The sequence below is a fragment of the Podarcis filfolensis genome (genome assembly GCF_964270895.1).
Source record: "Podarcis filfolensis genome assembly, chromosome: 7".
In the NCBI taxonomy this organism is placed as follows: Eukaryota; Metazoa; Chordata; class Lepidosauria; order Squamata; family Lacertidae; genus Podarcis; species Podarcis filfolensis.
The window spans coordinates 11849984-12138341 of NC_139603.1; the positions used below are offsets into that span (position 1 = coordinate 11849984).

General features: G+C 43.0%; 4 protein-coding genes and 4 long non-coding RNA genes across 12 annotated transcripts in view; 6 read left to right on the forward strand and 2 right to left on the reverse strand.

Moving 5' to 3' along the window:
* Positions 1–2946: 2946 nt before the first annotated feature.
* MYO10 (myosin X) lies at positions 2947–196094 on the forward strand. The gene is made up of 41 exons (XM_083624569.1): positions 2947–3493; positions 49300–49398; positions 87890–88048; positions 100502–100689; positions 110424–110558; positions 112715–112839; positions 113433–113446; positions 113542–113626; positions 116098–116201; positions 118338–118467; positions 118895–119013; positions 121583–121729; positions 122433–122533; positions 122751–122817; positions 125212–125304; positions 125655–125723; positions 125941–126023; positions 128864–128972; positions 129589–129669; positions 156512–156636; positions 156749–156863; positions 157574–157680; positions 159828–160040; positions 160238–160277; positions 161918–162823; positions 164979–165102; positions 166248–166491; positions 167043–167138; positions 173591–173684; positions 175502–175557; positions 176436–176578; positions 178208–178402; positions 179340–179497; positions 180507–180630; positions 182535–182832; positions 183893–184100; positions 187289–187425; positions 189435–189555; positions 191648–192103; positions 193525–193716; positions 195023–196094. Exons 1-41 carry the CDS (start codon positions 3473–3475, stop codon positions 195131–195133), a joined length of 6192 nt encoding a protein of 2063 aa, XP_083480695.1. The 5' UTR covers positions 2947–3472; the 3' UTR covers positions 195134–196094.
* Positions 16410–17820, forward strand: LOC310767650. Its single transcript, XR_014551006.1, has 2 exons — positions 16410–16479; positions 16707–17820. It is a non-coding gene; the product is annotated as an uncharacterized lncRNA (long non-coding RNA).
* Positions 196095–196692: 598 nt separating the features above from the next.
* On the reverse strand, positions 196693–201503 carry LOC310767612. Its single transcript, XR_014550963.1, has 2 exons — positions 201251–201503; positions 196693–199254 (listed from the first exon to the last, which is right to left on the reverse strand). It is a non-coding gene; the product is annotated as an uncharacterized lncRNA (long non-coding RNA).
* RETREG1 (reticulophagy regulator 1) lies at positions 198067–241059 on the forward strand. Of its 2 annotated transcripts, none has more exons than XM_083624724.1 (9): positions 198067–198086; positions 210049–210155; positions 210609–210639; positions 232931–233057; positions 234217–234301; positions 234907–235044; positions 235453–235517; positions 236893–237019; positions 237994–241059. In XM_083624724.1, exons 1-9 carry the CDS (start codon positions 198082–198084, stop codon positions 238476–238478), a joined length of 1170 nt encoding a protein of 389 aa, XP_083480850.1. In that variant the 5' UTR covers positions 198067–198081; the 3' UTR covers positions 238479–241059. The 2 variants fall into 2 exon arrangements, with proteins under 2 accessions (XP_083480850.1, XP_083480849.1); XM_083624723.1 differs by lacking the exon at positions 198067–198086 and adding an exon at positions 201603–201858.
* Positions 221371–231092, forward strand: LOC310767618. Its single transcript, XR_014550968.1, has 3 exons — positions 221371–221751; positions 222911–226965; positions 227309–231092. It is a non-coding gene; the product is annotated as an uncharacterized lncRNA (long non-coding RNA).
* Positions 231598–236894, reverse strand: LOC310767615. The gene is made up of 2 exons (XR_014550965.1): positions 235988–236894; positions 231598–235724 (listed from the first exon to the last, which is right to left on the reverse strand). It is a non-coding gene; the product is annotated as an uncharacterized lncRNA (long non-coding RNA).
* Positions 241060–244498: 3439 nt separating the features above from the next.
* On the forward strand, positions 244499–263046 carry ZNF622 (zinc finger protein 622). Of its 4 annotated transcripts, XM_083624717.1 has the most exons (8): positions 244499–244801; positions 244886–245335; positions 248367–248969; positions 250448–250705; positions 251900–252062; positions 254954–255066; positions 260900–261043; positions 262728–263046. In XM_083624717.1, the coding sequence occupies exons 2-8, from the start codon at positions 245296–245298 to the stop codon at positions 262853–262855; spliced, it is 1449 nt and encodes a 482-aa protein (XP_083480843.1). In that variant the 5' UTR covers positions 244499–244801; positions 244886–245295; the 3' UTR covers positions 262856–263046. The 4 variants fall into 4 exon arrangements, with proteins under 4 accessions (XP_083480843.1, XP_083480846.1, XP_083480845.1 ...); XM_083624720.1 differs by lacking the exons at positions 244499–244801; positions 244886–245335 and adding an exon at positions 245422–245511; XM_083624719.1 differs by lacking the exons at positions 244499–244801; positions 244886–245335 and adding an exon at positions 245465–245593.
* A 21691-nt stretch (positions 263047–284737) lies between these two features.
* MARCHF11 (membrane associated ring-CH-type finger 11) overlaps positions 284738–288358 on the forward strand; it is a 14584-nt gene continuing 10963 nt past the window's right edge. The window contains exon 1 of the mRNA XM_083624791.1: positions 284738–285315. Coding sequence (XP_083480917.1) covers positions 285073–285315 — 243 coding nt within the window. The 5' untranslated portion in view covers positions 284738–285072. The remainder of the gene's footprint in view (positions 285316–288358) is intronic.

Sequence of the window (288358 nt, forward strand, 5' to 3'; positions counted from 1 at the left end):
AGTCCACTCCTTCGTGCTGCGTTTCTATGGAGCCGCACCCTTTTAACAAAATACTTAGAGGGTTTGACTTGAGACACCCTTATCTGCACCGAGCATAGAGTACTCATTCGTTTCAGAGATTACTTTAAAGTGTGGCTCAGCCTTTGAATCTATTTTCATTACCACGCCTTATATTGCACCTTGACATTTCTGAAACCATGATGAAGCGTGCTAATGAGTAGGTGCAGAATCGGGTCCATAGAAACATAGTAATTTTTGGGTGCAAGCAACCCCCTACCCCCAATTTTCATCTTTCATGAAATTTATAAAAGTTTAAAGACGTTATCATTATTATCATTATTAATTGAATTTATATACCGCCCTATACCCGAGAGCATTTGGGTCAAACTTAAGGGAGAGAAGAATAACAGTGACCTCATTGTGGGAGTTTACTATAGATCCCCAAGCCAAACGGAGGACATAGATGATGCCTTCCTGGAACAGATGGCCAAGCATGCAAAAGGAAGGGAGATAGTAGTAATGGGGGACTTCAATTACCCGGATATTTGTTGGATGTCAAACTCAGCCAAGAGCATAAGGTCAAACAGATTCCTCACTGGCCTTGCAGACAACTTCATTGTCCAGAAAGTGGGAGAAGCAACAAGAGGAACAGCCATTTTAGATCTGGTCCTAACCAATGTTGATGACCTGGTTAGTGGGGTAGAAGTGGAAGGATCATTAGGCGTGAGTGGCTGGACGACTGGACCAGAGTCATTTGTGGTAAATGAGATTGGCGTGACTGCTGTTGACTGTGCTTTATTCCCTGACTTCTGACAAAAATTCCCCAAACTCTGTTGCTCAATACATTGCAAAACCTGAGGCAGGATGAATCAGTGTGTCCTTTTTTGGAACCTTGCTGTGCTTTTGCTTCATCCAGAATAAGCATCTCTCGACTGAACTTTGTGAACCTGTGTGGTATCTTGGTTTGCAGTAATTAGAAAAATTACAGGCTGATGCAGATGGTCGCCAGAGCGCCGCTGGCTTCAGCATGGCTTCCTCCTAAGTGGTGCTCATAAGATGTAGCCTAAGAAGGTGCGCTACTAAGCCTCTTCCAGGTTTTCTTTCTGTTTTGGCTCTTGCTGTCTCAGAGAAGCAGAACAACAGGGGACACCGGCCATTATCCAATAGAACAACGAGGACAAAAATCACACTTGGGATCTTAAAGCAATTTAATTATCCTTTGGGAATTGCCCACATTTCATTAAAAAAGCACCCCCACTGTTCACATGTTAGACTATTCATGCTTAAAATTTTGCCACACCAGTTGCAGCCGCGTTAGGTGAAGGCACTTTCCCGCCTTCCAAAACTGGGCTGCATGCCATGCCAATTTTGCCAGGACGCAATGCCACAGCTAGCTGGCTGCTCTGTCGCGGTTTCGTTTAATCACCTCACCTCTGCTCTGTAGTAAAACGGAAAAGGTGGAAGGGCAAAGCACGGTCTCTTTCACTGGAGGGCAAAGAGGAGGGAGCAGCGAAGAAAAGGAGCGTCTCCTAAATTGGCAAGGCTTTCTCCTACCTGATTTATAAAAAAAGGTAATTTCTCTCTCCCCCCCCCCCGCATGCTACTAAATGAAATGCTACTAAATGGGATGCAAGTGGTGTTGTGCTCTAAACCAGGGGTGGCCAACTCTCAAGAGACTGCGATCTACTTTCAGAATCAAAAACTGGCAGTGATCTCAAAGTTGTTGAGCTTTTTTTTTTTTTGAAAGAAAGCCCCATATTTGGGGGTTTAAAATAAAGCTTTTTTGGGGGGTAGACTTCCGTTTTTGGGGAGTTAAAGACAAGGGACATAGGGGAAAAGTCACTCACGAAAAGATCACTATGGATGAAAACAGCAGCAAAGAAAAAGCTCAGTCTTGCCTTCCAGAGATCAAACAACAATGGAGGGTGAAGCGAGGGGGCGGGGGCAGGAGTCAGTTTTAGCTATGCTAAGGAAAGGGACCCAGAGATCGACCGCGATCTACCAAAACCTCGCAGGGATCTACCAGTAGATTGCGATAGACCTGTTGGACATCCCTGCTCTAAACCACTGAGCCTCTTGGGCTTGCCGATTGGAAGGTTGACGGTTCGAATCCCCACGATGGGGTGAGCTCCTGTTGCTCTCTCCTAGCTTTTGCCAACATAGCAGTTCGAAAGCACGTCAAAGTGCAAGTAGATAAATAGGTACCGCTCTGGTGGGAAGGTAAACGGCGTTTCCGTGCGCTGCTGTGGTTCGCCAGAAGCGGCTTAGTCATGCTGGCCCCATGACACGGAAGCTGTACGCCAGCTCCCTCGGCCAATAAAGTGAGATGAGCGCCGCAACCCCAGAGTCGTCCATGACTGGACCTAATGGTCAGGGGTCCCTTTACCTTTACCTATAAAAATGGACTGGATAGCTCAGCTGGTTAGAGCGCGGTGCTGATAATGCCAAGGTTGCGGGTTCGATCTGCGTATGGGACAGCTGTTTAGGTTGGACTACTAGATTACTCTTGGGGTCCCTTCCAACTCTATGATTCTATGATATATGGATTATAAGTGTGGGTTGGCTGCCTTTGCTAGGCAGTCTTCCTTCCACTAACCAGGAGACTGACCCACTCTCTCCTGAGAATAGAGTGCAGACGTTCGTACCTCTTTGCAGGTCGTGTGCCCGAATTCTGAAACGAAGCGTGGCAGGTAGAGGTGCGAGCGCGCGCGGGGGGGAGGTGTCTGCGAGAGCCAGCCCACCATCGCGCCTCTGCAGAAAGTGCGACACAGTCAGGAAGTCTTTTGGAAATCAGAGCCTCTGCAGCAGCCAAAAAAACAGAAGGCGAGAGAGAGAAAGAGGCAGCTCGCGCGCCCTCCGGGGTCCAGATTCCAAAGAGGCGCTCGCCTGGGATTGGCTGGGTCGCTCGCTCTCCAGGGCGGGGATTTGCTAATCTCAGGCGGCGGAGTGTGTGCAACACGGTCGTCGCCCGAGAGGTCCCTTGGAACCGCCGCCAGGAAACCTAACTCTCTGCGCTCTCTAGGTGTGCGCTCGTGTCCGTTTTGCGCGCACCTTTCCCTGGCCGCGCTGCGCTCTGGAGCAGCCGGATCCGTTCGGGGGAGAGAGCAGCGACGTGCTTTCTCTCCGCCGCCCCCCCATTCCTAAGTCCGCCGATTGAGATCCCCCTGGTGGATTTAGTAGGGAGGAGATCGGCTCCGGTGCGAGCAGGAGCCATGTGGCACGGCCGGGGTTCCTCGCGAAGGCTTTGAGACAAAAGGCTCCTCGTGGCGCGCGTCTGGATGCGTGTGCTGGTGGCCCCTGGGCCGGAGGGCAGCGCCGGGAGGCCGAGGGATGGCAGCGCGGGGAGGAAGGGCGTGACGCCGAGCCGCAGCTCCGCCGCCCCGCCGGGAACGGCCATCGGCCCCGTGGCGGCACGTGGTAGCCCGCTGAAGCGGCCTCTCTCCCGGCCGGGCGCCCTCAAGTTGCCGCAGCGATGGAGAACTTCTTCCCCGAGGTGAGCGCACGGCTCCTGCGGGGCTGATCCTGTTGCGCGCGTTCCTACGTGGGAAGCGAGCCTCGCCGCCAGGGATGACTTCCTAGCAAAGGCTGTGATCCCCTCCGCGCTTACCTGGTGGGGGGTTGCGATTTACGTCCAAGGAAACCAAACTGTAAATGTGTAATTCGGTTCTTCTGCGGGGTTTGGAGAGGTGAAGGGGAACGGGAGAAAGAGCGGCTTTGGCGGCTTGTTGCTAATCCCGAATTTTAAAAAAATTCAGGTGTGCGATCCGAGTGAAGCGCTTGGGACGGAAGGACGCTTAACTTCCGCCTTGAAAGTAACAGGAATAATAAAGCACCTTGTTGTGGATCCATAGAAAGTGATCGCCCGATAACACTTGTAGTTTAATGGCGAATTTTGGATATAATGGAGATGTAAAAGATTTGGATTATTATAAAAGATGCAGGAGGAAATGACTAATAATAGGACCCACAAAGGGGAGGAGGGAAGTCCAGGAGATTCTATGGAATCTTGTTTTTATGATGGATATGTGATTGTAAAACTTTAATTTGAAAAACCAAAGAAATAAATGTATTAAAAAAGAGAAAGTGATCGCCGGGGTTGCACCCGGCATTAACCCCGCCGAGTTCAAAGGGGTTTACTTTCAATTAAGAATGCAGAGGATTCCAGCCTTCGAAATGTTTTAATCCTTGTGTTGGTGCGTACCCCTAGGTGAGCTGTGTTTCATTTTTCCGAGTGCGCCCCAAAGAGGCAAAGTTGGAAGAATTGCTTCCCTTCTCTCCCCCGCAAAAACACCTCCATAGGTGAATCCTATGGATGCAATGCGCAAAAGACAAAAAACTGTGGGGAAGGGATCTTTGCCGCTGTTAGGATGTTTGATTGCAGAGCGAGGAGTGAGTGGTCGTTTCCCTTTTAAGCCAGGATGCAATCCTGGAGCGGAGGTGAGCGGCTTCCTTTTGTGCGCTTTTTCGCCTTGCGCTCGCTCCCCCTCTCTCGCCTTTGTGCATTTAGGTCAGTAAACCGGGAGGGCATTTTTTTATTTTTTGGCTTGGCCCACGGAGTGCATCTGTTAGCTAAGCAGGGCAGAAAGTCCGCTGCAAGTTTGTTTTGCAACAAGGGCATGTGGTTTTTGTAGAGAGAGATCAGGAATTTCCTTTTGGAAAAACTCGGCCAGGGCTTCCAGGGAGAGGGGATTGAGACGGGCCACTCACTGCAGGGGTTTCAGGAGGGCTGCCATGGCAGCACAGCCGTAGGGGAGAGATGGAGGGTTTATTTCATTTTGGTCCATTTCCTCTTTTGTCTTCTGTCCACTTCCTAATGTTGTCCAGATGTCGCCCCCTTTTCTCTTGCAGCTTAAAAGTAAGCGCAAACAATGCTGGAAGAATCTGCTAAGATCACATAATGTTCGTTGCTGTTCAAATGTTAAGATATTTTCAAAGTGTGTGGTTTGGCATAGGGGGGCTTTGCGGAGCTTCCATTAGAGCAGGGGTCAGCAAACTTTTTCAGCAGGGGGCCGGTCCACTGTCCCTCAGACCTTGTGGGGGGCCAGACTCTATTTTGGGTGGGTGGGGGGAATGAATGAATTCCTATGCCCCACAGATAACCCAGAGATGCATTTTAAATAAAAGCACACATTCTACTCATGTAAAAACACGCTGATTCCTGGACCGTTTGCGGGCCAGACTTAGAAGGCAATTGGGCCGGATCCGGCCCCCAGGCCTTAGTTTGCCTACCCATGCACTAGAGGCATTGTCTCATGGATATTTTGCCAAGATTGTTTGGGTCATGACAATAAAGTAAAATAACCTTGATTGGAAAAATAGTTTGGTCAGTCGCTTGCTAAAGGTCCCATTGAAACAAACTTTAGGTGGATTTTCTGTGCAAGAGAGCTCTTTCGGTACTTGGTTTTCATATGAGCTATGGCAAAGATTTCTTCTTGCTTAACTCTTCCATTAAAATCAACGTTTACCTTTGCCCGGATTGTTCCTTGACGTCAACTTTCCCATAAAATAGCATGGTGTTTAAAGTAAAGTTTAGTGTCCTGTTTGTGTCTACACCTGATGTCTGTATTTGGGAATATAGTAGAACTCTTAGCAGAGCGATCTTGTGAAAGTGGTTATAGTTGTGATTGCAAATTTGCCTAATTTCTAAAACAAACAAAGTCACCAACCCTAGGGTGAGGGGCTGCAGTATGATCATTGCTCTATAACTATATGTGGAAAGTTAAGAGTCAGTTTGCCTGAATACAGGTGAGTCTGTAGCTTCTTGTTTTTAGTTGTCTGGTTGAGCCTTGCAGACAGGATAGTCTTGAGCAATACTTTTGCAGGCATTGAAGTGTTGTTCAGTGTAGCATGTGACGTTTTTTGCATATTTCAAGGTTCCTTTTCACTTTTGTGGTTTTCGATGAGTAAGACCAAGGGCAACTACAATCATATTGCAAGTGGGATTTCGACCTGTGTGTGTGATCAAGATGGGGAGAGAAAGTAAATTAATTTATTATCAGAAAAGGCACACATTTCTCTGATGACCTTCGTTACCCTTGGAATTAAAATCTTCCTTTGCAAATACATAAACTTAGAGGAGGTTCTCCCTGCCCCCCAAGAGATACTGTGAACAGGTAGGTGCTATACATTAAGGGGTTAAGATTGAGTGTTTAGGGGGTGGGGTTAAGCTAATAGTATTTTTAAAAATGTAAAGGACTGCCAACAAAAAGAGGAAGGAAGGCAGCCAAAATTTGAAGAAAAGGAAGAAAAGTAACTTTGAATTATTTATTACAAATATTATTATTTACCTGTCTTGTACCATAAGGTCCCAGAGTAGTTATAAATATAAACATTAAAGTGAATTTGTTAATGTTAAGGGATGTTTTGAATTTTAAGGTGTTCATGGAATCCCTTTTGGAGGTTTTTAGAAGGAGTTGGAAAGGCACCAAGAGGAGGTTTGGAAAGAGTTTGATATTGGATAATCCTGTCTTTAGACAGGTGTTGATGCAGCACATCTGTTCAACTGTGGGTCTTTTGGAAGTGATTGTTTTCCATTTTTTATTTTAAAACATTTTAATGCGACACATTAATTTAGAAAAACCCTGAGCAATTTAGAGTAGGCCATAAAATAAATACATTCATCTTCAGCCAGGAATATATGTTTCATGATGAGCCATGCTCTTTTGTTTGCCTAAATCCTGAACTGAATTGCATATTCAGAAATATCATGTTTTAAAGCCTGCCGGGGATTTATCTGACTTCAGATTGCAAGATAAAGGTCTTGTATCTTTAAAAGTTTGCCTTCACTTAAAACTCTGTGGAAAGTTAACAAATCAAGGAAAAGGCTAGATTAGAACCCGTTCCCATGAGATGCTAGCTTTCCATGTACAAAGAGTCTCTTTGGGGGATCGTCCAAACATATGACAGACTGGAGTCTTGCACCTTACGATATTTCTGAAAATGTAATCTGGCCGTTTGCTTGGAAATACGAAGGTGCGTTCCTGTGGTTGTACGTGCCTTCCTTGTTCACCTTTCAGTTGTTCTGGAAAAGCTGAAATTTTATGTTGAATTTCCTGACCCTGAAAATATTTGAGCAAGCAGTTCTGTGTGAGTAACTGGGCTGGTATAAAGATAAGGACGGCTGTGTTCGTGTGACATTGGATTTGTCACATGGTGGCCTGGGGAGGTCCCTTCTGAGTCCTGTCACCGACTGAATGTATGTATAACCTTGAATGAGTCACAAGGTGTTTTGTTTTCAAAATTATATCCCCTCCCCATACTGGGCAGGCTGCATGGTGTCCGAAAAGCTGGGATAGCGAACCTTTTTCAACCCGAGGGTCACACTTTTCTGGCGCCCACATGGCATGGATGATTTGGGCCAGGAAGAAAATGTGAGTGGAGCAATAGGCATGATCCTCACCTTTCTAATGTATGTCATGTTCGAGCCATGCAAAAGCCAGAGGCCTCTATATATGCGCACAAACATGCACATCTCTTTGAGTAGGTGAGCAAGGGGGCATTGTCACAGTACAAAGACATACTTATTTATGGAAATTATTGGAGTGGTTTTAATAGATTTCATATACAGTGGTACCTCTGGATGTGAATGGGATATGTTCCGGAGTCCCGTTCGCATCCAGAAGTGAATGCAACCCGCGTCTGCGTGTGCGCGGGTCGCAATTCGCTGCTTCTGCGCATGCGCGTGATGTCATTTTGACCATCTGCGCATGCGCGAGCGGCGAAACCCAGAAGTAACGGGTCACCGCAGCGCGAAACCCGAAAATACTTATCTCAAAGCTACTTCAACCTGAGCTATGACTGTATGTATATAACTTTAGTTTTGTCAGTGTTTAATGGTGGGGTTTTTTTAATGATTGGTTGTTTTGAGCTTTGAGCAGTTCTGATTATAAGCCACCTTAAGTCCCATCAGGGAAAAAGTTGAGACATGAATTATTATTTATTATTATTATTATTTATTGAATTTATATTCAATAGACCCCGGGGGTCTCAGAGCGGTTCACAGAGTAAAATCAAGATATAAAACCACAAAATACCTAATGAAAATTAAAATAGCAACTCAATACCCCCCTCCTACACAAAAAACACATTTTTAAAGGGTATAGGATGTAAATTGAATAAGCCAAAGGCCTGGTTAAAAAGGAACATTTTTGCCTGCTGCCTAAAGGTGTGTAATGAAGGCGCCAAGCGATTTTCCCTGGGCAGAGCATTCCACAGATGGGGAGCCACTACAGAGAAGGCCTGTTCTCGTGTTGCCACCCTCTGGACCTCTCAAGGAGGAGGCACACGAAGGAGGGCCTCAGAAGTTGATCTCAGGGTCCGGGTAGGTTCATATGGAAAGAGGCGGTCCTTATTAATAATAATATTCCAGCCAGGCAAAAGAACTTGAGGAGGTCAAGGAGTAGAGCCAGTGTGGAAAGTGGTCTGGTGAGAAGGAATATGGTTTGCTGAGAGTCCTGAGGTCCAGACCTTTGGTTCAATTAAATGCATATTCAATTAAAAAAATTAAAAGCACATAAATATGGTTTGTGAGGCCTCTGTGTTCCGCAGATGCATTTTATCTTGAGCTGAAAGATGTTAAGTAAATACAGGTTTGAATGGAAAACGTTTTAAGGAAATGCAGATGTTTAATCTGCAACAGTTTTAGGAGATAAGAAAGTGACCTCACGATGGCCTTATAAATTGACAAAAGATTGCTGCAAGCTGGGGCTTTCGTGCTTCTCCTTTCTTCGTCACCGGGGCCACATTGCAAAATATTTCAGCCCAACATTCACTGTTAAACCCCCTTTTCTCTCTGGAACCCAATAGCACACAATCTCATGCCATGCATTCTTTTAGTCGTCCCCTTTCTTCCCGACTCCCCTCCCTCCTTTTACGCTAGTACAGTGGTACCTCGGGTTACAGACGCTTCAGGTTACAGACTCTGCCAACCCAGAAATATTAGCTTGGGTTAAGAACTTTGCTTCAGGATGAGAACAGAAATCGTGCTGTGGCGGTGCGGCAGCAGCAGGAGGCCCCATTAGCTAAAGTGGTCTTCAGGTTAAGAACAGACCTCCAGAACGAATTAAGTTCTTAACCTGAGGTACCACTGGACTGGCTGAGCTGACAGCATATAAGACTTTCAGTCTCCCAGCAAATCCACATGTTAAGGGAATCACAAATGCAGAAAACTTGTGCCATGTGGCTGACAGCCTGCACTGGGTTTGGAAAAACTATTGCCAGTTCTTTTGCATGCCTTTGAATCCAGTGACAGAAGTCAAGCAATTCAGACATGCGGACTTTAGCATTGTCTTAGACTCACAGAAGGAAGGGACGCTGAGGATCGTATAATCCAGCTCCCTTAAACTGCAGGAATATGCAGCTGTCCTATACAGAGATTGAACTTGCAACTTTGGCATTAGGTAAAAAAAAAAAAAGGTAAAGGACCCCTGGACAGTTAACTCCAGTCAAAGGCAACTATGGGGTTGTGGCGCTCATCTTGCTTTCAGGCCGAGAGAGCCAGCGTTTGTCCGCAGGCAGCTTTCTGGGTCATTTGGCCAGCATGACTAAACCGCTTCTGGCGCAACGGGACACCGTAATGGAAGCCAGAGCGCACAGAAATGCTGTTTACCTTTCCTGCCGCAGCGGTTCCTATTTATCTACTTGCACTGGCATGCTTTCGAACTGCTAGGTTGGCAGGAGCTGGGACAGAGCAACGGGAGCTCGCCCTGCCCCGTGGATTCGAACCGCCGACCTTCTGATCAGCAAGCCCAAGAGGCTCAGTGGTTTAGACCACAGCGCCAACTGCGTCATTATCAGCACCACACTGTAATTAACTGAGCTGTTCATGCTGGTGACAGATCTGTGGGGACTTACCTATTTTCCACCAAAGAAATAGTTCATGGGTAGGCAAACTAAGGCCCGGGGGCTGGATCCGGCCCAATCACCTTCGAAATCCGGCCTGTGGACGGTCCGGGAATCAGCGTGTTTTTACATAAGTAGAATGTCCTTTTATTTAAAATGCATCTCTGGGTTATTTGTGGGGCCTGTCTGGTGTTTTTACATGAGTAGAATGTGTGCTTTTATTTACAATGCATCTCTAGGTTATTTGTAGGGCATAGGAATTTGTTCACTCCCCCCCCCCCAATATAGTCTGGCCCCCCACCAGGTCTGAGGGACAGTGGACCGGCCCCTGCTGAAGAAGTTTACTGACCCCTGATAATAGTTTAACACCCACCCACCTCCAGGTGTCTGCAGATCCAAGCGTCTTACATTGTGTGGACATCTAGTTATATTCTGAGTAGCCTCCAAAATAATTTTGCCATCTAATATTGCAAGGGGAAGAAATGGAAGAGGAGGCAAGAGCCTGTACTGGTGCATGGCCTTACATTCTTAAATGAAAGACTCTTGCTGGATCATGTTTTCTCTCTGGTTTTTAGTTACAAGAACTACCTTTTTCCTCCTGAAGGAAGGTCTTCGTGTTTATAGTGCTCTTGCCACTCCCATAAGCAAAACAGTTGCTGTGTGTCCCAGAACGGTAATTAGTGAAACGACAATTAGGTACTCTGTGGAACTTTGTGAGCCTTTGCCTTGTGCATTTCAAAAATAAATCTAAAAGCTGTCTCAAGGGAGCAGGAAAAATGGTGCTTTTTTCCAAAATGCTATGATAGGAAGTATTTACTTTTTATTTATTGAATTTACAAACTGCCCTTCATCTGAGGATCGCAGGGCGGTTTACAGTATAAAAACAGAAAAATACATAATAGCAAACGAAACAAGATTGGTGCGTTTTAAATGTTCAAAGTGTTTCACATTAAGCTGTACACAGTACACAAACCACAATCCAGCCAAAGACTGCCGTTGAATGCAATCCTGTACATACTTAAATGGAGGTTATGTTTAATTCAACCCAGTGGTATTTTCCAGATTGTACCTCTGTGTGTAAGATTGTGTTGTTAAACACCAACTTAAGCCCCCCACTGTAATCAAGGGATCTCTTGGGCTGGATGAGGAATCAGAGTTCGAAATTAGCCGGGCGCCATTTTGCACCTGGCTTTCAATCCATGGTGACCAAGTGAAGATGCCTGGGTGTCGGGATAGCCCCTGACATATCCACTATCAGGAGGTACATGCCTGGGATTGGGACTGTTTTCACACACAAATAGCCCACCCTGTGGAATTCTATCAGTTATATTTTATCCGCACAATCGGAATGAATTTCTGGAATGAAAATGCTTTTTTGTGCAGCCTGAATGAGCAGGAACAGTCAAGATTAAGAAAAATGACCTCAGAATAGGCCAATATAATAACAGTGGTACCTCGGGTTACAAACACCTCGGGTTAAGAACTATACCTCAGGATGAGAACAGGAATCTCATGCCAGTGGCGCGGCGGCGGCAGGAGGCCCATTAGCTAAAGTGGTACCTCAGGTTAAGAATGGTTTCAGGTTAAGAACGGACCTCTGGAACGAATTAAGTTCACAACCAGAAGTACCATTGTTATGTGGACTGTCCCTGGATCAAGTGACTTTTCTTAAAGTTCTCAGAGCTCAAGGTTGTGCTCTGAACTTGCCGAATGTTTAACTGAGAACCAGTCCCAGTTAGTCCATCATTTGAAAAATAAGACTTGGCTAAAAAATGGGAACTAGACATTCTCTTTTGGTGACCGCAACCTTGGTTTAAGGAGCCATTTGGCACCCAAGTAATATACCTGAGTTTCTAACACTGCTTCTTCTTGCTTTTGGGCTTGGCTTGTGAAATACAGTGCTCATTGATCCATACTTGCTTACTAATGAAAGTTACTCACCTGAGGCAAGTGGCTACACTTTTAGAACGTGGCGGTGGCATTTCAGTATAAATGTTAATTTGCGGTTTCTGAGTGTGGCTTTGATGTCAGTTAATATCTTTTAGGCCTTCTAACATGTTGATATTACTTTAAAAGATCAGTGTATGGATATATATATATATAGAATCTTGCCTTTAATCTTCATCCAAAGTCCCACTGCCAAGTATAAACATTTTTCTTTCCTCAAATCGAGGTAAGGCAGTGAGGCATTGAACTTCAGAGCCACAACATTCAGACAGCATGATATAATATAATTGCCCTTGGGCGTAATTTTTCTACCGGCGAAGGTCTCTTGTCCCGTTTCCACTCATTTCAGTCGGGCTTGTGCAGGAGCAATTTCTAGTGGATTGTATTCCTTAAAATGAGCAGATTGTGTATGGATATCCTATGCTACCGTAAGAAGGAGAAAGGATCGTGGTTTGGGGGCAGAAGGCGATGCATACCTAGATCCAAAATACAGTGGTACCTCCGGTTAAGAACTTAATTCGTTTTGGAGGTCCGTTCTTAACCTGAAACCGTTCTTAACCTGAGGTACCACTTTAGCTAATGGGGCCTCCCACTGCCGCCGCGCCACCTCTGAGCTATTTCTGTTCTCATCCTGAAGCAAAGTTCTTAACCTGAGGTACTATTTCTGGGTTACAGTGGTACCTCAGATTAAGTACTTAATTCATTCCGAGGTCCGTTCTTAACCTGAAACTGTTCTTAACCTGAAGCACCACTTTAGCTAATGGGGCCTCCTGCTGCCGCCGCGCCGCTGGAGCACGATTTCTATTCTCATCCTGAAGCAAAGTTCTTAACCTGAAGCACTATTTCTGGGTTAGCGGAGTCTGTAACCTGAAGCGTATGTAACCTGAAGAGTATGTAACCTGAGGTAAAACTGTAGTGGAGTCTGTAACCTGAAGCGTCTGTAGCCCGAGGTACCACTGTATGTTTCATTTAGCCATACTTTATATTGGTAGCCTTTCCGTTAAAGTCAAGAGAGCTAATGCAGTATGTAAAAGCTATAATACTGTTCTGTTAAGTGGCATACCCTGAGCCAACCCTGTCCCTGCTCTTGAGCGATTGCTAATCCTACTGATTTCTAGTGTCAGTATCCTCCCAGTTGCTTGGGTAGATGACCCCAGCACTGCTACTGGTAGATTTTGAAGAGTGAGTCACTCACTGACTGTACTGCACCGTCATCCTAATGGTTTCTGTGGGGACTTCCCAGCTCAATTCCAAACCTTTACTGAATCACGCTCCTCCCTTCATCCTGCTCTCTTTTCTTCTACAGCGAAAGTCTGAGAGTGTTCAGTTCACAGTCGAGTTACTGTTTTGTGGCCCATAAAACGTTTCTTAATTCCTTTCAGTAATTGCAATAGCTGTGGCTTTATATGAGGGTCTTTGGCAGTCTTTCTAATTTGTTGTTTTGTTTTTTTACTCCGGGGATTTATAACGCCGTTAAAAAGTTGCTTGAGGCATAAAACTCCATTTAGGAATATTTTAGAGGTCTGGTTATTTAAAACCGTGGTTGATTTCAGGGAAGAGGCAAAAGAAAGTGAGCTTTTTCTGCATTTTTCAGTAATGTGGTCTGGAGAAATGAGACTTTGACTAAAACATGGCCCTGCGCCCATTTGTGCCTTTGCTTGCTCACTAACACACACGGACATATACACATGCGGAAAACAACAACTGCTGGGATGATTCATGATTCCTACATTCCTATAGTTTAGTAGGTTGGGGCATGACTCCTTCAGTGCTTCTGAAATTAGCAGAATACCTGAAGAAGCGTCTCCACCAACATTGTTTAACCTCGACACTGAGGTTCAGCTCTGAGAGCCTTCTGACGATTCCCTCATTGCGAGAAGTGAGGTTACGGGGAACCAGGCCTTCTCGGTGGTGGCGCCCGCCCTGTGGAACACCCTCCCATCAGATGTGAAGGAGATAAAGATGGTGTCTGGTTGTATGTATGTTGTGGTGTACTGATTGCGATTCTGTATTACACTTCCTTGTAGAAAATGGCTCCTTCGGAGGATATGAAGTATACGCAGCAATGCAATCTGTGTTAATTTGAGATAGCAAAGTTGGATGTGTGCAGCTGATACCATCTTTTGCCCTCCAGAATCTCCTGCCCTGCCCGGCAATGCATTTAGTGTTTTATTACGGCACAGAGGATGAAAGCAAGAGGTGAATATTTCATCAGTAAATGCCATGTTAACTAGACCATATATTGTATTTCCTTTGCGATATTGCTGCATTTTGTTGGTAAGAGTTATGAAAGCCTATTAGTTTTTTATGAGGCTCTTCAATAATTTAAATTTGAAGAGTGATCTCAATGCAAATCGATGGTTGTATACTCTTAACTTATTGGAAGTGGCGCTGATGTTAGGCTTATTAAAGGTGATGCATTTTTTATGCGCAGACATGAATTAAGGCATGCACTCTTATTATTTGATATACTGAAAAGGGAAAAAACAGTTAACTCTGTACATACAAGATTATATGTGTGGAGTTCAGCACCCTGCTGGCTGGCAGTTAGTTGGGGTAGGAAGGGCCTGTTTGTGTAGGAATTCAAACCTATCCAAACATTTGTGCAAGTGGAAGATTTTGAGGTCGATCCTCTGCAGGCCAGTACATGTTTCTATACAGAAAAATTGTCCTTTTGTTTCACTGACACCTCTTACAGATTCCCTGCCATGTCAATTGCAGTATAAGTAAGCTAGTTGACTGTATTATAAAAGCATCTGCAACCTTGGTTGCAGTTAAACCCAACCAAGGTTTAGTTTGAAGGAGCAAACATGTGGTCCCCTTGAGAGGAGATTGCAGCAACTTTGCTCTTCCTCTAGTCATGGCTGTTGTGTGGAGCTAAGCCATGGTTCGGCTTCCATAAACCCTAGAGAGAGAAACCTTGGTTACAACTCATGGTTTGTCTGGAAAGAACCGAAGCACGTTGAACCCAGGTTTGGATAACATGTAAGCTCAGTAGCAGAATGATTAGAAGAGGAACAACATGGCTGTGATCTCGCTGGGAGCCCAAATGTTTGCTCTTAGTTGGACACTTGGGACCCCTCCAGGATGGTTGTGTTTCTCCTTGTGTACAAAGGCGCTGTGGTCTAAACCACTGAGCCTCTTGGGCTTGCCGATCGGAAGGTTGGCGGTTCGAATCCCCGTGATGGTGTGAGCTCCTGTTGCTCTGTCCCAGCTCCTGCCAACCTAGCAGTTTGAAAGCAAGCCAGTGCAAATAGATAGATAGATAGATACCACTGCGGCGGGAAGGTAAACAGCGTTTCCATGTGCTCTGGTTTCCGTCATGGTGTCTCATTGCTCCAGAAGCGGTTTAATCCTGCTGGCCACATGACCCAGAAAGCTGTCAGTGGACAAACATCGTCTCCCTCAGCCTGAAAGCGAGAAGAGCGCCGCAACCCCATAGTCGCCTTTGACTGGACTTAACCGTCCAGGGGTCCTTTACCTTTACCTTACAAAGACAAGAAGAATTGCCACTCCGAGGAAGTTATTGTCTCCATTCCATGGAGTGGTAGTCTATTTCCTGCCTTCACTCAAAGCAGTCCTCCTTTTAGCTTGCCCTGGATCTCTGGTCTACATCAGAAGTGAAGGATCTTTGGACCTCCATAGGTTGTTGAACTACAATTCCCATCAGCCCTAAGAAGCATGGCCAATGTCCAGGGATAATGGGATTTGTAGTTCATCAGCATCTGTAGGACTAGAGGTTCCCCACACCTGGATTACACCATTGTTTACTGCCTCCCTCCTGAGTAATTAATGTCATTTATGTGTGTAATAAATCCAAAATTATGTAAGCCTAAAACCCTAGCCATGACATGGTTACATGCCAATTGGGCCTTAGCTCTGCAGAGATACCAGGATTATTTGACACTATCTATTAAACAAAATAGTGAATTTTTTTCACTTTCAAATTAAGCAAGTATTCAATGAAGCTGTCTCCTTTTTCATTTACTAAACAATTTCTCCTGTGAAATTAATCCAGTAATTGCCTAATTGCCCAGCATGCTGAGTGGCTTTTCCCCCCTTTTTCTAATGCCATGCATTGATAGAATAATATTTAAGTTATCCAGGAAAAAGCTGATATTGCAAGACAAAGGAGTTCAGGTCAGGACAAGGTACAAGAGTATGTGCCTAGTTTGTCATACTGGATTGTGGTTTCGTGATGAGTTCCAGACCCGCGTAGTCTTTTAATAGTTTTTGGCGATGTGTAACTAAATTTGCTTGTTTTCATTTTGATGCTCAAGAATGCGTTTATCCAAAGGAACATGCAGATGTCATGTTGACAAGCTGCACTCCCTGGGTTATTCTGTGCCTAGTTGGAATAAAGATGAAGTGAAGAAGGAAAACAGGAAGGAAACTCTTTTTCCTCCTGTGCAGTTTAAACAGTCTGTAGAACTAAGTAGCAAAGCTTTTCCTGGACCCTGTTATTTCAAAGGCTGTAGGTGAGGGGGGAAAGAAATGTTTGAATTGTCTCCCATGGGGGTAGGGGGGAGGATCCCTGTATAGACTTTTTAAAATATCTGAAGATAGGCTTGCTGTGAAACCTTTTTTTCCTTAAATGCTTGCTTTTAACCTACAGAGCTTAAAATATATATATTTAATTTTATATCCTACATTTCTGAGTACTCCCCATCAACCACCCTGCAAGGTACAGTGGTACCTCGGGTTAAGTACTTAATTCGTTCCGGGGGTCTGTTCTTAACCTGAAACTGTTCTCAACCTGAAGCACCACTTTAGCTAATGGGGCCTCCTGCTGCTGCGTGGCGCCAGAGCACGATTTCTGTTCTCATCCTGAAGCAAAGTTCTTAACCTGAGTTACTATTTCTGGGTTAGCGGAGTCTGTAACCTGAAGCATATGTAACCCGAGGTACCACTGTAATTAGGCTAAGTGATTGTGAGAGATTTGAACCCTGGTCTCTGAGCTCCTGTTTTATGACACTTGAACCCTGTGGAAGGAGCCTTCAAACACGGAACCGTCTTCCAATTTCAACTGGCAATGGCTCGTCCAGGCAGAGGGCCTTCTTGGTGGTGGCACCTGCCCTGTGGAATGCCCTCGCATCAGATGTCAAGGAAATAAACAACTACCTGACTTTTAGAAGACATCTGAAGGCAACCCTGTATTGGGAAGTTTTTAATGTTTGATGCATTTATCGTGTTTCTAATACTCTGTTGGGAGCCGCCCAGAGTGGCTGGGGAAACCCGGCCAGATGGGTGGGGTATAAATAATAAATTATTATTATTATTGTTAATCCAAAAAAAAAAGCTTTACTGATTGATTCTGTAGAAATGGGCCGCATGAATAGGCAGCAACAATTTACTTGTTTCCCTGTGATGAGTCCCCCTCCAGGCAAGATTTTTGAACATTCACTATGTGATATGTTGTGTATTTCTCAGGCTGAATGATGCCAGTGTGGGGGCAGGGGAATATATTTGTTATATGGGGAACGTTCCGAAATATTTAACACAGACGGGGGTATCTCCTTCGATGGCATCGTGTCTGTTGCAGTTCTGCCCATTTTGAACCTCCCCCCTGCTTTTCCACAAATCTGCATTTTGGAACAAACTAAACAAATGGGGTACCAAAAAATGCTTTTCTAAAAGTGGGCATCTGTACTGTGCCTAAGAGGAAAATATCCTTGTGGCTTTTATAGCCAACTCCAAAAGCTGGTATTTCCTGTTTTTTTCCCTTCCCCAAGTGTGCATCAGAAAGAATGTGAAGTAAATGAGCCCTTTGTTTTTAAAAAATATTAGAATCACATTGTGCCATGAGAAATCCTCACCAAAGAATAAACAACTGTTGTCTTTGTGTGTGTTAGATAGTACAGTTCATGAAACTCTTGTGTCTTCCCCCTGCCCAGAAAAATACCCCTTGCTGTTTCTAATATGTTACGCTTCAAATGACAAATAAACAGGAAAAATTAGTTTTTCCATCAAAGGGGCAGAAGAAAAGGATAGCAGCTTTTAATTTCTTTTAAAGTTGTGTGGCAGCTGCTATTTTTTTTAAAAAAAATAAATAAACATGCAACAACTGTCAAAATGGACAGTTTTTATTCAAGAAGTTTGCTGTGCGGATACAGAGCTTTGTCGTGTACAAAAGATTTCTTGACACTAGATTGAAGCACTTGGTTGGCATCCATTTGTCTGGAAAGACAATGGAGTTTGCCTCCGGGGGTGGTGTCAAACTACTGGAGAATCACAGCGCCTGCTGTGGCTGCAGAGACTGGTAACTCATAACTGCGGCAGCCCTGCATTGCTATTGCGTTAGCAGTACTGAAATGACCTCTCTGGAGGTCCCAACCAAAGAAGAATGGCAACTTAAGTTGATAGAACCTTCGTAGCACAGGCAATTTGGAAAATTCAAAGAATATTGGGAAATAATCCATAATGAATTGAAAAAAAAATGTTTAAAAATACTTTCCCCAAAAAACCCAGAGTCCTTTTTGTTGGGGGTAATTCAGACGGAAATTCCCAGGGGTCAAAAAAGGTTGTTTATGTATGCCACTACTGTGGCCTGTGTTTTGTTAGCCCCAAAATGGAAAACGAGTGAGTTTCCAACTAAAGAAGAGTGGCAACTTAAGCTGATGGAATATGCACAGCTTGCGGACCTCACATATGGAATAAGAGAACAAGAAGAACATACATTTAGAGAAGATTGGAAAAAGGTTTATTGAATATATGGGAAATAATTGTGTACAGCTGAAAACGCTGGCATCATTAATATAAATTCAACAGGGTAAATAAGTTTTGATGGATGCGATAATGGAAAACCGATTGGTATAGTTTTTGTAACATATGCAGGGATTTATGGTATGTAAAATGAACCATGGAAAGTGAAGAAGGGAAGTCAATGATATCGTAAGGATGTAAAAACGAGTACAGTGGACGCTTGGGTTGCGAACATGATCCGTGCGGGATGCACGTTCGCAACCTGCAACGTCTGCAACTCGCAGTGGCGCATCTGCGCATGCGCGGGTTGTGATTCAGTGCTTCTGCGCATGCACAAAACGTGATTTAGCGCTTCTGCGCATGTGCGTCCGCCGAAACCAGGAAGTAACCTGTTCCGGTACTTCCGGGTTTCGGCAGTCCGTAACCCGAAGAAACACAACCTGAAGCGTCTGTAACCTGAGGTATGACTGTACTTTAAATTGTAAAACAGAAAATTTAATAAAAATTATATACAAAATACAGTGGTACCTCGGGTTAAGTACTTAATTCATTCCAGAGGTTCACACTTAACCTGAAACTGTTCTTAACCTGAAGCACCACTTTAGCTAATGGGGCCTCCCACTGCCACCGTGCCGCCGGAGCACGATTTCTGTTCTCATCCTGAAGCAAAGTTCTTAACCTGAAGCACTATTTCTGGGTTAGCGGAGTCTGTAACCTGAAGCGTATGTAACCTGAAGTGTATGTAACCTGAGATACCACTGTAAATAAAAATGAAATGACTTCTCTGGGGCCCAAGTATGGAGGTCTTGGGCTGCCCTGAAAACAAGGACCACCGCCTGCCCTTGGCCTTGCTGATGTGGTCCAAAGGAAAGCAGAACAGTATGTTTGGCACCAACTTGGTTGCAGAAGTTGCCGGAAGGAGGAGTACAAGGTGCCATCCAGCCACCTTAGGGACTCCAGTCTGGACTTGTGTACAGTTTACTCCTTAGCCTTTTCTTCTTCTTGAGTTGGAGATTCCAAAGTTAATTGTACATTTCTGAGAGAAGACAGTGTTAAGCCTACAGTTGGTTTTAGGGGCGATGGAGGAGTTTTTGCAGACTGAGTTATTATTGTGCAGAAAATCTTTGGTTACTCAGAGCTATGATAAGGGGGAAGTAAACAGGTCCTCCCTTTTGAAAAATGAAACCTCAACTTTCTGCTCTGACCTCTAGCGCTTTAGATTTGCTTGGCAATAAACGTCAGCATAAGCTACCAAATTAGAAGATCCGCAGAGAAAGTATAACTCTTTTGCAGTCGAAATGTAATAGAAGCAGATGCCTCCTGGAAGAAACTGTCTGGCCAAAGCAATTTGGATATTATATAGACATGAGCTCCTCACTGGTATGGTTGGGTGTGGCAAAGGAGGAAATGGAGATTTGAATTTTCCTTTACAGTGTGGTAAAGACTAGAGCACAGCCAGTTCCTTTTAAAACAAAATCATAATTTGATTTGAAGGCAGGCTTCTTAAAGTGCTTTTTAGAAGATGGGTAAAACAAACAGAACTCCAGATATGGAAATTCCCCACCAGAGAAGAATGGCAAATCAAGTTGATGGATTAGGCCGAAATGGCTAAAATGACCGGAAGAATCAGAAATCAGGAAGACCAAAATTTTAATAAGGAATGGGAGGAAATTTTATAATTTATCTTAAAAACCAGGGTAAACGGTTAAAATCGTTAGTAGGATTGGAATAACACTTGTAGTTTAATGGTGAATTTTGGACACGATGGAGAGGTAAAAGATTTGGATTATTATAAAAGATGCAGGAGGAAATGATTAACAATAGGACCCACAAAAGGGAGGAGGAAAGTCCAGGAGATTCTTTGGAATCTTGTTTCTATGTTGTGTGTTGGGTATGTGACTGTAAAATTTTAATCTGAAAAACCAAATGAATGAATGACAACTGAACTTGACAAGGGCTATAATATAAATTCTGAGACCTTCTTCTGAGGGACTTGGCACTTTTCTTGAAGCTTTCTCTCATGGTTCATGTTTCTCAAACTTCTGATACCTGAGACACATTTCTCTCCTCCCCCCAAAAACATTTCCATGCAAACTTCACACTTACTCACAAAGGTTTGCCATCAGAGCGTGGCAGAGTAATCCCCTAAGGGGAACGTACCACTTCTGTATATGCCTGAGTCATGGCTCCACCTTTGTCTCTCCTCCAGGCATTCTTCCTGACTGAGAAGTAGGTGACTTATGCAAAACTGTGTCGGACAGACATCTCTGGGGGTGGATAATTCTGCAGTGTCTCTGCATTGATTGAGCCCATTGCACCATGTGCAGAGATGTGGCAGAACTTGGCTGCATTCTTATACAGTGGTACCTCTGGCTGCGAACGGGATCTGTTCTGGAGACCCGTTCACAACATAAAAAGAGCGCAATCCGCACCTGCGCATGCACGGTTGCAATTCACCGCTTTTGCACATGCGCGTGACGTCATTTTGCGCTTATGCGCGAGCGGCGAAACCCGGAAGTAACCCTTTCTGGTACTTCCGGGTCGCCGCAGAACGTAACCTGAAAGAACGTAACATGAAGCGGACGTAACATGAGGTATGATCGTACGCACTTATCTGGGAATAAGTCCCATTGAATTAAGCGGGACTTACGTATTTCAGAGCAGACAAAGTTGAAAAAGTTTGCTGACCTCTGGTTTAGAGGCACTGCTTGTGGAAATGCTGCTTGAGATTTTGTGGGTGAACTCCCCCCACCCACTTGACTCCCCCTTTCTCTTCTTTCCTTGTTAAATACTCTTTCTGTTTCCTGCCTGCTGTCTGCTGCCTTTATATCCCAGCTGTTCCCAATTAATTCACTGGGATAGGCCGGCCTAGGAAACAGACCGCTTCAGCCTCCCTCAAACATGCTTAGACACAGGCCTGAATTTAATGGTGCATTAATCATAAAGTATGAGTATATTCTTGTCTTGTGGGTGTTCCACTTCTGCAGCGCCCAAATGCAAAAGAGGCAAATTCAAAACGCAGACCATTATTTTTCATTGTCAGTTTGGGATTGTGAAATAGTTGGGATTATTAACAAATACCAGTGGAATAAAATCGTAGCCACCTTTCTTCTTTGAAACCAAAGCAAGGTTGTTCCTCCTCTTTTTATCATGTGCATAGAAATGAGCTCATGGCTTATTACCTTAAGAGTGTAAGGGCAAATTCCACCTTTGCACAGCAATGTTTTATTCTGCAGGTAGAGCACTCCGCTTCTGTCGCAGTCCCCACAGCCAACTCGATTTACTCCTCGCCGCCGTTGTTGACAGCAAGAAGACAGAAGCAAAGCACTTCACTGCTTGAGTAATAACTGCCGCTGGAGTGTGCGGGTGTGAATGCACCCCTCACACATGTTGAATCTATGAAAAGTCAAATATTCCAGCAGCTGCTGTAGCTAAAGATTTAAGAGTGAGCGGGGAATCGCATTTGAGCATGGGGACTGGAACAGAATTAAAATGTGATTCCGTTTTCACTGAACCAAGTTTTTTGGTGGATCCCAGTTTACCAGGAGGTGGAGAAGAAATGGATAGGAGAAAGTCTCCTGTGATTTGTGTCTGAGGCTGTCTTTTTATTTATCGTATTTATTAAATTTTCTAATTTACGTTTTAAAGTATTCATTTAAACAACCTTAAATCAATGACTTCCCTTCTCTTTCCGTGGTTCATCTTGCGTACCATTTGTTGTTGTTGTTTAGTCGTTTAGTCGTGTCCGACTCTTCGTGACCCCATGGACCAGAGCATGCCAGGCACTCCTGTCTTCCACTGCCTCCTGCAGTTTGGTCAAACTCATGCTGGTAACTTTGACGAATGAATCCTACCTTGCATAATTTTTCTAAGTAATAGAGTAACAAAACAGTAGGTGGTAGGTGAATGCAAGTATAACTTCTGCTTTTTGTGAGCAGGTACAGATAAAAGTTTCCCTGAATTTATGTCATTTCCTTCTGAGGCTGTCTTCTCAGAGGCTGGTAGAGGGGTTTACCATTGATCAGTTCTGAACATGTTCTCTCTCCAGCTGGCAAAGTGAGCATTGATTCGGGCCCTGAAAGAGAACTCCTTGGGTATTCTTGGATCACAGCATCTACTTTCTTGCATTCCCCCATCTGCAGACAAATTCAAAGGCTGCTCACCCCCTTGACTTTGTGACTGCTTCCCCCCACCCTGTTAAAAAAAAAGGGGGCCCCTGGACGGTTAAGTCCAGTCTAAGGCGACTCTGGGGTTGCAGCACTCATCTCGCTTTCAGGCTACGGGAGCCGGCGTTTGTCCACAGACAGTTTTCCGGGTCATGTGGCCAGCATGACGAAACCACTTCTGGTGCAACAGGACACCGTGTTGGAAACCAGAGCGCATGGAAATAGCATTTACCTTCCCGCCGCAGTGGTACCTATTTATCTACTTGCACTGGCGTGCTTTCAAACTGCTAGGTTGGCAGGAGCTGGGACTGAGCAACGGGAGCTCACTCCGTCGCGGGGATTCGAACCTCCAAACTTCCGATCGGCAAGCCCAAGAGGCTCAGTGGTTTAGACCACAGCGCCACCTGCATCCGCCTCTGTACTCCCATGGCCTCATAATGAAAACTATGCAAACAGCTCAGAGATTTTGAAACCCGCATGTTCCTTTGCTGCCATGCAGAGTATTTGACTGAGTCAACATTTTCCATTTTTTTGGATGGTGAAACAGATACATGGAAAGCAGCCCTTCTTAAGTGACATCTGCATGCCTCTTAAGACATGGTTCTTGAAGTATGTACATGCAAAAATATGATGTCGGAAATGACCTCCAGCCTCTCCGTTTTTTGTTGCTATAATTGAAATGGACTTTGCTGTCACTCTTGAATCGTAAAGAACCAAGGCGGGGAGGCCTTCATCACAACTGGTTTTCTGTACTCCCTACATAAGGACATCTTTGTTACAAAATGGGTGTTCTGATTTTTTTCTGTGACTTTTAGGGGACCTTTGGCCCCGTTGTCTTTTGATGCCTTTTTCATCGCAATGACACGGCATGCTCTTTTCTTGGCAACCGCAGGTCCCTAAGACTCTGGAGTTGCCTTCCAAAATCAAAAGTTAGACCTCCCACCTTCTCTCATAGCCCAACAACAAGCAGCTTATGTATGAGTAAGTTGCAGCGATTGTTACGCTTATAGCATGGGTAGGCAAACTAAGGCCCGGGGGCCGGATCCGGCCTAGTCACCTTCTAAATCTGGCCCGTTGATGGTCCGGGAATCAGCGTGTTTTTACATGAGTAGAATGTCCTTTTATTTAAAATGCATCTCTGGGTGATTTGTGGGGCCTGCCTGGTGTTTTTACTTAAGTAGAATGTGTGCTTTTATTTAAAATGCACCTCTGGGTTATTTGTGGGGCATAGGAATTCGTTCATTTCCCCCCCCCCCAATATAGACCAGCCCCCCACAAGGTCTGAGGGACAGTGGACTGGCCCCCTGCTGAAAAAGTGTGCTGACCCCTGACTTATAGGGTGCCTTCTATGACCAGTGTTTTGTTTGGTAGTTCGCCATGCGTTGTTGGTGTACAGGGATATTTTTAAAAAATTAGTTTTATAAGTTGTGTGTCTTTGTTTCTCAATTTGATCCTTCTACATGGTTTTGTATGCTTTGTGGTATTTTATGCATTGTGATTTGGTGTTATTTTTATTGATTGTAGATTGGTAATTCGTTATCATGGTAGATAAGTGTGAACTGTTTAATTATTATTTGTTGATGTTTAATTTTACTGTTTAGTATTAGATTCTGATGTATTGTTGAATGTAGCTTTGATATAAGTTGTCTATTTTAGTTACTGTGACTTTTATATTGGATCAGGTGGTTACTATTAATGTTGGATGTTTTATTATGTTTTTATGTCTTGGAAGCCGCCCAGAGTGGCTGGGGCTACCCAGCCAGATGGGCAGGGTATAAAACACACACACTCTCTGGTACCTCACTTTTCAAACATAATCCGTTCCGGAAGACCATTCAAGTTCTGAAACGTCCGAAAACTCAATAGCTGATATCTAGGCCTTGGGGTCTTGCACTCAGTGGAAGCTGCATGGCATGTTCGACTTCTGAGGCGTATTTGAAAACCGAAACATTTATGGCGTTCAAAAACTGAAATATTCGTCAACGGAGACGTTCGAAAACCGAGGTACCACTGTGTGTGTGTGTTTGTGTGTGTGTGATGAAAATAAAACTCTGCACTTACATATTGGGGAAAACACGGGTGTAAAATTGCTAGATGGGCTTTGTTTGTGGGAGGAAGAAAATGAAGGCTGGATCTAGTTTTGCTCTAACTTCAGGATAGATGACAGCACAACTACTGTGTAGTGTTTTTGTGTAATGGGGGAAGGTATAAAGCCTTGCAGAACCTGTTAGTCAGCACATACGGTAGGCCAAAAAAACCAAATGAGTTTTCCAAAGAGTTTTTAGTGCAAAGGCTACTCATAAAACACCGCTGCTCTGGCGTTTTAACACCCACATGCAATCTCCAGGAGCGAAGGTTTCGTCTTATCTTCCATCTCCATGATTCATCATGTAGAACGATACTTGGTATAATCCTTCAAGAGCAAACTTGCTAAAGAGAGAATTGGTCTGTTGCAAAAAAAATCTGTTTTCATTTCTCGTAGCTAAGACACGGGCAGAACCCAGGTGGGTGGCAGTAAATATTTGTGTGGAAACCTACCTTACGGGCATGGGGTATAACATGCAGATCCCTGAGGTTGTCTGCAGGGGCCTGGCCTCTGAGAATCTTCCAGCAACTTGCCAAATGATGGGTCTGTGGGAATGATGTGATTCAGCTGCCTAGAATTAGCTAATTGAAAATAACAAATGGTGTGGTGGACTCCCAAATCCCATGATGGAAGTCAAAGTCTGCCACATCTGAAGGGCAGCATATTGGCTACCCTCTGCTCTGACCACCACATTGTGCTGGCTATTCTTGATCATCTGAAGACATGCACTTTCGCCTTCCTAGACCCCTGCTAAGTTTGCTGTTAAGCTGATAAGTGAAATCTGTCCTCAGAAAAGCCATAAAACCAGTTGGAGTTCACAATTTACCAGAATATTTTCCTGCAGTCCTAGGCAGCTGCTTTGTTTATGGTTTTGTTGATCTATGGCAGGGATGTCCAACAGGTTGATCGCTATCCACTGGTAGATCCCTGGGAGGTTTTGGTAGATCGCGGTCAGTCGCCGGGTCCCTTTCCTTAGCGTTGGTAAAACAGAATCTGGCCCTGCCCTCCATTGTTGCACGATCTGCAGAACAGAAGACGGAGTTTACTCTGTTTATTTCCCCAGGGATCTGTTGCTGAGTGGCTGTTCCCCTTTCTCCCTTGAGCTTAGGTTTGAGTTCTCAAAAATCAGGGCTTTCCTCCTCCCTAAGAAAAGGTCAACAACTTTGCCCTGAACCCCCCCAAAACAGGACTTTCCTTCCTTAAAAAGGCTCCACAACTTTGAGCTGAACCCCCCAAAATGGGGTAGATCACTGCCAGTTTTTAATTCTGTGAGTAGATCGCAGTCTTTTGGGAGTTGGCTACCCCTGATCTTTGGGATATAAGATGTCTGAGGGTCTGTCTTGTCCAGTTGTTTGGACCGGTTTCCATTAGCATTTCCCTCTGCGTTGCAATCTGAAATGTGTGGGGTTTCGTTTATGGTTCTCAGCGCACCCACTTTCCCCCTCTTTTTGTGTGTGTATTCTGGTTGATAAGTAGAACAATCGCCACTACCATGTTCTTGATTTATCTTACTGTTGTCCCTTTCCCCAGATCTAGACTTCTCCCCAGTCCCAAAATGCATACAAGTTAATGGGTAATGTTTGTTTGACTGAAACGTGGATTAAATGTGGGGGATAGCAGTTCCTCTAGACATTTTTATAGCACACGGAATGGACCAAGATTCATTGTGCTGGTTTCATCTTCCACTGGCCATTTTCAAAAACAATTCTATTTACATTTTACAGGGATGCCCGTGGACAGCCAAGGCAATTAAGACAGGTTAAATTAAGTGGAAATCACTGGTGCATTTGAAAGGTTTAGTGGATTCTAGAGTTTATTGTTCCTTTCTGTTGTGTTCAGGATTGGGTGACTAAAATCTCACGTTCCTGGTTGCCTGTAGGTATTTTTGAGACCAGAATTGTGAAATATCCTTTTAGCGCTCTCCACAGTTCATAAGTGAAAGGTTAGTTTCTGTGAATCAGAAGTTTCCTTTCTCCCACCCTGATTATTTCCACATACAGTTCTGTAAGGGTTTCATTAGGTTGTCATAGCGAATTTATGACTGATAGTAATACAGGCCGAAATAAACAAAAGCAGCCTTGTAAATAAGTCCATTTTTTTTTACTAGCCTGCTCACGCATGATCTTTGCTCATCATTTGTGGTAGATATATTTACCATATTTTTTGCTCTATAAGACCCACTTTTTCCCTCCTAAAAAGTAAGGGGAAATGTGTGTGCGTCTTATGGAGCAAATGCAGGCTGCGCAGCTATCCCAGAAGCCAGAACAGAAGGGGGATTGCTGCTTTCACTGCGCAGCGATCCCTCTTGCTGTTCTGGCTTCTGAGATTCAGAATATTTTTTTTCTTGTTTTCCTCCTCCAAAAAGTAGGTGCGTCTTGTGGTCTGGTGCGTCTTATAGAGCGAAAAATACGGTAATGTTTGAAAGGGGAGGGAGAAAGGCTGTCTTCTCATTTGCAACAGCTTTGTCGCTTGGTTGTCTGGAAATGACTTGCTTACCACAAGTGACCAGGTCAGTGACTGTACCAGCTTAAGAGAAATTGTATCTCCTCGTGCATCAACTTTTGCAAGTGGGTTTTCAAGCTGCACATGGCTCTTCAAGCAGAAATCAACTCTTGCTCATTCTCAGCTGTAAAAAAATGCAAATCGTCTGTGGATAAGAGATCCCCTCCAACCCCACAGTTTAAGGCAGTGAGTGACAAATTTATTGCCCCCCTCCTGCCGAATTTTCCACTCCAGGCACTTCGTCCAGCAAGGGATTACATATGATTGTCATGACCAAATATCTCCATTCCACCCATTGTCCTTTCCAATCAAGAAAGTTAATTAGTTTTACTTCCCAGACATATCTTTTGAAAGCGCTGTATAGGTTTTCTTTTAAGTCACAGGCCAAGAGGTCAGGGATAGAGTGGTTGTGTTCAATTAATAGGGCAACATTGCTGTGCTTTAAGCTTCTCTCCTCTGCTGGTTTTTTTGTGTGTGTTTGTTCTTAGAAAGGAAGGATGGGCAGTTTCTGTGAACTAGTCCACTGCTTGGCAGACAATAGTTCATACAACTGTTTGATCTAAAAAGTTTGGTGGCAACTTTTCATTGATAGATCAATCAGCTAAATATTCAATGACTTAAAGTGTCAATTTTAATTGGTGAGGGCAAATTTTAATGGGCGGATTTCAGGCTGTAAAAAATCAGGGGCGAAGTTTATTTGCTTTTAGAATATCAGAAATGAGGAAGAAAACCCCACACTGAGTTTTAGTTAAGCTGAACCCTGCTGCATATTTCCTTTCATATCTTTAAAAGGCATCTATACGGAGGATTTTGGTATTCTGCAATTTTATTTGTGGCCCATTGATTAATAAACGGAATTTTTTTTTAATTCTTTGGGATTGTGTTTGAACTTTTAAAATTGTTGTGGGTGCTGGTGCATTCTCCTGTGAGGCAGCTTTTACTTACCGTATTTATACTCCAGTGTCAAAAATGAGTGGAGGAATTCCTAAGCAACTGCTTGTTGGGTTGTCTTAGTTTCCCTTTTCCTCGTCGTCCGTCTTGGAGGAGCAGCTGCAGGCTTTCAGGTCCAATCCTTGACATCTCCTGGCAATGTTCTGGACTAGCAAGACAAGCCAGAGAATTCTATCCGTTATATTTTATCTGCCTAGTCAGAATGAATTGCAGGAACCAAAATGCTTTTTCTGTGCAGCCTGAGCAGGAGCAGTGAAACAAAGTTGGTTAGCTGTTGTCACTTGTCTTCACTTACACCACTGTCCTGCTCACAGTTGTGAAGAATATGCAGCGCTCATTTCGCTTTATTGGCCGAGGGAGCCGGCGTACAGCTTTGATGTGCTTTCAAACTGCTAGGTCGCCAGGAGCAGGGACCGAGCAACCGGAGCTCACCCCGTCGCGGGGATTCGAACCGCCGACCTTCTGGTCGGCAAGTCTTCCTAGGCCCTGTGGTTTAACCCGCAGAGCCACCCGCATCCCTTGGAGAACAAGGCGGGATGCCATAAATAAGATCTTCTGCTTATCTGCGCCTGGCACCTGGCTAATTTCGAGTCCTTTTCGGTGGGTAACCCAGACTGAAATTCCCAGGTGTCAGAAAAGGTTGCTTATCTATGCAACAGCTGCGGCCCGTGTTTTGTTAGTCCCAAAATGGAAAGTGTGCGAAGTCCCAACTTAAGTTGACAGAATATGCACACCTTACAGAGTTTTTTTTTTTAAAAAATCATTTTTATTTGATTTTACAGCTATAAATTTATAACCAAACGACATCCATATAAAGACATTTCTCTGAATTCCGAGACTTCCCTCCATGGGCCCTATCGTCAACGTTTTCAACTGCATATTATTTCATAATCTATATTTTATATCTGTCCATATTGTCCATAGTATTTGTTACATTACAAGTGAGATTAAAATCCTGCTAATGTTTTCATCTGCTTACAGTGGTCTCCTGAATAAATCAAACTTTCCCCCCCATTCTTTCTTGAAGTTTTTGTCATATCGGTACCTGAGCTTTCTGGTCACTTTTTCCATTCCGGCGTAGTCCAACAGCTTGGTTTGCCATTCCTCCACAACTTGCAGATTAAATATATAGAATAAGAGCTGAAAAAGAACACACGTTTAAAGAAGGTTGGGAAATGTTTATTGAATATGTGGAATACAATTGTAGGCAGCTGAAAACGCTGGCTGCATTAAGATCAATTCAACAGAGTAAATAATTTTTGATGGATGTAAAAGTTGAAAACTGATTTGAATGGTTATAGTAAAATATGCAAGGATGTAGGATATTTAAAATGAACCATGGAAAGAGAAGAAGGGAAGTCATTGGATACTTTAAAGTTTGTAAAATGTTTATTTGAAATTGTAGAACAAAATTTAATAAAACATATTATAAAAAAGACAGGTCTGAAGCAGACTCCCTGCATGATTTAGAATGGTGCAAAATTGTGCAGGGAGATTTCCATTAGTAGAAAAGTCTCCTTGCTCCAGATCTCTGTCTACAGATGACGTATAACAAAGGGTGATGTCTGGCAGTGCAGCTCTGCTTGTCTACACACAAGGAAGCTGAATGCCCTTCTACCGACTTTCAGGTTGCAATAACCTGCAGAGGAAAATCTACCTAGACACACTGCCATTCGTAGCAGTCAACAGTCAAAAGTTCATGTAGGGTTTTTATGATGATGATGATTAACTGCAAAGACTTGTGTGTCAGTGTACCACACAGACTGATAAAACCTTTAATCTGATCCTAAACCAGAAAGCAATTATCCAAGCTTAACTAAATAAAAAAAGGTTTAAGGCATTAATATCTGACAAAATCTGCATTTAGCCCAGACATGATGGAAAATACGGCAGAGGGTCTTGGAATGCGGAACGGGAGTAATGCCTCTGAAACACTGAGAAAGAGTTTCAGTGTAAATGGATTTAGTCAAGGTAACTAAGGTTACATAGGTGAAATATTTTGTAGTTGTTGCAAGAAAGCGGTGTGTCCTTTGGTAACAGAGCATCCCTGTGAATTACTGCTTGCTGAAGAGAAGCAGGATTGAACCGCTGAGTTGTGAACAGGATCGTTCTTCCTTGCCCACTTCTGCCTGTGGTGCTGAAAACCTTGCTTTCAGTAGTCCTAATGTGACAGAGACCCACATTATTGGGGCCGAGACCCACACTTGCACTGTGTTCAATATAGTAGAACTGGTACAAGTATAGTAGAACCTTTTGTTTTCGAACGTAATCCGTTCCGGAAGACCGTTCAACTTCCAAAACGTTCAAAAACTGAGGATCAGTGGGTTGGCTGCAAAGTCAATGACGAAAAAAACAAATGAAAAATGTGCCTCGGAAGCCATTCTTCTTCCAAGGTGCATTCGAAAACGGAAGCAATTTCTTCTGGGTTTTTGGCGTTTGGGTTCCAAATCGTTTGGCTTCTGAGACGCTCAAAAACTGAGGTTCCACTGTACCCAGAATCATTTGCATTCATTTTCTAGCTTCCTAGGCTTTCTGTTGCTCTATAACAAAGAACTGCGGTGCTAACATATGTAGTGAAAATGTTAAACATGTCGGGTATGGTAAAATGAGAGGAATGAGCATGATACAGTTATGGAACTCTGCGTATTTTCAGTCTCAGGTTTTCCCCATTGGGAGTGGCAATGTTGTTGCTTTAATGCGTCTTGCAAGATGAAATGTGTACAGATGCACGTGCAAACAATATAACATCAGTAATTTAATTTTTTTTAAGCAAAGTTTGTTTCCAGTGGAGTGACTTTGAATTGTAGAATTGGAGATGGACCCTGAGGATAATCTTGTCCAACCGCCCGCAGCGTAGGAATATGCAGCTGAAGTTAACATCTGGGGAAAAACTTGGAAAAGTTATTTGAAGTTTCAAGCTTGTTATTCTTTGAAGGAGTACTACCTGAAAATTCACAGATGGTATTTAACTCCAAGTAGGCTTGCTAAGGGGATGCGGGTGGTGCTGTGGGTTAAACCGCAGAATCATAGAGTTGAAAGGGACCACAATGGTCATCTAGTCCAACCCCCCTGCAATGCATGGGTCTTTTGCCCCACGGCTGCTCCTGCATGCAGGTTTCTTCCATGTTTTCGTTTCTCTTTTACCACAATGTCAGGGAACTGCCATCGGGAGAACTGGAGAGGAAGGGGCTCACAGAGGCTGGCAGAGACTTGTCAGCTGAGGAGGGAACCAGCAGGGGGAGAGAGGCAGTTCCAAGGGATAGTGAGTCGGAGATATGGCGCAGAGACACCTCCAGCAGCAACAGCGGGGAGGTTTCAGGACCTCCCATAGGGACGCCCACTCCCCGCCGGAAACTATCGCGTCGAGAGTCCAGAAGGCGCGTTTCCGTTAAGGAGCTTTTATGCTGGAAGAAGTTCTGCAAACGCCCACTGTCAGATTCTGCCAGCGACTGACGGAGCCATGCTTATGGAGCTCCGTTACAGACAGAGGTTTGTGCACTCAGCCAAACTCTGAGGGACTAGGAATTTCACGCACAAGCAGCTAATCATCCCATCACACACAATCTTCTGCAGTCTCCAAACTGGGAAGTTACGGATAGCAGCTTGCCTTTAAACTATGGTTTTCAGACCAAATTCAAACCATGGTTTGCAAACTAGGCTTTTGGTGGAACAGTACTAACTCTGGTTTGCCAGTTGAGATCCCACGGGAAACCGTGGCTGGTGAGAAGCAGAAAGGCAAAGAAGGAACCCGCCATTTTCCGACAAATGTCCAACTTGGTTGAGTTTGTGTCATCTGCAATTGCTTTGCAGTTAAAAGAAATCAGACAATTTGGCGATCATTTTCATCATTTAATTTTTCTCTTTCAACAGACCGGTGCAAGCTGGACTGAATAGTTTTGTGTCACTGACCTGGGGTGTTTTGTAGGGGGTTTTTTAATGCATTCCGGGTGAAGGAGGAGTGTTGTGTTTATTCTCATGTGAGATTTGGCTTTGAGCAGGATTGTGTGTTTTGTTTCTTGATGTGAAACGCACAAATGCTGAAAAGGGCTTAGCGATAACAATGTGGAGTTAGAGGCTAAGGCAACAGCTGTAACTGACAGGCAGGCCTGCAGACTGAGCCAAGAGAATAATGACAAGCTCCCAGTACTGGCCTTCTCTATTTAGTGAGACCAGCCAAACAAGGAATCAAGTAAAAGAGCCCAGGGTGAAACGGGCAGCCAAAGTAAAATGTTCCTTACCAGTATCCTTCCAGAGAAGGCAATGGGTCTAATTTTAAAGAACTTTTTTATTTTTTTAAAGGTGAGCATTTTGTAGACTTTCAATCTGAGTGGTGGTGTTTTTCTTCTGAAAATGTTGAGATTTGATTTTTGGGGAAAGTAGCGGGTTGATTTTTACCTTGCGGGATGATGCAGGAATGGATAATAAGGAGAAGCAAGTGCAAAGAAGAAGTGGAGCCCAGAGGGATAGCTCAGTCAGTAGAGCATAAGGCTCTGAATCTCAAGGTTGTGGGTTCGAGTCTCACATTGGGTGAAAGATTCCTGGACTGGATGACGACCCACATGGTCCCTCTTCCAGCTCTACAAATCTGTGATTCTGTTCCTGAGGAAAATTAAAATGCTCAGAAGAGAATACATGTCAAAAACGGGTCACTGAACCATCAGCATTAAGTTTGTGCGCTTGCGAATTTTGTTTTGCACATTTCGGTATGCAGTTGAAATCAATGCGGGGCAGAAGCAGACATTTTATTACAACACCACAAAATTCGAGATTAGGGCTCGGAAGCACCTGCCAAACGTCTCAAAGGGAAAATTGCTGCTTCTGCTTATAACTTTGCACTGTCTGTTGTCTTTATTTGGTCTACTCAGGAAGCTGACATTTTAAACACCAGAAGGATTTTCTAATATTGGCAAATGGTTACCAGTCCTGCACATGGGAGGGGGGGGGGAATACTGTATATTTTACTTGCTTGCCAGTGGGTGAAGAGTTTATCTGTCCTTTTGTTTGAAAGGCTTGCGTTGCAAAAATATTTGTTGCCTATTTTTGCAAGGATAGAAGCTGTCTAAAAGTCTGCCAGTATTTTGTTATGATAATTTTTTTCGGAGCACGTATTTGTTTAAAATATGCTTCATTTTGTTCTGAAGTTGGCAAGCAACCTGCCCCCCCCCCCCGGAAACATAAAGTGAAGGATGTCCGGTATTACATGCCTGAAGGAGTGTAAACATCCTTGCATCTCTCTCCAAAAGGACAAAGAAAAACAATTGTCTTCATGAACATCTTAAGGAGTATTGCAGATATTTTTAATACGAGCTGGCTATTAACATTTCCCAAAATAATAATAATAATCCATGTGGATAATATTTACATAACGGGTTATTAAAAATCAGTAGATGTTGCTGGAAATGGATTGGATGAAACCTTTATTGGACCAACTATGTTGACAGAATAGGACTATCCTACTGATCCCTGGAAAAAGTACTACCATCATTAACTTGGATTCCACCTGTTTGACATTTGGACCAGTGGGGCAGCCATAAAAAAAGGTAAAAGACCCTTGAACGGTTAAGTCCAGTCAAAGGTGACTATTGGATGTGGCGCTCGTTTTCAGGCCGAGGGAGCCGGCGTTTGTCCACAGACAGATTTCTGGGTCATGTGGCCAGCATGACTCAACCGCTTCTGGCGCAATGGGACACTGTGATGGAAACCAGAGCACACAGAAACACTGTTTACCTTCCCACCGCAGGGGTACCTATTTATCTACTTGCACTGGCGTGCTTTCAAACTGCTAGGTTGGCAGGCGCTGGGACAGAGCAACGGGAGCTCACCCCATTGCGGGGATTCAAACCGCAGGCCTTCCTAATCGGCAAGCCCAAGAGGCTGAGTGGTTTAGACCACAGCGCCACCCGCATGCCATACTGATAACCAACACACCATGCAGTAAGCTCAAGCATATGTTATTGCAGCTTTCCTGAATCTTCGTTTTGCGTGGAGCACTTGAAAAGTGCTGGGGGTGTGTGTCTTGAGACACCACTTGCTTTCCTCTGCAGCGTCACTATCAAAACCAATGCTGTATTATGAAAACTAGGGAGCCCTTAGCCAGGCTGCTGAGAAGAGCTCCTTTAATGGGTAAAATCTCAGGGTAAAGTTAATGGGTTGTACCAGCGTGTTATTCTGACCATCGTGGGCCCCATTTTTAGCCTGTTTGATAAACCTGAGCCTCATAAAAATGGGCCTCAGTCTCTGAAAAGAATCGGGTCCAGGCCCAAGATACTTTTGACTCTTCTGGAACCTTTCTACAGAAGATCTGGGTTGAGCCCTTGAACAACCAGTGGCTCATGAGACCCGAGTTTGAGAACCTCTACTTTGTTTGGAGTGTGTGCTCACTGCTTATATGTGCACCAGTCATGTATTTCTGAGCAGGACTTGCACCAGATACATGCATACATCCTTTTATTTGTATGCTGGCTTTCCGTAGTTGGGGCCATTCTCAAGGTGGGCTTACAACATGTTTTTTTTTTTAAATGGCTTAATTGCATACATAACAAAAATAGTCCAGCAATAAATGAAACGTTCAAAAGTACACAACAGTTTCCACGTGTCATATTAAGATCAAAAATCAAGATACAAAAAATGAAAGCGAGACCAGCAACAACCCTAGACAACATCGCAGCCCAGGAGTCTGCTTAACAGCCTCAGCTTTTGCAGCTGGAGTCAGTCTAGGTTCTGCCCTTCCCTGGTGGGAAAAGGTCTGCAAGGCAAGGAGCAGATCTTCCAGGACTCACAGCCAAGATGGTCTCTGGCCTTTATTAGCAGCCTCAGCTTTTGTAGCTGGAGCCAATGAGGGTGTCACCCTCCCAGACAGGTGGGAAAAGGATGGCAAGGCAGGGAACAGGTCTTCCAGGACTCACAGCCAAGATGGCCTCTGACCTTTTTAGCAACCTCAGCTTTTGCAGCTGGAGTCAGTCAAGGCCCTTCCCTTCCCTGGTGGGAAAAGGTTTGCAAGGCAAGGAGCAGATCTTCCAGGACTCACAGCCAAGATGGTCTCTGGCCTTTTTAGCAGCTGGAGTCAGTGAGGAGCTCGCCCTCCCAGACCAGGTAGAAAAAGGACTGCAAGGCAGGGAGCAGGTCTTCCAGGACTCATAAGATGATGCTGAGTTCCAAGCAATGAGATCCACTTTTGTCTGATGCTATATAATTCTTGATGATGTGATAAGCACGTCATTTGAGAGCATTTTAACGTACTTCCTGAATTAATGAAGAAGAACTGGGAAAGGCTATAGCAAGGGGCTGCTACTATAACTGAGAATTTTAAAGTGGATCAGTCAACGGATGGAGACGTGGATATTTCCCAGGAGAGAGATGAGATTCTGAAAAACCTGTCACATTCCCTGTTCTGTTTATACGCTTCCTAGTGCCTGGTATGTAAAGACCACCCAGTTTTCCAAGACCAGAGGCCCAAATGTAACTGTGGCGGGGGACAGAGAGCCCACAACTCCTCCATTTACTTTGCTAGTGTTTATTATCTTAACTTTATTTTGGTATTTGCATCCTGTATGAATATTGCCCTGTCTTTCTTGTCCATGCTTGCTGTATAAAATTGCATTGGCTCATCTGTAAGTGTGGAAATGTGTAGTTGGGTTTCTGTGCAATTCTTGTTTACTGTGCCTTATGGTCAGGAAAAGCGTTAATTGCCCATAAAGATAACAGTCTTATCATCAGTATATAAATGAATTGCACTTGCGGGCAGCATAGCTTGATTTTGGCTTGGGTGATTTAAATCCGGATAGTATGCAAACATCTCATCTTAATGGTGATGTTTTTCAAATGACTTGTTGCTTGTAGTCCTACTTTGAGTTTGTTCATATGGTTGGATAATCCTCAGTACCAAGCATTTGTGATGACGCCGTATGAACCAGCCGCCGTCTTCTTCTGGGCGGGGTCTAAATAAATAAAGCATCATCATCATCATCATCATTATTATTATTATCATCATCATCATCTCCAGTTTGTGGTATTACCTCTGATGTGTCCAGACGAGGTAATGATAATAATTATTATTATTATTTACAGTCATACCTCGGGATAAATACGCTTCAGGTTGAGTGCTTTTGGGTTGAGGTTCGCGGTGACACGGAAGTAACGGAGTGCGTTGCAGCCGGGTTTCGCCGCTCACGCATGCGCAGATGGTCAAAATGATGTCACGCACATGCATGGAAGCGGCAACACGCACAGACACGCTGTCATGTCTTACGTTCTGTTCGGGATGCGAACAGGGCTCCGGAACAGATCCCGTTCGCATCCTGAGGTACCACTGTATACCGCACCCAACAGAATATTAAAAACATAATAAAACATCAAACATAAAAACTTCCCTAAGCAGGGCTGCTTTCAGATGTCGTCTAAAAGTCAGATAGTTGTTTATTTCCTTGACATCTGATGGGAGGGCGGGTGCTACTACCGAGAAGGTCCTCTGCCTGGTTCCCGGTAGCTTCACTTCTCGCAGTGAAGGAACTACCAGAAGGCCCTCGGAGCTGGACCTCAGTGTCCGGACTGAACGATGGGGGTGGAGACACTCCTTCAGGGATACTGGGCCAAGGCCGTTTAGGGCTTTAAAGGTCAGCACCAGCACTTTGAATTGTGCTCGGAAACGTCCTGGGAGTCCGTGTGGGTCTTTCAAGACCAGTGTTATGTGGTCTCGGCGGCCTCTCCCAGTCACCAGTCTAGCTGCCGCATTCTGGATTAGTTGTAGTTTCCAGGTCACCTTCAAAGGTAGCCGCACGTATCTGCCTGGTACACAACATGCACAACTCTGGTCCAGCTCTTTCTCTTTCTCTCATACACACATTTACTTTTTAACTTCCATTAAGTGTTCAGTAATATTTTGGAATGTCTGGGGAACAGCCAGAGTTGCAGGGGGTGGGGGGTGGGTTGGAATACAAGTGAAAGAAGGGGAAATCTTAAAAAAAACCTTTAAAATGAAATGACCCATGTGTTTATTCGTTTAGCTGTTGAAATGAAGAGCAATGAAAAGTACATCAGAGATCTGCACTTATTAAAAGTGTATTATATTTCAGATGTTAATAATAGCACGCAGTCTCTGGGGGTGGTGTGTTGCCATTTTTACTGTATTGAGTTCAAGGCTAATCAACAGCTGTTTAAGCCTCTGGAGGGAGAAAGCTGGTAACTTTTGATCTCAGGGGGAAGGACTGTAAAAATGTCAGTTGATTCTTAAGGATCTGACTACACAGCACTGAAGTTCTGATTAGGGCTGCAGTCTCTGAGATTAACAAAAGCTTGAGTTGATTAGGGGACTCTCTTAATCACTGGCAGTAAACTGGTGGTTCTTTAAATTAAGGGCACATTTCTTTATGTTCTGGTGATATCTTATTTCGGATCCGTTACTGTGACAGGGAACCAAAAAGAAAGCAAGGAATCAAAAAGAAAGCAAGGAATCTTGTTTAATGAGAAGCGGTTTAGCACGCCAAATTGCAAGCAATGCAGTACAAATAGACAAATTATGCGTATATGGAAGGCTGTTCGCACAGGTGAGTCTCCTTGTCTTGGTCAGGGAGTAAGTGATTTTTGCAAAAGCTGAGCATCGTACACCAATATAATATACCCGTGCAAAGTCACTTTACCTATTCCCCTCCCCCTCCCCCCGCAACCCATCCAGGATTTCTGTGCAGCGAGCTGGCTATACAGTGGTACCTGAGGTTAAGTACTTAATTCGTTCCGGAGGTCCGTTCTTAACCTGAAACTGTTCTTAACCTGAAGCACCACTTTAGCTAACGGGGCCTCCTGCTGCTGCCGCGCCGCCGGAGCACGATTTCTGTTCTCAGCCTGAAGCAAAGTTCTTAACCTGAAGCACTATTTCTGGGTTAGCGGAGTCTGTAACCTGAAGTGTATGTAACCTGAAGCGTATGCAACCCGAGGTACCACTGTACTTTAAAAACCTTGATTATTCCAGTGAATTAAAGCTTATATATACACACTGTGTTGCCTTTCCCCTTCCTCGCTCTCTCCCCCCCCCCCAGCCTTGGGGGAGAGGACGGGGGACTACAGGGGGGCGGCGCAGCTTTGCCGCCCTCCTGGCACTGTTTGCCCCGCGCTCCTGGCTACGTACCATAAGGTCACAAATATAAGCTGTACTTTAACTTTTCACGGTCGGAATTGGGGGTGTGTGTGAGGCTTATATTCAGGCCAATACGGTATATATTATCTGCACAATCAGAATGAATTTCAGGAACCCAAAAGTCGCATAGGAAAATACGTGTTTCGAGCCGTATAGCCCCCAAACAGCAACTAGGCATTCTGTTTTGCAGACTGTAACCCTGGTTTAAGGAGCCATTTGGCATCCAATTTATATATAAGAGTTTCTAAGACTGCAGTATTCAATCCCACCTTTCTCCTGGGGTTGCCAACTTTATTGCAGCTATCCTGGCAGGAAAGGGACGCGGGTGGCACTGTGGCTTAAACCACAGAGCCTAGGACTTGCTGATCGGAAGGTCGGCAGTTCAAATCCCCGTGATGGGGTGAGCTCCCGTTGCTCGGTCCCTGCTCCTGCCAACCTAGCAGTTCGAAAGCACATCAAAGTGCAAGTAGATAAATAGGTAGGTAAGGTAAACGGCGTTTCCGTGTGCTGCTCTGGTTCACCAGAAGCGGCTTAGTCATGTTGGCCACATGACCCGGAAGCTGTACGCCAGCTCCCTCGGCCAATAAAGCGAGATGAGCGGCGCAACCCTAGAGTCGGGCACGACTGGACCTAATGGTCAGGGGTCCCTTTACCTTTATCCTGGCAGGAAGAGTGCCCCCCCCCAATGCCCTGTTCCTTATCTGTATCTTTCCCTATCAAAATTCCATACACATGTCTCCTGGTGCCGTTTGTGTTGCCATACGGTGCAGTGCAAATGGTTTAAAAATAAGACGTTTAAAACAGACTTAATAATACAGCACCAGCACGCCAAGAGGAATTCAGTGAAAGCTGTTCTACGTTAATCCAACCCAGCTGCCATATGTCTGTGAAAATATTTGCATTATCAGGGGCAGGGAAATATTTCAGATTCTTAAAGACTAGCATCAGATTAATCAGTATTAGAAATTCACAAGCAACAGCATCGGATCAAGGCAACTAGGTGCCCAGATTATTCTAGGCAATTTAACCTATTAAATGTTTCTGTTCTTGGCATAGAATGTTCAGTTCTGATTAATCAAACATCAAATTCTTAGTTTTGCAATTGTAAAGGGTTCCCATGACACTTTCTAGAAGACAGAAATATATATAAAGCGTATGAAATAGTCTCTAAACATCCAAATGTCATAGCACATTGACAATATGTCATTCTGCCCCTCACTTCAATATTTGAGAAATATGCAGAATTTTAAGTCGGAGATCACAATAACAGCAAGTTATATTTTTGGTTAATTTTAAACCTTGAGCACCGGAAATAAAATGTTGTCTCGAATGTAGCACAGGGCTATATCGCGTTCATATATTTTACAGATTCAGAATTGCTATTTTGTTGTATGATTGGCAGTGTGGTTAATTGTGTGCAAGGAGATTCTAACAAAGTTGGTTGCGTTTTCATTTAAAACAGAAAATGTTTGGAAAACAGCAATCTGCTCTTTTCCATCACCAGTCTGTTGCAGGAATACAAACATCAGGCTGGCCCAAAGAACCTAGAACCAATGTTGCTTGCAAAGTTCATTTAACCCCTTGTTGGTGATTTATGCACCTTTGCAATAAAGGCATCCTTTATATGTTGCTGTCTCTTTGTAGTTCTGCAATTTGATGAAGGCCTCCTATGAAGTGATGAGCATTTTCAGCCTTAAATAGTCCAGATATAATGTTGCCAACCTACTTGAAATCATGGTTTGACCATGAACTTGGTTTTGTGGCAGCGCTCACGCAGCTGACAGGCGCATCTTTATCTTCCAGGAACACAAACAAATTGTGAAGTACTGAAAACAGTAATTGTGGATTGCTTAAGAATAAATCAAGGGACGGTGTGTGTTTTCGTTAGCTATCAGCAAGAAAAATGCTAACATCCGTTCTGCGTCAGCCCTGTGGTCTGCTAGCGTTTTGGTTCTCGGCGAAATTCTCATTTGGCCCAAAGAAATTGTCATGCAGATTATCATGTTATAGGAGTTATTCTTTTTGAACAGTTCTCTCAGAACATTTAGGCACTATTTAGTTTCATGAGTAGCACGTACTCCCTGGAACTCCCTGCTTATTGATATTCTTCCTCCTCTTTGGCAATCACTCGTAGCTGAGTAAGATTGTCTTCCATAACATGGTTTTAACAGTGAGTCCGTAAGTGACTGTGGAGGCCAATTCTGGATCCACACGTCCTTCCACAGTGGGGACATAGGTTTCTGGATGGGAGTTGATCATGGTGAGGTTTTGCCAAGTGTGCCTTCCTCTTGGCACATTTCTCCCTTTCATCCTGAGTTTGAGTGTCTTCAAAGCCCATGACACCTTTGGTAAAGGCTGTTCTCCAACTGGAGCACTCGCAGGCCAGTGTTTCCCAGTTGTCGGTGTTCATACTACATTTTTTTTTTAGATTTGCCTTGAGAGAGTCTTTAAACCTCTTTTGCTGACCACCAGCATTACGCTTTCCATTTTTAAGTTCGGAATAGAGTAGTTGCTTTGGAAGACGATCATCAGGCATCCGCACAACATGACCAGCCCAGCGAAGCTGATGTTGAAGAATCATTGCTTCGACACTGGTGATCTTTGCTTCTTCCAGTACACTGGCATTAGTTTGCCTGTCTTCCCAAGTGATGTGTACAATTTTTTGGACACACTGTTGATGGCATCTTTCGAAGAGTTAGAGATGGCGTTCATAAGTGGTCCATGTTTCACAAGCATACAGTAAGGTTGGTAGCACAATAGCTTTGTAAACAAGCTTTTTGGTTTCCCTGTGAATATCCCGGTCCTCAAACACTCTGCACTTCATTCGGGAGAAAGCTGCTCCCTGCTTTTTTATATTAGGCAGGTGCCTTCACTGCATAGTTTTCAGCACCTGCTGAAACCATTTTTGTTTAGGCAAGCCTATCCAGGTACTTATTTTAGCATGCACTTTTATTTTATGATGTATTTCTTCATTTTTCACTACCACAGAGCAGCTTTCAGTTGCGAAGAGAGATTATTTGGGCAGTGTTTCGCCCTCCCTCCTTTCTCCTCCCTTCACTCTTTCCGATTAGAGTGGAAAATCTTTTTTCTCTCTCAGTGAGGGTATTGCCATGTGCTGAAAGTCTGTCTTCATTGTATAGCTGAGCCATTTTGCCCCAGAGCCCTTAATCCCTGCTCTTGTATTCTTTCTTATCCTGGCATCTTTGTCTTAAGAGTTCTGTTCCGGACACCATTGTTTAAGAGCCCCTTTGTATGTGTACAACTAAAGAAGATGCTTAAAGCATGGGTAGGCAAACTAAGGCCTGGGGGCTGGATCCGGCCCAATCACCTTCTAAATCCGGCCCACGGACGGTCCGGGAATCAGTGTGTTTTTACATGAGTAGAATGTGTCCTTTTACAGTGGTACCTTGGGTTACAAACACTTCAGGTTACAGACTCCGCTATCCCGGAAGTAGTACCTCGGGTTAAGAACTTTACCTCAGGATGAGGGCAGAAATCGCGAAGCGGCTGCATGGCAGCAGTGGGAGGCCCCATTAGCTAAAGTGGTACCTCAGGTTAAGAACGGTGTCAGGTTAAGAATGGACCTCTGGGACGAATTAAGTTCGTAACCAGAGGTACCACTGTATTTAAAATGCATCTCTGGGTTATTTGTGGGGCATAGGAATTTGTTCATTCCCCCCCTCCCCAATATAGTCCGGCCCCCTCCACAAGGTCTGTGGGACAGTGGACCGGCCCCTTGCTGAAAAAGTTTGCTGACCCCTGGCTTAAAGCATGCAGAAGCCTTTCAATCTCAGGCTTGCCATGGAAAGGAAGGGGTGAAACATACCTAAGGAGAAGCAGATTAAGGCAATGTAACAGAAATCTATGAGATTTCATTGATGCTAGCAGGGGGTAGAGGAAGGGAGACAGCTTCATGTGCAGGAAGGGGCTGTTCTCTTTACTAAACTTATGCTTATGAAATGTCAAAGATCCCAAGGTGCAAATAAACCACCACCACTGAGGGCTGGGCGATACCCAGTTATAAACATCACAATATAGTGGTACCTCGGGTTACATACGCTTTAGGTTACAGACTCTGCTAACCCACCTCGGGTTAAGAACTTTGCTTCAGGATGAGAACAGCACCTGAGAAATAGCACCTCGGGTTAAGAACTTTGCTTCAGGATGAGAACAGAAATCGTGCTCCGGCGGCACGGAGGCAGCAGGAGGGCCCATTAGCAAAAGTGGTGCTTCAGGTTAAGAACAGTTTCAGGTTAAGAATGGACCTCTGGAACGAATTAAGTACTTAACCTCAGGTACCACTGTATAGCCAGCTCACTGCACAGAAATCCTGGACGGGTTGCTGGACGGGTTTGTTTTTAAGCCCCCTCACTTATTTAGAAACACATACTCAGTGCTGCCATAGGAACAAATCTGGGATTAAAAAGTAGGGCTGTCAGCAGATTGAAAATGTGTAAATTAAGTTATCACCTGCTTTTAAATATATTTCCATATTATCAAAAGCTCAGTATAGGTGGCTTTTGAATATACTGCACAAAGTGCAAGAACTTTCAATTCATTTTTTAAAAAAATATATCTTTATTGTTTTAAAATAGATACATTTATGCCAGGAAAGCAAACCAACCAACAAACATACAATCAAATAAACAAACAAACAAACAAACTATAAATTGACAAACAGACAATAGCAATATATGAAACAACACAATTTTTATAACTAACATCATTTGTACTCCCAATGATGTGAACGATTGTAAAACTTATAAAACAAGAAATTAGAAATGACTTCCAGTTAGTCTCACTGTATTTTATCTGTTGATTATCTTATACCACACAGTTACATATTTCTTATATAGTTTCTCTTAACTTCCCTACAAACTTATATTTATACAAAGCCAAGGCTCAGTCTAATTCTGCCCAGAAGTTTCCTTTTATGCCGTAATTTTTTAAGTATTCTTTTAAAAAATCTCCAACCCTTATAGACTATTCGTTTTGTTTGGCCTCTTATCCTTCCTGTCGTCTTTGCTAGCTGCAGGTATTCTACCATTAGGATTTGCCAACCCGCCGTGTTAGTTATTGCTGTATTTTTTCCAATTTCTTGCTACTAAGATTATGGCCGCTGTTATCCCATAATAACTTTCAATTCAGTAAACTTCTAATTTAAAAGGAGAGGCCATCTTTAACCTATTTCCGGCAGCGGCGTTCAAAATTCCTCTTTAAGGCCATAATGCATACCTATTGGGCTGTTTGCTGGAAGGGTTACAGCTTGCACAGTCTTGTTTTACAGAACTTACCGACTCCAATTTCTTTGCACTGTCCCTCCATTGCTCACTTCCGTGAAAAAATATATATACAGTCATACCTCAGGTTACAGCCACTTCAGTTTGCGTTTTTTCGGGTTGTGGACCACCAAAACCCTGAAGTACCGGAACGGGTTACTTCCGGGTTTTGGCGTTCAGCGGCGTTCAAAATTCGCCAGACGCATTTTGCACCTGGCTATTAGCCTCTTGGGACTGAGTGAAGATGCCTGTGTCCCAGGATGGCTCCTGACATTGCTATCTGGAGGTGCATGCCTGAGGATGCTGTCCCTCACAAAACAAAGTTGTTAGGGAGGGTGCACATCTCTAATAGTTGTGCCTTTTTTAAAGGGGTTCTCTCTCCAGTGTTGGTTAGTGGGTTTTTTAAGGAAATTGTGAGAGAGGTGACGCCGACTGCCACCGACCACTTTGTTGTTGTTTAGTCATTTAGTCGTGTCCGACTCTTCGTGACCCCATGGACCAGAGCATGCCAGGCACTCCTGTCTTCCACTGCCTCCCGCAGTTTGGTCAAACTCATGCTGGTAGCTTCGAGAACACAATCCAACCATCTCGTCCTCTGTCGTCCCCTTCTCCTTGTGCCCTCCATCTTTCCCAACATCAGGGGCTTTTCCAGGGAGGCTTCTCTTCTCATGAGGCGGCCAAAGTATTGGAGCCTCAGCTTCACGATCTGTCCTTCCAGTGAGCACTCAGGGCTGATTTCTTTCAGAATGGATAGGTTTGATCTTCTTGCAGTCCAGGGGACTCTCAAGAGTCTCCGCCAGCATCATAGTTCAAAAGCATCAATTCTTCTGCGATCAGCCTTCTTTATGGTCCAGCTTTCACTTCCATACATCACTACTGGGAAAACCATAGCTTTTACTATACGGACCTTTGTTGGCAAGGTGATGTCTCTACTTTTTAAGATGCTGACTAGGTTTGTCATTGCTTTTCTCCCAAGAAGCAGGCCTCTTTTAATTTCGTGGCTGCTATCACCATCTGCAGTGATCATGGAGCCCAAGAAAGTAAAATCTCTCACTGCCTCCATTTCTTCCTCTTCTATTTGCCAGGAGGTGATGGGACCAGTGGCCATGATCTTCGTTTTTTTGATGTTGAGCTTCAGACCATAATTTGCACTCTCCTCTTTCACCCTCATTAAAAGGTTCTTTAATTCCTCCTCACTTTCTGCCATCAAGGTTGTGTCATCTGCATATCTGAGGTTGTTGATATTTCTTCCGGCAATCTTAATTTCGGCTTGGGATTCATTCAGCCCAGCCTTTCACATGATGAATTCTGCATGTAAGTTAAATAAGCAGGGAGACAATATACAGCCTTGTCGTACTCCTTTCCCAATTTTGAACCAATCAGTTGTTCCATATCCAGTTCTTACTGTAGCTTCTTGTTGGGAATCCGTAAAAGGAGAAATGTCTTTTGGGTGAAGAGTGAAAGGATGGCAATTCAGACTGAGCCCAGTGATCACAAAAGGGTGGGAAATGGTGCTTGTGTGCTCTCCCATATACACCTCGCTGCAAGAGCCAGCTGCAGCCCAGGTGCCCAGCTCCACTTCCGGCAACTTGTATGATTATTGTTCTTTTATTATTATTTTTTAAAGAGCCAGTTGGCAAAGAGAAGGGAAGCAGCTGTGTCTCCCAGGCAGCAGCTGTCTGCCGATAACCGAATCAGCCAGGCTTTGACAGGCAGCTGTAAGTGTCCGTCAGCTTTTATCTCTCCAGCTACTGCTGTTGTCCTTATTGCTCTGTCAGCAGCCAAGGCTGCTTGAACTCGGAGGGAGAGACTTGAGTGGACGGAAACAATAAGCCAGTCTCCAGGCAAGTGTGTGCCTGCACAAGTGGCCGGCTCTTTCAGGCGAAGGGAAATGTCTTGGCAACATGGGTGCTTGTCGATGGTTGTTTGGTCCACTTATCTCAGTGTGGTAGCTGAGTTCTTCCCATTTGTAATGGTCGTGATAAATATGCATGGGGACCCGTGGAAAAACTGCAGGAAGAAGAAGGAGATCTCCCTCGTTCTGTCTTCCCCTTCATGTTAGAAATTCAGATACATAAGCTAGGCGCCAAATGGCTCCTTAAACCAAGATTACAGTGGCCAAAATGGAAGGACTAGTTGCCATTTTTGAGCAACTTTTGGCTCTAAAGTCTTATTTTTCAAAAGATGGACTGGCAGATTGATTCTCAGTTAAACATCTGGCTAGTTCAAATGACACTGCCCTTATCTTTTGTGTGTGTGTGTGTGTGTGTGTGTGTGTGTGTGTGTGGATTAAATTTCCTGTTTTACAATTTTGAATACTCATTTAAACATCCTTAAAATATCGATGACTTCCCTTCTCTTTTCATAGATCATTTTGCATACCATAAATCCCTACATACAGTGGTACCTCGGGTTACATACGCTTCAGGTTACATACACTTCAGGTTACAGATTCCGCTAACCCAAAAATAGTGCTTCAGGTTAAGAACTTTGCTTCAGGATGAGAACAGAAATTGTGCTCTGGCGGCGCAGCAGCAGCAGGAGGCCCCATTAGCTAAAGTGGTGCTTCAGGTTAAAAACAGTTTCAGGTTAAGTACGGGCCTCCAGAACGAGTTAAGTACTTAACTTGAGGTACCACTGTATTTTACATAAACTGAACCATTCAGAATTCCATTATTACATCAATCAAAACTTATTTACACTGTTGAATTTTTCTTAATGCTGCCAACGTTTTCAAGTGTACACAATTCCCCCCCCCCATATATTCAATAAACATTTCCCAATCTTCTCTAAACCTATGTTCTTCTTGTTCTCTTATTCTGTATGTTAGGTCTGCAAGCTACACATATTCCATCAGCTTAAGTTTCTAGTTGAGACCTCGTTCGTTTTCCATTTTTGGGCTAACAAGACATGGGCCGCACTAGTGGCATACACAAATAACCTTCTCTGCCCTTTTCTTGTGTCTTGTCTTGGGATCTATAAAATCATTTATAAACCTGGCAGGCTCCGAGGATTTCAGAAGCCTACTGGTTTTGAGAAATTGCATAGAACAGTGGTTTTCAGCCAGTGTGCCGTGGCACCTTGGGGTGCCTTGAATGATGGTCAGGGCTGCCGCAGTCAACACTGGTCTCTGTCCCTCTTTCCTTCCCCCATTCCTCTGATGCCCTCTTGCATCTCTGCCTCCCAAAGGCTTGCATGGCTGTTTGTTGCAGCAGCCCTGACTACAAACTCCGCAGGCAAATGTATCCTCTGGGGCTGGCCAGTGGGTGCTAGTTGCCAGGAGTCGAGGCGGCTCAGAGACTGGAGTGGCTGCTTGGAGGCCAGTCTCTGTTGGGCGACTAAGGCTGGGTGAATCTTCTTCCCAGGCCCCTGTGGGGCAGTGAATGGAGGCATCTCTCTTTGGGTCAGGGGCTGCTGCAGCTGCCGGAAGGATTCCCAAGGAGAAGGGGAAGAGGCTGAGGTACCACTCCACAAGGGAGAGTGTTTGAAAAAGAGGCTTCCAGCTCTGCGGGCAAGGGGTGACATAACTGGGCTCCTGAGCCCCATGGGGTGCTGCAGAAAGAAGGTAGCTGGTCAAGGGAACCGTGGACCTTTGGCACAGAATCATAGAGTTGGAAGGGTCCACGAGGGCCATCCAGCCCAACCCCCTGCAATGCAAGAATCTTTTGGCCCACGTGGGACTCGAACCCATGACTGATATGACGACTGTCTTGCCAGAGTGGTGCATGCTCTAGTTATCTTCCGCTTGGACTACTGCAATACGCTCTATGTGGGGCTACCTTTTAAGGTGACTCGGAAACTGCAATTAATCCAGAATGCGGCAGCTAGACTGATGACTGGGAGTGGCTGCCGAGACCATATAGCACCGGTCCTGAAAGACCTACATTGGCTCCCAGTACGTTTCCGAGCACAATTTAAAGTGATGGTGCTGACCTTTAAAGCCCTAAATGGCCTCGGTCCTGTACAGTGGTACCTCGGGTTACATACGCTTCAGGTTACAGACTCTACTAACCCAGAAATAGTACCTTGGGTTAAAAACTTTGCTTCAGGATGAGAACAGAAATTGTGCTCCGGCGGCGCGGAGGCAGCAGGAGGCCCCATTAGCTAAAGTGGTGCTTCAGGTTAAAGAACAATTTCAGGTTAAGAACGGACCTCCGGAATGAATTAAGTACTTAACCCGAGGTACCACTGTATACCTGAAGGAGCATCTCCCCCCCCATTGTTCAGCCTGGACACTGAGGTCCAGCTGTGAGGGCCTTCTCGGTAGTGGCACCTGCCCTGAGGAACACCCTCCCATCAGATGTCAAGGCAATAAGCAACTATTTTACTTTTAAAAGACAACTGAAGGTGGCCCTGTTTGGGGAAGCTTTTAATGTCTGACGCTGTATTGTTTTTAATATTTGGTTGGAAGCCGCCCAGAGTGGCTGGGGAGAGCCAACCAGATGGGCGGGGTATAAATAATAAATTATTATTATTATTATTATTATTATTATTATTATTATTATTATTATTAGAGTCTCGTGCTCTGCTGACTGAGCTATCCTAGCTGCATTCAAGAGATTATACATCAGCTCCGTAACGAAACGTGGAAGGTACTCGTGGCTGTTTGAAGTTAGCGAACTGCAAACTTTGCAGCAGGCTTGTTGATTCTGCTCTCCGAGCAGAGAGACAATAACAAAGTATATAACCCAACATTGTCCCCATTGTATGCAGGCCACAACAGGCACAAAGTGTGCACTAAGCCGAAGGGCACTCATATCTTTAAATGTATACTAAAAGAGAAATGACGTCCGCCTTTCAATTACTGTTCCTATTACTGTTAAGATAAGAAACGTTTAAAAGAACTGGTTATAAATTGCTACTTGAGTTTCTAACGTGTCGCTACCAGTTGGATGAAGAAAAAGGGAGAAAGGAAGGCAACTTTAATGGTGCAATCCCTGAGCACGTTTTCAAGATTTCTGCTGCAAACACGAGAATTGAAAACTTGTTCTCATCCTTAAAAGCCTTTTCACATATATATCAGTTTTCAGATTCTGCGAAGTTCAGTGCATGCACCGTCATGCAGTGTATTAAAAACATTATGCCTATGGCCAGCCCTGTACTTGTGCAGTATATATTTATATAATTTCAATCCAAGTCCTTTGAGTAAGAAGAGATGATCTGAAACTACCTCCCTTGGCGTACAAATGAAAGCTTGTCTTCCTGCTCTCCCACCCCACCTGCTCAAAATTTTTCCTTTACATTTTCTTAGGGGGGCGCGGTGAGGAGGACGTTTAAATGTTTGTTCTCAAGCCATGAAAGAATTAAAGTTTTCTTTCTTAATGCACCTCAGCGAAGCAGGAGACTTGTTTTTGTGAAGGCTTGCCAGATTTTAAGAGTTTGGAGAGAGCCCATGCGTTGTGCCATAAATTTGAACGTCACTTGCAATTTTGCCTATGTGACGCGGTGAATTGGATTCAGCTGTTCTTACGGCTGCCGATACCGTTTTTTCAGATCCTTTTCGGATTGTAACTTGAGTGAAAACAGCCATCTGTTCACTGGGGGGTGATCTCCATCTTTCTCGCGAGTCGCACGACTGGATCTGACTCTGCCTGCGTGGGCTGCTTGCGGGAAATAGAAAAAGAAAAGTCATGGTGTTTGCTTTACATTTGGGTGTACAAACTGCTCATTCCTGTGTTTTTGTGTTTCTCATTCTAGGGAGCACGGGTTTGGTTGCGAGAAAATGGCCAGCATTATCCAAGTACTGTAATTTCCTGTGCGGAGGGAATTGTTGTGTTCAGGACGGATTATGGCCAGGTAAATATATCTATTCTAAAGACTTTTTATTTATTTTTAAAGATATATAAAGTAAAACTCAGTGTGCTAGCAACTCTCCCCCTCTAAATGCTGGAGTGTTCTCATACATAGTTTATTCTACCTTTTCAACCAATCTTTTGTCTCTAGACTTGGTGCATTTTTCCTCCCCCCCCCCCCCAATTTATTTTACCACCACCTGTAATGATTTAGCTCCCCAGCATGACAAAGGTGTGTTTTGCTGTAAAGGTATTCAGCTAAGAGGTCAGTTTGGGGCAGAAATCCCCATACTTGTGTGCTGCGGAGAATAATATACCCTGCTAGGGCACTGCGAGAAAGGAAGACTTCTGTGAGCCACAGAGAATTTCAGAGGAGCCTACCTGCTATACCTCTGCATGAGTTACTGCTCTGCTTTTTGCTTCCGTCCTCTCAACCTTCATGGTGTGTGTGCAATACTTCTTCTGACCTGCATTTAAGGAAGGCTGCTACATCCCCCCGTCCATCTCTGTCTGACTCACTGCTTTCGGATAGTCTACTGCTGGTCTGAACCCCAGGGGCAGGTACCTCGGAAAGCGTACGTTTGGGAATGTTCAGGGTAGCAAGAGAGGATATATTGTATATTAATATCCTTCCTACCTTGCACTAGCAAGTTCCTTTATGCAGCAGAGTTACATTCCCCCTTTTGCATGCATAGCAGATAGCTGGTGAGCCTCTCACTATTATACAATTTAATCTGTCTCAGATTGAATTGTACGTTCCTGGTAGGTTCCCTTGAATCCCTCTTAAAAGAATAAAAATGCCACAATCTTATTCAAAGTCAATAAAAGAAGTTTACTAACATCAGTTCACAGTTGGATTCCTGAAGGCAGACTTAGTTACAAATATGTACATGTGGGTCTACCCCATATGGAGGAACAATTCCAGTCCTTCTGCTAGCTGAGAGCTAGCACTGCCGTCCTAGCTAAAAGCTGGTCAAACAAAGAAGGAAGTCAAAAAGAAGGAAGGGTGCTGCGTGACTCGTCCTTTTGTTACCTGGACAGGTAAGGTCACGCCCACCTTCTGTCGCATGCAAAAGGAAGGATGCTTCAGTCAGGAGGAACAGGAAGTTTTGACTGGCTGGACCAAACATTCCCTCGCATGTCTTCTCTAGCGTTACAAGGAATGTTGTACTTGACTGCTTCTCGTGGATCAGATCCTGCAATACGGTTCCTACACATATGCCTCCGAAACTGCATCTCTTTGGGGGTGAAAGACAAATCTACTTCTAACTGATTCTGAAAAAAGTTGTACTGTGGGAGCCCAGCTGTGGCTCAATACAGTGGACGCTTGGGTTGCGAACGTGATCCGTGCAGGATGCACATTCGCAACCTGCAGTAGCATGTCTGCGCATGCGTGGGTTGTGATTCGGCGCTTATGCGCAAAGCGTGATTTAGCGCTTCTGCGCATGTGCAACTCCCGAAACCCAGAAGTAACCCGTTCTGGTACTTCCGGGTTTTGGCGGGTCCGTAACCTGAAAAAACGCTACCTGAAGCGTCTGTAACCCGAGGTATGACTGTAACCCACTTGTTTTTGCTGCCTGCCTGGCAGCATCTGTGGGATGCAGGTGGCACTGTGGGTTAAACCACAGAGCCTAGGACTTGCATATCAGAAGGTCAGCAGTTTGAATCCCTGCGACGGGGTGAGCTCCCATTGTTCAGTCCCTGCTCCTGCCAACCTAGCAGTTCGAAAGCACATCAAAATGCAAGTAAATAAATAGGTACCGCTCTGGCGGGAAGGTAAACGGCGTTTCCGAGCACTGCTCTGGTTCGCCAGAAGCGGCTTAGTCATGCTGGCCACATGACCCGGAAGCTGTACGCCGGCTCCCTCGGCCTATAAAGCGAAATGAGTGCCACAACCCCAGAGTTGGCCACGACTGGACCTAATGGTCAGGAGTCCCTTTACCTTTACCTTTACCTTTACCTGGCAGCATCTGTAAGGCCATAATGCATACCTGTTGGGCTGTTTGCTGGAAGGGTTACAGTTTGCACAGTCGTGCTTTACATAACTCACCGACTCCAATTTCTTTGCACTGTCCCTCTGTTGCTCGCTTTCGTGAAAATCTATATATTTTAATCGAAAGTTACTTTAAAAGACTCTATAAAGCATGCAAAATACCTTATCCTTTTGCAAACGATTCAAGGTTTTTTGTTTAGCAACAGAATTCAGATGGGGAGAAGCATGGGACACACTCACACAAAGAGGAATGCACACAACCCTGTCGCATTAATTTCATCCTGCACCTTTAACAAAGAAATGGATGCAAAACCTATTCCGTGTTGCAGAGTTCATTTCTAGACAGAGTAAATTCAGGCTTGCTTCTCAGGTTGCTTCTGAAAGGCGCCCGGGGCGCCCTGAGGAACGTTAGCTCTTGTCGGGAGATTTATTTTATTTATTTGAGGTACTTGCCATTGCGATCTGCCCTTTGCTCAAGCTTCCCAGAGTGGCACACAGTAAACCTTAAATTTGTGTTCAGCAGTAAAAATGCGAAACAAAATAAATCAAACAATACCACAAAATCCGATAGCAATTGCTGTTAAAAAAGGCAGTGGAAAGCAGAATGAAATATCGCCATGCACTTCATCCCTCCCCAGAGATGCAGGATTTGTTACTCCCGAGCTGTGATGACTTAACTTTGGACAATAATATGTGTATTTCTGGTCCTTTTGTTGTTATTTATATGTCACCCGTTGGTGCATTTATAAAAAGTAGTTTTTGCAAAAATAGGCATATGGGGCTTTGCCCACAAGGAGGTTAAGCGCGCGCGCGTGTGTGTAAATAATTTTCTGTTTTACAATTTAAAATACTCATTTAAACATCCTTAAAATATCAATGACTTCCCTTCTTCTCCTTTCATGGTTTCATTTTGCATATCATAAATCCCTGCATATTTTCCATAAACTAAACCAGTCAGTATTCCATTATTACATCCATCAAAACTTACTTACACTGTTGAATTTATCTTAATACTGCCAACATTTTCAGGTGCAGACAATCCCCCCTCCAATATACAGTAAACATTTTCCAATCTTCTCTAAACATATGTTCTTCTTGTTCTCTTATTCTGTATGTTAAGTCTGCAAGTTGTGCGTATTCTGTCAACTTAAGTTGCCATTCCTCTTTGGTTAAATGTTGATAGTGGCGCATAGAAGCCAACAGAGGGAAGGGGAAGTGAGATAGATAGCTCAGTTGGTAAAGCATGAGACTCTTAATCTCAGGGTCGTGGAGCCCACGTTGGGCGGCAGATTCCTGCAGTGCAGGTGGTTGGACCTACAGGACCGCCTCTCCTGGTATGCCCTGCGGAGGACCTTAAGGTCCACAAATGACAACACCTTGGAGGTCCCAAGTCGGAAGGTTGGTCTCAACTAGGGCCAGGGCCTTTTCAGTACCGGCCCCGACTTGGTGGAATGCTCTGTCACAAGAGACTAGGGCCCTGCAGGACTTGACATCTTTCCGCAGGGCCTGCAAGACAGAGCTGTTCCGTCTGGCCTTTGGTTTGGACTCAGCCTGACCCTCATGTTTCCCTCCCCTTATGGTTTTGATCTATGGGCTACTATTAAAATGAGGCTGCATTTTAAATTATATTTTAACCTGTGTTTTAAATTGGTTTATTTATTTTTTTATTTTATTTTTTTATTGGAATTTTACTGGTGTTAGCTGCCCTGAGCCCGGCTCTGGCTGGGGAGGGCGGGGATAAAAATAAATTATTATTATTATTATTATTAAATGACCCTTGGGGGTCCCTTCCAACTCTACAGTTCTAGGATTCTAGGAACGAAGGAAGGGAGAAATACCAGTAACAGAATGGAAGTCTAGGAGAGGCAAAGGTAATCAGGAATGAACATGAGCAGTTACACATACTTAAATTTTATTGTTACTGCTTTCCGAGCTTTTCCGACTGTCTGAGATAAATGCCTGAACAATTCTGACATGGTACAATGATGTATCTTTTTCTATATAATAATTTTTATTTGGTTTTACAAATATAAAATTATAACAATACAGTCATACACTTCCACATTTACAGATTCTTCCGAATCCCTAGACTTCTCCCCGCCCCTCCATGGTCCCTATTATTAAACTTTTTCTACTGCATCTTTCCAATAAGCTATGTTTTATATAACTCCATTGTCTCCATACTACTTGCTACATTACAAGTGTTACTGTAACCCTGCTAATGTTTTCATCTGCTTACAGCAAGGTAAATTATAAATTTTCCCCATTCTTTGTTAAAGTTCTGGTCTTCTTGGTTCCTGAGCTTTCTGGTCAACTTTGCCATTTCGGCATATTCCAACAGTTTGATTTGCCATTCTTCTCTCGTAGGGACTTTATCTTCTTTCCATCTCTGGGCTAATAGCATCTGGGCAGCTGTCGTCGCATACCGTATTTTTCGCTCTATAGGGCGCACCTGACCATAGGGCGCACCTAGTTTTCAGAGGGGGAAATCAAGGGAAAAAATATGATTTCCCCCTCCCCAGTTCTGGGAGCAGCGGACAGGCTGCAGGCCAGTCAGTCCCTTCTCCCTCCTGGGGAAAAGCCCGCAAGAGCCACACTGAGCTTGTGTGCGGCTCTTGGGGGCTTTTCCCACCTGCCTCCCCCTGCATTCGCTCCATAGGACGCACAAACATTTTCCCTTGCTTTTTAGGAGGGAAAAAGTGCGTCCTATAGAGCGAAAAATATGGTATATAAAAAGTCTTTTCTGCTCCCTTGGAATATCTGCACCTACAATTCCCAATAAAAAGGCCCCTGGTTGTTTTTGGTTTTTCTTACATTTAAGTTAATTTAAACACTTTTTTCATCTCTTATATATTATTTCCCAGAATGCTTTTACTACCCTTTGTTGTTGTTTAGTCGTTTAGTCGTGCCCGACTCTTTGTGACCCCCTGGACCAGAGCACGCCAGGCACTTCTGTCTTCCACTGCCTCCCGCAGTTTGGTCAAACTCATGCTGGTAGCTTTGAGAACACTGTCCAGCCATCTCGTCCTCCGTTGTCCCCTTCTCCTTGTGCCCTCCATCTTTCCCAACATCAGGGTCTTTTCCAGGGAGTCTTCTCTTCTCATGAGGTGGCCAGAGTATTGGAGCCTTGGCTTCAGGATCTGTCCTTCCAGTGAGCACTCAGGGCTGATTTCCTTCAGAATGGAGAGGTTTGATCTTCTTGCAGTCTATGGGACTCTCAAGAGTCTCCTCCAGCACCATAATTCAAAAGCATCAATTCTTTGGCGATCAGCCTTCCTTATGGTCCAGCTCTCACTTCCATACATCACTACTGGGAAAACCATAGCTTTTACTGTACGGACCTTTGTTGGCAAGGTGATGTCTCTACTTTTTAAGATGCTGTCTAGGTTTGTCATTGCTTTTCTCCCAAGAAGCAGGTGTCTTTTAATTTTGTGGCTGCTGTCACCATCTGTAGTGATCATGGAGCCCAAGAAAGTAAAATCTCTGTGCATAGTTCTGAGCCTTTGTTGTTTAGTCGTTTAGTCGTGTCCGACTCTTCGTGACCCCATGGACCAGAGCACGCCAGGCACTTCTGTCTTCCACTGCCTCCCGCAGTTTGGTCAAACTCATGCTGGTAGCTTCGAGAACACTGTCCAACCATCTCGTCCTCCGTTGTCCCCTTCTCCTTGTGCCCTCCATCTTTCCCAACATCAGGGTCTTTTCCAGGGAGTCTTCTCTTCTCATGAGGTGGCCAAAGTATTGGAGGCTCAGCTTCAGGATCTGTCCTTCCAGTGAGCACTCAGGGCTGATTTCCTTAAGAACGGAGAGGTTTGATCTTCTTGCAGTCCATGGGACTCTCAAGAGTCTCCTCCAGCACCAGAATTCAAAAGCATCAATTCTTCGGCGATCAGCCTTCTTTATGGTCCAGCTCTCACTTCCACTCACTTATTACCCCCGGCATCTATCATTAACCCTGGCGACTTTTGAAGAAGCACCCCTATCCCCAAACTGTGACTTGGGGGTGACAGGCCTCCTGAATCTGAGTCTGTTGGTGGCAGGATCATGCGATGTGCTCTAGAAAGTTTGGAGCTCCAGCTGCATGAGTAATTGGCACTAGCTAGACATATTAAATTTTCTGTACTCTCCGTTGGCTTCGAGCCTGATCACCGAGAAAAGTTTAAAGGTGTTTATGATAAAATGACTGCATTGAGAAGCCCATTAATGTGCCCTGGGAACGGGAGACTGGCGAGTTGCAGTTATTCTCACCTTGTAGGAGAATTCGAGTGTTGGCAGAGATGCTGTTTGTTTTTACCTGCATGCAGGGGGAAGAGGTTAAAGGCAGAATTCATCGTTATTTGGGCAAGAATTGCAAGATAGTTATGATACCGGCTAGGCCAGCCATGCCCCACTGTTGTACACATAACCCTTTTAAATGCCATCTATGTGGCGCTGTGGATTAAACTACAGAGCCTAGGATTTGCCGATCAGAAGGTCCGTGGTTCGAATCCCTGCGACGGAGTAAGCTCCCGTTGCTCTGTCCCAGCTCTTGCCAACCTAGCAGTTCAAAAGCACGTCAAAGTGCAAGTAGATAAATATGTACCGCTCCGGCGGGAAGGTAAACGGCGTTTCCGTCCGCTGCTCTGGTTGGCCAGAAGCGGCTTAGTCATGCTGGCCACATGACCCGGAAGCTGTACGCCGGCTCCCTCAGCCAATAAAACGAGATGAGCACCACAACCCCAGAGTCGGCCATGACTTGACCTAATGGTCAGGGGTCCCTTTACCTTTACCTTTATTCCGTTTTTAGAAATAAACCAATACCAAAGTTGAAAAAGTCAGGGCGAGAGCCAAACCAGTATCACACAGCAAATGGACTGATCTTACAGAGATGTCCCTACTTTCAGAAAGTTAAACTCATGGGTCAACAGGCAGCCAGTGGGACGCCAACAGATAGACAAATGGGGTTATGACACATTATATAATAATAATAATAATAATAATAATAATAATAATAATAATAATGATGATGATGATACGATAACAATTTATTATTTATACCCATCTGGCTGGATTTTCTACATTAAGGCATCGGTTGTTATCTCAGTCAGTAGAACACAAGACTCTTAATCTCAGGTCGTGGGCATGAGCCTGAATTGCAAGGGCTTGGATTAGATAACTCTACAATTCTATGCTTCTTCTATGCTCATCAAGGACGCAGGTGGCGCTGTGGGTTAAACCACAGAGCCTAGGACTTGCCGATCAGAAGGTCGGCAGTTCGAATCCCCGTGACGGGGTGAGCTCCTGTTGCTCCTGCCAACCTAGCAGTTCGAAAGCCCGTCAAAGTGCAAGTAGATAAATAGGTACCGCTCCGGCGGGAAGGTAAACGGCGTTTCCGTGCGCTGCTCTGGTTTGCCAGAAGCGGCTTAGTCATGCTGGCCACATGACCCGGAAGCTGTACGCCGGCTCCCTCGGCCAATAAAGCGAGATGAGCGCCGCAACCCCAGAGTCGTCCGTGACTGGACCTTATGCTCATCAAACACAGAGGATGAAAACGAACAACTATTTCAAAAGGTTTCCTGAACATAAGCCTCAGCAGCTTGGTGCTCTTTATGAAAGGTTTTGATTTTTAGGTTTTTCATTTTATTTTGACATTTAACCTTCAGGAGGTAGCATCTCTGAGATCTTCCTTCTTGTTCCTTGGGAAGTCAGAATGGTCATTGGCATTGAAAGCTTGCTGTCCTTGGTTGTGGGGCAGTTTGGAAGGAAAGTGGAAACAAAATGCATGACCAGCTTCAGTTCATTCCTAGCAATAATACAGTTTGGCTTCCCTCTCCCTCTCTTACGTTGGTCTTCTAAATTGTATTGTAGACACTTTAGCTTTCCTAGGCGTTTTTGTTTTGTTTTGCAAATTCAGCTCTTCTACAGTTGCAAACTCCTGAGTCCATTTCAGCTGTTTGTTCTTGGCAAGGGGATATTGTGGAGTGGGATGTTGAAAGCTTCAGCTGAGCTGATAACAGGACAGATGTTCTCTTTGCTGAGAACAGAACCATATCAGGGTCTTGATATTAACTTATCTGCCTTTCAGCAACATAGCTGAATACATAACAGCCTTCAGTCCTGTCGCCAAGGTTAGTTTCCTACAAACAACTGCCTTTTGCTGGAGGCTTGGTGAAATGGACCTGGTGGGTTAGCATCCAATTCTAATCTTAATATTGTCATTTTTTACGGTAAATGTGTGAAAATGAACCAGGAGTGGAAGGCTCAGTTAGGCAGACCAGGGTTCAGACGGTTGGGTGAATCATGCCAGTCCAGCCTTCGATTTCATTGCTAGGGAGGTTTGCAAGAGGAAGACTACTTGCTAAACACAAAAGTTTAATCAAACTAAGTACTGTACTGTTTTGGAAATGGGGTTCTCAGAATTTGCAAGGCAATTGTTGGCATGAGAATAAAATTGAGATTAGCATGGCATTTTGGAAGTGTTGATTCTGCAACTGGATTATCTAGCAAAAAAAGCAGCCAAATTTATTTTGTGAAAGTACGGGTTGAACTGACAATAACATGGGGCATCACAATTGCCTCGATGGATGTGTATTTTGTTTCGTTATAATTCTACACTTGTAAAATCAAATAAAATAAAAAATTATTGTTACTATTATTTATAAAAGGACTTCCAATTCCTCCTTCTCTCTACAAAGGAAGTTGCTGTAGTCATTTTTGTTGGGAGCCTACTTAGTGAATCAATTTTCCTGCATGAAAAAAATAATGTTTATGGCTTTACATTTTAAAAAAACAATGGCAGCCACACGCTCGGAGGGCCATTACGGATATATATATACCTTATGAAATTACTGGTCTATATCTCGGTTACTGATATATACCTCACGGTATTTGTTTAAGTAAAGAAACAGAAACTTTTAAATTCTTATTTGCAGACCTGTTTGTTGTATTATGAAACCAGGAGGGTGTGGCTATCATTTTTAACTGACAGAATGAAGTTTTGGCCCATAATACTGTACAAGAAAAAACACCCCCGAATCCTCACTCTGGGGAATATGGCAGTGGCAGGCTATGCAGAATGAGCAGCCAGAATTATACTGGATTTTGTAATAAATGTGGTTTGCTTCAAAAATGAAGTCCTTTGAGAAATTTTAGTCTCCGGTCTTAAATCATTCTTCTGATATTATATTGGATATTATAGTTCTGTTTTGTAAAGCAGCGCTTCCATGGAAACCTGGGAAGTCCTTCAATACGTCTTACTGGGTTCAGTGGGGTTTAGTGTGCATAGGGATGTGGGTGGCGCTGTGGTCTAAACCACTGAGCCTCTTGGGTTTGCCGATCAGAAGGTCGGTGGTTCGAATCCCCGCAACCGAGTGATCTCCCGTTGCTCTGTCCCAGCTCCTGCCAACCTAGCAGTTCAAAAGCACACCAGTGCGAGTAGATAAATAGGTACCGCTGCGGCGGGAAGGTAAATGGCATTTCTGTGCGCTCTGGTTTCCGTCACAGTGTCCCGTTGCGCCAGAAGCGGTTTAGTCCTGCTTGCCACATAACCCGGAAAGCTGTCTGCGGACAAACGCCGGCTCCCTCGGCCTGAAAGCGAGATGAGCGCCGCAACCCCAAAGTCGCCTTTGACTGGACTTAACCGTCCAGGGGTCCTTTACCCTTTTACCTTTTTTCGTGTTCATAGGACAGTAGCCTGAGGTTACCTTAAATACAACCTATTTGTGCTTCTAGAGAAGGCTCTCTCAATTTTGAGTCCCCAGATGTTCTTGAACTGCAATTCCCATCTTCCCTGACCACACACCATGCTGGCTAAGGATGATGGGAATTGTAGTCCAACAACCCAAGGCTGAGAATGGCTGACCTAGAGGTTTCAGCCTTGTCTGGAAATGGAACATAGAACCTTCTAAGAACATTCAAAGCAGATGTTCTATCCTGCCTTTCCCCAGAGAATACAATAGTTCTGTTCCTGGCACCCAGAGTTTGTTTGTATGCACGATGTCAAAGATAACTTGCCTTCCTTTTCCTTTTTTTAGGTATTTTGTTTTCAACAGCTACATAATGAAACGGGATTTCTGAAATGGGTTTTCTCTTTCCGTCTCTCTGAAGGGGGTGGGGGTGGGGAATATACACCCTTCTCTCTGAATATAACAAGATCTGACTCAAAAGAAAATAACTCCGGTATGGAATAACTCGCCACAGTTTGGTTGGGGGTCTAGTCGATGACCACAACCTGATTAGCATCTGTAACATCAAACTGCAAGAATCCTTAAAATTATGTCTTCTAATGGACAGAAAGCAGTAGTGGGGACCCTTTCGAAGCCAGACCGTTTAAATGGAAGCAGCTGAGAGAGACATAATATCTCAGAAATGTACTCTTGTGTGTGAGTGAGAATGAGAGTGTTTGCATGCACAATTCCCGCCCGCCCCCCAAACCACAGATGGTAAGTATCACTAGCAAAGAGCTTGTCATTCAAAAACCCTCCCCTGAATTCAGTTAACAAAGAAGTCATTCATAGCTGTGCATTGCAAAGTGGGGACATAGTCCCGGGATCTTCTGCCTTAAATAAGAGGCACCTGTAGATTCTCCCTTTCTCCACCTCAGCTTTCTTTCTCCTTGGGAATTGAACTTTAAATGTTTCCGCTCAGCCAGAGTGACATCTTATTAGCTTGAAATCGCTGCATATTTATATATCAGTTGGGGATTTGTGGGAGCGGGTGAGGGAGGGGGAAATAAAGTTAATTGTTCGGGAGAGCCTGGCCTCTTTTTTTATTGTGAATTCGCTTTCGTCGGGGATGGGGCTCGCAAGCAGATGGTGGCAACAGGCACCCATGAGGCCAAGTCTTGTGTGAATTGCAAACCTTGAGGGAGATCCTTCGAGGCATGAGCATTTGGAGATATTTTGTTAAAAGTCATAGTGTTGTCTTCTTAAGATACTCCTTTTTTTTTTGCTTTTTATTTTATTTTATTTTTTATTTTGACAAATTAATAATCATAAAATGAATAAAAATGGGCACCCCACCCACTTGACCATTCCATTGTAACTATCCAACCTCCCAAAATCTTGCGATGGTTTGACCCCTTTCCGTTTTAACAGTACAGTGGTACCTCAGGTTAAGTACTTAATTCGTTCCGGAGGTCCGTACTTAACCTGAAACTGTTCTTAACCTGAAGCACCACGTTAGCAAATGGGGCCTCCTGCTGCTACTGCCGCGCCGCCGGAGCCCGATTTCTGTTCTCATCCTGAAGCAAAGTTCTTAACCTGAAGCACTATTTCTGGGTTAGCAGAGTCTGTAACCTGAAGCGTGTGTAGCCTGAGGTACCACTGTACACATTCTACAAACACCCTCCATATTTCCTCAGAATCATTTCTCCTTCATATTCCCCGTCTTACCTTAATGGCACATGTTAATTTACCATTAATAGCTATATCCCATACCTATTTATACCATTCTTCTACTTTATCTTCTGCTTGCCCCTTCCACTTCCTAGCTATCATAATTCATGCAGCTGTCCATAAATTTGTGAGCAAGTCCTTCCTAGCCTGTGAACCTTCCACCCCATCGTAAATTGATAATAATGCTACCACTGGACTTTTGGTCAGCTTTAACCCAGTGATTTCTGTTATCTCCTAAAACACCCTTTGCCCCCCCAAATTGTGCACATTGCAAAAGTAGATACTGCTTTTGAGGTTCACTTCTCGTTTTACTTATCTGGGCAGATCCGGTAGCCATGGAGCAGGGGGACTAGTCTGTGGTCTTTCAGAAGTTGCCTGGGGCTATAGCTTCCATCGTTCCTGATGGTTGGCCGCGTTGCCTGGGGCTGAGGAGAGCTGGGAGTCCAACCACTGTTCTCCCTGTCCCAATGAAAGGCTATACAGCCCTCAAATTGTCAACCTAGACATACAAGAGAGAGCTGTGGAGGGAATAGCAGCTATTTGGGAAAGGGCCTAAAGTGGTTGGGAATTTGACACTATCTGCTCAGAATGCAACTTGCTTTGCCAGAGCACCAAACAGTGCTGTTAAATCAAGGTATTGCAGTTGTTCCTGCTTTGGTTTCCCTCGTAACTGTGATGCTAATGTTTCCAGCTCGTCTCATACCTAGCAAACACCTTTACTACTAAATTTCTCTTTTTTGAAGAAAGATGGATTTCAGAAAGCTAAACCACTGAGCCTCATGGACTTGCCAATAAGAAGGTTGGCGGTTCGAATCCCCGCAACGGAATGAGCTCCCATTGCTTTGTGCCAGTTCCTGCCAACCTAGCAGTTCAAAAGCACACCAGTGCAAGTAGATAAATAGATACCACTGTGGCGGGAAGGTAAATGGCGTTTCCGTGCACTCTGGCACTCGTCATGGTGTCCTGTTGCACCAGAAGCGGTTTTGTCATGCTGGCCACATCATCATCATAATATAATACTTTATTATTTATACCCCACCCACCTGGCCTGGCCCACCCCCAGCCACTCTGGGTGGCTTCCAACAGGATACTAAAAACACAATAAAACATCAAACATTAGAAGCTTCCCTAAACAGGGCTCTCTTTAAATGTCCCGGAAAGCTGTCTGTGGACAAATGTTGGTTCCTTTGGCCTGAAGCGAGATGAGAACCGCAACCCCATAGTCACCTTTGACTGGACTTAACTGTCCAGGGGTCCTTTACCTTTACCAGCTACCCAATATCAACAATTATATAGAAAAAAGCCTGTGTTCAAATTTCCGCTCAATTGGAGCCCACTGGTTGACCTTGGGAGTGTGATTGTGAAGATAAAATGAGAGGGGGCAATAAAAGGGGCAGTGTAGAACCTTGAGCCCCACACACTCTCAGCTCCTTGAAGGAAGCATGGGGTAAGAAGTAATTAATCAAATAAAAGTTTTCAAGTTATTCATTGGGCCAGCTTGGCAAGATGAGTCTCGCTGTATTGTTTGGGCTGAAAGCTTAGATCAAGTGTGGAATAAATGCCAGAAGCTTTTAAGGGTTGTGTGTGTGGTTCAGTCCTCTAGTTTATCTTATTTACACCTCCAGGCAGGTTGTCAAAAGTCCAAAGTGTCGGGCACCATGGTGTGTGAGAGAAGACAGCAGATGTTAGCTGGGCTTTGCTTGGAGAGTCAAATCCATGTAACAATGGCCAAGAACGTATGTTCTTCACAGTTAGTGAGACTGACCCAACTTTTTGTACCTTCTAGGCTTTGTTTCAGAATAGCTTTTGCAGGATATGAAAAGGCCTGTTCATCACTTCCCAACTTGTGAGGTCAAGACCTTTGAGGGGTCATTGGGAAGGAAGAGGAAAAAGGAAAGGGACTGGTCCTGTCGGGTTTTGTGGTTATTATTTTCCCCTTCAGTTTCTTTGAACTAAATCCAATTGCTCTTCCTAGCTTAGAAGTGCTGCATTGTGCTTGTATTCCTTTGCCTTCTATTCTGTCCTTGTAGATTACCTTGTGAGCATCACACAAAGAGCCGTTGGCCGCATGTGGCATATTGCCAAAAAAACCACTTGGTCAAGGATGGAGGCTGCTCATTTCTGATCTTTATATACCACTACCAGAATCTAGTAGTAGTGATCAACCTTTTAAATGTGTGCAACTTGGGGCTCACTTTTACTTACATTTATTCATTCAAAAGATATATAACCTGTCCTCCCAATGCATTTGCATTTTTTAAATTTATCTTTCTCTCTGGCCTTTAACCTTACCTTAAAATCCTAAACAAAAATGGAAATGACCCAACAGCAAAATAAAGGATGGCAGTTGATTTGATAGCTTGGTTTTTTGTTTTGTTTTACAAATGCTCCTTTTATCTTACAAATCACACCTCCTCTTCAAGCTTTAAGCCCAAACTAATTTGCCTGAAAATTAGCAGCAGCAGGCCTGTGTCTTTAAGCATAGTCTTCTCCCCTATTCATATGTAAAACAGAGGCTGGGGTGCTATTTAAAGAGGGATGCAGGCAGTTGCCAGGGTTGGCTCCTCCACCTGGCACTCTCTCCATTCTCTGGCCAGATACCAGAGAACACCTGGAGAAGGAACACCAATACTAAGGCTCAGTAGTCCTTACCTGTTCAGTCTTTGCCCCCCAAATTAGCACCCTGTTCTTGTTTTACAGGTGCACTGAAGCATCCTCATATGTAAAGAAGCAGCAGTGACATCACTGTGCATAGTTCTGAGCCTTTGTTGTTTAGTCGTTTAGTCGTGTCCGACTCTTCGTGACCCCATGGACCAGAGCACGCCAGGCACTTCTGTCTTCCACTGCCTCCCGCAGTTTGGTCAAACTCATGCTGGTAGCTTCGAGAACACTGTCCAACCATCTCGTCCTCTGTCATCCCCTTCTCCTTGTGCCCTCCATCTTTCCCAGCATCAGGGACTTTTCTAGGGAGTCTTCTCTTCTCATGAGGTGGCCAAAGTACTGGAGCCTCAGCTTCAGGATCTGTCCTTCCAGTGAGCACTCAGGGCTGATTTCCTTCAGAATGGAGAGGTTTGATCTTCTTGCAGTCTATGGGACTCTCAAGAGTCTCCTCCGGCACCATGATTCAAAAGCATCAATTCTTTGGCGATCAGCCTTCTTTATGGTGCAGCTCTCACTTCCATACATTACTACTGGGAAAACCATAGCTTTTACTGTACGGACCTTTGTTGGCAAGGTGATGTCTCTACTTTTTAAGATGCTGTCTAGGTTTGTCATTGCTTTTCTCCCAAGAAGCAGGCGTCTTTTAATTTTGTGGCTGCTGTCACCAACTGTAGTGATCATGGAGCCCAGGAAAGTAAAATCTCTCACTGCCTCCATTTCTTCCCCTTCTATTTGCCAGGAGGTGATGGGACCAGTCCAATTCAATCAGGATTGTGGATGGAAAAAAGCAAATGAGAATTTTAATGGACCACCTGTGTCTGGCATTACAAATACTGTCCCTAAGTGACCCGTGGTGGTGCAGTCAGTATATTGAGTCTGGGTGCAAAAAAACATCCATGAAGGTTCCCTAGATTGCTGTTCGGATCCTCACAAATGCTTCTCCTAAGGTCCTTGGATGGCCTAAAAATTCAATAAACAAGCAGCCCTTCAAATTTCATAGAGTTTTTATGCCATTTTTAAACCGAAAACTCATTAAGACGGACTTCTTTGCTTATGTTATAGTGCTATGAAAATAGATGACACTACCCCCCCCCCGTAGCCTTTACATGTCTACTCAGAAGTAAATGCCACTGAGTGTTCACAGGATTGCTGCTCAAGGGTTCCGTGAAATTTGAAAGCTCTTTCAGCAACTTGAGTTTGCCATGTTAACCTATTGCTTTGCCTAATCTATATTCTTCCCTTTGGTGCTGGGAAATGCACTGAGTGTTTACTGATACAAATAGTTAAAACTTCCATCCTTTGTGTAGGTTTTCTGGAAAATAAACCCCCCATCTGTTCTTTTCTTGTTCTTTTCTTACGTGTGCGTTAAAAAGAGCGGAGTTCCTTTTGTGTTAAGATTAAAGCAGATGTATACAGACTGCAGTTTAAATACTCTTTAAGCGATTTAGGGCACGTTTCAGTTGTTCACACAAAATAAACCATTCCGGCTCTCCTCGCCCCGCCAGCATCTCTGTGTCATGATTGTTGTCATCTGTTCAAATGTTAAGCACAGTTACAAAATTCCTATGGCTGTGGGATCAGGTTTATTGTTCAGTGCTTTGGGTGTCACTGAAACATATGGCTTGGCTTAAACAAGAGCCAAATTACTATGTCTTCCAATTTGCATAAGGAAGAATTGCTGGTGGTATCATGTGGTTTAGAGAAAAATAAACAAAGGTCCACATTAAGAACGTGAACGTGCGGAGGAAAGGGCATGGCTGCTGTTTTTTTAAATGCAGGGATGGTGCAGTTATTTGGTGCTAAATAACTCAGGAAGGGGACCTTTCCTGTAAATGCAGGATGTTCCCTTACTTAAATCTCAATCTCACTGAAGAGCTGTGCAGCAGAATCATTTTGAGTAAAAAAAAAAAAAATGCCTAGGGTTGCAGTGCTAGAAACAAATTATGACCATGAAATGCGGAATTAGGGAAGGATGGGGAAGCTCTGCCCCTCTGAATGACTCTGGACTGTATCACTCCTGACCACTGATCATTGCTGGCTGGGGCAAATGAGCATCCAACAATGTCTGGAGGGCCAGATCCATGTTATAAGAGCTATTGGCTTATAGCCAGTGATTTGACTAGTTATTTCCAAACTCGCTATCTGATTGCTTAACTCTGCAGGTAAAAAAAAGGTAAAGGAACCCTGGACGGTTAAGTCCAGTCAAAGGCAACTATGGAGTTGCGTCGCTCATCTCGCTTTCAGGCCGAGGGAGCCGACGTTTGTCCACAGACAACCTTCCGGGTCATGTAGCCAATGGGACCAAACTGCTTCTGGCACAATGGAACACCTTGACGAAATCCAGAGCGCACAGAAGTACCATTTACCTTCCTGCTGCAGTGGTTCCTATTTATCTACTTGCACTGGTGTGCTTTCGAACTGCTGGGTTGGCAGGAGCTGGGACAGAGCAATGGGAGCTCACCCCATCGCGGGGATTCGAACCGCCGGCCTTCTGATCGGCAAGCCCAAGAGGCTCAGTGGTTTAGACCACAGCGCCACCCGCGTCTTAACTCTGCAGGGTGCAGCAGCTCTGCTGCTTGCAGATTACTCCCTCTAAGAAAGAACTCAGGTGGTTTAACGTCAGCTGAATTGGAACGTAAAGTAGACTTTAAGAAGCAAGAGGAGGGAGGTGTTTGCATGTTTAAGGGAACAAAGAAGGCTGTAAAAGTGCATCAAATGAAACAAACCAAGGGGCAGCCCTGATTGAGAATTGAGCATGCTGAGTTGGCAATGAAAACGAGAAAACTTGGTGGGAGTGTAGCTCCTTGCATCTTGCGGTTTCCTGCTTGACTGGCAGAATCTTCTGCCAGTTTTCTTTCACAGACTTACACCCCAGCATCTCCCCTTTTTTTCTGTGGTCTGCTACTTCTTATCACTTAACGCATTCCCCCTTCCCTCGTGCTGCTACAGTGGTACCTCGGGTTAAGTACTTAATTCGTTCCGGAGGTCCGTTCTTGACCTGAAACTGTTCTTAACCTGAAGCACCACTTTAGCTAATGGGGCCTCCTGCTGCCGCTGCGCCGCCGGAGCCCGATTTCTGTTCTTATCCTGAAGCAAAGTTCTTAACCAGAAGCACTATTTCTGGGTTAGCGGAGTGTGTAACCTGAAGCGTATGTAACCTGAAGCGTATGTAACCCGAGGTACCACCGTACTTTCTCTGGCCCCTGCTTCCTCCTCTTCTTCTGGGTCCTTCTGCTCATCCCATCCTTCTGTGGTGCTGCCAGTGTAGCCAATAACGGCCAGGTGCCACGTCACAACTCCAGTGGTACCTTGGTTCTCAAACGCCTTGGTACTCAAACAACTTGGAACCCAAACTCTGCAAATCTGGAAGTAAGTGTTCCGGTTTGCGAACTTTTTTCAGAAGCCAAACGTGCTCCATTTTGAGTGTTACGCTTCCATTTTGATTGCCACACTTTCGTTTTGAGTGTTATGCTGAAGTCTGTCTCTTTTTGCTATTTATTTTGCATTTTTGTTTTTGCGGCTCTTTTTTGTTATGTTTTTGTGACTGTAAGGAACCCTGTTCTGCTACTGATTGATTGATTGTGTGACTGCAGTACATTGTTTATTGCTTTCATTTTATGGATCAGTGGTCTCGTTCGATAGTAAAATTCATGTTAAATTGCTGTTTGAGGGGTTGTTTTTAAAAATTAATCCATTTTGCATTAATTTCTATGGGAAAACGCGCCTTGGTTTTGGAACGCTTTGCTTTTGAAACGAGCTTCCGGAACAGGTTATGTTTGAGAACCAAGGTATCACTGTACTGTCCAATTCCTCCCTACATCACGCTATGGGTTGTGGATTGCGTTAGCTTTATGTACCTGCTTGGGTCCCAGTCATTTCACTGGAGTTTGTGTAGGAAACCTCCTGGTAGCTTATCCCTCAAATTCAAGTGCCAAAACAGTCTTTGTCTCCCTGCCCATAATGACCCTCTCCCCAGTAGGAAAAACACAAATAGTGGTTACACAATGATCTTTTGTCCAGCGGTTGCAAACTGTGACATGTTAATTGCAAGCATTTTGCCTCTTAAGCCTGCGTAAGATCTAAAATGTGCCAGGAAAGGCTTGAACCCCATTTTCTTTAGCTTAAAGCAAACAGCTGCTCTAGCAAGGCCAGCAGCACCTGTAATTTTTGAGAGCAGCCTGTTCACAATGAAGCAGGAATACGTGAGTCCTTAAACTGCCTGCTGTAAATATTTTGATAGCGAGGGTGAGACTCTAAAAGGTGGTTGTTAAGCTGACCTGTAATTTATACTCAGAGACCTCATTCATTAGTGCTGACTTAAGAGGGATGCATAAGTCTCTCTTTGTTTCTGCTGGGCCCCTTCAGAACAATTCTGACTACTGCAAACCACTAATATTAAATTAGAGTTCTTTAGCAACTCTATTTACATACGCAAACATTGCGGGAAGGGCAGTTAGTTGAGCAAACTCCTTAGTAAACTCCAAATTAATTGCAGCTGATGGAAAAGTCAGTTTTATGTTGGCTCAATAAGTCATCTTTTCACAATAAAACTCATAATTAATTTTCCAAAAGTCACTTTGAGTTCTGAAGACTGCTTTTTCGTTGCTTAAAAGAACTGCTTTGAGGTTTCAGAAGGAGATGAATTTGTATTTGTAACGACTCCAATGAAATTTCTTCTTGCTGTTGAAGAGGAGTCCTTTTGTTCATTCCAAAAGTGGCCCAAAGTGTTTGTTTAAGGAAATGTTCGTAATGTAATTTTTATTTATTATTGAATTAAGTATATTAAATTTATGTGTGGAAGAGACATACTTATCCTCACAGTTTCCCACTCGGTGCCCATTAGTACTTTTCCAGCTTACCGCCTGAGTTCATTTTAATGGCTTTCAAAAACTACCTTTTGAAGATTTGTGTTTTGGTGAAATATAAATTTTGTAAAAAGGCTTGAATCCAAAAGTTAACCTTCTTTTCATTTTAATTCAGTTTTGTACACAGATGGGAAATAATGATTTATGCAGGCAGACTCAAAAACTTACTAATTGCAAAACGCCTTGGTATTCAAACAAAAATCCTTACTAGTTTTGTGACAAGTTAGTGGAGGGAGGGCAGCTGTCACCAGTGTCAAATACATGCTAATCAGTGTTCAAAACTCCCATAGTTCTGTGTGCATTTTGTGACAGGGAATTTCATTAGCATGAGCAGTTTCTGAGCTGTGGGCGCAGTACTGCGCTTGAGATTTCAGATTAAAACTGCAGAGTGGAAGGGAAAGGAGGTCCTTTTCCTGCCTCTCCACTTCCTTATACTCTCTGAAGACTGGAGAAGAGACCCTCTTCAGAATATTAGGGGGGTGGGCAAGGGAAGGACTGGACCATGTGAAAAATGAACACAATATTTTAACTGCAGTTCATTCATTTTCAGCTTTGTATTCTTGTTATATAAAAAAGTGTGCCTTGACATTCCATTGTCGCGCCCATAACGTAGGTTTAAGGTGCCATTTGGGAAGAGTTGGAAAACATGCGTACATTCAAAAAAGATCACAGGCTTTTTTATTTTTGGACTAATTTATTTCTGGAGGAGCTGAGATGCGCCTTATAAAATACAGGAAACCGTTACAAAAACATGGATTTTGTAGACATCAGCAATGTTTTTTCCTCGCTTTTGCAGTGGTCTGTTATATTTTTGTGACAACTACCAACTGCAAGATCCAGGGGAGTAACTTTTTTTCTCTTGAGCCGCACACCCAAATCAAGTTAACCTCTGGAAAAAGACAACAATATTTACTTCGTATTTGATCATCTAAACATTTTAAATCCCTCCAAGGCCAGTGAGATAAAAAAAGGATGCTGTGTGAGTCAGCCAGGCAGGGAGAAGGAGAAGTTGCTATGAAAGTTCTTAGATTTTTTTTTTCAGAGGAAGGTTTTCAAGCAAGGAAGACTATATGGTCCCTGCTAAAAGATGTGAAGAGAGTTGCTAGTTGCCATGCGTAGAAGACAGCCTCCATAGTTAGTGTTAGCACAGATGGCTCTCGTCTGGAGTGGATGAGACCATCTAACGTTAGAAACTAGTATATCGGGGAAAATAACCTTTTCACCTGTTTTCTGTGTGCAAAAGGGTGTGTGAGAGAGAGAGCGCATGTGTGTATGTGCAGTCATGTTACACACGCACCTTATTTCTGAAGTTGTATTCAGCCCACAGAGGTTTACCATATGATGTTGGTACATGAAATAAAGGAGAATACAGTGGTACCTTGGTTTCAGAACAGCCCTGTTTATGAACAATTCAGTTTACAAACTCTGCAAAACCGGAGCTAGTGTCCCGGTTTGCGAACTTTATCTAAGATGTAGGTGGCATTGCAGTCTAAACCACAGAGCCTAGGGCTTGCTGATCAGAAGGTCGGTGGTTCAAATCCCCGCGACGGGGTGAGCTCCCGTTCCTCGGTCCCTGCTCCTGCCAACCTAGCAGTTCGAAAGCACGTCAAAGTGCAAGTAGATAAATAGGTACCGCTCTGGCGGGAAGGTAAATGGTGTTTCTGTGCGCTGCTCTGGTTCGCCAGAAGCGGCTTAGTCAAGCTGACCATGTTTCCGAATGTGCACAAGTAAAGAGACTGGGTCAATATAAATTTTTTTCCATTTTGCAGATACTTAAACGAGTGAGGCTTGAGCTGCTGGAAGAATAAGTACTTTGTTCTGCAGCAAGGATGGGATAAATGTTTACATACTCACTCCTATGTGCTAAAGTGTTGCATTTTGTGTTGTGCATGAATCTGCTACAGGATGGGAGGTCTGGGCACTGTCATTGCAGTATTTTATTTTATTCAGATGCCGACTCAGAAAAATTAGGCAATTCAGGAACTAAGGAAGCAAAAGCAGTTCTGCAACCCAATTTATTCCTCCGCTGTAGTGAGATGTTGCCTAGAAGATAAGTGATTGTTATTAGACTAGCCTGCAGTCCAAAATTAAAGATGCAGATATGAATTAATTCCATTCCAAGCACCCAACTGACTAGCTTGTAGATCAAGCACCTTGCCTTTAATATACATGATCTGGCAATTATTTGAAGAGAGCTGTAAAGAGTGTGACCAGAATAACAGGTACCTCAACAAGGAAACCAGCCTACTATAAAATAATAAATGGTTGGTAGGGTTTCTTAAGAGTTGTACAATAGCAACACATGTCTTAAGGGATATTAGTTTTGCATTTCAAGTAGCTGCCAGCCGAGTCGCTTTTGCAGATTGGGACATGCGTACTTTGGCAAGATTTATTGCTGATTAGTAGAATGTGACTTAATGAAAATTTGGTGTCTGTAGTTCTGAACCCTTTTATAGACAGTGGTACCTCCGGTTACGAACTTAATTCGTTCCGGAGGTCCATTCTTAACCTGGAACTGTTCTTAACCTGAGGTACCACTTTAGCTAATGGGGCCTTCCTGCTGCTGTTCTCATCCTGAGGTAAAGTTCTTAACCCGAGGTACTATTTCTGGGTTAGCGGAGTCTGTAACCCGAATTGTTTGTAACCCGAGGTGTTTGTAACCCGAGGTACCACTGTATTTGTTTTGCTTGCCTGTCTCTTCTGGAAAGCATAATTAAAGAGTACCGTAAAGGAAGTAGAATGTAAGAATGCAAAAGAAAGTATGGGTGTTGGCAGAAGGAGGATAGATTACTGGATTTGTGAAACATGGACTGGAAATAGACATTGCAAGAAGCCACATATGTTCCATATGATCTCGTTGCAGCCCTAGAGACAGATAAGCCTACAATGCAATCTTGCATTACAGTCTCACCTTGGTTCTCAAACTTAATCCGTTCGGGAAGTCGGTTCCAAAACCAAAGCGTTCCAAAACCAAGGCTTGCTTTCCCATAGAAAGTAATGCAAAACGGATTAATCAGTTCCAGACTTTTAAAAAGAACTCCTAAAACAGCAATTTAACATGAATTTTACTATCTAACGAGACCATTGATCCATAAAATGAAAGCAACAATCAGTGTACTATACTATAAAATAAATAAGTCAGTACTGTAGATGATAAAAATTAAAATTAATTTTTTCCCCTTACCTGCACTGATGATAGTCGTGGTTTGGATGGGGGGGGGCTTTTATCCATTTCCACAGTCACACAATAAATGAATCAGTAGCTGAACTGGGTTCCACGCTGCCACAAAAACAAATTAACCGAAAAAGCCTCAAAAACAAAAACGCAATATAAAAATAAAACAAAGCGCCAAACGTAATCCATTCTGGAAGTCCGTTTGACTTCCGAAAAGTTTGAAAACCAAGGTGCGGCTTCTGATTGGTGCAGGCGCCCTGGAAACAATAGCCGACAGCTTTCGGAAAGTGTTTGAAAACCAAAACACTTACTTCAGGGTTTTTGGTGTTTGGGAACCAAGGCATTTGAGAACCAAGGTACTACTGTATAATGTTGTGGTATATTTATGGGAAATGGAGGCCTCTCTGTTTATACATGAAACTGGCTGGGTGGGTTGGGGGAGACACATTACTGTAGAAGGATTGGGAAATTGAGAAAACTAGAATCAGGATAAAACCAATGCTTCCAGTCTTTTAAAAACACCCTGACCTGGTATCCTGAAATAAGGAAATGATGCATGATTAATCCTTTCCAGTTTTTGCATCCTGCAATCACAGCTGGGATCTAAAGAGGATTTCTCAAGGTAAACCAAACACCGAGTTCAGAATCTCTCATAACATAACACCTTTCTGCAGCACCTGCTGATCTGTGGACTGCTTCAAAAATTATTTTAATATATAAAGGTAAAGGAGCCCTGACCAACTCTGGGGTTGCGATGCTCATCTCGCTTTATTGGCCGAGGGAGCCGGCGTACAGCTTCTGGGTCATGTGGCCAGCATGACTAAGCCGCTTCTGGCGAACCAGAGCAGCGCACGGAAACGTTGTTTACCTTCCCGCCGGAGCAGTACCTCTTTATCTACTTGCACTTTGACGTGCTTTCGAACTGCTAGGTTGGCAGGAGCAGGGTCTGAGCAACGAGAGCTCACCCCGTCGCGGGGATTCGAACCACCGACCTTCTGACTGGCAAGTCCTAGGCTCTGTGGTTTAACCCACAGCGCCACCCGCGTCCCATTTTAACATATACACATACATATATACCTGACCCTTTAAAGGAAACGGTGAGCTGTTTAGCACCTCCCTGCTGGTTTGCTGGAAGGTGCAAGGAAGGCAAACTGGTGGTGAGAATCAAGATATAATGGAACTTGTTTTGGTACCCATTCAAGTGTAACACCAAGCTGTGGGGTCATTTGGTGCCAACTTCTGGTCCTTGCATTGTAGTGTCTGTAGATGCCATATTGGAAACCCTAGCATAAGTCTGTTGGCACTGGGTGGTCAGGGCAATAGGGTTATGCTGCCATTCAATGATGTTTCCCTTCTCAGCTGCAGAGTATCAGGCCAAGAGTTGGGTTTGCAAAGGAATAATGAAGCAGAACTCCATTCATTGCAGTAAAGGGTTTTTGGATGTGATATGTAACTTGAAAGGCATACCCTCAGCCAGATTGCTTATGGGCTAATGGGCCTATGACAGCATACAGATAATATTGGGGGGTGAATGCCTAGATTTTGCGTTTGCTTTTTGCTTTTCCTCCTTCAGTTTCAGTTGCAAGATTCCTTGGCCATGAAATTCAGCAAGGGGTATCCTCTCTGGACCGATATAAAATATTTGGGCACGATCTTCAAGAAAACCTATTTCTCATTTTTTGTTGTAAAACCGCAATTGTTTTGGGGTAATTGAAAAAGCAATATGAGAGGGCAGATCAAGAGGGATGCTATTTTAAAGGGTGTCTTGGTGAGCATCTCACAACCTTTGCTCCTGGGCTGGCCAATCAGAAGGGATGGAGTGATTTTAATCAGTTTCTTGTAGCTTTAAAGTGTTCTCAGTAACATGCTTGGATAATCTAACCATATTTCCTGTTGAACTTAAGTTTAACCCTTATTATTTCAAGGAATGCAGACAGGGGGCTTTTAAGGGTTTCAGATTCCACAGATTTGTGGGGATAAAGAGCTCACAAATGGCTTATATGCGTCTATGTATTTTTTTGAACCAGAGGGATTTACCTTTGCTCTTTATGCCAGATTTTCCCTCCCCCTCCATTTTTGAACTGATAAAACCTTCCTTTATTTACAGCTCCTTTTTTGACTGCATTCCTCGTGATCTCTAGAGTTTTCCCTGAGATGCTTTTGCTGGCCTTCGGCATCAAACGTTATTCCAAGGCGGACTTTTCTTTTGTGCTGAGCTTTCTATATTGCAGCTAATCTCGCATATTTTAGGGGTGTATCGAGAACCCGGGTGTACAAATGGGAGCAGCGAGTTGAACGGCGCTGTATTTCATGCTAGTTTGCTTTGTCTGAATCTAAGCAGCTGACTTATATGGGGTCAGAGTCTTGCCTTTTCTGACTGGCAGTGCTCATCAAGCCCCTAAAACTGAACGTCCTTGCCACAGTTCTTTTGTCAGGATTTCTTCATTCTTCCATCCTTGTGCTATTAAGACTGTTGTCGCATACATGAATATGTTTTTCAATTTCCTTGGCAGGTCTTTTCCTACAATCCTCAACAAAAATGCTTCAGGCTTTTTTACAAATGTTAATTGGAACATTTTCTTCAATTCATTGTATATCATTTCCCAATTTTTTAAAAATTTCACTACAATCCCACCACATATGATGTAAAGTCCCTTCTTTTTCCTTACATTTCCAACATATATTTGAACCGGTTTTGTACATTCTTGCTATCTGTACTGGTGTTATATACCATCTATACATCATTTTCATGTAGTTTTCTTTCAGTAAAGAGCAATCTCTAAATTTAAAATCAGTTTTGACTTTAAATCTTTTAATAGCAAAAAAAATAATCTGCACAAACTTTGCATAGTGTCAGGCCTAATGAGCATAGCAACTCATCTATGGTAGGTTTTGCCCCCTTAAAGCAGTTGCTGAGTCTGAAGGTCCCTGCCTCTCCACAGCTGCCTATGTCCCCTCATCTCCAGGGCTTTTCCCAAGCAATCGTAGACTGCATCTGAGTGTATCCAATCTCCACACACACACACACCCTGCGCTCTTTTCATGCCTCTTCTTTTTCTGGGAGACAGGGGAAGGGGAAATTGTCACAGCAGGAGGGGGAGATACTTGCGACTCTTCACCAGCCTGACCCATCTCTGCCTCTTGACCTCCCACCTCCCCTGCTTCAGTTTCTGCCTCTTAATTCCTGTCGACTTTCTGCCACAGACATTCCCAGCTCCCAGTCTTCTCCCTCTTCTCTATGTGACCACTCATCATTATCCCACCACCAACCCTTGATCTCTGAACCTTATTCCCTTGGTGGTTCACCAGCTGATCCATCGCTCCTCTGTGTCCAACTAGAACACCTAAAGGAGCGTCTCCACCCCCATCATTCAGCCCGGTCCAACTCTGAGGGCTTTCTGGTGGTTCCCTCACTGCGAGAAGTGAGGTTACAGGGAAGCAGGCAGAGGGCCTTCTCAGTAGTGGCACCTGCACTGTGGAATGCCGTCCCATCAGATGTCAAGGAAATAAACAACTACCTGACTTTTAGAAGACATCTGAAGGCAACCCTGTTTAGGGAAGTTTTTAATGTTTGATGTTTTATTGTGTTTTTAATATTCTGTTGGGAGCCGCCCAGAGTGGCTGGGGACGCCTGGTCAGATGGGCGGTGTATAAGTAATAAATTATTATTATTATTATTATTATTATTATTATTATTATTATTATTATTATTACATTGCCCATGGGAGTGTACCTGATCACCTGGAGGAAAGTATTACTCACCACAGTCAAGTTACAAAGGTCTAGAAGCATGAGCACAACTAACATGGTGCCCTCCCAATGTTTTTGGACTATAGGTCCAAAATCTGACTGGGGTGATAGGAGCTGAAGTCAACAAGATCTAGAGGATGCCATGTTGGTTTCCAGTGGCCCACATGCTTTCAGACCTTGGTAATTTGCAGCTAACCCTGATCATAGAATCATAGAATCTTAGAGTTAGAAGAGACCTGTGGACCATCTAGTCCAACCTCTGCAATGCAGGGACTATGCAGCTGTCCTATACAAGGATCGAACCTGCAACCTTGATGTTCTCAGCATGACCAACCGAACTATCCAGGCTGTGCTGTCAGTGCCCCATCATCACAAGGACTTCCATTTCCGAGAGGGGGTTGCCCTCATCCTCCCCCTGCACATGTCTGCACCCTCCCCAAATTGGACCCAAAGGGTTGGGGGAACTCCCAGAACACACACACGAGGGAAAGTGGGGAAAGTCCCATTGTGAAAGCAGGAATCCTTGTTCTGACGGGATGCTTACACAGCGCTGCATTGGATACAAGCCTACGTTTCTGTCCTGATGAAATTTATAAATGTAGTGCCTGTTTGTGCAGGCATTCTTCATTGCATAAGGAAGACAATGCAGACAATGTTTCCCAACCTCTTAAATGTAGTTAAGAGAAATGGAGTGCCCTGAGGGCTCACATGCGCTCTCCCTCTCGTTTCTCTTGGGGTCTCAAGGTTGGGAAATCTAGATAACCAGCCTTCCATAACGCTCCAAATAGACACATGTGTGACAAAAGCATTGTATTCTAAAGCTCTCACGCCAAAGAAGAAACCCACTATGCCAAGCAACGTTAAAGTTGGTTTTGAGCCAGCCTCAAGGTTTAGACTGAGGGAGCAACCAGTTCTTTAACTGCAGTGAGGGTTGCCAACCATAGCATTGACCTAATTTTTTATGTGCTGGGTTGAAGGGAGCCTAGACTTTCCTGGAATATGGTGTTAGGTAGGAGCCAATGCAGGGACGCGGGTGGCACTGTGGGTTAAACCACAGAGCCTAGGACTTGCCGATCAGAAGGTCGGCGGTATGAATCCCTGCGACGGGGTGAGCTCCCGTTGCTCGGTCCCTGCTCCTGCCAGCCTAGCAGTTCGAAAGCACCTCAAAGTGCAAGTAGATAAATAGGTACTGCTCTGGCAGGAAGGTTAACAGTGTTTCCGTGCACTGCTCTGGTTTGCAAGAAGCGGCTTAGTCATGCTGGCCACATAAACCGGAAGCTGTACGCCGGCTCCCTCGGCCAATAAAGCGAGATGAGCGCCGCAACCCCAGAATCGGTCACGACTGGACCTAATGGTCAGGGGTCCCTTTACCTTTACCTAGGAGCCAATGCAGCTGTTTAGACGAGCACCTGATACATGCACCTGAGGGCAGCTAGCTGCATCTCCACGCTGCATCTCCCTGTATGTGCGATGCTTGCATACTTCTTCTTCTTTGGCGATCACACGTAGCCAAGTAAGATTGTCTTCCATGAACATGGTCATAACAGTGAGTCCATAAGTGACTGTGGAGGCCAATTCTGGATCCACACGTCCTTTCACAGTGGGGACATAGGTTTCTGGACGGGAGTTGATCACGGTGAGGGTTTGCCAAGCGTGCCTTCCTCTTGGCACATGTCTCCCTTTCATCCTGAGTTTGAGCGTCTTCAAAGCCCATGACACATTTGGTAAAGGCTGTTCTCCAATTGGAGCGCTCACAGGCCAGTGTTTCCCAGTTGTCGGTGTGTATACTACATTTTCTTAGATATGCCTTGAGAGAGTCTTTAAACCTCTTTTGTTGACCACCAGCATTACACTTTCCATTTTTATGTTCAGAATAGAGTAGTTGCTTTGGAAAACGATAATCAGGCATCCGCACAACATGACCAGTCAAACGAAGCTGATGTTGGAGAATCATCGCTTTGATACTGGTGATCTTTGCTTCTTCCGACGAAGGCTTGTGGTGTTGATTTGGTGTGTTAAAAGCTCTTTAAGCGTGAGACTTTGTGCGGATAATCTTGCATAATCCATGCATGAGCAATTATGCAGTCTATTCCACATGGGCCGCAGAGCCAAATCGTCAGTAGGCTTGGCGAGCATTGTGTTGTAATGATCTCCTGCTAACTTTGCAGTAGAGTGCTCGAATTGAAGACAACTTCATTTCCTTCATTTCACACTGAGAAGCAGTGTGGTGTAGTGGTTAAGAATGGTAGACTCGTAATCTGGGGAACCGGGTTCGCATCTCCGCTCCTCCACATGCAGTGCTGGGTGACCTTGGGCTAGTCACACTTCTCCGAAGTCTCTCAGCCCCACTCACCTCACAGAGTGTTTGTTGTGGGGGAGGAAGGGAAAGGAGAATGTTAGCTGCTTTGAGACTCCTTCGGGTAGTGATAAAGCGGAATATCAAATCCAAACTCCTCTTCCGCTTCCCTCTTTCCTTTTCTCTGCTGCGCAATCCGCATGGAGCAACCATCAAGGCTATTTTAGCAGCTGTCGAGGCAGCCTCCAGATTTAAGGACTCTCATGCATTCTTGTTAATTGAACAATGCTGAGACTCATGATCATTTCCTTAACTGCCAGCTGTTGAAATGAAAGCTTTTCCTAATTTTGCTGTAAACGATGCGCTGTTTGAAGGAACAAAATACACAGTGTACTCTTAAAGATGCAACAGAATGGGGCTTAGAGGGAGTCCCCTAACCTTGGAGATATTGTGGGTTCAGTTCTAGACCACCGCAATCAAGCGAGTCACACATTCTTTTTTACTTTTTTTGTTACATACAGCATTCCACCAAGGCTGTTACCTGAAATGTCCACCAAATGAGATTTCAAAAACTCCCTGTGCAGCATTAATTCTTCTAAAATACATACACAGTTTTATTATTTTCGATATGATCATCTTTTAATTTGAAGAGTTAAAGCCTGTGATGTAGTTCCGTAGTCTTCAGACTTTAATCTGGTCTTGACCATCTGCCCTTTAAAAAAAAAAAAAAGGGAAAAAGCCCCATTTATTGAGAGCTTTATCCCTGCTGAATTATTATGCGGTATGTTGAATGAAGGCTCCACCATCATAGACATCACCCGTATTAGTTGATAAAAATTGCATACCAACGCAGCAAGGATCAAGTTGGATAGACTGAAGGAGAGGATTTAAGCATATAAAAACTCTCAGCTGCTTGCAACCCTCTTGGATTTGATTGGGATTCATTTAACTGCCAAGCTGAGTTGCAGTGAGAGGGCAGTGAGAAATTAATTCAGTAATAAAATGGTCTCATGAACCCACCGTCTCTCTGGCATGACTTAATGCTCTTCCTGGCCAGTCTCTCCAGGTGACACAAAATTCTGCTGCATCTTTGTGTCAGATATGATTGGATGCTTCATCCGGTCATTCCTAATGTCGAGATGCAGCAGAATTACCTGCCTTCAAAGGAGGCCGGCCACTGTGCTGCATCAGGGTGTGGTGAGTGAAAGCATAGAAGCCTTATTTCTGCATGAGTCACTCTAGGCTTGCCTCATTCCAGGCAGCAACTCACGCAGAAGCACAGAGAGTGGACTCCTTTGTGTGTCCTTAATGCTTGTCGTATACTTAAGGGATGTGGGTGGCGCTGTGGTCTAAACCACTGAGCCTCTTAGGCTTGCCAATCAGAACGTCGGCGGTTTGAATCCCCGCGACGGGGTGAGCTCCCATTCCTCTGTCCCAGCTCCTGCCAACCTAGCAGTTTGAAAGCACACCAGTGCAAATGACTAAATGGGCACAAGATATTGGTCATAACATTATGTTTGCTGACTGGGAACAGTTGTGGACCACCGGTATGAAATTCCCGGCATGTAATGCCTTAAGAGAGAATATTATGAAAATGATATATAGGTGGTACATGACACCAGTCAAGCTTGCAAAAATATATCATTTGCCTGATAACAAATGTTGGAAATGTAAAGAAAATGAAGGTACATTCTTTCACCTTTGGTGGACGTGCCCAAAGATTAAGGCTTTCTGGGAGATGATCTATAATGAAATGAAAAAGGTATTTAAATATACCTTCCTGAAGAAACCAGAGGCCTTTCTCCTGGGCATAGTCGGCCAATTGGTGCCAAAGAAGGACAGAACTTTCTTTATGTACGCAACAACAGCAGCAAGAATACTGATTGCAAAGTATTGGAAGACACAAGAGTTACCCACCCTGGAAGAGTGGCAGATGAAGGTGATGGACTATATGGAATTGGCGGAAATGACTGGCAGAATCCGAGACCTGGGAGAAGAGTTGGTGGAAGAAGACTGGAAGAAATTTAAAGATTATCTGCAGAAACACTGTAAAATTAATGAATGTTAAAATGATGTTGGATTGAAAATAAGTGGCATTAGCAGCAAAGTTAATAAGAATATGCAAAAATGAATTGATAATGGATGAAAATATAGAGTTATAATATGTTAAGATATAGAGTTAAGATAAACGAAAGAGGGTAAGGATTTGCTGATTTGATTATTTAAATGGGAATACAAAAAGGGGAGGTGTGAGGAGGCCAAGGAAACAAGCTAATGAGTTTAAAGTTACAAAAAACGGATTTGTTTTTAATTTTTTTTATCTATTTGTTTTTTGTATTTTGTATTTTTATTATTTTTTCTTAGGTATTTTTGTATGTTCTCTTTTTTCATCTTTTTCTTTCTATATGACTTTTTTCTATTTTGTAAACTTATGTTTTTGTAAAATCTCAATAAATATCTTATAAAAAAAATGGAAGCACACCAGTGCAAGTAGATAAATAGGTACCACTGTGGCAGGAAGGTAAACGGCATTTCCCTACGCTCTGGTTTCTGTCACGGTGTCCTTTTGCACCAGAAGCGGTTTAGTCATGCTGGGCACATGACCCGGAAAGCTGTCTGTGGACAAACGCCGGCTCCTTTGGCCTGAAAGCGAGATGAGTGCCGCAACTCCATAGTTGCCTTTGACTGGACTTAACTGTCCCGGGGTCCTCTACCTTTACCTAGATGTCAAGGACTTGAACAGAGAAATTATGGAACCAGTTGGGGAACCACCAAGGGAGGAAGTCTTTTGCCTTTACTACCCTCCTGCACCAGCAGAAGTCCTTGCATGGGCTTTTGCTAATGGGATTTGTTAGTTGAATCCAGCCCATTGGCCGCCTTAACTATCAGAATTTCAAAAAAATATTGATTTAGCCCATTGTGTGTAGTCACAACACGATCCTTGTGTTGCCACCTTCTCAAGAAGAAAGGCGAATAAGTCCTCTTACCCAGGCAGACTGCAAACAAAAAATGTTTGACTTGCGAATTAATTTTTGCACATTGCTTTGGGGAAAACACACCTACATGGCAACAGTGAGATGATGTTTCTTCGTTCTGTCGTGGAAAAGCCTTTTGAAAAAATAATAACCTGTGCTTCCACAGAAATAAAGCATGCAACTATGTGAAAAGTGTTTACTTTTTAAAAGTGGAGTATCCTTCAAATGCCTTTCATAATCAGGTCCTTGAAATACCTCTTCCTGGAAGTAAGTCAGGGTGTGCCAATGTGGTGTAGTGGTTGTAGTGTCGGACCTGGGAGGTAAAGGTAAAGGGACCCCGACCATTAGGTCCAGTCGTGGACGACTCGGGTTGCGGTGCTCATCTCGCTTTATTGGCCAAGGGAGCCTGCGTACAGCTTCCGGGTCATGTGGCCAGCATGACTAAGCCGCTTCTGGCGAACCAGAGCACGGAAACGCCGTTTACCTTCCCGCCAGAGTGGTACCTATTTATCTGCTTGCACTTTGTGCTTTTGAACTGCTAGGTTGGCAGGAGCAGGGACCAAGCAACAGGAGCTCACCCCGTCACGGGGATTCGCACTGCCAACCTTCTGATTGGCAAGTCCTAGGCTCTGTGGTTTAACCCACAGCGCCACCCGCATCCCACCTGGGAGATGAGGGTTCAAATCCCCACTAGGCCATGAAGCTTACTGGGTGACCTTGAGTCAGTCACTGACCTACCTCACAGGGTTGTTGTGGAAATTAAATCAGGAGGGGGGAATCTATGCCATGTGGCTTCAGCTCTTTGGACTCTCGTTTGGCTCAGCTGGCATAATCAAGTAGCATTCTGGGGCCATGATTTAATGACTTTAATCACACATCTTTTCGCATACAGAGAATCTTTTGTCCCTCGCAGGACCCAGCGACCACACAGGGTTTTCCCCTTTATGTAATGCCACGAGCAAAACGGCCGTTTGCAAGACGAGAATGTTAAATGGCAAATGACATAGAGAGGTCAGGGCCTTCCTTCATTCCCAAGCAGGTTGTTAAAAAATAATAATTTAACCAAGGTGTGAAAATGGCATTGCCCTCCAAAAAACTGTATTTTGCAAATCCTGTACCACTCACTTGCATATGATTTATGATGGTGGAAAAGAACTTCCTGCAGCAGAATTGCTGCAGTTTTGCCAAAGAGTAGAGATCCATGCAAGAAGAATAAGGAAGAGCCACTTTTTCAAAGGGGCTGGTGTGAAATTGCACTGAGCTAATGAAGAATTTAGGAACATCTGCTATCCACTAGGTTCATTTTTAAAAAAAAAAAAATCAGTAGGAGGAGTGAGAGGGTGTTTTGTTCATCACCTTTAAGAATACTTGCCTACTATTGGCAGCCAGGGGAATCATCCACTTATAGGACTGAGATATAAGCAAGAACCCCAAATTCTGCAAATTCATTGGAGGGGGTTTTTGGTGCCTGAATTTTCAGGGGCGACAGCTCAGTTTTGTATTCAGCTACATCCAACTCTTCTGCTAGAAGTTTTGTCCAGCAGTTCTTACTGGTGTGCCCCCATTCCTCCCACCCACTGTGTGTCTAATTAGAAAAAGCTGGGTGGGGGGCATGAAAAAGGAGGGGGAAATAGCCATTAATGTGAGAACTTAAAGTAGGAGCCAAAGGAGAATTCAAGAGAAAAAAGAATCCCGGGGAAACTTGAGTTCAGATGATATACCTGAAAGAGCGTCTCCACCCCCATTGTTCTGCCCGGACACTGAGGTCCAGCTCCGAGGGCCTTCTGGCAGTTCCCTCACTGCGAGAAGTGAGGTTACAGGGAACCAGACAAAGGGCCTTCTCGGTAGTGGCGCCCACCCTATGGAACGCCCTCTCATCAGATGTCAAGGAAATAACTACCTTACTTTTAGAAGACATCTGAAGGCAGTCCTATTTAGGGAAGTTTTTAATGTTTGATCTTTTACTGTGTTTTTAATATTCTGTTGGGAGCTGCCCAGAGTGGCTGGGAAACCCAACCAGATGGGCGGTGTATGTATGTATAAATAAATAAATAAATAATAATAATTCCTGTGGCAGACTTCCACTGGAAGTGGTTCAAGTGAACAGGTCTGCTTTTGCAAGCGGCGCCACTAAAATAGAATGAGGTTGGAGCTCTTCTATGGAAAAAGAAAGCAGCTTCTCTTTTCGCAGAAGAGGGGAGGGGCTTGTTAGATCCACATACCTTTTCTGGGAAAACTCTGGAATTCCAGGTGGCCCGGATCGACCTGACCTGACCTGCCAGTCCCAGCAGCTGCTGCAGCAGCAGCTTTTAATGAGTGGATGCAGGGAAAATATTGATACACCCATTAGTAAATATGCCCCTGTTGTTTTCTTATCGTGCTCATAGTTAACTGAGGGACACAACTGCTTCCAGATACCCGTTGCCTCCCCTTCTGGGGCATCCCTAATCTGAGAATGTTGCCCAAGGAGAACTGTAGGTGGTCTGGCATCAGAAGAAGCAGGGGATGGATGCTTTGAATACCAGCTGTCTTTCTGAGGAAGTAAACGCAGTGGGGGGAAAGGGGGCCCACCCCAGATCTCTAAGGCAGGCAAGCTTTCAGCTCAGGCAGAAGGAATGTCAGCAGCCTTTGGAGGAAGACAGTGAAAGCTTCTTATTCTTCCCCCCCCCCCACTCGCCTTGGGACACAGTCTTCCTTCAGCTCTGCTTCCAGCAGCCCCGCTAAGAGCCAGCGAGACTAAGCTATATAAACTGCAGCCAGATATGCTGACTCTTCGAGAAACAGGTCCATGGATCTGCATTCCTCCCTTTGCAATGGTCAGTTGCAAATTGCAATGTCAGTGCAATAGACAGCTGCAGGAATAGGGAACGCCTGGACCTCCCAATATTGTTGGACGGCTCTCATCGTCCTGACTTATTATCTATGCTGGCTGGGAGATGAGAGTCCAACATTGCTTCCCCAATCCTGCTCTATTGACAGATGTATTTTTTATTGGATTTTTGATAGAAATTGTTCCCATGTCGGGGCTGGTATAACCGTCAATGGGTATTTCCTCAATCTTTTGTTGATTAAATTCCAAAAACCACGAGAGCTGCGAAGCTTAGAGGCAGCAATCAGCGCTTGCCAACGTCTTAGCTGCCATTCATACTTGGCTGACTTCTGTGCCTGTTTGTAAGCAATTTTGGCCTGCAAGTACTCTGGGGGAAGAGTTTCAGCTCCAGAAGATTTATATCTGTTGTAGATACAACAGAGAGAGAGTCTAGCTTGCTTACATTTGGAATCAAACCAAGGTGCACCGAACCTGGGTTGATCTCGGTTAACCAGGTGAGTCGGCATCGTAAAGAAGCTAGTTAAATCTACAGAGAGGTGGGAGAACCACTCCAATATCCTATTTGGTTCAGACAACTCCGCCACTGAAACAATAAGGGGTTCGGAGATATTCCTCTGGAAGAATTCTGCGTATTTTTGGGCCTGTTTCATAGACCATTTAATGCTTCTTACTTGAGCTGCGGCATTTAAACCTACATGAATTGGGTGTGAACCGCTAACCGGGTGCCAGTCGAGCGTTAGCTTGGCCGCTAGAGGTAGGTGGTCACTGAATTGTACATTGTCTACTTTAAAATAAAAGAAGTTTGAGAATAGGTCTTCTGAAACTAGAAGGTAATCTAGGACACTATTTGATGTTGTGCCCAAATGAGTGAATTCTCCTGGCACGTCCGGAGGGCAATTGCCATTCAAAATGTTCAAATTCATACGAATGGCCAATTGATAAAGAAGGACTCATGCCTCATTCACTCTGATGTCCTTAGATCTTCTTGATGTAAAAGAGATTAAATCAGATTTTGGGTAGGGGGGAGGTACCCACCACTTGGCCTTGATTATGGATTTTTGATAATTTTATACATATAAAACAAAAACACTTCAAATATTAAAATACAAGGTTCTTTTGAACCTTCAGACCTCCTTCCCTCCTCCATAGGTTCCATGTTTAAGTTTAAATTCGTTACATCTTTTACCCTTATCCATCTATTAGGTAAAGGTAAAGGGACCCCTGACCATTAGGTCCAGTTGCGGATGACACTGGGGTTGCGGCGCTCATCTCGCTTTATTGGTCGAGAGAGCTAGTGTACAGCTTCCAAGCCAGTGTACACGCTTCCTATTATGAAACTGAGTATGCGGAGTTGGTGAAACTGACGGGGAAGATCCAAAACCAGGAAGATCACGCATTTACTAATGTAAAGGGACCCCTGAATGTTAGGTCCAGTCGTGGACGACTCTGGGGTTGTGTGCTCCTCTCGAAAGCATTTGACGTGCTTTCGAACTTCTAGGAGAACCAGAGCAGCGCACGGAAACGCCGTTTACCTTCCTGCCAGAGTGGTACCTATTTATCTGCTTGCACTTTGACATGCTTCCGAACTGCTAGGTTGGCAGGAGCAGGGACCGAGCAACGGGAGCTCACCCCGTTGCAGGGATTCGAACCGTCGACTTTCTGATCGGCAAGCCCTAGGCTCTGTGGTTTAACCCACAGCGCCACCCAATTACCATAAATAATTCCACATTGCAAGTGTCATTACATCCCTGCCAACGATTTTAACTGATTACAGTGGTCTTTTAAATAAATTACAAATTTATTTCCATCTTTAGTAAATACTCCTGCCAACCTAGCAGTTCGAAAGCACGTCAAATGCAAGTAGATAAATAGGTTCCACTCTGGCGGTTAGGTAAACGGCGTTTTCGTGCGCTGCTCTGGTTCTCCAGAAGTGGCTTAGTCATGCTGGCCACATGACCCGGAAGCTGTACGCAGGCTCCCTCGGCCAATAAAGCGAGATGAGCACACAACCCCAGAGTCATCCACGACTGGAGCTAACATTTACCTTAGTAAATGCGTGATCTTCCTGGTTTTGGATCATCCCCGTCAGTTTCGCCAACTCTGCATACTCAGTTTCATCTGCCATTCTTCTTTTGTTGGTACTTCTCCTTCCTTCCAGCTCTGGGCTAGTAGCATTCTCGCTGCTGTCGTTGCATACATAAAAAGCCTTTTATCGTCTCTTGGTAACTCTTCACCTATTATACCTAATAAAAAGGCTTCTGGTTTTTTTACAAATGTGTTTTTAAACATTTTCTTTAGTATCGTCGGTACCTAACACCGAGTAAAATTGCTAAAATGTACAAAACAAGTTCAAAATTGTGTTGGAAATGTAAAGAGAATGAGGGTACTTTTTACCATATGTGGTGGACATGTACAGTGGTAAAGGCTTTCTGGAAAATAATATACAGTGGGACCTCTGTTTACAAACTTAATTCGTTCCGGAAGCCCGTTCTTACACCGAAAATGTTCTCAAACCGAGGCACGCTTTCCCCAATGAGGTGCCCTTCCACCAGTTGGCTTCTGTTTGTCTTCCGGTGCAAAGTTCGCTAGCCGGAACACCTACTTCCGGTTTTGTGGAATGCGTTGCCTGAATCATTTGTTAACAGCACTGTTCTTAGACCGAGGTATGACTGTACAATGAACTATTGACACACGTAAAGATGTCTGAGCTGGTTGCTCCATTCACAGACCGCATGGCTTTCAACAAACCATCCTTGCATTCCTGAATTCAAATGTGATAAAAGAGTTTCTGAATCGTTTCACCATTAAACAACATACCAGATCCATTTTGGGGGATAAGATGTAAGCCTATGTCTCCCCACCACACCCTCCCTCTAATCATAGTCTTGTTTTTTTAATTTTTTATCTTAATCATAGAATCATAGATTGTAGAGTTGGAAGGGACTACGAGAGTCCAACTGGCTGCAATGCAGCAATCTTTTGCCCAGTGTGGGGCTCAAACTCACGACTGAGATTAATACTTATGCTCCACTAACTGAACTATTATTTTGGAAGAATGTGGGCTCAGTAACCTGTGTTGGCAGTTCTTAAATGTTCACAAATAGTCTGATTTGCCAGTTATCACAATCCTTAAATCAGAGGAAAGCTTTATAAATATGTTGGAAAGGTTTATATAGTTCTTTTTTAAAAAAAAAAAGTTTCATGTTATTAAAACCTCCTTAGTTACCACAGTGTTTGGATTTCTAAAACGTTAAGGGGAATTTTGTTTCCAGCGGAAAAGCATGCCAAGTTGTGCTGGCTCTGTACTGAAAAACAGCAACTCATATATAAATACATGCATTTTAAAAATATACACAGGAATAGGCATTTTAAAAGCTAATTAAGGAAATGACTTTAAGGTCACTGGAAATTATTTGCAACGGCTCCATGAAGTGTATATGTTCTCTTTTATGTTGTTTGAATGTCACCGGAGTATGCCAAATAATAATGTGGGCCATGGTCAAGCAGAATAATTGTGTAAATGCAGCAGATGTTTAAGCCAAAGAAGCAGTTCTTTACCTAACATTTCATTAGCCGAGGGAACGTAGCATCTCAAGATGTTAGGCTGACTGCAGGCATAAATGGCTCTTCTGTGTATTTATTAATTTTATACATGGAGAGCGGACCCTCTAGAAGCATGAGCCAGCAATGAAGCTTCTATATTCAGATGGTGAACACACTTAACTAGCAGATGGAGCTGAGTAACAATAGGCGATCAGTCCTGCTTATGAACAGTTCTGTGGCATAAGAACTGGAGAAGAGGGGATTATTTATTATATCCTGGTCCAGCATGTTAGTCTTTGCATTCCTCTGGTCATATAGGTAATATTTTCCTAAAAGTCCAATGTTTATATATGTGTAAATAATAATAATAATAATAATAATAATAATAATAATAATAATACAGTGGTACCTCAGGTTACAGGCGCTTCAGGTTACAGACTCCGCTAACCCAGAAATAGTACCTCGGGTTAAGAACTTTGCTTCAGGATGAGAACAGAAATCGTGGAGTGACAGTGCGGCGTCAGCAGAAGGCCCCATTAGCTAAAGTGGTGCTTCAGGTTAAGACCAGTTTCAGGTTAAGAACAGACCTCCAGAACAAATTAAGTTCTTAACCTGAGGTACCACTATAATAATAATAAATACCAGGGGTGAAATTCCTGTTGACCTACCTGAGGCTAACCTGGGATAACTAGGGTTTAATTGAAGCAGCACCCCTAGGCATAATGTTAGATCTGTTAGAACATTTTCTACCAATGTGCTTCTGGTTTGCGTTATTCTAAACAGCTCTCCCAAGATTCAGAAATGCTTTATGTACGTTGGTGGTTTTGCCTGGTGTAGGCAACATGCTTCTCTTTTGCAAAGTTACTCAGTTAATAGTAGGTATGGATTATTGTATGTTAAGTTCATCTGCCCGGCTTGTGGTTGCAAGAGTGTTCTTGTTGCATTTTGAAAAAAGATGCATTTTTTGTGTGTGGACAGAAATGGAGAACATAAAAGTAGAATCTGTTTTTCAAGGACTGCTTTTTCCCTTTTTCAGGTATACACGTATAAACAGAGGTCAATCACACGCCAAAAAGTCACAGCTATGCAGCCTACAAGCTCAGAAGGTCTGGAAGACATGGCCGCACTGATAGACCTCCATGAAGGGGCCATCATGCACAATCTATTCCAGCGATATCAACAAAACAAAATTTATGTAAGTTCATTTTGGAGGGGGCTGAGGGAAATCTTTTGAGCAGCAAATTGCTATTTCACATGGGTGGATATATTTTCTTTGGATTTGAAAGTTCCCCTAAAGCGAGAGATGCTGGCACTATCGCTACAGAAAGTTAGACCTGCTGCCCCCTAAAGTTGTGTGTGCAAGAAGTGGGGGGTTCAGTGTGATATATAAATACAGTCGTACCTTGGAAGTTGAACAGAATATGTTCCAGATGTCCGTTTGACTTCCAAAATGTTCAAAAACCAAATCGTGGCTTCTGATTGGCTGCAGGAAGGTCCTGCAGCCAATCAGAAGCCCCGGAAGCCCGTCAGATGTTTGGGTTCCAAAAGAACGTTTGCAAACGGGAACAATCACTTCCGGGCTTGCGGTATTTGGGAGCCAAAACGTCCAAGTTCCAGGAGTTCGGGATCCAAGGTATGACTGTATCCTTGAGTGGTTAGGGACTTGAGTGAAAACGTTGGCAGCATTAAGATAAATTCAACAGTGTCAATTAGTTTTGATGGATGCAACAATGGAATACTGAACGGTTTAGCTTATGTAAAATATGCAGTGATTTATGTTATGCAAAATGAACCATGGAAAGAGAAGAAGGGAAGTTTTTGATATTTTATGGTTGTTCAAAATTATTAAATTATTATGGGTATTCAAAATTATTAAAAGAATAAAAATAAAAAGGGACTTGAGGATATCCTACCCTCAAGCCACTTCCTCAGGCCAGGAGAGCTTGAGATTAAACGGAGCACCCATTAAATGAAGATTAATTCAGATTAAACGAAGCAGTGGAAATCTTGAGATATCATGGATGAGAGCTAGGAAACAGCCAGAAAGATTTGGACGTAATGGCCTAACTCCATATTGAGTCAACTGTGGTTAATAAAAATTGCCATGGGGAAGTTCTGACACTGAACTATTAGAACTTGGCCACAACGATTTAGGAAGGGGAAATACAGGAGCAGAGTTGAAAATGTGGAAAGCCAGGCTCTGTAGAATTAACAAAAGCAGAAGGACTGCAGAGGTGTATTAGATTGCTCTGTCAAGAGAATGAATGAAACAAAGGTTAAGTGGGAGGAATGCCAGGAGATGGAGGGATGGATAGATAGATGTTTTGCGGGTGAATTGGTAAAACAACAGGGAGAGGTTCCGTAAGGCTCTGCAGGAAGTGGTCAGCAGGGCTTGTGGTTCACGGCCATTTTTAGAGGTGCTTTTTTGACTCAGATGTTTTAAACCTGTGGAGAACGTGGAGGTCTCTAAATGTCAGTTTTGATCCAGACAATAGTTTGCATTTTACTTATCTCTAAAGAACTGGAAGAGATTCCCCTTCCCTACATTTCTCTGAGTGGTTTACCAGTCAAGTCCCTCTTCTCATGGAACTCTGGAAAACTGTAACTCTGTGTGAAGAATTATCACAGAATTGTAGAGTTGAAAGGGACCCCTAGAGTCATCTAGTACAATTTACCTGCAATGCAGGAATCTCTGCTATAGCATCCATGGTAGATGGCCGTCCAACCTCTGCTTAAAAACCTTCTACTTCTGAGCAAGTCTCTTCCACCGTCGAACAGCTCTTACAGTCAGAAATGCGGTCTCCTAACTACTCTCAATGCCTTTAACAAACTACAATTCCCAGGGTTCTTTAGGGGAAGCCATGATTGTTTAAAGTGTTATGACACTGCTTTAAATGTATAGTGCATTTAAAGCTCAACATCAAAAAAACGAAGATCATGGCCACTGTTCCCATCACCTCCTGGCAAATAGAAGGGGAAGAAATGGAGGCAGTGAGAGATTTTACTTTCTTGGGCTCCATGATCGCTGCAGATGGTGACAGCAGCCACGAAATTAAAAGACGCCTGCTGCTTGGGAGAAAGGCAATGGCAAACCTAGACAGCATCTTAAAAAGCAGAGACATCACCTTGCCAACAAAGGTCCATATAGTTAAAGCCATGGTTTTCCCAGTAGTGATGTATGGAAGTGAGAGCTGGACCATAAAGAAGGCTGGTCGCCGAAGAATTGATGCTTTTGAATTCTGGTGCTGGAGGAGACTCTTGAGAGTCCCATGGACTGCAAGAAGATCAAACCTATCCATTCTTAAGGAAATCAGCCCTGAGTGCTCACTAGAAGGACAGATCCTGAAGCTGAGACTCCAATATTTTGGCCACCTCATGAGAAGAGAAGACTCCCTGGAAAAGACCCTGATGTTGGGAAAGATGGAGGGCACAAGGAGAAGGGGACAACAGAGGATGAGATGGTTGGACAGTGTTCTCGAAGCTACCAGCATGAGTTTGACTAAACTGCAGGAGGCAGTGGAAGACAGAAGTGCCTGGCTTGCTCTGGTCCATGGGGTCACGAAGAGTCGGACACAACTAAACAACAACAAGCATTTAAAGGGGGACTTGGTTTGAAACAGGGGAATCTTAACTTGAATTTTAACCGGCTGAACCTGGGCGACCTTACGGGTGTTTATTTTGAGCCCTGCTTTAAGTGTATTGGCAAATATGATGGCACAGGGACACTCCAGGTTAGGACATTTCAATCAGTGCATACATTTGAATGGTATCCTTTAAGCTGGGCTGCTATAGCCTGCACCGAAATACGAAATTTCAACATATTCTGATGGTGCCCGTGTTGAAAAACGTGACGAGGCCAGACTGTTCCTTGAGAAGCTTCATCTTAAGCAAAGCAAGGAATGTGCACATAGTAAAATGGCCGGTTAAAGGCTGTAATTTTGGGGCCTCCAAAGCCCAGCTCCAAAATTAGACAAGCCAGTGGTATATGATGGTTGTGTGACTTGCATTATCAACTGTGGGGCATGTCGCTAAGCACTGTTGAGACGATCCTTCCCTGGGACAGTTTGAGCTTATGCGGAAAGTTTTTGGGAAGAGGTCCTAAAACCACATAAGTACATATGTGATGCAGCTAAAGGAAAGGGCATTCAAATTACGGTGTTGGGAGTTGGCTCTCGCTGGATTCGCCTCCCGACACTCAACTGTTTCTGGCAGATGTGAGTTGAAAGGAGGTCAAAACAGAATGAAAGGGAACGATTTTAAAAAACGGTGAGAGAGAGCTAAAAATAAAACCATTAAATGTGTAAACTCACTCATGAGTCCTCTTTGATTCAGTGCTTAAAATGTGCCCGTTTTAACACATTTTCCATTGAAGCACAAGCAGTTTTTTAAAAAACTGAGAAATAGCCAGATCTTTATTTGATGTGGGCTCTCTTCATGGGATCGCTAAAAGCACATGATAATGATTCATATTCATGCTCTTTCCACAGTCATCTGGTTGGGAGCCAAACTACTGGCCTAGATAGACCTTTGGTGTGATCCAGCAAAGTTATTAAATATATATATGTATATGTATATATACATACACACACACACACACTTTTTAGATGTATATACATTTCAATGATTTTACATTCATTTTGACATTTTAAAACTTGACTTCCTTCCCTCTCTTTCTGCAGTTCCTTAAATTTATTTTTAATATCTTCTGCATATCCAAATTAATTTCCTCATTTATTCATCTTCTTTATATATATATACTCTTATATAGCTGCAGGTTATTACAATAATCCTGCCGGTGTTTTTATCTGTTTACAATTTATCTGTAAATATTCAATAAAGCATTTCCATTCTTTTGTAAAAAGTTTGTTATCTTGATTTCTTATTCTTCCGGTAAGTTTCGCCATTTCTGCGTATTCCATAAGTTTTGTACCCATTCTTCCTTTGCTGGGACGACTTCTTCTTTCCGTTTTTGGGCAAGTAACATTCTTGCTGCTGTAGTCGCGTACATGAGTAAATTTCTGTACAATTTAGGTAGTTCTATCCCTATAATTCCCAGAAGAAAGGCTTCTGGGTTGTTGTTTTTTATAACCAGCACAACTTTTTATTACACTTACCTGACTGAGTTGACATTCATTGCGTGTCAAGGTCCCCAGGGCCACCCCAAATAACTCACACATCACACCAAAATTTTAGTTTAAGGTTTTGGCATAATTTTGGCCACAATTTTATTAAAATACAAACATGTGAGTGGTTGCTTAGGCATTGGTTGCAACTAGCTGCCCCCACCATGGGGGACAGACTGACATTCCGCACACCTGCAAAAGTCAGAAAAGGGGAATACACTTGGGGGTAGTGACAGAGCAGGGAAGCTGCCCTCAGCCCTCCCCAAATGCAACCAGGAGCTCTTGCAGTGGCCCGAGCCCCCTTGACAGGGTGGACAAGCAATAGTTAGCCCCTGATTCCTCTAACGGAATCCCTTGCAGCAGCAGCATTAGAGGGGCAGGCACAGCCAATCCATGCCCCTCAACCAACCAAACCATAAACCAATGCCTAACCGCAACCTTACAAGTTGTGATGATTTGCTACGCAGTAGGCAAAAACCAAATGGCCCCAGCCAATCAGCCAGATGGACAAAATTCCTACCAGGCCCCTGCCTCAAGAGCAGACGACCCCATGACAGGCATAGCAAGGTCAAGCGAACAACCCTAATTCTAGGGGGGGGGGGGATGGGCAATCCGATGCACGGGCGAAAAGAGGAAGCCCTAGCCTCGTGCAAGGAGTTTTAGCATTTCTGGCTGTCAATCAACAAATGACAACATTAACTTCTTCCCAACAACAAGGGAGCCCAATCGGATCAGTGGCCAACGATCAATTAGCCTGCCCCACAACTTTGGAGTGTCCTGGCGGCCCCAACCGCAACACGGCTCTCCATGAAGGAGAACACGCTTTCCCTAGGAGTTGTTGTCTGAGGTTTCTGCTTCTAGTTTTGTGTCTTTTCTCAACGCACACAGTGAGGAAAGTACCAAAGAAAGCCTTGTAAGGATATTCCATATTCAGCATCTATGTGACATCACCAGGCAACAAACCAATCCCGTTCCCTTCTCACACCTGTCTTTCCTGTACACCTGACAGAGTCAGCTGAATCAACAAGTTGCCAAGCAACCAAGAGGTTTAAGGATCTGTCTGATCATATCACATTAGCTCTGGCCTTGGGCCAGTTCTGCATCAATAAGAAATACTAATATTTTGGAATGAAACCATTGTTTCCCCCCTAGGCAACTTCCTTTGACTCATAAGTTGTTGAGAAGGGGCAAATGACAGGCAGTGCCAGATAGAAACAGGGGGGTGCCTATGAGAGGTGATGCCCACTAGCCTACTTAGCCGAAATCCCAGGCTTATTATGTCCACGTTTCTCTGCACATTCCTGCTGTTCTGTTGATACTTTGCTAGCCACTCACGGTTTTTATTTACAAATTCAAGGCAGAGGGGGACTGTGTTCCTGTTTGCTTCTTTGATATCTCGGAAGCAGGAATGGGACTCAAATTAGCCTTGCAACGTTTGAATAATATACTGAATAGTTTTTGTCAGATTTAATTGGGTCTCCCATTTGCTTTATTTCTTCGTTTTGGTTCAGTAAGCTCTCCTAATAACACTTGATCCATCTAATTATAGCATACTTTTCTGTCTAGCTTTATTTGCAAGGGAACCCTCAGGGAGCTAATGGCTGCACAGTAATGATCAATGAAACAATGAATTGTTTTGCTCTTTCTTGAATTCTTGCCAGATACCAGAAATGCTCACGGAATTCAGGCCACTAGGTCTGTTTCCCTAATTTGCTAGGTTGTGCATGTGTTGTTGTTTTTTTACAGAGTACTGATGTTCTCCGTACTGGCTTCGCAAACATTTCCAAAAAGCGCTTGTCATGTATCTGGTCTAGGAGCAAAACCAGAAGGAGGTGGCCCATAACATTTCAAGATAGCTTTTTGCCAGCACTGCAAATTTCCCAGTAGTGGTATATGCTGTCAAGGGTGAAAATCTGTTACAAAGCTCTGTAATACGCATTTGTAGATGAGTCCTTAAAATGGAATTACAGCATATTATTTGCCCTTGTGGATGTCTGCAACTCAGATTGAAACGATGATTGTTATTCCATACGCAAGCATGCGTAACCAAATCTATCCATCTAGAGCAAGGCTGAAGAACCTTTGGTCCTCCAGGTGTTGTATGAATCCAACACACATCAGCCAAAACCAGCATGGCCAATGGCCAAGGATGATCAAAGCTGTAATCCAGAAACATCTGGAGGGCCAAAGGTTGCCCAGCACCGATCTAGAGAAACTGGTTTAAATAGTTAAAATAAAGACTGTGTCATTATTTACCCATTTATTGCTTATATTTCCACCCAGGCACCCAAGGCAGTTTACAGTTTTAAAATACAAAAACAAATCGGTGTTGTAAAATAAAGACAAAATAAAGACAAAGTCTAACATGCAGATCACTATCTGAGTTGGGGAAAGCATGTAAGTGTAAAAAAAAGGTAAAGGACCCCTGAGCGGATAAGTCCAGTCAAAGGCCACTATGGGGTTGTGGCGCTTATCTTGCTTCCAGGCCTGAGGGAGCCAGCGTTTGTCCACAGACAGCTTTCCGGGTCATGTAGCATGACTAAACCACTTCTGGCACAACGGACCACTGTGACGGAAACCAGAGCGCACAGAAATGCCGTTTACCTTCCCGCCACAGCGATACCTATTTATCTACTTGCACTGGTGTGCTTTCGAACTGCTAGGTTGGCAGGAGCTGGACAGAGCAACGGGAGCTCACTCCATCGCGGGGATTCGAACCACCAACCTTCTGATCAGCAAGCCCAAGAGGCTCAGTGTTTTAGACCACAGCGCCACCAGAAATACTACCCCTCCCCTAACATGCCATTCAGCCTCCCAGTAAATGGACAGTACAGTGGTACCTTGGGTTAAGTACTTAATTTGTTCCGGAGGTCCGTACTTAACCCAAAACTGTTCTTAACCTGAAGCACCACTTTAGCTAATGGGGCCGCCTCCTCCTGCCGCCGCGCCGCCGCTGCACGATTTCAGTTCTCATCCTGAAGCAAAGTTCTTAACCTGAAGCACTATTTCTGGGTTAGCAGAGTCTGTAACCTGAAGCGTATGTAACCTGAAGCGTCTGTAACCCGAGGTACCACTGTATAACTTGTGAACTAGGCACTCTACAGTCCTACCCCTTTGTGCTGAGGCCGTTGCTTGTTCTTTCTAAAGGGAAAGAATCACTCTTAGCTCAAAATGGACATAGCGCTTGAGGAATGGGGTGCCATGCTGCTCCCCCATCTCATAAAGCCAGTTGGCACCCCGGTTTTATATGAAGCGTGCCTTAAGCCCTATAACTGTGGAGTTCCTGTCCGCCCTATAGCAGTTCCATGTTACTTTTCAAAGGATGATTATATGAAAGGAACATTAAGCAACCTTTCTATAGTTGGCTCGTTTATGAAATAGAAATGAAGTCTGTTCCCAAGGCCCATGTGAATAATAAAGAACTTTGTGTAATAGTGCCATGCCGAAAGGAGGTTCTCTCCTCACCCTCCAACAAGTATTTGCAACTTGCTTGACTTTTCCCAGAAGGGGTAATAATTGTGTATCCCTGGCCAATTTCCCCCCAGTTATGTAATATTCCTGCCTTCTCCCTCCATCCCTTCCAATCACCTTTGCAGTGACTGCTCCAACCTCTTTTCCACGTTCTAAACATGTTTTGGCTATTAGGAACAGAAGCTTTTTCCCCAGCCATGAGACAGTTGGGCTAAATAATAATTTGGATTTATTTATTTGCTTACTTTGTGCCCTGCGCTTCCTCCAAGCTCCACAAGGCAACTTACAACACAGTGCGCAATGTAAACAACAGTAGTCTTCCCCGGTGTGGTGCGATGTATTGTGTTTCTTTTTAAATTGCAGCCATTATTAATAAATTCACATCTATGCATATTATTATTATTATTCATTTCAATTCTATACCACTCTATAATCTTAAGAAAAGATCTCAAAGCAGTTCACAGCATATTAAAACATCAAATAAAACAATCCAGAGTAAAACATTGCTGTAGGAAGTCAAGTGTACATTCAAAGCAACAGAATTAACAGGAAACTAAAATATTATCTTTAAACATTTCAGAATGAAACATTACAAATGAAGTCAACAACGGAATGCACATTTGATGCAGCAAAGTTAATAATAATAATAGTTTTTGTTTTGTTTATACCCCGCCCATCTGGCTGGGTTGCAAAAAACCCAAACATTTCAAATGAAAATGTTACTAAAGGAAGTCAGATATAAAATGCACGTTTAGAATAGCATGATTAACAGGAGACTAAACTATTATCATAATGCCAACTTTTTCACTGGGTGTGCGTTGTAGGTAGGAGCAGAGTATATAAATTCACACATGTAGATGTTGCGCAAATCTGTGCCTTCTTTTTGGGGAGATGTTTTTGATAATGCACAAATAGCCACCATACTTGAAGCCTGCAACCATGGTTAAGCGATGGGAAGTGTTATGCTTGTATATTGACTCTCGATGATGTTGAGGTGCAGTTAGGAAATTGCTGCTGCAAGGCTTCCTTCTGGGTGATGATTTAATTTTCCTGGAGACTGAAGTAATTTTGCAAATGTAAACACCTTTTTTCTTTTGCTCTGTGGATGATAAGCAAGTGTCTGGAAAGCAGATGGTTCTGGTACGGAGAATTCTAATTTCAATCAGTAGCCTTGTTTTTGACGCTTATTTAATAGTCTTCAGCTTTCTTTTGTTTAGCTTTTCCCAGCGACAAACAGAGAACGTTGCCATGTTTTTTCCTAACAGAATAAAGTTAGAGAGTGGGTGGTTGGGGGGCAGTGAGGGAACTTGATGCTTCAAAATAGAGCCTTGCACCCTCCAGTCTCCCACAAAAATATTCTCCAATCTACAGCATAACGCGCTGAATCGTAAAACTGGTGCCACTCAGTAAAGTTGTGGGGTAGCAGGGAGCCAGGTTGAGTCCAATAAAAGGCAATACATTTTGTTGTTACATTGGGGGGCCACCAGCTGGAGTTTCTGCAGCCAGGCCTGACCCCATGAGGAATACCAACTGGCCCCTAGTTGCTAACCAAGAGGAAAGAGAGTTGAGTAGATCTTGTGAAATCCATGACAAGAGTCAGTTCTGGCAGTCCACTTTAAGATGAGTTGGGTTGTTTTTCCTCCCTCACTTACAGTATTTTTCCTCAGAATGGACCTGCCATAAAGCTATTTCTTGATGACAACAACAACAACAACAACAGCAACAACAACAATTTTATTTGTATCCCAACCACTATGGGCAGCTTCCAACTTATATAAAACCATAATAAAACATTGCACATTAAAAGCTTCCCTATAAAGGGCTGCCTTCATATGCCTTCCAAAGGTTATATAGTTACTCATCCCCTTGGCATCTGATGGCATTTCACAGGGTGGGTGCCACTACTGAGAAGGCCCTGTAATCAGTGCTGTACGTATTTAAACCTCCTTTAATCATGTCAGTAAAACCTTCTTCACTGGTTAAATTTTGGGGCAAGCATCCCTTTATGTCTTGGAAGTATGTGGAAAGGCACAAATAGTTTTGTTTCTTTAATCTCTTAATCATTTTAAAGAACTTCTATCCAGCTATTTCACCCGGCAGGGCTCTCGGATCTGTGATTAATCGTTATCTTCTTGTAATCTATCCTGCTTTTCCACTGAGGTGAACAGAGGAGTACACAAATTTCCTTCTCTCTTTCTGGCATGAATGAAACCTGGGTTTTGCTGCAGTTTTATAAGAGTATATATTTGAAGTAGATGAATAAATGAGGAAATTATTTGGATATGCAGAAGATATTAAAAATAAATTTAAGGAACCGCAGAAAGAGGGGGAAGGAAGTCAAGTTTTGAAATGTTAAAATGATTGTAAAACTAGTGAATTGCATAAATAAAATTTTTAAAAAGAAGAAACTTGGGTTTTGGCTTTATAAGTGAGAAGTTCTCTCTCTTATTTTCTCGTACTTCTCCTGAAGCATTTATTCTGTAACCAGCTGCCGGATTAGATGGTGGGAAAGAAAACACATTCTTCTTGAGCAAAGAAACTTGTGTTTGCGTTTTAGAGGGAGCGTTTGAATATGTTGTGCGCGCTACATTGCATTGTGAGGCATTTGAGCTCTTGTGTGAACATAAAACATGATTACAGGGTTTGGTGCTTCTGTAAGAGAAACGGCCTGACTGGGCAGTAGCTTCTGGAAACATATAATCACAGCGACATGTTAAACTAAGGCTTTTAAGAAAGACGTTTTGGCCTCTAAACGTTTAACTTGTAATTTAGGAAGAGAGCTGGATCCAGTCCCTTACAAATTAGCACGAGACGGGCTGAAATGCAGGCCGCCCTGACCGTGGTTTCAGTAAATCAAGGTTGCTAGCATGCATGCGACCATTAATTACGACTCTCTTCGGGATTTAAAGGGGGGGGGGGAACGGGCATGGCAAACTGCAGGGCCTCCTCCTTTCTTCTTTTGTGCGGACTTGTGCTCAGTTTGTCGGCCCGCTTGGCTCACAGAACAAAGGAAACAAAGAAAAGCGTAATGAGCTTTATGATAACAGGGCAGAATGGCAAGCAAGAGAAGGAGATGTGACCTAATGTACAGTAGCCACCAAATAGAAGTTTGTATGTTTTTTCTTTGATGCTTTTTCCCCCTCTACGACGCTCCAGATTTCCCATGAACAAAATAATGGTGGTTGTAGAAAAGATAAGATATTCGGAATTGCTCGCTTGTACAAATTTCAACACAAGGTACAACCAGGAAGAACAGAATTCAGTTATCCATGCAAGTTAAGAGAGAGAGAGAGAGAGAGAAGAAAGATGGCTCTCAGGTTATTCCTAGTACGTAATACGGCTGGGTCGCGTCCTGTACCTTATCGTTCCAATGCTGGGTGAACAAGATTCAATACTGCCTAAGCCTGGCAGAGGAAAAACAAGCCTTTAAAAGTAGTTTTTTAGTTAAACCGCTCTTTTTTGCTAGTTATATTTATGTTTTGCTGCCAGGTTATGTCACCTAGCTGAACGGGTTTAGCATCTCTCCCCCTCCCCGGTCCTGCCTTTGACACACCTCTGAAATGACCCCCTTTTTAAGGGTTTACACTAGTTTCAGCTCTCCAAGGCTTGGCTTGGCTTTGCCAGCTGGGTCCAAGCGAAGCTGGGATGGAGGAATTATGCCCAGCATATTTCCAGTCGAGCTGAGCCTGGGAAGTTGTGCTGGCATAACCCAACTGCATCAGGGACCGCTTGGCTCCGCTGGAGATCCTCTGGATTCCAGCAGCGTTCATCCCTGCAGATCCTGCTATAGGATTGGTCCCTTAATCCCCAATGAGGATACGGAACCAACCCATTCATCTTTATTTTCTTCCTCTCTTTGTTGCACAAAAACTTCCATGACTCGCAGAATCTATCTCTCTCTCCCTCTTTTTGCATTGACATTCCAAACTAGGCATACTCAGTGGGACAATGCTAGATGAACCTTTTCGACCAACGGGTTGGTATTTGTGGAGTTTCACTGGTTGAGAACATTTGCCATTTACGTGCACATCTCGAATGGTATTTATACCAAACCCAGGAGAAAATGCAGTGAACCATCTTAAGACGGTTTGGCCGATTCTGATCTTAGTGTAAACAATTTGCCCTGCACCCAACCAATAAAAAGTTGTTACATTCAGAGTTTCAAATTTTGCTGTAGCTGCATAGGTGGCGAGCCCAAAATTTACTGCAAGAAATACTTGGAGTAATTAATTAATTAGTGTTTTTATGGAGCAGTAATAATAAAGATAAAGATAAAGACAATAAAGATATTATTATTATTATTATTATTATTATTATTATTATTATTATTATTAATATATACATATAAATATTTATATGAACTTTTTAACTGTACAGTGGTACCTTGGGTTACATACGCTTCGGGTTACAGGCTCCGCTAACCCAGAAATAGTACCTCGGGTTAAGAACTTTGCTTCAGGATGAGAACAGAAATTGTGCTCTGCCGGTGCGGCGGCAGCAGGAGGCCCCATTAGCTAAAGTGGTGCTTCAGGTTAAGAACAGTTTCAGGTTAAGAACGGACCTCCGGAACGAATTAAGTTCTTAACCCGAGGCTGTATAGCCTCTTTACACACTTCTGTTGGTTGGTTTTACCTTGGATACAGTTCTATTTAATCCTTGATTTTTATCCACTTAATGCTGATAAGGGCATCTTGTCATATTCTAATAGATCAAACAAAACATCTTTGACCAGTTACTGTTGTGGGTGGAAGTATGGTGGTGCCCTGGCAACAGTCTCCTAAAATTAAGAAAGTCACTCATAAGGCTCGTTATTGTAGGCCTTCCGAGTGGATTATGTCCTAAGTCTTAAAATGTGCATTTTATAGCCTTAGCAAGCACAGTACTGTGCAACTGTTTCCTTTGGTTGTTTTCCATTCTTTTCCTTTTCCTTGCAATTCTGGACATTGCTGTGCTTAAAACTTGCTGTGCCATATTAAAGGTTAACTCGTGAACTCAAATGTCTTGTAATCACATGTACACCTTGTCCCAGAATCCTATGTCTTTCTTTTTTCCAGACTTACATTGGTTCCATCGTTGCCTCCGTTAACCCCTATAAGACCATTCCGGGCCTCTACGACCACGCCACGGTGGAGCATTATAGCCGGCACCACTTGGGAGAGATTTCGCCTCATATATTTGCTGTTGCCAATGAGTGCTACCGCTGCCTATGGAAGCGTCATGACAACCAGTGTGTTCTCATCAGGTACCGAAATACTCTTTAATTGTTGCTGAATCTTAGATGTGTATGGGATCACACCAGTTGCTTGAATACGGACAGGGGGTACTCTTAATTCTTTCCCCTAGGACTCCATTAATCATGAGATTTGTGGAGACGTAGCTTTGCTGCATGATCTAAATGGCTTCTTAAATGACAAAGCCGTCTTGGCTAAATATCTGTCCTGTGGTCATTTAATAAACACATATATCGGCACTCCACACGCTCTGGCCTGTTCCCTTAGACCTCGTCTCACTCTGAACACTGATTTTTCCCACTGGTTTGTTGCCTTGCTGCACAGAGGATTAATTTGTCACCAGGAGTCTTGAATAAACACAATCCATCAAAAAAAGATCTTCAGGAAGCCCGTGAATAATGACAGCAACTATAATGAAAACTCCTGAACATGTTGGCTGGTTTAATCTGCTTAATGGAGCTTGGTTGTTTTGTCTGTTGTTTAACGCAACTGTGCTTTCCTTTAATGAGGATAGAATAGTTTCCAACATTGGCCCTGATGTTCATTGGGGGTTTTTATGAGGGGGGTGCCATTTCGTGACTTTACTAATGCTGATTGGTGCTGATGTTGCACCGCACGTCTTATTGTGCTTTTGGAGACATGAAAGGTGGGATTAGTACCTTTAGTTCAAGCAAGTAGCTGCCAGGATACCATTCTGCCAGCTAGACAGAGAATTACTGTTCTTACTTGTTTGTAATACCAGTACCAATAATATTATATGATAGCATATACAGCAATGTGAGATGCGGGTGGCACTGTGGGTTAAACCACAGAGCCTAGGGCTTGCCGATCAGAAGGTCGGTGGTTCGAATCCCCGCGACAGGGTGAGCTCCTGTTGCTCGGTCCCTGCTCCTGCCAACCTAGCAGTTTGAAAGCACGTCAAAGTGTAAGTAGATAAATAGGTACCGCTCCAGCGGGAAGTTAAACAGCATTTCCATACGCTGCTCTGGTTCACCAGAAGCGGCTTAGTCATGCTGGAAGCTGTACGCCGCCTCCCTCGGCCAGTAAAGCGAGATGAGCACCGCAACCCCAGAGTCGGTCACGACTGGACCTAATGGTCAGGGGTCCCTTTACCTTTACCTTATGCAGCTATGTGCTAAGCCTAGAAGCACCCATAAAAGTTGCACTTTTATACGTGTCAAAAATTTTTTAGAAAAGCACTTCCAAGGAGGAACTGTGAACATTTAATGCAATTACGTGTTACAGCTTTTCCTATGTTGTATAACTACAGGTAGGGGACTGGATGCTTGGGAAATACCACATGCAAACAAATTTCCTGCACATGGAAAGACAGCATGCTAGCCAAAAGGCTAGCCACGCAGCTTTCTTCTTAATGTGCAAATTTTCTAGGTGTGAGGAGTTTTGTTGCTTGGTCTGGTGGAGTGAATCATGCCATCTCTTCATGTGAACTCTGAAATGGAAACAGTCTCAGGAAGAGCTGAACCACATGATTATGCTTCATGGATAGTTTAGCGCTTAGTATGAAATTAATGTATTAATTAATATGTCTGAGGGTCATAAACATGTATTCGTGGGTACGCATGCCGGGAGCTGTGATTAGTCAGATATTACTAAAGCTCACATTCATCTCATAGAAGTTGTTGAGGTTTCGCTGGGCCTCAGCTGGTTTTACAATAAATTTCACTTCTTTTTTGGAGAATAGCACTCTTCCCTTTGACGAGAGAGAAGGCAAGCCATTTCCAGAGTACTGCTTGAAACACAGAGACCACGCCTTTCCCCAAAGGCCTGTTTCGTTCATGCAGTGAGGTAGCTCAGACTACCGCATTCAAAGATCGCTCTTTGCAGTGCCACCATTAACATAATTTTAACACACATTTTTGCTATCTTTATGTGGACACTGAAGCTTGAATTTGAATATTGTGTGCCCCCCTCACTTAATTTGCTGTTTTTGTCAGTGAAATACGCGGAAGTAGCTACTGGGAAACTGTCAGTCTCCGGCTTCCTGATATAGTTTGCTGAAGAAAGCAGCGCTTAAAATGCATCTCTTCTATTCTCGGCTCACACCAGTTGGCATGGGCAGGGCAACCCAAGAACAAAATCTAAAGCAGGAAGAGACCTTAAGGCAGTGTTCTGGAATCACAGGACTTCCAGAAAGCCCCTTGGACATGCTGCCACTTGTTTCCCTACATTGGGTCAATGTTGTGTCACGGTAAACATCCATTTTTTAATGATACTGTTGCAGGAAGCGTGCCGGTCAGTAAATACACAGTTCAAAGTTGGACTTAACTCTTTATTAGCAAAAGCACAACTTCCACAGACTTGGTCGAGTGTCAGGCCTAATGAGCAGAGCAGCTCATTCTCAGTGGTCTTACTCCATGAACATGACTTGCCGAGGTGGAAAGTCCCTGCCTAGTCCCCTCTCTGGGGCTTTTTCTAAGCAATCGAAGACTGTGCCTGCATGCAGTCTGCCATTGCTCCACTCGTTTCAGCCCTCTTCTGGTTCTGAGAGACAGGGAGAGGGGAGCTTGTTGCAGCAGGAGGGAGAGAAACCTGTGCCCCTTCACCAACCAGACTCATCTTTCCCTCTTGACCTTCCTCCTCCCTCTCATCTGATTCTGCCTCTGATTCTGCACTTCTCTCTGCCACTGACTCTCCCAGCTCACTAAGCCCTGTTATAGCTTCAGCTTCTGACACCCTCTCCTCCTCCCAGTCTTCTCCATCTGCCCACTTATTGTTGTCCCACCACAGGGCTCTGAGATTTCCTCCCTTGGTGGTTCCTCAGCTGGTTCCTCCCACCATTCCTCTGCATCAATCCAGCCCATCACATCTAGGTAAAGGTGAAGGAAAAGGACCCCTGGAAGGTTAAGTCCAGTCAAAGGCAACTACGGGGTTGCAGCACTCATCTCGCTTTCAGGCCAAGGGAGCCCACAGACAGATTTCCAGGTCATGTGGCCAGCATGACTAAACTGCTTCTGCCACAACAGGACACCGTGACGGAAACTAGAGCACACGGAAATGCCGTTTACTTTTCCGTCGCAGTGGTACCTATTTATCTCCTTGCGCTAGCATGCTTTCAAACTGCTAGGTTGGCAGGAGCTGGGACAGAACAACGGGAGCTCACACCGTTGCGGGGATTCGACCAGCCAACCATCTGATCAGCAAATCCAAGAGGCTCAGTGGTTTAGACCAGGGCACTACTCGCACTCATGGCATCTACCTACTGTGGATCTATCTATCTATCTATCTATCTATCTATCTATCTATCTATCATCATCTATCTATCTCCATCCATTCATCCATCTGTTTATCCACCCATCTTATGATCTGGGACATGAGGCACCTAACCATCTGCAGACACAGTACTGAAAAAGTCTTTTTTAAACAATTGAATCAAACGAATTAACAGTAAACAAGTTTCTACAGTGAACAGGCATAGCCAGGAGTGAGATGGGCTATTGCCAAAAACACTTGGGTGTGGGACAAGATCCTTGGAACTGTCAAACGCCGTGCGGTTTCTCATCACAGAGAAAGCAGGAAATCCTTTCAGCATTAGTCACTTTTTTCTTTTCTTTTTTGGCGACTGCTGATGAAAGCTGCTATGTTATGCTATCGGTGACACGTTTCATTCCAAATACAGTAGGACTTGTATCAGCGTTCCTTCATCTCTGTCCAGCAATAAATGGCAGAGCTGATTTCGTTGTGGGTTGCATGCTTGGCTGTCCAGCTTACAGTCAAACAGATCCCAGTCTCTTTAAGTTGCTAATGGAATTGACTCTTACTATTTCTGTGCAGCTTGTCGGCCCAGCTGGAAAAAGTCCCAAGTGCATAGTTGTCTGGGTCGCTTAAAAAAAGATGTTGTCAAACTAGGAATGTAAAATGTTGGACTTGCCTTGATTCTTCTTTGTGGGTTTTTCTTGTGACTCACACCTCCAATTTAGGCTACTATGTTGAGCAGGTGCTGGGTGTTTGTGTGTTGGATTAACAAGTGTGTTTGAAATAGGTGAGTTAAAGAGGTTTGTTGTGGTCAATCAATATCCAGTATTAATAATGTTACCTGGTTCTTGGACGTAGAATCATAGAAATGTGTTGGAGATGTAATGAGATTGAGGGTAAAGGTAAAGGGACCCCTGACCGTTAGGTCCAGTCGTGACCAACTCTAGGGTTGCGGTGCTCATCTCACTTTATTGGCCGAGGGAGCCGGCGTACAGCTTCCGGGTCGTGTGGCCAGCATGACTAAGCCGCTTCTGGCGAACCAGAGCAGTGCACGGAAACGCCGTTTACCTTCCTGCCGGAGCAGTACCTATTTATCTACTTGCACTTTGACATGCTTTCAAACTGCTAGGTTGACAGGAGCAGGGACCGAGCAACGGGAGCTCACCCCATCGCGGGGATTCGATCCACCGACCTTCTGATCGGCAAGTCCTAGGCTCTGTGGTTTAACCTACAGCGCCACCCATGTCCCAGAGATTGAGGGTATGTTTTATCATATGTGGTGGACCTGTAAAAGGGTAAAAGAGTATTTGGGAAATAATTCATGATGAATTAAAAAAATGTTTAAAAGTACTGTTCCAAAAACAAAAAACCCAGAGTCCTTTTTGTTGGGGATAACTCAGACGGAAATTCCCAGGTGTCAAACATCTCCACTTGGGTCTCATCTGTCCAGAGGACATTGTTCCAGAAGTCTTGTGGTTTTTTCACATGCAACTTTGCAAACCTAAGCCATGCTGCCACATTCTTTTTAGAGAGAAGAGGTTTTCTCCTGGCAACCCTTTCCAAACAAACCATACTTGTTCCGTCTTAATTGTACTGTCATGAACTTCAACATTTAACATGCTAACTGAGGCCTGTAGAGCATGAGATGTAACTCTTGGGTGTGTGTTTTTTGCAATTTCCTCTGAGCATTGCCATGAATTTGCTGAGCCATCCACTCCTGGGAAGATTGGCAACTGTCTCAAGTGTTTTCCACTTTTGAATAACCTTTCTCACTGTAGAATGATGGACTTTACATTGGATGGAGATGGCCTTAGAACCCTTCCCCAGTTTCGTGGGCAGTAGCAATCACTTCTCTAAGAGCATCGTGCTGTCTTTCCTCCCTGGCATTGCGCTAAAACACACCTGAATTCTCCAGACCAGCAAAAGGGTTATTTATGTATGCTACTACTGCAGCCCATATTTCATTAGCCCCAAAATGGAAAGTGAGTGAGGTCCTAACTAAAGAAGAATGGCAACTTGAGCTGACAGACTATACGCAGCTTGCAGACTTAACATATAGAATAAGAGAACAGGAAGAACATACATTTAGAGAAGATTAGAAAATGTTTATTGAATATACGGGGGGAAATTGTGTACACCTGAAAACTTTGGCAGCATTAAGAAAAATTCAACAGTATAAATAAGGTTTGATGGATGTATTAATGGAATATTGAATGGTTTAGTTTTTGTAAAATATGCAGGAATCTTTGATATGCAAAATTAACCACGGAAAGAGAAGGGAAGTCATTGAAATTTCAGGGATGTTAAAAGAGTATTTTAAATTGTATAACTGAAAAATTAATAAAATTTTCATATAAAATTAATCCTATGGAAGCAGTAAGGGTATACTTAGTTTTTCCACACATGATTTCTCAATTTTGGCTTTATTTCTGTTAAATAAATCATGACACGGTGTGATATGTCATGTGCTGCTGTTCAACTGAGGTTGTGTTTGCCTAATTTTAAGACCTGCTAAGGAACAGAATATTGTTATTATGTCTTCATATTTAATCCATTGAATTCAAAGAGGGTGCACTTTCTTTTTCCCATGACCGTATGTGATGTCAGGTGAACGGCACCTACATTAGTATGGTATGCTTTGTAACTTGCTTGTCTGCAAGTAATGAACGCTAGAAGCAAAGCAATACATTTGGATTTGGGGATGGTTTCTAAAAGGAAGCAAGTGCCCTCTAGCGGATTGCCTTATTATTTACAGCTTTGCTTTGGGTTTTGTGCAGACTCAAGCAAGTTCTCTATCTGACAATTGGCGACAATATGAATATAATGGGTTATTGGGCGACTGATAGATGTTTTCTTCAACTTGTGCAGAGGGTCAGTGCTCCCGTGTGCCTGAAGGAGCGTCTCTGCCTCATCGCTCAGCCTGGACACTGAGATCCAGCACTGAGGGCCTTCTGGCGGTTCCCTCACTGCAAGAAGTGAAGTTGCAGGGAACCAGGCACAGGGCCTTCTTGGTAGTGGTGCCTGCCCCGCGGAACGCCTACCCATCAGATGTTGAAGCGTTAAACAATTATATAACCTTCCGTAGACATCTGAAGGCAGCCCTGTGTAGGGAAGCGTTTAATGTTTGATGTTTAGTTTTATCCTGTTGTATTTTGTTGAAAGCCACACAGAGTGGCTGGGGCAACCCAAGCCATATGGGTGGGGTACAAGAAATTTATTATTATTATTATTATTATTATTATTATTATTATTATTTGCTGTGAACTTCAAACAGTCAATACAGTCATATCTCAGCTCCCAAATGCCTTGGGAGTTGAATGTTCTGCTCCTGAACGATTGAAAACCAGAAGTGAGTGTTCCAGTTTTCAAATTTTGGGGGGAAGCCAAATGTCTGGCGCGGCTTCCACTGTCGTTTCCAGCGCGGCTGCGCAGTTGGGAACCAATCGGAAGCTGCACCTTGGTTTCTGAACTTTTCGGAAGTTGAACGGACTTGCAGAACAGATTCCGTTCGACTTCCGAGACAGGTCTATATTTTACTGAGACAGTGAGTAATGCGAGACTCAGCTGCTGGCTTAAACCAAAGCGCCTCTGTCACGAAGTGAATATTCCCTCCATTTGCAGCCTTGACCTCCCTTGTAAGGCTGTTGTAAGGGTGACTGAGGTAGGATATTTGAGATGCTTAGGAATCTTCTAAAGTGCGATAGAAATGGGTCTACAAATTTTGGCGGAGCTTGGTAAACCAACCATGATTTCCAGCAACCCTGCAAAGCTCTGCTTTCTTGACTCACAGAGGCAAAAAGAGTGTTTTTCTTTTATACTGGCTACCTGACAAAGTCGGAGAGGTTTGTAGAGAGAGGAGGAGCTGCAGGCAGCAAGTTTGTGTTGGTAGCAGCCTGATTCCAACTCACAGGCTGCTTTCCAGCAGAAGATGCAGCCTGGCGCCATTTTGAAAAAGAGTTATTTTCTGCCAGTGGTTGCTTGCTCTGGCAGAGTATGCCGGCGGTTTCCCCCGCTGGTTGCTAAAATTAAATGTCTGGTTGCCACTAGCGACTGCAGGTGCAACCTGGCAACTGCGCATGCTGATTTAACTTCCTTCCACAGGGCCTGTAAGACAGAGCTATTCTGCCTGGCTTTCAATTTGAACTTAGCCCGATCTTTTATTCCCCTTCCTTCCCTCCCCTTCCCCTTTTTATGAATATTACCCACTCTGGATCCCACAGCTAATTCTCCCCTGGTCTCCTCGCTGGCCCAAATAGGACTAATTTAGCCAGCTAGTCCTGGTGATCATCTAATGTTTATTGGATGGATTTCCCCCCTAAATTGATTTTTGAATTCTGAATTTATTGTTATTCACGTTTATACTGTATTTTATGCTGTTTTTTTGTTGCATCAATTAAGTGTTTTAAATTTGTTGTTAGCCGCCCTGAGCCCGGTTTTCTGAACCGGGGAGGGCAGGGTAGAAATAAAATTTATTACTATTATTATTATTATTATTATTATTATTATTATTATTATTGCACTAGTATGGGGCATGGGATATGATTAAAAGAAAAACAAGATTCCCCGCCCCCTTTAAAAGCAGCCAGGATTGTGGTGGACATGGCAGGAAGGAATGATTTGTCCAAGGCAATTATGCCCAAAATGTGAAATGTATCTGATTATGGTATCGTTGCCTTTAAACAGTCTCCTGGAAGCCTCAAAGACTCTTTCTTCAGCCTTTAAGAGGAACATAAAGCAAATTGCTCTTTGGACAAGCATCAGACTTTTTCCACAGGGAGGTTTATTCTGACATACCAAGATAAAAGGATGGATTTGGCAAACTCTTTGGCCTTATCTCTTCTCCGTTGTGCAAGATACGGAGCCCAGAGGTTGAACCGAAGTGTGTTTGGAGAGTGCATGTGTTTGGTCGAAAGGGCATGTTGCCATTTGAGATTATGTAGCTTTCGAGATTTTGCGTGTGATCCCTCATAGCACATTAATCCAGAAGTGTTTGAGTGGGAACTATCTTTGTAAATAAGTGGAAATATTGGATGCAGACCTGTCCCCCTCAAAATATATTATGATTATTTATATGTCATGTATCTAAGAGATGACTGTTGCCAGAGTGGTGCATGCTCTAGTTATCTCCCGCTTGGACTACTGCAATGCACTCTACGTGGGGCTACCTTTGAAGGTGACTTGGAAACTGCAATTAATCCAGAATGCGGCAGCTAGACTGGTGACTGGGAGTGGCCGCCAAGACCATATAACTCCGGTCATGAAAGATCTTCATTGGCTCCCAGTACGTTTCCGAGCAAAATTCAAAGTGTTGGTGCTGACCTTGAAAGCCCTAAACAGCTTCAGCCCAGTATACCTGAAGGAGCGTCTCCACCCCCATCGTTCAGCCCGGACACTGAGATCCAGCACCGAGGGCAGTTCCCTTGCTGCGAGAAGCCAAGTTACAGGGAACCAGGCAGAGGGCCTTCTTGGTAGTGGCGCCTGCCCTGTGGAACACCCTCCCAGCAGATGTCAAGGCAATAAACAACTATTTTACTTTTAAAAGTCAACTGAAGGCGGCCCTGTTTAGGGAAGTTTTTAATGTCTGATGCTGTATTGTTTTTAATATTCAGTTAGAAGCCACCCAGAGTGGCTGGGGAAACCCAGCCAGATGGGCGGGGTATAAATAATAAATTATTATTATTATTATATGATGGCAAAAAACAGAGAAAGCTGGTAGAGGAGGAGGAGTAAAAGGAAGCTGGCGATAACTAACCACCCGAAACATTCTTAAAAAGTGCTTGTCACGTATCAGAAACCGGACAAAATGGCAGATACAATTTTCAAGTGCATCTGTGGCCAAATTATGAATGTGACTGGATCTCTAATGTTTGCTTTCCACTGTAAAAGGAGCTGCAAAACACACACACACCAATCAGCTGTATGGCCTTCCAATGAAAATATACAGCTTTTCCCCACATGGAGTGGGCAAGGGGTGTAGTAATTTAGATGCTGATAGTTTAGATGCCAGCTACTTTTACCTTGGGAGATGCATTCTTATATTGTTGAGTGTCATTTCTTATTTCTTAATGGGTAGGGTGTAAGTATAAATAACAGCAACTCTCAGTCAAAGAAGCTTAGTTCGCAGTGTAGCAAAGACTGGTTCTCCGATTTATATGGTTCTCAGATTTCAGGCTCTGCGCAAAGTCTATTAAATGCGACATTGATTTATCTTAGCTCTCAGAAGCTCTGCTTCTGATTACCTGCCTGGATACCATTTCTCAGACCGCGTCTAACAATAAATATTATTTATTTATTTAAAATGTATATCCTGGTTCACTAGCCAGCAATATGCTCTTGCGATGGCTAACAAAAAATGGGGGGGGGGGAAACCATTTTTAATTTTTTTAAAAAATGAAATCGTAATTACTGCCACTCACAGACGTAAAAAGCCTTTTTTTTCAATAAGCGTCCAACAAGTCTTCTTGAATTTTCAAGGTATGAGATCATTGGTACAGTTAACTAATTTAAGTCTTGTTTTCCTTTTGTCTTCCAGCGGTGAAAGTGGTGCTGGCAAAACAGAGAGCACAAAGCTGATACTCAAGTTTTTGTCCGCTGTGAGCCAACATTCGCTGGAACTCTCTCGCAAAGAGAAAACATCTAGTGTGGAACAAGCAATTTTGGAGAGCAGGTACTGTGTTCATAGCCTCACCTATCTTCCAGGCAGTAGGGAAGATACATGGAAGGAAGATATTTCGGGATTGACCGTTGTCTGCTTAGCAGTTAGAAAACAAAACTATGGCAGTACCATGGACGGGTAAACAAACCAACAAGCACGTCCCATCTTTGAGTGGCTGGGGAAACCCAGCCAGATAGGCGGGGTATAGATAATAAATGATGATGACTGAACATTTTCTAAACTATGGTAAGTACATTTAAGTGATCATACAGATGCAGATGGCTTCACTTGTTGGATGCATCAAACACTTTACAATTCAAATGGAAGTAAGGTTTGTTTTTCTTCCATAAAATCCATATTTTATAGTCAGAATTCTGACAGCCGAGCCTATATTTTAGCCTGCCAGGTGCTTAACAACCCTCCTGTATTTGCAATCTGAGCCACTATCCTAGGACTTTCCTTCTCATGAGTTTTCCGGGGAGTAAGACATCATTGCAAGAGAGAAGCCTTTTTGTGGGGTGCATTATTTTTTGGCAGATGTTGTTTGGTTGTACTTATAATTTACCCGTGTGTATAATTAATGATTCATTCATTGATGTTGCCGCGTGCGTCTCTAGCTTAAATAAGTTGTCTTCCTTTGAAAATGCCTGCGTTCTAATTGCAGGTTTCATAGATCAATGAGCATATCAAAAGAGAGAGGTTAAGGGTGCAACAAAGGTCACACGGATGCTGCAGAATCTCTTTACAGCATCCTTGGACTATTTCATAATAACTGGTTTAGAGTAATTACAGCTCTGTAGCCTTTTCTACCTGGGGGGCAGCAATGCTACAGCTTAGCAGGGACAGGGGGACAAAGTCAGATTTTTAAGTGTAATGGGGGGGGATATGTTTGTTTTACTGCATCAGACTCATTAAAATATGTCTAACTGAAGTGTTATTGTTTATATGGTGTCCTTACTGGATGTGGAAATTTAGGATGGGGTGGATCAACGAATGACAGGAATTGGGAATGTAATGTAATGATGGTAGACTTTTGGTAGCAGGCCAGGCCAGGAGCTGGTGAACTTGAGGACATATTTGAAAAGAGCTTGGGGTACATTTGAAAAGAGGGATGGGGGAAGGACAGATGGACAAAAGTGGAGAGAAGGAAGGCGAAAAGAGAAGACTACTTGCTCACAAATTTATTGACAGCTGCACAAATTATTATAGCCAGGAAGTGGAAGGGGCAAGCAGAATAGAAAATGGAAGAATAGTATAAAGAGGTGTGGGATATAGCTACTGATGATAAATTAACATGTGCCACTAAGGTAAGGCGGGGAATACGCAGAAGAAATAATTTTGGGGAGATATGGAGGGTGTTTGTTGAATTTGTAGTGTTAAAACAGAAAGGGGTCAAACCGTCGCAAGAGGTGTTGAAAATTTGGGAGGTTGGATAGTTGCAGTGGAATGGTCTTGTGGGTGGGATGCACATTTTTATTCTTATTTATTACTTTGTCAAAATATTAATATTATTAATAATAATAATTTTTAAAATGTAACGATTAAGAGAAGACTAAGGAAAGGCAGTTAAGGACAACAGAATGGGCAACTGAACACTCACCAGTTGATCTGCACTAGGGAGCAAGGATTGAACAATGGAAAATATACTGAGGATGTGGAAATAAAACCTGATGGTATAGAATTATCAAGAGTTACAGAAGCACAGATTGGAGATTGCCTCAGATTAATACAGGGTATCTCGGCACACTTAGTTTTTTTGGTTTTGCCCATGGTTTTACCCTTAAGTCTAGCTGCACGGGCTTAAGCTGTTTCTGGAATATTCCATTTGCAGCTCTGAGATAGCTTGATTAAATGCTCCCCCATATATAAATCTGCTCACACATTAAACAAAGCAAGCAGATTAGATGTCAAAGAAAAAAGGTTCTAGTCAGCCTCTTTGTTTTCTGTGTGGAGGGATTTTTTTCCCTTGGTGGGAACATTCAGATATGCAATCCCCTATCTGTGGAACGAAAGTGCATTGTCTAGGAGACAAAAATTAAAGATTAAGGAGTTAGCTGGCAGTACTTTACACTGGATATACTTCTTTAAAATCGAAAGTTCTAGTAAACAATGTTTATTCTTCCTCAAACAGCTAGTGCATTTGTTATCTATCTTTATTTTTTCCACAGCCCAATTATGGAAGCTTTTGGCAACGCAAAGACTGTTTACAACAACAACTCAAGTCGCTTTGGGAAATTCATTCAGTTGAATTTCTGTCAGAAAGGCAACATTCAGGGAGGAAAAATTGTAGATTGTATCCTTCGTACTCTGTGATTGCCCTAATATTTACAGTATGACAACTCTGCATTTTTATACAACAAGCAAAGAAGATGTTGCCCTTCTTTCAATAACACATTCCAAGTTCTTAAGTTAGAATGCAAAAATCTATAAAAACCAGTTCATACGCTTAGTACCAAACCTATGTATTTTTTATCCTAGATCATCCTGAAATTCCGCAGTGAAAGAATTTTGTTTCTAAAGTCTGTTACTGACCATGGTTTGTGTGAGTGAAACAAACCTTAGTTCTCTGGGTGAGATGTAACACTAAGCCAGGAATTGCTTGCTCTAGAGTGATTTCCATGGACAGGGTAAACCATTAACTATGCTTTACCATGTTGTGTGAACTAGGCCACTGAATTTTGTGGCAAATAAACAGATGCCAATTAAAATACTCACCCAATGACAGTCTTACGTTTACGTTAAAATAAAATAAAAATGATGGACACAAACGTTGCTCGTGCAAGTCTGCTAGGAAATTAATATATTGCCTTTAGTTCACCCCAACCTCCTCAGACGGTCAAATGAAACATTCTGTTCCTTGACTTTTCTACCTGCTGCCTGCTGAAGATTTATTAGAGAAGGTAAGTCAGCATTTTGATTTCTTTCAATGTAAAGGATTGCGCTGAGAATCTCACCTACCTGCCGAGCAGATCTCTAAATATGTTTTCTCTTGTAGAATCGAGTAGTAAGGCAAAATCCAGGAGAGAGAAATTATCACATATTCTATGCCCTGCTGGCGGGGATTGAGGGAGAAAAGAAAGGTGAGAGGCAGTCTTCTGCTTGAATAATGGTTTACAGTGCCCCTTGGACAGAGATTTTTCCTAAAACTCCTAAAATTTTATGATCCTAGTATTTTTTTTAATGTATGACCTAGGAAAATACCGTATTTTTTGCTCTATAGGATACACCCGACCATAGGACGCACCTTGTTTTAGAGGGGGAGAACAAGAAAAAATAATTCTCCCCCTCTCTGTTCAGCGCCCCTTCAGCGAAGTGGCAGGAGAAACGGAGCCCCTTCCATTTCTCCTCCCGCTTGGCTGAAAGGGCGCAGCGCAGCTCTCCCTCTCTGCTGAAGCCAGGAGAGTCTTGCTCTCCCGGCTTCAGCAAAAGGAACTTGAAGCCTGCGGAGCGCAGCGGGAACTCGCGCTGCGCTCCAAAGGCTTCAGGCGGCTATCCCTGAAGCCAAGGAGACTGGCCTCTCCTTGTGCGCACCTTGTGCGCACCGACCCCTCTCGCTCTCCAGGCTTCAGCGAAAGCAACGTGAAGCCTCTGGAGCACAGAGGGAGCGCTCCCTCTGCGCTTCGGAGGCTTCACGTTGCTATCGCTGAAGCCAAGGAGACTGCATTCGCTCCATAGGACGCACACACATCTCCCCTTAATTTTTGGAGGGGAAAAAGTGCATCCTGTAGAGCGAAAAATACGGTAAGTAAAGAGTGCTATGTTGCGTTATGTTATATATAGAGAGAATGATTGCCTAACAAAGATAGGTGCTAATCGTGATCCCATCATACCAAAAGTCTCTCCAAATCCCACTTCCTCCCCAAGTCTATACTTACTTACTTGCACCAGCGAATTGGGCACAATCTGCTCTAAGAACTAGGTTGTATAGTCTGAACCTAATTGTCTAATCTGAGTAAGACCCGTTGGGTTTGTATTGGTAAACTTAGTACCACATTGAAAAGGTACTAACTTTGAAAAAGTTCCTACCAGAGAAGAATAGCAGATGAAGTTAATGGACTATGCTGAAATGGCTAAATTGACCGGAAGAATCAGAAATCAGGAACATAAGGAATGGGGGAAATTTATAACTTACCTTAAAGACCATTGTAAACAGTTAAAATCATTAGTAGGATTGGAAGGAAAATCACTTGTAGTTTAAGGTTAAATTCTGGACATAATGGAAGAGGCAAAGGATTTGGAGTATCATAAACTATGCGGGAGGAAATGATTAATATTAGGACCTACAAAGGGGGGGTGGAAGTCTAGGAGATTCCTTGGAATCTTGTTTTTATGATTTATATTAATATACAGTGGAACCTCAGGTTTTTGAGCATCTCGGAAGCTGAACGATTTGCAACCCGAACACCAAAAACCCGGAAGTGAATGCTTCCGTTTTTGAAGACGCCTCAGAAATAGAACAACTTCCGAGGCATGTTTCTTCATTTTCTCAATGGAATTTGCCGGCCGCCCATTGCGCCTTGGTTGTCGACTGTTTCGGAAGTCGAATGGTCTTCCGGAATGGTTTACGCTCAACAACCAAGGTACCACTGTATCTCTGTAAAATTTTAATTTGAAAAACCAAAAAAAATAAATTTTCCAAAGAAAGAAAGAAAGAAACTTTGGCTTAGCCACCATCCTGATATGCATTATTTATTTTATTTATTAAATTTATAAATCACCCTTCATCAAAAGATCTCAGGGCAGTTCACAGCATTGCAGTTGCGACAAACATTCTGCAATCCCCTTCATCCCAGACATGGTATCACCTTTTGCATTCTCCTTCTGTATTTGTATCTGCATCTGCCTCCAGTCTCTATTCTCGAAGTGCACACACACACAGCAGTCTACCCGTGTGTCAAATCAGCGCAGGAATGGCACACAGAGGGGTTGTTTTGTGATACACTCTGCCACTGGAAATTTCCCAAGACTAAGCCGGAGAATTTCGCACAGAGCATTGTGAAATTTTATTCTCGAGGAATGCATTTGATATGCATTTCTCATGTACGCAAGCATCACTTTTGGGTAGCTGCTGTTGCTACCTAAAATTACCTCTTTATGTTAACCCAGACTTCCTCAACCTCGGCCCTCCAGATGTTTTGAGATTACAATTCCCATCATCCCTGACCACCGGTCCTGCTAGCTAGGGATCAAAAACATCTGGAGGGCCGAGGTTGAGGTAGCCTGTGTTAACCTGTCATGGAGAAACATTGCACATAATGGAGATAGACAGTACAGTGGACCCTCGGGTTACGTTACCTTCAGGTAATGTAACTTTCGGGCTGCAAATGCGGCAAACCCAGAAGTGTATTCTTCCAGGTTTCGCCGCGCGTGTGCACAGAAGTGGTGCCTCTGCTTACAGAATTTTCGGGCTGCGTACGGACCCCCGGAATGAATTACATTCTTATCCAGAGGGTCCACTGTATTATTTGGTGTTTCTTCTCTTGTGTGCTTTAAGCAACTTTTCCTTAATTTAAATGCAACAGTATGAATTAACTGTTTTTCCTGTTTCCAGATGCATTTTACCTATCTGTACCAGAGAACTATCACTACCTGAACCAGTCTGGATGTGTAGCGGACAAGACAATCAATGACAAGGAATCCTTCAAAGAAGTCATTGTGAGTTCGACATGCCCCTTCTTTACGGATCGACCAGTAACGTCACAAATTCTTTTGACATGGCAGTCACTTTAAAGTTAAGATTGTCTGCTAACAATGACAAGGTTCTGTAATGGAACCTCACAGCCCTTGTGGCAGTTTTGAGGCCTTGTGTATACTGTGTACCATCATCAGAAAAGCACAGCACAACCTCCCTGAACTGCACCACTCCAGAGGATAGAAGGTTTTAAAAATCACTGTTTCCCAAATTTGGGAATCCATCTGTTTTTGGACTACAGTTCCTATCATTCCTGACCACTGGTCTTGCTAGCTTGGGATGATGGGAGTTGTAGCCCCAAAACAGGTGGAGACCCATGTTTGGGAAACAATGATCTAAATCTTCCCAACCCTATTTCAGTGGCAACATCTGGGACAAAGCTACAGGTTGTTAGAGTCATACCCACTGTTTAGTGGCGCTGTGGTCTAAACCACTGATGATGATAATTATTATTTATTTATTTATTTATTTATTTATTTATTTATACCCCACCCATCTGGCTGGGCTTCCCCAGCCACTCTGGGCGGCTTCCAAAAAAATTATTAAAATACTGTAATACATCAGACATTAAAAGCTTCCCTAAACAGGGCTGCCTTCAGATGTCTTCTAAAAGTCTGGTAGTTGTTGTTCTCTTTGACATCTGGTGGGAGGGCATTCCACAGGGCGGGCGCCACTACCGAGAAGGCCCTCTGCCTGGTTCCCTGTAACTTGGCTTCTCGCAGTGAGGGAACCGCCAGAAGGCCCTCGATGCTGGACCTCAGTGTCCGGGCAGAACGATGGGGGTGGAGACACTCCTTCAAATATACTGGACCGAGGCTGTTTAGTGCTTTAAAGGTCAGCACCACCACTTTGAATTGTGCTCAGAAATGTACTGGGAGCCAATGTAGCTTCTTGGGCTTGCCAGTCAGAAGGTCGACGGTTCGAATCCCCGCAAAGCGGTGAGCTTCCATTGCTCTGTCCCAGCTCATGCCAACCTAGCAGTTCGAAATAGGTAGCGTTGCGGCAGGAAGGTAAACAGCATTTCTGTGCACTCTGTTTTCCGTCATGGTGTCCCGTTGCGCCAGAAGCGTTTTAGTTTTGCTGGCCTGGAAAGCTGTCTGTGAACAAACACCAGCTCCCTCAGCTTGGAAAGCGAGATGAGCGCCGCAACCCCATAGTTGCGTTTGACTGTACTTAACCTTTTTTTATGCCTCTGTGCATGGGTTATATGAAGTGGAGGAACCAGGGTGTCCACCATTTTCACTCTCCTGAGACTAAGCCTCAACAATTGCCATTGCAATAATAGCTCCTGGCTATGGGTGGTATCCAGTGAAGTAATACCATGAATAGACTGACTTTCACTCGTACTACTGAACTTCTTCTCCCTCTCCTCCCCCTGTGATCCTCACCATACAACTGCTCTGGGGATTGGCATAACCAGAACAGATTTCGGGAGGAGCAGCAGGGGAAATTCCATTGCCTGAATGAAAGTTGTTCCACTCATGTAGGGCATAGCTGTCAGCCGTCCCTTATTTGGTGGGAAAGTCCCTTATCCCAGCGCCGTGTCCCGCTGCTGTCCCTTATTGATGATGTCCCTTAAATTTCCCGGGTTTCAAAGGAAGCAGCTCCTCTCCCTCCCTCCCTGCCAGCCAGGGAGGAGGGAGGCTCCAACTGTGTTGCTTGGCTGCGTTGCTCACCCAATAAGGAGTCTAAGAATGACTGGGGGGTGGAGCTTGCATGCCTTGTACCGATCAAATCGGCTGTGTTGCCTGGGGACTCGCCTTTGCTCAGCGCTTCCCAGCGGAGAGGTGACGGTGGTTTTCCTTGCTGTATCCCCTTTGGTGGGTTGCTGCGCTGTTGGAACCACCACTTGGGGCTTCATTTGGCTGCTGGCTGGGCTTTCTGCCTTTGGCTCAGAGGGGCTCAGAAGTTGAACATACCTGTGTTCGGAAAATGCCTTATTTTGGCTGCTGATCCCTTATTTTCGAGGCTGCTGGTCCCTTATTTTCAAATCTGTAAGTTGACAGCTATGATGTAGGGCCTTCGCTGAATTCAACAGGGAGAGGTGGGGAAATGTGTTGTGTTAACCATCTCAAGGTCTCATCTTTTCCCTCCCCCAGACTGCAATGGAAGTGATGCAGTTTACCACAGAAGAGGTGCGAGATGTTCTCAGGCTGCTTGCTGGTGTTTTGCACCTAGGCAACATTGAATTTATTACCGCGGGTGGAGCACAGGTGTCCTTCAAAACAGGTGAAAAAAAGATGGCTGCTTCTTTGGTATAAGCGTTATTTATTAGGAATATTTATACCCTGCCTTTTCGGTTCAAAAATCGAACTGCCTCAGGCAACTTTTTTTTTAAAAAAATCAATTTAAAGCCAGCAAATCACCTCCTTGTCAAGGCCCCAATCCAAATTTTCATAATTGGTATTGATCGGCTCTGAAAATAAATTTGGATCGTTCTCCCTAGAAAGGAAAAACGATGTGAGTTAATATGTGCAGTCAGTTGAAGGGAAATAGACATCTGTGAATTATGAACTGCTTATTAGGCCATCGCTTTGTCTTTGCCCTACAGGGAGCCTTAGGTTTTCCTTGCCAACCCATGAGATGTTGCTGTGCTTGTCCGTGCATAATTCTATTAGTTTTAAAACTTTCATTCATCATCTCTGTCTGTTGCTAGCTCTGGGTAGATCGGCAGAGTTACTTGGGCTGGACTCAACGCAGCTGACAGAAGCATTGACACAGAGGTCAATGATACTCAGGGGAGAAGAAATTCTGACACCTCTCAGTGTACAACAGGTACAGTGAAGTTACTCTGGGGTATTTTGAATGTGTCTCCTGTTTTTAGAATATCTGGCTTTGGCTGTCTAGTCATACTTAGGGCTTTGTGAGATCTGGTTTTCAACATTGTGCTATATAACCAGCCAAACACCGCGATATATCACAGTGTCTGAAATAAGGATGGAACTGTGTGGAGGCTAACAGTACGACTGGATGATACCTGGATTTCAGCATCGTGATATATCGTGATTCTTCAACATCAACTTTGTTGGACAGGTCATGTTGTGCGGATGCCTTTTTATCATCTTCCAAAGCAACTACTCTAGTCTGAACTTAAAAATGGAAAGCATAATGGAAAGCATAGTGGTCCACAAAATAGGTTTAAAGACTCTCTCAAGGCAAATCTAAAAAAATGTAGTGTAAACACTGACAACTGCGAAATACTGGCCTGTGAGTGCTCTAGTTGGAGAACAGCCTTTACCAAAAGTCCCATGGACTTTGAAGACACTTGAACGCAGGACGAAAGGGAGAAACATGCTAAGAGGAAGGCACATTTGGCAAACATTCCCTGTGATCAACTCCTGCCTAGAAACCTACGTCCCCACTGTGGCAGGATGTGTGGATCCAGAATTGGCCTCCACAGTCACTTATGGACTCACTGTTAAGACCGTGTTCATGGAAGACAATCTTACTCGGCTACAAGTGATCGCCAGAGAAGAAGATATTACCACTTAAATATCGCAATATACCATAAGTCTGAAATAAGGATGTAGAGGCATTGACTGGCTTCATAGTTTCCCCCACATTGTGATTTTTGCATAGCACACACACGAGCACCATGATTCACGGTATATTGCCAGGTCAAAAACTATGAAACCAATATTACGATAGGGACTTCAAACTTGTTTGGGACAATATACAGTGGTACCTCGGGTTACATACGCTTCAGGTTACAGACTCAGCTAACCCAGAAATAGTACCTCAGGTTAAGAACTTTGCTTCAGGATGAGAACAGAAATCGTGGCACGGCGGCAGTGGGAGGCCCCATTAGCTAAAGTCGTGCTTCAGGTTAAGAACAGTACTTAACCTGAGATACCACTGTATTGATATATCGACATGACCGAAGGACAGAGAAGAGTGTGTTAAGGATGTAGGACAGGCATAGGCAAACTCGGCCCTCCAGATGTTTTGAGACTACAATTCCCATCAACCCTGACCACTGGTCCTGTTAGCTAGGGATGATGGGAGTTGTAGTCCCAAAACATCTGGAGGGCCAAGTTTGCCTATGCCTGATGTAGGACCTGCTCATGAAACTCTAAAAAGAGCACCACTGCTGTCTCCTCGATGTTACTTGTCAAATTGACGGGTGGTATACTCCAGTTTGAGTAAAACAGACCAAAAGAAACCTTGAGGTACAGTCTCAACGGCTAGAATGTCAAAGCCTGAGCTGAATCTCTGTTCAGGCTTTGAGATGAACTAGAGATGGAAACAGTGGAGATGCACATGTCCTCTTGGGGAAATGCTGGTTTTGTCTTATACAGGACAATGTTAATGAGAGGAGGCTCCTTTAGATGGCTTCCCGTTTGACCCTTTAATAACAGGCCACTTCCTTTGCTTTGCATTTTCACTTTTTGATTATTGGTAGAACGTTTGTCCGTGGAGTTTTTGTCCATGGAGTTTTCTTGGCAGGGGTACTGGAGTGGCTTGCCGGTTCCTGCTCCAGGTGGATCATGTTTAGTCAAAACTCTCCACTATGACCTGTCCATCTTGGGTGGCCCTGCACTGCGAGGCTCATAGCTTCTCTGAGTTATTCAAGCCCCTTCGCCAAGACAAGGCAGTAATCCATGAAGGAGTGGTAGAACGTTGCAGCTACGTATATCTGTATCTGAGGGTCGTATCCATGCTCAGCGATCAGAGTTCCACTCGTGCGGTTGGACTTCCTCTCCTCTCTGCAAGCACCCCTACAGCAGAGTTTGAGGGTGCACATCAGCTGAAAAAGGGGAGAGGAGGGGAAAGTTCCATTGCGAAAGTGGAAGTGAGTGGCGTGAGCGGAACAGCCATGTTGAATACACCCCTTCATCTTGATGTGGAGCTAGAGAGAAGAAGATATGTCAAAGTCCCATGGCTACAAAATGAAGATAGGACACAAACACAAATTGCAGCATTGGGAGGGCTGATGTGACTGTTTAGAGCAGTGGCTCTCAACCTTTTTTTGGGCCATGCCCCATCTAAGCATCTCTAAAATCCTGACCCGCTCCCACCCCCCGGGTGACATATAATTCTTATTATTCAAAAAGTGAACTCCTATTCATGTGGAGGAAGCCTAAAAGGCCATTCACTGTTAATAACTCATTCTCAAATTGCCCCCCTTAAACATCAAAATGCCCCCCTGTGGGGCATGTGCCCCACGTTGGGAACCACGGTTTTAGAGGAAAGCAGTGGAGCACGAGTATCTCTGTGTGTAAAAATCAGAGTACGCTTGTTATTTCTGTTTGCCCTGTGCTTTGAGTAATATTGTGTAAAGGACGTTGTGTCAAAAATCTGTTTGTGTGTGACAGTTGACCTGCTCTGCCTTACCTCTTTCCAGGCAATAGAGAACAGAGATTCAGCAGCTATGGCACTTTATTCCCAATGCTTTGCCTGGGTTATTAAAAAAATCAATGGCAGAATAAAAGGCAAAGACGACTTCAAGTCCATTGGAATTTTGGACATCTTTGGATTTGAAAATTTTGAGGTATGTTCCAAAGCTTTCCACTTGGCTTATCCTTTTTTTGTGTTCACCGTTTGGCTCATTCCTCCATAACTTAACTAGAATTGCCTGTTGCTGAGGGGGTTGTTGGGGCTGGGTGTTGTTTGGGGCTTTTTTTGTTTTGTTACAGGGGGTTGTTGCTGTTGTTTTTTTTGTATCTTCCTTCTAGATCTTGTTGTGATTCATGTGGAAATTGTTCGGTTTGGTTGTGTAGTTTAGAATGTTTTATTTATTGTTTACGGTGACTTCCATTATATTGTAGTTACCATATTTTTCGCCCTATAGGACACACTTTTCACCCTCCAAAAATGAAGGGGAAAGGTGTGTGCATCCTATGGGGCGAATGCAGGTTTTCACTGAAGCCTGGAGAGCGAGAGGCATTGGTGCGCACCGACCCCTCTCGCTCTCCAGGCTTCAGGAAGCTCTCCGGGCTTCCCCCGCCCCAGCCCCGTGGCTGGGGGGGGGGGGAATAATTTTTTTTTATTCGTTTCCCCCCCGCAAAAAAAACGAGGTGCGCCACGCCCTATGGGCCAGTGCGCCCTATAGGGTGAAAAATACAGTACGTATTTTTTCCATGTTCTAAGCCATGTTCTTGAGCATGATTTTAACTGTAGAAAAGTGGCATAGAAATAAAGTTATGCCTGTATGTGTTGTTTTTATTACCTGAACATCTTTTGTTCCTTTCCAGGTTAATCGTTTTGAGCAGTTCAATATTAACTATGCAAACGAAAAGCTTCAACAGTATTTCAACAAGCACATTTTTTCATTAGAGCAGTTGGAATACAGCAGGTAAGAACTGCAAAAGGCTTTTCTCTACCCCTACTGCCCTTTACATTTTTATTTTTATTTTGATGCTCAGCTCCATAGAGGTATTGCAGACCATCATGCAGTTCATTTCACTATTATTTTAAAACAAGCTGATTCCCATTCACCTTTCCTAATACGTGGACCAAAAATCTTTGTGTCTGAGAATTGTAATAAAATGTGCCTCTATGGTCTTTCTTAGAGAAGGACTCCCATGGGAAGACATCAGTTGGACAGATAATGGGGAGTGCTTGGATCTTATTGAAAAGGTAAACGTTTTTTAATAATGTGTGATGTGCAGTATCTTGAATTGAGTTTATACAAATTTAGCTACCGTATTTTTCCATGTACAGTGGTACCTCGGATTAAGAACTTAATTCATTCCAGAGGTCCGTTCTTAACCTGAAACTCTTCTTAACCTGAGGTACCACTTTAGCTATGGGGCCTCCCACTGTCGCCGCATGATTTCTGTTCTCATCCTGAAGCAAAGTTCTTAACCCGAGGTACTATTTCTGGGTTAGCGGAGTCTGTAAGCTGAAGCGTCTGTAAGCTGAAGCGTCTGTAAGCCGAGGTACCACTGAATAAATAATATGACCTCATGTATAAGACTACCCCTACTTTAGGAAGCCCAAAATTAAGAAATCAATATTTTAAAGTTGTTCACCTTTTTGGGGAAACTGCACAGCCTCGCATCACTTCCCCAGCCAATTCACCCAAGATTTACTGTATAAACCCGTGTATAAGACTACCTCCAATTTTTGACTTAAAAAGGGGGGTGGATATCGGCTTGTACATGGAAAAATACGGTATTCACTGCCTCAATAGTTGGTTTGCTTTTTTGTGAAAGGAAGTCTGCAAGTTTGAGGAATCTGTAATTATAATAATGGGGGAAGCTGTGTTCCTTTCTATAAACATTTTTCGTGGTTTGGGGTTTACAAAGATGAAACTGTGCACCAAAATGTTGATTTGGTAATACAATAACTGTTCATTTTGAACTTCAACATACTTCGCATGGCCACAGCATTGAATAGAAGCAAGCATTTCTCTCTTACTGCTTTGCCACCCTCTTCCCAGCTGGGCTACGGCATGGAGTCACATACAGAAGAGTAGTAAGGCACCTTTTGCAATCCGATTTAAGGATTCTTGCCTTGTTTACGTTCTTTAGCTCTTACCAATAACTGTAGATGACTTCAATGTTCTTGTTCTTGCCTCTTCTATCCAAGCCCCCAGTCCTTTAAAATTTATAAGTTTCACGTTGGGAACCAGGCAGAGGGCCTTCTCAGTAGTGGCACCCACCCTGTGGAATGCCCTCCCACCAAGGAGAAAAACAACTACCAGACTTTTAGAAGACACCTGAAAGCAGCCCTGTTTAGGGAAGCTTTTAATGTTTAATAGACTATTGTATTTTCATATTCTGTTGGAAGCCACCCAGAGTGGCTGGGGAAACCCAGCCAGATGGGTGGGGTATACATAATAAATTATTATTATTATTAAGCAAATTGCCAGGGTTAATGGGAGTGGTAGTTCAGCAACATATTGAGGGCCACAAATGGCTGCTTAAACCAGGGTTATGGTCGGCAAAACAGAATGCCTAGTTGTCATTTGGGGGCCAGGCGGCTCAAAAGTCATATTTGTCATTTTCATTGTGCAGAAAAAATGTAACAGGTAGAATTCTACAGGATGTGTTGCTAGTGTGTGAAAGCAGTACAGATCCAAGGATTCCCAGACATGCACCTCCAGATGATGGAGATTTCAGGTGCCACCCTGGCTCCTGGGCATCTTCACTGGGTTGCAAAATGCAAAATTTCAAATGCTAGCCACAGGTTAGTCACCTCTGCACTAGATGCTATAAAAAAGAGATATGAGGTTGCTGTTTTTGAAGGAAACCCTGCATTTCAGGCACTTGGAAGAATATTCCATTCAAATCCATTTATGCAGCTAAAAGCCCAGCACCACTGTGTTACACCATTTGAAAGAGGGTTTTTTAAAAATTACAGTCACACTTCATGTTACGTTTGCTTCATGATACGTTTTTTCAGGTTGCGTCCTGCGGCGACCCGGAAGTACCGGAGAGGGTTACTTCCGGGTTTCGCCACTCATGCATGCGCACAAGCGCCAAATCGCGCCGCGCACCTGCGCAGATACGGCACTTCAGGTTGTGGGCTTTTCATGTTGCGAACGGGCGTCCGGAACGGATCCCGTTCGCAACCAGAGGTTGTTGTTGTTGTTGTTTAGTCGTTTAGTCGTGTCCGACTCTTTGTGACCCCATGGACCAGAGCACGCCAGGCACTCCTGTCTTCCACTGCCTCCCGCAGTTTGGTCAGACTCATGTTGGTAGCTTCAAGAACACTGTCCAACCATCTCATCCTCTGTCGTCCCCTTCTCCTTGTGCCCTCTATCTTTCCCAACATCAGGGTCTTTTCCAGGGAGTCTTCTCTTCTCATGAGGTGGCCAAAGTATTGGAGCCTCAGCTTCAGGATCTGTCCTTCCAGTGAGCACTCAGGGCTGATTTCCTTCAGAATGGATAGGTTTGATCTTGCAGCCCATGGGACTCTCAAGAGTCTCCTCCAGCACCAGAATTCAACTGTACAAAAAAGAAAACAGAAGTATAAACCATTTGTGAGCCGCCTAATATTATTTTGTCTTGTGTCTTAATTACCCAGAAACTTGGTTTGTTAGCACTTATCAATGAAGAAAGCCATTTCCCCCAAGCTACAGACAGCACCTTGTTGGCAAAGTTACACATCCAACATGCAGTAAGTAATTTATTTCTCATTTGTTTTACAGATGTGTGGTGTGTTGCAGACCTTCAAAGACATAGTTGGAATTTCTCCTGTTCAGAGTGTCTATTGACTTTGCAAAAGTGTTTCTGGTTAAAATTTTGGGACCTGCATTGTGCTGATCTTCTTTGTGCGAGATAATGGATGGAGGTTTTGCACACAGTGTCTGTAAGAAAATCTTAAGTACCCAAACAGACATAGCAGGCCTTTTCTAAAGCCGGTCTTCCATTGAGTTCTGATAAGGAAGCTTATTCAGACCTCCTTCGATATTTCAGTTCCTCAACCTAAAAGTTTATCTTTCTTTTTTGTTCCCCTTTTGTAAACAGAGCAATCCTTTTTATGTGAAACCGAGGGTTGCTGTTCACAACTTTGGAGTGAAACATTATGCCGGAGAGGTAATTTCCTTTTTCCTTAATGTGCGTTGAAATTCTTCCAAAGAGCGTTTCAGAGGCAGTTCAGTTTTGCCCTGCAGCCACTTGCAAATTAACTGAAGCATTCAGCTTCTTCTCTGCTGTTTACAATGGTCCCTCTGTGAGAAGCTGTTAATAAGAGGGGCTTCTTTTTCCTCCTTTTTTTTAAATAGCTGAGCCTGTTCTGCCTCTTTTCAAATAGGTTCAGTATGATGTCAGAGGAATCCTGGAGAAAAACAGGGACACTTTCAGGGACGATCTCCTGAACCTCTTGCGGGAAAGCAGGTACCTCAAGTATTTTCAATCTGGGGGTCTTGATCCTTGTTAAGATGCTGGAAACAGTGGCCTCTGAGGGCAGTGAAGGTTGGGGACATAATATACCTCTGGTTTGCAGTTCTAAACAGACACTCTCCTGCACTCTTCATTTTTCTTGTACTTGCATTTGCTAAGAAGCTGTACCGAGTTGTGAGTCTGCTATCGCATGCAGTCTGGGCTGTGTGTGTGCGCGCTTTGATTTGTTTTGTAGGGTGCCGGTGCGGTATAGTGGTTAAGAGCGGTGGACTCGTAATTTGGTGAACCGGGTTCACTTCCCCGCTCCTCCACATGCAGCTGCTGGATGACCTTGGACTAGTCACACTTCTCTGAAGTCCCTCAGCCTCACTCACCCCACAGAGTGTTTGTTGTGGGGGAGGAAGGGAAAAGGAGATTGTTAGCTGCTTTGAGACTCCTTAAGAGGAGTGAAAGGCAGGATATCAAGTCCAAACTCCTCCTCCTCCTCCTCCTCCTCCTCCTCCTCCTCCTCTTCTTCTTCTTCTTCTTTGCCCTGCACTGTGGAAAGGGGATAAAGCTCTATGAATCCACCAATTTGCGTTTGATTGGTTGCGCCGAAGGTCAAGAGGCATGTTTATTCTGCCTCCCCTGAATTTTGCATACCTTAATCCTCCTTTAAAGGGATTGTGTGAGCCCACATTCTGCAATGTTTTCATCAAGTCTGTGAGACACCAGCCAAATACCGTATTTTTTGCACCATAACACTCACTTTTTTCCTCCTAGAAAGTAAGGGGAAATGTCTGTGCGTGTTATGGAGGGAATGCCTACGGGTGGCGGGGGGGATCTGCTGCAGTCGTGAGCAGAGGATCCATGGTTCCCCTTCCTTCCCTCCTCTGTGGCTCGCTTTGAAACAGCAAAGCGGGAGAAGAGCCGCTGAGTGGGGAGGAGAGAGGAACAGGGAGCCTGCTTGCTTTAAAGGAGCAAAGTGGGAGAGGAGAGGAGCCTTCTCCCCTTATACCCCTCTTCTTCATTATTAGCAGCATCCTTCTCCACCCACCCCACGCGTGTTCCTTCTCCCCTTAAACCCCTCTTCTGCATTAGCAGCATCCTTCTCCACCCACCCCACGCGTGTTCCTTCTCCCCTTAAACCCCTCTTCTGCATTATTAGCAGCATCCTTCTCCACACACCCCACGCGTGCTCCTTGTCCCTTGAGTGCTTTTCCTTCCCTCCCCACTTAAAACGTGGTTACAAAGCACGGATCCACATGGATCCTCAGGATTTTTGCATTGGGCTACTCCAAACTCACTGTCAGATCACATGTCTGTGGCCACAGCATGAACCACAAAAATCATACATCCACTGTTTCGTTTAGAATATTTTTTTTCTTGTTTTCCTCCTCTAAAAACTACGTGCGTGTTATGGTCGGGTGCGTGTTATAGAGCGAAAAATACGGTAATTTTTTTTGTCTTCATTCCATTTGGAAAAGGTTCAAATTGATTTTTCTTAATTTATGGAGTGACAATTTTTTGAGAGCTCTGGTTGTAATTTGCTGCATTCGCAGCCGAAACAAATTACGGACGTATAACAATTTGAGATTTTTATTATTGTTATTGAAGCGCATGTGAATTTCACATGTTTTACATTTTTCAGAATGCTTCACTTAATGTAGAATCTGAATGTCTTGCATTCCAACAGCGACTCTTAACCAGAGAGAGAATTTTCAGTAGAAAAAAACAACCACACCATAGAGTACTTGGAGGGGGGAACTGACATTGTTTGTCCTGCTTATAAAACGCGGGGCCATTTAGAGAAATCTTCAGAGAGATGTGTGTATCAGTATGTATGAGAATATAGACCTATAAAACTTTTATACACATATAGTTGTATGCGGAAGAAAATGCATAGCACATAAATACTACTCTGTGCAACACTTGCTACTAAGTAGCTACCTAAGGAGGCAATTAGCAAATCTAACTTATGGGGGGGGGGTTGCAGTGAGGGGTACGTGGGCAGGGAGCTGTAAACGTGAAGTCACCAATGAATATTAGCCTATTAAAAAAAAATATTGTACAGTATTGTATTCATAAAATAAACAGCAAAATGAAATGAAATACACAGTTACCTTCACCACAGAATGCAACTGCAATTTAATGATGTCAGACAATATTCAGTATTTTGTTACATGTGTTACGAAAGATCTCCAGTTATCTGTAAGTGCGGATTGTCCATTTTCCCAGTTGATCTTTGGAAGTACATAATTTTTATCATCATTAAGTTCTGCCAAGCATTTTGAAGCCATTCATCTTTTGTTGGTAAATTTGATTTTTTGCAGCTATTATCCATTGTAAGTACATTGATTGCTAAGTGCTGATGTTGGTTTTTTAATAGGTTACTCCAGTAGTTTTCTTATCTCCTTAATATACATATTTTAATCCTCGTTCTTCTACTAAATCAGCAGCTTTCATGGGAAAGTCAAAAGAGCCCAACAAAGAAAACAGACAATGCCTGTTGCTTAGTTTGTGAAATAAAGGAGGCAGACATAACTATGTACACATAGAAGCATCATGAGATTTTTCCTTAAAGGATGTTAATCAATATAATGTAGAGGCATGCAGAGGGGAAGTTGTTCAATACTTAGCAGAGCTGCATATGTGAAGCTTTTATGGCTATTCGGCTGAGGTTTTGTTATAAACACTGTCGGCATCTTCCCACAACCTGGAAAAACTCGTTAAAATCACATTTTTGCCCCATATTTTGCTCTTCTGAATTAACATTGAACCAATTTTGCAGTAGCATTTCACATGTTTATTTTATTCTGTGAAACATGGTTTCTCCTCTCCTGCTTCTGTTTCAGCCTCGATTTCATCTACGACCTCTTTGAACATGTTTCCAGCCGCAGCAGCCAAGATACTTTAAAATCTGGAACCAAACATCGGAAGCCCACTGTCAGCCTGCAATTTAAGGTGAGCTCCTTCATCCCGCGAGCTCTTCCAAGCGTTGCCTTTTGTGTGTGATCGGTAGGGCTGAATCCTCTTACCCACTCAATCTGCTCTGGTCCTTCCTTTTAGCTGATCAGACACCACATTTCAAAAAGTTATAATTTTGATTATTAGATGCATGGCTCTGAATGGTAGGCAGCCCTATTTAGGGAAGTTTTTGATGTTTAATCTGTTTTTAATATTCTGTTGGGAGCTGCCCTGAGTGGCTGTGGTATGAGTATATTATTATTATTATTATTATTATTATTATTATTATTATTATTATTGCTGCTGGGGATCACAGGTGACAGCCGCTGCCCTTGCATCCTTCTTGAGGGCTTTGGAAGTTTTAAGCAGAGGTTTGGTGGTCATCTGTCTGGGATCCCTTAGCTGTGATTCCTGCATTGGAGGGGGTTGGACTAGATGACCCTTGGTGTCCCCTGCAACTCTCCCGATTCTACGATTCTCTGTTTTCTGGTGTAATTTGCAGTCCTTGCCACTAGGTGCTGCTACGGCGACTGCTTGCAAGTGGTTTGCCAAGATAAGTACAAGGTACAATTTGATCCTTCCTCCCCTATTTTTTTTTTTGTTTTGTTTTTAGGATTCGCTGCATTCCTTAATGGCAACACTAAGCACCTCCAACCCTTTCTTTGTCCGCTGTATCAAGCCAAACATGGAGAAGGTAAGGTTTAAGCTTTTAAGATTGCATTTTCCTTGGCTCTTTCTGCCCGGTGACCATGGAACGCTGGCTTAACCTTGTTTTTTCATGATCACCACTACCTATAGAACAGCAAGATTCTGCTTCTAATCTCTGAGATTCTAAGTAGTTTTAAAGCTGGCCAACTTTCGGCATCATGTCCTCTGCAGTCCTTAATTGTTGGTTTACCTTACGCTTGTTGTGTGTGCTGTAAAGATTATATTGCTTTTCTGAAATCCTCTAACTGATAGATGAAACGGTTGGCAAAGCAGCAGCTTGTACTAAGGGTTAGCAGAAACCTTTGCTAGCAATTTTTTGGTCTTCTGAGACACCCCTCAGGCTGCAATCATGTACAATCAGAAGTAAGCCTCAATTAGTTAAATCCTGCTTATGCCCAGGTAAGGTGGAAAGCAGTGTAGATATATGCTTCAATCTCTTCTTAGTTTATTGTTGATTTTATGTTTCAAAGGATTGAAGGAGTTGTTTTCATGTTTTTTTTACTAATAGCTTATTGTTTTGTTCTCTTTTCAAACTGCTTTGAGGTTGTTTTTTCATAACCATCAAGTGGTATATAAGTTTGATGAAATAAATACAGTTGTACCTCAGAAATTGAATGCCTTGCGAGTCGAACGTTTTGGCTGCCGAACGCCGCAAACCAGGAAGTGAGTGTTCCGGTTTGCAAACGTTCTTTGGAACCTGAATGTCCAGCATGGGTTCCGCGGCTTCTGATTGGCCGCAGAAGCTTCCTGCAGCCAATCGGAAGCCGTGCCTTGGTTTACAAACGTTTTGGAAGTCGAACAGACTTCCGGAATAGATTCCGTTCGACTTCCGAGGTACGACTGTAAATGAAACAAATATTTGTGGTTGTTAAAGCAGATGTTAGTTTAATTTGTAGGTTGTTGATAGCTACTTGCTAAATTTTAAACCATGGGTAGGCAAACTAAGGGCCGGATCCGGCCCAATCGCCTTCTCAATCCGGCCTGCAGACGGTCCGGGAATCAGCATGTTTTTACATGAGTAGAATGTGCCCTTTTATTTAAAATGCATCTCTGGGTTATTTGTGGGGCATAGGAATTCATTCATTCCCCCCAAAAAATATAGTCCGGCCCCCCAGCAGGTCTGAGGGACAGAGGACTGGCCCCCTGCTGAAAAAGTTTGCTGATCCCTGTTTTAAACAATGCCCATGTTTTGCTTAAGTGTTTAAACCAGTGGTTTTCAAATTTCCAGGCGGCTCTTTCCATATTGAGGCCTCCTAAGAAATCACATAGGGACGCGGGTGGCGCTGTGGGTAAAAGCCTCAGTGCCTAGGACTTGCCGATCGAAAGGTCGGCGGTTCGAATCCCCGCAGCGGGGTGCGCTCCCGTCGCTCGGTCCCAGCGCCTGCCAACCTAGCAGTTCGAAAGCACCCTCGGGTGCAAGTAGATAAATAGGGACCGCTTACTAGCGGGAAGGTAAACGGCGTTCCTTGTCACGCTGGCCACGTGACCCGGAAGTGTCTGCGGACAGCGCTGGCCCCCGGCCTCTTAAGCGAGATGGGCGCGCATCCCTAGAGTCTGTCAAGACTGGCCCGTACGGGCAGGGGTACCTTTACCTTTACTAAGAAATCACAGCGCTATGTAGAGGAACTGTGGGGAATATTCTCATAATCTGTTCATATGGGGCCTTGGCCAGACCTCCTGAGTGTCTTGCTGCCACCTCAGATTAATGAAGGATGCATCCTGGTACCCACCCACTTCTCTGTAGCTCTGCGAGAAAAGATGGATCTTAGGCCATTCCTGACCTTCTCAGTGAGGAACTCGTGATAAGCTTCCAAGGAACCCAAGAGCTTCTTGGAACTCAATTTCTGGCTTAGATTCCAGTACTTTTAGAAAGAAACTCTTCCTTCCTTCCTTCCTTCCTTCCTTCCTTCCTTCCTTCCTTCCTTCCTTCCTTCCTCCCTCCCTCCCTCCCTCCCTCCCTCCCTCTTCTTCTTCTTCTTCTTCTTCTTATATTTTGACAAAGTAATAATCATAAATAAATAAATAAGAATAAAAATGTTCACCCCACCCACGAGACCATTCCATTGTGACTATCCAACCTCCCAGAATTTCAACACCTCTTGCGATGGTTTGACCCCTTTCCGTTTTAACAATACAGATTTTACAAACACCCTCCATATCTCCTCAATATCATTTCTCCTGCATATTCCCTGTCTTACCTTGATGCCACGTGTTAATTTATCATTAACAGCTATATCCCACACCTCTTCATTCCATTCTTCTATTTTATATTCTTTTTGCCCCTTCCACTTCCTGGCTATAATAATTCATGCAGCTGTCAATAAATTTGTGAGCAAGTCCTTCCTAGCCTGCGAACCTTCCACCCCATTGTAAATTGATAATAATGCTACATGTGGACTTTCGGTCAGCTTTAACCCAGTGATTTCTGTTATCTCCTTAAACATCCTATGCCAAAAAAATGTGCATATTTACACGCCCACCACATGTGAACATAATTCCCTGTTTCCTGGCATTCCCTCCAACATAACACCAAATATTCTTTGTTTATTTGATTTAATCTGACTGGTGTTAAATACCATCTCTAAACTGATTTATAATAATTTTCTTTTATTCTTACACCCATTTTCAACATCCATTTTTTATTTTTGATAAAACACCAGAGTTAACATTTGGTTGATTCAGTGTTTGCTAAGAAACATCTGGTGAGCTTCTGAAAAATTCCTAGTAATTACAAGAAGAAAGCTGGACTGTTGGGGTTGGGTTTTTTTCTGAATAGGGAGCCAGATATGGAACTGTATGCTGTAGATAATTATTTTTGACTTGAGTTTGTGCAAGCCGTTAATCGTGTTGCATAGTGTTTTGGGCACATGTGTGCAGAGCTTAGCTGCCCAGTTTTGGCTGGAATTGCAACTTGGATGGGTGGAGGGCAACCAAAAAGATTGAAGTGTGTATCTTGCTCTCATGAAAGGGGCTTTGAACAGGATTTTTAGAAGATATGTGGCGGATATGCCTTTAGGGCTCTCTGTCTTTCCCTGAGACTATATTTATATCTATCATCTATCTATCTGTATCTATCTATCTATCTATCTATCTATCTATCTATCTATCTATCATCTATCTATCTATCTATTTGTCTATCTAGCTATCTATATCTGTGCACACACACACATATATACCGTATTTTTCGCCCTATAGGACGCACTTTTTCCCCTCCAAAAATGAAGGGGAAATGTGTGTGTGTCCTATGGGGCGAATGCAGGCTTTCGCTGAAGCCTGGAGAGGGAGAGGGGTCGGTGCACACTGACCCCTCTCGCTCTCCAGGCTTCAGGAAGCTATCCACAAGCCTTGGGAGCCGGTCTCCCAAGGCTTGCGGAGAGCTGCGTGCATTCTGAAGCCTGGGGTGCACTGAACAGCGCGCCCCGGGCTTCAGGCAGCTCTCCGCAAGCCGGGGGAGCCCGGCGCGTCTTCCCGCCGGGCTCCCTAGGCTTGTGGATTGCAGCCTGTTCTGGGGGCTGGGGTCAGGGGAAGCTCGGGCTTCCCCTGCCCCGCACCTGGGGGGGGAAATAATATTTTTTTCTTTATTCCCCCCCCAAAAAAACTAGGTGCGCCCTATGGGCCAGTGCGCCCTATGGGGCGAAAAATACGGTACATATATATGCACTGTGCTTTTACTACTCAGTTCAGGATTTTTCCAGGTTCTTCCCCCACCCCCTGCCCAACCCGAGTATCTGACTCCTTGCCAAAATATTTCCTTGCATGACTATATGTTTAAAGCAAAGTTATCATAAGGCAACTTTGCAAACAAGAAACACCTCTTGTAGTACAAGCATGATGCTATAATCTACATGCGCATTTTAAACCACCACAACAACTTAAGGATTGGACATTCACAAAAGAAAGCATTACTGAAAGCATACATTTCTATGCAGTTAAGATTAAACCTTTTGTGCTTAAATGTACTGTCAATGCGTAGTACACACCCATACATCTGTGTGTGTGCGCGCGCGCACGCATGCACATTACTCCACATATTATGCTTCAAGAATGGCAGTAAGTCTTCCTGTGACTTGAAGGTAGACCATTTTAAAGAAATAAGGCTATTTCAGTTGAGCCTCTATTAAATAGCTTTCTTGGGAAACATAGCTCTGGTTTATACCCAGCCTTAGTGCATTGGCTGGTCTGAGTAACACCTCTTTTCTCAGATGCTTAGAATACAATTTTAGGAGATGGGGACATAAATAAATTACAGTACTATTTACACATAAATGCCTTTTACCTTCCTGCTGCAGCAGGGATTCGAACTGCTGTGGTCTAAACCACTGAGTCTCTTAGACTTGCCGATCAGAAGGTTGGCGGTTCAAATCCCCACAAAGCGGTGAGCTCCAGTTGCTCTGTCCCAGCTCCTGCCAACCTAGCACTTCAAAAGCACACCAGTGCAAGTAGACAAATAGGTACTGCTGCAGCGGAAAGGTAAACAGCGTTTTCATGCGCTCTGGTTTCCGTCATGGTGTCCCGTTGCACCAGAAGTGGTATAGTCATCTGTCCACATGACCAGGAAAGCTGTCTGTGGACAAACACCGGCTCCCTTGGCCTGAAAGCAAGATGAGCGCCGCAACCGCATAGTCGCCTTTGACTGGCTGTACCTGTCCAGGGATCCTTTACCTTTATTCTTATTATGGATTGGGACGTCCCTATTTTCATCAGAGAAATGTTGGCAGGTATGCCATTCATTTCTTTGTGGCAACAGATCTGCGAGCAAGGCCTGGGAACAAGAGATACAGTGGTACCTCGGATTACAGACGCTTCAGGTTACAGACGCTTCAGGTTAGACTCCGCTAACCCAGAAATATTACCTTGGGTTAAGAACTTTGCTTTAGGACGAGAACAGAAATCGCACGGTGGCAGCGGGAGGCCCCATTAGCTAAAGTGGTACCTCAGGTTAAGAACAGTTTCAGGTTAAGAACAGACCTCCGGAACAAATTAAGATCTTAACCCAAGGTACCACAGTTCACCATTCTACACGGAATGAGAGATGACACTCTTGTGTCTCGACACATATGCATCAGGCTGTGAACCAGCCAACAGGACAGAAATGACACATGTTTCTCCGGATGTCTGCCTGCTCTCTGCTAGCTTAAAGTCTTGGCCACGGAAAAGGCTGCCCTTGTGCGTGGCTTGGCGGAGAGTTGATGACAGGTGCAAAGTTTTAATTGGAAGGGACTCCCGGCGGGGATGAGCAGTTCGTATGAGCCGCTCACGTCATCAGAAGGAAACATGGCTACAGCTCGACTAGGGATAAAGTATCTTTTTGAGATCTCGATGGTTTCTCTCGGCCCTCTCCATTTGGCCGAAGGCATTATATTTCCTTTTCACAATGGGAAGAATGTTGTGCATCAGGGTTTAAAGGAATGTTGGGGTATGGGTGGGTCGAAGCTTTGAGTAGTTGTCTAGACAGCGCACTGCTCCCCCTTGTCATGTGTAACCGCCATATCGAGTGCTTTTCAAGATGACTCATGAGTTAAGCCAGAGCTTTTATGAGGAACGAGATTCTATAGGATGTGGGAGGTCAGTCGGGGACAGAAAAAGGAGACAATACAAGAACCCTCCTCACCTCTCCTCAAAAGAATGACTAAGCAAGGCCTGCCGTAGACACACAGCTCTGTATTCTGCCTGCCATGGTCTGAAAGGCTGATGACTGATGAATGTTTTAAATGGACTGACAATGTTCATTGCCAAGAGAATGTTTTAGGGTTGTTGTTTTTTAAAAGAAAATCCCTGTCAAAACAATGTACAGTGGTACCTCGGGTTAAGTACTTAATTCGTTCCGGAGGTCCGTACTTAACCTGAAACTGTTCTTAACTTGAAGCACCACTTTAGCTAATGGGGCCTCCTGCTGCCGCTGCGCCACCAGAGCATGATTTCTGTTCTCATTCTGAAGCAAAGTTCTTAACCCGAGGTACTATTTCTGGGTTAGCGACGTCTGTAACCTGAAGCGTATGTAACCTGAAGGGTATGTAACCCGAGGTACCACTGTATTGGACAGCAGCAAAAGAAAGATTCAACCTATTTGTGATTATCTTTCGTACGTTACATATTCTTCTTTGGTGGGGGCACCATTGCTGTTTGACAAGGGGCAGAGCGCGCCCCCCTGCCAAAAAAGAAAAGCAATTACCGTATTTTTTGCACCGTAACACTCACTTTTTTCCTCCTAAAAAGTAAGGGGAAATGTCTGTGCGTGTTATGGAGGGAATGCCTACGGGTGGCATGCCTACCGATTTTCCTCCTCTAAAAACTACGCGCGTGTTATGGTCGAGTGCGTGTTATAGAGCGAAAAATACGGTAATTCGTCTGTTAAACACATCTGTAGGTGTAGAAATCATTCAATATGTCAATACAAATGGAAGTCGTTAAAACTGCAGTTGCGATATAAGGGATTGGTATTTGGACTGGAGCGCAATTGAAATTTATAAGATTTTGGAACACAGAAAAGAATCAAACCATTAATTCTAGCACGTGGGGGGCAACCTAAATTGTATAATTTGGCGTCTTAATGATTGGTATTATTAATTGTATCATAATTTGGCATTCTGATAATGAAGCTATTATTGGATTGTTGTAATTCAAAACTAATAAATTATCACAAAATAAATAAATAAAAATAGTCTGTTAAACCAAAATGCTAAATTGTCGCAGCTCACATTATCGCTCCCCTCTTTCTCCTCCACCTCCAGCATGGCCAAAAGGAGAACATTGCAAGCCTTAGATATGTACCACCTTCTTCTTCTTTGGCGATCCCTCATAGCTGGGTACAATTGTCTTCCATAAACACAGTTTTAGCAATGAGTCCGTAAGTGACTGTGGAGGCCAATTCTGGATCCACACGTCCTTCCACAGTGGGGATATTGGTTTCTAGACAGGAGTTGATCACGGTGAGGGTTTGGAAAGCGTTCCTTCCTCTTAGCACATTTCTCCTTTGCGTTGAATTTGAGTGTCTTCAAAGCCCATGACACCTTTGGTAAAGGCTGTTCTCCAACTGGAGCGCTCGCAGGCCAGTGTTTCCCAGTTGTCGGTGCTTAGACTACATTTTTTTAGATGTGCCTTGAGACAGTCTTTAAACCTCTTTTGTTGACCACCAGCACCTGCACCATTCAAACCCTAAGCTATGGTTAATTCAAGCTGTGGGCTGTTATAAAGTTTGCAAATTCTTCACAGTTGTGCCACAGGAGGAGGGGACAGCATGTGAGCCTGAGGCTTGCTGCAACTCATCCTGAGAGTGCAGAATATAGTTTAGTGTTGCGTGTCTGAACACTTAGATGTGCTGCAACATCGCCACATGTGCTCCAGAGTCAGCGAGCAGTAAAAAGCAAGGAGCGGGAAGTGCCCACTGTGGAGAGCAAAGTTGGGTGGCCATGTGTCATGGATGCTTTAGTTGTGATTCTAGGAAAAATTGCCCTCCCGCCTTCCCATTCCAGAGCAAATAAGCATGTCCCTTCACCAGTTACGGGACATTGGTTTTGTAAGGCAATGTCAAAAGAATACCGAAACTCCGCAAGATGTAAAATGTGCTGAATGGTTGAGACAGAAGAAAATTGACATTTTCTCTTTTAAGGTGTGTGTTGTGCAGTTACTGGTGTTTGGGCTGAGCACAAGAACTGTGTGATTTGGTTCGATGTCACCTGCAAGAGATTGAGGAGCAGAAAGAAATTATTCCCCGTGGTTGGGAAGGAATAGCCTGGCAGGTTTTTGGAAAGAATCTATGAGCCAGGAGTTATTTTGAGAAAACCTGGTATCACATTTAAATCATGGAAGGCTCTGAGTGACTCTTGAATGTTTCAGAAACTGGATAGTTCTTGGAAGCAATACTTTTTCAAGTGGGTGGAAGAAGGGTGCGCCTGAGACAACAGAGCAACATTTTTGGAGACTGATAAGCTATGTCTTCTGTGGCAAATTTCCAAGCACAGTTATCCATTAATCTCATAATTTGACCTTCATTGAACCCAATGTCCATGGCGCTGGTTGTTTTTTGTAGGGTAAATACCTTTGTTGCTGTATAGCTTATTAAAAAAATGCCTTGTAGGCTCTGAAATGCATCCGCTGTTCTTCCCAGCTCAGTTTTGAATTCAGGATGCAGGCAACCTCTCCAGCTGCCCTTTTCCGTTTCTCTAGAATTACTTTAATATGCAGCAAGTGGTGTTGCATCTAGCTCATTATCTCAGAAGCTCATCACAAGGTTGCAGGAATTCGTAAATGTGAACCATGAATGAATTTTTCTGTATATATGGATTGAAGCAGCTCGGAAATCTGAGGTGAGAGACGGCAGGAAGACAGACAGAAAGAAAGCTTTCCCGTAGCAGCCTTATATCGTGCATAAATCTCTGAGCTGATTATTTGATGTCAATGGAAGACAATGCCAGTTTTTCTTAGAATGAATTGGTTCTCTGATGTGTAGCTGCTAGGAGATTTGTTAGTCTTTTTCTTAAGTTATTACTTAAGAAGGGGATGTGGGTGGCGCTGTGGTCTAAACCACTGTGCCTCTTGGGCTTGCCGATCAGAAAGTTGGTGGTTCGAATCCCCGCAGTGGAGTGAGCTCCATTTGCTTTGTCCCAGCTCCCAGTTTGAAAGCACGCCAGTGCAAGTAGATAAAATAGGTATGGCTGCAGCGGGAAGGTAAATGGCGTTTCCGTGCACTCTGATTTCCGTCACGGTGTCCCGTTGCGCCAGAAGCGGTTTGGTCATGCTGGCCACATGACCCAGAAAGCTGTCTGTGGACAAACGCCGGCTCCCTCGGCCTGGAAGCGAGATGAGCTCCACAACCCCATAGTAGCCTTTGACTGGACTTAGCCGTCCAGGGGTCCTTTACCTTTTTACCTTAACTTAAGAAGGCACTGAGGTGCATGGTGCCAGTGTAGCAAGGACTGCCCCTCACCTTTTTCAGATTTTGACATTTGGATCTAGATGTTCAGGGCCAGGACAAAACAGTGGACCTTGTTAATTCCAGAATCTACTGTTTTAAAGGACATTATTACTACAGTTATGACCTACCCTTCTCGGTTGGAACCCATGATATACATTTATCCCTGCATATTATCCCCACAATAACCCTAAGAGCATAAGAAGAGATCTGACTATCATATCAGAGGCCCATCTTGTTCTTACCATGGTCAAGCAAATGTCTATGAAAAACCCATAAGAAGGACTCTGGGGCAACAGCTTTTTCCCCACTTGTGACTCCTAGCAAGAATTAAGGGGCGCATTGCCTGCGATACTGCAGATGAGCCATCATGCTAAATCTTATTCTCCATGAATTTGTCTAAATCCTGTGGCGGAAAATTCCACAATTTAACTGAGAGTAGAAGTACTTCCTTTGTCTTAAATCTTCAGCTTGATTGGATGACTCTAGGTTCTAGCGTTATCTAAACGAAAATGCCCAAAATGTTGTAACCATCTTTCCTCAGTTGGCACTACAGTGGTACCTTGGGTTACATACGCTTCAGGTTACATATGCTTCAGGTTACAGACTCTGCTAACCCAGAAATAGTACCTCAGGTTAAGAACTGTGCTTCAGGATGAGAACAGAATTCGCGCGGTGGCGGCGCAGCAACAGCGCGAGGCCCCATTAGCTAAAGTGGTGCTTCAGGTTAAGAACAGTTTCAGGTTAAGAACGGACCTCCGGAACGAATTAAGTACTTAACCTGAGGTACCACTGTACTTCCCATCAAATTACTGGGCATAGGGAAGCAGAATCACTTATTGTCAAGGTTAGTACAGTGGTACCTCGGTTGTCGAATGTAATGCATTCTGGAAGACTGTTCGAGTTCTGAAACATTGAAAAACCAAGGCACAAAGAGCTGTCTACAAATTCAGTTGAGAAAATTGAAAAACACACAGCGGAATCCATTTGACTTCCGAGACGTGTTAGAAAACGGAAGCATTTACTTCTGGGTTTTCAGCATTTGGGTTCTGAAACGTTCGTCAACCAAGACATTTGAGAACCAAGGTACCGCTGTACCAAAAAGAACAAAAACACACACACAAGGAAAGAGAAAGTCTGGATCTATTGCCTCTGTCATAACCCTTGTGGCCCTGTAGGAAAGGGGAGAAACCACCCTAGAAACTGGGAAGAGACAGATGAAAACTAAACGCTTGCAGCCTTTTTTTATTTTTCAGCCAAATTGGGTCTTTTAGTGACTGCCGTATATCCTTGAGCCAGCAGGGGAAAAATCACTTGCCCCAGCCTGAGTTCTAGAACTGCGGCTTCAATTTGGATCATGTTCTCCGTGTTGACATGGTAACCACTCAGTAAGGTATGCAGGGCCTTGGTGAATAGCCACCAATAAAGCAGAGGGTAGCTTATTCCCTTCCAGCAAAAATATTTAGAGTTCCTAAACTCCCAGGCTAGACTTGGTTCGTTTCAAGCCATCTTGCTTGTTTTATCTCTTCAGGTCTCTTAAAGGAATCCGCTGGCTTCAAAAGCTATTTACATTCTCAGCACTCATAAAGAAAGATTAGCCCTTGCGTTCTCTTGGGTTAGGGAGTATGCAACAGTGGCGGCGGCTGAACCAGCGCTGGCTAGGCATGACTTCCTCTGAGTAGCAGCAGGAATGAATTAAAACAAGCATAGCCAAAGATAGCACATGAAGGTCTCTAAATACCAGCAGGCTGAAGAAAAAAGAGCCCTGTTTTGTGCGCAAGTTCCAGTGCCTCTGTGTGCTTCATGTGTGCTGCAGCAGCAGCAGCTGTTGCTGCTGTTACAGATGCAGTTTTGTCCTACCGATTAAAAGCTGAGAGAGGACAGAGCTTCACGAAGGTAAGGGAAATCTCTCAGAGACGTAGGAGTTAAAGATGTTTGGCTTTGGGGCTGAAAGTGCGATGACCAAGTTTGTCGCAAGGAGCATTTCCAGCCTTGTGTTTACTCCAAAGGAAGTCGATTAGCACAGAGAGATTTTTGAAGGCTGCAGAACTTTGGCATTTAAACAAGCAGCTTTTTGTGGGGATGCTTCCACAGTGTCCCAAGCTGGACGCAAAAAGGAAAAGTGACCAAACGCCCCTGTGCTTCGCTAAAAGGTCATCAATTGCTTTAATGCACCCGTTGCCTGTGATTTCTGTGGAAATGCCCTCCGCATTCCAAGGCAGTTGGAGTTTCTTTTAAAAGTGTGTGTGTGTGTGAATTAATGCATGCTTTGCTTGCAGTACAATTTGTGTAAAAGTTGCAGGAAGGGAGGTGGGTGGGAAAGAGTGCCAGATTTACGTATAAGCTAAACAAGCTATAGCTTAGGGCCCTACTCTCCTGGGCCCCCTCAAAAAATTTAAAGAACAAAACAACCCTGGATGTACATTTCCAAGATATAAGATAAAAAACAAATAAAATAAAACCTACATACAGTTAGAGCTTAATAATTATTTCACTATTAATATACTTCTTCTTAATTGTATTTCACTGTTAATATACTTCTTCTTAATTGTATTTCAGTTCAAGAATTACTTTGATAAAATACATATTTTGTTATGTGCAAATGGCTTTAGTTACCTATTAGGTCCATAAATTGCCATCTAGCATATGTTCAACACAAAAAACAGCGACAATTTGTTGTTGACAAAGGACAGCTGGACATATAAAGGGCCCCATTACCTTCAGTAGCTTAGGGCCTCATCAAACCTAAATCTGGCCCTGGTGGGAAAGGACGAAAAGCACAAAAGTTGAAAGGGGTTATCGTCCGAATAAGCTTCTTTCATGCATGCTCCCACAAGTCAGAATGCATTTTGCAATCCCTCTGGCAAAACCTGATGGTGCACATTTGTTGAGTCTGGGATGCAGTGTGCCTAGCGGAAGACAGAACAGTTTGCTGCCAGAAGAAGAAGATGACAGAGAGAAAACAACAAGTCATTGGGCATGACTGACCTTACAAAAAAAAAAAGAGATGGAGGATTATTTGTTTATTTTCAGGTTCATTACTGGCATATTCCACAATAACTTACGGGGAGCAAACTGGCACTAGAACCTTTAAATATATAAGGAAGAGTTTAAGGCTGTCATCTCCTAAGCATGCTTGCCTGAGTTCAAAGAAAATCTGGTTTTGATAAGATATAAAAATCTGTATCTTGCCTAAAACCACTTTGAGGTTTATATTACAATCAATCCATATGGCAGCAAGAAGTCTGGACTTCCCCAAGACTCTAAATTCAAATTGTTCTATCACTGAGACCCAGGAAGACATTAGACTAAAAGCTAGCTGCATTTCTGCATTAGTATGTGTATAAATCTTTAGGTTTCAGCTGGGTTGAAATAGCATAATAATGATAATACCCACAATATGGTACTATTATCACTATTGGCGTTGAATAGTAGCAGTTGCAAAGAAAGAAAGAAATCACACTTTTCTGTAATGCAGTGTAGCTTATTTCTATATGCTAAGTTACTTTTTGTATTTTCCTTAGCTTTAGGCTAGCAGTGGTGCGTTACATCTGTAAATTGGGATTCAGACTGCAGGTTGAACCATTTAGAAAGCATTTTATAACTAAAGCGGCAAATTACAGTTAAAAATATAGGAAGGATTCGTTGAAATCCTCATAGGAGCAGCTTGATTAATTGCGTACATCACAAATACTTTTCCAAGTGAGGGAGCCAGGCTAAGGTTGGATGGGTTGGAAGGAAGCTAAGCCAAGGTTTGCTCCAAGAAGTTTGAACGCACTAGGTGGGGCAGAGAAGAATTGGTTCACAGCTGGCAAGGCTGAGAAACAGGAAGGAGTCTAGAAGGCTAGGGAACAAGGTAGGAATAAGCAAGAGCGAGGTGGGGTTTTGAATCTTAAGTTGCATACTGGGACCAGTGTCAAAACTTTGCATCTTCATACCTTGTTCCTCTGTAGCTTGCTGAGACTATAGTTTGGGGAGTTTAAAAAACAAACAAACTGGTTAAGAAAGGGTGTTTGCTTCAGGCATAACATACTGTATTTTTTGCTCTATAAGACGCACCAGACCATAAGACGCACCTAGTTTTTGGAGGAGGAAAACAAGAAAAAAAATATTCTGAATCTCAGAAGCCAGAACAACAAGAGGGATCACTGCACAGTGATCCCTCTTGCTGTTCTGGCTTCTGGGATAGCTGTGCAGCCTGCATTCGCTCCATAAGACGCACACACATTTCCCCTTACTTTTTAGGAGGGAAAAAGTGAGTCTTATAGAGCAAAAAATACGGTAATTAAAACAGACCATGGTTCACAAGCCCAACAACAAACCTTGGCTTCGTATCATGGTTTGTTGCCAGAAAACTAACTATGCTTAGTCTGCTGGCCTAGGTTTAGACAAACAAACCACACTTTAGGAAACCATGACTTAGTGTTATGTGTGAACCAGGCCATTATCTCAAGAGGCAGGTCCAGGATTTCCACAGCCTTTGTTGTCCACTCTAGTTACGAAATCGACTACTAATCAGGTACAAAACTGTTTGCCCTAAATTTGTTGCAGTTGCACAGAAGTTTCGGATCTGAAGTTAACGAGGAGACCTTGCCTCACCGTAGTCAGATGTGCAAAAGTGCATTGCCAATGAGTCAGGAAGTAAACCAAACACCGTCGATCTCATAGTAATTTTTATCGGGTGAGGGTCAAAAAACGCTAGTGGGGAACTGTTCAAACCACTTGTCAACTTCGTGAGGCCACAGTAATTGCGACTGATCCAATCACAGTGCACCAGATGGTGCTCTGATCACCTCCCTAAGACTCGTAATAATCGTCACATCCAATTTCGAATGAAACTGAGCGGTCTTGCCATCAAAGTGCTTAGCAAATTTCTTACCGCATACTTTTAATGGGACTCTTCCAGCAACCCCATTCACCACCTTTAAAAAGTTCTGCTGGGTGGTTTCTCAGTTGTGATTGTGAAGTGAGCATTTTGCTGCTGCAGCCACCACCACATGGTAGCCACCAAAATTTGCTCAAACCTGTGTTCGGTCAGATTTATTCTGAGATTTTCACTACCTGTGCCCTTGCAACCATCCTTCTTACTCCATTGCCCGGAGTCTCCCAGCATATCAAGGAGACATTAAGGTTCGGCAGTGATGAAGAAGGCACTGAGGAGCAATGCTACCAAGAGATGGTTCCATTCTGCTGTCCCACAGCAAAACCAGTGTCTCTCAAGTGGAAGCCATGTCAACTGGGAAATCCTCCAGAGAACATTTGGGAACCCACCAGATTCCGTTTGTGTCCAGGGGTGAACCTTCTTAATCAGTCTCCCACCCAGCACAGGAGTTGTCAGCCTCAGACAAAACCTTACCAAGTAATGGTCTGTCATTGACAACAGATTCCTTTCCTTTCAACCCCTGGATGGTTAAGTCCAGTCAAAGGCGACTGTGGGGTTGTGGCGCTCATCTTGCTTTCAGGCCGAGGGAGCCGGCGTTTATCCACAGACAGCTTTCTGTGTTGTGCCCAGCATGACTAAACCGCTTCTGGCGCAATGGGACACCATGATGGAAACCAGAACGCACAGAAACGTTGTTTACCTTCCCACCGCAGCGGTACCTATTTATCTACTTGCACTGGCGTGCTTTCGAACTGCTAGTTGGGCAGAAGCTGGGACAAAGCAATGGGGGCTCACCCTGTCATGGGGATTCGAACCACCAACCTTCTAATCAGCAAGCCCAAGAGGCTCAGTGGTTTAGACCACAGCTCTACCCGCGTGGGAGATGGGAGCTAACGTTAGGCTAATGTACCTTTTCCACTATGTCCTAAGTCGGGTTGCCAACATTTTCTGGACCAGTTTCAAATGTTGAGAGAGTGTTATGGGTGCCAGTTACAAAATAGCTGATATTGGAGGTGGGGAGGATAACACAAAATGGGGAGAAAATGGGAGCACACATGTACACAAGGATGCTGCGTCTGTCTAAGAATAGTGGAGCATTCTTTGCTACCATGAAAAATAGACAAGGTGACCACACACACTTTCATCTCACAGAAATGGCTTAAAAGGCACCTGCATATTTTTCACCCTAACTTTCTTTCTATGAGGCCTAGATACCTTTAAAAAACATGAAAGCTCAGAGTTTGGAGCGTCTGCCTAGGTGCACCAGGGGAAGCCTTTGCAGGCACCAGGTTGGTGACCCTAAATGATGAGTCAGGTGCCCCTTACAATTTTTTTAAGTGCCTACCCCTGCTTGTTCTTCAAAATGTTTCTCGGCATTTTTACAGCTAAAGTTAATGGGGATTTGTACATAGAAATGCCTTGAGTGTATAATGCAAAAATATAAAAAACCTGAATTAATAGTCTTGGAAAAATTGATAGCTATATACAGCGCTGTTTTTCTAGAAAAAGAGATGTCAGAACTCACCATGAATCCTTGTTCTCTTATAATGGTAATGGAGCCCACCTGAAAGGTGCCAGAACTGAGTTCCGGCAAGTTCCAGCTGGAAAAAAAAAGCCCTGGCTATATAATTACTGGATGCGCCTCAAATAATTTTGATGGGCATTAATACTTAGTAATGTAATCACTGGGGATGCAGGTGGCGCTGTGGTCTAAACCACTGAGCCTCTTGGGCTTGCCAATCAGAAGGTTGGCGGTTTGAATCCCCGTGACGGGGTGAGCTCCCATTGCTCAGTCCCAGCTCCTGCCAACCTAGCAGCTTGAAAGCACGTCAAAGTCAAGTAGATAAATAGGTACCACTCCGGCAGGAAGGTAAACTGTGTTTCTGTGTGCTGCTCTTGTTTTGCCAGAAGTGGCTTAGTCATGCTGGCCACATGACCCAGAAAAACTGTCTGCGGACAAACATCGGCTCCCTCTGCCAGTAAAGCGAGATGAGCGCTGCAACCCCAGAGTCGTTCATAACTGGACTTAACTGTCAGGGATCCTTTACCTTATATATATATATAATTATTGGATACACCTCAAATAATTTTGATGAGCTTTAAGCTTACTACAGTGGTACCTCGAGTTACAAACCCCTCAGGTTACAGATGCTTCAGGTTACAAACTCCGCTAACCTGGAAGAGTTACCTCGAGTTGAGAACTTTGCCCCAGGATGAGAATGAAAATTGTGTGCTGGTGGCGTAGCGGCAGCAAGAGGCCCCATTAAGCCAAAGCACGCCTCTAGTTAAGAACACTTTCAGGTTAAGAACAGACCTCCGGAATGAATTAAGTTCATAACTAGAGGTACCACTGTAATGTAATCATAATGTTAACAGATGAACAAAGTTTTTCACTCTGAATGCCTATTTTTTAAAAAAAATGCACCAAAGTAATTATCTTTTGATATGTTTTTAATGGTCTGATAGAGAGATAAAGCAAATGGCTGAAAGAATTTCTCCACTTCCAGAGAACCACTGATAAATGCCAAGTCGTGTGTGGTGTCAGCTTTCTCAGATGAATGGCTGCCCCAAATTCAGCTGAAAGAACAAGGGTACCCATGGAGAGTGTGCCAGCTACCTCAAATTGTGCTTATTTCAGCTAAAAAATACAGCTCCTCATGCCCCTAAGTACAGTATGATAGACTCCAGTCCAAACACTGTAAAGTAACAGCTCTGTTGGAATAACTCTGACAGGGAAATGTCCAAGTTGTTTTCCTGTCAGAATTATTCCAGCAAAGGGGCTCAAGAAATACTTTTGGATTTCCTGTGGCTACATAGAACCAAATACGCCACTTAGAGATTTTTGAAACATAAAGTGGTATATAAATGTTTTTACATAAATAAATAAGGGCAGTCTTCTGCATTTTTACTCAGAAATAAGTTCAGCTGAATTCAGTGGGATCTGGACTCTTAAGTGCAAAGCACTGTGGGCAACACAACTTAGCCAACATTAAACCCTTTTACATCTCATTAGTTTCAGTAAGAAACTAATTTAAATATGTGCTTAAATTAGGGGTATGCAAAGCTGTGGGTTTGTTCCTCTCGTTTTCTGGTTTTTCCGACCTTAATTTCAGTATTCCGCATTTTCACTTTCGATAGGCACTTACCTAATTGACACCTTTTTGCAAACAGATTCCCCTCACATAATGCATGTTTGTATGTTTTCAAGAATGAGTGCATTTTACTGTGCACTTTCTCCCTGACATGATACACTTTTGTACACGTTATTTGGTTGGAGAGCTGTTGCCACAAAATTGGGAAGGGTAAATTTCGAAGGACAGCTTTGTGCCGGTTCATGGGTGGTTTTTGTGAGGTGCAAAAATTAAGTTCTTCCCAGCCTTTAACTTAAATCCCTCCCATGGATATCAGTAGATACTAAAAGTTTGATAGGAGTGTGTATTAAATGTCATGCCAATACAGACAGCAGATATTAGCACCTGCCGAAAAAGTATTCTCAAAGCTGTTTGCTGACAGCCCATACCTGTGGCTCAAAAGGTCCCTGTAAACAGGTGCATATGTTCCACTGAAGGCCAATAAGATTAGGCACTGTTAATCCTTTTTTCTAAACTGGGGGCTAAGTTACACTAAATTCTGCCTTGGCTGTGTTGTGCTGGCTGGCAACAAAGAGACATGAAATGCAGCTGAGGAAAACTCCACCCGACACTTAATCGCTTGCTGTAGGGAGGAGGTTGTATTATTTCTTGCATGCTTCAGCTTAGTACCTCTGAGGCAGTTCCTAAGGAACATGCAAGGTAAGCCTCCATTTCTTCTATTGCATTAAGCTTGGCATCTGAGGAACACGTGGCTTAGGTGCAGACCTAGGTGTTCGTTCTCTGCAAACCACGGTGTACAGATTAAAGTAAGGGTGGCGGGTGCCAATCAGAAGGTTGGCGGTTAGAATCCCCGCGACAGGGTGATAGATGATGATAGATAGATAGATCGATCCACAGTAGGTAGATGTCATGGGTGTGGGTGGCGCTCTGGTCTAAACCACTGAGCCTCTTGGACTTGCCAATCAGATGGTCAGCGGTTCGAATCCCTGCAACGGAGTGAGCTCCCGTTGCTCTGTCCCAGCTCCTGCCAACCTAGCAATTCGAAAGCACGCCAGTGCAAGTAGATAAATAGGTACCACTGAGGCGGGAAGGTAAACGGCATTTCCATGTGCTCTGGTTTCCCTCACGGTGTCCCTTTGCGCCAGAAGCAGTTTCGTCATGCTGGCCACATGACCCGGAAAGCTGTCTGTGGACAAACACCGGCTCTCTTGGCCTGAAAAACGAGATGAGCGCTGCACCCCAAAGTCAAATTTGACTGGACTGAACCATCCAGGGGTCCTGTACCCTTACCTTTACTAGTTAATATAAGCTATACCAAGACAGAAGATTGCTGCCAGTTGCTCTTTCTAGGTGCGCTCCCCACTTTTTGAACAACGCCACACAATTCTCTGAATGAAGGAAGCCCTCAGCTGTTGTGAGGGTGCCAAGTTGTGTGATGAAAACTAGCAGGTGGCGATATCATTTGATCCCTACCCTTGCGTGCTTAAAGGAGGGAAGGAGACATGGTATTGAGAGATCAGGGTGGAACTAAGGAGCCCTGGATCACATTTAGGATGTGTGAATGCCACGGTCACTAGGTTTTTCAGTCCTAAATCATAGAGTTTGAAATGAAAGGAGCTCTATGAGCTTACCAAGGGGATGGGAATAAATTTGGCCTTTGAATGCTGCCTGACCTTTGGTTTCCTAGCAACACAAAGCTGTTCAGTGGGATATTTTGGAGGTTCCTGATTTAAACATATCAAATATTAGCTTTGTGCTAAGGCTGGCGAATTTCCCATTTTGGCTAAGCTACAGGGAAATATCCAGAATTGTGCCAAATTGTTCCCCTTCTCCTTCCAAAATCCGTTGGAATTGTCAGGCACATGTTTACCTGTTGAATAAAAGCGCCAAGCATCCGATCCCCTGACTCGGTAGCTTTGTTAGTGTATCTAGTACCCATTTTGCTCCATGAAATCAGGGATGTTCTCTGCAGGAACAGACTGAAGCATTTCCTTCATGAAACAGGATGGTTTTAAATTAGTTTCTAGTGTGCCTTCCAATGTGGTTCAGTGGATTGAGCAGAACCAGTAGACAACTGAAGTTGTGTTCTTAGTGGATAAGAAAAGCCATCGCAGGTGAACCTTGAGTTCTTATAGGCACAGGTAGGTCACAGCCAAGCACAGTGCATCAGCTATCTACAGTGATCCACCAGATTGTCATTAAAATGCCAGTTACTACTTCTTTGGCGATCACTCGTAGCCGAGTAAGATTGTCTTCCATGAACACGGTTTTAACAACAAATCCGTAAGTGACTGTGGAGGCCAATTCTGGATCCATGCGTCCTTCCACAGTGGGGACATAGGTTTCCAGCCTATGTCACAGTGAGGGTTTCCCAAATGTGCCTTCCTCTTAGCACATTTCTCCCTTTCGTCCTGAGTTCAAGCGTCTTCAGAGCTTTTGAATATTAAATCATGAATTGTCTCCTGCTTCTTCCAGCATCTTAAAAGGCACCCATTTTAACGTTTTTGGTTATAATAATAATAATTTTTATTATTTTATTATTTATATGCTGCCGATCTGACTGGGTTGTCCCAGCCACTCTGGACAGCTCCCAAAAAAGGTATTAAAAGAACAATAAAACTATTCCAAACTTCTCTGAACAGGTCTGCCTTCAGATGCCTTCTAAAAGTCAAATAGTTGCTTATCTGTCTCAGCATCTGATGGGAGGCCTTTCCATATACATAAAGATATCTAACTGACTTAAATGGCAAATGGGTAATAAAAGACGGAAGGTTAATACTTGATTGGTTTACAGCTTACAGTGTCTAGACTACCTAGATACAAAACGAGTTGCACGTTGACATTTGAAGTAGGTGGGAATCTGAATCAGAGAGGTCCAGGATAAGGCAAGATTTGGACAGGAAAACGGAGACTGCTGGCAAAACCTGTTCAGGTGGTGTAAATAATCCTCCCTGCCATGAAATGGAAGTGCCATAAAGTCTTAACAACCTTTGTTTGCATGCTGTGCAAGGGGAGAGTACATCTGTCAGTTTAAGCCAGGGACCTTGTGTTAGGGATGGCACAGTTATTGTTCCGACACGTGGCAGAGACCTCCTGCCCATTGCCATAAAGTCATCCGGAGTTAGGTGGGAGAGGACATCTGCCTCTTAATTAATGTTTCACAGCATGGCTGTGTGTTTGTGTGTGTGTGTTTCCCAAATGGACAAATCTGCAACTATCTGAGAGCCTGATTGATTTTTCTTCCGCGGAAGACCACTGACCGATGACAATGTGGCAAAAGCGGGAGAGGACAGATTGAGGCTCTTCCAGCAGGGGCTGTAGGCTTTAATTAGGGTGACCTTAGATGAAATGGCAACAGACTTTTCACAGGTGGGGAGGAGGGACTACCAACAATCCCAGCTGGGGTCTGGAGACATGCTGCCAGTTTTAGTAAGGCGTGTCAGTCCCAAAGCTAAAGTGAAATCTTAAATCACCCTCAGCCCTGAAGCTAAAGAACAAGGCACCCCTAAATCTCCCCACCCCCATTAATTTGAACAGCTTCTGTTTTGAATGGTCACCCCATGTCTTTGGCTGACTTTGTCATCACTAGCATATCTCACACAAACACAGTTTAAGTCAATTTTGTAGGGGTTTTAGCCTATGAATAAACCTTTTCCATTTGAGTCCAGTGGTACCTCGGTAGTCAAACGTCTTAGTCGCCGAACAAATTGGCTCCTGAACGTCGCGAACCTGGAAGTGAGTGCTCTGGTTTGCAAACGTTTTTTGGAAGCCCAACGTTCGACACAGCTTCCGATTGGCTGCAGGAAGCTCCTTCAGCCAATCGGAAGCCGCACCTTGGTTTTCGAACCGTTTTGGGAGTCGAGCGGACTCCCGGAACAGATTAAGTTCAGGAACCAAGGTACGACTGTAAATGCTGTCAGTAGCTTTTCAGAGACATGGAGGCAGCAGTGTAGAATCTCTGTCCGCCATAAACACATTCCAACTTCAATGTCTGGGCCATGAATCGCCTTTGAGACTCCACCTCACCTGAATCTGACATGCACACACACATGCACAATTCATTAAGATGTGTATCAAGTGCTCTGCACCAGGATACATCATCGCCAGCAGCGTTGCGCCATTTGCTGGTGCCCAGGATGTGCCGTGCGCGGAGTACAGAGGGTGAACAGAACCGACTGCGCCAGCCCAGTCCTTGCCACCAATGCCACTGGGTGGGCACCGAGCAGGAGCGGGGCAGGGAGGCGGAAGGAGCCAGCTAACCATCGCGGCCTCTGGGGGGTAAATCCCTTCAATGCTGGCCGGGCAACCATTCAGCGAGGGGGTCCAGGATGCAGTGGGAAAGCAAAGCAGGATGGGGGTCGGGGGACACCTGGTTTGCTCCATCTCAAAATCATGCACTTGGGGCTATCCCCCCCCCACTACACCCCTGCTCACCACAGTATAACAGGATGACCTAAGCAAGGAATAGAGCCTTTGAGATTGCTGTGGAATAGCCTTCCAGCAGAGAATTTTCAGCAAAACCCCTATCTGTTGTTTAGAAGAAGCTGAAAAACATAACTCTGCAAGATAGTGCTTGGGAGTTTATTTGAAAGCTACTGTTTTATGGCCCTTTGTTATTTTGATCATTTTAATGGAAACAGTGTTTTGTTGTTGTTGTTTTCCTTACTTTGACCACATGAGAAGGCAAGATGTAAATTTGTGTTGCTGTTTAGTCGTTTAGTCGTGTCCGACTCTTCGTGACCCCATGGACCAGAGCACGCCAGGCCCTCCTGTCTTTCACTGCCTCCCGCAGTTTGGTCAAACTCATGTTTGTATCTTCGAGAACACTGTCCAACCATCTCGTCCTCTGTCGTCCCCTTCTCCTTGTGCCCTCCATCTTTCCCAACATCAGGGTCTTTTCCAGGGAGTCTTCTCTTCTCATGAGGTGTCCAAAGTACTGGAGCCTCAGCTTCACGATATGTCCTTCCAGTGAGCACTCAGGGCTGATTTCCTTCAGAATGGATAGGTTTGATCTTCTTGCAGTCCATGGGACTCTCAAGAGTCTCCTCCAGCACCATAATTAAAAAGAATCAATTCTTCGGCGATCAGCCTTCTTTATGGTCCAGCTCTCACTTCCATACATCACTACTGGGAAAACCATGGCTTTAACTATACGGACCTTTGTTGGCAAGGTATGTCTCTGCTTTTTAAGATGCTGTCTAGCATATAAATTAGTGATGGAGGTGCCAACGGCCTTGGGGGTTTTTTCTCCCATGATAATCATAGGAGGACTGAGGCTGAGAGTGTCTCGGATAGATTTGAACCAGGGATTTCCTGATTAGTCACTACAGAACACCTGACATAAAGACTTTGAAAGTACCAAAATACTCTGTTGGTTATTGTCTAGCCACCCCAGGGTTAGGCAGAACTTAGATCAGAATCTGCTGATGGCTATTTGGGTAATCAATAAGGGTTTCTGACATTAATATTCTAACATTAGCAAAAACTAACACACAAACACCCTCAAATAACACCCTCAAAAACACAACACAAACATAACACAAAAAGCCTCAAAAAATTACGTTGATAATGGGGAATGCTCAGGGAGGGGGGAAAAAGGAGTGGATTTTTATATTGAATTTGTGAGTTTGGCTATGTACCACTCACAAATCCCCCAACAGAGCCATGTGCTCAGAGGCACCCTGTTCCTTAATTCTTTGTGCATATCCGCAGACCTGAGTCACAATTTTGCATTGGCTCTGGTTGGTAGACCTCAGGGTTCTAGCAAAAAACATGACTACAAAGTAGAGCCTGATGACTGCCCAACTCTGCGTCAAACTACCCAGATCACATGTGTTCATAGCTGGGGCATGGTGAAGAAAATGCCGTGTAAGCAAAGAGCTGCAGATTACTCAAGCAAGGAGGCTGAGGCATTACGTAGTGATGGAAGGCAAACCCCCCCCCCCCTACACACACACACGCACACACACAGCAACTTGCAAGCCAGTCTGACTTGGAGAAGAACCCACATTAGTAATGAATAATCAGACCCTCAGTTTCCATTGGGTTGCAACTGCTTGCTACCTACAGTTGGCTTGTAAATTAAACCCTGGGCAGAAGAAGTGGGTTTTAAGGGGGGGGGGGAGTCCTGTCCTTGAGAGCCACAACTGGGAGACACACCAATAGAAAAAAACCACAAGGTAAGTTTCAGATATTTCTGTCTTTCAGTCTTGTTCTCCGTGGTAGTGGTCAGGTTCCGAGAGATGTCTGAAGAACTTGGTTAGTTAGCTCTTGTAGTTTAATTATGATAATCATCCTCTTTCAGTTTCCCTTTATTACTAATATTTTTGAAATAATCATAAATAAATAAGAATAGAAATGTGCACCCGAGACCATTCCATTGTAACCATAGGTAAAGGTAAAGGGGACCCCTGACCATTAGGTCCAGTCGTGGCCGACTCTGGGGTTGCGGTGCTCATCTCGCTTTATTGGCCGAGGGAGCCGGCGTACAGCTTCCGGGTCATGTGGCCAGCATGACTAAGCCGCTTCTGGCGAACCAGAGCAGCACGCGGAAACGCTGTTTACCTTCCCGCTGGAGCGGTACCTATTTATCTACTTGCACTTTGACGTGCTTTCGAACTGCTAGATTGGCAGGAGCAGGGACAGAGCAACGGGAACTCACCCCGTCGCGGGGATTCGAACCGCCGACCTTCTGATCAGCAAGTCCTAGGCTCTGTGGTTTAACCCACAGCGCCACCCGCGTCCCACCATTGTAACCATGCAAACTCCCAAAATTGCAAGACCTCTTGCGATGGTTTGACCCCTTCCCGTTTTAACAGTACAAATTCTACAAACACCCTGCTATCTCCTCAAAATCATTTCTCCTGCATATTCCCCGCCTTGCCTTAATGGCACATGTTAATTTATCATTAATAGCTATACCCCACACCTCTTTATACCATTCTTCCATTTTCTATTCTGCTTGCCCCTTCCACTTCCTAGCAATTTCCCATTTTCCCCTGTTTTCGCCATTGCCCCGTGTAACTAAGCAGCTCCTTTTCTCTGAACCCATCTCTGCAGCACAGAGCCCAAGAAGCTGTTGCTCTTGTGTCTCTCTCATTTGCATCCTTTTCTGTGCAGCCCCCACCCCATCAGAAGCCAAAGCCACACCAGGGCTAATTACCCTCAGAAAGGGAGGGGTTGCCATGGCGACTGAGCACTTTTTAAAGCACCAGGAATAGTCTTCATCATTGTTCAGTGTGCACGGAAAAGGTCAGCACTGAGGTTCCTTTCCGTATGAATTTTGGCCTCCTTGCTAAAGAAGAGTGAGTTGTGCTTGCGATGCCGCTAAAATGGTGAGTTGATAACTGAGCTTTATGACGCCCCTGTTATGAGTCAAATTCTTCGGTTCTCAGCTTGCAAGAACGGACACAGCAAAGTATTTCCATGGGAAAGGGACTTGTGGGAAGCAAAGGAGATCTTTCTCTCAGCTCCAAAATTTGTTGCTGTTGCAGAGAGAGGTGTTTGAAAGTGATGTAAACCGGCTGTTTTGTTTCATCTCCGAATATAAATGTTTCGATGAATAGAAAACAAGCATAGTTAGTCTCCCTGGTGGGCTGACATGGCTTTGATATTGTCGGGTTCAGATCTGCTCCGCTCATGCGTTGTACAATCCTGAGATTTATTTCAGGTCAAAGACACATAGGGAATTGGAACCTGCGATTAGGAAAAAATGCAACTTTATCTGTGCTTTATAGGAAATGTGTTCTTTGAAAAGGTTTTACATGAATCAAGTTTGTTACAGAGAAGCATAATTATTAGGGAGAAGGGACGATCACGCTCAGTGTATTGAAACATACTCTTGTTCCCTAAAGTATTTTGAGCACATTTCCTCATCCTGATCATAGACATGTTTGATTGCATGTTGAAAATGTAACTTATTATTGAGCGTGAATGTTTTCGTAAGGCAGAACGCATGAGTAACTTCATTTAACTATGAGGACAGCTTCCATGGTATCAATTAATCACATGAAGCTCAACATTGGAGTTCCACATGATTTTTATAGTGGAAACTTGAAGTGTGCTCGCTCACTGACTCACTGCCATGTGAACTCATGTATAGCCCACAAAATATTTTTCAATAGCCTTGCCACATTTAATCGTAAATATAAGAAATCATTTACTATGCCTTTTTAAGCTATAGTTCTCTGAAATTGATAGTCGACAGTAAATGTCTTTACCGAAAAGAAAGGCAGCAAAAAAAAACCCACGACTAAAAAAAATTACATGTTACTTTAGTGTCCTTTTTTAAAAATGCCCCCCCCCCATTTTTAGTTGGAATATTTAACATAATTTGTCTCCTGACTTTGCATTCTTAAATCAATTTTTCTGTCCAAGGGGCTGTCTGTAGAACACACTTCATTGCGCCCTGAATACCCCGTCCCCCTTTTTAAAGGAGCTTTTTTTTGTATAAATAAGCTAATTCTCAGCCGTTCCTGAAGGAATTAAGCCCATATTTTGTGTCAGTGGCATTTGACTCGCAAGCGGGATTTGATTACCTCTTGGGAATACAAATCAAGGCATTTAATTTCCCCCAAAGGCTCGCAGCAGTTCCTTTAGAGATGCTATTATATTGTATCATTGCCAAAGCTCTTTTATACTCTGCCATTACTGTCAACAGTTTGGAATTGCTAAATAGCAATGAAGGGGAGTGAGATGGGATTGCTGATCGGATTAAGTAGCGACTAAGGCTCTAAATGGGGGGCTGGGGGATTACCTCTGTAATTGTTCCTTTGGTTTACTGCCTTTGGAGGCCGGGTTGCTACCTTCTCTTAATTGGCCCTGTTGCTGCGCCTTTAACAACAGCCTAACACACATCTTTTTTAACCACCTGTCTCCTTGCCTCCCCAAAACCCACCTACTCAATTTCTGTATCTCAGGCACAAACGTAAAGGCATTAAAAAATAAAAAATCAAGCTCAGAGCCCCATTCTGAAGAGGAAGGGAACTTAATAGTCCTTAAAACTGATGCCATTTTACATTTGTGTATTTGTGTACAGATACCAGAGCACAAATTTTACCATTCTCTCATGGTGCCTGAAGTGTGTGAAGTGTAAAAGGCTGGTCTGTGTTCTCACTTTAAAGGTCTCAGAGGCTGGTACTGCCTTATTTTCCCTGTGGTTGAGATTTTAAAAAGCATTTACATGTGTGAATCCACATTTGACAAGGGGTATGCATCTTTTGAATTTAGGCATTTTTCTCCACAGGGCTCATCCTAAATCTCATACTTGTAACCAGTGTTAGAAATCCAGGTATATAAACTAATCACCAAATGGCACCTACGTTATGGATGCCACAATGACATTAGGCGCCAGGGTTTTTTGGTTTGGTATTGCAATTGTGTTGTTGTTGTTGCTGCTGCTGCTGCTGCTATTCCATTTCATATTTTAAAGAACAAATCTCAAAGCAGTTTACAACACATTGAGACATCAAATAAAACAATCTAAAATGAAAAAACCCCCAAGCTTCAAGGAAAACACAGTGGTACCTCAGGTTACAAATGCCTCAGGTTACAAACGCTTTCGGTTACAAACTCTGCTAACCCAGAAGTAGTACCTCGGGTTACAAATTTTGCCGCAGGATGAGAACAGAAATCGCACACCATCAGCGGGAGGCCCCATTACCAAAAGCGCGCCTCAAGTTAAGGACGGTTTCGGGTTAAGAACGGACCTCCGGAACGAATGAAGTCCGTAACCCGAGGTACCACTGTATCTCAGATCCTCCTTCTCCAAGTGACAATTTGCTTTCCCTAGTCGCCAACTTGGCATGCAGAGATCTCCACGTAGACCCATGCTAGTCGCAATACATGCCTGGCACCTGGCTAATTTTGAACGTTGCTTATAAAGTCACCTTTATCGGTTATTTATCAAATGTCACTGACTGTTTTTTTCTTTTGTTTTTTCAAGATGCCCGACCAGTTTGATCAGAACGTGGTGTTGAACCAGCTGCGATACTCTGGAATGCTTGAGACCGTGCGGATACGAAGGGCTGGTTTTCCAGTGCGGAGGCCGTTTCCGGATTTTCATAAAAGGTAAGTCTACCTTTTGTTTGTTTGGGTGTTAAGCATTTTAGATGAGGTGTGTAGTCCAAGTGAAGCATTTTTTTTAAAAGGGAAAATCACCTTGGTTTTTTTGTTCCCCCAGATACAAAGTGCTGATGAGAAATTTGACTCTCCCTGAAGATTTAAAAGGAAAGTGTGCTGCCTTCCTTCATTTGTATGATAGCACAAGCACTGAATGGCAGCTTGGGAAATCCAAGGTATAAGAGACAAGAATTCCTGATGCAAAACTAGATAGCTGTGTTGTTGTTTTGGATTAACATACAACCGGAGCTAGATCTTGCCAGGTGACTTTGCCTCAGTTCCTAAGCCAGCAAAGCTTGGTATATTTGTACCTATATTAGCAAACAGCACAACTCCCCACCCACAAACCCACCTGTGGTCTAAACCACTGAGCCTCTTGGCCTTGCCAATCGGAAGTTCGGCGGTGCGAATCCCCACGATGGGGTGAGCTCCTGGTGCTCTGTCCCAGCTCCTGCCAACCTAGCAGTTCGAAAGCACGCCAGTGCAAGTAGATAAATAGGTACCACTGCGGCGGGAAGGTAATTGGCGCTCTGGTTTCCGCCGCAGTGTCCTGTTGCACCAGAAGTGGTTTAGTCATGCTGGCCACGTGACCCGGAAAGCTTTCTGTGGACAAACGCTGGCTTCCTCGGCCTGAAAGCGAGTTGAGTGCCGCAACCCCGTAGTCACCTTTGACTTGTGTGCTTAGGGGAGTAGGACATCCCTAATACTGCAAGCCTCCCCTTCTCTAAGAAATAGAAAAATGGATCCATCTTGAAGGCTGATATTGATTGCCTGAGAACAGCTTTTGCCCACTTTCCTCCCAGACCCTCAAAATGACGCAGAATAAGTTCTTGCATCATATTATGAAGACACCCTCAATGTGTATGTTGTTGCGCTTTTCTTAAAGGTGTTTCTTCGTGAATCTTTGGAACACAAGCTGGAAAAGCAACGGGAGATAGAGGTTGGCAAAGCAGCCATGATCATCCGAGCGCATGTCTTGGGCTATGTGGCACGGTATGTAACAAGGAGTTGCCTTCTACTGCACCAGACCAGTAGACCTTCTAACTATGTGTACAACGACTAACAGGTATCCGCTTGAGATCGCAGACTTTCCCAACCTTGGTACCCAGGACAGAAGATCAGGGCTTTTTTTCTAGCCAGAACTTGCTGGAACTCAGTTCCGGCACCTCTTTTTCTGGAAAAATAGCACTGCATAAGATTAACAGACGATTGAGTTAGAGCCTCATGCACACAACTGCGTTGGAAGCTACAGCCCCTTCCTGCTTTGTATATTATGCATGGATTTTAATTGGTACAACTGCTCAGGATTCCCCTTCTTTGGGATGACATTTTTAGACTTCCAGCTTTTTTCCTGTCTGTCTGTCTCCCTGCAGCAAAAACTAATGTTGTGTTGGATAATGGTGCCATTTAGCAACAAGGGCCTTCACTGTCACACTCAGGAATTTCCAGGGTACTGCGTTCATTATATGCAGAGATGTAATGAAAGTATGTGGTATATGTTCCTTTCTTAAAACTTGGAAACGTTTTCTGTTTTTCTGAGGGGTAGCTTACACGCTATCTTTATCATGTGGAGTCTGAGACAACTTGAAACTATAGAATTTTTGGCTAAAGCAAGGCTATTGATTGCAAAAAATTGGAAAAGTGGTATTATACAGACAAAAACAGAGTGGCTTGCCAAATTATTGGAGTATTACAATATATCCAAAACAATGGGAGAAATTGGAAGGCTCTCAAAAGAGAAGATAGGCAAGGACTAGAAGGTGTTTAAAGGATACTTGCAAAATCATATTGAAAAATCAGAACTCATTAGAATAAACAAGTTCCGTTATAAATACTGAAATACTAAATAAGATGGATAACAATGTGTAACAGAAAAAGAAGTAGAAAATTGGTTTAAAAGTGTGTGAAAGAACGTAATAGAAGTGAAAAGAAATTGCAATTGAGTATATTGGAAGTCTAACACAAGGGTGGGGTGAGGGGTGGTGGTGGGAAAAGGAAGTATCTGTGGGATTGAGTGTGGGTATGTATGAATATTTTTAAGGATTGTATGAAATGTATGTTTATATTTTCGTAATATGTATGTATTAATGTTGAATTATTTTAATAATAAAATATTTCTGTTTAAAAAAAAATTATATAGAATTTTCACGCTAACTGGACTCTGGATGTTAGTGTACCCCATGCAACTGTATGTAGGAATTGTGACGTACAGTACTTCTGCAAGTACGTCTCTTATGTTATACAGACATAAGAAATGATCCACATCACACAGAAGAGCAGTTAGTGTCCGTATGTTACACAGCTGTTGGAGAGAAACCATCATGGGGCACCACATTTAAGCATTTTCTGTGTAGTGTAGACCCAAAGTGTTGATGGCCCCAAGTTGCACTATTTGAAGATTTGCTTTTGGTTGTGCAAATCACTTATTTGGGTGTGTTCCAAACATTTTTATTTGCACTATTTAAAGAAAAGAGATTTGTAGCCTTGGTGTATTTGCAGTGGCAGAAGGACAGGGGGGAAAACCCAACAGACCAAGCCATTTAGTTTGATTTTTTTCCTCCAAGGCACAAAAGAACAATAGAACTAGGTGACTGAGTTATAACGTTTTATTTGCTTACTTACCGCCATGCATTATGTACTAGAGTCTGAGTCCTAGATCCCATCTGTTTACTCCCCCCCCCAACCGAGTCAATAGAGGGGCGTTCAATAGATGTTTGGGCAATGAGGTCATTTCTTTTCATGTGTATATTAGACCTGCCCATATGTATTGAATGGCGTATCTGTTAAAAGAGCAAAAATACTTTTCTTATGGACAAAAGCTACCCTCTGATATACAACTTTCTTTAATTTCAGGGTGTATACATATCAAACAAGCTTGATGGATTACAAATAGATGCTATTAGTGACATAAAAATGCTTCCTTAACTAGGATGCATCTCTTCCTATTCTAGAGTTGGAGTCTAGTCATTCTAGTGAAATAGTACCATGAAGCACAAGTAAAGAATGTTCATGAGAGTGGAATTAATATTACTGTCTTTGCTGCCTAGAAGTTTTAATTTATCCCCTTGGTATTAATGGTTCCCGTTGCTGGTTCATCACACCTTGTCTTCATATAGATTTGTGTCTCTGTTTCATTTCAGGAAGCACTACAGAAAAGTCCTTTACTGTGTAGTTATCATACAGAAGAACTACAGAGCTTTCTACTTAAGAAGGAAGTACTTACTGCTAAAGAAAGCAGCCATCACTTTCCAGAAGCAGCTACGAGGCCAGATTGCCCGTCGTGTTTACAAAGGGTTGCTGGAAGAGAAACGACAGCAAGAGGAAGAAAAAAGGAGAAAGGAAGAGGAGGAAAGGTATGGAATACGTTATTACTTGACAATATCTGGTAAGCAACTTAGCTTTGCTGCAAATTAGCTTACAGCAACCTTTGTAATTTTGTGCAAGTTACTGTCAAGCAAGCACATTGGTTTCAGAAGTCACATCTTGAAAAACTGGATCCCCGTGTAATGATGTCTTGGTTTTGATTCCTTTCTGATATTTTCTTATTTAGAAAGCGACAAAAGCAGGAAGCAGAACGTCTTGCTCGGCAGGTAAGCTGTTAATGGTGTCCTATTCTCTTTTGTGTTTGAGTAGCTCTTATTGTGGAAAGCAGAACCTGGTGAGAGGACTTGATAAAGTTGTTTCTGTCCAATTTCTGCATTGTGCTTTTCTTTTCTTTTTCCTGAAGCAATATTTTTAAGGAAGGATTTACATGTTACATGAAGCATGGGACTGACAAAATTAGCAGTCCATGTTTGTTTCTCCTCTTCCATAAAACGTTCTATAATTTGCTCCATATGCTGATACTGTTTATCTCATTTTATTTATTATCCCACCCTAACCTATGGGTGATTGTGGCTTGTAACATTTTATAGTCCTCTCCCTGGAGGCTCACAATCTAAGACCCATTAATATTTACCATGGACCTGGGTGTTATTTTCTCAATTTCCACTCATAGCTGTCAACTTTTCCCTTTTCTTGCGAAGAATCCTATTCAGAATAAGGGAATTTCCCTTTTAAAAAGGGGAAAGTTGACAGCTATGTTTCCACTTCGACTTGGCACAAAGGATGCCCAGGAACCATCAGGAGTAAAGTACGATTTATTTCTTGAATTTAGGCAAGAGTCCCCAACAGTTCCATAGATCTGTAAAAAGCATTTGGGAGTGTCAAGTCTTGCAAACACAATATACCCAATTCTGCCTCTTCTTCTACCATATGAGCAACTGTCACAATGCCACGTACTTTTATCTGCCCCCTCTTGGAACTCCAGTGTGACTTCCTCTTGTCCCAATGCTGGACGCTATGGCTCCCCATCCTGCATCTCTTGTGTTGGGAGAAGGAAAGCCAAGCAGGCTGAGCCACAATATGACACACAGTGTTGCAGACGTGCACTTAGAACCCCACAATTGTTTGGTATTTCATCACCTCCAGAAGAGGTGATGAAAAGAGGACCCCACAGGGAACTACTGTTTTCAGCAACAACCTTGTGTGCCTTAAAATATGTCCTTCCACACCTCACACCCTGAGCTTCGGTCATGTTTTTCCTGTCCGCAGCTCAGTGTAATCAAATAGACTGTGTCTTGTGCAAAAGGGGGAGATGAGTTCTTCAACATGGGGGGGGGGGGAAATGTGGTAGAATTGCAGTTGCCTAGCAAGGCAAAGATTAAGGTATCGTGTTGGCAGATGAAGATGATGGAGTTTATGGAGCTGGCTGACCTCACCGGGAAAATCCGCGACCAGAAAGAAGAGGAACACCAAGAAGATTGGAAGAAATTTAAAGACTATCTGAACAAATATTGTGATATTAAAGATATGTAACCACTTGAAAAAACTAATCAGGCCTAGGATTAAATAAATAAATAAGAAAATGTACAATAAGAAAAGTTAGGTCATTATGAAATAACGATATTGGAAACTGCTACATTTAATTACAAGGAAATTCAGATGGACGAGATTAAAAGAAGTCAAGTAATATGTTTATGAAGATGGATTTTAATTAAGTAATCAAGTCTTAGTTTATGTGGTGATATATGGAAAATTTGAAGTATTTTATGTTTCACATTCTTCTTTTTTATTCTTTTTCTTTTGTTATTATTTATTCTCTTTTTTGTTATGCTTTTGTATGAAAAATAATAAATATTATTGTGAAAAGAAAAAAAAAGATTAAGGAATCTTGTGTGTCAAACTGCAGGCTGAGGAGGAGAAGCGGCGGCAGGAGCTGGCGGCCATTCAGAAAGCTCGGAAGGAAGAAGAACTGAAGCGGGAGCTGGAGAAGCAAAAAGAAAACAAGCAAGTCGAAGAGATCCTTCGCCTGGAGAAAGAGATTGAAGACCTGCAGCGCATGAAGGAGCAACAGGAGCTGTCGCTGACAGAGGCGTCGCTGCAGAGGCTGCAGCAGCTCCGGGACGAGGAACTGAAGCGGCTGGAGGACGAGGCCTGCCGTGCGGCGCAGGAGTTCTTGGAGTCCCTGAACTTCGACGAAATTGACGAATGTGTCCGAAACATCGAGAGGACTCTCTCTGTGGGCAGCGGTTTCTGCTCGGAGCTCAGCGAGTTGACCGGGAGCGCGGGGGGCGAAAAGCCCAGTTTCAACTTCAGCCAGCCGTACCCTGAGGAGGAGGTTGACGAGGGCTTTGAAGCGGATGACGACGCTTTCAAGGATTCGCCAAACCCAAGCGAGCATGGCCACTCGGACCAGAGGACGAGTGGCATCAGGACCAGCGACGACTCTTCGGAAGAAGATCCGTACATGAACGACACGGTGGTGCCGGCAAGTCCTGCCACAGGCAACAACAGCACGCTTGTTCCTTCTGGCCACGACGCCCTCAGTCTCCACAACTCCTCCAGCGGTGAATCCACATACTGCATGCCGGAAAACGTATCGTGCAAACCCCAGAACTCCACGGAGTTAATTACTCCCGATGCGGACTATGATTATGACCAAGATGACTACGAAGACGGCGCCATCACTTCCGGAAGCAGTGTGACCTTTTCCAATTCTCATAGCAGCCAGTGGTCCCCCGACTACCGCTGTTCTGTGGGGACGTACAACAGCTCTGGGGCGTACAGGTTTAGTTCAGAGGGTGCTCAGTCTTCCGTGAGTATTGCTTTCTTTGCCATTATTACAGTGGTACCTTGGTTAACCCACACGGGTGGCGCTGTGGGTTAAACCACAGAGCCTAGGACTTGCCGATCAGAAGGTCGGCGGTTCGAATCCCTGCGACGAGGTCAGCTCCCATTGCTCGGTCCCTATTCCTGCCAACCTAGCAGTTCGAAAGCACATCAAAGTACAAGTAGATAAATATGTACCGCTCTGGCGGGAAGGTAAAAAGCGTTTCCGTGCGCTGCTCTGGTTCGCCAGAGGCGGCTTAGTCATGCTGGCCACATGACCCGGAAGCTGTACACCGGCTCCCTCGGTCAATAAAGTGAGATGAGCACTGCAACCCCAGAGTCGGCCACGACTGGACCTAATGGTCAGGGGTTCCTTTACCTTTACCTTGGTTTACGACCACAATCTGTTCCAGAGGTCCGTTCGTAAACCAAAAGAGATCATAACCCAAGGCGCGCTTTTGCCAATGGGGCCCTCTAAAAAAATTGTTCATAATCCCAAAAAAATTGTTCGTAAACCAAAAAAAGTTCGCAAACCGGGACACGCACTTCCGGGTTTGATGCGTTCATAATCCAAAACATATGCAAACCAGACTGTTAGCAAACCAAGGTATAAGAATAATGTCAAGATTTCCTGGTTTAGCCGTCACATTGTCAAAAGTTATTGTGCCACAGTAATCTTGATTAAGGACTACACTTAACTACTACTACTATTATTATTAATTAGATTTATATACTGCCCTTCATCAAAAGATGAAGGGCAGCGTGGTCCATAAGATACAAATACAACCTGACAATCCAAAAGTGTAGTCACAGCTTGATAAAATAATTTTTACATCAAAGTATTTTCCTTAGTGGGGGCAGCCAACTCAGCACTTGTGGTTCTTCAAAGTACACAAATGTAAGGACATTATTTTAAGTATTATTATATTCCAAGTACAAATTCTAGGTAAAGGGACCCCTGACCATTAGGTCTAGTCGTGGCCGACTCTGGGGTTGCGGTGCTCATCTCGCTTTATTGGCCGAGGGAGCCGGCGTACAGCTTCTGGCAAACCAGAGCAGTGCACGGAAATGCCGTTTACCTTCCCGCTGAAGCAGTACCTATTTATCTACTTGCACTTTGATGTGCTTTCGAACTGCTAGGTTGGAAGGAGCAGGGACTGAGCAATGGGATCCCCGTCGCAGGGATTCGAACCACCAACCTTCTGATCGGCAAGTCCTAGGCTCTGTGGTTTAACCCACAGCGCCACCTGCGTCCCGTTTCTAGTTAGCAGCAATATAAAAACATAAAAATACCCAGTGCTTACTTTAATGACTGCTGTTCCGGTGTGGTGTAAACACCACTCCTTAGACCTCACAGGGATAACTCTCTGGAGTCTAACACAATAGGAATAAAATTATTTCCTGAATTGTATATGTCACAACAAGAGAAGCCACAGGGAAGAATTCCTTCGCCAAAGGGAAAAAAAGAAGTTTGTGAAGAGTCGGGGTTAAAAAAAGAAGCACTTCTTAATAGTTATTGTTTGTCAAAACATTAGGTTTTGGAAGTTGGTTTGTTTTTGCTGTGACTCAGAAGTTCATTTCTGCTGCTACCCATACAGGCAGTCCACTGAAAAAGTCATTTTTTTTGGTAGCTAGGCTGCAGTCACACTAAAAGTGAACTTGTTGCCTGTTAAAAAACGAGCACAGGATTAATTTTAGTGAACATGAATGACACAACGGATGACCAACAGGTCAATTTATTTTGTGGAAGCAAGGTAAATAGCCTTGGTAGAAAGAGACAAAGGGAAATAATATTTTTGCCAAAAGGAACATATTGTTTTAGGAACGCCCGTATTCTTGGTAGCGTGGGTAGGTGAGAATGCATGTAAGCTTACAGCAAAGGATCTGTAAATACATTAGTGCACCATACCCCAATTCTAGGGATTGCTTATGGGGAATGGACAGGGGACTTTGGCCTTCATCCCTTTCTTCCTTCACAGCAAGGAGAAGGGATCGGTCAAACACGGAGATCAGGAGATCCTGCATTTATATGAATGTACCACTGAACTTTTAACATCTGAATAAGGCTGGAATGTGATGAAAACATCTGCAGCTAAGCCTTTTCCTATCAGTTAATTTCCCTCCTTATGTTGATCTTCCAGTTTGAAGACAGCGAAGAAGACTTTGACTCAAGGTTTGATACCGATGATGAACTTTCGTATCGGAGGGATTCTGTCTACAGCTGCGTCAGCCTCCCTTATTTCCATAGCTTTTTGTACATGAAAGGTACAGAAACAGCCCAGAGTAACTTAAATAGCCAAACAAAATGTGGTGGTCTTCTTTCTCAAATACTGTGTATTCACACTACTTATCTGTGGGGTGATGTAAAGTAGAAATTATGATAAATTAGGGGCAAGTAATGAGTAAACAAATCCAAGAAGATCGTTAGAGGCCATCAATCAACTTGATCAGAGGTGCAAACTGTTGGCAGAGTTTACCGGGATACATGAAAGTGCCATAAAAGAGAAGTAAAAGCTGCAGAAATAGCTGCACTTAAATAGTCCATTTTTCAAATTCTTCCTCTGAAACAGTCCCCTCAAGACCAAGAATTTTGATCTATACCAGGGGTCAGCAAACTTTTTCAGCAGTCCACTGTACCTCAGACCTTGTGGGGGGCCGGACTATATTTTGAAGAAAAAAATATGAACGAATTCCTATGCCCCACAAATAACCCAGAGATGCATTTTAAATAAAAGGACACATTCTACTCATGTAAAAACACGCTGATTCCTGGACCATCCGTGGGCCAGATTTAGAAGGCGATTGGGCCATATCTGGCCCCCAGGCCTTACTTTGCCTGCCCATGATCTATTCTGTTGGTTTTCACTAGATTCTGTCAAATTATTGAGTTTCTGCATGTATAATAGTCACACATAACTCGACCTTGTATTTCTTCTTTTAATTTGTAAGAGTGATAGACCCATCACTCCACTTGCCGGAGCGAAGGCATTCTGACAAGGCACTTTGACTGAGGGTCATGTAATATGGATTATACCATCCACAGAAGGATTGGGTCGTGGAGAACAATGCTGGGATGAGAGAGCAACTAGGAGAAAAAGCCTGAAGCTTGATTGTTCTCTCGGATGCTGGTTGAGGGTAGAGAGCTTGAAACCAAGGGTACAACTCTGTGACAATCAGCTGTTAAACCTGGTGAATGCTTGCTTGTTTGACCCTAGGCAGTTTTCAATATTTATTAATTGTATAGACCAATGGTTTTAAGATTCTGCTTCTTATAAGCATCCAGATTGCCCGATGAGAAATAGTTCTGATCTACATTACATTCCCTTAGAAGGAGTGTTGGGCATATTGTTGTTGTTGTTGTTGTTAAACAAACGCAGGTTTCACAACCTATTTCTCTCCCTTTCCTCAAGGCGGGTTGATGAACACTTGGAAGCGCCGCTGGTGTGTCTTGAAAGATGAAACCTTCCTGTGGTTCCGCTCGAAACAGGAAGCTCTCAAGCAAGGCTGGCTGCATAAGAAAGGTGGTGGTTCGTCCACGCTGTCCAGAAGGAACTGGAAGAAGCGTTGGTTTGTTCTCCGGCAGTCCCGGCTGATGTACTTCGAAAACGATAGCGAAGAAAAGCTCAAGGGAACACTTGAAATCCGAACAGCCAAGTAAGCAAAGTCGACTTAAGGTGTCCTTGGAGGTAAAAAGCTCCTCAACTTCAAGGCACCATTCTTTCTCACCTCCCTCCGACTGGGTGTTAAAAGCCATGCCTTTCCCCTCCGCCAGGATCTTAGCTGAGGAGATGGTGTTGGCAGCCTCCCCGTGTGCTCCTCTGATCTGCAGAGCGGCACTAAGCACCCATTGTCCTCCCAGTCACAGCCCTTTGGAAACAAGCCTTATGTGCTCTGTCCAGATTAGCGTGAGCTCCAGGACTTTTAAAAAATCATCTTCCTAAAACAACACATAATAAATTTGCACGCGGCTGGTAGCCGGCACAGATCAATAGCTGAAGGAAAATGAGGTGGAGATGAAGGAGGTACATATTAAAGCCTGCATGGAGATAAAGAATGGATTGGTGCCTCCATGGAAACAAAAGAGGGGCAAAATTGTTCGTAGGCATTAAAAACTAGACTCCACTGGCTTAATATTAAGATAGACGGGGCATCAGGGTTCAGACAGTACGAATTCATCGTATTTCTCACTTCTCTGTCCGTTTTAGAGATATCGTTGATAACACTACTAAGGAAAACGGGATTGACATTGTCATGGCCGATAGGACCTATCATTTGATTGCTGAGTCACCTGAGGACGCGAGGTAAGAACTGTCTCCCCCTTTCCCCTTCCAGCCACTGATGTTTTGCAGATGTGAAGCCTAGTACTACTTGACCAGCGATAAACTCGCTGCGGGATTCTTTCCCCACCCACAGAAAAATAAAATAAGCAGAAGCAGTAGAATGGTTTTCAAACGGAGGCTTTCATACAGAGTTCTGCGGATGATATTCTAAGTTTTGGGCCCAGTGGCCAGGCTCCCAAAAGATATCCACAAAGAAAAGAGCTTAAAATGTACTATGATTTGCTATTGTCTCTAATAATGTTCAATCTGTGGTTTGATCAATTTTGCCCACTCTGATACATTTGCAAGTCGGGATGTAAAATGCTATAGCATGTGTAGTAGATGGGGCTGTAATTCCCTTTAGGGATAACACGCAGCAACTGGAGACTGTGTCAGGTAGAATAAAGCACCCTAAAACCCATGCTGCTCAGCAGATTAAAAACCTTCAGACTGCTCAAGATAACTGCTAGCAGAATAAATATTAATATTTCAGCAGTTACCTAAGAGAAGGCTACAATCTTTCAAAGTTACCATAGCTTGGAATTTTTCTCCTCCTCTCCCAATCTTGCTGTGGAGAGTTTCTTTTCAAATGGAGCAATGAGCTCATTGAAGGTTTTTTTAAAAAGCCCCTAATACCCTTTCTCTCTCCAGTGGTCTGATTCAATTTGTTCAATTCCCAGTTCTTTGACACTTGAAAATATTTACTTATTGCATGAATGTCCCATCTCAGCTCAAGGCGGTATACATTTTAGCCTCACATACTGCACAGTGGATTTGAGACAGTGATTGGTCCAAGGATATCCAGAGAGCTTCATCCCTAAGTGGAAATTTCTCCCACATTCTAGTCTCACACACTATCCACTTACACCTCACTAGTTCAGGTTCAAATATAGGATCCAGATCTGGTTTTTTATCACCATCTGTGATCTGTCGAAGTGCCAACAAGATTTACTAGCGTTTAAGGTGACTTTTCTCCTCTGTCACATAAACCATTTTTTCCTACAAACACGAAGATAATTGTTTGCATTTCAAAATGTGTGTAGTATACACAGCACCCACACGTTCCACTCTTAACATTTTCTTTATCTTTCCATGACACACTACGACAAGAAAGATTAAACACAAAGCTGTTTGTTGGCAGAGAATTGATTTGTGAAACATGGCCATCAGTGTTGTCCCCTGGAGATTTCCTTTTTTTAAAAAAATAATAATATATATTTATATTGGTTTTTCGATGTATACATTGTTATAAGAATTTAAGGTCACAAATAATATAAATTAAATGTACAAGGCAAACACGTACATAAATATATACACCGCATGTCTGAAACAGTACAGGAAGACAGTCATGAAACCATTTTGACTCTCCCAAACTACCCAAATGTTTCTCTGCAAGGGGGGAGGAAATCAGAAAACCTCCCCATTGTCTCTGTGCTCACAAATCCTGCCTTAAGGGCACATTTAAGGTGTGAATAGGGTGAGCCTGTGACCTGGATTCAGGAATTAAGTAGTTATAATAACAAGAGAGCGGCCAAAACCCAGATAATGCAATCAGGTAACCTGCCAGACAGGAGATAAACCACACAACCAGGATTCTGTTTTAGAGTGCCTCCTGTGATGTATGTATGATGTTTCTGGGGGTGGTCTGGAGTTTGAGAGTGGGCAATTTCAAAAGTCTATATAAAGGCGGACACACCTCTGTTCTGGTTTCCTCCTCTTTCCTGCTTGTGGTCAGTGAGGACCCTGTTGCAACAGTTTAATAAAGATCAGGCTTAATAGCTGTTTTGCTTCTCAATATTCTCTGGTTGGCCTCTATGTTATTTTCTCCTACGGATAGGGAACTCACTTAAGGACTCTATATGGGCTCTTGGATACACCATAAGGGGAAAAGGGCAGATTTTGTTTATAACAACATCCTCTAACAATATTTCTCTAACAATTTTCCATATTCGCCCCCCTCCCCTGGACTTCCCTCATATTCCCATTTTGCTTCATTTCCATATTACTCACCCTTTGTTTCCCAAAATTTTCCCAATACATATAATCTTACTTTTTGTTATATACAATTGTGTTTCCTTATTCATACCCTGCCAGTGAGTCCAATTCTTTATGTTGCTTCTTCATATATGTTGTAAATGGTCCCCATTCTCTTTTAAAGTCTTTGTTATCCTTTTCATGTAATTTATCTGTTAATTTTGCCAGTTCTGCATACTCCATAAGTTTCCCTTGCCATTGTTCTTTCGTTGGTATTTCTTCTGTCTTCCAAGCTTGTGCTAATATAATTCTTGCTGCTCTTGTTGCAGTCCCCTGGAGATTTCTGCCTACCTCCCAAGTACTTGGCTCTTTTAACAAAAAATGTACCAATGTACTGCAGAATTGAACCTCTCCTTCTTCCTCTGTTTCTCTTTATTCCCAGTTGTTAGGCTTTCATGTTCCTTATGTAAGATGTTCTGGGATGTGTGTGTGTGCAATTATATCCGTCTTTCATAACATTAAAAAACAAAGATCATTTCTTGTATAAACATTCTGACTTCAGTAATTCTGTTAGTGTTGACATTCCAGACACCTTCGTTATTTCAGAAAACCATTCTTTTAATATGGGAGCAAAATTAGTTCTCCATTTCTTAGCAACCAGCTTTTTTTGCAGCAGCTAGCAATTTCCATATAGTTCTTTGAGGCCCAAGACAGATTGTCACATAATACAGAGGACTGGATCTTCATGAGGATATTACAGTCATGTTTCTTCCACAGTCATGTTGCAATTATGGGTAGCTAATCCCTGGCCCAGGGGTCAGATCAAGCCTTCCCCACCAAAGCAAATTTTATCTCCCTCTATACATTTTGGGCAGCTGAGACTAAAAAAAGTGGGTTCTAGTCCTTTCTGCTCACATTAGGGACCCTGATGAAGAGGCAAATAATCCCAGATGTCTGTCATCAGATGAATATTTTTAATAAGCGCCAAGGCAGCAATAACCCCCTCTTCTTTGCAAATCTACATAAATCATCTGAGGATATAGACTTGTGCCCTTTGTGTATATGCATGCAAAAGTGAGTTGGCCAAACCAACTTTTTGCCACACCCACATCTGGCTTGCATGCATCCCTCAAAGAGTTGGTCACGGGTGAAGTTTTGGCCCTTGGTCCAGAAAAGGTTAGCCTTAGATGATCCCATCTTCGCATGAAGACAGAACAGAAAGGCGGGGACAGCACAGTGCAGCCTTTGTTCAACTCCTCTGATACTGGAAAAGATGCCAGAATAGTTAGTCATTATCTGTTTTCACCTTTGGCCAAGAATTAGTGTGAAGGGCTCTAAACAGAAACACCAGGAGGAAGTTAATGTTTAGCTGATTTAACTCGGGGACTATAAAGGTTCTCTGTTTAGTCAATCAAAAGCAACTTTTAGGTCTATAAATCAGTGTCATTCCAGACACTGCTGGTCTACATTTCCCATCATTGTCAGTCCTTGGCCAGGCTGACTGCCCCCCCCCCAGCAACAACTGGATGGGCCACAGCTTCCTTGTCTCTGCTATAAATGAGGGAAATAGCATGCATCTCCTACAAAATAATCAGAAATCAATCCCACTTAGAAAATGGATATATTTGGCAAAGAGAAGCGCTGGATTGCCTCGGGCAAACCCCCCTCTCTCTTTCAACCTAACTCAGTACATAGGCTTGTAATTATTATTATTATTATTATTATTATTATTATTATTATTATTAATATTATTATTTATTATTATTTATACCCCACCCATCTGGCTGGGTTTCCCCAGCCACTCTGGGCGGCTTCCAGCAAAATATTAAAATACAATGATTCATCCAGTATTAAAAGCTTCCCTAAACAGGGAACATGTCATGCTGGCCACATGACCCGGAAGCTGTACGCCGGCTCCCTCGGCCAATAAAGCGAGATGAGCGCCGCAACCCCAGAGTCGGTCACGACTGGACCTAATGGTCAGGGGTCCCTTTACCTTTTTAAGCAGGGCTGCCTTCAGATGTCTTCTAAAAGTCTGATAGTTGTTTATTTCTTTGACATCTGATGGGAGGGCGTTCCACAGGGTAGGCACCACTACCGAGAAGGCCCTCTGTCTGGTTCCCTGTAACTTCACTTCTTGAAGTGAGGGAACCGCCAGAAGGCCCTCGGAGCTGGACCTCAGTGTCCAGGCTGAATGATGGGGGTGGAGACGCTCCTTCAGGTATACTGGGCCACGGTCGTTTAGAGCTTTCAAGGTCAGCACCAGCACTTTGAATTGTGCTCGGAAACGTGCTGGGAGCCAGTGTAGGTCTTTCAGGACCGGTGTTATGTGGTCTCCCAGTCACCAGTCTAGCTACCGCATTCTGGATTAGCTGTAGTTTTCAGGTCACCTTCAAAGGTAGCCCCACGTAGAGCACATTGCAGTAGTCCACGTGGGATATAACCAGAGCATGCACCACTCTGGCGAGACAATCTGCGGGCAGGTAGGGTCTCAGCCTGCGTACCAGGTGGAGCTGGTAGATAGCTGCCCTGGACACAGAATTAACCTGTGCCTTCATGGACAGCTATGAGTCCAAAATGACTCCCAGGCTGCGCACCTGGTCCTTCGGGGGCACCGTTACCCCATCCAGGAGCAGGGAGTCCCCCACACCCACCTGCCCCCTGTCCCCCAAAAACAGTACTTCTGTCTTGTCAGGATTCAACCTCAATCTGTTAGCTGCCATCTATCCTCCAACCGCCTCCAGACACTCATACAGGACCTTCACCGCCTTCACTGGTTCTGATTTGAAAGAGAGGTAGAGCTGGGTATCATCCGCATACTGATAACCCAGTGTGATAAAAGCATCTGTGTCAGCTGTACCTGCGCTCCTTGAAGGAAAAATAAAATGCAGGAGGTAGCGCATGAATAAATGTGTCACGATATTTTATACACCCATTAACAATAAAAACCTAGCCAATAACATGCAGCATAAAATGTATAATAATGCACATTAAGGAGGAAATAGTCTCAGTTTTGCAGTGTTGGGTTGTGCATTAGTTCTTATCTCTTATCTCTATTGGGTGTAAAGCCATTGTAATTAATGCCCTGAAGCTGTCGGCTCAAAGTGGCATAGATATTAGAAAAAGGAAGTTTAGAATTTTTTATTTACTAAAGGACAATGTCTCAGTAAATTAAAGAGAGAATTGTGTCAAGATGAACACAACATGGCATTGAACTTTGTGGGAAATGGACCACATAAGTAGAGAATCGGGAGATACCTGCTATGTAAGGAATCAAAATAAGATTTTCCCACATATGGTGGAAGTTTGTGACCACAATGAATTATTGGAGGATTGTGGTTAATTTCATAAATGAACATTTTCAGTTTAATAGGATAGTAGACACTTTGGTTTGTTAAAACCAGTGATTATTTGGATAAGCAACCAAGTTTTCTGTCGTACATTAGCTAGAATTGTTTTTGCTAGTACTTGGAAAAGGAATCAAATATCAGCCAAGAATTAATAAGGAAAATTTGAGGACAGGTAGTGCTTTTAAAACAGCATTTTTGAGGAACATAAAAATACAGAGTAACTTTGAGAAGTTGGGGTCTAGTGATTCTATGTATGAAAAGGTGATTCAGGTAGGGAAATCTATTTCAAATGGATGACAAAATGTTTCGTGTGTTGAATGAATTGTGTATGAAATCTAGGTGCTTTTTTGTCTTTTGTTTGATAAATTTTGTGCATTCTAATCAAAAAGAAAAATGTTGTTAGAGATAGTTTTAAAGTACTCGGATACAGCGTTAGTGTAAAAATCACTGGCGGCTTTCCTGTGAAAAATCTCAGGGTTTCTGTCTACCAACGGAGAGCATTCCTTCTTTTGAATAAAAAAAAAAATCATCTTGTCATAATGGTAAATATTAATACAGTGGTACCTTGGTTTACGTATTTAATCCATTCCGAAAGTCTGTTCTTAAACCAAAGCATTCTTAAACCAAGGTGTGCTTTCCTATAGCAGTGGGGGACTCAGTTTACAAATGGAAAACACTCAATAGGAAGCGGAACATGTTTTTATTCCAATACAAAGTTCACAAACCAAAACACCTACTTCCGGGTTTTCAGCGTTCTTAATCCCAAGTTGTTCATAAACTAAGCTGTTCTTAAACCAAGGTCCCACTGTAGTGACATAATGGCACACAAATTGGAGAATGAAGATTAGTGGATTCAGATTCTTGAAACAAATTTATTTTGTATTTACAGACAATAGTTAATTGTTTTAGGAGCTCATTAACTGCGGTAGGGAGGGAGTGGGGTGCCTCTTGGCTTTATCTAGAATGTGGGGAAATGTGAATATCCTTCCAAGGAAAAATAAACGGGTCATCAGACATTTGTTTCATTTCAAGACAGTAGTAAAGACAATCCTCCTGAATGAGAATATTTTACTGATTTCCTTCTTTTTTCTGCGTTTTCTCTTCCTTCAGTCAATGGTTCAGTGTCTTGAGTCAAGTCCACGCTTCCACAGAACAGGAAATCAGGGAAATGCACGATGAGCAAGCAAACCCACAGAATGCCGTGGTAAGGAAGGCTTACACTCAGCTTCAGAATGTTGCAAATACTATTATAGCAATATGGTTGGTGGATCCTCCGGAAAAACAATCTCTCAAAGGACCTGTTGATGGCATTCTACCATTGCACTGTGGAGAGCGTATTAACTTATGGTCTGTGTGTGTGGTTTGGGAGCTGCACGGCCAGGGAAAAAACAATGCTATCCAGGGTTGTAAAGACTGCAGAGAGAATAATTGGGTGCACTCTTCCCACCTTAGATCAAATCTATGCTGCCAGGTGCCATAAGAAAGCGGCAGAGATAGCGCAGGATAGTACGCACTCCGGAAATGATCTCTTTCAGCTTCTGCCTTCTGGAAGAAGGTATAGGGTTATAAAGGCCAGGACTTAGCCGCCTGAGAAACAGTTTCTACGCAAATGCAATTCTGGTTCTAAACGCAGCATAAGGGGTCTCTATAGTATAGTGTATTTTTTAGTATAGTGTATTTTATAGTGTAGTATAGTGTATTTTAAAATGGGGTTTCAGAGTTGTTAGGGGTTTTTGAATGTTTTATGTAGTTTCTCAATTTCATTGTTCTGTATGGGACAATGACAATAAAGATATCGTATATCCGCTGCTCCATTTTTTCCAGGACAGAGGTGGCCTAGTTGCTGGATGAGTCCCGCCACTACATGTAGATTAGTGGTAGATCATATGCAGAAGGTGCAAGATTTAGCTTCCGGGATCTCCAGGCAGGGCTAGGGAAAACTCCTTTCTGAAACCCTGGCACGCTGCCACCAGTCCATGTAGAAAGATTCCCTTTTCCCCCTGTACTTGGCAAAGTAGGGTTGTTTCTACTTGCTGACAGTCTCCACCACCTAAAGCAGGCGTGTCCAAACTTTTTTCAAAGAAGTGAATGATGTGAACATGCGTGAGGGCCGACCAAAGTTGTTGGACTTTTTTAAAGGATTGAAGTTGTTGAGCAGGGGCCGGATTAAACCGACAGGTGGGCTGGATTAGGCCTCCGGGCTGGACTTTGAACATGCCTGACCTAAAGAAAGAGCATTCTCGAGTCAGGGTGCTGCAACAGAGAAGACCCTTTCATGCATTGCGCGGCAGTGGGTTTTGTCTGCCGCTAACAATAATGAGAACTTGTGTGCATTGCAGCAGTGTCCCACCTATGAAGTGGTAAAATGTTACAATGTTTGCAAAGAAGGTTGAATATGTTCTCCTTGGCATTTGAAGTAAATCAGAAACTGCTGATTGGTTTTCTTGTTGTGCTCTATAGCTTGCTTCAATTAATCAGCTTTTAAATAACAGTTAAGATATATTGTTCTATTTTGTGCACTATTGGAAACTAACCTGGAATCGTGTTGACATGATGGATGAGTCTACAAATTGCAGAGATAAATAATGAATAGAAAATGGGCATTCATGCTCCCCCTATAAAAGCCTCCAAAAAGTGGTGTGGTGAATTTGATGGCAGAAGTAGGAGCAGCTTGTTGGGGAAAACTCTGGAAACAAATTTTGACATGTACACCAAGTGAGATTGCCACAATTACAGTAAAATACCAATGAGCATACAGGCTGGGATTAAACATTTTTCTGCTCATGCCTGCAAGGCATTTTATCCCTTGCAGTAGTGCCATTATAAAATAAAGCCTTATCAAGAGTTTTTGTTCAACTTGCTCAAAAGCAACTGATGTTTTTCCACTACCTCTTAATATTGAATTCGAACCCACTAACCCTCATTCTCTAAATCATGTATTACCATCCACACATGAAACTAAACGGGCATGTATTCCATGGGCCAGACAGCACAATGTTCATTTTCCCTTTTTTTTTGTAGGGCACGTTGGATGTGGGATTGATCGATTCTGTCTGTGCATCTGACAATCCAGATCGGTAAGAACAAGTTCCACTTTCAGAAATCTTATTTTTGTTCAGCCCTTTGTTCTGAAACAGAACATGTTTTTTCTGCGAGACTATCAGCTTGAGAAATTAAAGAAGAAAAGTAAGGTAGAGCAGTTCTAAATTCAACTACTCTATTTTGCTAATTTGGGACGCGGGTGGCGCTGTGGGTTAAACCCCAGAGCCTAGGACTTGCCGGTCAGAAGGTCGGCGGTTCAAATCCCCGAGACGGGGTGAGCTCCTGTTGCTCGGTCCCTGCTCCTGCCAACCTAGCAGTTCGAAAGCACGTCAAAGTGCAAGTAGATAAATGGGTACCGCTCCGGCGGGAAGGTAAACGGCGTTTCCGTGTGCTGCTCTGGTTCGCCAGAAGCGGCTTTGTCATGCTGGCCACATGACCCGGAAGCTGTACACCGGCTCCCTCGGCCAATAAAGCGAGATGAGCACCGCAACCCCAGAGTCGTCCACGACTGGATCTAAATGGTCAGGGGTCCCTTTACCTTTACCTTTATTTTGCTAATAGATCGAGCATCTCTGTTTTGTGTTCGGAACCTGTGTCTTCATGTTGATATTTGGAATAAACCAGCAAAGGTTTGAGCTAATTCTCACTGAGATAGACCTGAGCAAGGTGGAACCAGAAACAAGTTTGGCTGTAGTTTTGAAATTGTGGGATTGTGCCAAGCTGTCAAATGTCAGTGTTTGAAAAACAAGTCAGGCAAAGTTGAATAATAAAGTGAATCAGCATTTGCTTAAATATACAGTACAAACAAAAGAGAATTGCTTTGTATGAGTCAGACTCACTTTGTTATGGTCCCAAACAGTATCCATGTTTACTATACAGGCCTTTTTTGCTTTATTTGTTTTTCCCCGTGCAGACCCAATTCATTTGTGATCATCACCGCTAATCGTGTTCTCCACTGCAACGCCGACACTCCAGAGGAGATGCATCACTGGATCACCTTGCTGCAGAGATCCAAAGGCGACACCCGAGTAGAGGGACAAGAGTTCATAGTGAGAGGTAGGAGCATCTTTCAGGTGAAATCCCCCTGCAAAATGGGGTGTTTTCCTTACTAAACTCTGGCTCCCAAAGTACCGTATTTTTTGCTCTGTAAGACTCACTTTTTCCCTCCTAAAAGGTAAGGGGAAATGTGTGTGCGTCTTATGGAGCGAATGCAGGCTGCGCAGCTATCCCAGAAGCCAGAACAGCAAGAGGGATTGCTGCTTTCACTGCGCAGCGATCCCTCTTGCTGTTCTGGCTTCTGAGATTCAGAATATTTTTTTTCTTGTTTTCCTCCTCCAAAAACTAGGTGCGTCTTGTGGTCTGGTGTGTCTTATAGAACGAAAAATGCGGTACTTGCTAATAACTTGAGGAGGCCACATTTAAGCAGTACATCTTAAGACGAAAAGCCAAAGCATGGATGTTTGCAATTGTCTTTTATGTCCAGAGGAGTTTTTAGTTCCTTTACGATGCCGTAATGAGAAGCAGCTCCTTCCTGTACTAGCCACAATATTGCTATGAGGTCTGTTGCCTCTCCTCATCCGTACCAGTCAGGCAACTTTTAGTTTATATATGATGATGCAAGACTATAGGACAGGCATAGGCAAACTCCGGCCTTCCAGATGTTTGGGACTACAATTCCCATCATTCCTGACCACTGGTCCTGTTAGCTAGGGATGATGGGAATTGTAGTCCCAAACATCTGGAAGGCCGGAGTTTGCCTATGCCTGCTATAGGAGGTTGGGGAAAATCTGAAAAGGCTACAACAAGAGAGTTGGGTGGGAAATCTTCTTAGAGTTGATTGAAGTAGACCCACTAGTGTCACTGATATTTTTGGCAACTCTGCCCCAAATATCTCCTGTTGAAGCTTGTGACATTGGGCTGAATTGAAAAGGATTCCTTCTAAAGCACAGGGAGGATTTTAGAGCTGGGTATTCTCCGTTTGTTAAAGTAGTTAGTTCACCCCAATGTTGGGGGAGCATTTATCATTGTCCTCTCCTTCCCTGAGAGGTGAAGGTGCAGTTTCAGGGTAACTGTGAGGACTAAATAGTTTCTGAGTTGCTTCAGAGAAGGGGATTTGGATTGTGGAATGTCAGCTTTAAAAAAATAAATATCCCTAGTACTTTCCCCCTAAAAATCTGGTAGCTGCTATCATGATAAAAATGCCAGTGGGTTTGGAAGAGTTTTTTTTTTTAAAGGGGGGGGGTTCTTTTCTAAAAAGTTTAAATATTGCCAGCCAACCTATTCAATTTTTTCCTTCTTCCCTGAGGGGGAAGAATGGAGGAATGATTTAGTACACACCCAACTCACACTCACAAAACAAAATCCATTCTTCACTGAACCCCATTGTACATGGCTTAGGTGTTAATACGTGACATGCCTACATGTATTAGACCTGACAACATTATGCCCAGATGTGCCTATTCAAAGAGAAACATTTTGGCTTTATCTGGACTTAAGAACGGTTATTAAGTCCTACATCAAAACAGCCTTCTGAGAAGAACTCAGTAAATGCTGTTTTATTGTTTTATGTGTTGTAAATAGCAGGGGGTTTTAAAAATATGTTTTGGGAAAGTGACTAGCAGCCAAAAGTTGAGAGCAGCCCTAGAAGAGCATCAGTATTCAGGAAATGTTTTTTCTCTAAACTAGGATGGTTACATAAGGAGGTTAAGAACAGCCCAAAGATGACTTTGTTGAAGCTGAAGAAGCGGTGGTTTGTCCTGACACACAACTCATTGGATTATTACAAAAGCTCCGAGAAGAATGCCCTCAAACTGGGCACCCTCGTCTTGAACAGCCTCTGCTCTGTGGTACCACCGGATGAGAAAATCTTTAAAGAAACAGGTAACTAATTTCAGCAGGAGCTCTTCCCCTAGATTCAAGTGATGTGGCCATTGAGAATCATATTAAAAATCGGCTAAAATGCTTTGGGGTTTGAAAAAGATTTCAATTTAAAGTGTTAGGCAAAATAACAAAAAGTGTATTCTTCAGCCTCCCAGATACACTAGTATATATAATTTTATGGTATTACTCAAAAAAAAAAGTCGTGATATGAGCCATCAAACCTCAGAAATACACTTTTCCCAAAAGGTTTCCACAATTATGGCCACTAGCGTACTGTTTTGGAGCTAGTGTGGCGCTGTGAGTTAAACCACAGTGCCTAGCGCTTGCCGATCAGAAGGTCGGCAGTTCGAAACCCCTCGACGGGGTGAGCTCCCGTTGCTCGGTCCCTGCTCCTGCCAACCTAGCAGTTCGAAAGCACATCAAAGTGCAAGTAGATAAATAGGTACCACTCCGGCGGGAAGGTATACGGCGTTTCCGTGCACTGCTCTGGTTCGCCAGAAGCGGCTTAGTCATGCTGGCCACATGACCCGGATGCTGTACGCCGGCTCCTTCGGCCAATAAAGCGAGATGAGTGCCGCAACCCCAGAGTCGTCCTCGACTGGACCTAACGTTCAGGGTACCTTTCTACCTATTCTTCCTAAATTGGCCTCTAAAGTGGTTTTAATTTGCACACACTTCAGAGATGTAGAGAACCGGCCTTTGCACCGTTTTGATCTGTATGATGTTAAGTAAGACAGGATACAGTATATCAGGTTACTTCAAGAAAGCAGTATACTATAAACATTAATAAGCCTGCAGATCAGACTTATGAACTGCACTCCTTTGAGTCACCCACCGTCACTGTTATGATTTTTGACAGCTCACCTTCACCACTTGTCTATTAATAGTTGGAGTAAATCAGATTAACAAGGTGTTTTCTTATTTACTCTTGCCTCAGGTTACTGGAATGTGACCGTGTACGGACGCAAGCACTGCTACCGCCTCTATACCAAGCTTTTAAACGAAGCCACTCGCTGGTCAAGTTCTATCCAGAATGTGATAGACACGAAAGCACCCATAGACACCCCCACCCAGCAGCTTATTCAAGACATTAAGGTAGGCTCATGGTCTTGGAAAAATACGCTTCGAGAAGACAAACAACCACATTATTTTCCACTCATAAAGAAAGAGAATTGTTAAATGTTCCAAAACTGAGGCAGTTGTTTGAAGAAGAAACTCGTTAAGTGTTGTGGGGAAAACTCCAATGAGGATTGTAATTGCTCAGTGGCATATCAGTGTTGGGGCAGGGGGAGGCAGAACAAGAACTGGGAGGGTGGTATATCCTGAAAGAGCTATAGCTGACTGGCTAGAACCTTGAACAAGAGCATTCCACGCTGCAACATTTTGTTGCAGTCCCCACTTGCAATAGGAGGTGGAGGAATACGACAACGGTAGTGACATTTGTACTACCACAAAGAGGTGCTCATGCTGCTCTGCATATTTAGGACTTGGAAATAAAACAAAAATCGAGAGAGTGCCGGATCTTTGTTTCATTCTGTTCTGTTTGTGAATTGGGCCCATGATACCAGGCAGCAGCCATAACAAACACAGTAGACTTTATCTCAGCCTCTAGGCAACTAACTGGTCAACGTGTTCCTATTTTGTCACGATATTGGATTCTTTTAGCTTTGCACTGTGCTGCTACAAATGGTTTAATGTTACTCTGGTTTGGGTTTTTTTAGCTCTCCGTTCTTATGTATTTTATTGTGATTTTTAGGGTGCACAGTGTTTATTTTAGTGGGTTATAACTCTTCTAAATTGGTGGTGATGGCTGTTACTTTTTCCAATTTTCATCCTCCGTTTCATCCCAGAGGAGCTCAGGGCAATACAAATAAAATAAAATTAAAATGTAACACGTTTAAAAGCATTATTAATGTCTAAAAATACTTAAATGGTCCTGGGTGGGTGGGTGGTGTGCTTTTTCCGGAAGTTTATATTCCGCTCCAAAAGAAGTCAGCTCTTTCTGGTAGAACCATTTCCCTTTTGAGATGTTGACCTTTCACAAGCATTCAGTGGAGGCTTGTTTTTCATCCTCGGCCTGTGAATAATCTTGCTATTTACACAGGAGAACTGCCTGAACCCCGAAGTTGTTGAGCAGATCTATAAGAGGAACCCGATTCTTCGCTATACACAGCACCCACTGCATTCTCCGCTATTGCCACTTCCATATGGGGACATCAACCTAAACGGTAAGTCCTGTGGACACTCAAGCCCATTCCCTTCCCTTTGCAAAACCACCTTTGCCTTGGGACAGTTTCATGAAGATGAGATGCCTTGGCTCCTTCGCTCATCACCTTAATGGTAATCTTCTCATCAGTTTGCTGCTATATTTAACCAATAGAGGTTGCCAGGGACTGCCAAGTGCTGTTCCCAACTCATCACTCCAAATCATACTCCTGGTTTCTGTTGTTGTTGTTTAGTCATGTCCGACTCTTCGTGACCCCCTGGACCAGAGCACGCCAGGCACTCCAGTCTTCCACTGCCTCCCGCAGTTTGGTCAAACTCATGCTGGTAGCACCTCCTCTGCCATTACATATATGCAAAGAATTCATTTGCACATATTTCCAGAGGCAAAATACAAGAGTCAAACTCCTAGGAGTAAAGGAGCTTCAGAGGAAGCATACAACATGAAACAGGTGAACAACATGAAACAATTCATCAGGAAGTCCAATGCCAACACCCATGGGCTAAATCAAGGCAAAGGTGTTTGGTTTTTTTAAAAAAAAATCACTGTTGTTGTTGTTGTTGTTGAGTCGTTTAGTCGTGTCCAACTCTTCATGACCCCATGGACCAGAGCACGCCAGGCCCTCCTTGTTTTTCACTGCCTCCCGCAGTTCCGTCTAATTCATGTTGGTAGCTTCGAGAACACTGTCCAACCATCTTGTCCTCTGTTGTCCCCTTCTCCTTGTGCCCTCCATCTTTCCCAACATCAGAGGCTTTTCCAGGGAGTCTTCTCTTCTCATGAGGTGGCCAAAGTATTGGAGCCTCAGCTTCAGGATCTGTCCTTCCAGTGAGCACTCAGGGCTGATTTCCTTCAGAATGGATAGGTTTGATCTTCTTGCAGTCCATGGGACTCTCAAGAGTCTCCTCCAGCACCAGAATTCAAAAGCATCAATTCTTCGGTGATCAGCCTTCTTTATGGTTTCTGTACCTCTCACCAATTCTCCTTCGCCATCAGTATTCTAAGCAGGAAAGAGCAATGTGAAACCAAGAGGGAAATAAACATTTGAACCCAACTGCATGGGGCTGGTTCATTCATACACTTCACGGGGGAAAGTTTTGTCAATGCCCAGGGAGCCTGGCTGAGGTTATGAGGAAGCTAGCGCTCCCCTAGCTTAGCTGCAGAGGGAGGCAGTGGCTTCCCCAGTGTGGAATAATACAGTGTTGGCCAGAATTTGCAGGAGCCAGACACAATCACTTTGCAGCCCACTGCTCCCCGCTCCAAATTAATTTATTTATATGATTTTTATACCTCCCTCCCCATCTCTGGACAGATCACACAAAAAAATTAAACCTTAGAAGTATACAAATAAAACAGAATAAAAAGCCAAGTAACAGTAAATGATACTGCAGATAACTTTTTAAAATAAATCATTTGATGCAAAACCGTTGGTATCCAAAAATTTGACAAAATAACCCAATTCCAAGAAAGGAGGAAAAACGGAATACAGTGGTACCTCTGGATGCCAACGGGATCTGTTCCGGAGCCCCAGCCGCATCCTGAAGTGAATGCAACCCGGGTCTGCAGGTCATGATTCGCCGCTTCTGCACATGCGCATGACATCATTCTGAGCATCTGCGCATGCGTGAGCAGTGAAACCCGGAAGTAATGCGTTCCGTTAGTTCCGGGTCGCCATGGAGCACAACCCGAAAACGCTCAACCTGAAGCAACTTCAACCCAAGGTATGACTTTAAGGGTAGACATTCGGACATCTATGCAAACTATGTATCTTAATTGTTCCAGTATAAGAAGAAAATGGGAGCTTTGTAAACACACCTGTTGAGACTTACTGTTTCAGATGCTTGCCCCATGTGAATTACAATAGTTTGATTGTCTGAGCAGCGAGATGTACTTCCATGTTCTGTTTTCTAGTGCTAAAAGACAAAGGCTACACCACCCTCCAGGATGAAGCTATCAAGATCTTTAATTCTCTGCAGCAACTTGAGTCCGTGTCAGACCCCATTCCTATTATTCAGGGTATTCTGCAGACGGGGCATGATTTACGGCCTTTGCGCGATGAGCTCTACTGCCAGCTGATCAAGCAGACCAGCAAAATGCCTAATCCGGGGAGCGTTGGCAATCTGTACAGCTGGCAGATCCTCACTTGTATGAGCTGCATGTTTCTGCCAAGCCGCGGGATTCTCAGATACCTGAAGTTCCACCTAAAAAGGTAAGCAGAGCTATAGATGCTTGCACACAATGGTGGGCCATGCAATAGTTTGAATAGTTTCGTATCTTGGAGATAGGCACGTTGTGGACAGGGACAGATCCCCAAACACCCTTAGAGTTGGGAGTAAGAGCAGGGCTCAGCAGGTTCCGCAGATGTCAGGAATTTCTGCCATTGGCCCATCAAGCAAATACTGGAAACTAACGCATCTTGGAGATGATGGGAGACACCTGTAGGACTGGCTGGACCTCAGGGAGCCACACCACATAAGGGAATGGCCAGGATACAAAGTGAGGGCAGGTAGGGCAGAGAGAGGGAGAATGAAACTGCCAAGCAGGAAAGAGACTCAAAGGAATCAGAGATGGAAGCAGAGAGGAGAGGCTATAATCTCCCAAGATTGGAACGCTGGGCCAAATCTGAGGCCAGCTGAGCCAGAACTCAGTGCAGAGAAGAGCTGGACTGAAAAGACTCCAGATGAGAGAAATGTAACCAAGCTGAGAGTCATATTCTGCCCAGAGCTTGAGGGAAAGAAGAACTGTGACTCCGGGAGGATGGAACAGCACAAGGCAGAGATAGGGGGCAGTTATCCACCATCAACATGCCTGCAAATATAAGATGTCAATACAAAGGAGCTTTCTATGCAACCACCTTGCTTGTGAGAATGAAATATTCATGGGGTGGTGGAGGAGTCTTTTGATATACAGTGGTACCTCGGTTTTCAAACAATCCGTTCCGTAAGTCCGTTCGAGGTCCGAAATGTCCAGAAGCAGAAGCCTCAAAATGGAAAACTTAAAATGGAAGTTGCAATTTCTATTCGACTTCTGAGGCGCGTTCGAAAACTGAGGCACTTACTTCTGGGTTTTCGGCATTCCGAAACATTCGACTACAGAGGTGTTTGAAAAATGAGGTACCAATGTAGAGGGTTGGTGAAAATGGTCTCACAACCACAACAGTAGTTGCTTGGGCTGAATGCTCTCACCATTGCCTCTTAAATGCTTTTCAAACCACCACATTCAAGAAAACAAAATATGGAGCAATTAAAACTCAGGGTTTCCCCCCACAGGGTGCGTGACCAGTTTCCAGGCACAGAAATGGAGAAGTATGCCCTCTTCATTTATGAATCGCTGAAAAAAACCAAAGGCAGAGAGTTTGTGCCATCCCGGGATGAAATTGAAGCCTTGATCAACAGACAAGAGATGACATCCACGGTCTACTGTCATGGTGGGGGATCCTGTAAGATCACCATAAACTCCCACACCACTGCTGGTGAGGTAAGATGAGGCTTGGACTGGATTGCCTGGGTTGAGCTTCAGGGTCTGGAGGTCCGCCATTTTGTGCAGTGCGATTGTGGCCTATTGAACTTTAATTTAAAGTTTTGTGTGACTTACTAATAACCATATAATTTTAGTTAGTGATCTGTCTTCTGAGATGCAGAAGCATATAGGGTGGTAGGCAATGACGTTTTACTCAGAGAAGATCTTTTGAAATTAATGGGTCCAACTGAGTAATGCTTATTAATTTCAGTGGATCTACTCTGGGTAAAACGCAGTGTTTATGAATGTTGCCTATTTTTCATTGTGTAGAAACATATTAGGAGACCCTAATAGTTTTGATTTGTACAGACATGCAAATCACAGTGCAGGCCCAACTATTCCAAATATGAGGAACAGTATGAGAGAGAAATGTGGTATAGCAGATGTAACAGTAATTTGCTTAATAATAATAATAATAATAATAATAATAATAATAATAATTTATTATTTATACCCCAGCCACTCTGGGTGGCTTCCAAAAAATATTAAAATACTATAATACATCAAACATTAAAAGCTTCCCTAAACAGGGCTGTCTTCAGATGTCTTCTAAAAGTCTGGTAGTTGTTGTTCTCTTTGACATCTGGTGGATGGGTTGGGTTGGATGTAGTTCTGTCTGTGCTTTTACTGATATTATGTTTTGTTTTGTTTTTTGAATAATATTTATTAAGGTTTCAAGGAAATTACAAAAATTGAAAAAAGAAAAGAAAAGATAAAAAATACAAAAAATACAAAATACAGAAAAATAAAAAACAATTGAAAACAAATCAGTCTTTCCATGTCTTATCTTTCATTTGCTTGTTTCCCTGACCTCCTCACACCTCCCTTTTTTGTATTCTAGTTCAGTAGTTGTTTCAGCAAGTCCTTACCCTTTTTGCTTTTATCTTAATATTTTATCTTAATATATTGTAACTTTACATTTTCACCTGTTAACAATCCATTTTTACATACCCCTTTATAACATTATTGCTAAAACCACATAACTTCATTCCAGCATCCCTCTAACATTCCTTGATTTTACAGTATTTCTGTAAATAGTCTTTAAATTTCTTCCAATCTTCTTCTACCGACTCTTCTCCCTGGTCTCGGATTCTGCCAGTCATTTCCGCCAGTTCCATGTAGTCCATCAACTTCATCTGCCATTCTTCCCGGGTGGGTAGATCTTGTGTCTTCCAATACTTTGCGATGAGTATTCTTGCTGCTGTTGTTGCATACATAAAGAAAGTTCTATCCTTCTTTGGCACCAATTGGCCGACCATGCCCAGAAGAAAGGCCTCTGGTTTCTTCAGGAAGGTATATTTAAATACCTTTTTCATTTCATTATAGATCATCTCCCAGAAAGCCTTAATCCTTGGGCACGTCCACCAAAGGTGAAAGAATGTACCTTCATTTTCTTTACATTTCCAACACTTATTATCGGGCAAATGGTATATTTTTGCAAGCTTGACTGGTGTCATGTACCACCTGTATATCATTTTCATAATATTCTCTCTTAAGGCATTACATGCCGTAAATTTCATACCTGTGGTCCATAACTGTTCCCAGTCAGCGAACATAATGTTATGTCCAACATCTTGTGCCCATTTTATCATAACAGATTTCACTATTTCATCCTGAGTATTCCGTTTCAACAGCAAGTTATACATTCTTGATAATATCTTAGTTTTGGGATCTAACAGTTCTGTTTCCAATTTTGATTTTTCCACCTGGAAGCCAGCTTTCTTGTCCAGATTGTAAGCCTCCCTTATTTGAAGCCAATCTTGCACTTTATCTTTTAGTTTCTCAAAGCTCTGCAATTTCAATTTATCTCCTTCTTGTTCCAAAATCTCCCAATATTTCGGCCATTTGGCCTCCATATTGAGCTTTTTCTGAGCCTTCGCTTCCATCGGTGACAACCACCTTAGGGTTTTACTTTCAAGTAGATCTTTATATCTTATCCAGACATTAAACTGTGCTTTCCTGACAATATGGTTTTTAAATGCTTTATGTGCTTTGACCTTATCGTACCACAAATATGCATGCCACCCAAATACATTATTAAAACCTTCTAGATCCAAAATGTCTGTGTTCTCAAGAAGCAGCCATTCTTTCAGCCAGCAAAATGCAGCTGATTCATAGTAAAGTTTAAGGTCTGGCAGGGCAAATCCACCTCTTTCCTTTGCATCAGTTAGTATTTTAAATTTTATTCTTGGCTTCTTGCCCTGCCAGACAAATCTAGAAATGTCTCTCTGCCACTTCTTGAAACAGTCCATTTTATCCAAAATTTGCAATGATTGAAACAGAAACAACATTCTTGGCAATACATTCATTTTTATAACGGCAATACGGCCTAGCAAGGAAAGCTTCAAGTTTGACCATATTTCTAAATCCTTTTTCACTTCTGACCAACATTTTTCATAGTTATCTTTAAATAAATTCACATTCTTAGCAGTCATATTAACCCCCAGGTATTTTACTTTCTTAACCAGCGTTAAACCTGTCTCCTTCTGAAACCTCTCTTTCTCAATCGCAGTTAGATTTTTCTCTAAAACCTTGGTTTTAAATTTGTTCAACTTAAATCCTGCAACCTGACCAAATTCTTGAATCAGTTCAAGTACTCTTTTGGTACTAGATTCTGGTTCCTGTAATGTCAATACTAGATAGTCTGCAAATGCTTTCAATTTGTACTGTTTGGCTCCGACTTGTATACCTTTGACCAGTTGGTCCCTTCTGATCATATTTAGGAGAACCTCCAGGACCGAAATAAAGAGCAGTGATATTATGTATCTGGTTTTATGATTATGCTTGGCTACTTTTAGTTGAAGAGCAGAAACTTTGCAGTATGCCAGTTGTTGGACATTCTTAAGGAGAATAGTCAATCTGTTCTATATGTGTATCTTCCAATAGTTATTGATGTTTCTAGCCAACTTAAAAACGTGAAGTCTATAATCTGGAAATGCTTTATCAAGAAAGAGCCTGGAGGAAAACTGATGTGAAATGTTGACTATTGAAAGTTAAAAACAAAAGCAAGCGCAATGAAAAAAATAGATGTTTGTATGCTTTTGAACATAATTTGTACCTTAGCCTTCAGTGTGGCTAATTGATGCTTTTACCTTTTACGGTCTAACATTCTTTGTTTTGTCTCGTTTTTGTTTTTTGTCTACTAGGTTGTTGAAAAGTTAATTCGGGGTCTGGCCATGGAAGACAGCAGAAATATGTTTGCCTTGTTTGAATACAATGGAACTACAGATAAAGCCATTGAAAGCAGGACCGTTGTGGCTGATGTCTTGGCAAAGTTTGAAAAGTGAGTGTGCCTCTGCTAATAAGTAAGCAATTAAAAGCCCTAACCGCAGCCTTTTAAATTTCCCTTTCGTGAATCAATGGCATCTCCCCATCCACTACCCTCCTGTAAAGAGGGATTAATGAAGCTCTTGTAAGCCTGGGAATGATTTCATCACTATTCATTGTGGTACTTGTGTTGTGCTGTCCTAAAATTTCCTCTCTCGTGCCTTACCACCTGCAACCCTCCCCCCCCCTTGGACTTTGTCTTCAGTCCAAGCCTTTTCTTCTTTATAATTTTCCACAATTGGTACGTCTCTAACAAAGGAACTAGTCACAACACATTTGCACAGGTAGTTTTCCCAGAATCTCAGTGGCAGCTTAAAGTTCATCTGTGCACCGGTCTCCTAACACTGCTGCTGAAACTGATATTGGTGCAAAGCTGGTTACTGCAATTGTGGCAAATAGTAGAAAGAGCTTCCCCAATACTTTCTCCTTCCCATTTCTCTAGCGGCCCTGTTTTATATTTTGTTAACGGACTGGTGGACCGGGTTTTAAACCTGCTTCAAATTTGCATCCAGTACCTTATGTATTAAGGGACGCGGGTGGCGCTGTGCGTTAAACCACAGAGCCTAGGACTTGCCAATCAGAAGGTCAGTGGTTCAAATCCCCGCGACGGGGTGAGCTCCCGTTGCTCGGTCCCTGCTCCTGCCCACCTAGCAGTTCAAAAGCACTTCAAAGTGCAAGTAGATAAATAGGTACCGCTCCGGCGGGAAGGTAAACGGCGTTTCCGTGCGCTGCTCTGGTTCGCCAGAAGCGGCTTAGTCATGCTGGCCACATGATCCGGAAGCTGTACGCCGGCTCCCTCGGCCAGTAAAGCGAGATGAGTGCCACAACCCCAGAGTCTGCCATGACTGGACCAAATGGTCAGGGGGCCCTTTACCTTTGCCTTATGTATTTGCTTCTGCTAAAGGTTTTACCCATGAATCAAATTTCTTCTGTGGGATTTGATTCCTTATATTATCCTGGTTAGGACCTCAACTGTGAGACAGCAATCCATGATCTTGCTCACTTGACTACCAGTTGCTCTGAGCCAGCTCCGTAATGCTAGATGCCATAGGCTTATTAAAGAAACAAAAACCTGCCTATAGATGGGAAAATAGCATTAGAGTTGGCATCCCCAACATTGATGCCCATGGGCAGCACAGTGGCCTCATATATATCCTTTGGCCCCAGCAGAGGCTCCTTGATCCTCCCAATTCTCTGTTTCATTTTTTGCAAAATGCAGTTCTTTGGCTGGTATATATGTGCTTGAGTGGGAGGTTGCCATTGGGGGGTGTTTGTTGCTTGTCTAAGGATCCTCTCCAGAGCTTTTTTAAAATAAAAAATAATAATAATAATAATGCAATATTTTAAACATTAGACTCCTGTGTCAAATAATCTGTTCTCATTATTTTGTAGTCTCTCCCCCCTCCCCATATTTGGAAATTACCATTCTTGCTGCAGCTAATGTATTTGCCATCATTATTTTGTCTTTTTTTTGGGGCGGGGGAACTTCTCCTTAATTTTCCTAATAGAATAACCAAAGGATCTGTCTGTAGTTTGCAATTTGTAATGACATCAGTTTTCCTAATCCTTTTAATCTAAAAGATCCCTGCAGTTTTCCAATTCCACTCAATATGCCTGAATCCCGCTTGACCTTGAGCACCTCCATCATAAAGTGGGACAGAGTTTGTACATTTTTTGTAATCTGATAGGCCAGTGCACACAAATGGGGTTACATTCAAACATGCAACTCCAACTCTACAGCCTGAACCCTATTAGTAACATTTGACTATTTGATTTTGCTGAATATATAAAGTGGTGTTCATGGAAGTTGATATTTGAGCCATAGATTAAGATCCTGATTACCAATTCCACATGTTCCACATAGCAAAAGTTTCAACTCACATCTTAAATACAGCTTTTAAATTTTATTGTCAGTTTATATTTGATTATTTGTACTCAAACTGCCGAGTATTTGTGTTTTCCCAGGCTTGGTGCTGCTGCAGAAGGTGAGAATACAGCCTGGAAATTTTACTTCAAGCTCTACTGCTTCCTGGACACGGAGCATGTGCCAAAAGATAGTGTGGAATTTGCATTCATGTTTGAGCAGGTACGGAGAGGAAATAAGGTTGTTATACTTTGGGGAAGAGTAAGTGATGTGAGATACACACACATACACACACACACAGAGGGAGAGGGAGAGAGACTCCATTCAAATCAAAGAGGCAAGCTGCTTTGATTGACACCTACCTGACGTAACAAGGATCTCCTAGTTTAAATGGACCTGGATTGAGGCAAATCAGCAAGGAGAGAGGTGAGCCCGGTGGTGCTCATTCCTGACTTTCTCAGCCATGTTTCGCAAGCCGTGATTGTTACATCACTAGAAATCAAGAGCCCTGCTGCATCTGATCTTGTTCAGTGTCCATTTTCCCACAGCAGCCAATCAGATGATGCCCATAAGCAGGACAGAGGAGCAGAGGCCCTGTTCTCCTGCCATTGTTGCTGTGCAACTGATATTTGGAGACATGGTGCCTCTGATACTGGAGGCAGCATATAGCCATCTTGACTAGTAGCTATGTATAGCCTCTATCCTCATAGATTTGTCTAATATCCTTTCAAGGCTATCACTGCATCTTCCATAGTTAATGTACTGTATTGTCCCCTATATTCCACGTCATTTGCCCATCAGTAAAATGGGTATAGGGATGCGGGTGGCGCTGTGGGTTAAACCACAGAGCCTAGGACTTGCCGATCAGAAGGTCGGTGGTTTGAATCCCTGAGACGGGGTGAGCTCCCGTTGCTCGGTCCCTGCTCCTGCCAACCTAGCAGTTCAAAAGCATGTCAAAGTGCAAGTAGATAAATAGGAACCGCTCCGGCGGGAAGCTAAACGGCGTTTTCGTGTGCTGCTCTGGTTCGCCAGAAGCGGCTTAGTCATGCTGGCCACATGACCCGGAAGCTGTATGCCAGCTCCCTTGGCCAATAAAGCCAGATGGGCGCCGCAACCCCAGAGTCGGTCACGACTGGACCTAATGGTCAGGGGTCCCTTTACCTTTTTAAAATGGGTATATATGTTCCATGCGTTTTGTAACTGTTCATGAAAATTACTTGTAGCAAGTAGCTATATCACTTTCCTGTCACTGTATCTTCTGGAGTTATAGCCAAACAACCTCACAGGATTCCTGCCATATAAAGTCGAGAACAGCCAAGCACCATCAGAACCTAAAGTAAAAATGTTTTTATTTCATGAAACATTCATGGATTAGAAACAATTTCCCCCAGAAGCTTTGCATGACCTATCATAAAACTTGGCAGGCTGATCTTTTGCAATTATGAGCTTTTTGTCATTTGAATTTTATTCATTTTCCTTTGTCACATCTGTATCAAACAACTGCACATGTACTTATGGTCAATTAAACGATACTTAACCCTTTATAATGCAACAATACCAAAGCCAACTTGAGGCTTGCAAGTATTTATAAGTTCATTCATTCCCTGGAGAAGATGCTGCCTGGGGTGCCCTCTGGTGGTTCTCTTCATTTAAGCACTCTTTATGCTTTGCCAGAGGTACCCCAGTGGAAGAAGCTTGTTCATATATATTTCCTGCTTTTTCAAGGAGCAAAAACGTATAAATAATGTACATAAATAATACTTGTATACAGTGGAATCTCAGTTTTCGACCTTAATCCATTCCGGAAGACTGTTCCATCTTCCGAAAAGTTCGAAAACCGAGGATCAATGGACTGGCCGCAAAGACAATGGAAAAAAATGAAAAACATGCCAAGGAAGCTGTTCTTCTTCTGAAAATCCTTCGAAAACGGAAGCATTCGCTTCCGGGTTGTTGGCGTTTGGGTTCCGAATTGTTCAGCTTCCAAAGCATTCAGCAACTGAGGTTTCACTGTACTACTTAAAAGCCTGCAAAGCATCTCACATATGTTACTTTGTTTTAATCTTTACAAAAGCTCTGTAAGGCAAATATTACCTTTCTTGTTCTGGGGTGTGTTTTTTGTGGAGGGAGCACTGAGGCTGAGAAGTAGTGGCTTGACCAAGACCACCCAGCGAGATTATGGATGAAACAAGATTGAACCTAGAGCCTTCTTGGTGCACAGTTCAGTTTTATTACCACTATGCTACAGCTGCAAATTTTGGATTCAGAATGTTCTGCTGCATACCTGTAAACGTCTTGTTTTCCTTTTTTCCATTAGGCACACGAAGCAGTGATTAGAGGACATTATCCAGCTCCTGAAGAAGCCCTCCAGGTCCTTGCTGCCTTGCGGCTCCAATACCTGCAAGGCGACTACACTTCATCCAATATCACTATGCCAGAAATGGAAGAAGTCTACCCACTGCAGAGGCTCACGTCCCGTATTATCCAGTCCACTAAAACATTTACCGCTGCGGAGAGGATAGAGAGGAAGCGGGCCAATTTTCTGGAAGGAACCCTGAGGAGGAGTTTCCGCAGCAGTTCCATCAGCAGGCAGAAGATGGAAGAGGATCAGATGCTTGATATGTGGGTCAAAGAGGAAATCTTCGCAGCCAGGACTAACGTGATTGATAAATGGAAAAAACTGCAAGGAATGAGCCAAGAGCAAGCAATGATCAAGTACATGAGTTTGATTAAGGAGTGGCCTGGCTATGGGTCCACACTCTTTGACGTAGAGGTGAGTATACCAAAATTCCATGGGCACTGCTGACAGCAAAATCATAAGACTAAATAAAAAAATAAACTACAGCTAAACAGTTTGTAGTATAGCACATAGTAACACATCTTGTATGGTAACGTTCAATGGGTTTGCAAATTTGTCTGCCTTCTCCTGCTGAATGTTTTAGAGGTGAGGGTATGTAGGTTTTGATTTGTTGTTGTTTAGTCGTGTCCGACTCTTCGTGACCCCATGGACCAGAGCACGCCAGGCACTCCTGTCTTCTACTGCCTCCCGCAGTTTGGTCAAACTCATGCTGGTAGCTTCGAGAACACTATCCAACCATCTCGTCCTCTGTCGTCCCCTTCTCCTTGTGCCCTCCATCTTTCCCAACATCAGGGTCTTTTCCAGGGAGTCTTCTCTTCTCATGAGGTGGCCAGAGTATTGGAGCCTCAGCTTCAGGATCTGTCCTTCCAGTGAGCACTCAGGGCTGATTTCCTTCAGAATGGATAGGTTTGATCTTCTTGCAGTCCATGGGACTCTCAAGAGTTTCCTCCAGCACCATAATTCAAAGCATCAATTCTTTATGGTCCAGCTCTCACTTGCATACATCACTACTGGGAAAACCATAGCTTTAACTATACAGATTTTTGTTGGCAAGGTGATATCTCTGCTTTTTAAGATGCTGTCTAGGTTTTGATTAGAACCTGAGAAAAGGGTTAAGGCTGTGGAATTCCACCTGCACACACCCAAATCCCCCTTCTGCCTCAGAACTGCATAAGAGAATGTCAGCTCCTCCCCTGCTTTAAGGAACTGAACATTTGTGACATTATGAGACCCTACTTTAATCTGCATCCATATCCCAGATTATCCATTTTACACTGAGGAATTGGCAACGGCTGCTGTGCTTAAGAGGCCAGGAAACTGAACAGTAAAACATTAGTGTATGTATATAAATCTGAGGACCGTGTAACCCATCCACTCAGCTACTACCCATCTTAAGGGCCGCATTTCCCCACACAGTTCAAGCATTTGATGTGTCTTTTGTGGATTAAGATTAGTAGCTAAATGTCCGGAGTGATTTAGGCTTAGATTTGTCTGTGCAAGGAATCAGACTTCATATGTACAGGTGTAGGAAATCATAAGAGGAGCATAGTCTGCAATAGTTAATTGCACATCCTTTCTAAACCAGTTGTGACCCAAAGGTGAGAGTGTTTAATTTAGTCCTTTGAAACAAGTACAGATCTCTCCTCTGACAATGGAAAAAATTGCGTAGGCTCAGGCAGATCACTCCCAGAATAATCTACCTCACTAAACATGTTCTATGAGAAAAGAGCATTGTATGCTAAAAGAAATACTATAAAAATGTATAATTTTAAATTGCATTTTTGGAATCATCATTTCTGTTTTCTACCATTCACCTTGACATTATTTTTCGCCAGTGTAAAGAAGGGGGCTTCCCTCAAGAACTTTGGTTGGGTGTCAGTGCTGATGCAGTTTCTGTCTACAAACGCGGAGAGGGAAGACCTTTAGAAATATTTCAGTATGAGCACATCCTCTCCTTTGGTGCTCCCCTTGCTAATGTCTACAAGATTGTTGTGGATGAGAGAGAGCTGCTTTTTGGAACACTTGAGGTAAGAAAGGAACTAGTCATTCAGTTCTGCTTTCCTTGTTTTTAAAATAAGCTGGATGAATAAAATGAATCCACTGTGCCAGTATTCAGAAATAGAAAGCCTTCCATGATTCTTTCGCCTGCACAATTTCACATCAGGATTAAAATCTTCAATGGCAATCCTACACATGCTTATTTGGGATTAAGCTCCATTGAACTCAGTGGGACTTGCTTCCCAGTAAGCATGCATTAGACTGAGACAACAGGAAACTTGTGTTAGGCTTGTGTGCACTTTTGCTCATCTTCAAAAGTGAAGTTCTGTAGGATTTTCAAATTGGCAATCTTGAGCTCTATGGGTTACAGTTCCATACAGAGTTATGTTGCTGAAGTCCCACTGAATCTACCCAGGTCTACTCTGAAGTAAGTCCTATTAAAATCAGTGGGGTTTACTCCCAGGTAAATGGGATTAGAATTGTATTCTAGAATTGTATTCTTATTTGGGAGCAAATCTCACGTGAGACTTACCTCCAAGTAATCTTATATAGGTCCAGGCTGGAAGTGTACAGTTTTTCTTCAAAATAAAAGATAAACATTTGCAAATTGTATTTAGTTTAGCTATTTAAAGACAGCTGAATGATCTTCAGAAATTTCACCGAATAGTATAGGTTTTCACACAAAAATTGCTAGCCTAATTTTCTTAGTAGACTACCAGCCCTGCCAACGTTTGGTTATAATTTTTTTAAGGTGTACATAGTTTTGTAAATTCTAGTCATGTGACTATTGGCCATTCAATTCTATAGCTTGCTGGGTAGAGTTACCTTTGCCACACTGTTTTCATTGACTACCAAAAGGCTTGCTGATTTCAACAAAATGTACAGTGGTACCTCGGGTTACATACGCTTCAGGTTACATACGCTTCAGGTTACAGACTCCGCTAACCCAGAAATATTACCTCAAGTTAAGAACTTCGCTACAGGATAAGAACAGAAATCTTGCTTCGGCGGCGCGGCAGCAGCAGGAGGCCCCATTAGCTAAAGTGGTGCTTCAGGTTAAGAACAGTTTCAGGTTAAGTACGGACCTCCGGAATGAATTAAGTACTTAACCCGAGGTACCACTGTATGTTTAACTATAGGCTGTGTTACAGCCAAGCTGATTTTTTCTGTGACAATTTATAAAATTAGCGCTAATCTAAAAGAAACCAACTTTTCCTAGAGTATACCACATCACACTGCCGGGAGGTAAAATCTCATAAATACACTCTTCACAACACCAAAGACCATTGCCTGAAGTGTGCATTAACTGGTTTTGTATTGTTATTGTCTTGGTAGGTTGTTGACATTGCCAAACTGATGAAAGCCTACATCAGCATGATTGTGAAAAAACGTTATAGCACCTCTCGATCAGTGAGTAGTCACGGAAGTCAAGGCAGCTCCAGGTGAAACGAGAGAGAGAAACTTGCTGTTCTGTCCTTTTGGAACATATCACCGCCAACCCGTTGAGTTTCTCAAAAAATGGTGATTGGAGGCACCTCTCAGGCTACAATCAAAACCGTGATTCTAGGAGAATCTTTATTCAACACGTGGTGTTCAACGAGCTTAGAAATAATAACAGCCACTTCCATAGTCCCATAAACTCGTTGGCTAGCATGCTTAAAGCCTTCTAAAGCTTTGTTACCTCTAGATAACATAATGTATGCCTTAACTTAATGCACTGCTTTCTGAGCAGTGAGAAGTGCCTTAAAATGTTTTAAAACCAACTTGCATTGATTTGTGATTATCAGAGGGGTTGTGTTTTGTAATAAACCACTTTGAATTAGCTTCTCCTTAATTTGCAGCCATCTTGCACTAACTAACTGGCTGGTTCTTACATGAGGAGGGAAAGAGAGCATCTTTGTTGGAATGCTGCAGGCGGCTTCCCGTAGGGACTTTAATAGCAATGCTGTATTCCCCCCCTTTTTTGTTTTTGTTTTTCATATGTGTGCATGCATATGACTCGGGTCAACTCTAATTTTATTCCACGTTTCACAATATTTTAAAAGTAAAAGGGAATAATAATGTGCAATGGTGTAAACAGTCTTTCTGTACATTTTAATAGTCCAGAGCTATAGTTGTCCCAAATGTTGAGTTTCTTTATAAGCCAGTTTTATTAACAAATATGGGGGTTTTCATAATTTTTGTATTTTCTTCTAGATAATTTTTCATTCTTTGTTACATCTGTATGTAACACACCTGCATTTCTGTACCTCCGCTGTATTATATATAACGTGTAGTTTGAAATACACTATATTTATAGACTGCCCTTAATACAGAATTGCCATTATCCGCGCAATATTCAATCATATGTCTTCAGTTTATACAGTTGGGTTTCTTAAGATATTAAACATTTCTTTTAAAATATTAATATTGTGGTCTTGTGGTATGCTACTTGGAACTTGCCAAATGCAGAACATACTATAAAAGAAATTAAACAGAAAAATTATGATATCTTACTTAATGTTGTGCATGCCCCTCTCAATTTTTTCTGTGTGCTAATTGAATGGCAGCACAAAACTGGAAAGTTCTAAAATAGGCTAAATTGCCAGATATGAGGAGGAGAGAAAACTATCCACAGCCAATAATAATAATAATAATATTTATTTATACCCCGCCCTCCCCAGCCAAGGCCGGGCTCAGAGCGGCTTACAAGCAATAATAAAACAAGATTAATGATTACAACTTAAAAACAAAAATAAAATACAACATTAAAATAATGGAACATTAAAATATTAAAATGTAGCCTCATCGCAGGAGGAGAAGGAAAAGAAAAAAGAAAGAGCTATATACTATAGGGTATTTCACACATATTCTTCATAGGCTCTATGTACTATGGAATAACAAGCTGTCATTGCCCTTACAAGTGCATTCTTCTAATTATGTTTGATTTGCAAAATATAGTTAATCTACAGGGCAACCATTATTTTAAAGACCGAATTCATAACTTAGACAGAGAAGGCAGACACTGAAGCTTCAAATCTCTGTGCATTGTATTTATATGCTGCTTTTTCAAGGTGCACCACAATGAGCATCAAAAACAGACTGTTTATTACAAAACCTAGTTGAACAGGACAAAGTCTACAACTCAAATGATACAATCACATGAAAGATCAAATTCAAAAAGCACTGTGAAGCACAGCCTGCACTCATTTTTCAGAAGGAACTATAGCTCTACCTTCACTGTCAGAACCACTAGCAAAACATCCAGGACAAAAAAACAGCTCCTTAAACCTGTCTGGAAAAGTGCAAAGCTTATTCACTAGGGAGCCCAAAGGCACTGCAATTCTTTAATCATTGGGGCTTTCAAGGACCTTGGGGAATGCACCTGCTTGCTTCAGAAATCTGGCAACGGTGGAGGGGGGGACGACCTCATGGTCCTAGGTTATTCATTCCTCCTTATCTTGTGATGGGTCTAATTTCAACTCACAAGTAGCTATGCTGTGTATCAGTCCAATTACTGTGAGTCCTTAGAACAGTGTCTGCATCTGTCACTGAAACAACTGGTGTCATTCCTATGCTGAAGCTACTGGGTTTAAGATTGATCCTTTTCTGCATGTGCAAACGGGGAGGGAATTGGATGCATGTAGTCTTGCTGTTGCCAGCTTTCATCAGTTTGATGTTTTGGGTGCTGCAGCTATGCTCTTAACTCCATTGGTCACAACCTCCAGAAGGCTGGACCAAATCACAGTCCTCCATCCTTACCTGTGAAGAGGCCCATTTATGTTGGTTCAGAAGGGGAGGGAAAGAAAGCGCTGTCCAAAGGGGGGAGGGAGCAAGATATGAGCTCCCATGAAGCTCAGCAAAGACACTATCTAATGTTTTGTTAGGGGGAAGAGTAGGACAATATATGCAGTACTGCTGGTTGTGCATTATCAGGATGTGGTACAAAGGAAGACCTGGAGATTTACTAGTCTATTTAAAACTTTTAGTCGTTAATTGGTTTGATATTTCAAACTACTTTTAAAAAGGAGCCTGAAAACTCTCCCCACTTTCAGCCAAGATTCCATTTTCCAACAGCACTTTATGTGCACAGAACACACCTCCTTAATAAAGGAGCTGTACCTTTTAAGGGATCCTGCCTCTTCTAATGTCACAATGTTAGGGTTCTGATCTCCTTAGAGACAGAGGAATCTTAAAGGATGCCGCACAGCCCACTAGGTCCACTTTGAAAGTAGGATATGCCAAGTTGTGACTGAATTTGTAGAGGTCTGTCCAGGTGACCTCCAGCATGTGACCAAAGACATAGAAGGAAGTTGTAAATAGTCCACCTTCAGGTACAAAGTGTTCAGAGCCTTGGGGATAGACAAATATCTAATACTATATAATACATACAATGGAGCTACAGAAGATGGGAAATGAGGTAAGCAAACAAGACAACAGGGAAAGTAATGTGTGGAGTGTGAGAAACTGCTTATGAGTGGGAATTAGTGTGATTTAGTTCATTCTGACTGCTAATTGAGGAGACTAGAAAAAGTATAGGAAACACCCCCCCCCCAAAGGAAGAACTGGAAATTGACTATTCTTATTTAAAACTTTATTGTACAGTACAGTACTTTATTGAATTGATATTTCAGACTACTTTAAAAAGGAGTCTTAAAGAGTCCAAAATGTCCTCATTTTTATCAGATAAAGATTCGGAGGAACTGTTCAAAGGAAACATTCAGAATTTGTCCCACAGCTTTAGTACAACCCAATCTATCTTGCTAAAGCTAAGGGGGTCTGCATCAATCAGCACATGAATAGGAGACTGCCTGGTGAACCCATACATGTTGTCTTGAATTCTGCGATGGAAGAAAGATGGGATATAAATGGACTAAGTAAGTAATCCACAGAGGAAGTTTGAGTAACTGCCAGTAACTGTTGGTTCTGAATATTCTACTGCTTCTCTAATCCTGGGCTCAGCATTCCAGAACGTCCGTGTGGCTGAAAGAGAACCCATCAAAATGATGGTGAGCTTGGAAATTCAAACTGCCCTAGCCCTCACTACTGGATGAAGAACTCTTAGCTCCCAGCTGTAGTTCTGCCAAAGGCTTTAACGCTCAAATCAGATTGGTTCATAAGGCAAACAACAGATTATATGGTTCAGCAGGTACAGAAGAGGTTCAGTGCATGCTAAGACATTGATACAACGATCAACATGCCCCCGCACCTTCCTTTTGAAGACTGAGGTGGACACAACTGTATTTGCACAGTAAGTGGCCAGAGTCACAAGACCAGGCAAGTAAACAGGCACTCCTTTGAGTGGGTTAACTCCACAAGGTTTGTTTTCAACGGTGTTGTCGTCTCCATAGAGACAGAGGTGGACTCGGCGCTGGAGCAACTCCATGGCAACAGGTATTAAGGTAGGGGTGTCTAATGTTGGAGGGACCACACTCCTTGGATCCTGATCTCCATCCTCCAGGCCACAGGACCCGTCCCCAGAATCAGGCACTTATCAGGGTCCTGATTCTACCTTTCCCATCCTGGGGTAGGGTCCTCCTCAGGGTCCTCCAGCTCCCAACTCTTCGAGCTTCTTCCATTCCTCGGGTCTGACCATTTTTTAAAAAAAACAAAAAAACCACCACTATTTATTTTGCTTAGTTTGGAACACTGTTGTTTAAAATAACTGACCTTGTAAGCAGAGTTAGATTAACAGAGGCAAAACAAGATCACTCATCTGAGACAGTTTCAAGGACAAAAGCGGCACCACCAGGTTTAAGAGGGCCTGGGCAAAATGCCTTCTGCTGCCCCTTCACCTTATTATTCCCTTCAATAGTAATAAGAAGTGGGGTGGAAGAGAATGAGCCCGTTTTTCTTCACTGATCAGACGGAAAAGGGAATTTATCCATACCTGCTTCTTAACAAGCAGTGGAGAAGGGACCTTTCTCTTTTACTAACCTTTTGTTGAAAAACTCTTATATGGTACATGCCTCCAGCATGCCTGACGGTCTCTATGAGTAGTTTTTAAGGAGGTTTAAAAAACTGATCTGAAATTAAACACTTAGCTGCAGACCCAGGGACAGTCCTGGATTTACAGAAGCCGCCCCAGTTTCTGATTTGATCCCGGAATGTCCCACTTCTCCTTAGGACTTACCTATTTTCACTGGAAAAATGTTGGTGGGTATGGAGTTATGTGACCACCAAGCCAAGGAGGTAAATAACTATGCAACCTTTAGAAGTTATCTGAAGGCAGCCCTGTATTATGTTTTTTATATACAGTGGTACCTTGGTACTCAAACGTCTCAGTTCCTAAACGCCAAAAACTCAGAAGTGTTCCTGTTTTCGAACGTTTTTCAGAAGCCAAACATTCAATGTGGTTGTCGGCTATTGTTTCCAGGGCATCTGCACCAATCAGAAGCTGTGCCTTGGTTTTCGAACATTTGGAAGTCAAATGGACTTCCAGAACGGATTAAGTTTGGTGCTTTTGTTTTTGCTATTTATTTTGCGTTTTTGTGGCTTTTTTTGGTTAATTTGTTTTTGTGACTGTGTGGAACCCAGTTCAGCTACTGATTTGATTGATTGATTGATTGATTGTGTTACATGCCTCTTGAGAAATGGAGAAAAGACCCGTCCAAACAGTGACTATCATCAGTGCAGATAAGATTTTTAAAAAAATTTTTTTTATCATCTACAGTACAATACTTATTTATATCATAGTGCAGTACATTGGTTATTGCTTTCATTTTATGGATCAATGGTCTCGTTAGATAGTAAAATCCATGTTAGTAAAATCCATGTTAAATTGCTGTTTCAGGAATTGTTTTTAAAAGTCTGGAACGGATTAATCCGTTTTGCATTCCTTTCTATGGGAAAGCGTGCCTCAGTTTTGGAACGCTTTGGTTTTGGAACAGACTTCTGGAACGGATTAAGTTTGAAAACCAAGGTACCACTGTACAGTCAAATCTCAGTTCTCGAACCGCTCCACTGCCGAATGTTTCAATTCCCAAACGTCAAAAACCCGGAAGTAAATGCTTCGGTTTTTAAACGTTCCTCGGAAAACGAACATCCAACGCGACTTCCAATGAGTTCAAGAACCGATTGGAAGCCGCGCCTCAGAACTCGGAACATTTCGGAAGTCAAATGTCCTTCCAGAACGGATTGCGTTCCAGTTCCGAGGTTTGACTGTACAGTGGTACCTTGACTGAAGCTGCCCAGAGTGGCTGGGGCAGCCCTGTCAGATGGGTGGGGTATAAATAATAAAATTAGAATTATGGAAAAGCAGTTTTTTTAAAAATTGGTAATATATATATATATATATATATATAAAAGCACATCCCTATTTTCATCAGAGAAATGTTGGAGGGTACGTAGCTGTTCATATTTTTATCTGTAAGCCATTCTGAGTCCTTGTCAGGGAAAAAAGCAAGGTATGTATGAATAAATAAATAAATACATACATAAAGCTTAATAGTAATAATAATGGAATCGTACATTTCCCTCAGCGACTCCTTTTCTCCCTCTCTAAAGGGGAACTTATAAAGCACCGAAAGCATTTTCCAGAAAGGTAGTGGTATAAATCATAAAACACGCCCCCCCCTTGCCCACCCTTACCGCCTTTCCAGCGCGTGAGGCGCAGCTTCGTCCCCGGCTTTTATTCTGTTTTTCCAAACGCCCAACGGCACCTCCCAACATTCTAAACCGCCACTCACCCACTGCGCTCGCGCCACGCCTCTTGAGATTTATACTCCGCTCGCGCCGCCTCGCCACGCCCAGCTTCTCCTCCTTTCACCTCCCCCGCCCCACTCCCGCCACCGCGCGCGCGCTCGCCCGCCGGCTTCTGCGCGCTCGCCGCTCTCTCTCTCTCCAAGCTAACCAATCGCCGGCGCCGCCCAGCCGCGTCGGAGCTCCTGGTTGGTCTGCGGCAGCCGAGAAGGCGGGGCGTGCGGGCGTGCCTGGTACCCGGATGTACACAAACCCCGCCCAGCCGGCTCGCCTCCTCATCTCGGTGCTGGTGTTTGGTCAGCCGCCCCGACCGAGATGGCTGACGAGAAGGAGCAGGTGGCGGCGCCGGGTCGCCTGGACTGGGAACGGCTGGCGGAGGAGGACGAGGACGGGGGCTGTGAGGCGAAGCCCGTCGGCGGGCGGGAGGCTGCGACTTGGAAGAGGCCGTTCTGCGCTTTGGCCGCCTTCCTCTGCGCCAACCTGATCTTCTGGTGAGAGAGACGCGCAGCCACTGCGCTAATCCTATAGACCCCCCACCCGAAACATACATATATATGCGTGCCCCTTTCTTTCGTTCTTTTCCCCCACCTCAATTGAGCCTCGGCTCACCCTCGCCCTCCGCTCCTGGGCTTTGCAAAACGTGCGAATGAGCTGTAAGTGGGATGGGAAGGGTGCATCTGAGCATGGGCAAAGTGCCTGTTGTAAAAGGCCCCGGCCGTTGGCTTCTAAACTAGCAGCGCCCGTTCAGACGTTTCCTGAGAGGGGCGTGAAAGCAAAACAACGCCACCCCCACCCCGTTTCTCTCTGTCAGTTGTTTTCAACCAGTTGTTTTCAAGCCTTGAATGATAGTCAGGGGTGCTGCGGGCAACACTGGCCTCTGTCCCTCTCTCCAGAGTGGCTGGGGAAACCCAGCCAGATGGGCGGGGTATATTAATATATATTTATATTATTATCTATCTTCCTCTCTCCCTCCCTCCCTCTCTGATGCCCTGGTACTGAAGAAGCATCCTTCTCTGAGCACGGTGCCTTTGCTTTGCTAGCCTTGTGAATTCCTGTTAAGGTGTGCTTGCTCTCCATGAATCTACCTAATCCTGCAAAGCTCATCTTGCGCTGGAATCCCATAAGTTAATTACTGTGCTGTGGGAGGAAGTGCTTTTAGTGTCAGCAAAATTAATAAATTATCTCATGCCAATTGAATAAATATATATTTTATTTTTAACTCCACGCTGATGTGGTTTTTATCTCCACAAGATGGAGAAGGGAGCATTCTTCATCAGAGGGCATATGTCGTACAGGTAGATTTGAGCCCCAGGATGGAGAAATCGAGCTCTGCCATCCTTGGTATTTCTGTTTAAATTGAGCGCTTCTTAACTGTGTTCACTTTGAAAGAGGCTCCTTTTGGTTTGTTGGGTGTTGCCACAAAATGTTTCCTACAGAAAAGCATGGGAAAGGAAACCCATGGAAAGAATTAATGATCCGGGGTGGGGTGGAGTGTGGTGGGGGATAACCACTCACTGAGGGTAAAGCAGTGCTAGTGGCCACGAAGTGGGCTTTGTGAGACATGTGTTGCAGAAAGTGAAGATGAATCAGCTGTGGGTGGATGATGCCAGGGAGCATCAAAGGCTCCTAAATAATGTTTGAAGGGAAGGTGGGGCGCAGATGTGGCAAGGTGAAATAATGACCAGGAAGTGCCCATAAAGTAGAGCATATAATCTTGCATAGTGGTTGCCTTGTGATTCTGCAAAGTTGACAAAAAGCAGAGTGACAGCATCCCAAATTGCACAGTCTGTTTCTCCCACTCTCTTGTCAAGGATTGGCACTAGACTGCCAGCCTGCTGGCTTTATGCTTGAAATTGTCCCTTTTCAGTAGATTCTTCATACTCTTATTTTCCTGGTGCCTAAACCAATCTCTGTCATTTCTCCCATTCTTTAGTTTTTCTGTTTCTCTGTGTTACCAACCCTGTGCTATAGGTAACTTCTCATTTTAACCTTTAGCCCTCTAGTGTTTTTCCAAACAAGAAGCATGTGCTTTTTTTCTTCAAGTGGCATCTGTAACTGAGATACTTTCCCCCCCTACAGTGGCTTGAAGAGAACATTCCTAGGGTCATTGCTTTTCATTACCGAGTTAAATACTCAATGGACTAGGATGTACACTTGCATTAATACAATGTCCCAAATGTAGATTCAGATTTTGAGATTAAATAAAGTACTAACTTGAGTTGCTTAAAGATTCATAAACACACCCACAACCCTTCTAGTGCTCATGTACCACAGAACCACTTAGCAACATATCTGCATGGTGCTGAACTTCCTAATAAGCAAGACTAAGCACGTGCTTAGAGCACCAGCAAAGTGGGGAACCAAAAAAAGGGAGAGAATTTTTTGAGTTTGACATCTGATATTTTAAAAAAACCTTGAAGTAGTTATCATAGAAAAAATCAGAATTTTGTTGGACTTCCTTGCACACTACTATGCTTCCCCCATTTTTCTGTTCTCTTTTTATTACCTATCCCCACCTGAACCAAGGGGCATCCTACTCTCCTAGATTGAAATAATGGAAGGAAATCAGTTCCTGTCCTGTGTTGCACATGGCATACATGCATGTACATTTCAGCATACATGTAAGTTTTGTGTCATTTTGAAAAAATGTTTATTTTATGGTTAGTATTGCTATGTATTTTGAATAACATATGGGGGTACCATACTCTTTTCAGTGCTTAGGGCTATAAAGGTCTTAATCTGGCCCTGCAACAAAAGAATTTATATTTCAGCAAGTATGTTAGCTATATAATTAAGAGGAGTGTTCCTATTATTTTACATGTCATATGGAGGAGAGTGGATAAGAATGTTTTGTTAAATATTGAGAGCTTCTTTTTTAGTACTCCTCAGTTGGACAGCAGCTTCATTATTGTGTAAAACATTAGCAGCACTTTGTCCTTTGATTAATTTGAAACTCCCTAGTACTGTATGTTAATTGAGGCTGCCTAAGTACCATAAGTACAGTTTAGGGTGTGTTGACCTCCCATCCTTTGTGACAGAAGTAGACTCTGAACTGCCAGGAAAAAAATATTCTAGGTATTTTTTAGGGTAACCTGTTGGGCCTGTGTATTGCAACCAGCTGTACAAATAAGTCTACTAGATGTTGTACTTGCCTGCTTCTACATAAAAGACCCCCATGGTCTGGGATCTTCCCAGGGGGCTGATGTTCACTGAGATGGGGGTTGTGTGCCTTATTTAGTGCCTATGCTGATGTTTTTGAGCAGTGCTGAAAGGGCCTTTTTATTTCCCCACTACAGTATTTTAACATCTGATGTTACAGTACCACTTCTGGTATCTGTTCAGAATTCTGCTTTTATTCAGCACCCTGCAGTCTTGTGGTGATGTAGTTTTAAATCTATTTTAAACCACCCTCATTCTTTTTATTAAGTGGGTAGTATATACATTTAATATATGACTGGTATATCGATGCAAATAGAACAAATATATACACATTAGAAGTTTGTGACACCCTGGCTGTGTTTGGACAGTGCTAACCAAGTTATACATGAGCCTTCTGCCTGCACATTCAGCTCCTTTGCTGCTCTCTGCAGAGAGCTATAATTAAACCAGGATGTCTCTAATTAACCATAGTTTCCCATTTTATCTGTTCAGGAAACTATGGCTACCAGCTTCAGAACAAACTAGTTTCTTAAAGCCTCATTGGTTTAAAATCCTGGATTGTTCCAAAGTGAGTAATTAGTTTTTACCTGTTCAGATAAACACAAAGCTGAGGTTAATTAGAAGTTCCTGGTTTAATAACAGTCCATAACTGGACCACTGAGATCAAAGAGAGGAAAAATCCAATTCTCTGCAAATGTAAAATTGCTTCTGTCCCTTCTGGAGGTGGTTTTTGCCTTCCATGGGTAACCAGGCAAATGGCTATTTTCAAGCCTGATTTCATCTCATGGATGTCAACCCTTTACATCTAGTCCTTCTATTTTCTTTTGAGCTATGCACTTAAAGTGGGGATTGAGGCCCATTGAATTCAACATGCCTTATTTCTGTTTACACATTAATCTTCTGGTTTGCCTATTTTCTACTGATGGTCATTGATATTGTCATTTGTTTCACTATATCCCATATCCCAGTGCAAACCATGAATACCTGCACAACTTGAGAAACTTGCTTTTAAGCTTATTAGACAGGTGATGCTTCTGGGTTTTTAATAGGTTCCAAGTTTATTTTTTTGTAGCTTTGGATTGTCCGGCCCTATAGCTGGATACTTAGAAGCATCTACACATTTTTGTCTTGATTTGTGCTTTCTAGGTTGCCTCTCCTGTAACAGCCTTGCAACTTATTAACCCACAAAAATACTTACTATCATCATGCCACACACTTGTCAATCACCTGAAATCACAATGAAGCCAGGTGAGCCATTTTTGCCTGCATGGATCTGAATCAAATAGTGTGGGTGCACAGCACTTTGTAAGTCTTGATGATCTGCTGTTCATTGCCATTTGTAAAGCACTGAGCACAAGGCTTTGTAGGTAGTTCCAATCAGATAGACAATAGTCTGTGCCCACAAACTCCCTTTTGGACCAGCCACAACTTTATTTGCCCCACAGATAGGCAGGTGGTTGTGGCTTGGCTGAAACAGCATCACTGACTAATTAGGCCTATGGGCCAGAGGTTCCTCACCAGTGGCTTAGATGTAAGGAAGCCAATTGATCCCCACATCCCCAAAAACAGTTATGTTTTTCTACTGAAATAAAAAGGAGAGGTGGGGGAACAGTAGCTCTTCACAGTTATAGAAGCTAACTACAGTGGAAGACAGGAATGCCTGGCGTGCTCTGGTCCATGGGGTCACAAAGAGTCGGACACAGCTAAACGACTAAACAACAACAACAACAGCATTACGTGGAAATGCTTGTAACTAAATAAAAAGCATCTCTGTGAGAGGGTTATTTAGAACATAGAAACAGAATTGGGAGAGGGTACAGCACCCTTTGCAACTGGATGGCAGAATATTTTGTAAGAATCCAGGCTTTCCTTGTTAATTTCTGTTTTTGTTCATCTCTAGTAGGTCACTGAAATGACATGCATTTTTGCAGGAGGTTGATGTCTTCACCAGAGAACATGCTAGCTTTTACAGAAACTAAGTACCCGTGTGACGCTGTTTGTATCATTCTTGTCTCTAGCAATAAGTATTAGATTAGGGACAAAGCTATTGTAGCTTAAGATGCTAAATTTAGAACATTAGCCAAGGGATTTCCATGTATCTCTTAATTCAATAAACATTTCAGAATGTATTTCTTTATCCCAAGAAGCTCTATAGGTTTTTTTAAAAAATAAATAAATCAGCAAGCATCTCTCTATTCTGAATCGCAGTTTGTTCTGAGCACTTGAAAAGGTAATTGCTATAATTGCTATAAGTTCCATTCAAGTCAATGGGATTCAAGGAGCCTAACCATGTGCAGGATGGGAACATCATCTGAGACAAGTTATGCACTATTCTGTTCTTATGAAACAGCTATAAGAATATAAGAGCTTTGCTGGATCGGACCAAAATCTAGTTCCACATCCTGCTTCTCAGCAGCAGCACAGCCGATGCCTCCATTAAGCCCATATGCAGGGCTTGAAAGCAATACCCACTCTTGCTTGTATTCCCAGGTGCTGGTATAGAGAGGCGTACTGCCTCTGAAACTGGATAATAGCCACTGATAGGCCTATCTTGTGTGGATTTGTCTAATCTTTAAAAACCATCTAAGCCGGTGGCCATTACCACTTATTGTGCCAGGGAATTCCAGTACTGTATTATGTGAAATACATTCTTTTGACTGTTCTAACCCTGCTGACCACCAATTTCTTTGCATTCTACAGTGTTCAGAGATGGACTTCTTACTCTCGTCTTTCTTTGCATGATGCATAATTATACAAACTTCCATTATACCCTTCCACTTATGCTTTCCCCACTCAGCTTAAAAAAATTCTGAAAGCTTTAGCTTTTCCTCATAGGGCTGATTCTCTTGATAACCTTTGTTGTGTTTTTCTGCACCTTCCTCTGCTTTTGGAGGCAGGGCAAGCAGCATTATGCACATGTGCATAGATTGTACGACAGCATTGTGGTACTGCCAGTTCTGTTTTCAAGCCTCTCCTAATGATCCTCATACGGAATTTGCCCTTTTTCACAGCTGCTGCATGCAGAGTTGACATTTTTACTGAGCTACCTTCCATGACCTAAAGATCTTTCCTAGTTGGTTACTTGGTTAATGCTGGCTCTTTTCCAGCTACTAGCCCCAGGGAGGCTGTGCAGATTTCGACAGGGTCTGGGTTTGGAGTGCATGAAGGCAAACCAGCTCCAGTCTGGGTGGAGCCTTGCAACTCATTTTTTGGGGGGTGAATGAGTTCTCCCAGACTAGGAACTATCAGTGAAGGTGCAAATAATGTTGGTTGCTAAGAGTACACTTTACCAGCTAAGGCTTGTTTCAGACTGCTTTCTATTGAATCGTATTTTATCAGTTGTATTTTAAATTGCTGGTATTTTAGTTTTTGTAACTCGATTACTCTGTGATTTTAATTATCTTTTTGTAAGCTTAATAAACATAAAGAAAATAAAGAAAAAACATCCCTGTCTTCCACAAGCACTCCATTGTTGTCTGACGTATTTACAAACATTTTATATTTTTGGTCTTAAACATTTTCTAAATATGTCCTCCACCTTGCCTTAGAGGCTTCTAATATTACCCAATTAAGCTCCCATCCGTTGTGTCCCTCTGCAGATGTTTTTGAGGTCTACATTTTACCCCAAAGCCCCTTCTCTTTTTAAAGCAGCTGCCATGCTCTTGGCTTGTATATAAAAATTGAAGGCTTCCTCTTATCAGCTGCCACTGATGGCAGAAAAGACTCAGAGTGCTGGATGTCTAGTTGTTTTGCCCTGTGTCGTTCTTCCCCTCCAATAAAACAAAAGTTGCAGGCACTGCATCTCTTGACAGGAGCAGCTCTTTCCTGAAGGAGAGGAGTAACCGCTAGCCTCTTTGTGTCTCTCCTTTCCACTGCTGGCTAGGAAAGGTAAGCTGCAGGATAAATATAAATGGAAAAGGCCAGCCAGGGATGATGACACCTTCCTGTTTGCAAGGAGATCTGCTCCTCTCAAGATGGGTATGGCAGTTGGGGCTCTCTTCTTCAGGAAAAGGCAAGCCAGGAGTCACTATTTCAAGCCTCTTTTGCCTCTCTTGCCTTTAGAGCAGGCGTAGGGAACCTTTGGTCTTCCAGATGTTACTAAACTAAAACTCCCATCCCTAGTTCAGCAAGATCTGGAGGGGCTAAAGTTGCCTCACCTGCTCTAGAGGCAGCTAGTGGGAAGGAACTTCCATGATTTTCAAGAAATAAAGAAGGGATTTGGAGAACAGCTTTAGAAAATGATGTCAAGCTGGTGGAGCCGTGTTCTCCTTTTAGACTGCTTTTCCAGGATAGCAGCATAGCATGTTGCCCAGTTCTCTATCTAGGAAGGAGTTCATTGAGATTGAAAATAACTGCAATTATGTCATGAGCAATGTATATCGAATCAATGGTAAATATTTATTTTGCCTTATTTCTAGGCTGCCCTTTAATACAAGGTTCTCAAGGTGGCATACCTATTTCTTTAAAAAAAACCACAGATATAAAATTCAGTATTAAGAATTGGCATTAAAAATGAATGTAACAGAAAGCAGTGGTCACAGAAGTTCAGCAGCAAAACTAGATAAAACCATGCTCCAAACAACTTATACTGTATGCTAGAATTTTTTTGGGGGGGGATTTAAGCCTTTGCCTGATACCAGAATGTTATCAGTGTTGTCACCAGGCAGAGAGCAGAATATAAATCTCAATGAGAAAAAAGGAAGGAGGAGAGGAAATGAGAGCTAGTAAGGGCTCCTCACAAACATATGAAGCTTTTTTGTGCAACTGTGAAGATAGAAACTTGAGTGTAATTAGTGTTTGAATGAATAACTGCTTTTTATAGTTGGGTGTAGCATTTTCAACCATGTCTCCCAGATGTTAAAACTTGTCAGTTGGGGCCACCTGGTATTTCATTGACAAATCTCCCCTTTTCCTGCTCGCCAGCATAAGAATAATCTGTATATGCTGGTCTTTTTCCTGGTGTTTCACATTATATCACATAGCCTTACAGCAGCTATGTAATATGGACATTTTTATTACCAGGTCAGGGAAGGGGTTCGTGACACAAGTGTGAGACAGGTGCTGCCCTGCTCCACAAAACATAGAGGTTTGTGGCTGATGAGTCTTGACAGCGCTGGCGTAGTATAGTGACTAAGAGTTCTGTTACGACTCACCAGCTGTGATACTCTACCTTTTGTGGAGTAGGAAAGTGACATTTGTGTGATGAACCCATTGATTAGTCTCTGCAGTCTGATGATAATGGCCTGCTATACCTTTAACTCCCTAATTCCAGATTAACTCTGTTAGGCCTTTCTCCTTAATCAGTGACAGCCTTCCCCAAGCTAGTCAGCCCTTCAGATATTCAGTACCCCTCTCCCACCACGCTCCCACATCATTCCCTGTGGTCAGGAATGATGGAGGGCACCAGCTTGGGGGGGAAGCTCTTTATAACTTTAAGTTACCTGACTTGCTCTTGTGCTTTCATATGGCAAGGAAACTTTATATATCTGCATGGTAAAATGGTTTTTCTCTTCTCCTCCTAGGTTCCTTGCACTGACTCCTTGGAGACTGTATCATCTAATTTCACATGTACTCCTTGGCGTTGTAATGCTGCAGATCATGCAGGATTTGGTCTTGTCTAGAGAAAGAGGTAAGACACTGCTTCAGTATCTGTTTAACATGCAAATGTTTATCAGCAATGTATGGAAACCTGTCAATATCCCTTTATCCTTCTAACTGCAGTACTAAAATTTTATGGTAGGCTTCTGTGAGGATTATGTTAAGTAGAAAGGTAGGTTAATATTATTAGCTTGCTAAAGAAAGACTTTCTGAACAGGGTCTCCTATTGCATACATTTATTCTTTGACATATTCAAATGCACCAGTCTCCTATAATATGTAGACCAAGACCACATTCTAGAGTTCTAGTATAGGTTTGTTTAAGGGCTCGTGTTTGCACAGTGGGATATGATTTTTTTCAGTAGAACATCAGGCCCCAATTTTGCATTTTTATAGTTTAGTTAATACAAGACAATGTGTGCATATACTGTAAACATTGGCCCATATGCGGAAAAATATCTTATTCAGCCTTATCTTGTTTTCAGGTGCACAGTTGTGGAGAAGCCTCACTGACCGGTAAGTGTTAGTGTTATATTGCTGGTGACTACTCAGTATTAGAACTTTAAAATGGTATTGGGACATTAAACACTTTAGCTCTAGAATAGATCTTACTTGCTGTCTAGATTAGCCTTTATTTATAGGACATTCTCCTACCCATATTTCTGTATTGACAATGTCCTTCTAGATACCTAGATACCCTCTAGGGATACCTAGAGCTTTGTAGCCTCTAGTCCTGTTAGTCTACTTGAAATATTTTAAGTATCCTGATCCCAAGCTTTATACAGGCTTGTACACCAGAGCCAATACCTACAATATTGTTATTGCATTATGTGTGTGTGGCAGTTTGGTGCACAAAAAGGATAAAGTGAGATTTGCAATGTGGCTCATCCCTTAACCCAGCAGTGGAAGTATTGTGAATGAGCTATAGAACCATGTGCTCCATTTTCCCTGCCACCATTAATCGCGGTTCAGCATTATGTCTGTACTTACGTTTTCATGATTAGTGTTAACCAGTGTTCACTCCTAACTCAAAATCGAAAACCAGGTTTTCAGATTTCAATACACCATTGTGGTGCATTGCATTTGATCATGGTAGAGTCAGGTGACCTTCTTGTTGAGTTCAGATAAAATTCTACCTTTTTTCTTTTGTAGTTTCATGACTTAATATTTTAAGTGCATTTTATTTTCTGGTACAGTACATTCCAGTGCCAAGAAGGTTAGATATGTTTCAAGGTGCAGGGTAGGGAATGAAGAAAGAGAAGGTGAGGGTTTATTTATAGCTGAACACATCTGTATTGTCTGTTCCAAAGTTGTACCATGTCTTTTCATGGTACTTTTCATATTCCTGACACTCCTCATTTGTGCTGTCCTTTCTTCTGTTATACAATATGTGAATGTTTCATCTGCTTACCACACTTTATGTGGGCTGCATTTTACCAATGGAATGACCTATAAAAGAAACTGCTAGTCACAGATCAGCAGTGGTGTGTGTGTGTCATGCACTTTCTCAGCCCCTTTCTGCCCCCTCCCATCTCTGCCTTCCATAGTTGTCAATACAGGGCACAACTGCAAGTGTTTTAGATAACAATATCCTTCAGAGAACATCTAACATTTATATCTTCTCACTAATTGGGCACATAGCTATGATTAGCATCATTGACAGAAGCTAAAAGAAAAAATGGACCTGCCCATAGTTGCTTACTTTTGAACAAGTGGAAGCATGCCTGTTTGCTGGGGGTTTGCAGGCTCTTCCAACTGTCTCTGCTTTTGGTTTTAAAGGAATGGGCCATATGTTTGGAAGCTGGTGTGAAGTTCCAGTAGAGGGCAGCAGAGTGTTATTTCCCTTTCCTATTGACTCTACTGTATCACAATCTACTGGTGAGGTTTGGGTAGATTTTAGTGCAGCTAAAACTGCCAGGCCCCTATGCCATGCCCTCCATTGCTGCATGATCTCTGGAAGGGAAGACGGAGCTTTCTCTGTGTTTTGATCTGTGGCGATCTTTTTGTGAGTGACTTTACCCCTTTGTCCCTTGCCTTTAACCGCCCCCCCCCATGAAACTCAAAAGCTCAACAAGTTTGAGCTGAACCAAAAAAAAAACGGGGGTTGATCACTGCCAGTTTTTAATTATGAAAGTAGATCACAGTCTCTTGAGAGTTGGCCACCTCTGCTGTAGAACCATGTTTCCCAACCTTTTTCCAATCGGGGCTCCTGCAGAATGGTTAATAAAAATAACAAATTGGGGGGCTCATATCCTTTTGGGTGGCCAGATATGGTTCACTGTTTTTAACTGTGTTAAAAGGCAATGATTTGGAAATCTTTATCCTTGCAAATAGAAATCCTGCTCTCAACCTGGTATTAATGGAACTCTTGGAACTGTAAACCTGAGAGTGAGTGACATAAAGCATATACAAAAACAATTTGTTGCACCTTAAAGACCTAAGAAATGTATTGTGGCAGAAGCTTTTGTGGAGTCAGTACTACTTTATCAGATGCATTAGTGAATTCTTTAGTTGGTGGGTATATAAAGGAGACAATGGTAAGGTGAAGTTGAATGCCAAGGAGATGCAAACATGAAATTGGTGATAATTAGAGCTTAAATATATGTTAAGTAGGCACACATTTGAACCTCTTACAGTACCAGCTTGCTGAGATAATTGTATTAGCACCTGTAGTGTGGCAAAGAACCATTGAAACAGTCGTGGGTAGCATTGATAACCAGATATTTGGTAAGCTAATTTAACACAGGTAGTGTGATTTAATACAGGTAGACATGGAGGCAGTGACAGATTTTACCTTCTCGGGCTCCATGATCACTGCAGATGGTGACAGTAGTCACAAAATTAAAAGATGCCTGCTTCTTGGGAGAAAAGTGATGACAAAGCTAGACAGCATCTTAAAAAGCAGAGACATCACCTTGCCAACAAAGGTCCGTATAGTTAAAGCCATGGTTTTCCCAGTAGTGATGTATGGAAGTGAGAGCTGGACCATAAAGAAGGCTGATCGCCAAAGAATTGGTGCTTTTGAATTATGGTACTGGAGGGAGACTCTTGAGAGTTCCATGGACTGCAAGAAGATCAAACCTATCCATTCTTAAGGAAATCAGCCCTGAGTGCTCACTGGAAGGACAGATCCTGAAGAGTTGGACACGACTAAACGACTCAACAACAACAACAACAACAGTGTGATTTTTTAAAAAAACAAACACCTTTGCCTTGATTTAACCCATGGGTGTTGGCGTTGGACTTCCTGATGAATTGTTTCATGTTCACTGTTTCATGTTGTTCACCTGTTTCATGTTGTATGCTTCCTCTGAAGCTCCTTTACTCCTAGGAGTTTGACTCTTGTATTTTGCCTCTGGAAATATGTGCAAATGAATTCTTTGCATATATGTAATGGCAGAGGAGGTGCCTTTCTGGAGTGTTTTCATTGCAACCACAACATAGCTCAGAACAGCAACTGTGGAGACCTGGTACTCCATCAGATTCCTTTTCAAGCTGATGCACATAAATTTATATCCACCACCTCCTCCTTGTTCTCCTTTATTTTGTTCCTTATCTTCCTAGCTCTATTGAAAACAGAAGGCTGGATTTTAAATACTTCCATAGAGATCTAAGATTCACAGGAACACAATTTAATGAATAGAAGCCTCTTTCCCATTGTTTAAGAAAGGTGTGGTATGTTTGTTTTTTAAACTTGTACATTTTTATTTGAACTTCAGTTACATTTTTTATATGTTATCTATTAACTGTTTACAGAAAATGGAAAATCTTACTAAAGTTCAGTGAGGAGGAAACAAGGTTTTGATTTGTTTGTAGGCAAAGACTGACTTTGTTGAAGTTTGAAAGATTATCATGTGGCTGTTGGATTTTTCATAGTCGGGAAAGTGTGAGAGAGTGAGGCTTGTGAAGCACAAAAGGGTAGAGCCCAGAATGGCTATTGCTGGAGAATAAAAATGTAGCCTTGTGACCTTTTCTTGTATCCTGGTTTTCGAAACACAAGCATTGGATTACAAAACACTCTATAGGAATTATTTACAGAAGGCACAAGAACCTGGAACAGCAGCAGCTGAGGTTCATGTGCAAACATCCGGGTTATGACGACATGGAGGGTGTGCTTCTCCTTCAGCACTTCTGATTAGTCACTAACTTCAGCAGGAATGTCCTGGAACGAGCTTATCATAGCATGTGAACACATCAGCAGAATAACATGTTTATTTCCTTTCAAGAGTTTCAGCATCCCCTCTGCTCGTATGCAGCATTGTGTTTTATGCAGCTCTGCATAGAAGCACAGCACATTGCAACACAGTTTCTGTGAAGCCATTTCCCTAGAAAACGGTAGAGATCCAATGTGTTTATGTGCCATAAATCACTTACGACTTTGAAGTGGTGCACTGTTTCTGTTTGTAGCACGTTCCCTACTATAATCTGCTATAGAAAACAACAGTGTCTGTCCTTGCTTAAGCTCTCGGCAGCATTCCCTGCAAGCCCTTCTCCCTAATCCCAGTGTCTGCAAGACTGATTTTAGCTTGGGATCTTTTTATACCTGAATATGTAGCAAGCACTCGTGTGTTTGCCAGTCTTTGGGGGCCTGTGGGCACAGCTGCAGACTGGAGAAACTGTTGTGAGCACCACACAAAAAAACACATGACAAGTACACACTGCAACCTACTCAATTAGCTACAAAAATACTGTTTTAAACCTAGCTTGGGGAGGGGTGGAGAAACGGACCGTGTGAGCAACAGGAAAGTTTATTTATTTATTGAATTTCTTACCTTTCAGCATAAGGACCCCTGGTGGGTAACTATAAATATAATATAAAATTATAAAAAGGTAAAACTGTGAAAACGATAAAACAACCAAAGCCATTCCAAATGGAGCGGAACCGTGTGAATTCCACAAAAGAGGTGGATCCCAGAAAGCACAGTACAGTGGTACCTTGGGTTAAGTACTTAATTCGTTCCGGAGGTCCGTTCTTAACCTGAAACTGTTCTTAACCTGAAGCACCACTTTAGCTAATGGGGCCTCCTGCTGCCGCTGCGCCGCCAGAGCACGATTTCTGTTCTCATCCTGAAGCAAAGTTCTTAACCCGAGGTACTATTTCTGGGTTAGGGGAGTCTGTAACCTGAAGCGTATGTAACCTGAAGCGTATGTAACCCGAGGTACCACTGTACCTAAAATGTCAAAAGACCATAGTAGAGCTGTGTGTCTTTAGCATAACAAGAGCTGTACAATGTTGATTCTCCAGAGTAAGTTTTTTTTTGGGGGGGGGGGACTCAGCAGAATAGCAGTATCCTGAGAAAGGGAGCAATTGGCTGTAGGGAGGCACTTCCACAATTTAGGAACTGCCGCAGAGAAAGCAGTCTCCCAGCCCACCATGCACCACACTTCTGAGGATAGTAGAATTACCCTCTTGGGACTCGGGTGGTGCTGTGGACTAAATCACTAAGCCTCTTGGGCTTGCTGATCAGAAGGTTGGCGGTTCAAATCCCCACGATGGCGTGAGCTCCCATTCCTTCCCAGCTCCTGCCAACCTGGCAGTTTGAAAGTACAGCAGTACAAGTAGATAAAAAGGTACCGCTGCGGCGGGAAGGTAAACGACGTTTTCATGCGCTCCATCACGGTGTTCCGTTGCGCCAGAAGCGGTTTAGTTCTGCTGGCCACATGACATGGAAAGCTGTCCGGGGACAAACGCTGACTCCCTTGGCCTGAAAGTGAAATGAGCACCTCAATCCCATAGTCAAGTTTGACTGGACTTAACTGTCCAGGGGTTCTTTACCTCCTTTTACCTTTAGAATCACCCTCTGAAAATCTTAACACCCAATAAGTTCAGTAGGAATGAAGATGGTCCTACATAGTGCAGCCTATACGGTGTGAATGGTAAAGAGGCATTTCTTTTCACTGCTGTTCTGTCCTATGGAGTGCTGCTGCACAAATCTCTTCCACATGCCTGTTGCAATCCACACTGTGTCTGTTAGAAGCAAGTTACATACAGACTGTTGTGATGTGTTTACTAGGCATTTAAAAATCTCCTCCAAATCAATAGATTGATGTGAATATTTTTTTTTAACTCTTTAAAGTCTATTCCATGTAATTCTCCTTCTGATTATTATGAGCAAAAACAGAAGTCTCTCATTATACAGTGGTACCTCGGGTTACAGACTCTTCAGGTTACAGAGGTGCAGGGTAGGGAATGAAGAAAGAGAAGGTGAGGGTTTATTTATATCTGAACACATCTGTATTGTCTGTTCCAATGTTGTACCATATCTTTTTGTGGTACAGTGGTACCTTGGGTTACGTACGCTTCAGGTTACATACGCTTCAGCTTACAGACTCCGCTAACCCAGAAATAGTACCTCGGGTTAAGAACTTTGCTTCAGGATGAGAACAGAAATTGCACGGCAGTGGTGCGGCAGCAGTGGGAGGCCCCATTAGCTAAAGTAGTGCTTCAGGTTAAGAACAGTTTCAGTTTAAGAACGGACCTCCAGAAAACGAATTAAGTTCTTAACCTGAGGTACCACTGTAATTGTAATTGACAGGACATGTAGTTTCTCCCTGGCACAAATATGCCCAAACTGTTTAGAAATTAAATTCCCTTTCATAGACATATTTCCCTTAAGGAAAATTTTTATCAGTTTACATGGAAAGCCCCTTCTGTAGCCAGTAGCACGCTCCAGTTGACACTTAGAAACAACAAACTTTAGAAGACCACATTTTCTAAGTGTTTCAGAGGACAGGTCTAATAATATCTGGATTAGTGATTCAGGCCAACTGTGTGACCGACTTGGGTGGTTCCTTTCTTTCCTTTCTGGACGTGAATAGGGTTTGATTTTCAGGCATGCTTTTTTGGACACCATGGCAACTATCATGTGTTGCTAGAGCATTTCTGTTCCAGCTGGCTTTCTATAGGATCTGAGAATCATGTTATAGTTGCTTGTATTACTCCTGCATACTACTGATATTTTGGTGTTTTTAGCATAATTTTATGTCTAACTTTTAAAGGCACATATATTTAGCTTTGTGTTTCCATTACAGTAGTGCTGCCCTTTTTGAAAGGGCATGGTGTTAAGCAAACAAAGAAACAATAATGCTTCCAGATAAGCTTCTTCAGCCTTGATAAGTAATTAAGCTTGCAGTGTAGCAGTGGCCCCAAAGGTGGTCACCTTGCAGTGCTTGCAGGAAAAATGAAAAATGAAGTTCCAAGTCCCAGAACTTCACAGGAAAGTTTTTCTAGTTGTAATTCCTTATGTGCCTTCATTGCTCTGTGACACTTCTTTCTGTAACAAATTCAGAGAATGTGATAGTGTGGCGAATTAGATATTTACCTGTTTATATTCTAATAAAATTGAATGGTATAAGTTTCAAGTAAGCATAATTTAAAGAACTTAAAATGGTAGGAGTTGGACAACTTAAGTCCTATTGAGTTTAATGGGAGAATTAAGTGCTACCCTAAATCTCTCCACTAGAATTTAATGTGCTTATCCTTGGCGGGATTATGCCAAGTCTTTGCAGTTTCATGTGTGTTTCTCTGGGGTCTTAATACATACGCAAACAACTCTGCTTTCATACAGAACTTTATTTTCTCAAAAATTAATAATTAACCTTGGTATGTTACCACTAAGATAATGTCTCCTGGTTGAGGCTGACTTCAAGGCTCCTTGAACATGATGAATTCTCTGTGAATATGGGCTGACTCAGTCTTTGTACATTTGGAAGTTGAGCTGCATGCATTTGAATTAAATGTGCAAAACCTGTTTCCAACATTGTTGTAAATAAGGAAACCTATGTTTAATGAGGAGCTTTGTGTGTGCATTAGAGACCTGTCAGAATAAATGTATTATAATAATACAGGAGTAGTATTATCATCATCATTAATTTACTAATCATCTTCTGAACAGCCTTGATGTATACTGAAGATAATTAAAAACAGTTAAAAACACAAGAACAGCAAATAAATTTTCAAAAAAATGTAGAAGAAATGCTATGTAAAATATCTCCCATTTTTAGAGCATTTGAAGGTGAGAACAGTTGAAACCATTCCAAATAATCAGGACTATGCAGTGCATGTTGCAAACTCTACATTTGAATTGGTTCAGTTGAACCAACTACAACAAATTTTGCCTGTGAAATAGATGGACATTAGGCAGTCTGGATTCGTGCATTTGTGCGATGGATTTATTTGCCGCTACCATTGTCACAGTATAGTTTTGTCTGCTTCGTTGTACTACCTCTAGGCAAGTTGTCTCCTCCTCTAATCATCTTTAAGCCAGTGGTACACAATGATGCTGGAAGAGAATGCCTGAGAGCAGCTGTGCCTGGCTATCAAGATCAGAGGACGAAAATTAGCCAGCGTTTGGAAATATAATAGGCCAACTGAGTAGTTCCACCACCACAAAAGAGGCATAGGAGATCAGAGATCTGCACTCTCAGAAGACAAATGATTCAGTTGGCACCATGTGCAAAAGCTAGGCTACTAACTGCGACCAGTCAGAGGGAACATATCTCAGCAGTTCTTAAACAGTTGCACTGGCTGCTGGTCCATTTCTAGAGGCTGCTCAAAATGCTGGTGATCACCTCTTAAAGCACGAATTAGTTTTATATGCATGTACCTCAAGGATTCTGTTGAACCTGCTTGAATGCTCCTTTTTTCACCAGTGCCCCAGGTGATGAGCAGGGAGAGGACACTTTATGTGGAATGATTGCCTAGCACCAAGTTTGATGCCTCACTCCTAAAAAGCAGGAGTGAGTTATCTGCTTCCTCTCTCCCAGTATGCCAGTTTGTAGGCTATGTTAAGTCAGCTGTCGAACACCCTTGCCCTGCTGAGCAGGAATTGAGCATGGAAACTTGCTATTGAAATTTCCAGTGTCTCTGACCTACCTACAAGGCAAAGTACACTAAGCCCATATCTGAAATTGCAATCCTGATTGACTGCTCATGTAGTCTGTTGTAATGGGCTTCCTGACAATGCAAATTATATGTCTCATCCCATCTAATAATGTCCAGCGACTGTACTTAGTTCCTTGTTTAATCTGAATCACAAAGATTGGGAAACTGTATAACCATAAAAATCGGAGAAAGAAATTGAAACCAATGGCCACATAAGAATGAAGCTGTGCCCTTGAGTCTGACTTTGAGGTTCCATTGGCCCAAAGAAGGTGTGGAATGCCTTCTGGAGAGACAACTCTTGTTTCATGAGCTTCAAAAAGTAGCCAAAGATCAAATAGCTAAATTCATACTGAACCTACAAAAGGCAACTTTTTCCATAAGTGACTCTGACAAAGCATTGTATTGGTTAGCTTGTCGCTGCATCTGTAAATAGGATTTTATTTACTGTGGTCAGCCTGACAGTGCACACTTAGACAAAGAATGGTTTACAATCCAACGTAGGCATCTAGAGACATATATTAAGGTAGACATAATTCTGACTTGTATGTGGTAGTAAAATTACCTGTTGTTCGTGGTGTGCTGCTAGCAGTAACCAGAACTGCACTTTCTCACATGCAGATACCAGCTGATGCCATATTCACATGACACATTTAAAGCACTATGATACCACTTTAAACAGCCATGTTGTTGTTTAGTCGTTCAGTCATGTCCGACTCTTCGTGACCCCATGGGCCAGAGCATGCCAGGCACTCCTGTCTTCCACTGCCTCCCACAGTTTGGTCAAACTCATGTTAGTACTTTCGAGAACACTGGCCAACCATCTCGTCCTCTGTCGTCCCCTTCTCCTTGTGCCCTCAATCTTTCCCAACATCAAGGTCTTTTCCAGGGAGTCTTCTCATGAGGTGGCCAAAGTATTGGAGCCTCAGCTTCAGGATCTGTCCTTCCAGTGAGCACTCAGGGCTGATTTCCTTAAGAATGGATAGGTTTGATCTTCTTGCAGTCCATAGCTTCCCCCAAAGAATTCTGAGAGCTATGGTTTGTTAAGGGTCCTAAGCAGGCATAGGCAAACTGTGGCCCTCCAGATGTTTGGGACTACAATTCCCATCATTGCTGACCACTGGTCCTGTTAGCTATGGATGGTGGGAATTGTAGTCCCAAACATCTGGAGGGCCACAGTTTGCCTATGCCTAGTCCTGGGAGTTGTTAGGAGGCCCCTATTCCACTTGCAGAGTTAAATTGTCAAAGTGGTTTAACAGTCAGTACCTCTTCACAGGTTCTCTTCTGAGAATTGTAGCTCTGAGAATGAAATAGGGGAGCGTGGCCTGACTGCCTACCACGTTGCTGCTTCTTTTAGTGAACAGAAGCTAGAACACTCAATATTCAATTGCTATAGAGGTTTCAAAAGCACACTTTTCAGTTTACTTCAACGGGTTCCTTTTTGAGGTGGGAGCGGGTTGTCAAGCGTAGGTGTGTGCAAATAGCAAACCACTTTTTCCAGCGATTTGGTATGTTTTATGCTTTAATCGGATAACTTGCATGTCTCTGCACAACCTCATTCCCGTTTTATCCAATGAAGTGAAAATGGCTCTCACTTGGAAAACAATATAGAAATGTTAATGCAGCTGAAAATTCAGAGTGAGAACCCACTTGAGATGGCAGGGAACATGGCATTCCCTGCCCCACATTGACTGTGCCTGCTGCTATCCCATGCATCTCATAGTAGTAATTGTCACTATCTATTGGTCATGGAAGCGCTGCTAGGAGTCAATACTAACGGCTGCCAAAAGTTCATTAATATGGGGCTGTGATGTGAGAAGGCTGCTCTTATCTTGTCCCTGCTGACATAATTTGGAGCAGTTGGTGAATTTTTCAAGCCTGTCAAGCATCCAATTGTTTACGAGGATGATACTCAAATGTTATACTGCTTTCTTGTGTTTTGCTTTTGTTGGCTATCTCTTGCGTGCTGACCATCTGCTGCTAAACACAAATCTTGAGCTACTCTGCCTGTCACATGGAAAGAAGGGACCATGTTAGGAAATGGCTTTCCTCATTTGAGAACATGCCAAGTAAAATGTTCATGTGCTGCTGCTGCTGTTCCGAGAAGGAAGCCACATTTACTTGGAAAAAATGTAGAACCTCCCATGATGTCACCTCCTTATGATGTCACTGGATCATAAGAGGCTAGTATGGGAGCAGGGAGGCTGTATGCTAGCAGTGTGACTGGTAGAGGTGGCCAGAAAAATATTAGCCAAAAACTGAGCTTGGGTTGGTAAAGGTAAGATGAAAGTGTAAAATGATAAATGTAAGTTGTCATTATTTTTTCCACGAGGCTGGCATAGCAAGCAAAAGAGGAGAAGGCAAGGCTCCAAACTAGTCGGGCAGATAAAGGTTAATAACTGGGTAGTGGTTACTGCTCACATGACCATAAAAGTGTTGGCTTCTGGACAGTGCTTGCCGCCTAGGAGCCTGTCACAGTATTTGGAATAAGGTGTGACCTGTTTATTCGTGGAATTAGCCAATCAAAATAGTACACTGTGAACTTCATTCAAGACAAGCAGGCACTTAGGATGTGTGTAAATATACCCTGTACCAGAGGGACTTAACAGGAGCCACAAAAGGAGACTCATAGACTGGATTTCTTCAAGCTCAAAGGAAGACTGACAAACTTTCCTTGAGCATTGGATTTACGCTTAAAAGAGACAAAAAGGAATGTCGGAAAGTGAAGACCTTGGACCGAGCGAAAGGTACTGTAGTTTTCTTTTCTGGAATTTTGTTGTTTGGCTTCCTTGATTCTTAGCATAGGAATACCCACTGATTTTTTGCCGTAGCTCTCCTATAAATAAATTCACACCTGTGGAAATGTGTATAAAGTTTCTTGCATGGCAGTAATAGTGCAAACAGCCATGTTTTTGAGCTTATGATAATAACAACATTTCATTCTGTAACTTCTAAAAAGTCACTGCCCATGCTTGCCCTCCCGTGAAGCTGCCAACAGAAGAGACTTGAAATGTCAGAGACACAAATAACTCCAGTGTAGTCTGTTATTGACAGATATGTAATGTATTACTACTAGAAAGGGCACAGTGTTCCTGTGAGAAATGCCTGTGGAATACTTCCTTCAGGTCAGAGCTTAAGTCTATATCAGGCCGTAACAAAAAAATTTAAGGCAGGGGTGGATGAGCTGTGTCCCTCCAGATGTTGTTGGCCTTCAGCTCCCCATTATCCCTGACCATTGGTCATGCTGGCTGGGACAGACAGAACTGTAATCCAGCAACATCTGGAAGGCCGCAGGTTAGCCTGCTGTAAGGGTGTAAAACAAAGGTGGGGAACCTGTCACCCTCCAAACACAACTCCCAGCAACCCCAGTCAGTATTTTTCAGTGGATGATGGGAGTTGTAGTCCAATAACTTTTGGAAGGGCAAATGTTTCCCACCCATGATATAAAACGTATTGTTGATTCTATCACATTTTCTTCTGAATCAGTATAATTCTCAAGAGCCCAATTTCTGTCCCCCTCACATAAACACCCATATATATTTACAGAAAATCTGAGACTAGAAAAGGTAATATATCTGAGTACCCATCCTATTAGATCAGTGAAATCAAAACCAAAAGAATAGAGCTAAATAAAACTGAAGAAGCAAAATGGATGATCAAACGTAGAACCCAGTACAATCATAGGACAAAAATATTGCTCTGAATAATTTTAAAAATACCTTTGAACCATTGATCCCCTAAACTGAAAAGAGAGACAGAATATATCCTTCATGGAAACTATGGGTGCTGTCAGAATTAATCTCATTCCAAAAAAATCATAATTCTTAATAGAAGATTCATTTGGAAACAGTCATGTCAATAAGCAAATGGCATACAGTGCAACTTTTTATTCTTTTCTTTTTTTAGAGAACTTGACATTTTAGATCTTAAAGCATTATTGTGAAGCAAATAGGTAAGACTAGAAATGGTTCTTTTGGAAGCTGTGATCAGAGACAATTATTTAAACATAGGAAAGCATATAAAGCAGGTTAGCATATGTTGATGGTGCCTGTGAAGCAGCATAATGCCTTATTCTTGAGATATTTTGCTCATTTAGACCTTTGGAAGGCACCCTGGGCTCAGATTGTATATGTGTGTGTGAAAAGAGGAATACTAATCTTATAAACACATAAAGTTTTGTGAGGCGTAGCAAATAAGCCGGACATTTTTATTTTTTGTCATTTTAACTGTGTTAATGTTTTGGACAGATAAACCCCTGGAAATTCTCTAGTTGTTCCTGTCACTTGTAATTCAAAATTCAGTCTTGGCAAACTTGTTCAATGTGAGGAAAAGAATAGGTATCAATCTGACTCGGTGAACAGATTACCAGGTAGTGTGGGTTTTTTATTGGCTTCTGTGGATAGTGTCACGTACCACAGAGGGTAGTGACTTACTGTATATGTGAGGCTATGGGGTGAGATTGTGCAGAGGTTTGGAGTTAAGTTTCAACATGGTGATGACGCACAGTTCTACCTCCTTGTTTCCACCATGACCCAGGTTTTTACCTACACAGGTTCAAACTGTGGTCAGTGGAGTCTGTCACTAGAATCATAGTAGTAGGAATGTCTCTAATACAGGCCATTTACAGCATTTGTATTCCCAAGGTTTAGTTAAAAAACAAAACAAAAAAACTTCTTTTGTTCCCCAGTCCTCGAATGTGATACAATCTTGGAATTGTAATTTGTTTTAAACTGCTTTTAACATTGTGTTTTAAATTCTTGTGATCCACCCAGGGACCTTAGGGTGAAGGGTGGGTAATTAATCAGAATAATAATATGTGGGTGAAGTGATTTATCTTTATAGTCTTTGGCTAAATTTGACTGGGCTGTATATAGGAACTTAAACATATCCAACGAAAACAGGTGTTGCTAACCCACAGCCCAGGGCCTGATACAACCCTCTCAGCAAATTGTTATGCTCTGCCAAGTCCTCATCAGTTTTGTCAGTGGCAAAAAAAATTAAAAGACATGACTCTAAGTTGTTGTTGTTTTTACAAATTTTTTTATTTGGTTTTTCAAATTTAAATTTTACAGAGATATATCAAACATATATCATAAAAACAAGATTCCTAGGAATCTCCTGGACTTCCATCCTCCCCTTTGTGGGTCCTATATTAATCATTTCCTCTCATATCTTTTATTATACTCCAAATCCTTTGCCTCTTCCATTATGTCCAGAATTCAACCTTAAACTACAAGTGATCTTCTAATCCTGCTAACGATTTTAACTGTTTACAATGATTTACAATAAATTTTCCCCATTCCTTATTAAAATTTTGGCCTTCCTGATTTCTGACTCTTCCGGTCTTTTTAGCCATTTCAGCAGAGTCCATTAACTTCTTCTGCCATTCTTCTCTGGTAGGGACTTTATCTTCTTTCCATCTCTGGGTTGGATTTAAACCCCTATACTCAGTCCACCTCCGTGCTACTCATTGGATCAGTCAATTGTTAATCATGGGGAGTGGGTAATAACCCCCCCCAACTCAGCTGATCTATGTGGATCAGTTACGAGGGAGTACTGTGTACTTACCATGTGTGACAGAGAGAGAGAGTGTAGGATAGCCATGCCATTTTTGGTCACACCCACTACTGGCATATGGCATTGAAGCTTGGCAAAGGATTAATGTGTCCCTTGAGTCCAACAAATGTTAACCATCCATGAATTATATGTACCATGTTTAATATATTTAATATGGTCCTGCTTGCTCTGCTTGCCAACCCCATCTTCCTGCCTCAATTCCCCCCTCCCCAATTATTTCCCTCTCCAGGATGGTGACATCTCCCATCTTCTCCCTGCCTCAGTTATCTCTCAGGACCACAACTTCTCCCTGCCTCCATTTACCTCCTCCAGAGTTTCCGTTTCCATCTCAGTGCCCCAGTTTCCCTCCCCAAGACAATAAAGTACTCTTCTTTTCTCAGCTTCTGAATCCACCAAATTGTCACAATATTTCCCCTTCCCCATAATTGCTCGCCTCATTGCAGCTTTTCGTCAGAAATGCAATGGTTCCCTTCTCTCTCTCTCTCTCTCTCTCTCTCTCTCTCTCTCTCTCTTGCTTTTTCACCTGCCGGAAAAGCCTCCCTTGTTGCCAGAGAGAAAGAGGAGATGGAGAGCCCATCTGACAGGTCATGGTGGTGCCTCCCCATTGTGTCTTCCTCTGGGGATTCTAGCTCTGAGAGTAAATAAAAAAGAGCACAAATATTATATAGGGACAAGTTTCAAAGTCCTTGCATTTAATAGTTTATGAGTCATTGTTGTCTTAATCAGCACATTGTCACAATGCTGTACATGGTATATTTCTGTGTGGATCAAACCATTCTTCATGCAGGTGTTTGTGTGTCTTACATAAGTCTCATTTTGCTTGCGAGGCAATAGAGCTAGAATTGACTCAGATGTTGGTTTTTCCAGTCGTCCACTACTTTGTATATTTATGTCCCTATAAAAGGCTTCTGTAGGAAAGTAATTACTGGTGGTAAAGGGAAGTTTTTAATGTTTGATGTTTTATTGTGTTTTTAATATTCTGTTGGGAGCTGCCCAGAATGGTGGGGAATAAATAATGGGTGGGGTATGAATAATAAAATTATTATCATTATCATTATCATTATCATTATCATTATTATTATTATTACATGGGGTTGCTAACATGAATCCTATAGTCACAAGGCCATTTTGGAGATCTTCTCCTGATACCCACAAATCTTCTGAGATCACCCACCCAAATTCTCACTGCTGCCTTTGTCATGAGGTGCTGAGGGTGATTACCTTGTAAAGCATGGGTAGGCAAACTAAGGCCCAGGGACCGGATCCGGCCCAGTCACCTTCTAAATTTGGCCCACGGACGGTCCTTGAATAAGCATGTTTCTACATGAGTAGAATGTGTGCTTTTATTTAAAATGCATCTCTGGGTTATTTGTGGAGCATAGGAATTCGTTCATTATTTTTTTCAAAATATAGTCTGGCCCTCCACAGGGTCTGAGGGACAGTGGGCCGGCCCCCTGCTGAAACAGTTTGCTGACCCCTGTTTTAAAGGGAGAAAGTACATGGAGCTGAAGTAGAAAATTGGAAGAGTGACACAAATCAATGTTCCGACCCTATTAGGTACATTGATTTCAAGTGGTCTGACAAACACACTGCAAACTTTTTCTGCTCCAAAGGTGTGCTCTGTTAATGTTTCTTTCCTACACCTATTTGCTGTGTAGGAAAATTATTGCACAAATTAAGCATCATTTTTCCTATACAAAATGGCTCCCATCGTTTCTTTTTTAAATTTGCAGTTACTGTGGTGCTGCTGCTGCTGCTGTGCTTGGCATTGGAATAGAGTGATGGTGGGGTATTTTCTCTTGGAATAAGTTTGTCATTCTTTCTTAGATAGGGATCTTTCTGCATTTACAATAGTATAGTTCCTGTTTGATCTGACATTTTTAAGAAATAATTTGTAGCTGATGGTCTACACCTTTAGTCACTTGTTGCTTTTGTTGGGTTGCCCTTTTCACACTTTTGGAGAGCTGAGCCTGAGCTGAGAAAAGTTTTTTGACTGTAGTCACACCCCTTTCATGTTCCAGCAGCCAGTAAATGCCTACATTATGAGCATGCACACAGAGATAGTTCTTCGTTGTTTTTTATTTATTTAATGCCCAGTATTCTAGAATTCTCATCTTATAAAAGTATAGGAAATTAGAAGAGGAACTGCATGTCTCCCTGAGGTATAGTGAACTTTGTTATTGTAATCAAATGTTGTTTTCAGCTAATGAATGCTATCATGGGCTGTACTTTGACTCAGTGCCATCCTCTCTCTCTGCCATATCTCTCCTCTGAACTGAGTTTCCAAACTGACAGCTAGTTGCCGCTTTACAGAACTTTGATAAAAGTCAGGATATTTTGAGATACAGTGAGCAGGTTTTTAGTAGCTTGTACTAGAATGGGGCGTAGAGGGACATGGGTGGCGCTGTGGGTTAAACCACAGAGCCTAGGGCTTACCGATCAGAAGGTCAGCGGCTCCCATTGCTTGGTCCCTGCTCCTGCCAACCTAGCAATTCGAAAGCACATAGACGTGCAAGTAGATAAATAGGTACCACTCCAGTGGGAAGGTAAATGGTGTTTCCGTGCGCTGCTCTGGTTCACCAGAAGTGGCTTAGTCATGCTGGCCACATGACCCGGAAGCTGTACGCCGGCTCCCTCAGCCAATAAAGCGAGATGAGCACCGCAACCCCAGAGTCGGTCACGACTGGACCTAATGGTCAGGGGTCCCTTTACCTTTACCTTTACTAGAATGGGGGGTGCAGGGGCACTGTGGTCTAAATCACTGAGCTCTTGAGATCTTTACCTTTTTACCTTGCTGGAATGCTAGCTGAATAATGATAACATTGCGTAGCAGCATGCCCCAAAATCTGAAAAACCTGCTAGTATACCACTATAAGCACAGAAATCCCTGAGGTTTTTAGTGATCTTTCTCCCTAACAGACTGTACTTCAGTGCTGTCATTGCAGATACCTAACCATGCACAGCATTCATTTTATTGTTAAGATGGGGGTTTTGTTAAACCCTCCCCACGTGCTCTGTTTGGGATTAAAAGTACCCACACTCTCACTTTATAGGCAAATGGATAAGAACGTGTTTAATAAGCACACAGGTCTGGTTCAATTTCTGGAACAAATTGATTGACAAATGTCAGACGTTACCTAGTTCTATCTCTCATTTCCATCTGAATCAGGAAAGGTGTCTGAGGTGCTAGATTTGGAGGCAGTGATGGGCTGGATATGGGACAAAAATTGAAGCAAAATCCTTAAAGACAGAGGTGTTATGTGTTCCACGTTCTCAAGTCCAGGAGGTGGGAAGACAGTTTGTTCTGGACGGATTAGCACTCTCCTGGAAGTGTAAGCTAAGATACTCCTGGATCCCACGTTGTCCCTTGAGGCTCAGGTGGCCTCAATAGTTGGAGTTCCTATTTCCAGCTATGGCTGGTTTGCTAGCTGCGGCAGGGATGATGTAACTAACATACTCCATGCTCTCTAATTTCCACAGTGGATTATTGCAATGCACTCTACATGGGGCTGCCCTTGAAGATGACTTGGAAGTTCCAACTGCCCCAAAATGCAGTGGCAAAATTACTGGCTGGAGTTGCCTTTAGAACACATATAGCCCCTGTTATAAAACTGCTGCATTGACTACCAGTTTACCTCTGGGCCCAGTTCAGGGTGTTCCCCTTCAAATATGGAGTAAGTTGGTTCCTTCCTGTTTTCAGTGACCCAGTATCTAGTTTATCTTTCTTTTGTCATTGCCTATTTACCAGTTAAATATTTCTCTTTCAGAGACTTTATAAGTCCACCTTCAATCTCCCTTCCAAGTGAACTATATGTTTTTATGTTTTCTCTTGAGGAAGCTGCATGGATAGCTTTCTAGTATGTATTTGTACTCTTCACTTATAGTTAAAATGGAAAGGATTCGATTAATAGGTCCCTCTAGCAGAAACCCAAGCAAAAGGCCTTCTCCTCCCCCCATATGCCCCCTCAAATTGGCTCTGGGGAGTCATGAAAACCCCCAAGAACAGCACACAGGGGAAGGAGAAAGGAGGTAGTTTCTTCAGCCAACCAACAGTGCTTGCCCTGATGAAGAGTTCTCCTTAACACTAAGTTGAGTTCCTTCCAGTATTTTTTTTTAATATGTAGCCAGTCTGATACAGTTGCAAAGGCAGATATGGAAGAGGGAAAGGATTTGCTATTTATTAGCTGAAGAAGTCTCCTTTCAAGGGATTGAAAAGGAGATGGTTGGTCCTGTGATGTTGGGGCCATCAGTTGACTTTGGTCATTGCTTTGAGGGAGGTATCTCTCAGGCTTTGGTTATTCAGAACATTTTTAATATACTTACTTTTTCATGAACTGTTTTGCAGTCAGTGATTGTTTACCTAAGCTTCGTTTCTACAAGAGTAGTAGAATCACCTTTCTGTATCCCTTCAAATCCCTCTTCAAAATGTAATGCTTCTACAAAGTCTGACTCAGCCTCCTAGTCCTATCCTAATTGGATTGCAAGCCTTTTGGGATAGGGACGAGCTGCTTACTTTGCGTATTGATGAACACATATTGATAAAGTGCTGTGCATACTGGTGGTGCAATCAATGGTGATAAGGTTTTAGAAATTTTGGTAGTTCTTTGCAGGGCTTTTTAAAGCCGGAGATCACAATCAGCTCTCAGATGGGTACCATTGCCATTCTAAGAGAAGGAGGGAGTAGCTCATGGTGAGCTCGTTTTATAGAAAAATAGCCTATTCTTTGTGGTTCTTTGTGATAACAGATATTCATTAAGCTTTTTGGAGTTCTACAAAAAATAATAAGAGTCTCGTTCTGCTTTAATAGTTTGCTTTTCTATCTTTTTCATAAAGATGCTAGAAAAGCAACTGACAAATTCTAGAGTTATGTGTTTATGTCATCATATGTGTTATGTTTATCCCTAACAGAATCTGTAGAAATAGGGGGGGGGTGCTTATTAACCTTCTGTGTCAAGCTGCCACTTGACTAAAAACTCCTACAAATTCAGCCCAAAAGATGCATCATAGATGCTTGCATTTCTGTATTCAGCGGGGGTTTAAAAAACAAGTCATGATCAAGAACAGCCTTTCCAATTTTAAAATAAAAATTGTTAGCAAATAAAGCCTTTGGGAATAAAGGAGCAGAGTGGGGGTGGGGAATCAGTTTGTCACTGTATGGAACAGATCAAAATGAGAAGCTGAATTGGGTGGTGAATATTCATCTCTGTTTTCAAGCGATTAGAGGTGTTGGGAATACCGGAAGCTGTGTAATTGCTAGCATTTTGTTTGTGCTTTTATAATCCCTTATTTGCCACGTCATAGTTACTTCATCCTAACTTGGAGCAAAACTAGAGCATCCATGCAGACACTAACCAACTCATGTGACTACAAAATTCCAGCACAGCTTTGGGTGGCGGCGGGGTGTGTGTGTGAGTTTAAATCAGTAATATGAGATGTTACTGACCTTTCTAAGAAAACCTCAGTGGTTTATTTTGCCTGGAGCAGATGTCTGGTTACAAACTGGCAGCATGAGACCATTAGTCATTTTCAGCGAACCTGATAGAACTGAATCTTCTGGCCCACGCTAGGAATGGACTGCAACACTTGTCACAACTGCTAGGTGACATCCTGAGTGTGTGTCCCTCTGTGTTTAAGCAGCTTTCACCAGAAGAAAGCCAAAACTTCAAGTCAAACATTCTTATTTCACTTCACTTGCTAAATATTTCTGTCTGTATGGGCATGCATAGCCTCCTAAGCTGGGCAGGATTTATCCTGGGACAGGCAAGTAAGAATGTGATGGAAATTTACTAAAGGCCTCTTCACAAGAAGGGGAAAGTGGGCTCAGGCAGCATGCTGTGAGGCAGCAGGAGGAGGTCCCTCACGAATAATAATAATAATAAATTTATTATTTATACCCTGCCTATCTGGCTGGGTTTCCCCAGCCAGTCTGGGCAGCTCCCAGCAGAATATTAAAAACATGATGAAACATCAAACATTAAAAACTTCCCTAAACAGGGCTGCCTTCAGATGTCTTCTAAAAGTCAGATCATTGTTTATTTCCTTGACATCTGATTGGAGGGCATTCCACAGGGCGGGTGCCACTACCGAGAAGGCCCTCTGCCTCGTTCCCTATAACCTCACTTCTCATGGTGAGCGAACTGCCAGAAGGCCCTCGCAGCTGGACCTCAGTATCTGGGCTGAATGATGGGGGTGGAGATGCTCCTGGGACAAGGTCATTTAGGGCTTTAAAAGTCCACATTGTGTACTGAGGCCTTCCTGGGATCCTGTTCCCACCTCACCCCATGTACCCTACAAAAAGCTGTTCCTGAAGGTTGCAGGGACCCTATGAAGAGTCATTTGCAGATGGAAGGAGAATTCAGCACCTATTTATGAGATTCAAGTGCCTGTTTAAGAAAAAAGAAACTTTTAGGTAAGGTCAGATCAGATCAGAAGAATCTTTATTTGCATCAACCGCTAGCCACAGCAATAAAATAAAATAAAAAATAAAATAAAATAATAATAATAATAATAATAATAATAATAACAATAATAATAATAAATAAAATTTTATTTATATCCCGCCCTCCCCAGCCGAAGCCGGGCTCAGAGCGGCTAACAACAGTAAAATAATACAATATTCTAAAATCATTTTATTATATGTACTGAAGAAAAAGGTAAAAACTTAGCTATGCAAAATACATTTTAGAGGTTTACATCAATAATCAAATAGATCTTATCCTAATTGCCCCTGCTAAAAAAATGCAGTTTTTGCTGTCACCTGATTAAAATTTTTGTGTCCTGTCCTGACTTCAGTTTTCAGTACATGTAAGCCTGGTAACAGAGTCTTTGCTTCTCCAATTTTGAGGGATAAAGCTAATGCTCTAGGAGGCTTAACATGCATAGGCACCAATTATGTGGCACAAATACCAGGTAGGCCCAGGGGTGGGGACAGGTTGGACAGGTGCGGCTCTACTGCCCAGATATGCATGCATTACTCAGCATCTGAATAAGCTTTAAATAACAAAATGTTGCACACAGTTTGTTTCTTTGTTTGCTTGCTTGCTTGCTTGCTTGCTGCAACAGCAGGAGGAGAAAGAGATCAGCTTAATAATATTTCATTTTAAAGTGGGTGATAATCCTTACCTATGTATCTCAAGGTCTGCAGGTGAGGCAGGAGAGGGGCACAGGGATTTGGTTTTCTTAGGGCTTTGATTTTTGATCTGGTGATAAACCAATTATTTTATAAATCCAAATTTTATACATCCAGTCAAATACATTTTATTGTTGTAAGCCACTTTCAAAAAAATTTAAAAAAATAAAAGCAACATAGAAATCACTTAACCCCCCCCCCCCCAAAATCCAGTGAATAATCAAAGCAAAACAAAACCAAGTAGATGTTTTATCATTTTGTTATGTTAAGAAATGAAACATTCCTAAAGCCATCAGTGCACTACCAGAATCGTTAAAAATTGGCATCAACCGTCAGGGAAACAGCTGAGCAAAGACGTATGTTTTAACAAGAGACAGACGCACCTCACTGTTAGTGCTTGCCAAATTGCAGAAATCACGGAAACGGGCGAGAAAGTGTGTGGGTATTTCCAAATGCCTTGTGCCTCCTTAAGGCGGTTTTCTACTGGATTGGGTTGGACAGGTTAGACTGCTTTTGCAATAAGGAATACTATTATTTGTTTAAAAAGAAAATAGGCAGGAAGAGATGCTTTGATACCTTGATATACCCAGTTGCAATTAAAGAGCTCAGTACCGTCCACACAGTTTTGGCCATATATTTTGTTCACCTGTTGCCTCTTGTTGCCACTGAGCTTTCAGGCCTTTCTGCAACATATATAAGAATAGAAGCTGTAAATCTGAGTGGCAAAGTTCTTGTCCTGCCCAGCGTTGACAGAAGTGGTTGAGGGATTAAAAAAAAAACCTTTGAGAGCAGGAAAAGCTCTTGTGCAGAAATGTCAAGTACAATTTAAGATGTGGCAGTTGCATTCGCTGTCTTTAAACAAGGCTGGTGTTTGAGTGCCATTTTACAAGCTAGGGGGTGGCAAATGTGTATTTGTTGCTGTCTGTATGTATATCAGGGAGCTGATTCCATTTCCTGGCATGCAGATGGAAACATGCATTTCTTCTGTATATATGCTACATTTTTGTGCGCAAATGTGTAGTTGCAGGTGGACCTATGAGAGTAGTCGGATCCAGCACTCGGGGCAGCAAGTTGATCTCCAGGAGGGGCCTAACCATCATATTATGGCTATAACTGAGGATTAGTTTTGCTGAGTAACAAAAAGGTGAAATTATTTGAGAGCAAAGTCCCTGTTTGTTTTATTTGTTGGTGAGTTTTTAATGTTTGTTTTAATTTTTCAGCTGGGAAGTCATTGATTCCAAGTCTGAATACAGGATCAGGCTGAACCAGTGCATGGAAGAAGCAATGATGAGTTTCTTTGTCTTTCTCCAAGAAATGTCTCACTTCAAAGAACAGAACCCAGGCAAGGTAAAACGAGGCTTGCAATTTATCTTGTTCCAATGAATAAACTTCCTGGTACTTTGTGTCAATAATCAATGTATAAACAAGGATGTTAACAGCAGAACCATATATATGTGTACTTAGTGGTCCCATTGATCTTGAGGGAAGGCAATGCTAACATACTCAACAGCATAAAGCATAAAGCTATGTATATGGGTGTCTATTGTGATGAAGCACTATTTAGCCCAAGAAAAAAGTTCCAGGATCCCTTTAGATAGTGGAAAAGATGCTGTAGTATAACTTTGGATTGTAGTCAACAGCACACTGTCTCACTGTTCTGTCCAGCATCCTTTTCCAACATTGCAAGTGCTTTTCCTGGTGTTGCACCGCTTGAATTATGCAAGACAACCACTTAAGATCGCAAAATATGTTGGACCAGGTCTCATTATGAGCTGCCAATCAGTTTTGGGATTAATGAAATCTTACAGGTATGAATGTGTACAATAAATTGAATTACTCTCCCCACTCCTCTTTTAGCCATTGTTGTGGATGCCAGCAGTAGTGAGCTGACTTCTGCACGATGACTAGGAGAATATCCGTTAGTAAAAAGGGTTGCCTGTATGCGGAAACACCTCTTGCTTAAATTACCAGCTTTGGAATAAATTGGGCTAAAACTAGCAGCAGGTTAAAACAGCTCCTCACTTCCCAGAAAGCACGCACACACTCCAGTTGTGTGTTGTGCATGTGCACATCTCTCACACCACCATGGGGTATCTGAAGAAACAGAGGGCAGTGTTCAGACTGGCCACCCAAAGTCGTATTACTTCCTGTTGCCCTCCCCACAACTTTGTATTTCCTTTGGAGTTGAAGTGGGGGCTCAGCCACCAGAATGATTGGGTGGGGATGCAACTGAGCTGCAGAAGAAGCTTTTCTCTGAGCTCCTCACTCACACAATGTATCTGTTGTGGTGTAAAAGAAAGTGAGTAACAAAGACACAAAAGATAATCCCCTATGGCTAACAAGCATTTTCATCACTCTTCTGATTTGTTTACTAAAATGATGGTGATGGAAGGTAGCTGTACACTTTTTGCTGTTGGTAAGAACATGTTAAAAGCCATGTTTTAGTTTAGATACTGAATGTGACAGTGATATCGCTAATCATTACTTGATGCTTTCTCTTAAACAGTTTTGCCTCCTGGTCTGCAGTGTGTGCACATTCTTCACAATCTTAGGAAGTTACATTCCTGGAGTTGTACTCTCTTACCTTCTATGTAAGTTTCTTCCAATTCTTAAGAGATGCAATAGTTACTTTACTTTCTCGGGGGGGGGGGGTGGCAGATTCCCATAGCAACAGGCAAACCACATTCTGCACAGAATTCACCATTGCAATTAAGATGCTTGAAAAGAAGACAAAATCGCATTTTTCCTGGCAGCAAAATAATTGTGGCTTAAATGTTAGGAAAATGTGATATTGACAAAGCTGAAGTTCTTAAGGGCCAAAATCTGGATTCCCTGAATAAATCAAGCAGTAAATCAATATTTATTTCCTTAAAGAGATCATGCTGCAGTATCATAAACTTTTACATTAGGTGTAAGTTGCATTGAACTAATTGAGACTTCGCCACTATGCTACACTAACTCCCCACACAATATATTCTTAGATGCTGTGGATTCCACTAAACACACACAGAGTGCTTTATTTAGCAATAGATATTTCTAACTTGCATGTTCCTTGGAAACAGACCATTTTATATGCTTCAAGAAGGATTTGTAAAGAGTATTCAAAAAATGGCATAGCTCAAAAGTTTACTTTTCTGCAAACCTGTTGTAAAAAATTGTAGAACTTACTTATTTATATTTCCTACTTCTGTTGCAGTACTATGTGCCTTCTTGTGTCCACTCTTCAAATGCAATGAATTTGGGCAGAAAGTATATAGCAACATTAAGCCACTTTTGCTGAAACTGGACTTTGGCGTTTGGGACTATATCAACCAAAAATTGAGAGAGAGAGCTGGTAAGCAGGCAGCTTTGAATAGATTTTTCTCCCTGTAAATGTCAGCTTTCTTGAGGAAAGAAGAAGGGATGTGTTATTTTTGTGGTTGCCAGTTTATCCACAAATACAAGCAAATACCAAAGAATCTTAGGCTTCCCATGAATGATAAGAGTAAAGTTTCAAAACCAAACAATGTTGTGTATCTTGGGAAAGTGAATATTTTTACTATGTATGCATTGTAAAGCAGTGTGCATGTAAAACTTTGTGTAGAAATATATAATAAATAAATGCTATATAAATAAATTTTACATATGTAGAATTTATGCACATAAATCTCTTGATTTCTTTGTTAGCTACAACCACAAAACCTAGGAATGTTTGACAAACAAAGTAGGTAACGGAAAGCTAATTGTCTGTAATCTTTTCCAGAAATTATAAGAACAAAGTTGGCAGATGACAACAGTGAACTAGATGTATCAGCCTTGTGTCCTAAGGTAGGTTGGTTCTATATTGAGTTCTCTAGACTACAAATAAGCATATTGACTGTTGTGTTTTCATTGTCCAGAAAGAGAAACATTTCTCAAGCGTTGTCCACTCCTTTCTACTTGTTTGCTGCAAATTCCAGGTGTGCTGGAATTTTAAGAAGTTTCTACAGCCTGAGCCTGTTTATTCAGAGGCATGTCAGACTCTGATCAGTAGAACTTACCGTATTTTTCGCTCTATAAGACGCACCAGACCACAAGGCGCACCTAGTTTTTGGAGGAGGAAAACAAGAAAAAAAAATATTCTGAATCTCAGAAGCCAGAACAGCAAGAGGGATCGCTGCGCAGTGAAAGCAGCAATCCCTCTTGCTGTTCTGGCTTCTGGGATAGCTGCGCAGCCTGCATTCACTCCATAAGACGCATACACATTTCCCCTTACTTTTTAGGAGTGAAAAAGTGAGTCTTATAAAGCAAAAAAATACGGTACTCAGGAGTGAGGGCTCACAGGACTGCAGCCTAGAGTAATGTAGGAGGCATTCTTTCTCTGAACCTGCTTTTTGGCATGAGAGGTTTGTCTTGTGAACGCAACAGGTACCACCACAATCAATTTCAGTCCGTGGAAATGAAAGTCACAACTCATCAAGCAATTAGAAACAGGGCTCTGATTTGTACAGCTGCCTTTGTATTATGGACCCTTTGCAACACAAAAAGATTTCATCACAATACAAACTTATGTGTCTACTTCTTCAGCACCTGGAGGATGCAGATATTGGCATTAACAGTCCTGTGCCGATTTTCAAAGTGTATATGTGACGGGGGATCAGGATCCCACAAGCCCATTCCACCTCTCCCTACAGCACACAGCCCTCACTTGTTTATGCATTCCATCTAATGTGTATATATAAAGATAGGGGAGGAAAGTTTGCCGCAGTGTGCATTACTTTACACTTGCATTGAACAGTATTGCCATTTCTGTGTCCATTCAATCAGTATGGAGACAGCCTTCTGGAGCATCTCACAATCCCTTGTATTGTGCATTTAACAGTGTATTGTTAAAATACATTACTATACAATGAAGCAACAATGAAATACTGTTGCTGCATAGTTGCAGTTTTTTTCTCCTTGTATCTTGTAGTTAGAACTTTACATTCCACAAGTATATAAAGCAAGAGTTTCTTGAGATGCTATCTAAGTTATACCTAGAGTAGACTCATAGAAATCAGTGGACATAACTAACTTGAATCCAGCTATTTCAATTAAATCAGTGGATTCAAGTGAGTTAACTTGATTGAATTCACATGGTGTAAGTTTTAAATGTGTAGGTATTCAGTTTAGCCTAGAATTTAAGAGTGCCATGCTTGACAGTTTTCTTTTTTTCAAAATACAGGTTAGCCCTACAGTCGTGGCCAGAGAGATGTCTGTATCAGATACTGATATATCGGAAGTATCTTGGACTGACAATGGGACTTTCAATCTTTCTGAGGGCAACACTCCACAAACAGACACATCTGATGGTATGTGCATCTTGCTTCCAAATTTGTGGGGGGGGGGGGGTTGCATATGAAAGCACTTTTATTTAATTCTGTCCCTCTCAAGTCTATTTTTAGTTTACCTGGTAATCTACATTTAATGATTTATGCACAAAAAGGTATCTTAAGTAGATACTTTTGTGTTAAAACTATAATGGTAGAAAACTAGACACCACCATCCCCAACTCACAGATGACATTTTCCTATTCTAACTAAAATATTTGTTCACTAACATTTGCTTTGCAAATGTTGGTAATTGTATCATCAGTGATCACTTCTCAGTGTGTTGTATGAATGAATAAGGCATGCACATGAATGTAAATGGTCTGAGGGTATCAGATGATTTGAGTCACTGAAGAAGCTAAGGGCAGACCTGGTTAGTAACCTAGATGGCGCAAACCAATCAGATAGGTAGGGTATAAAAAAAAATTATTATGTTTATGATTATGATAAAAAGAAACTGAATGCAATCAAATGAACTTATAACAGATCAGCTGCATGCTTTATTAAACCAGTGACCTTCAGCCTTTCCAAATCTTGGGTAACATTCAACAAATTTTACTCAGAGTAAACCTAGTGGCCCTAACTTAGTCCTGTTCATTAAATACGTTTGCTCTGAGTAAAATTTAGTTGATTACCATTCTTAAAATTTACCCTTTATCTATAACTTTAATATTTACCTCTCTAGATTTGTTCTCTCGGTCTTCTTTCTTCCTTTTCTTTTTGTCTGTTTTGGGGAGGAACTGTTGATGTACCCAGTAGGCATCATGTCTTACACCTTTAATCATTTTGGCCTTTTATGGAGTCCTTCCAAGTTGATTTACATGCCGACATTTGTTTTTGTTTTTGAGTATTCCTGGAAGTGGGCATGACATTTATTTATTCAAGAGATATTTGTGTTGTATCATATCACAGAAGCAAGCTGTTGATAATGGCTTCTCCTGTCGATTGTTCAATAGATTTTGATCGCCACGAGGAAGCTTTCGCAAAAGATCTCGCAGAATTTCCATCCGTGGAAAACGGTGCAGGAACAAATGACGACGACGATTCAAGCATTGGCATCCCTGTCCGTCAAGAGAGAAAAAAGGACCATCTCTCTACCACATCAGCTTGCCGTACCAGGCTGGATAAGGAGGGGCACTCTGCAGCAGGCCTTTCCTTGCCATTGATCAGCGACCCGGCTTTCAGCTTAGTAAGAGCAGTTGCCGGAGATGTTGTTACGTCGGTGGTGTCCGCAGCTGTCAGAGACCAGTTGCAGTCTGTGCAAGGCGACCCAAACTTAAGCGAAGAGACAGACACAGAGGAAGGCGACGATTTTGAACTGCTTGACCAGTCAGAGCTTGAGCAGATAGAAAGCGAACTGGGGCTTACCAAAGGCCAAGAGGCAGAACCACAAGAAAAGAAGTCTTTAGGCTTCCTCTCAAACCTGCTTGGGGGCCATTAACTGGAGCTGCTTAATAGTATAGAGAAAATAAAATATAGACCATGTGAAATGCAAAAGAAAAAAAAAAGGAAAATGATGAGCTGTAAGCTTTATCTATTATTTTAGATGTGCTGTTATGTCCTCCATGCAAAGTGTACTAACTTGTTGCAGATCAGTTGATGCTGGTAGTTTTGTTTCTGATAGTGATCCCATAGAAATGAAAAACGTATCTCATTATTTTGTATCAAATGAATTTAAGAGGCAAGGTTTTAAAGAAATAGATATAGATATATATATATAAATTGCCAAATGTAGCTCCCTTGTGGCTGTAACCAAATCCTTTTCACCTCCAGCCTGTTTACTCTTACTTTTCAAGCGTTTAGGAGCAATGCTTCAGGGAGAGAAGATATCAACAGGAATCAAGAAGCCATCATGTCCTAGTTACCTCCTATGTAGCAGAATATCTAAACCTCCAAGAGTAAACAAATGTCTGATAGGCTCAGAGACTCTGAACCCTTTTGCAAATATCTCTGATTTATGACTCCAGACATCATCATTGTAACTGATTGCCATCATTTGTGTTACCTATATGAATTCCTGGAGATTCTTTTCACACAGGACAGTGTGATGCATTTATACTTCCATTCTTGTAGGCCATTAGCCTAACAGAATGGCATAATTTCATGCTTCATGTACTCTTTTACTAGCTTCATAGCAAAAGGAAAGAACAATACATTTGAGGCAGTATATAAGCCATCTACGTGTAGTATATGTATATGCAGTGTGGGGTTGAATTTGGGTTTGGGGCAAGGAAACCAGGGAGATATTCAAAAACTGAATAGACAGTCTCCAGTTCATCAATTCTATGCTCTTAGGACCTAAGTATTACATTGCATCTAAAATGAAAGAAATTGACTGCTATATTCAGTTCCTCAAGAACTACTGCTTGCAAAAGAAATGTAGACTATTCTATTCCTAGCATATAAGTAGAGGCTGTTGCCATGAAACACTCCTAATTTTAACAACTTGCATATTGTGTGGCTGACTCTGGATCATCTTAAAATGTAACTTGTCTTCTCAGCTTTGTGGTTTACCTTTAAAGTTGACAGTAGCAGGCAGTGCCTTATCAAGGTAAACCAAAGTTTTAAAAAAAGAAATACTGCTAGTTCTAATAGTATGTTATAAAAAGCCAGCAGATTGAGGGACCATATCGGCTGTTTTGATTAATCTCAAACTGTTACAGATTTTTACTGGCATTCTAACGGACAGACATGGTTATGTTGTGAGCCTCTAAAAAGTACAGCCCCAGTTTATAGGGTGGTGCTCTTTTCCGACCATAGCATCCATTTTCAATAGGCAATGTGCGTAGTATCACTGCCCAAAATGTTAACTTGGGAAGGATATGTTAGGAGCTCAGTTTCCTTCTCTTCCTACGCAAGGTGTTTAAGGAGACCCCAGACAGACAAGACCAAACTACCCTAATGTCACCTCTCATTCCAAAGCAGCTTGGTCAACTATCTCCATGCTTGGCTTGATGATGATTTCACCTCCCATCAGATGGGGGCATGGTGAAATGGTTATGCAAAATGCAGGGATTTGGAAGGTACTACAGACTCAAATGGATACTTGCTTAGTACTGATTCTGCTAATGCCTGTGGTTTTATATATCACGGACACAAGCAGAATTGTGTGTCTGCCAAGTTTTCTGTTGGTTAAGTGGGTGCCTTCATTCTTCAGCCTAGAGTCACGTGGATGAAAGTGAATTTAGGCCATGCAAAAGATGGGAGACATAAACATTAATAATATTTACTCCCAAGTCCCACTGACTTTCAAGCAGGTTTGCTCCTTAGTGGGTTTAGGATTGCAACAAAGCAATTGCCTAATGCAAGATTCTGACAGTTGTTTCCTATCAAAGATGCCCCACAAATAGTGTACTCACTATCTCAGGTTTTTATGTAGCTCTGGCTTTGATACCATTGGGCAGTGCTCTTATTTTATTTTATTTTATTAAGAAGTTGTCTATGAACAAATAAAGGAATAGAGGAAAGCACTTCCACCCAAGAGAATGCTGTACCCATAAATAGAGATATGCTCAGCAGAAGCTCACAGTGACCTCTTCCCCTTGGGTTCCTTTTTCATGGTGGAAGTGCAGTTAATCAAACTTTATCCATTCTATAGATACGCCCCTTCAATCCTAAACACATTTACTTGGGAAAAAGCCCTACTGAATTCAGTGAGATTTACTTCTGAGTAAGCATGCACCAGATTGCGCAGTTAAATAGTTGAGGCTGCTTAGGGAGAGAGCAGGGAGGGGTTTGAAGAAGACTTGTAAGAAGACTGGCAGAGCATCTTCCTGACTCATACCAGCTGTGTTGTAAAATGTAACTGTGTGCACTTTATTGTTGTTTTTAGAAGAAATGTTTCAGGGATTTCCAAATATCCAATACTGTGGTGGTACTCTTAAAAGGACTGAAGTTCCAACGTTCATCATTAAAAGCAGCTGGTGGACCTGCTTGAGACTTCCTGTAAACCAGTTTTTCTGGTATCGAGACAAAAAAGTACGATCGTAATATTATAAAATAAAGCCCCAGTCCTGAAAACATTTGTTTGTGTAGCTGCACTGATTTCTTACTTCTTCCACCTTCAGCATCTTACACAGAAAAGAGATGTTGTGATTAACTACCTAGGGGTCTTTGCATTCTCTTTTGAAAATTCTGAACAGAGGCTGGAAGATTTGTTCTCCCCTGCCGCCTTTGAACTGCAGACTCTTGTTTAACAAAGCCCAAACTAAATTACAAACTCACATTTCAAAAACAAGTTTACAATGTGGCAAAAGCTGCAGTTTGAGGCCCCCTGCAGCATGGAAAATGTCTTGTATGCTGCTGCTTGGATTTTGGCTGCCTTTGTTGACATAGGAATTGATTCCCACTTAGTAATGTAATAACTTCTCTAAGGTCATCCTTGATGGTGAGAAAAAATATTTCAAATTCTTAGGAGCCAGCACCCAACTTTTAAGTATCAGTTCATCAAAGGCATGAGTAAACATTTGATTTCTAGAGGTCTATCATGGATATGGGCTAACACAGATTTCCAATCCTGCTAGTGTAGTCCTCATATTCGCTTTCTGTACTCCAAAACAATACAAATGGTATCAGAAGAAGCCTTACATTTCCTTAAATGTGCTCCAGGACATTCTAAGTAAAAACCATCACTATGCTTTACAAATTGCAGAATGATCCATAAAACACTGATGGGATCCCTAACCCACGGGGTCACAATTTCATGAAAAATCTGACGTTATCCAATTCATTCAAAAATGGTGCCAAACTCTAGCAAATTCTCCCTTGCAAGGCTCGGCGGTGCAAACAGAATATTTTACCATGTACCAAAAAAATCAGCCCTCAGTGACTTAAAATGCGAAAAAATATTTTTTCAAAAAAATCCCAAACCCATTGAGGTCACAATTTAACCAAAAATCTTATGTTGTCCAATTCATTAAAAAATTGTGCCAAACTGTAGCAAATTCTCCCCTGCAAGGTTTGGCAGGACAAACAGAATATTTTATCATAGACAAAAAAAATCATCCCTCAGTTTCTTAACCCACATTTTTTGCAAGAAAATCCCTAACCCAAAAGGTCGGAATTTCACCAAAAATCTGATGTTATCCAATTCACTCAAAAATGGTTATAAACGGTTGCAAATTCTCCCCTGAAAGGTTTGGCAGTAGAAACAGAAGAGCTTTTATCATAGGCCAAGAAGTCAGCCCTCAACTACTTAACCTGCGGAAAACATTTTTCTGAAAAAATCCCTAACCTTGCAGGGTCAGAATTTCAGCAAAAATCTGACGTTATCCAATTCACTCAAAAATGGTGCCAAATGGTTGCAAATTCTCCCCTGACAGGTTTGGCGGTGGAAACAGAAGAGTTTTTATCATAGGCCAAGAAATCAGCCCTCGACTACTTAACCAGAGGAAAAACATTTTTCTGAAAAAATCCCTAATTTCAGCAAAAATCTGACGTTATCCAATTCACTCAAAAATGGTGCCTAACTGTTGCAAATTCCCCCCTGAAAGGTTTGGCAGTGGAAACAGAAGACTTTTTATCATAGGCCAAGAAATCAGCTCTCGACTACTTAACCTGCGGAAAAACATTTTTTAAAAAATCTGACGTGTTCCACAAACATCCTAGTTATTTACAAATGCAGACACAACTGTATTACCATATAAGAAATTGTTCGTGGTTCCTTTTGTTTAAAGAAGGGAAGTTGGATCTAATACAGTCGTACCTCTGGTTATGGACTTAATTCGTTCCGGAGGTCTGTTCTTAACCTGAAACTGTTCTTAACCTGAGGTACCACTTTAGCCAATGGGGCCTCCTGCTGCCACCATGCAATTTCTGTTCTCATCCTGAAGTAAAGTTCTTAACCCGAGGTACTACTTCTGGGTTATTGGAGTCTTTAATCCGAAGTGTTTGTAACCCGAGGTACCACTGTACAATGAATTGTTGGTACCTCTGGCCTGCAAGGATTTCCCTTACACTTTTTGTTCTGTTCTGCATTTAGCAATAAACAAAAAGCTACCACTTACACTGGTACTTCATCAGGCCTCATTTCCTGTTACCCTTGAGAGAGAAGAAATTATTTTCCCATTTGTCTGCTCCTGGTAAGCACATAATTATGAGGACCTCTGTATGATCTTCACTACGGTAACTTCTCTCTTGCAAACTGATATTATATTACAATTTCCAGTTCAGACCCAGGGGTGTTTTCAGTATTTAAAATTTCAATGTGAGAACTACCCCTTAGACCCTCAAAGCAGAATGGATAAAACACTGAACTACTAAAAATACTTCGGATGTTGTGAAACTGCCTTTTGAAGATGCATACTTGAATGTTAATTCCATTGAAATCAGTGGGAGTTGCTTTGAAATGGGCTTAAATTCTTTAGCTTTGTAGGGTCTGCATTAAGATAAAAGCACAGATTGGGATTGGTTTCCCACAAGTGAAAAGGCTAAAGATGGTGGTTGGATGCCTCCTTGTAACTTTTAAACCTATTTTTATGCCTCCTGCACAAAGCTTTTTGCACTTCTCCTTCAGTAAAAGGGGAAGGGGGTGTACAGCATCTAATAATACCTGGCCAAATATCCTCTGAAGTTATAATTGAACTGATTTGAGGTTAGTGTTTGACTACTACAGAAGTCCCTGCAAGTTGGTTGTTTTGTGCATACATGTGATGATGGACAATGCTCTCCAGTTAATGTAAAGTGATAGCTGTGGTGGTATGTCAACCACATTTAAAGCTTAAGTTTGTGTGTGCAGCTATTTACATCAGCATATTTGGTAATAGCCCTTTTGCATCACACTAGTTTATAACCTCTGATAATACTAGTGTTGAGTCATGTCAACACATTAGACAAAATTTAGCATCTGCAACTAACAAAATCCCCTCTATCCTCTCCCATGCTTTCCACCATCTAATTCCATTGGATTTATGGGCTATAAATTTAATTATTTAAAAAATATTTTTTTATTAAATTTTCTGTTTTACAATTTAGATTATTCATTTAAACAACCTTAAAATGTCAGTGACTTCTCTTCTACTCTTTCCATGGTTCATTTTGCATAACATAAATCCCTGCATATTTTAACTAAACCATTCAGTATTCCATTATTACATCCATCAAAACTTACACTGTTGAATTTATCTTAATGCTAAGAGGAGAGTCAGGACACTGAGATCCAGCACCTAGGGCCTTCTGGCGGTTCCCTCATTGCGAGAAGTGAGGTTACAGGGAACCAGGCAGAGGCCCTTCTCGGTAGTGGTGCCTGCCCTGTGGAACACCCTCCCTTCAGATGTGAAGGAAATAAGCAGCTATCCTATCTTTAAAAGACATCTGAAGGCAGCCCTGTTTAGGGATGTTTTTAATATTTAATGCTGTATTTTTTTTAACACTTGATTGGGAGCCGCCCAGAGTGGCTGGGGAAACGCAGCCAGTTGTCCGGGGTATAAATAAATCATCATCATCATCATCATCATCCCTGGCTGGAGCTGATGAAAGCTGCTGTCCAACAACGCCTGGAAGGCGCCAGGGTTAGCCCAGAGTTGGAGAGAGGACAGAGAGCGGCCGGGGCAGAAGTGGATGCTTGTACCGAGCAAGCACCCAGTCCTCATCGCGCAGCGCCCGGAGTGGATACCGAGAGCAACTGAGAAGAATCCGGAGAACCAGACGCTGCCTTCCGTGGCTCTCGCGCGTAAAAGCGGGTGGCACCATGGGCTGGGGGCGTCCAAGCTGGGGCCCTCCCTCCTCCTTTCCAGCCTCTGCCTTGTGGGGCACGCAAAAGGGTCGGTTTAATTATTTAAAAAATATTTTTTTATTAAATTTTCTGTTTTACAATTTAGATTATTCATTTAAACAACCTTAAAATGTCAGTGACTTCTCTTCTACTCTTTCCATGGTTCATGTAACCCTCCGGGCGCGCAGAGGGCGCGCGAGAGAAGGAGGAGGAAGTGGGAAACAGCTGACAAAGCCGTCTTCCTCTTCCTGCGATCGAGAAGGAAAAGCTTCGACGTTGAAGCGTGGCTGCGAGGCCGGGAAAAGGGAAGGGAAGCGTTGCGTCTTTGGAGCCGACAGTGATCAAAGTTCGGTGGAATCTTCGCCGCTCCAACGTTCTCTTTCCCACGCTCAACGTTCTCTTTCCCACGCTCAACGTTCCATCGCGCTGCCTTCTTTCGCCAGCGTTCCGTGTCGTCGTTCAGGATTCGAGTCGCTGATATCTTTTTTCCCCCTCTAATAAAAACAACAACTTTTGCTTCCGACGCGGCCTTTCCAGCCGCTGGATTATGAGCAGCAGCGAGTCGCCCGACTGCTTGGCGACGTCAGGTAGGATGGTGCAAAGTCTCTGTGACGATGGAGCCAGGTGTCCCGTTCACTTAGGGCGTGTCAGTTTAGGAGCTGAAATTTAATGTTAGCCTATTTATTCAGTGAGGGGGTCTGAAAAACATGTTTTGGGGCATAAGGAATTTAAACCTGTTATTTTTGTGACAGCATTTGGCTTGGTAAGGGTACATTTGATTAAAAAGCAAACGAACTGCTCTCGGAATGCCAGAGAATTTTAATTTTGTCTTCTGAAAGTGTCAGGTAATAGAAAATATTTACAATATATAAATAAAAATATATAATATATAATATAACTGCCAAGTACTTGCCATCATTTTTAAGGATTTGTATCCACTATTGCACACATTTTATTTACCAGCAAAAACTTAAGTTACATTAATTTAACCAAAGGACCTTTTGAATTCCCTAGTCACGTTATAACTTTTTAGCACCCCTCATTTTTGGTATATGGAAGTTGAAAAATTAAACAGGCCCTACCAACTAGTGCATTACTGGTTCTGTGGAAAATACTAATCAGGATTTACTGTGCCAATATGTATCTTAGTTTACTTTGTTAGCATATTGTGCTGTAGGGGCAGATGGAGCTCATCAACCTGGAAAGACAAACCATCTTATTATTATTATTATTATTATTATTATTATTATTATTATTATTTATACCCCGCCCTCCCCAGCCAAGACCGGGCTCAGGGTGGCTAACAAGCAATAATAAAAAGTTGAATGAATACAACTTAAAAACAAGATTAAAATACAACATTAAAATATTGAAATATTAAAATGTAGCCTCATCGCAGGAGGAGAAGGAAAAGAAAAAAAGAAAGAGAGGGAGGGAATCAAATTGGCTCCAAGCCAAAGGCCAGGCGGAACAACTCTGTCTTACAGGCCCTGCGGAAAAAATCAGATCCTGCAGGGCCCTGGTCTCATGAGGCAGAGCGTTCCACCAGGCCGGAGCCAGAGTTGAAAAGGCCCTGGCTCTGGTTGAAGCTAATTTAACTTCCTTAGGGCCCAGGACCACTAGGGTGTTGCTATTTATGGACCTTGAGGCTCTCCGTGGGGCATACCAGGAGAGGCGGTCCCGTAGGTACGAGGGTCCTAGGCCGTGAAGGGCTTTAAAGGTCAAAAGCAGCACCTTAAATCTGACCCTGTACTCCACCGGGAGCCAGTGCAGCTGGAAAAGCTAGGAGAAGGAAAACACTTCTCCCAAACCTCCATGGCCTTTTTGGAGAACACAACACAAATCCAGAGTGGATTCCCAAAGATGGTTGGAGGGTGCCTTGTATGCCTCCCTCTGGCAACTCCTGCAGCCAAGCTGATGCCAAACGTGTTGCTCTGCTTTCCTTTGGACCACACCAGTGAGGCCAAGAGGGGAGTCTTGTTGTCTGGGCAGCCCAGGACCTCCAGACACACTACCCAGGCTTGCGCTCCTGGGAAGTCATTTTGGTGGTTTTACTTCATCTCTTTGCCTCTTGAGACAGACAGACAGATGCCAACAACATTGTGCTGATTTTGTCTGTTGGGGAAATCAATAGGACTTTGTTTGGATTGTGCTGCATCTATAATTAAGCTGTATTTTTAGATCCACGAGGTATGTAAAATTCCTGCCCTCCCAGGTTGCCTGTTTTTTCCTGTTAATATAAGGCATAATAATAATATTATAATTTATTATTTATACCTCGCCCATCTGGCTGGGTTTCCCCAGCCACTCTGGGTGGCTCCCAACATAATAATAATAATAATAATAATAATAATAATAATAATAATAATAAAGCAATAAAACATCAGACATTAAAAACTTCCCTAAAGAGGGCTGCCTTCAGATGTCTTCTAAAAGTCAGATAGTTATTTACTGTATTTCCTTGACATCTGATGGGAGGGTGTTCCACAGGGTGGGCACCACTGTTGAGAAGGCCCTTTGCCTGGTTCCCTGTAGCTTCACTTCTCAGCAGTGAGGGAACCGCCAGAAGGCCCTCGCAGCTGGATCTCAGTGTCCAGGCTGAACAATGGGGGTGGAGAAGCTCCTTCAGGTATGCTGGGCCAAGGCCATTTAGGGCTTTAAATGTCAGCACCAACATTCTGAATTGTGCTTGGAAATGTACTGGGAGCTGTGGCATTCATATGGAGCCCCCGGTCGTCTCACGGACTATTGACCCATACACCACTAAACCACTGCCACCAACCAGGTCCTCCCTGGTAAAATCACTTCAGTCTCAGTCAGCTTTTTAATTAATAAAGAGGAGTGTATTTTATTTCAGACAGAAAAGAAAACTTTTACAGCATAGCAAACGGTGTTCCTCTTTACTTTCTTAGTCTTATGTTCCTCTCTCTATCTCTGCTACCTCCCCCACACTCAAGGACCAACTGCCCTAACTGTCTCTCTATTACCAACTGCCTTTCCCAACCAGCCAACCTATGAAATCCAACCAACTACCCACCCACAACTCCTCCCAGAACTAGTTTTATAGACCCACTGACTCCACCCCCGGGGTCCTGTCTGTGCAGCCTATTTAACTATTTCCCCTCCAGCACTCTCTCATATATGTTAACGTCACAGGAGCCAATGTAGGTCTTTCAAGACCGGTGTTATATGGTGCCAGCAGCCACTCCCAGTCTGCAGTCTAGCTACCGCATTCTGGATTAATTGTAGTTTCCGGGTCACTTTCAAAGGTAGCCCCACACACATTGCAGTAGTCCAGGCAGGAGATAACCAGAGTGTGCACCATTCTGGCAAGACAATCTGTGGGCAGGTAGGGTCTCAGCCGGCATACCAGCTGCTGATTTTGTTTGTTGGAGAAATCAATGGGACTTCGAAGTGTTTGTTCGGATTGTGCCACATATTTCATTAACCTGTTTTTAGTTCCATGGGCTGTGTAAAATTCCTCCCCTCCCAGGTTGCCTGTTTTATTCCTGTTAATATAAGGCATGCCTAAGACCGTTGTGTTAAGCTGAATTTCAGGCTTTTGCTTGTCTTAGCTAACCTCTATTATGACGTTTGTGTGTTCTCCTTCCTCTCCAGCCGTGGCGTCGTACACTTGCATCACTTGCCGCGTGGCTTTCAAGGATGCTGATGTCCAGCGTGCCCACTACAAGACCGACTGGCACAGGTACAACCTGAAACGGAAAGTTGCCGAGATGCCACCTGTCACTGCTGAGAACTTCCAGGAGAGGGTTCTGGCGCAGAGAGCCGGGCTGGAGGAGCAGAACAAGGCGACTGCTACCTACTGCACGGCTTGCAGCAAGAGGTTCTCCAACTTCAACGCTTACGAGAACCACCTGAAGTCCAAGAAGCACCTGGAGCTCGAGAAGAAAGCCGTCCAGGCGGTCAGCAAGAAGGTCGAACTCCTGAATGAGAAGAACTTGGAGAAAGGCCTCGCTCAAGAGAACGTTGACAAAGATGCCATGAATGCCGCCATCCAGCAAGCCATCAGAGCCCAGCCCTCCCTGTCTCCAAAGAAGGCTCCCTTCTTGCCTGGCGGTGCTGCTGGGTCTTCGGTTGCTGCGGAAAGTAGCAGAGAGCATGCAGAAAAAGCTCCCCGGCTGCAGTGGTTTGAAGAACAGGCCAAGAAGCTAGCAAGAGAACAGTCGGAGGAAGAAGAGGAGGCCGACGATATGGAAGAAGGTAGCGGGGCAAGGGCAGTTTATTCTGGCAGCAGTCTTTTGGGGAGTTTGGATGCTTTAGCACAGGAAAAACCATCCATATAATTATAATAATAATAATTTATTATTTATACCCCGCCCATCTGGCTGAGTTACCCCAGCCACTCTGGGCGGCTCCCAATCAAGTGTTAAAAACAATACAGCGTTAAATATTTAAAACTTCTGTGAACAGGGCTGCCTTCAGATGTCTTTTAAAGATAGGGTAGCTGCTTATTTCCTTCACAGCGTGTTCTGAAGGGTGTTCCACACAGTGGGTGCCACTACCGAGAAGGCCCTCTGCCTGGTTCCCTGTAACCTCACTTCTCGCAATGAGGGCACAATTCACACTTTGAATTGTGCTCGGAAACGTACTGGGAGATCTTCTGGACTACAATTCCCATCATTCCTGGCCATGTTGGCTGAGGCTGATGGGAGGTGGTCAACAACAACATGTGTTTGTGTTGTCTGACCCCTGGTTTATTAGAAAGTCCCATTCATAGGCTTTGTACAGCAGCTAGTTCAAATCAGCAGTTTATATCTAGGTTGAAAATATAGAGGAGATAGGGAGAAATTGGGCTGCTTGAATATTTTTTTAAAAATTGTTTTAACAAAAATTTTATACCACTGGATTGTAAGAAAATCCCTAAGCTGGTTACGAAAATATAGAGCAATAAAATTATTGATAACAATGGTTAAATACAGGTATAGAAAAACATTCCGAAGGATTGTTAGAATTGATAGTAGCACAAAGCAGGTAAAACATATGTAGCTTCTACATGTCTCAACAGTCTTGCCTAAAGAAAAATGTGGGTTTTTTTTTGCCAATTATACAGCCTCAGCCCAGTATGCCTGAAAGAGCGTCTCCACCCCCATCATTCAGCCCAGACACTGAGGTCCAGCTCCAAAGGTCTTCTACTGGTTCCCTCACTATGAGAAGTGAGGTTACAGGGAATCGGGCAGAGGGCCTTCTCGGTAGTGGCGCCCACCCTGTGGAACACCCTCCCATCAGATGTCAAGGAAATAAACAACTCTCTGACTTTTAGAAGTCACCTGAAGGCAGCCCTGTTGAGGGGAGTTTTTAATGTTTGTTGTTTTATCGTGTTTTTAATGTTCTGTTGGGGTCCGCCCATAGTGGCTGGGGAAATTATTGTTATTGTTATTATTGATTTTCCAAAAAAATTAACCAACTATCACCAAATTAATTCAAAGTTAAAGCCTAAACAATTTTTTTTTAAAGCAGGCACTAAAAAGAAGACAGCACAGTGTTCTTAGGGAGTTTTTTTTAGTGTTCGCCTTGAACGCTCAAGCAGCCCAAATGATTTTGGAAGCAATCAAGGGGATGGTAGACCATTCATAATTATGAGATCACTAGCCTGCCGCTTGTATTGTATGGTTAACCTGCATCTTTTGGTCAGCATGAAAAGATTCCTCCTAAGCTTTTGCTTTCGCTTGGTTTGAAAGGTTGGGAGGATATAGACTCAGATGAAGATCTGGAGGTTCAAGAAGGACCGATGGAAGGGATCCCGGATGAGGCCGAGGAGAGTGCGTCTGGGAAGGATCACCCCAGCTCAGACGCGATCCCAGTAACCGACTGCTTATTCTGTTCCCACCATTCAAGCTGCCTCATGAAGAATGTGTCCCACATGACAAAAGTTCACAGTTTCTTTATTCCAGATATAGAGTATCTTGTGGATATCAGAGGTCTGATTAAGTACTTGGGTAAGTCTTAAGACATGCCAGCCTCAACTATCTCAAGCTCTCTTGATGATTTTAAGAGGGCATCCTGTGGCATTCATCTCAGTGTTGTTCCTCAGAGTAAAATACATATCATTTGAAACAGGGTGGATTTGATTTAAATCATTTTTTTTTTACAGAAAGACTCATTCTTGCTGGTATAATCTTAATATTTACAACCAGATGAAGGTTTCATTTTTTGAATAATAAATTTTCAGAGTAGTTTTTACAGTTATATCAAAAATTACAGATTTGGTTATACTATTAGAAATACATAGACAGATAATTATGAAATTATTGCGAGGTGAACTGATACAAGGCTATTATATTTGTGGGGGACGCGGGTGGCACTGTGGTCTAAACCACTGAGCCCCTTGGGCTTGCCAATCGGAAGGTTGGCAGTTCGAATCCCTGCGACAGGGTGAGCTCCTGTTGCTCTGTCCCAGCTCCTGCCAACCTAGCAGTTCAAAAGCACACCAGTGCAAGTAGATAAATAGTTGCTGCTGCGACGGGAAGTTAAATGGCATTTCCGTGTTCTGTGGCTTTTGTCACGGTGTCCCATTGCTCCAGAAGCGGTTTAGTCCTGCTGGGCACATAACCTGGAAAGCTGTCTGTGGACAAACACCGGCTCCCTCGGCCTGAAAGCAAGATGAGTGCCGCAAACTTAATTCTATTGTAACAAACTTAATTCTACTGTACAAACTTAATTCTATTATCAAATTTAATTCTATTGTAACAAACTTAATTCTACTGTACAAACTTAATTCTATTATCAAACTTAATTCTATTGTGTTTTATGTTCACTTAGTACGGTATGTAAATGTGGCTTGGGACCGTAATAAATTTCATGCAGTCATGAGTGCCGCAACCCCATAGTCGCCTTTGACTGGACTTAACCATCCAGGGGTCCTTTACCCTACCTCTTTTCTATTTTATTTGTGAAAGTTTTTGTATTTACTGTATAATGTGAAGCAGTGGTGTGGTCTTCCCGATGTTGCTAGACTTAAAACTTCCACGGGGTTAATTGGATTTGGGAGTTCAGCAACACACAGGTTTACCATCCCTGATGTACAGTAGAACAACATTTGGGCTGTGGAATGCTGTGAAACCACCAAATACGTTGCGTTAGTATAAGATGGGAGAGTACAGTGTGTGTATCTTTCTCCTCACAATCTACAGGAGAGAAGGTTGGCATTGGGAAGATCTGCCTGTGGTGCAATGAGAAGGGGAAATCCTTCTACACGACGGAAGCTGTGCAGGCCCATATGAACGACAAAAGCCACTGCAAGCTCTTCACGGAAGGCGATGCTGCTCTGGAGTTTGCAGACTTCTATGACTTCAGGTGGGAAACGGCAGCGGCCAAATTTAGACACACAGCAAATGAAACGTTTCAGTTTTGGCATTTGCATTGGTCTAGTATTGTGCTGGGACGCGGGTGGCGCTGTGGGTTAAACCACAGAGCCTAGGACTTGCCGATCAGAAGGTTGGTGGTTCGAATCCCCGCAACGGGGTGAGCTGCCGTTGCTCGGTCCCTGCTCCTGCCAACCTAGCAGTTCAAAAGCACGTCAAAGTGCAAGTAGATAAATAGGTACCACTCCGGCGGGAAGGTAAAGGGCGTTTCCGTGCGCTGCTCTGGTTCGCCAGAAGCGGCTCAGTCATGCTGGCCACATGACCCGGAAGCTGTACGCCGGCTCCCTCGGCCAATAAAGCAAGATGAGCGCCGCAACCCCAGAGTCGGCCACGCCTGGACCTAATGGTCAGGGGTCCGTTTACCTTTACTAGTATTGTGCTACTCGGGTAACATACATAAGCAAGACTCTTGTGGATGGGCAGAGTAACATTCTACTTCCCTGCTGCTGCTGCTGCTGCTGCTGCTGCTGCTGCTCCCTAACCATGGTTGGATCCTGGCATTGGAAACAAGTCACTTTATTCTTCTTGCTCACCATGTGTTTGCTTACTGGAGCTGTGTGGGGCTGTCGTTCATGTGGAAGCAGCCTTCTTCTCACTTGAGTGCTGACATGTCTGTTAGCCTCTTGAAAACCAGTGGCTTCCCCAAAAATCCATTTGACCTTTTAGAAGTCTGTTTGGCGACAAGCTTGCTTATATTGCTCACGTGAAGCCCAAACATTTTATTTCACAAGAATTTCTGCAGCAGTGAGACAAACGCTTGCTATAGATTTAGCTGGACAAGCAAAAGTACTGGATAGCTTCGATCCTTTGGTGTAGGCAGCAGAGGGGAAATGTACATCGGAAACATGTTAAAAGGTCAGTTAATCTCAGCCCACAGGATATGGTAAAGGGACCCCTGACCATTAGGTCCAGTCGTGGCTGACTCTGGGGTTGCGGCGCTCATCTCGCTTTATTGGCCGAGGGAGCTGGCGTACGGCTTCCGGGTCATGTGGCCAGCATGACTAAGCCGCTTCTGGTGAACCAGAGCAGTGCACTGAAACGCCGTTTACCTTCCCGCCGGAGCAGTACCTGTTTATCTACTTGCACTTTGACGTGCTTTCGAACTGCTAGGTTGGCAGGAGCAGGGACCGAGCAACGGGAGCTCACCCTGTCGTGGCGATTTGAACCACTGACCTTCTGATCAGCAAGTCCTAGGCCCTGTGGTTTAACCCACAGCGCCACCCGCGTCCCAGGTGTACCAGCTGATGGACCAAGAAATACGGGGCACAATCTATCAGAAATCACTTTTGCATAAGCCCTTTTGAATCTAAAATAGAACTTCAAAGAAGGTTGTGCTGCTAATACTACGTTTTCCCTTCAGCAGGCTGCTCAAATGCAAAGTGTTTTATTTTGTAAAATGTATAGGCTGCTTTTCACCAAAATATTTACTATGAGGTGGCCAACATACGTTATGAGTTGGTGTTCAGTGTCCACTAGTCATTCCTTTCTACCCTTAAACGTTGTAGTAAATGTAAACTTGAGTACAGGGGAACCCACAGTGGAATTCTTAATGGTTTCTGTGCTTCAGCTGTATAACTTAACTCTTCAAGCTGTCGCACGTATAAGGGGAAAGAATTCAAATCTGCAATTGCCTGGTAAGCTCAGAAACAAGAAGGTTATTTTTTTAAAAAAGCCTTGACATCTAGATTGTTTTAAACCTTTTTGATGGTGTTCAATAACAAGTTACTTAAATTCCCATATGTCTAGAAACAGTTCTCCTGTTTTTTTAACTACCCAAGATTTGGACAATCATATTTTGGCTTAACTATATGTTATTACGCCTTTAGGCCATTTATTAAGATGGTATATTAAGCCAGGATTTGATCATCTGAATATAACCACTGTCTCCACCTTGCCACTGGTACTTGGTCTCCAGCGATAACCTTTTAGCTTAAAACCTACATTCTGTTAGGTTATTGTTCTATAGCCCCATCATATGGATACAGTGTGTTCTTTTACAGCAGACTAGAATAATAGTATAGCCCTGTTTGTTTGTTTGTTTGTTTGTTTGTTTGTTTGTTTTGTTGTATCAAAATATATACAGCTGTATCATAAATATATATCACAGCAGTTTACAACAACATAAAAACATAAAACCAAACAGTAATATCATAAAGCATTAAAAGCAAAAAGAGCTTTAAAACAGGCATCCATAGACCATTGTGGGTGATGGTCAGCTGGGATTGTACCATTCTAGGTTAAGGTGAGGGATTTCATTCTTGCTTATCCCCATAGAAACAATGCAGACTCCTTGCATGTAGAAAACTAGTGCATCACAGTGAAAGCTATGCTAGAACCTTACTCCCTGGTATAAGTTCAGGAGTTCTTCTATTCCTTTTTAATTTTTTCAAAGGGGAGCATTGAGATATGCGGTCCTCTAGCTCTCATCTAAAGTGTTGCAATCCTCTAGCTCTCATCTAAAACCTCCATGTTTCCTGATTTTCCTGTGTTTGGCGCCTTCCTGTTTTCCTGGTCCTGGTACAGTTATACTACTTGACAGTTGTGAATGAGAAGATCAGCTTTGGGTGTGTTGAGAGATTTCAGAAGCCAAGTGTCATTCGAATGATATTCCAGAACCTTGCAGTGGCTTTGCTGTCACAGTTCTGGAGAACATGTAGCTGTTTGTGGCATATTACTCAAAAGAGACTTTCACCTCCTCCCCAGAAGTTTTAACGGGTAACCTGTGTACATCACTGGTTGGTAGCTGGTCTTGAGATTGAGCTGTTAAGCATGCAGGCCTTACTGAGGGAAATAACGCAGGATCTTGCTATTTCTGTTTCATAGGAGCACTTATCCTGACTATCAGGAAGGAGATGGTGCAGAGATGTCTGAAGAACTGCCACCGGAGAAGAATTTGGATTATGATGATGATTCAATGGAGCTGATTTTACCTTCAGGTAAGTGTATTCTTGAAATATGGCAGGATCATCCCAAGTGCTCACTTTACAGATTCATTAACAATTAGTTCAAGTCAGGGTGGGTAGTTCACACAGTTGCCTTCCAAATGACTTGCCTTGAAGGTGAGCAGTCCCTGCCTTTCCCCAGAATATTTAATAATAATACTGATTTTTTTATTTATACCCCAACCATCTGGCTGGGTTTTCCCAGCTACTCTGGGTGGCTTACAGCATATCCAAAAACGTAAAACATCAAGCATTAAAAACCTCCCAATACAGGGCTGCCTTCAGATGTCTTCTGAAAATTGTGTACTTTTTTTATCTCCTGGACATCTGAAGGGAGGGCATTCCACAGGGCAGGTGCCACTACTGAGAAGACCCTCTGCCTCGTTCTCTGTAACTTCGCTTCTCATAGTGAGGGAACCAGCAGAAGACCCTCTGAGGAGGATCTCAGTGTCTTGCCTGAACAATGGGTGTGGAGACACTCTTTCAGGTATACTGTGCTGAGGCCATTTAGGACTTTAAAGGTCAGCACCAACACTTTGAATAGTTCTCAGAAACGTACTGGGAGCCAGTGAAGATCCTTTATGACTAGTGTTCCAACGACTATGGTTCCAACGACCACTCCCAGTCACCAGTCTGGCTGCCGCATTCTGGATTAGTTGTAGTTTCCAGGTCACCTTCAAAGGTAGCCCCACGTAGAGCGCATTGCAGTAGTCCAAGCGGGAGATAACCAGGGCATGCACCACTCTGGCGAGACAGTCTGCAGGCAGGTAGGGTCTCAGCCTGCGGACCAGATGGAGCTGGTAGACAGCTGCCCTGGACACAGAATTAACCTGCACCTCCATGGACAGCTGTGAGTCCAAAATGACTCCCAGGCTGCGCACCTGGTCTTTCAGGGGCACGGTTACCCCGTTCAGGACCAGGGAGTCCCCCACACCCACCCGCCCCCTGTCCCCAAAAAACAGTACTTATGTCTTGTCAGGATTCAACCTCAATCTGTTAGCCGCCATCCACCTGCCAACCGCCTCCAGATACTCACACAGGACCTTCACCGCCCTCACTGGTTCTGACCTGAAGGAGAGGTAGAGCTGGGTATCATCCGCATACTGGTAGACACCCAGCTTTTGTACTAATGCTATGACTGCGGTGTGGGCATGCCTCTGTCCGGGAACCAGCATCTGTTGGCAGATTTTGACGCCCTGAAGCAAGTTCCTTGCTCCATCAGTTGTTGATCCACTGATGGTTGTGTTGATGTGCGTGGAGAAGTCGAGTCTGTTGCAGTGGAATTAGTCAACAAGAACTTTGTGGGGCAGGGCTGTTGAGGGCCTTTGTATCTCCTCCATCCCTAAGAGAAGAGTCTTAAAGAAAAAAGACCTCAGCCCAGTGTGTGCCACGTTATTGCATCTCTGCCCGTGCTCTTGCACTCCGATCTTATAAGGCATACTCAGAAGAAAGTTGTGTTGACTTCAGTGTGGCAGCATTCACAGTGAGCACACTGAACGTTGTAGACTTAACATGCAATGTTCCGGTCAAGGTCTGAAGGCACAAGCTCTACAGCAGCCTTGGGAAGCCTTAACTTCGCTGCCTTAAGTTCCATGTTGAAATAAAATGGGATGTAATTGTACTAATCATGAATAAACGGTTTCTTCCATTACTTTCAATGCAGCTTATACATGGGGACAGTGCTAACCTTCCCATTTGGTTGACATGCAGCAGCAATCACCTTGCAAAATTTCCAGGCTTCCGTAAGCTTGCTGGTCATTTTAGTATGTGTGTCTTTAATATTACGCTGCCTGAGAAATGGAGAAATCGCTTCCCGGCTTTAAAAATCTCATAGGAGAGGTCTGCAGGCGTATGACAACACAGTTCTGCTGTGACCCCGGCAGGTCTAGCCTTGAGATCCACATTTATGTCACTCTGAAGGAAGTATGTGCTTTAAATGGGAGAGCAAAACAAAGAATTTGATTTAAACCAGCAAAGTGGAGTGTGAGGTCTCAGGATTCTGCCCCTGTTAGAGTTCTCTTTGACTGATTAAAATCCTTATGGGGACAGGAAAGTTCTTTTTTTATAAAAAGAGAAGAAAAGAAAATCGGTGGTAACATATGATAAAGGTGGGCTGCAAATGAAATGAAATGCTCTCTTTCAGAGCCTTTTGAGTGATTTCTAGCACATTATAGTGCAGCGTCATCACATACTGTTGGAAGTGTTGCTGATGGCAGTGCTAAAAGAGAACACTCTGTGATCTGTATGTTCATTATCAACACACTTTTGTACAGGTGATGCCTAGCTCAGTTGATGATTTATTCCTGAAAATAGAGCTGTGCAGTGTAGAAAATTTGACCCTCAAGCTTTTAAACCATGGGTAAGCAAACTAAGGCCTGGGGGCTGGATCTGGCCCAATCACCTTCTAAATCTGGCCTGCGGATGGTCCAGGAATCAGCGTGTTTTTACATGAGTAGAATGTGTCCTTTTATTTAAAATGCATCTCTGGGTTATTTGTGGGGCATAGGAATTCATTCATTATTTTTTTCCAAAATATAGTCTGGCCCCCCACAAGGTCTGAGGGACAGTGGACTGGCCCCCTGCTGGAAAACTTTGCTGACTCCAAATTTAAACCGTTGATGCAAATATTTAAACATGTAAGCCACTAGATGGCACTTTGGGGATTCTAGCATTCCGGTTCCTGGACTCTGCTTGTTTACTAGAGATTGTTCCCATGACAAACGTTCGAAGTGGCCAACACATTCACATGGGTGTGGAATACGATAGTTTCTATTCCAGTATATCAGACTTGGGTCGCAGTGTGCATGTAGGGAACACATCCAGTTTGTCATGAGGACAGTACAGTGGTACCTCGGATTACATATGCTTCAGGTTACAGACTCCGCTAACCCAGAAATAGTACCTCGGGTTAAGAACTTTGCTTCAGGATGAGAACAGAAATTGTGCTCTGGCAGCACGGCGGCAGCGGGAGGCCCTATTAGCTAAAGTGCTGCTTCAGGTTAAGTACGGACCTCCGGAACGAATTAAGTACTTAACCCGAGGTACCACTGTATTACAATATAGCAACCTGCCCTCTTTTGAAGAGAGGCACACTGGAAGTCTCTGATTGTTCAAAGCTCCCCTCTTCTTGTTTCAGCTGCTCAGTTCTTTGTGTTCTCTCACCTCCCCAGATACACAGACACACATATCCATGATGATCTTGTGCTCTTTTTCTTTGGGGTAGCTCTGAACTATAGGCTCTGTTAAGAATAATTTGCCCGGGGAGAATTTTGACCAAGCATTACCGTTGAGGGCTATGTTTCTAATGCTGTGGCTGATTCAGCGAATACAGTTTTAGTTCTTGCAAGGCGTTAGCTCTTAATTTTGCTGCTAGGGTTTTGCTAAAATGATAACGAGTAAACAGAGCAACATGAAGAAGTGGCATTGAAAATACATTAGAGCACAGGGTGGATTTGATTTAAATCAAATCGATTTAAATCACTAGTCAGTAAGACTTGATTTAAATCATTTTTTTTACAGAAAGACTCATTCTTGCTGGTATAATCTTAATATTTAAAACCAGATGGAGGTTTCATTTTTGGAAGAATAAATTTTCAGAGTAGTTTTTACAGTTATATAAAAAATTACTGATTTGGTTATACTATTAGAAATACACAGACAGGTGATTATGAAATTATTGTGAGGTTTAATAAATTAACTGTTTATATTTGGACAACTTTTCTTCTGTACTTTATTGGAAGGAGAGAAATAATGATTTCCTTACAAAACAAGAACATTATAGCATATGGATCCATGTTTGTTACTGATGTGGTTAAACATTTTTAAAAATAAAAACCCCCCACTTAGACACATGAAAAACTTAAAACAAATCCTTATTTCCTGATGACTAGCCTTTGGACTATAATGTAACTTAAATAGAAAACTATCTTTAGAAAGATTTTTCCTCCAAAAGCATTTTATTTTCAAATTCAATTTAAATAAAAAAATCCGATTTAAATTTTTAAAATCCGATTTTTTTGATTATTATTATTTAAATCATTGATTTTTATCCACCCTGATAGAGCATCGCTTAACCAAAACTGAATAGGGAGAGAGTCTTGATTAGCCATTTTCCCTATTTGTTGCATGTAGTCTGCTATGGCAGTACGTAAAGAAAGGGGTGTTCAACTCCCCACCCCCAAATGTGTGAAATCCTTAGTGAAGTTCTGAAGAGCCATTGCAACTCCCTGCAATGGGATGAAATGCTGAAGTTCTCAGAATGAAGTGAGAACCACATTCTTAGCATGGTTGGGAACTGTTTTGGGGACAAGGGGGTCATATTATCCCAGTGGAAATCTGTCGGGGGCTGCATTCCAATAGTGGGTGAGGCCACATGCAATCATTAAACACACACACACAGCTGTTTCCCATGGAAATAGAGGCATATATTTAATTTTTAGTAACTCGAGCTTCACTGTCCATTTTCTCTGTGAATAGTTTTTTCCAAACTGTGTTAAAGGGTGTTGGGACTTTTTTTTCTAAAAAACTGTCCTGCCTATGCAGAAAGCGAAAGACTTTGCAAGTCCCGCAGAAGAATGCAGATTATAAGCAGAACTGCAAGCTCTGTCTAATGTTTTACAATTGTTTATGTGCTGTAAGCCGCCCGGAGTGTCTGGGGAAACCCAGCCGGGTGAGTGGGGTATAAATAATAAAAAATATTATTATTATTACTATTATTACTACTACTACTAAACATTTGTATCCTAAAACTTTCATGCAGGCATGCAGCTACAAAATACATGGATAACTTTTTGCATATTTGCAAGGAGTACAAGTCTGTCTCTCCCTGCTCAGACATTTCCCTCTCTACCATGATATTCTTGCAGCAGAACCGTTTGCAGAGGAGGGAGCTGCAATTGTATGCTTTACACATCATCAAAAACCCATTTTACCTTCTTCATGCTGAATAGCTGGTGGCTGGATTGCAGGTCCACGTCCACCCCCGCCCAATCCCTGATTTAAGGAAGTAAAAGATAGGTCTTTCTGTGGAATTGGGTGTTTTCTATACACCCATAGTTTGTTGGTTCTAGAGATGTTCAGGTTTGCGTTGTGCCTAAGTAAGTATTATAAACAACCAGGATCTGCCATATCCCATGTGGAGTTCTTCTTACCTGGATTTTAGTCTACAGTGGTACCTTGGTTTTCGAACGTCTCCGTTGACAGACGTTTCAGTTTTCGAACACCGCAAACCCGGAAGTAAAAGCTTCGCTTTTTGAACAAGCCTCGGAAGTTGAACATGCCACATGGCTTCCGTATTGAGTTTTCCGTTTTGAGGCTTCCGTTTTGAGTTTTCAAATGTTTCGGAACTCAGAACGGTCTTCTGGAATGGATTACGTTCGAAAACTGAGATACCATTGTACATCGTTTAGTCTTGTTTGGTATAGTAAGCTGCCCCTTGCAGATCTTGCAAACTGGAAAGGTATGATGTAAATCTCTACATGTTCTTTACATAATATGTTATTGACAGTTACTTCTACCCTAAATGGCATTGTCTACCCTCCCTTATGGCAGTGGTTCCCAGTTAGCTAAGTACTATGGACTCCCTGTTTTTCAGAAGCCAAGCCATGGACCCACTACTATTGAAAACGTTGATATCTCTATGGTAGTTTTTGTTATGTAAATGGTTTCACGGATCCCCCGAGTGGGTTACGTGTTCCCGCAATTGGGACCCACTTCCTTATGGGATTCTGAGTTTCACGGTGTGGCTAATGATATCCCCATTTTCCAGTTTACCTTTGTTTTAAAAGCTACTCTGTTGCTTTAATATTCACATTTCCTTCTTACAAAGGTGCCCGGATCGGTCACCGTTCACTGATGAGATACTATAAGCAGCGGTTTGGTTCTTCAAGAGCTGTGGCTGTTTCTAAAAATAAACATGCTGTGGGCAGAGTATTGCAGCAATATAAAGCTCTGGGATGGACAAGCGGCACAGGTAAGCAAACAGCATTAGTGTGTTATATCAATACAGTTACTAGACATTGTCCTTGAGAGGCATCTCTTTCAGCCATAAGAAGGGACATTTTCCTGGAAGTAGCCAATTATAGTAGCTGCCTGCTATTCTGAACTAGTTGGTATACCTTTTCAAAGAGCTGGTGTCTCTTAATTCCATGTGTGTAGCATCTGTCTAGAGCTTTTTTCAAAGAGAACCAGATTTGATGAAGTGAACATGTGTGAGGGCCATAGCTGTCAACTTACAGATTTGAAAATAAGGGACCAGCAGCCTCGAAAATAAGAGATCAGCAGCCATAATAAGGGATTTTCCAAGCACAGGTATGTTCAACGTCTGAGCCCCTCCAAGCCAAAGGCAGAAAGCCCAGCCAGCAGCCAAACAAAGCCTCAAGTGGTGGTTCCCACAGCGCAGCAACCCGGCAAAGGGGATGCAGCAAGGAAAACCACCGTCGCCTCTCCGCTGGGAAGTGCTGAGCAAAGGCAAATTCCCAGGCAACGCGGCCGATTTGATCGGCACAAGGCATGCAAGCTCCACCCCCCCCCCAGTCATTCTTAGACTCCATATTGGGTGAGCAACGCAGCCAAGCAACACAGTTGGAGCCTCCCTCCTCCCTAGCCGGCAGGGAGGGAAGGAGAGGAGCTGCTTCCTTTGAAACCCGGGAAATTTAAGGGACATCATTAATAAGGGACAGCAGCGGGACACAGCGCTGGGATAAGGGACTTTCCCGCCAAATAAGGGACTGTTGACAGCTATGGTGAGGGCCAACCAAAGATATTGAACTTTTTTTAGGATTGAAGTTGTTGAGCTTTTGTTGGGATTTTACCCCAGGAAATAAACTGCTATACAATTTTACCCCAAAGTTGTTGAGGATTAAAGTTTTACCCCAGGAAATTGACTGCCCTCGAAACAGACTTTGGACATGCCTGGGCTAGGCATTCTGTTACTTCCCTCTGCACCCAGTTGTGTGTGTGTGTGTGTGTGTGTGTGTGTGTGTGTGTGTGTGTGTATGTATATGTATGCATCTATTCTTTGGGAATTTTTAGAGGTTTCTGGATAACTGCTTTTAGAAACAGAATGCTGGGCTAGATTTAACTGGTTGCCAAATTTAGGCATGCTTCCTGGGCCCAAATTCAACACATCTCCCAACATCAACTGCATTTTATGTAGGAAGCCGCTAGACCTGTGCAGACATCATTGTAGGACTGGGTGCTTCTATTCATCGTAAAAGTTGCTTTGCCTTCAGGTTGAGTGTTGAATGTTGGAAGGTACTGTGGTTTAAACCACTGAGCCCCTTGGGCTTGCCGATCAGAAAGTCAGCGGTTCGAATCCCCATGACGGAGTGAGCTCCCATTGCTCTGTTCCGGCTCCTGGCAACCTAGCACTTTGAAAGCACGCCAGTGCAAGTAGATAAATGGGTACCGCTGTGGCAGAAAGGTAAACAGTGTATCTGTGCACTCTAACTTCCGCCACAGTGTCCCGTTGCACCAGAAGTGGTTTAGTCATGCTGGCCACATGACCCGGAAAGCTGTCTGCGGACAGACAGCGGCTTCCTCGGCCTAAAAGCAAGATGAGCACCGCAACCCCATAGTCGCCTTTGACTGGACTTAACCGTCCAGGGGTCCTTTACCTTTTACCTTGAATGTTGGTTCTTTCTCCATAACTTCAGGAGCAGCACTGGCTCGTGAGCGTGACATGCAGTACCTTCAGAGGATGAAGGCCAAGTGGATGCTGAAGACCAGCATGCAGAATAACGCTACAAAGCAGATGCACTTCCGCGCGCAAGTCAGGTTCTGAAAGTGCCCAGCGATAAGCATGACTAGCCTGAGCTTGCCTCGTTCTTTCTACAGTACTGTGGAAGGAAGATCCAGTTGCAGAGAAGTGTGGTACTGCCTGCTGCTATTTCAGCATGTTTCCCAAGGAGATCTCAGCCCTCGAACTGTAACTGGCTGTCAGACTTCAAATCAATAAAGCCTATGCATAAGAAAGCATGTTTTGCTGGTTATTTGCAGTACTGTGGTGCCCCGCAAGACGAACGCCTCACAAGACGAAAAACCCGCTAGACGAAAGGGTTTTCCGTTTTTCGATGCGCTTCACAAGACGAATTTCCCTATGGGCTTCCTTCACAAGACGAAAGCCCATAGGGAAATCTCCAGGACAGCGGGGAAGCGCAGCGCGTCTTCCCCACTGTCCTCGGACCTCCTCCGAAGGCTGGCGGTGGGGCATAGAGACCTCCTCCCGCCGCCAGCCTTCGGAAGGCTGCTCCGAAGGCTGGCGGTGGGGCGGAGAGACCTCCTCCCGCCGCCAGCCTTCGGAAGGCTCCTCCGAAGGCTGGCGGTGGGGTGGAGAGACCTTCTCCCCGCGCCAGCCTTCGGAAGGCTCCTCCGAAGGCTGGCGGTGGGGCGGAGAGACCTTCTCCCCGCGCCAGCCTTCGGATGGCTGTCCTGAAGACTTGCGGTGGGAGGAGGGTTTTCCTTCCCACCGCCAACATTCAGAATGCTGTTCTGAATGTTGGCGGTGGGGAGGAAAAACCCTCCTCCCACCGCAAGCCCCGGGAACAGAGGAGAAGCGCTGCGCGCCTTCCCCTCTGTTCCCGGACCTGTCCTGAAGGCTTGCGGTGGGGAGAAAAGCCCTTCTCCGCACCGCCAGCCTGGCAAGCGGTCTCCATAGGAACGCATTAATTGATTTTCGATGCATTCCTATGGGAAACCATGCTTCGCAAGATGAAAAACTCGCAAGAAGAAAAAACTTGCGGAACGAATTAATTTCATCTTGCGAGGCACCACTGTACAGTCATACCTCATGTTACGTTCTTTCAGGTTACGTCCTGCGGCAACCCGGAAGTACCGAAAAGGGTTACTTCTGGGTTTTGCCGCTCGTGCATGCGCAGAAGCGCGAAATGACGTCATGCGCAGAAGCGGCAAGTCACAACCTGCACGTGTGCAGACGCACCAATGCGGGTTGCGCTCTTTTCATGTAGCAAACGGGCCTCCAGAACGGATCCCGTTCACAACCAGATGTTCCACTGTATCGGCTCTCAGGTATCTACGCTGCGCAGCTGAGTTGCATTTCAGACACTTGAAAGATTTGTTGAGGAAGCATCAAACACATTGAACAATGCTGTTAGGTGAGAGGTCAGTATTATCCACATATTGCAGGGAGCAGCTGCTCAGAGAGAGGAGTTTGCTTGAGAGGTTTTTGCAGCAGATGAGAACTTAGAACCAGGGGCTTTCTAACCCATGCCCAGGCCAAAATGCTGTACAGTGGAACCTTGGCTTACGTACCGTCCTCCTTACGAATGCTTCGGGTAACGAGCTCCGCTAACCCAGAAGTAGATGCCCCTAGTAGGGAAGCAGGCCATAGCAAAAGAGGCCTTGCCGAAGTGTGTGGGGATGAGAGACTTTTGAGTAGATTAACTGGCAAATAGTTTCCGTTATTTCCACAGAAGCCTTGCCTCCAAATTCTGAGCCTTTAACACTTCAGTCCAAATCCTTGACTTTGTATTAAATCCCACAAATTCCAGTGGGGCTTAGTGACTTCCTAACCAGTTTTAAGACTGCATTGTGAGAGGTTGCAATGACCACTTTCAGCAGTGATTAATCTGTTACCTGGAAATTGCTTTTCTGTGGCGATGCTTTTATATTTGTGGATGGCATGGAGACAAACTGGTGACATGCTTCAATTAAATTGCATCCTAAATTGAAACCAGGGAGACATAGGTTTCTTACTCTGCCTTGAATCCCCCTTCTACCAGTTTTGCTTTGGTGGGGTTTTTTGGTCAGTAAATATATGACAAAATGCAACATCAGCCTCCCCCAGCATGGTGCAGAAGAGCAGAGATTCAGGCTTTTAAGAAAACACGAATACGGTTAAGTAGGAGGAACCCTTTAGATATATGCAAACTTACCTGGCTCCCTTTGTAAATCTTCTAGCTCTACCCAGGCTCAGGAGACACACTGCAATGCTTTTGAGCATCACTCGGGAGGAATATTTTTCAAGAGATAACCAGTCTGAGTCCATCACAAGTGGCCTTTCTCACAGAATCGTCGCGGTGCATACAATTAACATTCATCACACTCGAGTGGGCATCTCGAGAGAATAAAAACAAGGAGAATGCAAATCAGTATCACAAAAAACTGCCTGACCTCTGAGTTTATAATGCCTACTTCATCATCTTAGCCTGAGAGCTTTAGTCTTCATATTCATTTGCAATAGAGCTCTGCCCCACCACAGTTGCAAGAGCATAGACAGCTAGTTTCCTATGTAAAATAAGTTCAACAGATAGTGTCAGTAGATAATCCACTGCCAACTCATTTCTGCCCCTCCTCGCCTGTTTCCAGATCTGGAATAACAGAAAAGAGAAGGTCTTGAAAAGCATCTTAAGGGTGAAGGTTGTTCATATGTTAACTTACAAGTTCACCGTATTCCTCCTAATTCCCCTACCTTGTGTGGAAATTCTTCACAGTGGTTCTTTAATGAAAATGCCACAGATAGTTAAAGGTCAAAGGCCTGGTTATAATAGGGTTGCCATATTTTGAAGAGCAAGAAAGAAGACACATCTGCTGAGTTCTACTTTTAAGTAGATAGGGACATGGGTGGCGCTGTGGGTTAAACCACAAGGCCTAGGGCTTGCCGATCAGAAGGTTGGCGGTTCGAATCCCCGCGACGGGGTGAGCTCCCGTTGCTCGGTCCCTGCTCCTGCCAACCTAGCAGTTCGAAAGCACGTCAAAGTGCAAGTAGATAAATAGGTACCGCTCTGGCGGGAAGGTAAACGGCGTTTCCGTGTGCTGCTCTGGTTCGCAAAAAGCGGCTTAGTCATGCTGGTCACATGACCCGGAAGCTGTATGCCAGGTCCCTTGGCCAGAAAAGCGAGATGAGTGGCGCAACCCCAGAGTCGTTCGCGACTGGACTTAACGGTCGGGGTCTCTTTACCTTTTACTTTTAATTAGGAATCACTATGATGGCTCTGATTTTACATACCCATTAAAAAGAGGACGTATCCTGGAAAAAGAGGACATATGGCAACCTTAGAGGAAGGTTTTTGCCTGATGCCTAAAGATGTGTAATGAAAGTGCAGAAAAGGCCCATTCTTATGTTGCCACCCTTTGGATCACTTGTGGAGGAGGCACACAAAGAAAGACCTCAGAGTGGTGATTGAAGGGTTTGCGTTGGTTGATATGGGGAGAGACATCGTGGTCCTTAGCCGTTTAAGGCTTTGTAAGTAAAAACCAGCGCTTTGAATAGATATCCTTTTGCAGGAATGGCATTTGTCCTCTATTACTTCAGCATTAAAATCTAGGAAACTGAATTATTTTATTCTGCAGCAGTTTACGGACTGAACAATGTTCAAGAGCTTTCAGCCCATGATCTTAAAAATGCTGTCTACAAGGAAACTGGCTGGTTTATCTCTACCTGATTCTAGGTTCCTACCCTCCACAAAGAGCAGTGTGTAATAACAGCAGCTCACACAATGAGTGTTGTCAGTGAGTCAGCAATTTATTCCTCTTGCTAGAGCTGGGCAGCTTACATTTTCAAGGATTGTTTCTCGCTGACTTCCAGGAGCCTCGGCAGGCTCTATTGAAAAAAGGTGAAAATCCAACAAGACTAACCATAAAAAGGCTTTCTATAGTCACACATGCATAAAATGTGCTAGAATATTTCCACAACATATGTAAAGATGGAATCTGGTGGGCATAGTCTAAAGATATTACTTACCAGGAAAGTCTGTAAATAGACCATTTTCCCCTCTCATCACTTAAGTTTGGAGCCTGATGTTTACCTCGTCATAGAGACCAGCACTTCAGAAAGCCAAAATACACATGGGATGGCTGCAGGAATAACAAGAGTTTCCCCTTCACATACTTGAATCAGCCCCAGTTTGTGGAATGTGTAGTGCCAGCCAGTTAAGTCTAAAACAGGATGTCGCATGAGAGCCAGTGGGTAGGAATTTGAGACTTCCTCCTTGAAACACTTTGGCAATTCTGAGACTGGGGGAATGGAGATTTGCACCAGCAGCTGGAATAGTATCTATGGATACGTAAGGGCAGGTTCTGTTTACAACAATATCACGCAACTGTAAAAGTGCTGTTACTTTCAACTTTACCAAAGATAGAAGAAGAAGAAGAGTTTGGATTTGATATCCCGCTTTATCACTACCCTAAGGAGTCTCAAAGCGACTAACATTTCTCCTTTTCCTTCCTCCCCCACAACAAACACTCTGTGAGGTGAGTGGGGCTGAGAGACTTCAAAGAAGTGTGACTATCCCAAGGTCATCCAGCAGCTGCATGTGGAGGAGCGGAGACTCGAACCCAGTTCCCCAGATTGCAAGACTACCGCTCTTAACCACTACACCACAGGAGAGGGAGTGAGAGAGCACCAAACTGCAGCTGCCAGGTCCCAGATCAGAGCTGAAAGCTTTGGGTCTGACCTCTAGATTGTCTCCTGAAGCCTCACACACAATGCATACTTCTCCTGAAAATAACAACAACAACAATTTATTTATATCCTGCACATCTGGCTGGGTTTCCCCAGCCACTCAGGGCGGCTCCCAACAATAAAAAGGGATAAAACATCAAACATTAAAAACTTCCCTAAACAGGCATGCCTTCAGATGTCTACTAAAAGTCAAAGAGTTGTTTATTTCCTTGACAACTGATGGGAGGGCGTTCCACAGGGCGGGTGCCACTACCGAGAAGGCCCTCTGCCTGGTTCCCTGTCACCTCACTTCTCGCAGTGAGGGAACCGCCAAAAGGCCCTCAGAGCTGGACCTCAGTGTCTGGGCTGAACGATGGGGGTGAAGATGTTCTTCAGGAATACTGGGCCGAGGCCATTTAGGGCTTTAAATGTCAGCACCAACACTTTGAATTGTGCTCGGAAACGTACTGGGAACCAATGTAGATCTTTGTAGGAATTCGCCTGCTGGACTAATTGGCTCTGTCTTTTGGTTTTGCCTACCTCCTAGCAAATTTTGGCAGTTGAGGCATTAGGTAAGCCTAAGTCTTTGATGCGACGCAGGTGGCACTGTGGGTTAAACTACAGAGCCTAGGACTTGCTGATCAGAAGGTTGGTGGTTCGAATCCCCGCGACGGGGTGAGCTCCCATTGCTCAGTCCCTGCTCCTGCCAACCTAGCAGTTCGAAAGCACGTCAAAGTGCAAGTAGATAAATAGGTACCGCTCCGGCGGGAAGGTAAATGGCATTTCCGTGTACTGCTCTGGTTTGCCAGAAGCGGCTTAGTCATGCTGGCCACATGACCCGGAAGCAGTACGCCGGCTCCCTCGGCCAATAAAGCGAGATGAGCACCGCAACCCCAGAGTCGGCCATGACTGGACCTAATGGTCAGGGGTCCCTTTACCTTTTTAGTCTTTGATGGAGGAGAGGCTGTAACCACTGCCTGCCCCTCCAGTATTCCAGGGTACCCCCTTAAAGGGATCAGGAAGGAGTTGCTTCTGACCAGAAGCCCAGATGGTTGCTAGGACAACAGCACTCCTCAAGGCAGCAACCCTGTGGGGCTTTCCTGCTTGATGTATGTTATTGGACCCCTTTGCCTATAACATAGGGCTGGTGGTTCAATGGTTCTATCTAACGCCTTGCCAAACCCTACATCTGTAATCAATAAAGTTGTGGCCTGATTTGACTCAAAATGATGTGTCCTGTGAGCTTTCTTGGGTGGTGGTGGGCACCTGGTTTGGGCAAGGGAGTGCTCAAACTGTATGAGTATTTGGAATAATCTGCACATTATTTGGAATAATTGTTAACCCAGCCCAAGCTTTCTCTTCTAGACCCTGATAATCTCTTCCCAGGCAACAGATATTTGTGCTGTCATCCTTGTATAAAATGTGGTGCGATTGCAATGCCTATTTTCCCAAAGGAATATAATAGGCTAGTCTTAAATTCAAGCTTACTCTGAGAACCATTCTAAACATTGCAGAGAATTACTAACCGTACATTTATTACTTCTACAGAGCTTCCAAGGATATTTCAAGCACTTCCAAAAATACTCTGTCATAATCTTTTTAAATATATATTTTTAATGAGGATCACAGTCTGAAAGCGAGTTTATGACATTAAGGGCAGAGGAATCAAGATTTTAAGGAGGAAAAGACCAAGAAAACTGGTGGATATTCAGCTGCTGTAAAATATGGTAAAGGTGACAGAAGGGAAGGCAAACAGAACAGAGAAGGCACAAAAAAGTCTTTGGCTTCACATGTAGAAGTTGCAGGCATGAAGAGAAAGAGAGAATATAGGCACTTTAAAGAAATAAACAAAAGTTTTCAATGAATGTGATTTAAGAAGAAACCTAGGGGCATGCAAGGAAAAAAAATGACTCATTCCATTCATTTTCATTATTAAAAACCACACTGATTTCATTATTTATTCATTTAAAGCACATTTCTTGTTTTTATTGGTTTTACTGCTGCATTTAGCAGTGGAGCTAATTTCAGCAGCTGCCTCCCGGTGACAGACAGAATGTATTGACATTGCAGAAGGCCAGGGCCATTTCATTCCAGGATGCAACTTCCAAGACGTTTGGGGGGAGTGAAATGATGGCTGCCAGGAGGTGGCTGCTCAAATCAAGCACTGGTGCCAGAGTAAGGTAAGTTCCGTCATCCCCAAATAAGTGATGCCTGGGTAACAAATGAGATACCCCCTAAAAAGGACTGCACCACATTTTGCAGGGTTCCTTCACCTCCAGTCTGTGAAGTGGTATTATTCTGAATTCTTGCATTTCAAGGCTGTATTTTGTCTCCCTGCTTATTTAATTTATACGCAGAATACATCATGCGAAAGGCTGGGCTGGATGAATCCCAAGCTGGAATTAAGATTGCCGGAAGAAATATCAACAACCTCAGATATGCAGATGACACAACCTTGATGGCAGAAAGTGAGGAGGAATTAAAGAACCTTTTAATGAGGGTGAAAGAGGAGAGTGCAAAATATGGTCTGAAGCTCAACATCAAAAAAACGAAGATCATGGCCACTGGTCCCATCACCTCCTGGCAAATAGAAGGGGAAGAAATGGAGGCAGTGAGAGATTTTACTTTCTTGGGCTCCATGATCACTGCAGATGGTGACAGCAGCCACGAAATTAAAAGACGCCTGCTTCTTGGGAGAAGGGCAATGACAGGCCTAGACAGCATCTTGAGAAGTAGAGACGTCACCTTGCCAACAAAGGTCCGTATAGTTAAAGCCATGGTTTTCCCAGTAGTGATGTATGGAAGTGAGAGCTGGACCATAAAGAAGGCTGATCGCCGAAGAATTGATGCTTTTGAATTATGATGCTGGAGAAGACTCTTGAGAGTCCCATGGACTGCAAGAAGATCAAATGCATCCATTCTTAATGAAATCAGCCCTGAGTGCTCACTGGAAGGACAGATCGTGAAGCTGAGGCTCCAGTACTTTGGCCACCTCATGAGAAGAGAAGACTCCCTGGAGAAGACACTGATGCTGGGAAAGATGGAGGGCACAAGGAGAAGGGGGCGACAGAGGATGAGATGGTTGGATAGTGTTTTCGAGGTTACCAGCATGAGTTTGACTAAACTGCGGGAGGTAGTGGAGGACAGAGGTGCCTGGCGTGCTCTGGTCCATGGGGTCACGAAGAGTCGGACACGACTAAACGACTAAACAACAACAACAAGATGTATGATCATTCTGAAGTGCAAATATACACAGTGTCTTAAAACAAATAAAAAGAGGTTGTTGTCACTAAAATCGTTGTTGACATGCTGTGCAGCAAAATGGTTATGAACAGTAGAACATTTCCATAGCCCAAATTTGGTGGTCCTTTCTTCCCAGTTCCACTAGCAATGCCAGTTTCTCATATCCATCACATTGGCACGTCTGAGCCTCTGAAGTGTCACATTCGATGGTGAAGTGTATAGTCACATTGTTAATCTACAATATCACCAGTTTGTTGTATGCTTATGTGAGGAAAAGTAAAAAAGGAAGATCAATTTATTTCTTTTAATTGCTTTGAAATAGCACACAATCCGGGATGCGAGTGGCGCTGTGGGTTAAACCATAGAGCCTAGGGCTTTCTGATCAGAAGGTTGGCGGTTCTAATCCCCGTGACGGGGTGAGCTCCCGTTGCTTGGTCCCTGCTCCTGCCAACCTAGCAGTTCAAAAGCACACCAGTGCAAGTAGATAAATAGGTACCACTCCGGCGGGAAGGTAAATGGCATTTCCGCTGCTCTGGTTCACCAGAAGCAGCTTAGTCATGCTGGCCACATGACCCAGAAGCTGTACGCCGGCTCCCTCGGCCAATAAAGTGAGATGAGCGCCGCAACCCCAGAGTCGGCCACGACTGGACCTAATGGTCAGGGGTCCCTTTACCCTTTACCCTAGCACACAATCCCAAGGGGCTCTGGAGAATGTTTCTTTTTTAAAAATAGAGAGAACTTGTGCCATAATGTTATATATTACTTAGAGGGAGATGCGCTCAGTAATGCAGAACCATTTTATAAAAATGTATTAAGTCCTCTTACATCAGCAGTAGATTGAATCAATCATATTTGTCATGGGTTGCTCTCTTCAGCTGAATCAAGGTGTTTGCAAATACAAAGCTGAACAACAGCCAAGAGTTTCTGAAAATGCAGTCTCATCTTGGCTTGAATCTATAACGGTGAACCTATTCAGAGAAGTAATGCACCCTACCTAGGAAAGAACATTAAATTGATCACCTGGAAAGAATCAACAAGTATTGCATTTTTAAAAGGAGGGCAGCCACTTCCCTAACTAATAATACCATTGGATTTTTTCCCAGTTGTTCAACCCATTCATTTTCACTCAATCTAACTTTCTCTGAACCTTTTCTTTTTCCTATTTAGATACAGAATAGATACAGAATTCCACCTCAAAAGTCAAAAGGAATTATTACCCTTTTCCATCTATTGCTGGAGAAGAGGCCACAAAATGGATCCTTCACAGCAAACTTATGGGGAGTCCATAGGTTTATTTCCCCCAAAATTTCATCTATTAGTATATATTTCATGTATACGCTAAATAAAATTGCCACATATACACTGCAGCTTATATAAAAGTTCTCACTTTGTTATTATTCTTTTTAATCATACATGCAGCTGACCTTACTGTTTTGCAGATTTGAAATCTTAGAAGCTGCAGAAATCTGCTTTTTGTGCAGTCTCAAATACAGACACAGCAGTGAACTGTAGAATGATATACGTAGTACTCTCTGCAGTGGCACAAAGATCATTATTTTTGGGAGGTGTGGAAAAGATCTTGCTCATTATGTTCTTTACGTTGCATAGTGTTGACAACAAGCATTATTAGATGAGCACTTGACCAAAATTGTTCATGGCAGGGAACTGCATAAACTAGATTTTCTACAATTCCTATATGGAGGACAAGTTCTTAATACTAAGATGTCCCCTTTGTAATTCAAAGCCTGGCCTAGGATTCTTATGCAAATATGGAACAAATCTACTCCCGCAAAAAACAACAATGAAAGGGTTTCTTCAGGTCATTGTGATATGCCAAACATGCCATTTAATCTTTACCTTCTGCTGCCAGGTACTACGGCACTCTCAGATGAAAATTATTCTACAGAAAGACCAAATCATGGGAACAATTTCTTTTTTACAGTAATCTTTTAGACAGTACTTAAAGGTAAAGGGACCCCTGACCATTAGGTCCAGTTGTGGCCGACTCTGGGGTTGCAGTGCTCATCTTGCTTTATTGGCCGAGGGAGCCGGCGTATAGCTTCCGGGTCATGTGGTCAGCATGTCTAAGCCGCTTTTGGCGAACCAGAGCAGCACACGGAAACGCTGTTTACCTTCCCGCCAAAGTGGTACCTATTTATCTACTTGTACTTTGAGGTGCTTTCGAACTGCTAGGTTGGCAGAAGCAGGGACCGAACAACTGGAGCTCACCCTGTTGCGGGGATTCGAACCACCGACCTTCTGATTGGCAATTCCTAGGCTCTGTGGTTTAACCCACAGTGCCACCCGCATCCCTATCTAGTTAAAAGTAGAACTCAGCATATGTGTCTTCTTTCTTGCTCTTCAAAATATGACAACCCTACTATAACCAGGCCTTTGACCTTTAACTATCTGTGGCATTTTCATTAAAGAACGACTGTGAAGAGTTTCCACACAAGGTAGGGGAATTAGGAGGAATACGATGAACTTGTATGTTAACATACGAACAACCTTCACCCTTAAGATGTTTTTCAAGACCTTCTCATTTCTGTTATTACAGATCAGGAAACAGGCGAGGAGGGGCAGAAATGAGTTGGCAGTGGATTATCTACTGACACTATCTATTGAACTTATTTTACATAGGAAACTAGCTGTCTATGCTCTTGCAAGAATGGTGGGGCAGAGCTCCATTGCAAATGAATATGTGGTTTAACCCACAGCGCCACCCGCGTCCCTTATACATAAGTGCTTACATAAGTGTAAAGAGCCTTGTTATCTTTAACAAGATTTAAGCTCAGGCCCTCCCAGCTTGACAACCTCTCATTTGTAGTTTATATTTGGTGCAAGGCAAAATCTTAATACGAAGATGTACATTCGCCCCACTAGGAAGGTGGCTCTGCTAAGGCATTGGGTCTGCTTGTTTTTTTTGCAATCAGCTGGAGGTGAAATTAAAACGGTGGTTTCACATAGCCCTTAATATAGCGGTATATCATCCAGCCATGCCCTTTCTTTAACATTGAAGCACAAGTCAGTTCCATTCAACAAAGTTTCCTGGCAAAGTTAATTGGTAGCTTCGTCCTTACAGCTTCTGTCCATGTCTGAGGGATTACTGATGATCTGTTACTTAATTAGTCATATTCTGTTCCTTACATTAGGAGGGCTTTAATTACTGCTTTCCTTTTCCTTATTATCTTCTACTTGTTTTGACTATTTTCATCATCATAAGAATATAAGAATATTACATTATATTTTTTTACATTTTTTTTAATTGGTTTTCAAAAAAAAATATTCAAACAAAGAAACATACATACATACATACATCTTAACTGTACTTTATCCAATCTTAGTAACATTGTTAAGTGACTTCCTCAAATCCCCCTGGCTGAATTTCAGTGTATATCATTGTAACAGTTTTCCAAAACCAATTTTCTCATAAAATTAACTTAATCACTTAACATCTTTCTTTGTTTTCATTTTGACTTTAAACATATTATTCTCTAACATCACATATTTAAATCCTAAGCCTATCTGATATTTGCAAGTTTTTCCAATTAAGTTATCTTAACATATTTAACTAAATAGTCTTTGAATTTCATCCATTCCTCCTGGTACTCCTCCTCCTTCTGGTCGCGGACTCTTCCGGTCAGGTCGGCTAGCTCTGAAAAGTCCATCATTTTCATCAGTTGGGACTTCTTGTAATTTCCAATTCTTAGCTAACAAAATTCTAGCTGCAGCTGTGGCATACAAAAACAATCTAACATCTTTTTTGGGCAATTCCAAAACTATTATTCGAAGAAGAAAAGCCTCTGGTTTCTTAATAAATGTATATTTCAACATTTTTTTCAGTTCATTATAAATCTTCTCCCAGAAGTCTTTCACCTTGGGGCAGGTCTACCACATGTGATAAAAGGTACCCTCTTTTTCTTTACATTTCCAGCATAGATTATCACTATTGTGATAAATCTTTGCTAATTTGACAGGGGATAAGTACCATCTATACATCATTTTCATAATATTTAACACCGTGCATGCAGTGAACTTGACCCTTTTTCTCCACAACCTTTCCCAGTCTTCAAACATTATATTATGTCCCACATCTCTTGCCCAATGTATCATCACAGATTTAACTTGTTCATCCTTTGGATGCCATTCCAACAATAAAGAATATTACATTATATTGGCTACTATTTTTCGAAAAAGCAGACAAACCAACACTGTGGCTTGACATAAACTTTATGGATGTAGGTGCCATGATTCATGAAATAGGTTCTTTAGGAGGATAATGGCTCCCACAGATTTATGCCAACCTGCACATAATGTCTTCACTCCCCCCCCCATTCCAAACTATGTGTCATTCAAGTAGAAGTTGCCATCAATAACAACTTTTCTGTGGAATTCTATTACAAAGACAGGAATATACAGTGGATGACTAGAACACCAGGAGCAGAGTTAGTTGTGCAACTCCTGGGTCACATTGGGTGAAATGTGTGAAACCAATAGCCCCAAATAGCCCCAAACTATATTTTTTTCAGTAATTGCTACTAATTACAGGTGCTCAACAAGGCAAATAATTTTACCAGGGCCATAGACTATTTAAAAAGGTTAAGTTGTTTATTCACCCCCCATACTAAGGATCATTCCATATTTAGACTACTGGCTCATACACTATTATCTCAAAGACTCTTCTAATAGGTTATATTGCAATTCTATGGGACTTCTCTTGTAGGGCAGCATATAAATAATGTAAGTAAATAAATGAATAAAATATCAGTTTAGGCCATGCCAAATGGATACTCTATGCCACCCTGATGTTAAAAAGGTCTTCCAGAACGAGGAAGGTACAGTTTCTGTTTGTTTCTGTTTGATAAGTGGCAAGATTGTTTTCTGTTTGGTCTTTGGTCTTTGCTTCTTAAATATTCAGCTCAAAATATTTTTAAATCTGCATTTGTTTAAATGGATTAACTGTGGAACAACTATTTCTCTACCCGTGGGTGAGATGACAACTTTGCTAAGTGTCAAAAATGACAAAGATATTTATGAATGGGTTCTCCTAGGACAACTGCAGAATGAGTGTATGTAAATCAGAGGTGTTGGTCCAGTGTCAGAAGGCTGTAAGTCAATTATATAAGGGGTGGGGGAGAATCTACCTTGTGATCTCAGTTCCAGCAGCTATATAATGTTGTGCAAACAATGGCAGAACATTAGTTATAGAAGATCAGAGCAAATTTCCAGAAGTACTTAAATTTTGATAAGACAAAGTTATTGAAGTCATTTAGGAAACAATTAGATGGCTCTCTAAGAAAACAAAGAAAGGAACAGAGAAATAAACAAAGTTGCATATTAGTGCTGATGACTACATGCAAATATTTCCTCGGCATCATAAAGAATGTGATTGCTTTAGGGCAAGTGTCCATATATTACAGCTATTAAAGCTTCAACACAAAGTCCTTTCAGGAGGTTTTAATGATCAATGGATGACTAAATGAATGGGGAGCTGCAGGCTATTAACCTAGACTATAACCTCTATTAGCTGTGAGAGAAGGAAGCAAAAACAAGATGTAGCTTGAGTCTAAGATATCTACATAAATTTGGGGACTCACTAAATCTCATGTCTCTAAAATACTATAGTGTTTAACTGTAGCTTCTTAAAATAATGATGTCCTCTATTCTTTAACTAAAACAAGCTCATTTGTTTGTGTATTGACTTTAGGTCAAGGTGCAAAAACGAGATGTTGAAGATCAAAAAGGGCAATATTTAGAATAAGCTGTGGGAAACAGGCAAATATGAAACCATTGATAAAGGTAAAGGGACCCCTGACCATTAGGTCCAGTCGTGGCCAACTCTGGGGTTGCAGCGCTCATCTTGCTTTATTGGCCGAGGGAGCCGGCGTACAGCTTCTGGGTCATGTGGCCAGCATGACTAAGCCGCTTCTGGCGAAACCAGAGCAGTGCACAGAAACGTCATTTACCTTCCTACCGGAGCGGTACCTATTTATCTACTTGCACTTTGCCATGCTTTTGAACTGCTAGGTTGGCAGGAGCAGGGACCGAGCAACGGGAGATCACCCCGTCGCGGGGATTCGAACCGCCGACCTTCTGATCGGCAAGCCCTAGGCTCTGTGGTTTAACCCACAGTGCCACCCTCGTCCCTTGAAACCATTGATAGCAGCTCATAATTCTACCACATTAACGTGATCACGTGTGGAAGAAACCCTTTTCAAGCCTTAGTTCAAAGCCGCAGATGACAAATGAGGGGAGATAAATTATAGTACTTTTCTACTTTGTGAAGGCACACAGTAGATGTGAACATGCAGTATTTTATCACTGTGTTTGTGTGTGTGTGTGCGTGTTTCATAAAGATGGAAGTATCCAGTTAATGAGTGCTACTTCCCTTAATAGATTTATTAGTAATATTTACTTAAAATGCCAGCCATATCTTAAGAGCAAAGAAATGTGTCATTTTAGCTGGTTTCTTTATATGGCATGCAATTCATCACTTTCATTGCCTATCATTACAATGTGAACTAGAGTCTGGCCTTTGAGCTATCTGTGTGAAAATTAGTTTGGACACTGTGCTTGCCTACATTTAAACTACAGTGTAATTCTATCATTCAGGATGCTTAATGTGTCTTGATGTTTATTGATTTGAATAATACAGCCCAATGGTATGCAGATTTTCTTGGAAGTGGGTCCCATTGAGTTCAATGTGGTTTACTGTCAGTGTGCATAGGGCTGCACCCTTAGATTGATAAATACGCTTCCGAAAGACACTTGACACATAGTTCCTGAGAGGCTGTTAATTGATCCCTAAATGCACAGCTTCCATATGCTGTTTAAGTTTCCCAAAGTAAACATGATATACGGGAGTCCTTAGATCTTCAAGGCAATTAGTGGGCAGGAGTTAGCAGCTGCAATATAGAATATATATCCTTTAAGTTCCACTGAGGTCACAGAATCACTTCAGAACAAGTCAGCTTGAGGGCTGCACTTATAATAAGAAAAGTTGGTCTTTCTGCCAACACCAACAATGATCTAAAACCCAACTTTTTCTGACAACCAATTGTTTCACCTACACAGTGGTTCACCGTTAAAGAGGTAGTGTTTTAGAACTGGGATAGGTGGATAGGTTTAGTAAACAAGAAGCTGACTAACATCTGCCCTTTTAATTGTTCCTTTTCCAGGGAACAACGTCTATGATTGTTGTGCCAGCAGCATAGGATGCACGCTTATCGTTTCTAGTTTCTGGAAACAAGAAGTTTGCATATACGGAGATGGACAATGCAACTGTCCCAGCCTATTAGCTCTGTCTTGCTTGGTTGAAACTCACTCCGAATCCGATATTAATTCATTGGTTGAAACACAATGCGGTGGTTCATGGTTCTTATGGGGTGTGCTATGAGTAAAATGAACCTAGAGTTGCATTAAAGAACATGGGAGGAGTCAAGAAAGCGAAATAGCTACCACTATCAGTCCTTGAAGTTTCGACCTTTTACCAATCATTTCCTCCCCTCATGTTTTCTCCATCAGCTATGGATATCAGTTCTTCACATTGATGTTCTCATTCCCATGTTCCATGCCCACTGTACAGATGCCATTGTACTTTTTGCTTTCCTTTTCTCTTTCCTACTTGCTTTCTATTCTTCTAGGCTCAATGGTACCTGCTTCAAAGTGTTAACAGGATCACAACCTTGTCAGAAGATTAAGAGAACTATACAGTATATATTCATTAAATATTTACATCTCTTCACAAAATAATAATTGTAGTCTAATCAGAGAACCCCATCTCTCTTATAGGCTATACATTAGATAATGATAATGGAAATGAATACATAGTTCATTCTCTCAACAGGCTATGTAAACATGTGTGTGTGTGTGTGTGTTTTAAAACTAGGAGGTTGTTGTTTTTTTGTTGTTTTTTTACAAATATACAGGTTGGGAATGGGTGGAGTTTTTTTAAAAAAATTATTTATGCTTTTCAGGTTTATACATTTCACTAATTTTACAATCATTTTAACATTTCAAACCTTGACTTCCTTCCTCCTCTTTCTGCGGTTCCTTAAATTTATTTTTAATATCTTCTGCATATCCAAGTTAACTTACTTTGCTCATTTATTCATCCGGTTTAAATATATACTCTAATAAAACTGCAGGTTATTACAGTAATCCTGCCAATGTTCTTATCTGTTTACAATTTATCTGTAAATATTCCATAATCCATTTCCATTCTTTTATAAAACATTTGTTGTCTTGATTTCTTATTCTTCCGGTAAGTTTCAGCATTTCTGTATATTCAATAAGTTTTTGTATCCATTTTTCCTTTGCTGGGACTTCTGCTTCTTTCCATTTTTGGGCGAGTACCATTCTTGCCGCTGCAGTAGCATACATGAATAAGTTTCTATGCAATTTAGGCAGTTCTATCCCTATAATTCCCAAAAGAAAAGCTTCTGGTTCTTTTTTAAATAAAAGTTATTTTAAACATCCTTTTCAATTCATTATATATCATTTCCCAGTAAGCTTTAACCTTACTACAAAACCACCATGTGTTATGTAAACATTTATTATTGGACAGCATCAGCAATATATACCCTCTGAACACAATCTGGCCAGACAACAGCACTTGCCTGTATATCTTTTATTTTGTTACTGTGTTTTTCCTGTCTGTTTCACCATTCTCTTTTCTCTTTCCTGTGCATGTAAAATTAGCAACTTCTCTGTGCTTCTGTGCATGGATTATGAGCAACTGCAAATAAATTATCGAGGCCACAATGTGTGTGTGGCTATGCCCGCTGCCCCCCCCCCTGACCATTAGGTCCAGTCGTGACTGACTCTGGGGTTGCGGTGCTCATCTCGCTTTATGGCCGAGGGAGCCGGCGTACAGCTTCCGGGTCATGTGGCCAGCATGACTAATCCACTTCTGGCGAACCAGAGCAGCACATGGAAATGCCGTTTACCTTCCCGCCGGAGCGGTACCTATTTATCTACTTGCACTTTGACGTGCTTTCAAACTGCTAGGTTGGCAGGAGCAGGGACCGAGCAACGGGAGCTCACCCCGTCACAGGGATTCGAACCGCCGACCTTCTGATCAGCAAGTCCTAGGCTCTGTGGTTTAACCCACAGCGCCACCTGTGTCCCTTCACAGATTATAGGAAGTCATCATATCCTGGATGGAGGATTCTACAGCCTGTTTATAATATACCAGGCTGCACCACGCAGAGCTGCAAAGGATCTCTTATATAGCTATGGGCTATGGCTTGATAAATTGCATACCCCTCTGCCAGCATGGGGGATTCCCCCAGTATCCCTAAAAGCTCTTTGAATGCTCCCCAGCTCCTATCAGCTTCACTACAAGCAGGAATGTTCATCAGTCCCAGGCAGCTGGGTCAAGTTATTAATCCTGACAGATACTACTGCAGAAATGACAGAAGTCCTCTGCCTCCTAGCAGATAATCCAGCTCCTTGGGACTGATATGTAAAAAGTCAAGATAAATCTTAGTCTAAGAAATGGTCTCTCGGCTTCTTTTGCTGTTCAGCACTTGTTCTCTGGTGACAAATCTTCAAAGCACGAGGAGTGACGAGTGGTGTATTTTGTAACATTCCCAGCATAAGAGGGAAAAAATAACGCTTACATGAACATTATCTTGTGATTTCTCAAGCTATATCATTACATGGTCTCTGCATTTTCAAGTAGTTCAATTTATTTTCAGTAATGTTAAATTAGAACAATACTAGTATTTGATATAAAATATAAATAATTCTTCATAGTTCTGTTTTCTACCTCCTTATATATACACATTTTAAAAGCATTCAGTTTCTCCTTTAATTGATTTATGTTATAGGGTAGTTCTTCAGCAAAAGACTTTTATTGATTTTTGTGCTTGAAGAAGCAAAAAGGGGAAGCTACATGTGGTTATATATGGCCATAACTCTTTTTCATTTATCAATTCCATATATCTATTTCAGTGGTTGTATTTCAAAAATTTTGCGGCTTCCTCATCTGCATTAGCTCACATCTTTATATCCATCCTACTTAATTTGTTTTGTTAAAGTTTAAGGATCACAGTATAAAACATGAAATGCAGAACAGAAGCATAGATCTGTAGGGTTGAAAAATTCTCTTGTGAACATGTGCTTATACTGACGGGTACATCTAGGCTAGTATTGTCAATAGACTAGTTCTCAAGGCTAAATTAGATGTGATATTAATGCATTTTTAAAATAAAAAAGTAAGTAAGAACCACTGAGTTTAGATAATGCAAAGCCAACATGCCTTCTACAAGGATAAGTCTTGCCTCAGGACTTTTTTGGGAACTATTTCCCCAAAAAACCAGAGTCCTTTCTGTTGGGGATAATTCAGACTGAAATTCCCAGGTGTCAGAAAAGGTTATTTATGTATGCAACAACTGCAGCCCATGATTTGTTAGCTCCAAAATGGAAAATGAGCGAGCTCACAACCAAAGAAGAATGGCAACTTAAGTTGACAGAATATGCACAACTTGCAGACTTAACATAGAGAATTAGAGAACAAGAAGAACATACGTTTCAAGGTGATTGGAAAACGTATATTGGAAATGACTGTGTACAGCTGAAAGCGCTGGCAGCATTAAGATAAATTCAACAGTGTAAATAAGTTTTGATGGATGCAATAATGGAAAACCATTGGTATAGTTTTTGTAAAATATGCAGGGATACAAGATATGTAAAATGAACCATGGAAAGAGAAGAAGGGAAGTCATTGGTATCTTAGTAAGTGAAAAGTTTATCTGAAATTGTAAAGCAGAAAATTTAATAAAAATAATATTTTTAAAAAGTCCTGCTTCACTACCCTTTTTGAATTAGACTGACAACAAGCATACAAATAAAATTAATCCAGTGACAATGTGTATTTAGACCTTCAAATTGTAAAGACTGTGAGGAACTCCAAAAGGATTTCTCCAAACTCTGTGAATGGGCAGTAAAATGACAACTGCACTCAATGTAAGTAAGTGCAAAGTGATACACATTGGCACAAAAGAAGAAGACGATCTTAATTTCACATATACACGAATGGAGTCTGAACTGATGGTGACTGACCAGGAAGAAGATTTGCGGACATTGAGATGAAAAAGTCAACCCAATGTGTGGCAGATGTGAAAAAGACAAAATCCATGTTAGGGACCATTTTTCAAAGAGTTTGAAAATAAGAAAATATATTTGAAAATATATTTGGTGTGACCACATTTGGAATACTGTGCATAGTTCTGATCACCCCCACCTGAGAATGGATATTGTAGAGTTGGGAAAGGACAACAAAAATGGTCAAGGGGCTGGAGTGACACCCCATGAGGAAACGTTACAACATTTTGGACTTTTAAGTTTAGGAAAAAGACAAGTAAGGGAGGACATAATAGAGAAGCACAAGATGATGTATAGTGTGGAGAAATTGGATAGAGAGAAGCTTTCCTTTCTCTCTCATAATGCTAGAAGTTGTGGATATCCATGGCAGATGAAGATGTTAGACTTTTTGGAGCTGGCTGACCTGACTGGGAGAATCAGCGATCAGAAAGAAGAGGAATATCAAGAAGATTGGAAGAAATTTAAAGACTATTTAGCTAAATATTGTAATATAAAACAATAGAAGTCACTTGAAAGTTCCAAAATGGCTTAGGATTAGAGTATGAATGTATTTTAAAACATTATGGATTTAGGACAAGAAAGGAAGATAGTTATTTGAAGGAGGTAATTTCATTAGAAAGAGGATTTTGGAAAACTGTTACAAGGTGATTCAATGAAATTCAGATAGGGGGGATTCGAGGAAGTCAGTTAACAATGTCAATGAAATTGGGTTCTAGAATAATATTGGTTTATATTTTTGTCTTTTTCTTTTCTTTTTCGCATTGTAATGTCTTTTTCTTTGTGTGTTGTATTTGTTATAAATTTGGAAAATCAATAAAAAAAAATTGAAGAAAAAAGAAGTTGTGGACATCCGGTGAAGCCAAACACTGGAAGTTTGAGGGCACACAAATGAAAACACTTCTTCACACAATGTACATAGCTGAGTTGTGGAATTAATTTCCATACGTTGTGATTTGCTGCCAAATTGGATAGCTTTAGGCAAATCTATAAAGGCCAAGGCTATCAGGAGCTACTCGCCATTATGGCTATGTTCTACCTCCACTTGTCGGAAGCAGTATAAATACCAGTTGCTGGAAATCATAAAGTAGGGAGAGTGCTTATTGTGTGCTTCCCACAGGCGTCTGGTTGGCGACTCTGAAAACAGGATGGCGGATTAGATGAGCCTTTGGTCTGATCTAGCAGAGCTCTTATGTTTGCATAAGAACAAATGAGGTGCAGGTGTCTCTTGATGTGTGTGCGGATGGAGAAATGAGCTTTTCAGGGTATGCAAGGGAGCAGCAAATGCCTTTATGAATGTGTTACCAAATGCCTGAGAATTCTAATACATTTTCAGGTTAAAGATCCTAGGAAATGATATATAATGAATTGAAAAGGATGTTTAATTTTTGCCAGTTTAGCCAGTCATTTTGGCAAAAATGACAGACAAATTGAGATTTAATACTGAACAAACATTTATTCGGAAATGGGGTATGTATAAAAAGTAATTAAAAGGTTATTGTACTAATATAAAGTCACTGGCAGGACTGGAATGACTTCTGTGACATGATGAATAATTATAGAATATATTATTGATGATTAAAAAGAAAATGGAGATTAATAGTGCACCAGATAAAATAAGCAGTAAATACACGATGGGGTGGCGGGAAGTCGTTGGGAACTTAAGAAGAATGTATAGGGGGGGAAATGTGACTTTCTTTTTGTATTTATGTCTTGAGTATATACATATGTTTGTTATTACTTAATAACATCAATAAAGCATATTATTAATAATAAAAAAGGATGTTTAAAGTAACATTTGTAAAAAAACAAACAAACCTAGATGCTTTTCTTTTCGGAATTATAGGGACAGAACTACTGAAACTGTATAGAAACTTATTTGTGTATGCGACTACAGCAACAAGAATGCTACTGGCCCCCAAATGGAAAAAGCAGAGGTCCCAGCAAAGTAAGAAGGGATACAAAAACTTATGGAATATGCAGAAATGGTGAAACTTTCTGGAAGAATAAGAAATCAAGATAACGGACCCTTTTTTTAAATAAAAGAATGGGAATGGTATATGGAATATTTACAGATAAACTGTAAACAGGTAAGAACACTGGCAGGATTATTGTAATGACCTGCAGTTTCAGAAGAGCATGTATTTAAAGCAGATGAATAAATGAGCAAATTAAGTTACACTGGATATGCGGAAGAAGTTAAAAATAAGCTTAAGGGACCTCAGAAAGGGGGAAGGAAGTCAAGTTTTGAAATGTTAAAATGATTGTAAAATTAAATGTATAAACCTGAAAAGTGTGTGTGTGTGTATGCTATACAATACTATACTACTCAGAAATGTTTAAATGTTTATTTGATTGCACTTAAATCTTCCTGCCACACTCGCCATCCTCTCCTTGCCACATCAGGGTGTGCTGCATGGATTTCTTATGGACAGTGCCAATCCTGAATGTATTGGATTCCCGACCATTATGCTCATTTCCTTCAGTAGCCCTAAAGCTCTGATGGATTGAAATGCCTCTGGTCTATTTTTTGTGGGGGGGGGATCCTGCAACGGTGTTTCCAGTTTTTACATTGGAATCCACTCTGGATCAACACTGAGTAGAATTTCAACGACAGCGAGGCGAATCAGCTTCGAGGCCAGACAGGTCCCTCGAAGGAAACCTGAGGTAAAACAACCACGTGACCCCACAAGAAGAGGACATTTGGCCCCTTTGTGAGGTGAGGGGAAAGGTAGCCAGGCAACTATGTCGACGGGGAGGGAGGGAGGGCGGGTGGCTGAGGGACGTCGCCAGTCACTATTTTGGGGGGTGGGTGGGTGGGGGGCGGCAGAGTGCGTGTGCCCGGCCTCATTATGCGGCGGTTCCGCGAGTGACGAGGCGCGCGTCTATCTTTGGCGCGCTTTTCCCCCCCATCCCCACGCCCCTCCCCCCCACCCCACCTGGGCTCGCGCCCGCCAACGGTCTCCCAACGGTTTCTCTCGCCGCCGCGTTCTGAGGCGTCAGATGCGGAGGGGAGTCGCGCGCCGGCACTAAAGCCTACGCGGGAGGGAGGGGGTGCGCGCGCGAGGAGGAGGCGGCGGCGGCGGCGGCGGCTCGGCACGCGGCCACCGCTCCCCTCGCCAGCTAGGCGGGAGGCTCGTGCCCGTGTCCCAGCCCTTCTCTCCCCTCCGCAGAGGGGGAGGGGGCGAGACTGGGCGTGCGTGGGAGGGGGGACACACACACACGCACGCGCGTCTGTGAGGGGGGCCCCCATGAGCAGCAACGGCGGTGGCGGCGGCAGCCCCGGCGAGCCGCCGGAGGGCCCCGCCCCGCGCTCGGAGGCGACGGCGACGCCTCCTCCTCCTCCGCCGGCTCCTGAGGTAACGGCCGCCGCCGGCGGGGCCGTCCGGGGCGAGAAGCCCGAGACGCGCTCGGTGTGCAGCAACAGCAGCGGGGATGGCGGCGGGGGCGGCGCCGGCCCCATCTGCAAGATCTGCTTCCAGGGCGCCGAGCAGGTGAGCGCTGAGGCGGGACGGAGGGGCGCAGAGAGAGAGTGGGGGGGGGGAGACTCCTCACACACGCCTTCGTTAAAATGACTCGACGCGGGCTGGGGGGGCGGGCAGGGAAGGAGGGAGCCGCGCGCACGTGGCTCTCCAACGCCGGGCAGGCGAGGGCGGCCGTCAGCACCGCGGACAGCGCCAGCCGCCGCCGCCGCAGGGAAAGCTCGGCGGCGCCAACGAGGAAGCGGGGCATCCCGCGTCTCGCTTCGCCGGGATGGTAACAGTACCGTAGTGTTGGCTGGGACTTGTGGGGGATGTGTGTGACCGCCGAGGTGATCCCATTGACTTAGGAAACGGAGCGGCCATGCCCCTTCAGGGCTCGCTGGGACCAGATACAGATATTTATTTATTTACTATTAAATTGTAAGTGTGAGATCCGTAGATTTAAACGACCCGCCCACTGTGGCAAGGAAGCAGAGTGGTCATGCCCCTTCTAGGTTTAGTGGGAGCAGATGCCCATAATTGCTTGCTTGCTCGCTTATTTATTAAAGTGAGATCCACGGACTTAACTGCCCCACCCACTGTGGCAAGGAAGCAGAGTGGTCATGCCCTTTCTGGGCTTGGTGGGAGCAGATACAGATATTTGTTTATTTATTATTAAAGTGAGATCCACGGACTTAACTGCCCCGCCCACTGTGGCAAGGAAGCAGAGTGGTCATGCCCCTTCCGGGCTTGGTGGGAGCAGATGCCCATAATTGCTTGCTTGCTTGCTTATTTATTTATTTATTAAAGTGAGATCCACGGACTTAACTGCCCCACCCACTGTGGCAAGGAAGCAGAGTGGCCATGCCCCTTCTGGGCTTGGTGGGAGCAGATACAGATATTTGTTTATTTATTATTAAAGTGAGATCCACAGACTTAACTGCCCCACCCGCTGTGGCAAGGAAGCGGAGTGGTCATGCGCCTTCTGGGCTTGGTGGAAGCAGATACAATTTCATAGTAAATAAACAAATATCTGTAAGTGTGAGATCTGCAGACTTAACCATGCCACGCGCTGTGACAAGGAAGTGGAATGGACATGCCTATTCTAGGTTTGATGGGAGCAGATGCAGATAATTGTTTTATTTATTTGCTTGCTTGTTTATAAATTTTAAGTGTGAGAGATCCTCAGACTTAACCGCTAAGTAGTCAGGCCCCCACTAGGCTTGGTGGGAGCAAATACGGATAAAGTTTATTTGTTATTAAATCATAAGTATGTTGTAACTTAATTGCCAATTCCTGTGTGAGGCATTATTCAGAGAAGTTGTGTGGAACCATGTACATCTAACTAGTGTTTATAAGCAGTAGAGGCAGTGGTCATTTTTAGATGCAAAAGTGCAGGTGGTAGAGAATGCGGAATACTGATGAATGGGCCAGTGGGGATAAATATGTATTTGAAAACAGAAACTAAAGCTATTGGCAAGCACAGTGGTGTATCTATCACCTACAATATTAAGTGGATGGAGCTGGGTTGTTAGAGGGTAAAATGTGCTTATTACTGCAGCTCATAAATACACATCATGCCGTTTTGTAGGTAGTGGGATAACTTTTCCTGTGGAACTGTCAAACTGTAGGAAGTTACAAAGCACATGAAGGGAGGCATGATTCTCAAACCTCAACAAGCAGCCAGCACTACATCTTCAAGATTCCTGCATTGCAGAGGGTTGGACTAGATGATCCTCCTGGCCCCTTCCACCTCTACAATTCTATGATTCTTTGATTTTCCATTGATATTAGCCCTCAATCTCATTTTTTTGCTCGCTGCCAACCTAGACTTCATATATAGGTGTTTTTCTGGAGCCAAGCAAGAGACTGAGACTTATAAGAAAGGGAAGTTGTTGTTTTTTAAAATCAATTAAATATCAATTCCCTCCAGTCCATAGAATACTGTATGCAGTTGTATATGTATAGCTCTGCACAAGAATGTATGTATGTCTCCCTGCTCAACTTCACCTATCAACAATGTGACTTGTTTCTCTACATAGTCTGGTATTAACTATCTTTCCATTCTGCTCGGTAATTTGTAGAGAAAGAAGTTATCTGAATCAACAGTATGCCCTAAACCAGGATGTCATATAGTTAGAGCATTCCCAGTAGATTATGCCTAATCTATTCTCAAAAACCTTCAAAGAAGGCCATTTATAGGATATATATTTCCTTCCACATCCTGTCTAGTTTTATCAAAGGTAACCATACTCTTCTCCTCCAACCTTTAGTAAACTCTTTCCCATTTTTATATGTGTTGTGACAAATACTATTTCCCCATTGTCAGTGGCATTGTTATTTTGTCACAATACCCCACCGTTGATGCACTGTGTTCAACTTGTTGTTTCCAGGAACCCTAAATTAGGCTTGCCAATCAAAACGGCGGTTCGAATCCCTGCAGTGGGGTAAGCTCCTGTTGTTCGGTCCCAGCTCCTGCCAACCTAGCAGTTCGAAAGCACATCAAAGTGCAAGTAAATAAATAGGTACCACTCCTGCGGGAAGGTAAACGGCGTTTCCGTGTGCTGCTCTGGTGTTGCCAGAAGTGGCTTAGTCATGCTGGCCACATGACCCGGAAAAACTGTCTGCGGACAAAAGTCGGCTCCCTTGGCCGGTAAAGCGAGATGAGCACTGCAACCCCAGAGTCATTTGTGACTAGACTTAACTGTCAGGGGTCCCTTACCTTTAACTTTTACCACCAGCCCCAGCCAGCATGGCCCAATGATCAAGTATTGTGGGAATTGGAATCTAAAACATCTGGAGGGCACCAGGTTGGGGAAAGCTGTCCTAAATCATTTGTAGAAATCTCAAATTGCTAGCCAAATATCCCCCAGTCATACAGTAGTTTACATTGGTCCTTACTTGTTCCATTTTTTACCTTTCCATATCTTTAATTTATTGACATAGCGCTGGATTTTGTAACCACTCTTTGTAAGGATTTCCAGACTATTAGTTCTGTATAATCCACAGTTTAATGCCTGCTGTCCCCTCTTTCTCCAAGTTATTAATAACGAGTCAAAGCTGTCAACTTAAACAG

What these genes read in the sequence shown, in the direction of transcription:
- MYO10 (XM_083624569.1), top strand. Translation starts at nt 3,473, where the DNA reads ATGGAGAACTTCTTCCCCGAG. An exon ending in GGCAGCTTGGGAAATCCAAG is followed by an intron (nt 156,864 to 157,573) that starts GTATAAGAGACA and finishes CTTTTCTTAAAG; the next exon opens with GTGTTTCTTCGTGAATCTTT. An exon ending in AGCTTATTCAAGACATTAAG is followed by an intron (nt 179,498 to 180,506) that starts GTAGGCTCATGG and finishes CTATTTACACAG; the next exon opens with GAGAACTGCCTGAACCCCGA.
- RETREG1 (XM_083624723.1), top strand. Translation starts at nt 201,683, where the DNA reads ATGGCTGACGAGAAGGAGCAGGTGGCGGCGCCGGGTCGCCTGGACTGG. An exon ending in AAGAACAGAACCCAGGCAAG is followed by an intron (nt 233,058 to 234,216) that starts GTAAAACGAGGC and finishes TCTCTTAAACAG; the next exon opens with TTTTGCCTCCTGGTCTGCAG. An exon ending in TATCAGCCTTGTGTCCTAAG is followed by an intron (nt 235,518 to 236,892) that starts GTAGGTTGGTTC and finishes TTCAAAATACAG; the next exon opens with GTTAGCCCTACAGTCGTGGC.
- ZNF622 (XM_083624717.1), top strand. Translation starts at nt 245,296, where the DNA reads ATGAGCAGCAGCGAGTCGCCCGACTGCTTGGCGACGTCAG. An exon ending in AGGTCTGATTAAGTACTTGG is followed by an intron (nt 250,706 to 251,899) that starts GTAAGTCTTAAG and finishes CACAATCTACAG; the next exon opens with GAGAGAAGGTTGGCATTGGG. An exon ending in GCAGACTTCTATGACTTCAG is followed by an intron (nt 252,063 to 254,953) that starts GTGGGAAACGGC and finishes TCTGTTTCATAG; the next exon opens with GAGCACTTATCCTGACTATC.